General features: G+C 44.2%; 1 protein-coding gene across 3 annotated transcripts; it reads left to right on the plus strand.

Moving 5' to 3' along the window:
* Nucleotides 1-97,065: 97,065 nt before the first annotated feature.
* Nucleotides 97,066-243,474, plus strand: UBASH3B (ubiquitin associated and SH3 domain containing B). Of its 3 annotated transcripts, none has more exons than XM_029573773.1 (14): nucleotides 97,066-97,506; nucleotides 209,837-209,890; nucleotides 210,759-210,945; nucleotides 214,926-215,124; nucleotides 217,115-217,284; nucleotides 218,678-218,886; nucleotides 227,179-227,314; nucleotides 230,634-230,772; nucleotides 234,198-234,320; nucleotides 235,667-235,759; nucleotides 237,194-237,338; nucleotides 238,145-238,251; nucleotides 238,697-238,806; nucleotides 239,229-243,474. In XM_029573773.1, the coding sequence occupies exons 1-14, from the start codon at nucleotides 97,379-97,381 to the stop codon at nucleotides 239,364-239,366; spliced, it is 1,938 nt and encodes a 645-aa protein (XP_029429633.1). In that variant the 5' UTR covers nucleotides 97,066-97,378; the 3' UTR covers nucleotides 239,367-243,474. The 3 variants fall into 3 exon arrangements, with proteins under 3 accessions (XP_029429633.1, XP_029429635.1, XP_029429636.1); XM_029573775.1 differs by having other exon boundaries at nucleotides 230,649-230,772; XM_029573776.1 differs by having other exon boundaries at nucleotides 230,652-230,772.
* Nucleotides 243,475-247,464: the final 3,990 nt, after the last annotated feature.

The following is a 247,464-nucleotide window of genomic DNA, read 5'->3' on the forward strand; positions in this document are numbered from 1 at the left end:
AGTTATACTCTCATTCTCATTGGTCACTCCTGATATATATATTAAATATAAAACTTGGATCATGCCTCGTCTTTGCCAGGTCATGTATAAACTCTGAAAAGAATTCGAAGGGAGGAAAGGCAACTTAAATTCTCTTTTTTATACCTTGTTTAGATCCATTTCGCTTGTAGGCTATGTGGAAGTTTTTCCACTATGGGATTCACTCCATGAACAGTGTCTTAAGTAACTGAGATCGGACAGAAATGGATCAGCTTTAGCCAACTTTGAGTTCTTACTGCAGATCTCCAAGTTCCAGTAACTTATGGTAGTCTTTATCTGATATTTTAGTAACGCTCTCACTCAGTTCTCTTGAAGAGTTCATTTTCAGTTTCTTTTGGAATGCCATGACATTCTTCTAGCCTTTTCCACACTAATTTCAGATCTGCTGCGGGATTATTGATATGTACGGACCCGAGCCACTTCACTCACCCAGTGGACTCATTCTCCAACCATTTTACCAACAGGTTGAGCTCCTCACTTGCAACAAGGTTCAATAGAGTCTCTGAATGTAGAATTGCTATGTTCTGTGGTTTTCAAGACAGTAATCAAACTTGGCAAGACCTGCATTGATAAGCTCACAATGAGCTAAGTATTTGGCAAGGTCTGACAAATCTGATGCTTCAGTCTGACTGAGCATACTGAGGTGCTCGAGGAACACCACTTTGTGTTATGCTGCGTTGCACATTGCCTTTTCCTTAAGCTTTGAATAGTGACGTAACATGAGACTGTTCGGATGCATTTCGTCTGAGGGAAGGGTGTGCAACAGAGCGGTGGCAATCTTGTGGCCATAACTTGGATCCAGTTTATATGGGATATCTGGGTATAAGCATGAAGTAGCAAGTCTTTGTGCATGTGTTTGATCATGAGCTAGCTGTAGTACGTCCGTACGAAGATCATGGTGTTGGTGATTAGCATCCAGATTAATGCGCGCTTTGCCATGATTTCTATTAGGTGCAGAGTCTCCTTCATGGATAGACTGCATTGTTTTGGCATCTGCTAGCCCCTCTGCTTCAGGGTGAGAGTGAAACCACATACCTGGAAACATGGTTTGACAGACCCTGGTACATAACAGAATTTTCTGAAGTGACTAATTTTATATTTTTATTTATATTCCACCTTTCAGGTACTTCAAAGCAAATTACATTCAGATACTCTAGGTATTTCCCTGTCCCCAGAGGGCTCACAATCTGAGGCGATGCAGAGTGATGTCACGAGGAGCAGCAAGATTTAAACCCTGGCCTCCCTGGTTTGCAACCCACTGCTCTAACCACTAGGACAGTCCTCCACTCTGAAATGGCTCCCCTTACCAGTCACTTCAAAGTTCTTCGCTTGGGCTTCAGCAGCAGCAGTTTCCATTTTCAGATGCAGCATTTCTAGGCTGAAACCAAAAACTGGATGCATGTGCAGCAGCAGCCTTCCAACTCTGCGACCTCCAACTCAGCTTTTTTATGAGCGGCAGCAGCAGACTTCTGCTCTGTCTTCGATTCGCTTTCTTATGGTGGACTCTCGTTTGCTAAAGGAGGCGTGCACTCGTGCAGCTGCTGCCTCAGCACGTGCCATGGCGATGGTGGCTGCATTTGCTGTGGACGGGTTTGAACACACTGACCATGAAGGCCTCGATGTACGTCTAGGAGACGTGGAGCACTGCAACACAATTTCCTTTAGGTGCTCCGTTGCAGTCCTGCCTTAGCTCTATTCCTAAGCAGAACTATCACCCTGGACCCTGCTGTAGAGACACAGCTGCAGAAGAGCGACTGATGAGACAGATTCTACTGCTTTCTTAGTCACTTATCACTAACATCCACTGAGGAGCTGCTTTTTGCTAGGTCCCTGGGGAGCTACCTTTTCAGTCTCTGCTGGGAGGTTGTCTTCTCACCAGAACCTACTACTATTTATCATTTCTAAATCACTGCTAGACATATGCAGGGCTGTACAAATATTCACAAGACACCATCCCTGCTCCACTGAGCTTAAAATCTAGTCAAGAGAAAAATATGCATAAAAAAACAAGAGAGTCTATAGGAAGGGTATTTATGGTAAAGAAGTGATTAGAATTTAAAAACAGCCTTAGAAAAGGCGAGTTTAGACTGGATTTGAATATGGCCAGAGAGTAAGCCCGACTCCAACTCGGGAAATCTTATTCCAGGCAGACAGCGCATCAAGGTGGAAAGTACGACGTAGGGAAATTGTGATGGTGGAGAAGGAAACAGGTAAGAATGGCTTGCCTGATGAACAGTGTTCATGGGGAAGAGTGCAGGGAAAGAGCAGATAGTCTATGAGCAACTGAAGTTAATGCATTTGTAGAAGCTTAAACTGTATGCAAAAGCAGATGGAAAGCTAACGTGGTGACTTGGTCATAGCAGAACAGATTTGCTGCCCTTACCACTCTAGCTCCTTTAAATTTCATTCACTGTTCTTCTGCTTCACAAAGATCTTGACAGGAATGTTATTTTATTGTTTGGGGGGTATTTTTATTTACGTTAATGCTGTTTATTGTACATTGAGTTATTTTGCTGGGCAATTTTATTGTATTGCTGAGAGGGAATGACTGTTTTAGTTATAAGGCCTGGTGAGAGTTGGGCATGGGGTACGTTAACTCTAGGGATAAACTGTTATTGTATGGGTTTTTTTTAATTTGATGTATTGCATTATTTTTATGAATGATGTAACGTGCGCTGGGTTTCCTTTGGGAGTAAAAGGTGGTACAAAAATCAAAAGAACAGAATAGAAAATGGTAAAGGAAGAGAACTCGTGCAGCTGAATTTTAAATAGATTGCAGTGGAGAAAGGTGGTTCAGCGAGAGCACCACAAAGAGCAAGTTGCAGTAGTCTAAGCAGGAGGTGAACAGAGTGGGTGAGTTTTGGTAGATTGCTCTGAAAGGAAGGGACTGATTTTTCACAATGTTAAGAAGAAAAAAATGATGCACTTTAGCCAGTTTTTTGGATGTGTATGGAGAATGAAAGGCACAAAATAAAATAAAAGGACCCAAGCTACAGGTGTAGAAAAGTAGATCTGGGAGTTGTCAGCATAAAAAGTGGCACTGAAAGCCATGGAAAGAGATCAGATCAGGAGACTTGTAGAGGAAAAAAAGACTCAGGACAGAGCCTTGATGCACACCAACAAATAGTGGAACAGAAATAAGAAGCAGCAGCACCAGAGGATGCAGTAAGAAAAAAAAATCCAAGATGGAGCAAAGTCCCAGAATCCATTGGCAAACCGTGCGTGAAGGAATAGACTATTCTGTCCTCTGGCACCCTTAGAGAGCCAAAGACCTCTCACACATTATCACAGGGATAATAAGAATAATATATACGAGTCCATATTACGCAATCTGTTGAATTAGCAGTAGTGCTGGTAAAAAGCCAAGCCTTCCGTAGGATCCAGAGAGACAGGCAGGCAAGACTGACTGCAGGACCCCGAATTGCTGGCACAAAACGGAGGAGGAAAAACTCCCCACACTCCTTGCGGCTCCCCCACTTTGAGTAATGATTATTCATTTCTTAGGAGAGTCAATATGCGTTGATTCAGTTTTTCTAAACAACCAACAACCGGCAGCATAACACTTAAACAAAGAGTCTTAAGCAAACAGAACTATATTATACAAGGCAGCTCTGTAACAAATTACTGTTGTGACAGGACACTATAACTGAGCAGAATTATAGGAAAATGTCATTATAGAAATTCCTTATGCACTGCAAACAACGAGTAGATTCATTTACTATTATTGCATCTCTTGGTACACTGACATTTCCTAGCATAGAACACGTCGGTTGTGCTAACGCTTTCCCGAAAAATACTGGATTGTGTGTCAGCTTACAGCAGGTGCTCCTGAGGCAATGTCAGACCTGGTCCTTTGGGGGTGGGCGAGTTGAGCAGTTACCTGAGGCAACCTCATCCCCTCCAGCATCAACCAATCTGTAGCGACTGAGGAGAGGTCTGGCGGCGACGGCGAAGCTGCAACAGACTGCACCCCGCCACAGCCCAAAGAGTGGCCCGGTAGCGGAACCGCAGTGGACCCTCATCCTGCTGTGGCCAGGAGAGAGAGGAAGGCCCTGAGAATCTGTGGTGACAATCTGCGTTAATCAGGAAAAGAGAGAGGGAACACATGTGTAAGAGTGCACATGAGAAAGAGAATGTGTGCGAGACTGAACGAGTGAGATACTGTGTGCACGTGCCTGAGTGTGTCTGCATATGTGTGCACGTATGTGTGAAAGAGAGTGTGTCTGCATGTGTGTGCGCGTTAGTGTGAAAGAGAGCTTGGGCTTGTGTGTGTTTGAGAGCCTGTGTCTGATACACAGGCTCTCATTCTCTCTCTCACACACACATTTACACAGCTGGAGGAGAGGGGGACCATCAACCATTTCCATCTAGGGAGCCATTTGCCGACCCTGGGCAACATGATGCTAATAGTAAAATCCATCATGCTGAAAAGCATCAAGATGGGAATCAGGGAAAACCCTATGTCTAGGAACTGCAGAGCAGTCAGCTGGTTGCCTATAAAAGCAGCAAGCCAAATCAACCAGGATGGTGCCAGGCAGATTCCATGCTGACCTGCCAACATTGTTTATACCCCAGCACAAGTTGTGATGGGAAGTGACCACTGTTTTCACATCAAACACACCTGAAAAAGAGGTTTATCCTTGATGAAATCACACTCGGGAATAATGTGGTAGGGATAATGCTGTATTTTATTAGCATAACGATCAATGCAAGAGAGTCATTCACAGAACTCCAATTACAGGAAAGTTTCTTGAACTTCCCAGTGCTCTAAGGCTGTATCCTAGACTCCATCGCAGACCTCTCCCCCTCCTCAGCACCTTCCTACCTCCCTGCTTTTTTCCCTCATTGCAGCCCTATCTTGTGAACACATTCCTATGTATTTGTCCGTTTGCCAAGCCCTACCCTACCTCCAACACCAACTGCAAAAAAAAAAAAAAAAAAATCTCTCTCTATATCTATAATCTTCCCAGAACTCACTCCCCCTCCCGTGAAGCCAATAATGACTTTAGAACTTTAGCCACTGGGAAATGGACCAAGGCAATAACATCACTCATTAAAGAGCAAAGCTATCACAACGTTAGTCCGCAGAACAGTGTGTCTCAGCCATTAACCTGGGCGAAATACTAAAGAGCCAAGTGACCACAGAGAGGTCACTCCTCTTAATCAGTGGTTCTTCACCCTTTCTTGGAGATACATTTAACTGGTCTGGTTTTCAGGTTATCGGCAATAAATATGTTTCAACTTATGATACGTGAGCATCTCCTGCTGATAACTGCGAGGCCTAGTGAGTCAATCTCAACAGGAAGTGCACTGGGGGGGACTTTCTGTTGTTGAAGCAAAGCTTTTTAGACATAAAAAATTGTAATGCTTTAAAAATGTGTCTATGTTTTGTACAGTACCTTCTCTTACTACATTCTGGGTTATTTTGTGAAAATAGGTTATTTGGAACCAATCCTCCCATTAATAACACCGGGGTCAATTTTCAAACGGCATAGGCTCCTAACTTTTGGAGTCAGGCTCCTAAATTGGACCTTTTGAAAATTTCCTAAATGTAGGGCCCTAAAATAAGTAGGTGGCTACAGTTAGGGTGGGGCAACAAAGTTACAAGCTTAGAACTGATTTTCAGAACTAGGCTCCTAAATTAAGATCCTAAATCTAGGCAAATGAATAGCAAACCTAAATTTTAGGCTCTTAAATTTATCTGAATTTTCAGTAGGAAAAAACAAGGCTCCTAAGATTTTCTGAAAATAGGCACCAAACTTAACCATCTAAATTTAGGAAGTGAGCTTTTTTTTTCAAATATCAGCCCCATTGTGTCTTAAGTATAACCTTTCCCCAAGGTTCTGCCCTATCTGCGACACTCTTCAACATTTATGCCACTTCCTCTCAAATCTTAAACCGACTCACTTCATATATGCGGATGGTATCCAAATATTAATCCCAATTCACAACATCTGGAGGTCACCTAAAAAAAAAAAAAAACCAGCTACTTACCTCACCAAAATAAAACCACTAACTAACATGAAACTCATCCTAAACTTCGATAAGACAGAAATAATCATACTAGACAGAAAGAACGACACTACAAAACTACCACCTCTCAACTTAATGAACCAAAAAGCTGCAATTTCACCCATAACTCATGCCCGCAACCTAGGGAAGTCATAATTGACAAAGAACTGTCCTTCAAGAACCACATCACCTCTAAAATCAAAGACGGATATCACAAACTCCTAACCCTATGACGTCTAAAACCTTTCCTATCCCCCAACTACTCATCTTCTCCAACCTGGACTACTGCAACTCCCTACTATTCAACTTACCTCTCACCACTCCAAATACTCCAAAATACAGCCGCCAGAATACTCACGGGAACTAAAAAACATGATGACATTACTCCTACACTTATTTCACTACACTGGCTCCCAATAAAATTCAGGATAGAATATAAAACACTATCCATACTACACAAAATAATATACGAAAAACAAACAAACTGGCTAAGTACATCTATAAAACTTCATTCCCCAAACAGAAACCGCCGCTCAGCTAACAAAGGTCTATTAAAGATTCCACCTACTCGGTCCAAACAACTTACCTGAACTCGGAAGAGAGCCATATCCCTAGGAAGTCCCAAACTCTGGAACACCCTCCCAATCGAACTTAGAACACAACAAAATCTAAAAACCTTCAAAAAGGAACTAAAAACCTGGATGTTCAACAAAGCCTACCAAAACACGCAAGGACTCTCAGATTCTACTCCACTCCTACTAGCCCTATGCAAACATGTGGAACCAACGCAAGTACATAATACATACAGAACTGAAACCGCATAGTTTGAAATACGATGTTTATAAGACCTACTATTTTTATGTTGACAATCACATGAATCTTTGGAAACTGTTAAACATCGAAACTTTGTAAACCGTTGTGTTGGCGAAACCGGACAGTATATAAAACTAGATAATAAATAAATAAAAATAAATAAGTAAGGCAATTGTGTGTATGTGCATATACTGTATATATATATATTTATTTATTTATTTAGAATTTTTATATACCGAATTTCCTGTTAGGAAACAAATCAATCCGGTTTATACATATACACACACACACACACATTCACACATAGCGCTTGTGACTTCTTTGCAGTTAGATTTTAAGGGTATCCACAAAGAACATGCAGGAAATAAAATTTGCAATCAGTCATGATACAGAACATTCAAATTTCTCTTGAATATTCATTATGGTTGTCCTGAATACCTGATGGGCTGTGCGGTCACCAGGACAGGTTTGGAGTCCAATTTTTTAAATATCTGGAAAGAATGTGTTATAATATATTTGCATAAACACTGTCCATGTAGTGGATGTCAGGATTCTGGCCACATAGTGAACAGAAGGCTGTGAGTGCAGGGACCGAGTCAGCAAATCCTGTGCTCACAGGCACCGCCCCCTGCACAGAAGCCTGGGGGGGGGGGGGGTGAAATTTGGTGTCCCACTGTGAGATGTACTGAGTTAATTCCTGCACTCGCAGCCTTCTGTTCACAGCATGGCCAGAGCCCAGATGCTCACAGCAGCTGCTGGAAAAGGATCAGACATCAGAAGTCTGGCAGGTGGAGAGTAATGGGATTGTGAGATTCAGGTGGGGATAGAATTGGAGGTCTGGGCAGATGAGATCAGGATTGGTGGTTTGCAGGATGGGCAGGCACTTTGCTGCCCCCAGATTTTTGCCACCCTAGGCATAGATCTAGCAAGCCTATGCATGAATCAAGGCCTGAGACATAGGGTTGCAGAAACCATCATTGGTCCAAATTAAGTTCAGGTCGTTAATGACCGAAAGTTATCTCCATCAGAATATTGTTTGGCAGTCTATGTGAAATGAGTTTTTCTGGTGGACAAAAGCGAACCCCATCACAATTTGGTACTAATTGGTACCACTGTTGACGGCCTCAGCAAAGAGAATACAGATTTCATGCCCATGGGTATATATCCTCTGCCAGTAAAAGTTGAGAGTGGAAAATGGGTACCATGGGGTAGCCTTTGTGGCTGCTGCGTACTCTCAACTCATTTCTCTATTCAGTTAGCTAGTCATAATCACTTTCTGCAACTCTATCGCTGCACAGAGTAAACAGAATACAAAGATAAGGATGTCTTCATTCTGGATCTGATCTTACTGGACACTTAGCTGATAGCAACACTCCCTTCATCCTATGACATCAGTTGCAAACAGAACACAGCCTGAGCTTCATTTTCCATTCTCACTCTGCAGGAGCCCAAGTGCATATAAACCAGAAAAATAGAGCAAGCCAAGCTGGTGATCATATCACAGTGGCACAAAGATAACCCAGAGGTCTCCTTTCCGCCCACAGATCTTTGCCCCTGGTAAGGAATAAATGAAGATTTTACCCTTTACTTCCTAATTTTGGCCCCTGCATACTAACTGGGTTACAACAAAAAGTAAAGAAGATGGCTCCTAGCCCTGTGGACCTCCTACTGGAGGTGGAAAGGGTGTAAACATGGTCACGAGTCTCAGATGTAACCACCATGTTTGTTCTCAGGTAGTCCGTAGAAACCTTTTTGTGCCTTGAGCCTTTCAGCATTGAAATGAACAACATTATTGCTCAAACTTTTGTTATCTGCCAGTGTGGTGGTTCCCAATTGTTGTGCTGGGTAATCACATATGCCACCAAAGGCAATCAGTCAATCAAGAAAAGGATTTCCTCCATTCATCTCTATTGAATAACGAAATCTTAAAAAAAAAACCAAAAAAACACTTTAAAATCTGGGAAATAATTGCAATTTAATTGTGCAGCTACCAAGTGATTGTCCGAGACCAAATACTCTGCACAGCGCATAGTAGAGTTCCCCAATCCAGTCCTCATGGCCCCCAGACAGGTGCGACTCGCTGGGTGAACAAAAGGATGCAAATTAACCTGAGCTCTATATGGAATATGCACAGATGTAACTTGTGTCTTCATTACAGATATCCAGAGGGGCCAGGACGGAGAATCACCAAAGCCTTAAAACAGGGAAGTTCCTTTTAATACCATTCACTGGGGGGGGGGGGTGGCTGTTTAAAAAAAAAAAAAAAAAAAAAAAAAAAAGCTCAGTGCTTCATTTAGGCACTTAAGTCTTCAGCATCTACATTTAGGGAAATTTTCAGATGAATGTAGGCTCCTGTTTTCAGCTGAAAATACATCTAAATTAAGGCACAAAAAAAAAACCCATTAGAAGTCTAAATTTAGGTCTGCAAGTCATTTGACTAGATTGAGGTTCCCAAAGTTTGGTTTTGAAAACTGTGCTAAACACCAAACTTATTATCCCCATACGGACTCTGCCCCAGTAGCAGGCCTCTTTTTAAGGCACCAAAATTTAGCTCAGCTTCTGTCAGTGCCTATTAAAGGTGTCTAATTTTAGAAGTTAAGACACCCTTTGAAAACCGATCCCTTGTTTTTAACCAAAGAGAGAACATCAGAACTAGGGGTCAGAGTATGAAGCTTCAGGGGAGAAGATTCGGGAGCAATGTCAGGAATGCCCTCCCACAGGTGGCGGTGATGACAAAGACCGTGGCAGACTTGAAGAAAAGCAGGAGATAAACACAGAGGATCCCTGGTGACAAGAGAATGATAATGAGGGTACTACTAGGCAGCCTTCACTGAGCAAGGGTTGCAGCCAGGCGCAGCAGCGATATGGTTGCATTGTGCTTCCTGGATGGCACTTGCAACTCTTAGAGGGGATGCAATGGGGTTGGGTTCCATGTGGGAATTTTATCTACTTTGAGTAAATGCACATAAAACCACTGCTGGACAGGCGAGATGGGCTTATTTTGGTCATTACCTGCTATCATTTACATAGAGGTCCATAGTCAGCATTACTTAGCCAGATAAGTTTAGACTTATCTGGCTAAGTGATGGCGGCTGAATATCTGCCTGCCAGGCATCAGCAGCCAACACTTACCAGATTACTTATCCGGCTAAATGGTAGGAATTGAGTATGCCAGATACTTTATCCAGCTAACTCTGGTAGTGCTGGAGACCTGTCCTAAAGTTAGCCAGATAAACTCATCCAGCTAACTTTTAGATAGCAGGGTATATTCAGCTGCGCCACTGAATATTGCAGCTATGTTAGCCAGATATGTTTATCTATCTAGCTAAGCCGGATAGCAGATGAATATGGACCTCTGTGTTACTATAAATATAGATTTTAACCATCTCCCATCTTGAATGTTACCTACTTCTCTGCTCCAGCTAAGTTTGCTTTCTTTCTTCAAGCAAAAAAAGGAAGGAATTTTTTTATTTTTTTTTAATTTCACAGTGGAAACATTCACTCACTTTAGAAGTTTTGATGATGAGCAAATGTTTCATATCAGACTAAGAAAGAAAGGAAAGAAAGAGAATCACTCCAATCAGTAAGGAAAGTGCTTTTTCTCCTGCAGAGCTTGATTGAAATGAATCTGGAATCCTAAGGTTCAGCCACCCGTCAAGTTTAGAAAAAAAAAAAAAAAGCCCTTCTTTTAATTCACTGCAATCAGATCAATGCAATGGGAGGAAGAGGGGGAGGGGAAGTTTTGACTTCCTACATCTGTTAAATTTGCTGGCTAACTCGCAGCAGCTAAATGCGGAGGCAATTTTCATGATGAAAGTTTGGATAACAGACTTCCCTTAAGGCAGCAGGATTTATGAGCCAAACAACCCATGGTGGAGTGACAATATGGCAAACTTTCCCCCAAGATTACAAACAGTTCCCAACATAGGTCTTGTTTCTTTTCCATACAGCAAAAATACCTGCTTTCACCAATGTACTAATATTATGGATACATCATTTATGTCTTTTTTTTTTTTTTAATTTAAGAAACTGGTGGGTGTACAGCTGAGCACTGCGATCCAATCTCCCAATAGAAGATCCCTCCATCACTAAGTACATGGAAGAGCTTCTTGAAGCTATTAGAAAGGGGGAGGGGGGGAAATCACACCATGGAATTTTAGTGACTAGATGCCCCCAAAGTGACATTTCTGAATTAATGACAGGAATCAGGAAGATCTTGATACTAAAATGAGGGAGCGACCCAGCCCTTATCAATAGATTAATTATTGTCCCTTTGCAGGTCATTGCTGAATTCATATTAAATATAAATTTCAAATTTAAAAGGATTTAATTTACGCATTCCTACTCCCTTAGCAACCTAAATTAAACTAAGAACTCAACAATATTAAGATGCAGACAAGAATCCAGCAGCAAGATGGGAGCCTTCCAGTCTTTTGCATACAGTGCCACAAATATGATTATTAGTGATGTGCATTTGTTTCATATGTTTCACTAGTATGCACATACCTCGCCAACTTTATAGTACACATGAAAAAATGGACAGTATGCGCATAACTCATTCAAAATACAAGCATACTGTCCATTTTTTCATGTGTACTATAAGGTTGGTAGTGTATGCATATACTGCCAAAATGGATAAAATGAATGCATGTCCCTAATGGGTATCTACCAGTTGGTGAGAGGTTTAATGTGTACACACCCAGTGCAAAGAACTCCTAGCTCTCACAGAATGAGTCCAATCTCTGGAGGCTAGAGTGGCAGACCTGAAGGAGCTAAAGGAGACAAATGTATATAAAGGGAGACCTTCAGGGACAAAGTAACTATGTCCCAACTCCCCTCTGGCAACCCCTGTGTTGCCTTGCAGAAGCAAGGTCACCTGAATGGAGAACATCACCTTGGTATAGCAGGAATTGATCTTGTAGATAGGACCTGCTCTCCAGGCGATGCATTTTCCTCACACAAAGGATTAGTCTCCAGGGGCTTGTGCCCAAGACGTAAATGTTAGGCCAGCCTTCATTGTTGGCAATTCAATTATTAGGAATGTAATAGTCTAGTGGCTGGTAAACGTGAAGATTGCTTTGTAACTTGCCTGCCTGGCATGAGGTCCACCACCTTTCACACATCACCTAGATAGAATTTTAGATAGTGCTAAGTTGGAGCTGATTGTTGTGGTAAATGTGGGCACCAACAACATAGGAAGGCATGGGAGGGAGTTTCAGGAAGCCAAAATTTAAGCTCTTAGATAGAAGTCAAAAATCTAGAACTTCCAGGGTAGCATTCTCAAAAATGCTCTCTGTTCCATTCGCAGGACTCCAGAGTCAGGCAGAGCTCCAGAATCTCAATGCGTGGATAAGACTGCTGCAGAGAAGAGGCTTTAGTTTCATTAGGAACTAGGTAACATTTTGGGGGAAGGAGGAGCCTTTTCTGAAAGGATGGGCTCCACCTTAATTGGGGAAGAACTAGGCTGCTGGTGCTAACCTTTAAAAAGGAAGTAGAGCAGCTTTTAAAATTAGGACAAGGGGAAAGCAGACAATTGCTCAACAGCACATGCTTCAGAGGGAGGTATCTTCAAAGTTTACTAAAGAAACAGGGTGGTTAGAGCATTCTGATAGCAAGGTTTCAATAAAAGCAAAGTAGTCCATAATTAAAGAACAGACTGAGTAAAGAGATTCCAAATTATCCGTTAATTGTTAAGAAAGTTGTATATAAAAACAACATGGGCAACCAGAATTCATAGCGCCCTCTCCCTCTGCTCCCTTCACAATATACCTGATCCCAAGTTAAAATACAAGAAACAATTGATTGGGATGTCAAAAAGGCCACAGCTTTATTAACGTAATGATTCACCAGAGCTACCAAAAGCCAAACAGAAGAGTACATCCGCCTCGCCCCAGCAAAATGCTCGCCTCCACAGGTCACCAAGCCTGTAACCACCAGCAGCATCCCGCCTCTCACTGGGATCCCCACCACAGCCCAGCAAGGAGGCCCCTCCATGTGACTGAACCCAATCACATGCATATACTCAGGGTAAACAGCGTCAAGGTAACCCGTCACCTAGTGGATTCCTAGACATTACCCTGAAAATTAACCATAGCTCTGCTGCAACAACCACAGGGCAATCAACAAGAGAGAGAGGGAGGGATGCAAGGAGCCACACTGGAAGGCAAAAGAGGCGGCATCACCAGGTACCACCCCTTATACTGGCCCATGGAGCTCTGCCCCATTTCCCTTGGTGCACTGGGGCAAAACCAACCAGTGTCCTGTGAAATTCAAACCCCTGAGCACCAAAGTTCAAAATTTAACAACTGCTCCGCCCCCGCCTAACTGCCATCTCATGCAGGAGGAGCCAAGCCTGGTGCCCACATTATCATGGGCATCCAGAGACCCGGCTCTGACTGCCCTCCACACAAAAATCATACCTTGTAATGTCTTTATGCTAATGCCAGAAGACTAAAAAGTAAGATGGGAGAGTTAGACAAATTGGCATCTCAGAGACCTGGTTGGAAGGAGGTAGAAGTATAACCAATGGGACAGCGCTAAAATCAGTTATATTGCAATAATAGGGTGGATCAACTTAGTAGGGGTGTGGTGCTTTACGTTAAGGATGGCAGTCCAACAGATCCTGCAAGATAATAAATGCAGAGAATCTTTATGGCTGGAAATTCCATGTACACCTGATCAAAATGAGCAGACGGACAACGAAATGCTAACAGAAATTAGGGAAGCATGCCGCCATCACAGCAATATTCTTTGCGCCTTATGCTACTTTTTTTTATTCATTCCACAATTTCTTCCTATCCCTACATCCAGCTACTGGATGTCACCACTGCATGGAGACTTTGGGAAAATTCAAGGAGGATATCGCACCAGGGCACATTTCAGTCTGGTTTGAGTTCGAGGGAGGTTATGGATCCCCCCACCCCCGATGTACTGGTAGAAACGTGTAGGTATTTCTCCAATAAATCAAGGAGAAAATTCAAGATGATGTAATGCAGATTCATCATGAATTATTTATTATTTTGCAGAAATCCACATTGGATCAGCCTGATGCAGACCACCACCCTCTAACCTCAAAATATATATATATTTTTTTTTTTGTTTTAAATTCGAGGGGAAAGTTTGCATCTCTCTTAAGATCCCTTGTCCTTGAACAGCTTCTTCCATGGAAAAGTGTTACCACCTTGTACCTTATTGAAGTCTGCTAGATATTGCTAGAATATACCACATGTATGGATTATTTCATTCGAATACCAATTTCCAAGACATCAAATTGGAATGGAGGCCTGGCTCTTCATCTCTAGTATTAACCTTAGAATGGTAAGGGACAGAAGATCTGTTTTTGCTATAGAGGTCTGGGTTTTTAGAACTTTCATGGAATATTTGTAATTCTTTTGTAATTTTAGGTTAATTATTGCTTTAGTAGTCTTCATTTTTAGATCACTTTGTATTGTGTATTTTATGCATGCAAATTTATTTTGTTTGTCTTACATGTAACCCACATTGATGTTTGTGGTACATCAAGAAAAATATTAAACTCCTGGCCTAAAACCAATGCATTCTCCTAAGATAAGGTGAGTAGCATGTCAGAAGGGATGGCAGAGCCATTCCTGGTCATAGCCTCACTGCATCTATGTATTCGTAGTTCCAATTTGCCTACGGACAGCAGGAACCACAAGTCTCTGGGTGCAATGGAGGGAAATCAAGAACATGGCTCAGCTGTCCTTTGTCACTTAAAACCATTTGGTTGAGGTTATAGCAGCAGTGAATGGCAATATCCTTTTTGTTCTGTATGCGGTTTTCATTCCAATGATGATCATTATCTGCTGCCCCTGCAAGTTTGGTTCTTGGCTCTGCATCCCGTTCCTGTTGCGCTCCCCCACCCTGACAGGGTGGGGGAGCGCAAGATTGAAAGTCTGCCTAAGCGCCTACTACCCTCCCACTGGCCCTGTACCTATGGACTAGTGCATCAGATCGGACCATTCCAATGAACCCTCATCGGGAAGGCCTTCTCAGGGAGCCATCACATACAGCTAGCAATGTTTTCCATCCCACAAACCCAGCTGCGACCTGCTGTGGCTCAGAATTTGGGTTTCAGTGCTCACATAAGCCCATTCCAGTGATGATGGGGAGTACCATAAGAGCAATTCAGGACCCTCATCCTTCCTGACACACATGGGCTCGGCAACTCACAGCCCTAGTCAGCAACAGGAACGGGATGCAGATCCAAGAACCAAACTTGCAGGGGCAGCAGATAATGATCATCATTGGAATGAAAACCGCATACAGAACAAAAAGGATATTGCCATTCACTGCTGCTATAACCTCACCACAGCAACTATGGTGACAGTTTCAGCATGGCGTTCCCCTTCTTTGGCAGCTCTGGCTCTGAGACAGCACCCTCTCGGCCCAGAATCACCTTTTCTTTTCCCCCTTCCCACAGTGCCCAGCATGACATCTCCCTCTCTCCCTGCACACCATGCCTTCATCCCCCCATCCCTCCACGGCACTCTCCTTTCTCTCCCCTCCACACCATAAATAGCGTTAACACCATCACCCCAATCTCTTTGCCCTCTTTCCACAGTGCCAGCATAGTCTGTCTCCTCCCCACCCTCATCTACCTGGCATCCTCTCTCTCTCAATCCTGCCAACTGCTCAGCAACTTTTCTTTCTTTACCCTGTCACCCGCTCAACACATTCTCTCAAATACCCTCCCACTCAGCATACACACTCTCCCCATCTCTATAACACATACTCTCTGCACACCTTTTTCACCACCCCCACCCAGTAACATTCTTGCCACTATCACCCATAGGATACTCCCTCACCTCCCCTCGCCCATGCACCTTCCCTCTTTTTCTCTATCCCCCAGCCTGCCCAGTACCCTCTTCCTATTTGCCTCCTTGCATTCTTCAGCTTTTGGTGGTATAGGCTCTGCCAGTGGCCCCGGGCCTCTTCCTGATCGTTGGCAGTAGGTGGGAGGCTACACCAACTTTGGAGCTCTAGACTGCCTAGTTTGCCTGATGGAAGCACCAGCCCTGCTTAGGAGCTAGCTGTGTGGTAGCAGTAGGTGCTTGAGTAGCCCTAGTATTGAGTTAACTCCTCCTCACTATATCCAAGGAAGGGCATTTTGTCTTGCGTTTAGAACTCCTATTCATGTTAAAAAGTTGGCTTCTATGCACTAGAGTGAAGGCTTTGAGAAGATCATAAACAGAAAAGGACAAAGGGAGAGTTTTAAGATATTGAACCATGTCAAGATGGAATGGGAGAGGGGGGGGGAGGAAGGGGAGTTTGAGGAAATAGAGTACTTGAATAGAGCTTTATGATCTACCATATCCCCGAGACCAATAGAGGGGAAGGGATTAGGTGTGGGGTTCGTTTACGGATGTGGAGGCTAGAGTAAATGGAGGAGGATTATCTGGCCATTCACATTGCTAACTGTGCGACATTTGTTCATGTATTTAACCAGTCTTGAATAGGTGCTTTGATACACACTCTGCTTTACTTATACTGAATTGGCAATAAGTTTTGAATCCCTTAAAAAAAAAAAAAAGTCTGCTCCACCCGTATCTCTCAGTACGCTTCAGTGAGGGCCTTAATGCATTTCTATCATCTCGTTCTGCATCATCTTTCATCAGAGCTTTCAAAAAAAGTTGACAGCTGTAGGTGAGGGCCACGAGGGCACATCTGTGATTATCTAGCAGTGCCATAGAGGCCCTCAGTCAATGAATAACATGTTATCATTAATTGATACCAAATAAAGTTAAATAATAATAACCACCATGCTGCTGGATGCTCTCAGTACAGCATAATCTCTTCTTTGCTTCTAAAAAGCAGCAAGAAAGCATTATTGAAAATATAATAGCCAGCGAGCTGTTTAGCACGTATTATATAGCAGTAAATAGTCTTGAGGACTGTTCAAACTAAACCCTTAAAGCAAGTAGTGAAAAACCTGGGAAGGAGTACATTGTAGGGGCAGAAGGCCAAGAAATCTACCTGCAAATCTAGTACTGGTTGAGTGATGGTTCTTGTGATCAGGACAACAGATTTATCCTGGAGAAATGCATTTGCTGTTTTTGCACTAGGACAGAGAGGGAATGGGCTAGACTAGAGAGTTCATGCTGGCACACCTATAGAGATGGGAGACAATATGGCACAATGCTCAGGCAGATAAACTGAGCCTGTGCTGGTTTTGCCCTATTGCAAGCAGGGTAATGTAGTTTGGACCTGCCTATTGAGTGCTCTGGGAAAAACAGGATTGCAACTCCCTACATGCCAAAGGGTATAAATCAGGACTAACTCAGCCTGTTCCCCTTGACACAGAGTTATATGGTCATGCTACCTATAGTGCAGGGGTGGCCAACTCCAGTCCTCAAGAGCCAAAAACAGGCCTAGTTTTCAGGATAACCATAATAAATCTGCATGAGATAAGATTTGCATACCATGGAGGCAGTATGTGCACAAATCTCTCTCATGCACTTTGGTGGTGGATAACTTGAAAACCAGGCCTGTTTGTGGCTCTTGAGGAGCAGAGTTGTCCACCCCTGCTTTAGTGCATCCAGATATCACTGAAAAGTGATGTGCAGTTATTAGTAGCTTCAGCAGAACAGTTTAAAGGCCTGGCAGAATTCTTCCTTCCCCTTCAAGAGCCACTGTAGGACACGATGTCATCGCATCCCACGTGTCCCCAGACCACAAGAAACAGATTGGCTTTTGGAATTGCTCATTGAGGGCCAGATGTAATAAAAGGTTTTCTCCTATTTTGTGGGTCTATGGCAAAAATGCTTAATGCATATGGCCTTTTCATATACTGAAGTCAGGAAATGCATATACCACATGTTATTTAAAATAGTTCTACCATTTTCAAATTATGCAAACCAGATTACAACTATTAATATAAAACATCAAAATGAGACACACAACACAAATGACAATAAACCAGAATTACAAATTTAAAATCCTGATCTCGTAAGATCGAATAAAATGTTTCCATGCACAGCCAGCTCCTCATAATAACAACCAAATAGAAAGGCAGCTTTGCAAGTGACATCACAGCATGATTTGCTTGTACCCCAACTGAAACAGCTAAACCTAGTCAGAAATGAGTCACAATTATTCTATTTTAAAAGAAAAATAGGAGGGCTTTTAATTCATTAATTTTTGCATTTTGCAAACAGTCATACAAGCCTTTAAAAAAATGTTTAGTGTGCCACATTTTATTCTCACAAAATGCTCCATAATTAGTGCCTTGACTAAGCTATATTTTTAATCTGAGCTGCACATGGGATTCCTGCACACTTAAACCAGGAAGCCGGAATCAATCATCATTGACTGCTGAGCACATCAGCTAATCTTCTCAAACTTCTCCCAATCTGCTCCAGCTTGCATGGCTTTCTTTCTCTGGCACTCCTGGCCTCTCCCCACATCACCTCCCCCAGCTCTGCTCTGTGCTCTGCCCTGCTGGCTCTGGCCCATTCAGCAGGATTTCATTTCTCTTCTGGTTTATGTCTGACAGCTTATGCTTTCGGCCACACAATAGAGGTGATAGAGGCCAGCATTCACGGGGATCTCCAAGTGCAACGTGAGAACCGGTTCATCTTCTGACCTCCATTTGCATATGAATCAGATGCTAAAATTCTAAACTAGAATTGGGGATCTCTCTTAAGCGGAAAAAAAAAAGACCATTTCACATTCTAGAGGAGATGTAGTGGTTTCACCCTGGAAGTTATCTGTTTTGACAACCAAAGTCTGCACACATGCTGAACATTGTCAGACACTGATCATAAGAGATGAAAAAAGTTAATTCTCACATGTGATATTTGCTCACAGGCAGACTTGCTAAAACAGTTCCTCCTAGAATTTATTTTTTTGCAGTTAAATGGCTACATGTACTTGTAGTTAAGTGCATTAATATGGGGAAACACTTTAGTAAATCAGTCCCATAGCAAGGAAGCGTGGCCTTGCTGGACAGTACCCAGTCACTACCAGCCTGCGGTGCCAAGCCGGCTACTCCGTGGCCTGCAGTAATGTTGAGTCACCCTTCCGTTCCCCATGCTTTCCAGGTTGAGTTGGAAGGTTTGCAGTTCCTAGAATATGGAACAGATAGGTCTGCCCCCCCCATTTCACGCCTGGTGCAATGCAATAGACCCCAGTTGATCCCTGGCTTTCCCTTCACAACCAGGAATCCTTCATGCATTTTAATTCCATTTTTTTTCTCCACCACCTCCACTCGGACTCCATTCCATGCATCCTTTCAGCAAAAGATAAAATGTTTTCTGATGTCGCTCCTGGAACCTCATTTCACAAGCCCGTGTCCTGGTGGATTCTTGCCACTGAAACAGGTTTGGCTTCTCACACCTGCACTCTAGATGCACAGAATGAGAAGACTTTCAAAACAAGACTTCCGTTATGATTCACACAGTTGGGCTTCTGAATATTTGTAAATGGCACTCGCATCACCTCCGAGATAAGCGTTCCCTTTTATCCCGATCTGCCCTCCTGTCATTTGGAAGAGGAATTCATTCTCCCAATCAAAAATTACCATACTCTGTTCTTTGGTTCTGCAGTTTCAAGCAACATTTTTCTCAGACAGATGCCATAATAATAAATATTCCATATTTGGAATAACATCCCTTCAAGCCTCCGTTTAGAACCCTGTCTCATAACGTTCAGGAAAAAACTCAAGACGTGGCTATTCCACCAAGCCTTCAATGATCCTCCAGACAATCATTAGTCGTCTTTTCCCTCACCTGGACGTAGAAGATTGAGGTCCTCTATCCATTCAAATGAAGGACCCTGGCACTCTCTGGTTAAAGCATCTTTTTGCTCTAACCCAAATTCCTTTTTGTATTATGTTTCAATTCTTTCTGCCTTTACCTTTCTTCCAGCTTTTAAGCTTCCCAAGTTTTTACTCCTTGTTAAATGTGACTTTGCCTTATTCACCTCTCTTGTTAATTACTTTTATTTATTGCTTCAGTTATACCCTTGTTTTATGTAAACCGATCCGATATGGTTATTACTATGAAGGTTGGTATAAAAAAGTGTTAAATAATAATAATAAAATAACAATGGCACTCTACCAGTGCAATCAATTCTAGGGCTAATACTGGTATTTCAAAGAGTTTCCGTTTCTGGTCCATTCTTAAAAAGTAATATCAACCATGCAGAGAAGCCAAGCTCAAAATTTACTTGTGATGCACCCTCTCCATCATGCAGTAGCATAAGCTGTCTAGTGGCTGAATTGGGTCTGGCGAAAAACACCTTTTATAGAACCTTTCATTTTTACTTGTAGAAACACAGAACATGAGGGCCGATAAAAAGACCATACACCCCATCTAGTCTGCCTAGCCACGTCTCCTGCTCAGCTTTATAATCCCTTCCTATCCTCAGAGATCCTGTGCTTGTCCCACGTTTTCTTGAATTCTGATACTGCTCCCGTCTTCACCACCTCCATTGGTGGGCTGTTCCTCTACAGAAAGGATGGTGGATGCATGGAATATTTCCTTAGATTACTCCCAAGACTACATCCTTTCACCTTCATCCCATGATTCCCTAGTCCAATCTCCTTTCTGATGAAAGATGCTCTCCCCCTGTGCATTTATTCCTTAGAGGTATTTAATTTGGGTTTGCTGTAACAAAAGGTATGAAGACTTACACAATCAAGACTTGGGGGGGTTATTCTTAATCATCTTTTGGAATATTTCTAGAACTGTAATCACGTGATCAAAAAGTGTAGAGTATGGTGTGTAGGTCACTGATAAATCCAATACACAAACAAGGCTGGTGAAGAATATGGAAAGAAACTTCACCCAGAGCACTCGCAACTCTGTCATTATATGCCCCGAACTCCAGGTAAGTTTTTATTAAATTCTTTTCAGTGAGGAATGAGAATGAAGCAAGAATAGAAATATGTTTTTTATTATTAAAACTACTAATTGTATGAATAAAAGATTATAATCATTGTTCTAAAAAATCTCCTTCATATAAGATTTAGTGTCAAGTTGCTTTCAGCAAGTAGACATAAATATTTGAGATTTTTTTTCCTCGTTTTTGTATATCAGCACCATTTTGAGAGTTCTAGGTAAGCTTCTTTTTGAGCGTGTAGATCAATGAAACAAGCCCTCATTTTAATACATACCGATTTTAATTTTTTTTTTAGACAGCAGAATGTGCAAAATTTACAAGGACAATATATACATACAGAAAACAGTTTTAATATTTAAAGGTATGATGCCCAATTATGTGTTTTTACAGGTGGTAGTAGGGGTCATAATGATTGTTGAGTTTAATTATTAAGATATAATGGGAAGGTCTATGGGTCTGAATTGAGGGATTCAAAGCTAAAGATACACCTAGGCTGCCCAATATCCTTGCATTACCCCTCAGAACCATGCACTTGCCAGCACACATGTGCCGGAAGACGACACCTGATGGTGTACTTGCACCTGCCAAAAAAAAAAAAAAAGGTACAGCTTGCATCAGCCTGCACAGGCCAGAAGGAGATGGCGGGGCATGGTTGTCCTCCAGTCAGTTGGCACAAAGGAGGAAAGCTGCAGTAGTGGTCTGCCAGCAGCAGATCAATGTAGTGGAGATGTGGGGGGGGGGGGGGTCAATGGTCAACAAGGAAAAAAATAAAATGGCCCCCATCCAAAAATGGTTGCCCAGGACCCCTTAAGTGGTTGAAGTAGCCCTGAGCAAGGAAAAGCGATTCCATTCAATTATTCACCACAGACTAACCGGCCTGTATTTCTCAGGCTCTTCCTTCCTTCCACTTTTGTAAAAAGGAACCACATCTGCCTATCGCCAGGCCTTTGGAACCACTCCAGACACTAAACAAACATTGAAAAGGGCAGGCAGAGGAGTTGCCAGAACTTACCTATGTTCTCTTAATACCCTTGGATGTATCCTATCTGGTTCCATTGCTTTATATGCTTTTATTTTTGCTAGTCCCTCATGAGCACAGTCTTCAGAAAATTGTTTGAGATCTACCTGACTTCTACTCCTGTTATTGCAGTTATCTGTGGTCCTAGTCTGGAGTTCCTTCTCAGTGAAGGCTGAAAGGAAATATTTGTTAAGCAATTCGCTTTCTCCTTGTCACTTTTGAATTTTGCAATCCCATTTTTGCACTTCTTCTAGTCACTAATATATCTAAGAAGCCGTCAGGCAATTTTTCTTCTATTTGCACCTTTGCTCTCCTGACTACTTTCCCAGATTCTCTTAGTTTCTCCAGATATTGCTGGTTTTCCTCTTTATGAACACTAAATCTTCTCTCTTACCTTTTCTGACACTTAATAAAACCAGAGACCTCTTTTGCATCTTTATTTTCCTACCAAAAAAAGTTTGTTGCTCTTACAATATCTCTTTTCAATTTTGCCCACTGCTCTTTTATTTCCCCTAGCTTACCCATCTTGTACCCATCCCGAAGTCTAGTACTTTTGAATGAATCATCATGGTCTGTGATCTAACAGAGAACCACATCATCCAGTGATCACTGGATCAGCCCCCATGATAACAGACACACTCTCCCCATTTGTAAAATACCATTCAGTACTGCCCCCTTATGGATTGGCTCAATACCAGTTGCCAGAACAGTTCTTCCTGCTTTTAGACCACTGCTTCCCAATCTTTTCAAACCTACAAATGTTGGGTGCAAACCCCACAGAGCAAATACTGCAGACATGGAGAGGCATCATATGACCAAAAGAAGAGCTAGGGAAGCACTGAAAGCCTTGCCCGTCTCTTCCAAATTTTAAATCAACGCGAGAGAAGGGGGGTGGAGACACTCATCAGGATGGATCAGCTCCCTCTATAATCAAATGCAGGAGAAGGAACCAGGCTGTGTGGCAAGGGTAGCTGGCTGAGTTAGTTACTTTGGCTGCTGCATGTGGCTGCCAGAGCTCCTCCACTGCTGCTAGCTCTCAACATTCAGAGTAAGCCACAGTGAGTGTTCAGTGCACTCTCCCCCCCTCTCAGTCAGCCTGGGGATAAGACAAAGGTTGAGAGAATGATAATGCAGTGATGCTGTGGGCATTATGTATGTCACATAAAGCAGGGCCCAGCTGTCCGTGCCCTTTAAGCTGCCTGTTAATTCCTATACTCCAGGGTTCATGTTGTAGCTAAGGAGAGGCATGTATCATCACACCTATGTTTGAGCCATCAATGACTCGTTTTTGCTGCAAGGGGCTGAAAGCAGAGCCCGGGTGCCAATTTGGATCCGAGCATCAGACAGTGGTGACTTTTCCATGGCACACCTGATCAACTCCGATGGCACCACTGGTTAGGAAACACTATTCTAGATGACACAACAGCTGGGATATCCCAATCAACATCTGGCAGATTGAAATCACCTAGCAATAACACCATCTCTTTCATAGCAATTTAGTGAATTCAAAGGAGGTTAATCTTATGTTTACATCCTATTTAACCAGACATCATCCCAAAACAAGAATTGTGACAGGCAGTTCATTGTTGATTTGTCAGATGATTTTATGATTGCTAGGTTAATTCAAATTTTTAATGTATATTTGATTAACATTGATGTATTTTATTAATTTTAATGTTTATTATGATGTGTAAACTGGTATGTTAACACGAATAATCGGTATATAAAAAAAATAAATAAGGCTAACTTCATCTGCCGCAGCTGGGTAAATTTCATTAGCTACCTATTTCGGTTAGGAGTACATTTTAAAAGACCTTTGTTGGCAAATGCCCATCCCCTCTTTAAGATCAATTGAAACGGGTAATGTTCCCACTAGGAACTTGAGGGCCAGTCAAACTGGTTCACTATACATTCCCTCAGTATAGGCAATGCTCCTGGTGCATTTTAGACACACGGCCCTTCCTATTACGGCCCCCTCGCTTGTGGAACAGTCATCCTGTGGAAATCAGACTAGAACTTAGTCTACCTGGGGGTGATATTCAGCCACCGCTCTACTCTCCAAAAAGCTGTTGCCACTTTTAACCATCCACCCGGCAAGGCCGAAGAACAGCTGTTGCCCGCCCGCCCCCCCCCCCCCCCCCCCCCGCCCCCGCAGCCCAGCCAATCAGGCAGAGAGCGACACCAGCGCTTCCACGCACTTCTGCCCTTCTGTGCAGGTCAGCTTGTACGAACCGCACAGGAAAGACCATCACAGCAGCAGAAGGCGTTTAGAAGCCTTGGGTGCAAGTGTAGCTTTTATGCTAGCAGGGAGAGGGCCATGAGGGGGAGGGAAGGTTTTCAGGATGAAGGGGAGAGATGCAAGATGAGGAAGAGGATGGAAGGTGAGGGAAAAAAAACACAAGGTAAGAGAAAGTCCTTCTGGGAGACAAGTGAACAGCTTTTATACTCAGGACAAAGCAGGGATTCAACATGAATTAGACGGGGTGGGGGCTGAACAGTGGGATTGGGACAGTGGATACTTATATAGGGATTCGTGTATTCAGGAGCTGGGGAGGGTCCAAAAGGCAGTGGTGATGACCAGCGGGAAGAGACTGGGTGTCGTGGAGGATGTCAGCGATTGGAAATGGGAGAACAGCAACTGGAAAGGAGCTGGGGATGGCAAGGAGATGCAAGGCAAAGGCAAACAGAGGAGGGCAGGAGAGTTGACAAGTGCAAAAGATGAGAATGAATGAAAGAAAGGAGAGGGGAAAGGAGTGAAGAGCAGGGTTTTGGGAGAGCAGGAAATGGAAAGCTGGTAGACAGACAAGAGGTGAAGAGAGGAAGACACTGGGAAGGACAATGGGTGAAAGAGACAAAGGTGGGATGAAGGAGTAAGACCAAGGATAGGGAAGGTGTTGAGGAAAAAATCCCGTTATTTGCTCCATTGAGAAATAATCCCTTTTGGCTGTCCATGTCTTCGAGATCTCTGGATTTGGCAATCAAAAGTGCTTTGGTTTGCATGGCAATCGATAGAGGGACAATTTATTCGATCTTTTGAGTTATTATAGAGGGAGTGTGTCCTTCCTAGTTCTCACAGATTATACAGGCAATTGCAGACAACTCAACTGGAATTGGGTTATCAGAGAGAAGTTGCTGTGTCAGATGCACACCTTGGTCAGACTTGGAATCTCATTATAGTATGGTTAGCGCTCAGACGTTGACTGAGCAAAGGAACAGGATGTGCGTCTGGATGTCTGTGATTGGATTAGGATCTGTATAGCAATTCGTACCTCGTTTCTCAGTTTTAAGAAGGTGGAATTAATGGTTCTGTTAGCAGGCAGAACCTACAAAACATCTGACATGCTTGCTAGATTAAATGTGAATTCTCCTCATCTCTGCTGGCAGGGGTGGGGCAAGGTGGGATCCTTTTTTGTCTCTGGATTCTGGGGGAAGGCAGAAGAGGAGATGTCAAAATGGAAACGTGATAATCCTTGACACGCCTCTTTTGGGGGCTCGTGGGAGGATGGTGCCCTCTTGGTTAAAGTTTAAGGCTCTGGTTTCTCGGCTTTTACTTACCGCCCATTTATCCCTGTGCTCAATCACTGGAAGAAATCTAAGGAAGTTGCTTTGGATTGAGAAGCTTTTACTATTTGAGGCATGAGAGATCAATCTGAACATCTCTGGGACCCATTTTTTGTCCTTTTATACATTTGCATCAATACTGTTTTGTTTTTCAAGGTGTCTCCTTGTGCTCTTTGGTTTTGGGGATCCTTAGCTGGAACATGGCTGTGTGTTCTTGAACTTGTGTGCTGGTGTTTTTGTTGCACTTCTGTTTTTATTGTGATTTAATTTTGTTCATGCTTGCAATTAAATAAAGAGCTTAAAAAAAAAGGAATGGTTGAGGAAGGATGCAAGATAGTAAAGATAAAGGATGCTGATGAGAAAGCACAAGAACACTCGAGAATGAAAGGGAATAGTTGGCAGAAGTGAAGGGGATGAATGGAGAAAGTCAGAGTGTGGATGTTTTAGGAGGTTTATTTATGTATTTATTTTAAAACCGAGCCAGAAAGGAAGCGGCTGTTCAGGTAAGGGGTGGAGGGGAGGACAAAAGATGTGAGAGTGCTAATCTAGAGGGCTGGGGGTAATAGAGGAGATTAGGAGCGATGACATCTGGCTACAAGTGGATAGACAGGCAGAAATATAAAAGGAGATGAAAGGGAAGCATCGATGTCAGAGGGAGAGATGTAAGGAAGCATTGAAGATGACAGGGAAAAGAAACAGAAAATGCAAAAGACCCTGAAAAAGATGTTAAAAGACCAACAAGAGCAAAGCAGAAAGAGAGAGACTAGGATCAATGCAATTAGAAAACAAAACATCCAGCCAACAAAAAGGTAAAATGTTTGGCAATTGTCAGCTTTAGGAATATGCATCTCTTATATATCTTTGTATTTTGCAAAGTACAGGAAAAAAATGCATTTCTATTTTTCTTGCATTGCAACATATCCAGAGTCAGTTTTTGTGTGCATTGTCTATTTTGTGGTCACTGATTCTGTATTTGATGAGATTCTGGCTATGTGATCAAAGTGGGGTATTCTATGTTGGGATCTGACACAGTCCTGTTTGTTCTGTTTTCCCAGTAAGAGGTGTATTGGTCTTCTAAGGCTCAGTGAAATATTTGCTATGGTGCCTTATCAAAGGTAGGGCTGTTACTGTTTCAGGGAGAGGTGGGGGGCAGGGATTACAGTTTTCACACAGGACCTGTTGGGACACTTCTTGCCTTCCACCAGCTGAGGGTCTGTCTGTTTAGTTCTCAGGTCTGTTCTTCCTATTCTACACTTTGTCAGAGCTTGGTCCTACTTAATAGTCTTAAGACTCCAGGCCTGTTTGGTTTTACTTTGTGCTCTTATGTTTGGTCCTACTCTCGGACGTACATTTCTTGTTCCTAGTTGGTTTCCCATCTCCTGGCTGTCTCGGCAATCCTATCCTGGTTCTGTGGGTGCCTTCATGCCTCCAGGTTTGAGTTTATTCTTGCTGCTGTGTGTGTCTTGCATTCCTGGTTATCCAAGTCATGCCAGTCACTAGCACCTGAAGGCTCAACCCACGGGGAAGGTGGGCATCACAGGCAGAAGGCACCCTGTTCCTGCTCCAGTAACAACTCGCCAGTTTCATTTTGTCTGCCACAGCCACTCCTGACTTTAGGGTCACATTCTCAGCAGGCTATGCCATCACACAACTTAAGACTAGCTGTGGGTAGGGCAAGCTAAGCTATTTTTCAGGATAGCAACAAATATATATACACATGAGATACATTTTCGTGCACTGGAGACCCATAAGATGCAAAGTTACGTCACACATATTCACTGTGGATATCCTACCCCAGGGTAGGTTTGGAATGCACGGATATACAGTATACAAAAGATAAGGTAAAGCTAGCTGTAAGAGAATGAACAAAGCTCATTTGTTTATTACACAGCACATCATTACCCTTTATGACAATGGTGCACACTAAGTCCTTGAGCATCGCAATCCCAACCAGGTTTTTAGGATTTACACAATGAATACGAGATCTATCTGCGCACAATAGATGTAGTGCATGCAAAACGAGCTCATGCATATTCATTATGGAAATCCTGAAAACCCGACAGGGTTATGGCCCTTGAGAACAGAGTTTGCGCACCACTGGTTTGGGAATTTAGATAATTGGCCCTTTGCCAGGTCTTTGAACAGATCCCACTGGTAAAATACAAAACTGGGCATCAGCTAGCATAGAGGATGAGGAACGAACTTTATAAACAAAACTTATTATGGGACTGAATGGCCATTTGGACCCCTTCATCCTCTCCCTATCCAGCATGCACACAAGAAATGGATTAAAATATGTGCAAAGAAGAAAATGAAAACCAGCTGCAAAGATGTCAGCAGCTACAAGCCTTGTTAACTCTCACAAATGAGGTTGAAATGCAAGTGTATTTCACGTCAAAACTATTTATAGGAAAGTTAAATATTGCATGTGTTTTGTACTGAATTTCACTTATTGTCAGAGGACCTCTCTCAGTGGATCATATCCTTAATCCTGGCTAACTTAGAAACACACGCCAGACTCAGTGTGCTCTAGATCAGTGGTTCTCAACCTTTTTTCTATTGGGACACACCTGACAGATAATGCTTACATGCATGACACACTGAACACTTGACGATCATGGAGCTAAATGTAAACATATACTCTGTATCCACAGGAACCTATTCCCCCCCCCCCCCTCCCCCCAAACAATGGCTGCAGAGGAGATTTCCCCATACAACTCGCCATATAAAACATATATTCTGATTCTGGTACTCTCTCAGTAACAGAAACACAAACTCCCTGACTACCAAGAGCATTGTAAAATACAAAACTGAAAAAATGAAATAAAATAAAACCACTCAGCACATGTGTAGCAAACCTGCCGTACCTTAGCAATACTAACGCCAAGAACTCAGACAGCAATATCTCTACCTATGAAAAGGCAGCAGTGCAGCACCAATGCATGTCCTATTGAGAATGAGACAACACAACAAGACTAATACAAATCCCCTCATACTAGTAAAATTCCCCACCTCACTCACATATACTGTTCCAACCTTCACCAAAATACAGAATAAAAGACCACAAATTACAAATGTGCAGACAAAAACTCAAATGGGAACCTGAAAAAGCATACATTTCTTCCTGTAAAGTACAAAGGTAGAAGAAATGCACATTCCCCAAACTGACATATGGTTCTTGCATCTCTTGCCACTCTCCCTTCTTGTCTCCATCATCCTTCATTTCTCCCAATCATCCGCTCACACTGGATACACTACTGAGGCAGGGTCCCAAGGCAGACTCTACAAGGGTTCTTTCCATAGGAGTGAGGGGAAGCTGGAGTACCAGGACCCTAGTGGTGGACACATTTTCCTTCAGAGCTCCATATGCAAATCAAATCACCACAATGTTGTATGTTCCCAAGGACAGCTTTGCTTGGGAGCCAACAGTTATCTTGTAGTAAATATACATACCGTAATTGATCTGTCACCCACACTGTGTACAAGGGGGACAATCTTCAAAACAAAATGATTTCACAGTCTTGCACAGATTAGTTAAACATACATTAGACCAATGCCGTATCACTAGATGACTGTTCTTCACCTCATGTGGTGTAAGAAGGTCAAAACCAGCCCCAACCCCAAGAAGGCAACTAACAAAATATTAGAGAGTCGTTTGGTGGAACTAAGTCCCTGTCTTTTCTTACCAAGAGAGAAAGGTCAAATCAATAGGTGAGATACCTGGGTATTCAGATCCCCTGTCCTTGATAGGCCCCATGATTAGCTTAATCCTGCTCTGGATTTTGGTAGAAAAACTCCCAAGGATATCACATGCTGGTGATCCCTTTCAACAAAAAGGACTCACTGACTCGCACAGTTATTCGGTCATTTATTTTAACAATCGACTTGCAACTCCCTTTATATGGGGTTACCCCAATGCCATCTCAAGGCCTCACAACTACTGCAGCATGCAGCTGCACTTCTCATGCTTATCTTGCTCCCTGAGATCACATCACACCTAAACTAAGGCAGATGCACTGGCTGACTTGAGTACAGGGGCTTAAGTTTTAAACTGAATTCTTTAGTTTTTAAGTCCCTCAATAGGGAATTTCCTTATCTTGCAGACTTACTGTCCACTTATCAGTCTCCTCTTGTTCACTGAGTTCTGCAGCCATGCTCTTGCTAAATTTGCCTTCCTTTAAAGAGGTACGTCTTCTGCTCACTCATTACTGCACACTCTGTGGCAGGGCCAGCTTACCAACTGAGTTGCATAGGCTGGGTGAGTACAGTGCCTTCCGCAAAAAAAAAAAGGAAGGTGCTTTTATTTCAGTAGGTTTTTGGTTAGAACTGTTTAATTTATTATTGTTCTAGGTTTTAATTGTATCGTATCATCATTTTATTGACTTGTGCTTTATGTATGTGCATCATGGAATCCGCTTTTAATGGTTGTTCTATAAGCAGCAGAATTTAAGCAATTTTAAATAAACAAACTTGTAGATAAGGACCACAACTGTTACTATGGAAGCACTGTGTGGGTTATGAAATGATTAAGGAAAATCTTTCATAGGACAAGCTGTTTAAAGTCCTTCACAGTCTCACACCTGGAGGGTCTCCCTCCAACTAAAAGCCTCTTAGTATCCCTCCAGAGAGCTTTTAACCCACCCTTGACTGGCACATACTATAAAGGCAGACACAGGAGCGCTCAGAACTAGGTAATGCCATCTCGTTTAGAGGTGGATTTCAATGTGGGTTTCAGTAAGGGATCACAGTGACCTTACACATTGGATACCAGGATCTCTAGCAGGCCGATACAGTAAAGGTCGCGGGACAGCCCACTCTCCCAACGCGCGGTCGTCCCTAGCGCCTCTTTTTTTGACAGGAGCGGCGGCTGTCAGCGAGTTTGACAGCCAACGCTCAATTTTGCCGGCGTCCGTTCTCAAACCTGCTGCCAGCCACGGGTTCGGAAACCGGACGCCAGCAAAATTGAGCGTCCGGGTTTCAACCTGCGGGCCGATTTAAAATTGTATTTATTTATTTATTTTAATTATTTTTAACTTTTGGGACCTCCGACTTAATATCGCCATGATATTAAGTCAGAGGGTGTACAGAAAAGCAGTTTTAACTGCTTTTCTGTACACTTTCCCGGTGCCAGCAGAAATTAACGCCTGCCTTTGGGTAGGTGCTAATTTCAGAAAGTAAAATGTGCAGCTTGGCTGCACATTTTACTTTCTGAATCGCGCGGGAATAGCTAATAGGGCCATCAACATGCATTTGCATTTTGCGGGCGCTATTAGTTTTGGGGGCGGGGGGTTGGATGCGCGTTTGACGCGCTCCACTGGAGCGCACTGTACCGTATCAGCCTGTATGTAAGGCTCAAAATGCACTTACACTTATTAGAAAGTTGACAAAGTCCACGTTCTTTTGTTTTAGCTACACTGTCCTGTGTATCCCATACCTGCCTTGATTTACATTTGCCCCCTATCCCATTATGACAAAGTGAGGGGGGGGGGGGGGAGGGGACAGAGGCCTCAAACCAGGAGCAGACTTCCCAGCAGGCATAACAGGGAATTGACAAGGGGGCGGATGCTTTGCCCATGGAAATGAACTCCAGCAATGAGGCTGCATCGTCGCAGGGGAACTCTCCAGGTCAGCTGTGGCTGTTCATGCCTAAGGACAGCCAATACCTAAAATCCAAGTATCATAAGCTATTACTGCCGATTATGATATTTTCTGCCCTTCACCCACCACTCTCTCTTCCAGAGCCCGATTCAAGCGTAGATGCACGCTCACTACCGTAACACTCCCAGTTCCAGTCAAGCCAAGGCACCGAAACCTGAGAAACTGGAGTTTCATACAAGACAGAGTGCCAGGCAGAGGGTCCCCAGGTTGACTGGGGATGTTGCAGAGACAGCATTCACAGCTCCCGTGGGGAGAGGGATTCCTGATCATTGGTTAAGGGCGGTGCCTAGTGGTCAGATTTACAGCCAATGATACAGGGTTCCAAGAAGGAGCCCTAGGGCATGACTCCTGCCTGCTGTAACATTGCTGCAATGACCAGACTAGGAATAGTGGGAAGGTCTGGTTAAAAAAAAAAAGGAAAAATATCCCCCGATAAGGGTAAATGAAGCCTCCAGGCCAGCAGAAGATTTATACCTTGGCTGCCCTTGGAATACCCATCCGAAGTCACAACTGGCCTGGAGAGCTGTCCCTCTGCGATGATGCAGCCACACTGCTGGAGTTTACTTCCTGGCACAAATGAGGTGGACACAGGCAGGAGGTCGCCCTGTAGCTCATTGAGTGTTCTGCCTATTGGGAAGTCAGACCCTGGCACCAGATCCTAGCCCTGGTTCCTAGTGAGCTGAAAAAAAAAAAAAAAAAGGGGGGGGGGGGATGACAAAGAACAAGGCAGAACACAGTACTACCACCAAATCCGAGAGAACTTCTTAAGTATTAACTACGACATGGTATAAATGAAATCAATACCCAATTGATGCTGTACAATACAACATGGGCTACAGAAGCCTTTCCTGTGCCTCAGGAATTCAATTCCACCCACAGAGATTCAAGAGATGATTGTTTTAGACACTGTACAGAAATGGCACCGCACCTGCATGCAAAAGCCCGCAGCGATCAGGGCAATCTCTTAATCACGCAACGAAAAGCAGCAGAGTCAGGGGGGAAAAAAAAAAAAAAAACAAAACAAAACACAACTTTGAGGAAAAGGAATTTAGCAATTTTGGGGCCCGACCAGGAGGAAATCTCCCTTCTGAGAGGAGATAGCCGGAAGCCATCCCTCACAATCATCACCACCCGGAACATCGTCCGACCGTGTGGGTACCCGAGCCTGGATTTAAACATTTTTTTCCCACACAGTTAAACCCACCACCCCCACCCCACACTAATCCTACTGCTCCGACAGATATGAATGAGCCGGGGTGCAGGTCACACCTTCCAGAGCAGAACACTTTTTTTTTTTTTTCCCCTGAGTGATCAATACAGAAGATGGGTGGTTCTTCTGTTTGGTTTTATATATATATATATATATTTTTTTTTTTTTAAGGGGGCAGGGGGATGTAGAGCAGCTGAACCATGAGTAGAGCTGTATTGTTGTCTTTTACACAAGCTGAACAATAGGGGCTTGGGAGCTACTCAAAGAACTGCTGCCACGGCACACAAATGTTTATTTATCTCACCACCTGAACCCTGAGATCACAGCAGTCATTCCAAAAGAAACCCAGCTTTTTTTTTTTTTTAATGACAAGTCAGAATTTTTTTTTTGCAGGCAACTGCATTGAAGAAAAAAAAAATAAAAGTAACTTTCTACCCAAAAATGACAAGCCAATATCTTAAATAAATAATTATGGAGCCTGTTCATGTTGTTTTCAACTATACTGGTCAGAAAACAGCGGGCAAGTTGCTTGAAATGCTTAAATATTTTGATGTGTGGCTTATAAGGTTTAAACTACAAAAATAGAAGAGAGAATGGGGTAGGGTTTAAGTAGCCTGCTAAGTGCCCAGTTGTTTCTAGCACGATCTCTGAAATTGCATGATGCATATATTTATTTCCTGAAACTTTATAAAAACCACTCTTCCCTTACCCCACACCAATGCAGTGTACAATACAAATGTCCTCATTATTTACACACAGAGTATAGCTTTGTGGGATAATAGTTAGGTACACACCTCCATAATAATAAGGGCTGGGGTGAATTTTGTGAGCTGCCCCTTCCACCCCTTGCTCAGTTTTCCTTGTGGCCCAACACCAAAGCCTTCCCAGAGCCCAAAGATATAAAAGAATACAGAAACTAATAATTAAACCCCCTTGTATTAACTCGCCTTTCAGACTTTACATCTTTTGCTCTCCTTGCTCTCCTGTTTCAAATTGCAGAGAGCCTACTTTTAAGCTCGCCGGAAATGCTGCTCAGTCTGGGTTTAAATCTGGGGTCTCCGACTAAAGTATTACCTTGGACTTTTTGTTAAGGATACAGATTCACATCTATCCACTAGCTTTTGTTTTTAAATATAAAGAAGTCTCATTCCTTGCAGCTTTACTCAATTGTTCCTTCTTCAATTATTCTAAACCACCCAAATTTCATTTTTTCCCCCCCCTTCAAGCATGGCCTCCACTCTGAACTCAAAGTCTGTCTTCTTGTCTGTGTGCATCCTCACCATGTCTTAGCTAGACTGTAAGCTTTGTCTGTCTGTTTTGTGGTCTTTGTATGAATAATAATGAAATACAGTCTCTGGCAAATATAAGTGATATTTCACCTCCACAAATGGTATGAAGCCAACTACTTTGAGGTCCATATTCAGACATTGTGTGGCTAGCACTATTCAGTAGTGCAGCCACACTGTTGAATACAGCTGGCTATCTTAAAGTTAGCCGGCCAAATATAACCAGCTAACTTTAGGTCAGCTTTTTGGCTAAGTCATCGGGCTAACTGAATATTGGAGTCAGCCGAAGAGCTTACCTGGCTAACTCATCCCAGTTATATCTCCAGAATGCTTCTAACTTATCCAGCTAAAGTCTAGCCTCTTAATTTATAAGCTGAATATGTGCCAAAATATTCAATTTGCTAACGTCTGAGTTAGCCGACTAAATGTTGAATATAGATCTCTATATTAATGAGTTATTTGCACATGGTACAGCCTCTGTGAAAATATCTTGTTTTAAATCAGCTGTTTTTCCAGTCATTTAACAAAATTAAAACATCCCAGATCACTTGAAAAATTACCACCCTGCTTTCGAGAAAAAAAAAAAAAAAAAAGGCAGCTCATACTTTAAGAAGTAAACAGAAATAGACCTTGATGCTAGTTTTAAAAATTCCTTTTTTTTTTTAGTTCCAAAGCTAATAACTACACCACAAAGAATATAATATAGTGCACCTGGTCCACGCCACTTAGATAATTCAACATTGAAACTGTTACCTTGGCAGCCCGCCAATGCTCATTTGCAACAGTCAGTCAAATTTTAACTATGAAATTTTTCATCTTTCTCTCTAGGAGGGGAAAAAAAACCCAGAGCAACAAACCACGTGAGGTGGTCAGATGTGATATTTGCTAACCTTGAAAATAACCCATGTGGGATTTTGCCCTTTATAATGCTTCCCTCAACCCCCATTCTTACTCCTCAGCAGACTTCATATGGCCATCCCTAAAATGGTCTTTGACATTCAGCATAGAAGTACATACTTGAAACTCTGTTATACCAAGCTTGGGAGTAAAAATGAGCAAGTCTGGATCTGCCTGGAAAAGAACAAACCTAGTGCCCCAGAAAGGTTATTTTCCTAAAGTAAAAACCATCAGGCCCCTCGCCAACAACCAAGCAGAGCACCTCTGCCATAGGGACTCCTGCCTAGTCCAAGAACAATCCATGACCACAAGGCCATCCTTCCCCTATGCAGCTGGACAGCACTTGGGTTCTTGGTTCTAGTGAGTGGAGCGCGCACACACACAGTAATCTTACACCATACTTAATCCATGATTTGAAAATTAATGGTTCCAATTGCTGTGTAATATTGATCTGTAGTTTATTCTGAATTGTCCTTTATCTCAAGCAAACAAGCCCTATGGCTTCTAATCTAGATTAAAAAGAAGTTAGTGAAATCCTCGAATTGAATTTATGCTCTTAAGTGGTCATTGGTGGAGACCAAAGCAAGAAGCTAATGCAGCCATATTATCCAGCAAGAAGTTACAAGATGTCACTGCTCTATGCAAGATACTCTAGCACACACACACACTTTTTTTTTTTTTTTTTTTTAAATTAACCAATCTGACTTTAGTACCCTATGCAAGACAAACCCTACTATTATATTGTGCACTTGCTATGGACCAGTTCAGTACCCTGAACAAACATCCAGCTGGTACATTTTTGTCTGGGCTAATTAATAAGTGGGACCAATAATTACCAGTGTATTTCAAGACTGTACACATAGAAGTCATAGAAGTATTTGTACATTTGTGGCAGCAAATCCCTTCCCAGAGGATGCTACTCAGAAGCCATGGTATGGGGTCTAAAGAAAAAAAAAAGCTCGGGTCTCCATCAACCTGGAAATCCTTCCGTGCCGTTTCTGGTCTAGAGAAAAACATATGCAAGATGACGTGCATCAATAAACGCGTATATCCCACCCCCCCCCCCCCCTATTCGTTTAGATCCCCAATGCATATCGGGTTGACAGCAGTTGTGACTACGCAGTTAGTTTGGCACACCTGGGTTTCTGACAGGTGCTGGGATATTTTAAGGGCCGTTTGTCTATGCAGGTACACGAACGATGCAGAGCTAATGAAGGTCACAGGAGGAGGAAGACTGGCCGAGACTCACCAAACCCTCCCTCCCATTCATGGCCATGGCATGATGCGCACGTGTACAGAACAGGACAAGACAAGCGCGAGACAGGTGGGGGGGGGGGGGGGGGAGGGAGCAATACCCTTACCCTGTGCTAATTTACTAACACCGGTATCGGTGAAAAGGAAGCAAATTCCAAACGGCGAGGGCGACCTGGCCGAAAGTCACCACTGCACGTGCCCCTTTTGGGGGCCAGGGAGGGCTGGCAGCCGAGTGAGAGTTAAAGGGACAGAGGCGACGCCAGGCTTCCCATGTTTACATCTGCGCCAGGAAGCCAAGGCGGCTTCAGTCAGCGCAGGGGCAGGTAACATAACCAAGGGGGAAAACGTTGATAGGAACGGCATAAAGTGAGAGGACCTGCATTCTCGTAAGCAGTTTCAAGAGAAGGAGACGGGAGCTTTCCTGACAAGCCAAGAAGTTCACCGGAGCACATACCCAGCTTTTTCAAAACGCTGGGGGAGGGGGTTCCTTTACATTTCATATTCGCTTGCAATTGGCAACCTGGTCAGTGAGAAATGTACACATCCCAGGTAGAGAACCCCCCACATAAAGCACTTAACGCGGGCTTAGAAACCTTCGTTGCTGAAGGATATTCTCTGAGGAAAGCGTGGTCCAACTGTACCTTCACGAGTCTGGCTGCCTTTCGCCCGCTTTACCGAAGTCTTCAGGTTTGCCAACTTTTCGGACCCACTTCAAATCTTCGTGGGCCCCGCCCCCCACAAACCACCACGGGGCGCCCGACTTAAGAAAAGGGATTTCTGTCTCCAAACCCTCCGAAGTAACCGCGAGAAAGAAAGAAAGAAAAAAAAAAAAAAGCAAGCTCGCAGTCCGGCCAGGTAGTCTCCTTCCGACAAGCAAATCCCGACTCCTGGAAGGAGTTCAAACCCCTAGGGCCTGACAGGCACACGGGGGGAGGAGCTGCGCACTGAGCCGCCCGAAACTGCTACAGAAGAGCCTCCTCCCACAGGATATTCCTAGGGGGAAGACCACGCCCCCCGTCCCCGCCCCCCTCGGAGGCAGGAATGTAGCCGCGCTGAAACCAAAGTCCAAACAACGCGGTGCTACTACCCAGACAAGGCCTCATAGGTCAATAAACTCCCGGTGGCTCAGGCTGCCAGCTAGCACATCCGGCTAAGTTTCTGTTCTTTGCCTTAGCTTCGCTTTTAAAGCTGCAGCAATAGCCTCTCTGAAAAGTTAAAGGGGCAGTAGTAGCATGTTTTGAAGTATTATTTCAGTAACCTATGGAGCCAGTGAGTAGTAACGGATCAGGGCCGGTGCTAGGTTTTTTTTGCTACCCTGTGCGAACAGTTACTGTGCTGCCCTGCCGTTTATTCATTCTCTGACCCGGCCCCACCAAAAAACGCCCAGCTCCCTTCAGTGACACAAACTTTAAAAACTGACACCATCCCCCACCCCCAAACCCATGGCTGGTGCAAGGGTATTAGGTGCCCTAGGTGAACCTTATAGCCTTACACAATGCCCCTCCCTTGCCCCATTCCACACACAGTTATGCATTTATATTTTACCTAAAAATATCAAAGTACAGTATTCTGAGTTAAAAATATCACTTAAATTATATTTACATGCACTACTGTGATGCCAACCAGAAGTCCCTGCCAAAAAGACATTTGGAACCCGTATGGTATTAGGCCTATTGTAATGTCTGTTGGGTGTGAGCTTCACCCTCCGAAAGCCCTAAAACACTAATACACTCCTATTAGGAGAATGCCTCACCTCAGTCACACATGCAGAACATAAATCTACCTTCAACAAATACAGAATAGAGCAACCATAAAGTAGAAATACAAACGTGCACACAAAAACTGAACTAGAAACCGCAAGAAGCCAGACACTCTATGCAGTGCAACAATGAAAAACAGAACCATTCCTCAAACATCAAACAATAAAATGAAGAAATAAAATAAATACATAATCATAATACTAAAAACATACTAATAATATTTCAATAAAAGCTGATGAATAAAAAATCAAATAATTAAAAACTCATATACAAGTTTTTTTAAATGTCCCAAACACCAATAAAATATTTCAAAACAGCAGACACATTACACCTGAAAATATAACTAAAAAGGATTTTAAAAATTCAAGCTCTCCATACATGGAACTTTAATTCCCAGTCACCCTGAGACTGTCATGGATTAGTGGGAGAGGGATGCACAAACTTTCTCCTCTCTTTCTTATACACACACACAAACTCATATGCACATACGCTGCCTCTCAGACAAATCCCCAGGCATCTTCAGATCTTCTTTGGTTGGAATCTACCAGCAACATCAGGCCCTCATCTTCATTTCAGCTGCTGGCAGGTTGGAATCCACCTGCGCACCCATTCTCTCTCACACACATAAAAACCCAGACAGCTCCCATTCTCTCTCTCCCTCTCTCTCTCTCTCTCACTCACTCACTCACTCACACACACACACACACACACACACACAAAACAGGCAGCTCCCATTCTCTCTCTCTCTCTCCCCCTCCCTCTCTCGCTCTCACTCACTCACACACACAAAACAGGCAGCTCCCATTCTCTCTCTCACACACACACACAACCAAGGCAGGCTTGCATTTTCTTTCACACACAGGAAAGGATAGAATGTCAATATAAACCCTGCACCTCCAGTTCTGTAAGATACTGTGCATCCACTGAAATTCCCCCAACAATGGAGCTTGGATGTTTCCCTTACAGCTCATCATACAAAAAAATATTTTTTAAATTCTGGTGTCACCTCACAACAATAGCAGCACAAACACCTTCCACTGCCAGTCATGTTGTGAACCAACACAAAACCCCGCTAAAAAGATACACAAAATCTATACAGCAAACCTATCATAATGTAACAGTAGTAACACCAATAATTCAAACAAGAGCCTATCTGTGAAAAAGCCCAGGTAAATATTACACTGGGTCCCAGAATACCAATACATCACCTACTGGGGAAACAAAACAAACCCGATTGCTATAGATCCCTACACATACACTACACACTAGCAAAATCTCTCCCCTTAGTCATACGCACAGAGCAGAGACCCTCACCAAATACAGAATAAAGGATCACAAATTAGAACCAGCAATATGCAGACAAAAATTGAAATGGAAATCCCAAGAAGCCAGACTCTGTGTGTAACAGTGGAAAAACAGAACTACCATTCCTCATAAAACAAATAAAACCAAGAAATATAAAGCATCAATTATAATCGTAAAACCTTACTAATAAAATAATATTTTAAAACTACTGACAAATAGAATAACTTCTATTAATTAAAATCATATACATTTTTTAAAAAATTCCCAAGCACCAATAAAATATTTCAAAACAGCACATTTATTTAACAAATAACACCCAATAATTAAAACTAAGGATTAAAAAAAAAAGCCCCTGCTATCCAAACCTGGGAAATCTTGATTTCCAGTCACCTGAGATTCTCAAGGATTAGGGGGTTAGGGGGGTGTACAAACTTTATCCGCTCTCTCACACATATTTGTATGTCCATTCTCTCTCACACATACACTGTCACATACAGACACATAAATACATGCTCTTATACATACCTCTCTCCCCCCACCACCCCCTTACAAGCTCTTACTCTCCCAGATTCTCTCATATACACACGCACACACACACACACACACACACACACACAGACACTCTCTCTCTCTCACTGGCTCCCTGACATAAACACACACACACAGGCAAGCATCCAGTCATTCTCACACACACGCACAGACCCCAGGCAGGTACCAATTAATTCTCACACTGCGGATCCCGCTGCAAGGTGGGATCCGCAGTGGCTCTACCGGGGCTCCTCCTCTTTGGCCATCGCAAGTTGGGATCCATGGCAGCCCTGCCACAAACAGTGCTCCTCTTCTGCATACGGCCAGTGCTCCTCCTCTGCATACGGCCAGTGCTCCTCCTCCTCCTTCCTGCCCCCAAAGCTCTGGCAACGTTTTTCTTCCGGGGCCATGTAGACAGGAAGGAGAAGGAGCACCTGGACATGACTTTTTCTTCGGGCCGTGGTAGGATGAGCTCCACCATGGCCTCGCGGATCTTCCAGCTATGCACAGCCAGCACACAGCATAAAAGTAGCATGCGTCCCTGTTCAGCCGCCGGTGGGATGAGGTCCACTTCTCACAAGGATAGACACAGCCTGATCCAAAAGGAGTGACATTCAGCTCCTGGCAAATGACATTCAAACAATACCCACTGCTTTCCTATAGATTATTTCTACTTAGAGTTTAGCATGATTTTTTTTTAAAAATCCTTTATATTCAAACTCTAGTATGTATAAATTTATTTTTTGGGGAGAGTGGGATTGCAAATGCTAATTTGTAGTTATTCTTAATTGTCTTTCTAATTTATAATGTATTCTTTCTTAATGACCGTTTGCAATATAGGTTGTAATAATTCACACTCCAGAGAGCTGAAGGCAGTGATCTATATCACTTCCTCTTCTTTATATTCATTGCACATGTTATAACAATATTTATTGTAGGAAAGCTTGTTATGTTTTATAAGTTAAAAGTGTATGTGCTAACATAATATACAATTGCAGAGAACAAAACAAAACAAAAAAAATACATCAAGAAAATAAAACAAGAAACAAAATAGCCAAAATCTAACCTTACCTTTATGTACTCTGAAAAAAATTCGCATATTATAATTGCCTTCACAAAAAGAAAACATTTTTAGTCAAAAATATTTAAACAGCAGATGAAAAAAGTTTTATCTGTTCCACCGAGATTGCAATCATAAGGAGCCTAAGTGTAACCCTTTGATGGAGTACTTGAAACAATGGAAATGGTTTCTCCTATTGTTCTAGGCCAGGGTCATCCCTTCCAAATTTGGTGGGTGCTAAAGTTTGGTAATGCAGATGGTGAGGCGGACCTTAATGGTAACGGAGGGGGGTTTAGTGAATTATTCTGTTCTCTTGGAGCCCGTGCCTCATCCCAGTGCTGGCTAAATAAGTGTAACAGACACCAAGGTTCAAACTTCCTCTGGATGAACCAGCCAGTGTTACTCACTGAATACATCAGAAATTCAGGGGCTTCCAGCAATCAGAACCACATATAACCTAATTGACTTCTGGGAACATAATATTTCATTCCTGCCTTTCTTTTTCTTGCATAATTCTTTTACCATTCAGCAACCTTAACATAGTACCTCAGTCCTAACCCTGTTTAAGGAATAGGGTTCACTCAGTGGCATACGCATATCAAAATTCACACCCAATGGGGTCTAAATGCAACTTCCTCTTTTCACAGTCTACTCACACCACCGTCCTTCCAGTGCAGGTTCCCAGGACTATTGCACTTCAGGAACACTCTTCATTATCTGCAGGGCCGGTGCAAGGTTATTAGGAGCCCTAGGCTAACCTTCTGCCTGGCCTCCAGTCACACCCCCCCCCCCCCCAATTACACCAGCCCCCTGATCTCTGCCCCGACTCCAACTTCATTCACGCCTACCGAGTTTGTGCTTCTCTGGGCCGCGAGCAGGATGGGCAGTGCTCGTGGCCCGCCGAATCTCTACTCCTCTTTGCCACGAGCGGGATAGGCTCTGCTTGCAGCCCCACATGGCTGCTCTTCAGCGCCCCCTGGGTCTACCTGCCTGCAGGCTGGTCACACCTCTGGGATTTCTCACCCTATTCTGGAAAACGTCAGGACCCCCAAGGGCAAAAACCTGTCAAAGGTTCCCACTTTTATAGTTCTCGGTTACCTTGATCACCCAATCATACACACTTTTTCCCCAGCATCACTCATATAAAATGTCACCCAATGGTCTTTCAAACATGGTTAACATGGACACAAGGTCCCTACTCAGAGCCTCTTGTATGGCTACCAAGCTCAAAAAGAGTGCACCATATTTTGGGGGTCTCCCTACATAAGTTTCTGTACATGGTACAGAATTTATGTGCAGTGGACTCAGGGAGGTTAATGTTAGCATTTTATAAACTGTGTAGCAGGAGCCATACAGTTTATAAAATACTATGTAGTTCTGCTCCAAAAGTACGTGTATGTGTATATTTCCAGTGCAAGAAGATGCATATTTTCTCTACCTATTTTGTAAGCATATGTGTGTATATTTTAGATGCATATAAAAACAAACATGTACATGTAATAACCCCGATTTGTACACAGCAGTGGGTATTTTACAAAGTATACACATATCATTTTGAAAATACTTACTTGTCCGTGTACTTGACATCACCAGTTTGCCTATACCTCCTCCAGTTCACCCACTCTGTCTTTGGTTTATTTAGACTCTCTAGCACTTCACCAAGAATCCCCACCAGTTCACAAAAAACATCCACTCAAAAACGGCAGTCACCAGACAAATCCGATTTCACTTGAGCAAGACAGTTAGCAGGTGCAAAACTGTATGAATAAGTTTGGTAATGTATACACGTGTATCTCTCACACAATAGCAACTATCACATGTATTTCTCAACCCCATCTCGTTTTTCTGCTGGTAAAATATAGACAGAAAATGGAAAATACGTACGCTCTCTCAACATTTATAAAGAAGCAAGTACATGCTACTTACACATGTATATGCTATTTTTACGAGCAAAACCACTTTGAAAATTTACTTCATAGAGTTCAAACTTTAATAAATTCAATTAAATTAAAAATATGCAAATGTCCAAGTTAAAATAAAAATTAGTTCTTTTCATTATAGTCACTATTTGAATTTTAGAGGCCATAATGCAACACATCTAAGAAACAGGACATTTTTTCATGATGTTTTCACCAAAATTACAATTTAAAGCTGTAAAACAAATCCAGCAAATTGCCAAGCTGTCCCTACTTAACCTCTGAGACATTATCTGCCCTCCCTTCATTTTTCTCATAAAGCATTTATTAAATTTTCTTGGTTAATCTTGTGACTAAGGCAAACATGCTTTTTTTTCTTCAGCATTCCTAGTCCCCACACCCACATCGTGTTAAGTCAATAGGAATTTATAATCCACAGACACAGAGGGTTGGCTAAAGCTTCCCCCCCCCCCCCCCCCCCCCCCCTCCCCCAAAAAAAATAACAGACAAGTGGGCAGCTAGAGATGTGAAGGCCCAGTGAAAAAAAAATGGAAAAAATTCAGAAAAAAAACCATTGGACAGAAGTGGAAAACATTCTGGAAAAAATGAAAACATTTCTTTTGAAATACTTTCTTAACGTGATGCGTGAAATGCTGTTCATGACATGGTTTTAAGACGTTATCACTATCTTCCCATTACATTCTCAGAGTGCTTGCTAATAACGATGTAATGTAAGGGAATGAAAAATATTAGAGGATTACAATTCCAATCTTGAGCAAAATATTGTGGTTGTCATATTATCCCACTTGAATATGTAGAACAGGGACATGCACAGACATTTTGTTGTTTTGTTTTGTTTTTTCATTTTGTTTTTCCTTTTTTTCTTTATTTCGTTTGTTGTTCCATTTCTTTTAATTTATTTAAAATGGCAATGACCAAACAAACAACATTTAAAAAACAAAGAAAAATTAAAAAAAAGAACCCTCCCAAGCCTTCACGCGGATTCCCACCCATCCCAAATTCTCTTATATTTTAATTTCTTCACCAGGCAGGAGTGATCCCCAGTTGCTCCTGCACCACTGATGGTATGCTTGCTTAGAAATAGCGCTGGCAAACTGAGGCCAGCACCATTGTTAATTTTTACATACAAAATGGCACTGGTCTGGGTCTGAGAGTTGGGGTTCAGGGAAAAGAGGTCATAGGGGTTTTTTTTGTTGATGACAGCAGTGAAAATTTTTTAAAAAAATGAAACAAAGGAAAACAAAATTATGTTTGTTTTTTTCGTTTCAGCTGAAAGCACATCCCTACTAATTCAGTACATCTGTCACTAGCTTGGAGGTAAGTCTCTAGTACTGGATATATTTGTAATAACTGTTTGGGATATTTATGAAATCTTCATATTTAATTAAAGGCACTTGTGCATTTCTCATTTTCTGGGGTTTGTGTAGCGGACTGCGCATGCGTGGCCTGCATAGTACAGAATGCTATGTGCAGGCTGGCAGCGGAGTACAATACCACACTGGGACAGCAGACCAGTGGCACAACAGGGCTGACATCCCAGCACCCCAACAGAGAGCCAGGCTGGGGAAATGTGCAGCGCTGCTAATAAGGAGCCCAGGCTCCGAGCTAGGGGAACATAGCACCGTCCTAAGTGGCGTCGCTGCAGGGAAGCTGAGCGGTGCTGATGGACTTTACTGGCGCAGCTGCCAGGGAGCCCATGTATGACTGCCCAAGACCTGCAGCAGATGCCAATGGATGGGGTGGGAGCCGTCCAGAGGCACGGAAAATGTAACTAGAATAAGGGGAGGGCTAAAGGAGAACAAGGAGTAAGAAGGGAAGATTCAGGTTAGAACCCCCCATCATCCCTTATTTCTGTCATTTTATGATGGGCTTTTCTACTAGTTTAAAAATGCCTTAGTTTTATATTAAAAAAGAAAATTCTTATCTGCTAATGCAGCTATACATAGTACATTTTGTGTCTTGAAAATAGTAAAGTTTAAATATACAAAAATAAGAGCATTGCATATTTCAACTTTTCCCAAAATTGTTTTTCCAGAAAAAACCATTTCCTATCACTTTAAAATTTCTGGAAATTTTACACCTCTATGGGCAGCCATCTTTAAAGTGGGTCCACAAACATGATTTCTAAAATGGAGTATTTTTCTACTGTTTGTGAGAAGCATGGCAGTGAAAGATTCAACTGGATTACGTAGCCAGGGTGGTAATAGATCAAAATATGCCCCACTCAGATTTAATTAAGTGAGTGAGTAGTAGATGTAGATTGCCACCTCCTTCCAGGACAACCAAATAGGCTGATCCAGTCCTAGTTTACCCCAATGCATGCATGGGGCTCTGATATCTTGGGGAAATCAATGGGAAAATCAGAATTACAAACCCATGCATGTGGAAAAAGCATGACTGGTCAGTCTGTTTGTTTGACCTGAGGGAAGTGGAGCAGAGGTGGAACCCTAAGTAGGTACAGCCGCCTTAAAATAAGGCATGCATGCAAGTGTTGACATTTTCAACACAGGTTGACCCCCTAAAGGTCTGTGGAAACCTTAATTGCTATCTTAGCAACAGGAATGTCCGCAATCTGAGGTGACCCATGTGTTGATGTAACCTGACCTGCACCTGAAAGGGTTTGGGTCAGCTGAGGTGTCCGATATCAAAACCTGCAAGAGAGCAGGAATGTCGGGGTCTTGGCTAATCTTTAACAAGAGGGCCTGGGCACCCAGGGAGGTTAATACTACAGCAGAACATTAAATATCAAGACAAAACAAACTGAGCAGAGTGGTGTCCTACCCGATTAACTCAACATGTAGCAATATAGATTGTTAGGATGGTGAATGCTGACCTCAGCCATCTCTGTTCCCATATATTATCTCTCTGAAGTACACTTATGCGTTGTGGACAGCGCACCTTATGAACTGAAAATTAAAGCAGCTTTGTATTAGCACTTGGGCACAAAATACCACATGTTGAAATTAGTATCTCTTTTTACTTGCAAAAAAAATGTAATGGTGTTGGGTTGGTCCTGTGTGGCTCTGCTCTGACCTTCGGGTCACATCTGCTCAGCTTCCTCGTTAAAATCGCTTTTTCACCCACTTGGTCCCTGCTCAGCAGACAGAAACTGATTGCTGGGCTCTGTCTGCTCAAGAGGCTGTCGAAAGCGATGTGGCCATCCTTGTCCATTCATGTCGAGATTGGAGAGAACACAGCTTGCTCTTCACAGGTCAATTTCCCTCCACAGTGCCAGTGAAAGTACAGAGATGCAGGGAGGAGCTTTTAACATCTAAAGTAGCAAACTGTTCGTACATACAAACAATACCATACAACCTGGGGCGTGCATCATAAACTTGATTATACAGCCTGTCACATGTTATTGTGTTTCTAAAATGTTTTCTGACTAAAAGAATAAAAAAGGAGACTTGTAATGGTTCCTGTAAATAAGAGACAAGGAAGAAATGGAGGGCCTTCATAGGGCCCTTTCTGTTTTAAGTTAATTCTGAACATGTGTATTATATAAAAAATGCCTTCATATCCCTGATGGCACAGCTGTTAACGTTCCGCCAGTGAGAGCAACGTCTGAGCCACAGTCTACCCCACAGTACCATGGAGGAAGAGGGGGGATTTTCCATAGAGACTGCAGTACATGACCCCTGCTGTACAGCTCATAACCTAGGGTTGCCACATCACCCCAGGTCAACCAAACCGGCTGATTCACTGCTGGTTTTGCCCCATTGCATGCATGGATTTGTAGTTCTTATATGTAATGGGGTAAAACCAGCCCTGTATCAGCCTGTTTACCTGGGGACAGGACCGGTCATCCACTAGGCAAACTAGAGAGCCAAAATTTGGGGGACAGTAAAATTCCACCAAGCACAAGGCCTAGCAGGGGAGAGCCAATAGTGCCAAAGAAGGGAGCGCTGTGCTGGAGCTGCCACCAGTAGGTAATTAGGGTTCGCCTAGAGTGCTATGTACTCTTGTGCAGGCCATGCCTGGCAATTAGGTGGCAACCCTAGCAGGACCTTATTAAAACATAATGGCACAGATAAATCACTTCCAAATTTGTGTGCACTTCAGATGTTATGCGTGTTTTAATTCCATGTACAAACTTTCCATTCCCCCCTTTTTTCCTGTTAGAGATGGAATAATTTTTGGATTGGGAAGAGAGTGATATTCTGACCTCTTGTATGGGGGGTTGCAACCAGTGTTTTGTTTTGTTTTTTATGATAGATACATAACTCTGCCTGCGGGCGACAGACTGCAGCTTTAATGCAACTCACTGCTGAAGTCAAAACACATCAGGACTGTCTGGTAATCTAAAAAAGGCTTGAATAATCTTTGAACAGATCGCAGTAATTCATTACCAACCAGGGGATTATCTGGCTGGGGTGCAGCAGTACAGATCTGAAAGATACAGGACTGGCCCATCCTGCTCAGCTGCCAAGGAGCCTCTGGTGCTCCATTCTGCATATCTTGGTCACTGCTTCATGATCGTAGTTGAGTATCAGCCACAGCACAGCGGTAAGCTATGCTGGTACCCAAATCTTGCACTTTTCTTTTATTAAAAATTAAAGAAAGAAAGAAGGGAACTAATATGTTGGTGTGAGAGGCTGTATGCTCTATTCGAGAGCTGTTTCTTCTAAAATGCCAGCAAAACGGAAGGGGAGAGCGAGAGTTCGTCCCTGCAAACCCTCGCCTCTCCCTCTGGGCCAGAAGAAGATAGATCACTTCATGGACCATCTTCCCGGAGATGCTGAAAAACGAAGTCCTGTCGCCAGTGCTAACAGAGGAGTGCCAGACTGGCTGAGAAAGAGGGTGATCAGCCACCCCTCGCCATCGTACAGGCATGTGTCAAGTCCTGCAGAGGGACCGGTGCAGAATGATAATGGCACCACTGGCGACTCCGGAGAGGGAGCTGAGCTCTGGGCAAATTTTCGTTGGGTGTCTTGCATTGGCGGGGCAGCGGAGGGAGAGGCAAGCTGGAGTCTGGAGAATAATCAGAGGGGAGAGAAGTGGTTCCCTTGAGTAAGAGACTCTGAACCCCATGAAGAAAGAATGAAAGTAGCTGCTTTGGACTTTACCAGCATCAAAATTCAATAAGTTCCATACTTCACTGGTTCAGTCAAAGTGGTTACGTTAGATGCCTAATAGTTGGTTCTGGCAAGATTGGAAGCTTCTTAAGAATATAAAATTTGCCGTACTAGCTTAGACCAAAGGTCCATCAAGCCCGGTATCTTGTTTCCAACAGTGGCCAATACAGGTCACAAGTACCTGACAGGATCCCAAAGGGGTAGATAGATTCCATGCTGCTTACCCCAGGGATAAGCAGTGGATGTCTGCAACTCCACTTTGTGGAACTTGTCCAAACCTTTTTAAAACACAGCTACACCAACACTTTCACTACTTCCCCTGGCAACAAATTCCACAGCTTAATTATATGTTGAGTAAACAAATATTTCCTATTAATTTTATTGTACAACTTAGTAACGTCATTGTTATGTCCCTTAGTTTTTGTACTTTTTGAAAGAGTAAACAACCGATTCACGTTTATTCATTCCACTCCACTCATTTTATAGACCTCTATCATATCTGTCTCTTCTCCAAGCTGAGGAGTCCATTCCATTCCATTCCCTTTATCATCTTGGCCACCCTTCTCTGTACGTTTTCTAATTCTGCTACATCTTTTTTGAAATGTGGTGACCAGAACTGCACACAATACTCAAGATGAAGTCACACCATGGTGCAATACAGAGGCATTATGATATTCTCTGATTTATCCTCCATTCCTTTCCTAATAATCCCCAACATTCTATTTGCTTTCTTGGCTGCTGCTGCACACTGAGCATAAGATTTCAATGAATTATCAACGATGATGCCTAGATCCTTTTCCTGAATAGCTGTGTGTTTGTGAGAATGAGCATATATGCATGTGAAAGAGTAAGAGAGTGAATATGCAAGTGTGTGAGTGTGTGTGAAAAAGTTTGTGTGCATGCTGCTTCCAATGTCTCCTCTAAGGATTGGGTTGCTGTGAGCATACAATTGATAGGCTTTTTGCATCAAAGAAAGTAATGCTCACAGGGTAATGAAACCTTTTTATGACATATATGCACATATGTGATGGATTTGAAGTTTTCTGCGTTTGTTAGTGTTCTTTCAAAACAAAACGAAGGAAAACCAATGAATTTTCATTCGTTTTCTTTTATTCCATTTTGAAAACAAAATGAAACAAATGCTCATCCCGAATGGACAGGAATGATTGGTGTTTGTGGCTGAGCATTTTCTGTGGAGATTTTGGCCTTTTGTTTCGGGAGGAAGTTTGCTGTCATCTTTCCTACCCAAAGGCGGGGGAAAGAGAAGAGTTATTTTTCCCAGTTGCACTGGAACCTTTCATCTGAAAGATCCCCCGTTTACCATCTGAAAAGCAGAACTGGGGTAAGAATGGTTTGTCCACGTGGAAACCCCCACTGGAGTTTCTACCCTAGGAGAAGAGAAGAGACTTGGGAGTTTGGAGAATCTGAACCTCAGGTATTGTCTGGGAAGGGAGTCCTCCACATTACACAGGTCCCACCTGCCTTTCCATGCCCTGGAGAGTGAGACCATTTCAGAAATCGAATGTCAAGGGACACTTTTACAGATAGAGGAGCTGCATGAGAATAACTTTGAGACAAAGATGTGTGTGTGGTGCCAGTTGATTACTTTGGAAGATCTGCAGTAACTTTTATGTTAGAACATCCAGCCAGAGAGTCCCATCTAGTTATTCTGGCACCTACATCCGGTCAGCAACACATACCCAGTGGAGAGATTTCCCCCCACCATGATTTGGGCCCTGGAGGTCTAACTTCTCCCCCTTTTGGAGAATCCACACCCGGAGCTGTTGGACTGCACAGGAAAAAGTGTGACCCCTGCCTTCAAGGATATCACCAGAAGAGGAGCTACACGTACAGTTGTGCACAAACTGGTGAATTTTTAAATGTTGCACATATAAAAATGAACCCTTGCATGCATTAAATAGCACATACATGAAAACATGCTATTTTCAAAACTGCAACATACACGAGTAAATTGGGGTCCACAAGTAAATTAATGCATCTAAGAAAGATGTGTGCCAGAGGCATTCTGGGGCAGTTATAATGCCCCTCATCTCTAACATGAAGCACCTCCAACATAGCTCCGGCATCATGCTGCATCCAAAGAACATGGCTGAACTTCCTATAGATCTCAGCCCCTTTTATAGGTCCTCCTACTGGGACTTCTTGTGGTGCTGGCTGATGACATCACATCCTGCATGAACATCTGAGGAAGTCCCTTGCAATCAGCCAGTGCCTCTGCAACTGGTCCTTCTGCTCTGCTACTTCGGCACTTATCTGGATAAGTCTGAACTTGCGCAGCATTTGATTTTTACACAAGCGAGCATTTGTGCACACATATGTACTTGTATTTTATAACCTTTCCGCGCTGGTTATAAAATACAGTAGCAACTTACCATGCGCCCATATACACGCATAAATAGGTGCACACAAACAGTTTTGAATGTTATCCTCCCTGGTAATAGTACTGCTTCTCTAGTGTGAGAGAGGAAGGTGCGACAGAACTCTGCTACACTGATACACAACTCAATTCCAGTGAAAATTCAAGTGTCAAGGATCATTCAGGCCGATACAGTAAAGTTCGCGGGAGAGCGGGTGAGCGCACAGGCCAGTGTCCTGTGCACGCGATTCAGTAAACTAAAATATTTAAATTAGGGCCAGCGGTAAAAAGAGGCGCTAGGGACACTAGTGCGTCCCTAGCGCCTCTTTTTGGACAGGAGCGGCGGCTGTCAGCGGGTTTGATAGCCGACGCTCAATTTTGCCAGCGTCGGTTCTCGAGCCCACTGACAGCCATGGATTCGGAAACCGAACGTCGGCAAAATTGAGCGTCCGGTTTTCAACCCACGAGCCGATTTCACTTTTTTTTTTTTTTAACTTTTTTTTAACTTTCGGGACCTCCGACTTAATATCGCCATGATATTAAGTCGGAGGGTGCACAGAAAAGCATTTTACTTTCTGTATCGTGCAGGAATGACTAATAGGACCACCAACATGCATTTGCATGTTGCGGGCGCTATTAGTCTCGGGGGGGTTGGACGCGCGTTTTCAATGCGCTATTACCCCTTACTGAATAAGGGGTAAAGCTAGCGCATCGAAAACGCACGTCCAAATGCAGGTTAACAGTGCGCTCCACCAGAGCGCACTGTACTGGGTCGGCCTGTATGTGATTATGTGAGGAGAATCAGTGGATTTTTTTTTTTTAATTTTTGTCTTGTTTTTTGAATAAAGCTTCTTTTACTTTTGGAGCAGTACAATTTTTTCTATTTCATGATTCCTACTGAAAGATAAATACAGAATGTTGGAAAGAATTGTAAAAAAAAGGGATTGATGTCCACCACTATCCATCCATCTGTAAGCACAATAACTCTCCAAAATAAGGGATGGAAATTCACCAGATTTGGCATGCAGGGAGAAAATGTGAATACCTCAGACAAGTCTGAAAACCAGAAACATCAGATTAGTCTTTTCTGAGAAACAAGCCTTCAAAAAACCCAAATATTTCCCCATTCCTTCCTATGGGAAAAACAAATCCCCATTGCTTTTTATACCTGTTTGAACAGCTTCTAACTGTTAGAATGTTGACAGCCTTCCATTCCAACTGCCTCCCTCACCCCATCCACACTTTGCCACAGAGCAACACAGGCAGAGAGAGACAGAGATAGGGAAAATAACTAAAGCAACTGTCAAAGGATGGCACAAAAAGGTGCTTCCAAAGTACACACACACACACAAAACCAACAACCTATACCACACCCCATATTCCTCCCATATTCCTACACCCCAAAACATACTCATTGCTCCCACCACACCCATACCCCCCAAGAAAAAGAGAAAACAAATGATACTTCTCATCCTTCCTCCTCATACATACACCCCCCCCCCCCCACACACACACACACTTTCTCCAGACACACCCCCATGCGCATCCAATTTACACACAACCCAAACCACAATCCCCTCACAACCACATCCACTACCTATAAACCCACAGCAATGCCCCCAAAAGAACACACCCCACAATTCCCCATACACACACAACCCCCTACCCACCCAAAAAATGTACACCCCAAACATTCATCCCCCCATGCACTATGCACTACACACTACACACAGCCCTATACCTTCCACATTCCCAAACTCACAGCTCCGTCGCCAACACCCACCCCCACCCATCCACATACACTACTCACATATACCTACCCTCATACACCTATACCCTCCAGTCCCTCCCTCAAAGACACCCCCATCACAAACCACCCCATACCCATTACCTATTCAAATCTATGTTGGAAAGCATTTCCAAAACTATGTCTCTGCATGCTTTTCCTACTTGTGTTATTGTTATTTGTATACAATCTCTACTGCTGGTCACTCAGGATTTCTTTCACACATTAAGAACAGGTGTATCCAGCTCCGGTCCTTGAGGGCAGCAAACCAGTCTGTATTTCCAGGATACACCTAATGAATATGTATGAGATTGATTTTCATAGCCATTGAGGCAATATGCATGCACATTTATTTCATGCATATTCATTAGGGTTATCCTGAAAACTTAACTGGTACGGGGCCCTCGAGGATCAGAGCTGGGCCCACCTGATTTAGAAGAACCCATAGCCCATATCTCCTGCCTGCAGCAATGGGACAACCTGAAGGTATAAAGAGTTACACATGCAGCAGTGAGGGGGAAGTCAGGAGGTAACACCACGACTGCATCCTGAGAAAACTAAGCCTTTCCATCATGTTCTTATGATAAGGGGAAGCAACTTCAGTTCCGGAGTGCCACACACAGGCTTGGTTTTCAGGACATCCACAGTGAATACGCATGAGATATTGGCATACAGTGGAGGCAGTGCTTGCAAATCTACCTCATACATATTCATTGTGGATATCCTGAAAACCAGATCTGTTTGTGGCACCCCAGGCCTGGAATTGTCTACCAATTGTTTTAGAGATTTCCAAGCGTCCATTTGGTAACTCCACGTCTCCTAGGACAGGCTGAGTCAATCTTCATTTTATTCCACTGCATGCTTTTCTTAGAGAAATCAGATCTACATCGCTCTCTATGCAATGGGGCAAAACCAGTACTGGCTTAGCTTGCCCTCTTGAACATAGAGTCACCTGTTACCCTATTGTGCTGGTGCCTTTTTATGTAATGCAATTTCATGTTTTATTTCTGGCATGTCTTACCACAAATAAGCACTTAAGGCATGAAACAGCAAAGTCTGAGCACCAGGCAATAATAAAAATCGGGTATAATTTCACAATATATATTAACCTAATACAATATAACTAGATTTAAAATGAGCAGGACAAAACAGACACATGTTCTTAATCTAAATCTAAATTAAAAAAAAAAGAAAAATCCATAACTCACCCACATGAAGTACAAATGCTGTACATTCTACTGCTTTCCAAGCAAATATTGCACCACTTCAGCTGCTAGTATGAGAAGGTCTTTTAAGCCGTTCACCCACAACCCACCAGCTGGGGCCCGGGTATCAGCTGTTATCATTTGAGTCACGTCAAGTGCCAGGCAAAGAGGTCGTTCCATGGCAGGTCCGGAGATGAAGGGAAAGAGGAGCGCTGCAGGATGCGGGCCAGAATGCCGAGCTTGGCACAGGACGGCGTCTCAGTCAGCCACAAATTTTTTTTTTTAAACTTGGCACCCTTCTCTTGTTTCGACGGGCTTCCAGCTCAGTCAGAACCAGGACTGGGATCTGATACTATGAGCTTTCATTTGCAACTACCTGGGGGTTCTCCCCCTACTTTTTATTCCCCTACAACTCACTTTAGTCCAGTGATTGGAAGTGAAAGTCTTCAGCCAGGATTTATACACCAGAGCTATTTACCAAACTCTGCAATCATGGGCCCTTAATCTGGCCACCAGGCATCGTCCTTCTAGGAGGATTATGACTCCCTCCCTCCAGGAGCTATAAACACTACCACTGCAGCATCCCCAGCCTGACCAACTTGGGGAATGGAAGACTTAATGAAGGAATAAAAACCAGGTCCCTCTGCATGGCGTGCACAGGGCTGGATTAAGATTAAGGTGCCCATAAACAGAATACTGGTGGGTGGGGGATTTCATCCCAGAAAAGAACGAGCAGTGGAACAATACCAGTTTTTGGGTGCCTTCAGAATTTGGCACCCTAGGTACTAGCCTATGTTGCCTATGCCTAAATCTGGCCCTGGGTGTACACGCCCCTGCCACTGAGCCATCAGGCCTGACCAGTCAATCTTTTTCTGATCAGGCCTGACCAACCAATCTGATCAGGCCTGATCAGTCAATCTTTTCTACTGTAGACTAAGGTTACCTAAAACTGCCCAGTAGTAAAAGCCCTGAACTGGTTCCAACACCTTCGCCATTCAGTTTGGGCAAGTCCCCATGTACAGTTGTGCTCATAAGTTTACATACCCCTGACAGAATTTGTAAGACGTGTAGGATTTTAAGAAAACATGAGTGATCAGACAAAACACATCTGTATTTTTTATGTGTTTCAGATTAAATTATTATGCATCACAGAATAGCACAATCATTAAACAAACCATAGCAATAAAGGAAATAATAAAATGGTCCTGTTCAAAATTTTGCATATCCTTGAATGGTTGGGCTTACAATATCAACTTCACTCAAGTTTACACAAACAGATTGAGATGGCAATGAAAGGTAAGTATCCATACCTGTACCTTAGCTGATTGTGTATAAATAGTCATTGAGTTTCTTAGCTCTTGAGAAACTCTTGTGCATTTCATCCAGGGCTGCACTGACCTTGGTGGTTATTGAAGCATGAGGAAAACAAAAGAACTGTCAAAGGATCTGCGAGCAAAAGTAGTTCAACTTTCTAACTCAGGAAAAGGATATAAAAAGATATCCAAAGATTTGAAAATGCCACTCAGTACTGTTCAAACTCTGATCAAGAAGTGGAAAATTATGGATTCTGTTAATACTAAGCTACAGTCAGGTAGACTAAGAAAGATTTCATACACAACTGCCAGGAAAATTGTCAGGATGCAATGAAAAACCCACAAGCAACTTCTACTGAAATACAAGCGTGCACAATAAGGAGATACTTGAACAAAAATGGGCTGCATAGTAGAGTTCACCAACATAAAGGAAACTATGTAATATCATTTTGATCCTTTATTCAATTCCTTTATGGTGAATTCTATATGTGTTAGGAAACTTAATTCCTTCTGTGTTGTTACTGCATAGTAGAGTTGCCAGGGAAAAAAAGCCATCGCTGCATTAATGCCAAACAGCACCTAGAGAAGCCTCAAAACTTCTGGAACAAAATAATTTGGAGTGTTGAGACCAAAATTGAACTTTATGGTCACAACCATAAACACTATGGGGCAAATCTTTAAACTTACGCGAGGGCGCAGATTTGTTCGCGCAACCCGGCGTGAACAAATCTACGCCCGATTTTATAACATGCACGTGCTTCCACGCGCATGTTATAAAATCCAGGATCGGCGTGCGCAGGGAGGTGCACAATTGTGCAACCTGTGCGCGCCGAGCCGAGCAGCCTGCCTCCATTCCCTCCGAGACCACTCCAAAATCGGAGCGGCCTTGGAGGGAACTTTTTTTTGGTCCCCCCCCCCACTTTTCCCCACCCCCCAGCCCTAACTAAATCCCCCCTACCTTATTTCGTGGAGTTACGCCTGCAGCAGGCGTAACTTGCGCGCGTTGCTGGCTCCCTGCCCCAGGACAGGCCGTTGTGCCGGAGCACTCGGCCCCGCCCCTGGACCGCCGCCATGCCTGCGGCCCCACCCACGGACCATCACCATGCCCCCAGACACGCCCCGGCCCACCGCCACGCCCCCGGACACGCCTCCGGCCAGCCCCTTATTCGAAGCCCCGGGACTTACACTCGTCCCAGGGCTTGCGCGCACCACCGAGCCTATGCGAGATAGGCTCGGCATGCGCAGGAGGAGGCAGGGGTAGGTTTTCGGGGGTTGCGCACGTATTTTACACGTGCAACCCTTTGAAAATCTACCCCTATGTATGGACAGGAGTCAACAAGGCTTATGAAGAAAAGCACACCATCCCTATCGTGAAGCATGGAGGTGGATCTCTGCTGTTTTTGGGGCGGGAGGGGGGGCGGTGTGAGCTACAGCAGCACAGGGAATTTAGTCTAAATTGATGGCAGGATGAATGAAGCATCTTATCAGAAAATACTGGAGGAGAATTTGCATTCATCAGCCAGGAAGCTGTGCAAGGGGTGCACTTGGACTTTCCAACATGACAATGACCCGAAACCTAAGGCCAAGTCTACCCTTCAGTGTGGCTGCAGCAGAATAAAGTAAAGGTTTTAGAGTGGCCGTCAGAGTCCCCTGACCTCAATATCATTGAGCCACTTTGGGGAGAACATGCGGTTCATGCTGGACAACCAAAGAATTTACAGGATCTGGAGGCTTTTTGCCAAGAGTAATAGACAGCTTTACCATATGAGAAAACAAAGGGCCTCATTCACAACCATCGCAAAAGACTGCAAGCCGTCACCGATGCAAAAGGGGGCAATACACGATATGAAGCACAAAGGGTATGCAAACTTTTGAACAGAATCATTTTATTATTTCCTTTATTGATATGCTTCAATGATTATGCTATTCTGTGATGCATAATAGTTTAATGTGAAACACATTAAAAAATAACAGACGTGTTTTGTCTGATCACTCATGTTTTCTTGAAATCTTACAGATTCTGCCAGGGGTACGTCAACTTACGAGCACAACTGTATGCGAGCTCTTCCAAGGTGGCAGCATTGTTAGTTAAAGAACATGATTTTAGCATTCTTGCTTTCACAGAGATTTTTTTTTGTTAATCTCTTTGTTTCATTTTTTTCTCTTTAAGGTATTTTTGCTTGTAATATTTCACCTACATGTATTTTCTTAAAAAAAAAACGAAAAAGAATTTCTGAGCCCCAAATCTGCCTTTGCACTTTAAAGTCTGCCTTTGTCTTCCTTCCTAAGGATCACCTTCTTGGAGCCCTTTGCCCCAGGTGCCTCCGGCAACTCAGTCGGCACTAATTTCTCCTTCTGAGGACTGGGATAATGGGAAATAGAAGCGTTTCCATGGCGACAGACAAGCGACGGCCTCACGCCACCGGTGATGAGCTGCACTGCAGCGGCAGCAGCAGCGGGAGGATGCTGTAGAAGGACCTTGTCATGCACTATATTAGCCAAAACAAAAGAGCGATCAGATGCCACTTGAATATCTTGCTGCCACCTTTCCCAGGTCAAGCTTGCAGGCTGATTCAGTCCTGGCATTCCTATAGTAGCTGTCCTAGCAAAATTAACACGCTTGGATAACTCATTTGATTGATGAAGCAGACTCATTAAGATAACTTTTTTTTTGTTTGTTTTAATTCCCAAGGAACTATTTGTGTTTTTAACTATCCTAAAGCTCTTTCTCCTCATATGATTCTATGAAACAGAATAGCTGATGCCCATTTTCTCTAACCACTGCAGATCTCTGGCTTTGCCTTCACTTCTCTCCTACATGTGTGAGACACAAAGGCTGCTTTAAAATTCCGACAGTGTTTTCAGCCCCACCATCCCCAGGAGGCTTCTCCATTCCTTACCTTTATACTGCATCCCCTCTCTTCCAGACTTATACCATGAATCCATATCCCATTCTATAACTTCTTTTCCATCCACGAGTTCTTCCCCTTCAGGCATTTGTACTGCTTGAGGTTCACCTGTAATTGAATTTACTTGAAAGCAAATTGGGCACTGCTGTGCTGACCCCTTCTGGAACCTGGGGCAAGCTTTCCCAGCAAAGCAAGTAAAGGATGCAGGTGGTACAAACTGAATCATGGAAGAGAGGACTCAAGGCAAGGCAATGTGGCCGGTTATCCCTTTTCTTCCCAAAGGAACATAGAAATATCTTTTTAAAAATAATATATAATATATCATGACAAATAAGCAAAAGGAGACCTTGAGAATAAAAGGGAGAGAAGATTCAACAGTCAAGAGATAGGCAAGTTAATACTGATATTTTCAAGAATTCAGGGAGCATTGTTACTTTATCATCCATTCTAGAGCATTTTTGGTACTGCAGTCTTGTTTTTGTTTTAACAGAAAAAGAACTTTGATTCCCAGAATGAGGTGGAATAGGCAAGAACAGGATCAGACTGTCCTAGGTCAATGTTGGGTTACCTGTAGGGTTGCCAACTCACCCAGGTCATCCTGGAGAGGCTGTTTTTGCTCCATTGCATGCATGGAGATGTAGCTTAGCCTTGGAAATCATAACTATGATTTCTTGCATACAATGGGACAAAAAACATATAGAAACATAGAAACATGGAAATGACGGCAGAAGAAGACCAAACGGCCCATCCAGTCTGCCCAGCAAGCTTCGCATTTTTTTTCTCTTACTTATCTGTTACTCTTTGCTCTTAGTAACCTTTGGTTCTATTTCCCTTCCACCCCCACCATTAATGATCTGCTCCTTTGGGTTGACCTGAGTGAGGTGGCAGCCCTAAACTGGGGCCATCTGGTAATCCTAGTCAAGTATCAACATTGGGAATTCTGCTCATACTAATCAGGCCCTAGTGCGTTGTGCCAGTTATTACACTCTAACACAGTTGATTTGGGCAGGGGAGGGAAGGAACTGTTTACAGGAGAATTTAAAAGGGTGGTAGTGCCTATGAGAGCTTCCACAGTCCACAATCCCTAATCTCACTTGCTCTTATGCCCTCCAAGAACTGAATACTGACTCAGTGGTTCCAGCAGTTCCTTGTTTGCATGCATATTCTGGTCTGTTCTGCAAGCTACTTCCAACCCCCAGCAATCAGTTAGGAGGCCTATCTACTGTAACAGGAGTCAGGATCATGCCGCCTTCTTTTATCTGCATGCAGCTGTGAAGCAGCAGCGACATCTGGAGGCTGGTCTTCCCAAAGGATGATGTATTGGGCCTTGATTCTAGTTAAAAACCATCTATTTGATAACTATCTGGTAAAAAGTAATAACAATTCTTTATTTTCTTAAGGTCCTTTCTATTCTGGATCATTTCAGAGGCAATGCTGCAGGTCCTGCACTTGAGAAGCTACAAGTAACCAGTCATCTGCAGGCAGCAGGACAAGAAGCTATATTCTATTCCTTACACATATATACCACTTTTTTTTCTGCAAAAGGGGATCCAAAGCAGTTTATATAAGGAAATAGTAATATAATCCATACAATACAAATTTTAAAATTCCCAATGCTCCATTCCCCACTTTCACTAGGGATTGTGAGTATGTTGCATCATATAACAGAAAATAACACTCCCTCCCAAATTACTTAACATTAAATCCAAGCATTGGCAAATAAATATGTAACCCTCTACTCGGGGCATCCTTAATGAGTCACAGGGCATTCACACTTGATACCTGGGCTAAGTCTTCTTGAGGCCTGTCTAATGGATTCTAAAGGCTCTGGGCCATGAATGGTATTCCAACATAAAATCTTTATTAAGACAGTTATTCAATTGTCACACAATACACTTTCTCCTAGGTAAATCCATGCTCCAAAAATAAAAACGTCAGCCAGTGACTGTGTTACTGAGGTACCAATTCTCTCTTTTTTTAAAATTTTATTTATATCAATTTTAAACTTACATAATCCAGGTAATACATTTGTTAAGAAACAGCATAGATTTAAAAAAAAAAAAAAAAACCCAAAAACAACAACTCAGTACTAAAGAAAACAGGAAAAATAAAATTCAACAAATACATTGCAACCTATGGTTTATCAGACCCCCAACTAGAGGGAGAATAGACACAAGATCAAAGGAAATAAAACTTTACTTTTACAAAAACAAACAAAACAAGATGGCAGAAGCACTGTTAGACTTTCCTAATTTACAGCACCTTAACAAATTGGAGAGGAGGAGGTACCGGGAATAGGACTCTCAGAGCCGACTCCCTGTTGTTGTTTCCTACTTTAAAAAGCAGATAATTTAGAAGAGTTAAAGAAAACAAAACAAAACCCACATTTGATTCCCTGGTACTTTACTACACATTTTCAGGAAACACTGAACCAAAATAAGGCTCCCAATAGCAAAACACCAGGATGTAACAGCAAAAACCTCTTCCTTTTGGTCTGAGTCACTTTGGGCAAATCAGGGTAGATTCGGACCTTTAAACCTCGAAACAAGGGCTCCTTATTACAAAAACATTACTTTAAGACAGAATCTCAATCGGAGTCTAAGGTTAGAGTCACAACTAGAGTTGCAGGAGATATAATTTCATCCAGTGATTTTTCCAACTCTGCAGTCAAATTGGCTATCCAAAGAAATTTGAGGTGAATGAGGATCATGCAACGCATTTTTCGAAGGCAAATAAAAAGCTTTGGAAATTGGAGGTATTAAATTCTCAGGAATTTTCAGCACCTCAGGAATAAAACCTCAACATTTCAACAGGGAAACCATTTTTTTCCTTGGAACATTAATACGCCTGATAACAGGCTTCTAAGTTCTCAGTTTTATTAACAATTTTATTCTCAGTTTTATTAACAAGAAAGTTTCCTCTGATAACATTCTCTATCTTATTAACGAGATAAAGATGACCATTCCGGAGCCTGTATTTTCTGAGAGGTAGAAGCAGCCTCTTCCAGTAACTGCTGAGCAGCCGTAGTCAGACCCTGATGCTTGCCAACGAATTGACCCAGCTGAGAAGAAAGTTTAGTCAGGGCCTCCCAAATAAGATCCAAAGTAACCTGCTGAGGTCTAACAAGGAGAAAAGACTGTATCACCTCTGATGAGACCTGTTCCACTGACCTGGAGGAAGCGGGAGAAGCAGCCTCAGACGAACGATTTGTTCCATCTCCCAATGTACCAGACGCCGCCGTAGTCTCCACAGCTGGCAGCGTAGGTTCCCGCAGGGCCAGCACACCGAGGGGACGCTGCATGTTGTTATTCAGCTATAATGGTGTCATAGAAGTAAACCCGTTTGCAAAAAGATTCCGGCGCTGCTCGGGGGTTAGTGTGACTTCCGGGTCTGGAGGGAGAGTCGGAAAACTTTCAGCCTGCTAACCGCCCAGTGACCGCCATCCGGACTCAGAGTGAGAGTCCAAGGACCGGAGCAGATGGTGAGTCACCATCTTGCCCAGTGCTGGTTCTCCCTGTAAACCCTTTCTTGGGAGTTTTGAGTGCCAAGGGCACACAAACATATTTATTTTCTTCAGGGCTGCTCTGGCTAGCAGTTTACTCCCATGCTTAACCTTTTATCCTGGGGGGATTCTTTTTATGGGGGGAAGTTCTAACTTGTGACCCAGACGTTGGTGTCTTGCTTTCAGAGTGTGTAGATAGAAGGTGCATCCCAATGGGTGAGATGCTGGGACAAATCAGACAGGACTAGGACCTGGGTATTAAAATAAAGTTTACTGATTGATAATAATCAAAGTCCATTAGTCCACAATATTGAAGTTAGATCTGACTGTGATCACATGTGTATTTCTCTGTAGGTAGGTGTCCCTTTACTTCAGGCATCTGGGTAGAGCTCCCGTGGTGATTTTAATTGTGCAAAGCTCACCCAGCGGCTAACCCGGAATCCTATTGGAGGGATCCCCAACGTCACAGCAAAAGAGTCCTACCTGACTCCATATCCTTCCTGGACACCCACACTGCTAGACAAGGGGTAGTGAGTGAGAGTGGAGGGATGCTGTCGGACAAGGAATGGAGGGGAGGAAAAGGAAGATGCAAGGTAAGAACTGGGAAGGGAAGAAAGAAGGGAATGCAGGGGAAGAGATGGGTGGGGAGAGAAAAAGGAATGCAGGTTATGGAGTGGGTGAGGGTGAAAGAGGGTGAAAGAGGGATGCAGGACAAGTAATTGGGGACCAGGGAAAGCTGAGGGGGGGGGGGGGGGGAGAAAAAGAGAAGGGATACAGGGAAAGATGAGGATACAGGGTGAGGAGTGGAGGAGAGAGAGGGGATGCAGGGCACATAGTGAATTGAGTAGGAGAAGGAGATGCAAGGAGTATAGAGGAAGAGAAAAGAGAATGCTAGGCAAGGGGTGGGGGAAGAGAATAGGGGGGGTGTTGGGTAAGAGAGGCGAATGCTTTGCTAGAGCCACTAGCACTACCGGAGGGACAGCTATACCTTTGCTGTCAAAGGGGAAAGTGATGGAAAGGCTATTAGTAAGTCAAAGAGGTGGGGCATAATTCTGAATATGTGCCCAAGGTTCAGGAAAAGCTGGTCCTGGCATTGGTAGTCTGGCTTAGAAACTGGTTGAGTTACGGACAACAGAGGGTAATGGTACTTAGATTGTAAGCCCTCTGGGGATAGGAAAATACCTACAGTTCCCGAATGTAATCTGCTTTCATTTGTTACAAAAGTCAGAATATAAATCAAATAAGTTAAAAACAAATTAAAAGGAAGAGCTGGGCTGCAGGAAACTGAAAGGTATCCAAAAACAAACAAGGGACCAGGGCGAACACAAGACAAGGGGAAAAAAAACCAGACAATTGGAACAGCACAAACTAACAAAGACAAAGCAAACAAACAGCGCAGAAGGTCACAAACTTGGGCCAAATACAGGGCAAACAGAGACTAAGCAGAACAGGATACAAAGCAAACACAGACAGAATATCATAAGGCCACAGACTTGGGCCAGTACAAGATATAAAGCAAGGCAAGGCCGTGCATACCAAGGATCACAACTAAGAACTCCAAGCTGAGACACTTAAAGCACTGAGGGGCAGGCTTATATATTGTGGCAGTGGAAGAAATATGGCCTCAAGCAGAACCTCCAAGCCAGAGGGAGACGACATGACCCACTGAGGGCTCCTGCTGGCGGGAGGTGAGCCCTGCGCACAGGTCCTCACACTACTAAGCTTCCTAGCTATTATTCTGTGCTTATTATAGAATGTCTTCAAAATATACTATTTTTAAGACAGCAACTAAAAGGGAATAGAAGTTTCTTCATCTGTTTACATGCTCCCCTGCACATTAAAGCTATAAGAAAGATATTTAAATGTACAAAGTTGACATATATGTCACTGATAAAAGCACTAAGACCAGCTTAATTGCATCAGAGATTGACAGGAAGTTCAGATGCATTTTTGATGATCATCTTGCTCTTGTACTCATCTCTGTACATTCAAAATACCAGTTAGCTTAAAGACAGAGAGAAAGAAAATGTCAGTGGATAGGGACCACTTGGCCCTCCCAGTCTGCCCAGTTATACCTATTTGCTGTGCTGTCACAGGTCTTATGCCATCTGTGGTCCCCTCCCAAGTTTGCCCTGCCACTAAGGTTCCCCTAACTGTGGCCTATTCCGCTCATGCTACTGTCCGCCAAGCACCTCAGCAGTGCCTCAGACACACAGAGGAATGGTGCTGCTGACGGATTTGAGTATAAAAAGTGCTTCTAATAAATCTAAGGGTATTTCCCAGTGCAAAATGATCCCACTGTGGCCTGTACAGCAGATGTGCTCCGCTCTCACAAGTCCTTTATTTTCTTCCCTCTTTAATGCAAAAGAAAGTAAAGCAACTTGAGCTTTTTTTTTTTTTTCCTGTAACTCGGGCCTAATTTAGTCACAAGAAAGTGAAATGAATTACTTCATTTGCCAGAAACATTCAGCTTTCATCTTCCATTTTCACTTTTGAAACGGGTCCCAGACCCACCATAAGCAAAAGGCTTCAGCTCCATGCTACTCCTGTAGAGGGCAAAGGTTCTAGTCACAGGTATTTGCAGGGGTGTTATTTATTTATGTTATTTATTTATTTATTTATTTATGTTATTTATTTATGTTATTTATTTATTTAAAACAGAAAGATAGGAGGAGATTAAAAGACAATAAAAAGTGGCTTGTTATTTTTTTTTGGTTTTTTGCTTATTTTCCCTCTGAGCCAGAAGGTAGGATGGTAATACATGATGGGAAATGGAAAAATTCCTCAAGAAATTCCTGGGCACAAGATGACGCTGCAGGGCAGAGGACATGAAACCCAGCCACCCAGAGCCTTGTGTTTACTTCCAGCATCCAAATTTCTTTCTGTTTTTTAAAAAATAAATATATAGATATAGATATATATATCTTTGCAAAGACAACATAAAAACAGGTTGTCAGGGTTCTATTAGAAAGCAAATTAACATTTCTAATTAATGGAAGCAACCATTTAATTAAGAAGGAAATTATCATAATCAGAAGTAATTTAGTGCTGCTGAGCTTATCAGTGAATTCACTGCCTAGAGCACCAGAGCCTCCCATCCTAGCCCTGGGTTGCCCTGCTGTGATAAATGAATAAGTGGCAACTGCTGAACACCCAGCCAGAGCCAAGGTAGCAGATCCTACACCTTACTGCTGCACTCTGGGATAGCTACATCTATCCTCTTCTGTAAATCTCCTTTCATCCCTCTGTAGTTTCAACTAACATAAAATTAATAGTGGGTCAGATCATTGACATACCTGGGAACGTTTGATTGCCAGTCAGCCTGAGATTGCACACACACATAGAAAAAGACCATCTGGCCTAACCAGTCTGCCCATCCACACCAACCACTCAGCTTTACCATCCCTACCACTCCCTCAGAGATCCTCTATGTCCATTCCATGTGTTCTTGAATTCGGATACTGTCCTTGTCTCCACCACCTTCACTGGAAGGCTGTTCCATGCATCCACTATTCTCTCTATAAAGAAATATTTTCTTGGATTACTCCTGAGTCTATTCCCTTTCACCCTCATCCCTTGACCCCTCATTCCAGAGCCTCTTTTCCTTTAAAAAGTGGCTCACCTCCTGTGCATGGAAACATTGGAGGTATTTAAATATCTCTATCACATCCCCCCCAGCTTGCCTTGCCTCTAGGAAAGGAGTGGCCAACTCCGGTCCTCAAGAGCTACAAACAGGCCTGGTTTTCAGGATATCTGCAATGAATATGCATGAGATAGATCTGCAAACAATGGAGGAAGTACATACAAATTTATTTTATGTATTTTCAATGTGGATATTCTGAAAGCCCGACCTGTTTATGGCTCTTGAGGACCGGAGTTGGCCATCCCTGCTCTAGGGTTTACATGTTTAAGTCTGTCCCCATATACTTTAGAATGAAGACCACTGACCATTTTAGTAGCCACCTCTGGACCAACTCCAACCAGTTTATATCCTTTTCAAGATGCAGTTTCCAGAACTGTAAACAGTATTCCAAATTAGGTCTCACTGGGGACTTATATGGTCAATATCACCCCTTTTTATCTGCTGATCATTCCTATCCACCTGTTTGGCTACCTTAAGATCATCAGATACAATCACCCTCAGAACCTGCTCTTCTTTCGTGCTTAGAAGTATTTCATCCCTTATACTGTACATCTCCCTTGGGTTTTTGCATACTAAATGCATAACTCTACAATTTTTAGCATTAAATCTTAGCTGGTGATCTCTACATCATTCTTCAAGCTTCACTAGATCTTTCCGCATGTTTTTCACACCTTCCTGGATGTCTATCCTGTTGCAGATTTTGGTATTTTCAGCAAAAAGACACACCGCTCCCGATAAACTTTCAGCAATGTTGCTCACAGAAATGCTGAAAAGAACCAGGCCAAGGACTGATCCCTGCAGCACATCACAAGTAACATCCCTCTCTTTGAAGTGAACTCCATTTATCACCACCCCTTGTCGCCACCCACTCAACCACTTTCTAATCCAGTCAGTCACTCTAGCACCCATACCGAAGGCACTTAATGTATTTATAAGTCACCTGTGCGGAATCCAGAATCGTTCCAAAGGTCTTACTGAAATTCAGGTACACTACATCTAACTCTCTCCCCTGATCTAATACTCTGTTCACCCAACCAAAGAAATTGATCAGGTTCATCTCTCAGGTAAAGTCATGCTACTCGGATCTTATAATCCAGTGGATTCCAGGCACTGCACCATCCTTCTGTATACCAGCAATTCCACAGAGGCCAGACTAACCAGCTTCCTCCTTATTTCCACTTTTGTGAATAAGAACCACATCTGCCCTTCTGCAGTCCTTCGGTACTACTCCCGACTCTAAAGAAGCACTGAAAAGCCAGCGGTACTGCCAGAACTTCCCTAAGTTCCCTTCCCTTAATACCCTCAGATGTATCCCATCAGGCCCCATCACTATAGCTATTTTACGTTTAGTTAGCTCCTCCTGAGCACAGTTTTCTGGAAATCAGTTGAGGTTTACCTCACTTCTAATCCTATTCGTATTTGTTTTAGGTGATCCTACTCCAGGTCTTTCCAGAATGAGCGCTGAACAGAAATATTTGGTAAGCAATTTTGCTTTTTCCTCATCAGCCTCTACATATTCCTCTTCACCTTTGTGTCTGACAATGCTACTTTTGTACTTCCTTCTATCACTAACATATCCAAAAATAAAGTCTTATCCCCCGTTTTACTGTCTTTGCTATTTTTCTTCTACTTTGATTTTGGCATTCCTGACTATTTTCCCAGCTTCTCTTAATTGTTCCAGATATTGTTGCTTTTCTTCTTTCTGCAATCTCTTGTAGCTTATGGACGCTAACCTTTTCTCCCTTACCTTTGCAGTTACTTCTTTAGAAAACCAAAGCAGCCTCTTTTTCCTCTTTGCTTTATTTCCTTTCCTAACAGAATGGTTAATTGCCCTTATAATATCTACTTCCCCTAGATTTTCCCATCCAGTTGACGACGCCTTGAGGTACTCCCCCATTTTAACAAAGTTCGTTTTCCTGAAGTCTAAGACCCTCGACTGTGAATGAGCCTTCACCACCTGCACTCTAACCTTGAACCCCGCCGTCTGGTGATCACTGGCTCCAAGGGGATCGTGCAGAATCGCCTCCTCCTGTGTGAGTTTCAGTATCCATTGACAGAACAGTTCTCTCTGCAAAGAATCCAGGATCTCCCCATGCCCAGAAGACAAAGGAGCGGGGCTTATCCCATTCAACATCCTGCAGATTGAAATCCCCTCTCCTTTCATAGCCTCCATTCAATTTCTTTCTATTTGAGGGATTCAAGATGGCATCAACCTGATAGAATGTTTCTGTTTGAGCTCCTTAGTCTTGTGCTATTTCTTCTCGTTCCTATAATTTAATTTGATTGTGATGGGCAAAGAAAATGGAAGGCTAAAGCACAAATTTTCCCCTCAGCGGCTCCAAGGGCTATTGGTGCTGCACTCGACTCATGGGTCTCTATGGCAGCAAAGTTTTGATTCTTGTCTGGATTAGAAGCGAGTTCAAGTAGTGCAGGGAAGGCACTCTCGAGCGATTCCATTCTCTCTCTCACTCCGGAGGCCTACAATCCACCTTCACTGCCGGAAGGGTGCCTGCAGCTGGGTAGGAAGGACTCAGCAACCCATTCCAAGGAGGGTGTTAATGTCAGCGGATCTGGAGTCCCTTCCCTGGTCGACGCTCTGTTGCAGAGGGGCAAAGATCTGGGTACCCTGTTGGGAGCATGCACATTTCTGATATAGCAGGAGTGGAAGCATCTGTAAAAGTCTCCCTTAGAAGTGTTATCCTGAACCCGGTTCAGCTTCCAGGCATTGGAGTGTCTTCAACTGGTTCAACAGTTGCTGGTGACTTTGGAAGATGCCATTTGCATCTGTAGCTAAAGTTGAAAAATTGCTCTCTAATTCTCTTTCACAGCTCTGCCCTTTTATATCACAGGTGCCTTGGACATGGCAAGAGTAGCAAGGAGGAGCTTAGCAAGGCTGGTGGTGATACTGGAGCAGTGGCTGACACTACGTCACAGTGTGGTGTTACAGGTGGGTTCAGCATAGTGCTCCAGTAACACCACATTGTGACGTGGGTTCAGCATAGTGCACCAGTAACACCACACTGTGATGTGGGTTCAGCATAGTGCACCAGTAACACCACGCTGTGATGTAGGTTCAGCATAGGGCACCAGTAACACCACACTGTGATGTGGGTTCAGCATAGTGCTCCAGTAACACCACATTGTGATGTGGGTTCAGCATAGTGCACCAGTAACACCACACTGTGATGTGGGTTCAGCATAGTGCTCCAGTAACACCACATTGTGACGTGGGTTCAGCATAGTGCTCCAGTAACACCACATTGTGATGTGGGTTCAGCTTAGTGCTCCAGTAACAACACACTGTGATGTGGGGTCAGCAAAGTGCTCCAGTAACACCACACTGTGATGTGGGTTCAGCATAGTGCACCAGTAACACCACATTGTGACGTGGGTTCAGCATAGTGCTCCAGTAACACCACATTATGATGTGGGTTCAGCTTAGTGCTCCAGTAACAACACACTGTGATGTGGGGTCAGCAAAGTACTCCAGTAACACCACACTGTGATGTGGGTTCAGCATAGTGCTCCAGTAACACCACATTGTGATGTGGGTTCAGCTTAGTGCTCCAGTAACAACACACTGTGATGTGGGGTCAGCAAAGTGCTCCAGTAACACCACACTGTGATGTGGGTTCAGCATAGTGCTCCAGTAACACCACACTGTGATGTGGGTTCAGCATAGTGCACCAGTAACACCACATTGTGACGTGGGTTCAGCATAGTGCACCAGTAACACCACACTGTGATGTGGGTTCAGCGTAGTGCTCCAGTAACAACACGCTGTGATGTGGGTTCAGCAAAGTGCTCCAGTAACACCACACTGTGATGTGGGTTCAGCGTAGTGCTCCAGTAACAACATGCTGTGATGTGGGGTCAGCAAAGTGCTCCAGTAACACCACACTGTGATGTGGGTTCAGCATAGTGCACCAGTAACACCACGCTGTGATGTGGATTCAGCATAGTGCTCCAGTAACACCACACTGTGATGTGGGTTCAGCATAGTGCACCAGTAACACCATACTGTGATGTGGGTTCAGCATAATGCTCCAGTAACACCATGCTGTGACATGGATTCAGCATAGTGCTCCAGTAACACCACACTGTGATGTGGGTTCAGCATAGTGCACCAGTAACACCATGCTGTGACATGGATTCAGCATAGTGCTCCAGTAACACCACACTGTGATGTGGGGTCAGCATAGTGCACCAGTAACACCACGCTGTGACATGGATTCAGCATAGTGCTCCAGTAACACCACACTGTGATGTGGGTTCAGCGTAGTGCTCCAGTAACACCATGCTGTGATGTGGGGTCAGCAAAGTGCTCCAGTAACACCACACTGTGATGTGGGTTCAGCATAGTGCACCAGTAACACCACGCTGTGATGTGGATTCAGCATAGTGCTCCAGTAACACCACACTGTGATGTGGGTTCAGCGTAGTGCTCCAGTAACAACACTGTGACGTGGGGTCAGCATAGTGCTCCAGTAGTACCACACTGTGTCGTGAGGTCTGCATAGTGCTCTTATAACCTCACGCTGTGATGTGGGGTCAGCATAGTGCTCCAGTAACAACACGCTGTGACGTGGGGTCAGCATAGTGCTCCAGTAACATCATGCTGTCACATGGGTATAGTATAGGGCGCCCAAAGCCCCATTATGTTGTGGACTCAGCACAGTGCTCCTGCAGTATTATGGGGATTCCGTGTTGTCCTCCTGCTGTGACCCCACACTTTGAAATGGGTTTAGTACAGGTTAAGAGAGATGTGGCACTCCTGAAATCAAACTGGAGAATTGGGTCAGAGGGCTAAGTGCCCGCCTCTGAGCCACAACACCCAGCGCTCCTTGAGGATTTCAATCCAAATGCAGACCAAGGTCAACCCTAACTCAGATCCCAAAATCTCACACTGTAGAACTGCATGCGACCTTGCATGAATATTGGACCAGACTTACATAAACTAGGGAGGTGAGGCAATAGATGTACTGTCAAATAAGAGGCAGAGCAAAGGTTTACAATCCTTGTTAATAGAGAGGCACCATGTGACTCTCTTATCATCTTAAGTGTGATCCATGCAAAATGTTTTGGTTTTTTTTTTAGAAACAGAGCTGCCAATTCACCCTTCTTAAGTTCAGGGACTGCACATAGCAGACAAATGAGAGCTTATTTTTGATCAAGGAGGGATTTTTCTTTTAGGGGATACTTGCTGGTACTGAGTACTGGCACCTTTTCCTTCACCTGCTTGATTTACCCTGTGGCCCCTCACAGAAAAACCTGGCATCCTGCATGTGAACACTGGCACCTTTTCTTCCCAGAAAGATAGCACTGTCAAGAAGTGTAAAAAAACGGCAAATCTGTCACAATGCAGGAATTTTGCTGGCTTTTGAAAATCCACGCGGTCAAATGACATCACTACCTTGCATGTGAGGACCTCTTATCCAAGGAACAGGACCTCTCACATGAGGTGAAGAAAATGACATCTGATTGGGCAGCTTACATGCTCTCACTCACTTTCCAGATAGGATTGCCACCTGACCCAGGTCTACCCTGATAAGCTGATCCAATCCTGGTTTTGTCCCTAGTGCATCCACAGACTTGTAATCCTTCATTTCCTAGAGAAACCATAATCACAAGCCCATAGTTAGGTCATGTGACATCCTAACCCCCAACCCTACGATTGGATAAACTTACCATCCTGCATGTCTCCTGTAGGAAGCCACTTTTATTTGGTAAAACAACAAACCAAAAACCAACACACAATGGTTCCCAAAACAAAAACAGATCTTATAAGGAATCCCTAGCTGGCTGAGGTGGTGATGATTAGTGTTGCACTGCTGACATCTTGTGGTAGGCATAGGAATAACAGGTATTTGTTCCCTCCATGTAATTTCCTCACTTTTAATGCTATGAGGCAAACTGAGATCTGGAGAGATTTGGAACCTCATGTTGCAAAAGCACAAAATTTTGTGCAATTCCTAGCTCTGTTTTTTTTTAACCAGTAGCTTCCTCCTGCAACTTTGGCTCATGGAGAGCCTTCATTCGTGACTACCTGGGGATTTGTCCTCTATTTCATATTTCTCCCTCCCTTCCTCCCAACATTCTGGTCATTGTAGTGACGAGCAGGGCCGCCATCAGGAATTTTGAGGCCCCATACTGTCTGACGCGGCGGTGACGTCACAGCCGCGTCAGACAGTGAACGCTGGCAGGACAGAGCGCGCGGACGAGTCTCTGTCTGCGGTGCTCTGTAAATTAATGCTATGTGTGTCTAAAAGACACGCATAGCATTGATTCTCTCCCTTCTCTGGGGCCCGCACCCAGGGCCGGCTCCAGGTTTCAGTAGGCCCCTGGGCGACAGACTGTCGGAGAGAGCCTCAGTGGGCCTCTTTGCCATGAACTAATACATCCCCCAAGCGCACCTGCCGCCTGGCGGTTGCGGGCCCCCATATGTGGCAGTAGATCCTGGGGCCCCATACTGCAGGCCCAAGAATACTGCCCTGATGGCGGCCCTGGTGACGAGCCATGCACCAGAACTTCTGGGCCATGAATCCGGCCACCGGGTGTCACCCTGAAACAAAGACAATGACTCCCTGCAGCATCCCCACAACCCGCTGACATGGAAAGGTCCAATTTCGAGATCTAACTGGGGACCTTCCAAATGGCAATGCACAGTACCGGGCCAGTCCGTGTTTCCTTTTACTGAACCAAGTTTCACTGCAGACGCTTTCAGGCTTCTGCAAAGACTCATGATTTTCTCAGAAATACCTCCGACCTAAAAGCGTGTGTCAAAGCACCTACACGTTAGTCCGGTGCAAGGAACTGCACAACCTGTTTTGCTTTGCACGATGACTTAGAATCACCCCCTGTTTCTATGCTGCAGTCTTACACCCTCAAAATTGTGGCTCCAGATTGAGTGAGATGTCTGCAGGGCTGGAGTTCCCATTACGCAGAATAGTCACTGGCCTAGGTGAGCCCTGTTTTAAGGGGTGGCCGTGTTGTCGCCACTTTCAATACTTCATCCTCTTTTCCCAACTTTTCACCAGAGATGTAAAAAATATTGTTGGGGGAGAAAGGGAGAGAGAGGGGGGAACCTGGGGCTGGGTGACCAAAAAAAAAAGGGCACAGAGAAGGAATGCTGGGTCAGACCAAGGTCCATCAAGTCAGCATCCTGTCTCCAAGAGTGGCCTGTGACTCCTAATGAGGAATCTTGCATTGTGTAGCTATAATTTAGAATGCCGTTAGGGAAGAGCAACCCAAATTATAACTACACAATGCAAGGTTCCACATTAGGAGTCACCATTCAGGAAAAAGATCTAGATGTCATTGTTGATAATTCATTGAAATCCTCTCCTCAGTGTGCGGTGGCAGCCAAGAAAGCAAATAGAATGCTAGCGATTATTAGGAAAGGAATGGAGAATAAAACAGAGATCATCATAATGCCTTTGTATCACTCCAAGGTGTGACCACCTCTTGAGTATTGTGTGCAAGTCTGGTCACCACATCTCAAGAAAGAAATAGCAGAATTAGAAAAGGTACAGAGGGCAGCCAAAATGATAAAGGGAATGGAATGATTCCCCTATGAGGGAAGGCTAAAGAGGTTAGGACTGTTCATCTTGGAGAAGGGATGGCTGAGGGGAGTTAATGTAGAGGTCTATAAAATCATGAGTGGATTGGAATGGGTAAATACAAACCAGTTCTTTACACTTTCAAACAGTACAAAGACTAGGAGACAAGCAATGAAGTTACTAAGTAGTACATTTATGTTGGATTCGTGGACCCTTGAGCCGGCAGGAACAGATGAAGACTCATCATGGGAAGGCCCACCGTGGATGTCGAAGCCAGGAGGCGGCACTGAACAGGAGACTGGAGGGATTTTCACCACTGGAAGCCCGAGGTCCCCCCAGGAGGAGCCCGTGAGGACCCGAGCCACTTGGACTTACGTGCGGTTTCTTGTGGGCCGGTGACAGAAGAGGAGTTCCTGAGGATCCAGAAGAGTAGAACTGAAGCCAGGAGGCCAACTGGAACTTCACCACTGGAAGCCCGCGGTCCCCCTGAGAGGAGCTCGTGAGGACCCGAACCGCTTGGACTTAGGAGAGGCCTCCTGGAAGAAAGCCGGAGTCAGAAACCAGTAGTCAGAAGCCGGGGTCGGAAGCCAGAAGACAAAACAGCAACTAGTAGCTCTCACCAAAGAGTGAACCTTGTTGCAAGGCGACGTCTAGGCCAAGCTGCAGGGTTTAAATATCCCTGCAGCGTCTGACGTCATCTGAGGGCTCTCCTCCTTCTTCCCGCGCTGGCCCCTTTAAACCGTGAGCCTAGGGGGCGGGGCCAAGCGCGTCAGATCGGCAGCATCTCCCTCGCGGAGGGAGAGCCGCGGCAGAGGCCAGGATCGGGCCTAGACGAGCGGGGAGGCACTTCAGTGGCCCGGGCCGGCCCAAGGTGAGTGGAGGTACCAGGGCACGGCCCGGGACCGTAACAGTTTAAAACAAATAGGAGAAAATATTTTTTAATTCAATGCATAATTAAAAGCTCTGGAATTTGTTGTGGTGAAAACTGTTGGTGTAGCTGCATTTAAAAAAGGTTTGGACAAGTTACTGGAAGAAAATCCATAACCAGAATATGGAAATAATACACTATCAATACAACACAAGTCGATCCCCACAACACAAGTTTTTTTTTAAAGGTAAGATTTTTTGAAAGCAAATGATCTCATATCCAATATTGTACCTGCAGACACTGAATTCTCTTTCACAAGTGCTGCTATTTTCATTATAATCATTGGTCACATGTATGGTTTCACTTTATATTGTGTTCACAACTAGCATGTTCCTTCAAAACCATGAAGAACATGGTTCTAACTAGGTTTAACAGTTCTCATATCAGATTGTCTCATAACGTATCTTGAAATAATTCAAATTGCCCCAGTTAATAGACTCCCTAACAATGGCCAAGTCTTGAAGAAAACAGGAGGATGTTCAAGTCTTGTATTTCAGTTTCAGGCAGTGATCCATGTTGAAATAAGCAACATGGAATCTATCAACCTTTTTGGATCCTGCCAGGTACTTGTGACCTGGATTGTCCACTGTTGGCTTGGTGGACCTTGGGTCTCACACACTATGGCAAATCTTATGTTCTAATAGTCAGATTTGCAACGGTTTGGAAGACACCACCCCGCTTTTGTGTCCTAGCTATTGTTTAGAACACTGCAGCTCCTTTCTCTGTGATGCCAGTGCCTCTTTTTTTTTTTTTTTGGTCTGTGCAAGTGCAGTTTAAACAGCTCAGCAGCAAACTGTGCAGCCATGGATAAAGAAGAGAGACGGTGGCGCAGATAAGGAAGAGAATCCAGAGTCTGCTCTTTAATACAGGGTTCCATAGGCTGTTAGTGATTTCAGTGTGGCTGGCTTTAGAACACCTGTGCCTTTAAGTGGGGAGGACTCTCTGTAGCTATCATTTGCCTCTCTTGTGCCAGGTCCACACCCAGCCAGCAGTGCCGCTGCTCAGTCCAGTAGGTGCCCTGAGCGACCACCTAGCTTGCCCTACCCAACACCTAGCCCTGGACTTAGTATTTCTAATAGTCCTGTTGCACCATGTCAGAGTTCTTTTGTATGCATCCTTAAAGATGACAGAATTATATTTTCTGCTTAGCCAAATTATATAGTGAACAATGATGATAGCTGTTCTCCAGTCAATAAGGCGTCCTAAACAACTGAGAACTCAACCAATGTACTTTGAGTCAAACTACTTGAAGATCTTGTGCTGCACAATCATTATTTTTCAATGGCCAAAAATGACAAGAGTGCACCATTCATCACCATTTCTCTCTGTGCTCAGCTTTCCTTGTAACGTCGCCCATGTTTCAGATCTTGACCATTTTTTAACTGTTTATTTAAGATGACAGGCAATACAGCTGATCCATTTTTGAAGACTTCACCCCCAGACTGCTCTCTGCTTTCCTGTATCTCTTCTGCCCTCTGCCATGCCCTTCAGTACTAGATTAGCTCATTTGCCACAGGAGCATCTAAATACAAGGCCAGCAAATCTCAGTTTCCCTTCCGTCAGGACTTTTACCTGCTCTCATCTCCTGCATCCTTCTATTTGAGATCATGCCCTTCCAGATACTCTTACATTTCTTCTATAACCATTTCAAATGTCTGTATATTCCTTATATTTTTTCCATAAATCCATGTTTCACTTCTGCATCCTGTCACTGAGATGTACTCAGTTGCCTTTTCTTTAGATTTAAATCTAAATCGTTCCTACGAAGCTCTTTTTAGTCCTAAAATACGTTTTTTGTATTCCTGCTATTCGTTTTTCTAAAACAGATGGGGAAAATTCTAATCTTTGAATTTTGTCAGATGTCTGAGCTAATTACTGTTTTCAGATCAATTGCTGATGGCCACCCAAACAATGCTAAAAGGAGGCTGCTACAGTACATGGGTGGGTCAGGCATGGTAGCAAAGGGTGGAGAGACAACCCTGGAAGCCTTTGCAGGATGGATTGCTGGTGGAAGCTGGAAGGGAAGAAGCAGAAAACAAATCAACAGGTTTCACAGAGCAGGTCTATAATAATAATCTGATAGTGTGCGTGACCTCGGGCAAGTCATTTTTTCTCTCTGTGACTCAGAACCCCTAGCTATAATAACAATAACAATGTTATTTCTATTCTCTTCTCCCCCTTTAGAAGATTTCCTGCAGTTAAGACACCAGAAGTGTGCTGCGAAGCCATTCACACCAGAGCTGGCAGAATGCATGTTTGAAATGCTATCAGTGGCAAGTGCACTGAGATTCTGTTTACAGAGAAACATGGTAAATGACGGCAGATGAAGACTGAAAAGGTCCATCCGGTCTTCCCCAAGTTGTTCAGGGTTATAACCACCGTTCCCTGTGAGTTACCCAAATGTATTCTTGGCAGCACAAAGCAGTTATACCACTGCTGTTAAGAACATAAGAAGTGCCATGCTGGGTCAGACCAAGGTCCATCAGTGGCCAATATCTGTCAGATCCCCAATACTAGTGTGGTAATTGGGAACGGCCATAGCTTGGGAAACAGCCAGGTGTTATTTTTCGACTCCTGAGGAAGGAGGAGTTAGCAATCTGTTATGTTTCGGCTCCTGAGGAAGGAGGAATTATCAAACTGTTATGATCTACTCCTCAAGAAGGGAGGAGTTAGCAATCTGTAAAGAATCTGCTCTGTGGAAGGAGGCGTTAACTATCTGATATGCTCAGCTCCTATAGAGGGAGTACAAAACAATCTGTTAGGGTTTAGACTGTGGAGTAGTAATCTGTTATGAATCTGTTGCTGAAGACTCCTGATGGAGAAGGAGTAGCAATCTGTTACCAGCAGAGTGCTTGGAGAGGGCACTCAGCTGTAGAGGAATGTAGATAGGTGGATCCTTGGGCCGATGGCAGATGACTGCGCCCCCAGGAGGATATCCTGAGAGGGACTACCGGCTAGTCTTGAGTACGGAGACAGACACAGATAATTCTTTTATTAGACAGGATAGTAGAACCACCAGAGGTGACAGTAGTGAGCTGATATGCCCGGCAGGGGAGAAGTCCCTCAGATACTGGAACAGCGATCCCAGGGTTGCTGAGCTGTAGAGAAACTATAGATAGTGAATAGACAGGGTATGCTGTGTCATAATCAGAACTGGATGACAAAACTCACATAAGGTCTTTAGGAAGCTCAGTAGCTGGAAAGGGTTAGGCCCTCGAGGAGCGAGTACCTGGTTCCAGGGAAAGCTCTGAGAGAGTGATGGTAACTCACAAATGTCTGTATCTGCGATAGCTTCCAGGCAGTAGAGAATCTTCAGAGTGTTCAGGAACATGGGTCCTCGAGGAACGAGTACCGGTTCCTATCTGCAATCTGAAATAAAGAAAAGAGAGCGAGGCCCCCGAGGAGCGGGTACCCCTGGTAAGTCTGAGAAGGCAGAGTAGCTTGGAACGAATCCCTTTGCATTTCCTTGCTAACTCGATTCGTTAGTGAATACTGAGGCCTTTTATATTGGAAGCGGATGATGTCATCTCAGGGGGGTCGCCCACGAGGTTCGCGCCCTTGCTGGTACATCAATCGGAGCGCGCGCGCACCCTACGACATCAGGAACATGGCGGTTCCGCAGCGTCGTGCCAGTCTGGGGATGCCGGAGGGAGATGGCAAGAAGACGCCGCGGCAGCTAACCGTCCATCAGACCCGGAGGGAGTCGCCACAGAGGTAAAGAGGGCGGAGTGAGGGCGTCGAGCAGCAACGGACGCAACACCAGGAGGACAGAAGGAGGTAGATTCTTGGCTGTTCCCACATACCAAGTTTATTTACAGACAAAAATACAGAGCACAAAGGAGAAAGGCTGCTTATCTCTGCAGACCTTAAAACAGTTCAAAAGCATCAAACATAAATAGCCTGTAAGCTGGCTGCCTGCCTCTTCCCTGGGGCTCCACTAACCTTTCTGGGTCTTGACTCCTTACCCTGTAGTGAGAGGAGTCTCCCTTGGCCCAGAATCCCTTGTGGGGTTGTTGGTTCTTAAGGAGAACCAGCCCAGATATCAATGGATGGTCCTTTAAGGTGTTCTGAGAGAGTTTCCTATATATTCCCTCACAAGTTGATCTATTTCTTGTATCTCACTCCAGGGATAAGTTCTGTGTTCCAGTGAGAACCAGATCTGGTCATTGATGGCATCTAGGAACTTTACCTCCCTTGCATGTCGTGTTGTGACATTTACCCAATCAAAGTCGGGTAATTGAAGTCTCCCTTTATTATTGTGCTGCCCATTTTACTAGCCAGTGTAATCTTCAGCATTTTGCAGTCTGTTTCCTCATCCTGGATAGATGAGCAGTATTATATCCCCACTACTATACTCTTCCCTTTTACCCTTGGAATTTCTTTTCATAAGAATTCCAGAGGGCAGATTGTTTCCTGCAAAACCTTTAACCTGTTTGACTCTATATCATCCTTAACATATAGTGCTACCCCTCCACTGATTTTATCTGCCTTTTCATGTTAATATGGTATCACAGTGTCCCTTTGATTATCCTCCTTCCACCAAGTTTCCAAGAATTCCTATATCTTTCTTTAGTGCTATACATTCTAAGTCTCTAGTCTTAGTTTTCAGACTTCTGGCATTCGCATAAAGACTTTTAAAGTAGGTTTATTTGTATTTTTATTTTAATATGTACCCACAACCTGCTTATTATCAGATGATATAGGCAATTTGGAATCAATTTTATCAGCATTCTTTGTATTTAAATACATCTGTTGGGATAGTCTAACTTACTTGGTTTGCCAGTATCAGTTGAAGATATCTCCCTCCGAACCATGCACTGCTGAACAACTGTCAACTTTACCCCATATTCTAGTTTAAAAACTGCTCCATCTCCTTTTTAAAAGTTAGCACCAGCAGCCTGGTTCCACACTGGTTAAGGTGGAGCCCATCCCATTGAAATAGGCTCCTCCTCCCCTAGAATGTTCCCCAGTTCCTAACAAATCTAAAACCCTCTTCCCTGTACCATCGTCTCATCCACATATTAAGACTGTGGAGCTCCGCCTGCCTCTGAGGTCCTGTGGAATGGGGAACAATTCTGAGCATGTAACCTGGAGGTTCTGGATTTCAATTTCCTACCTAAGAGCCTAAATTTAGCCTCCAGAACTTCCCTCCTCCACCTTCCCACCATGACGGATGACTCTTCCTCATCAGTCTCTAGAATTTTATCGAAGTGGTGCATGAGTTCTGCTATCTTTGCACCAAGCAGGCATGTTATCAAGCAATCCTCACACCACCAACCACCCAGCTATCTACTTTTCTAATGATCAGATCACCCACTACAATGGCCATCTTAGCCATTCTTTCCTGGTATGAGAGGATAAAGCATCACCTAGAGGGCAGGTCCTAGCCACGGGATCACTTCCCGCCACTCCAAAATGATGGTCTCTTGACAGGTGACCTTGCATCTCCAAAGCAACACAAGAGCTGCTAGACTGGAGTTGGGGCCACTCTACTATGTCCCTGAAAGTCTCCTCCAAATGCCTCTGTCTGCCTCAGCTTCTCTAGGTCTGGCCTTCAGAGATTGGACTCATTCTCTGAGAGTCAGGAGCACCGGATGCATGCATACAACCTCTCACCAACAGGTAGATAATCATGCATGTAACACTCAGTGCAAAAATCTGGATAGCCCACATCTTGCTGCTGGGCTTCTGCCTCTTAATTGTTGAGTTGCTAAAGTCTTAAATGCTGATTAAGGAGTGGTTATGTCTGTTTGTTAAATCTGACTAGGGTTTTTAAATGTAGTTATTTCGTGTCTTTTAAATCTCTGTTTTTTTAAATTTGATTACTAGGTGACTAATGTGTTAGTGAATGACAAACAACAGGACTAAAATTAGTCAATCACTAAAATCAGGGTTAATTGAATGTTGTTCTAAATCATTAAGTGACTCTGATTTTGAAGAATTTTCTTCCTAGTGGGAGTAATAATCTATATATCAAAAAATGTGACTGGGGTGACTGGGATGCTGGGAATCAAACCAATGACTATTTGCCCAAGAACCAGTCCTCACACCTACTCAAATCAAGTAAGTAACCTTTTCAAAATCACAGTTCTAACACTGACAAACAAATAGCTCACAGAATTAACCAAAAGTCTATTTCCTGGGATCAGCTGTTTCCACCTGCCTGGGACTTGGGGGCCTCTTTGGAGGACGAATCACTGGCAAGCACATCCGAGGCTGCCTGACGTTGAAGCCATCAGTGCGCCGGGGGCCTTTAAGAAGCATCAATCTGTGGCGCACTGCACGCCAAACGGGAGCACCCCTTATGCTGGTTTATGTCCAAAGAATGGGAAGGAAAAGGGCAGGGAATATTATAGCACTTCCACAAATTTCAACCCCACTTCGAGGGCCCATAGATTTGTATGTTCACTATGCAAATTCACCACTGCTGCAGGTAAATCAGCGTCTGGAATCAAATCAATAAATAAATAAGCCTTGAGGTGCGCTCCCCCCACCTAGTCCTCTAACTACCCAAGACAATACAGAAGTGGGTTCCAAGTGTGACAGTTTGGCCAATAATTTTTCGTCTTTGAGAAGGTCCTCTTAAGTTATGCAGGAAGATTTGATTAGGAATAATGCTTCCTCAAGGTTCTGATTGGGTTTCATTTTCACTAGCAGCAGCCCCTGATCTTGACAGAGCTCAGAGTTTAATTCCAGAGCCTGTCCAGCCTCCCCTGGCAATGGGTAGATCTGAGATGAGCATCTCATTAGAGGATATCTCTCTTAAGGGCCATTCATCAAATTGCTTAAGGGCCTTATGACTTGATAATAGGCTCTAAAGCACGTTATATCGTGTATATCGTGTGATATACACAATATTTTGCATGTCCCCGCCCAGATACCCTCCCCTATTACAATGACCTTCTTTGCATACAATTTGCATGCATGAATAATGCACATGCATGCAAAGGTCATTATTAGGTAATTTATGCAAATATTTAAGTGCGGCCAACCGAGAAGATGGTCAGCTGCAATAAAATAACACCACCTCCTGGCAGGCGTTAGATGTGTGGTGGAAGGCCCAGGACCCTAACACAGGTCCCGAGACTCCTGCCGCACATTTAATGTGGCAGGGAAACAAAAGAAAAAAAACATGGCCAAATGGGGAGGTTGAGCGGGGGTCAGCAATGACTCCCGTTTCAACCCGGGGTCATTGGTTGAGGTGGCTCTGATTCCCCAAAACGAAAAATAGAGTTAACAGTAAGTGCACGGTGGCGGAAGTAGCAGCCTCCCCCAGACCCCCCAATAGCCATATACAAAGCCCCCTCCTCGGCCCCCCCAACAGCCTCAGCCCCCCTCCCCTGATCTGCCTGATGACGTCACAGGGACTCTGCTATTTAAAGCCAGCCAGGACACCTCCTCAATGCCTTGGCACTAGGACGCCTCTGTGTGCCTGATTCCAGGTTCCTGATCCTCACTTCCTGGTTCCTGTCTCTGCTATGTGTCTTCCTGAGCTCCTGTTTCCTGGTTCAGGTCCCTGGCAGACTGATTTGTCTTCTGTCTTCTCATCTTTATGGTCAGTCTCCTCTTCAACAGTCTTCAGTGTCTTGTCCTGCTCTTGTGGTTCCTCGTCCCCCTTCTTCGTCTCATTCGGACTGGACTCCTGGCTTTGACTTTGGCTTGGACCTCAATGCTGCTTGACTTCCGCCTGCCGCTGACCACTGCCTGCTTCTGCTTCTGATTGTACTCCACCTGCCCCAACCCTTGCCTGGACCATGACACTGCTAGAACGCTGCTTGCCTCCGACCACGGCCTGACCCTGATCCTGGCGATTGCTGCCTGCCCCGACTCCTGCTTGTCTGACTTCGCTTCCTCCTACGTGCTGGCCTGCAATGGCTTCATTTCGATGAAACTTCACCTCCACAGAGACCTGCACCTAAGACCAGCCGGCGCCAGCACCCAAGGGCTCAACCTAAGGGGAATGTGGGCTGGTACTGGTGAAGCTCCAGTTGGGCCTCTGCTTCAGCCAGCTCCACCTGCCGACGGTGGGGACCTACAGGGCTCCTCCCTGCGGGTTGCACCAACTCCTCCTCGGCCTAAGGGTCCCTTGGGCTTGGATCCTGAACAAAAGGCACATCTGCAACAGATTAGGTTAAGCCAATGTAAAGTCCTACTGAATATCTACTAAAAGGAATAGTCCATCAAGAGAGGAAGATGGGAAACAGATTATCTGGTTTACAGCTTCCCCATGTGGGCTACAGGATCGGTTGTAGCCTTTTGCTATATAAAACCTGAGCCCCGCTTGTTACTTCTGGATTTTTAGTTTCACTTTTGAGGAAGTAGGAGTGCTTTTATTTTAGTTCCTGTTTACTATCCCCTTCTCCTTTAATTATGGAAAAGAAAACCTTGAAGTCGATTTTAAAAGTGTTGTTTGCACAAAAGTGCCCACATTCGTGTATATATGGGCCGTGCACGAGCAATGAGGACTTTAAAAAGCCACACATTATGCACGGATGTACCTGTGTGTGCGTGAAAAATAAAGAGGTGGCAAAGGAGCAGGGTATGGGCATTCTGGGGCGGGGCCATCACATACATGTGTAACTCCATATTTTAAAACCAAAAACAGCAGCACGCATAGGCTAGATATCCGCATAACTTTACCGCTGCTCCAGATGAAGAGCAAGTCTATAGATCTTGAGTTTTAGGGCTTCCAGGTCAGGGTGAGGGGTCCGGGTCAACTGAACAGCGTGCAGGATAAAGAACCAGAGGGGTCTGAAAGACCTTGCTATTAACTGGACAAACCGGTGGGCTAATTGGAAAACTGGGAATGTGTTTTAAAATCCACTTACATATGCGTGTAAAAGCCAACAAATTCCTATGGAAGACACATGCGCTAGATTTGGTTGCATAACCTCTTAAAATTAGGATCATACTTATATGTGGTTGGTGTATTTTAAAACATACGGGTGCAAATGCGCTCACGATTTAAAATTCCAGTGTACCTTTGCTTGCGTGCTGATACGTGCATGGATGGGCTCGTCTTGAAATTTCCGCCTGTGTCTCAAAATCTGTGTTTAGAAAAGAGTGGAAAAGAGATTTTTCTTCGCTTTTATTAAGGACTAATCGTTCCTATTTTATGAAGTTCTTTTGAAGGAAGTTTTATCCGCCCTGCCTTCTATTTCTTTGGATTTTTTGGGACCTGGTCCTATTTTTGCTTTTGCCATCTGAATTCTCCTGTTAGAGGAATTCAGCGCTCACCATATGCAATTTTAAGGAGTCTAAGACATCCAATAATATTCCTGAAGAAGAAGGAAGAAGTACAGTTAAACAGTGGCACTGATCCGATATTAACCACTTTAAATATCACCAAGATATTCTGGCGAGGAGTTGGGAGGTCATTACAAGTTCACTATCAGGCCGATACAGTACAGTGTGCTCCAGCAGAGCGCACTGTTAACCCGCGGTTGGATGCGCATTTTCGACACGCTAGCTTTACCCCCTATTCAGTAAGGGGTAATAGCTCGTCGAAAATGCACGTCAACCCCCCCGAAACTAATAGTGCATGCATGTTGATGGCCCTATTAATTATTCCCGCGCGATTCACTAAGTAAAATGTGCAGCCAAGCCGCACATTTTACTTTCAGAAATTAGCGCCTACCCAAAGGTACGCGTTAATTTCTGCCGGCGCCGGGAAAGTATACAGAAAAGCAGTAAAAACTGCTTTTCTGTGCACCCTCCCACTTAATATCATGGCGATATTAAGTCGGAGGTCCCTAAAGTAAAAAATAATTTTAAATTTATAAATTTAAAATCAGCCTGCGGCTCGTGGGTTGAAAACAGACACTCAATTTTGCCGGTGTCCGGTTTCCGAACCCATGGCTGTCAGCGGGTCCAAGAACCGACGCCGGCAAAATTGAACATCGGCTGTCAAACCCACTGACAGCCGCTGCTCCTGTCAAAACGGAGGCACTAGGGACGCGCTAGTGTCCCTGGTGCCTCCTTTTACCACGGGCCCTAATTAGCATATTTTTATTTACTGGATCGCGCGCACAGGACACTGGCCTGTGCGCGCGCCAGGAGAGCGGCGCTCACCCGCTCTCCTGCGTTTCTTTCTGTATCGGCCTGTGTGTGTATAACAGGGCAGGATTTATCTACACATAACATCCCCTCCCCCAATGACACCCACTGCCCTGAACACTAAACCCAAACCAGTATCATGCAGGCAGCCTCCCCCCTGACAGGCGCTAGACATCAGACTCACACTCTGAGTTAGCACACAGTAGATTTCAGGATAGCAGTGTTTTATTATTAATGCTAAGTTCTGCTTCTAAAAACAGTGCAACTGAAATAATACACAATTACAGTAAAGGCAATAGCTGCAATAAAGTAATACAAATAGTTTCTTACTATTATTAGGAAGAATGCCCAGTCGTGTCTGTCAGTCAAGGATTCTCTCTCCGCCGCTCTTCTGACTCCCCTGCTGGCGTGAGGACATCCTGCAGGCTAAGAAAGAAAAAGAAAAAAAAACAAAACAATACCTCAACTTTGCTTATTGGGCTCTTTTCACGGCACACCTTCACTTCAGCCTCAGCACGCCAATTAGGAAACACTGATGTAGCTCTTAGGCAGATTCGTGGTTACCTTTCTAAGGATGACCTCAAGGCCGGATTTAGGCATAGAAAACAATAGGGAAACGCCTAGGGCACCAAAATCTGAAGACATCCAGAAATTGGGATTCCCCCTGCTGCTCTTTGATTTCCGGGGGCAAAATCCCCCTACCCCCAGTTTTCTGCCTATTGGTATCATAATCTTACATATGGCCTTGGATGACCTTCATACAGTAGTTGAGGCACTAGTGATTTCTGAGTTAGATTACTACAATGTTCTCGATGTGGGTCTCTCAAATTACGTCCTGCACATATTACAAGTCATGCAGAAAGCAGTAGCTCATGTTATATTAGGCACTTCACCATGGGAAAACATTTTACCTAGTCTGAATTCCTTGCATTGGCTTCCAGTACCCTTTCATTCACTTTAGTTAAGCTTCTTTCTTTAATTTTTAAATGATTTGGGACCAGTTTATTTGGAAGAGAGACTAAGTTGCTAAAAGATTCATCTGTGATCTTTTCAGGAGATCTTCCTGGCTTGACTGTCACCTACGGAGGCTACGCTGCAGTCACCTCACAACACAAATTTCAGTTTTGTTTGGCTGAAATCTTGAAAAGCCCTTCCTAAAGAAATGAGGGTCTTGGATAACTTCCTGTGTTTTAGCAAAACAGTAAAATCTATTGTGTCTCTGGCAGCTGATCTGATCCATGATTCCCAGATTACTGAGTACTTTTTTTCTGATTGTAGACAGCCTGTGGAGCAGTGGCTTACCTACACTGTGCCAAAGGTTAAAGAGTCATGTTTACCATGTTTGTTGCCTCCAAATCCCATGTAGCACCATTAAGAAGGGTAATCATCCCTTGCTTGGAGTTGTTTGGTGCATTAATTGGTACCAGACTCGTGAAGCATTTGTCAGGACCATTGCAAATGACATCTATGCCATCATGCATGTGAACTGACTCTATGGATTCAAAGTGCTGCAAAAAAATTGTAGTGAACAAGGTCAGTGAAATTCAGTCTCTCAGTGAACAATCAACATGATCACATCGCAGTAGAAGATCTTAACCCAGTAGACCAACTCACTAGAGGGACAATGAATTAATGAGCTGAAAGAGAACACTAGTTGGTGGCATGGGCTGAGTGGTTATCCCTAGAAATAAGTGAGTGGCCAAGAAACCTGCCTGCCCATAACAGCATCTCAAGAAGGAGAGATGTTGAGTTAAAGACATCCAGCAGATATCAGCACTAATCATTTACAATGTTGTACAAGTGGCATAACCACTGGTGGAGTTGAAGAAATACATCAGGCTGTGAGAGAGTGCCCCTGGTAGTAGACACACACCAGTGCGTCTTCAAGCACCAGCAGGTGTGTTGTGGCTTCCCGGTGGTCCCACTGCCCTGGTTGTGCTTCCCCCTCCTCCTTCGCAGTGAGATGCAGATATTCTTCCACTAACACTGCTCATGTTCCGTCCAGGCAGGAATGGCGGCAGCATTAGTGGGAGCTGGGATCGGGAGGCGCTCTTGCCCCTGTCAGGTAAGTTAGAGTGGGAAATATATTGCAAAGGGTGGACAGTTTATTGTGAATATTATTTTGCTGTATATCTAAAATAAAGAGAAAGCGCATGAGAAAGGATGGAGTCGGCATGCTTACTGCTCCAGCCCACAAGATATGGTTCAGCTATCCTCACACAGGCAAAGAACTGTACTCTTTATTACTGCCTGGATTCATAGCTTTGTTCTAGGGATGTGCAGGCCCAATAATTTCATTTGGGTTCTTTTTTTCATTTGGGGGGGGGGTTTTTTGGGGGGGGGGAGGGGTTCATTTCCAAAACTGAAAAAAAAAATGAAACCCCCCCCCCCAAAACCTCCCAAACAAAAAAATAGAACCAAAACGGATCTCCCAATCCCTTCCAAACCCCTCCCTGCCCTCAAGAACGACTCTCGGCCCAGCCCGAGTCCAGCCAGAGCGTGCCCGGTGGGAAAGCCAGGGAACGTCAATTCAACAGCTAAGTGCCACTTAAAACAATAAAGAAATCTTCATACACAATGGAGGACACTCGTACTGCAGCAGTAGCGACACTTGGTCCGCATGAATCTATGTCCTACTGGAGGAAAAGAGTCAGAAACTGCAGCGCACACAAAGAGAATCTCACGTTGATGAAGATCTCACAATTTGGATGTTTTCTAGCTTTTCTGCTAAACAACAGGAGCCCGGCTCACTAGGTGCCGGGCTTCCAGTTAAGTCAGTTTAGTGACCCCCCCAAATGGGGGTCTAAGTTTTTATTTGGGTACCTCCGCCAGGGATTGCCTTCGCCCCATACTGACTTAAATAGATTTGTGAACAACAGACATATGATGATCGTGTGATGGAGTATCATCAGGTCCTTTATAATTTTTATTGACAAATGGACTGCTGTGTACTCTTTTCAAATCATATAAGTTGCTGTTAGAGGTTCCATCATAATTAAAATTGAATGAAACCATGAAGAAGTAATTTTCTTGCTGTGGTCCTGTGCTTTGGACCTCATTAACCCTGAATCTCATAGACTCCATGAGTAACCCAGTAACAACAGTCTTCTTGATCAGTTAGGCTTTTTGCCTGAGAGAGGTTTCCGTTATAGCAGTTGTAACAATAATAATTTCAGATTTATGGTATTTTAATTGGTTTTATGTATTTTAAATATTTTGATTTTTTTACTTTATTAATTTCCATTTAATTTGTATACCGGTAATTGTCTGATATCATGTTAATATTTGATTCGGGATATTGTGAGGAATTGTATGTGTGGGTTTTTTATTTTTACTTGTCTCCTTTAAATATGTACATTGCCTGGAGTCTTAGAACATTGCCTGTTTCAGAAATGTAAGAAATAAATAGATAAATGCAGTGCTGCAGTAGGAAGGGATAAACTGCAAGATAATAGGCTTGGAGATCTAAATCTTGCAATTGTATTCAATGTTTCTAAGCAACAAGTAGAGCACAGAAAAAGTTGCGCATATTCACCACTGGACACTAGAGGGGGCTAAGACACAAACCTAAGGAGAAGCAGATGTATGAACTGGGCAATGGATAGACCACTCCAAAAATCTGACAGAATCAGCGTGCATGTTAATAGCAAAGGCCTCTCTTTACCAATAAGCAGGCTATTAACCTACAGGTCTATTTGGCTGTAAAGACAGTTTGTTGTAACAAAATGTGATTTCTTCTCCTTTGCAAGTTTCACACTCCTGCGGGTCAGTGGTCCTAGCCACCTTCACCATGCTTCCTTATCAAAGGCCATGGTCTTGCTTGAGCCATGGTGAAACAGTATCAATCCGCATATTCTTAGGTCTTCTTCTGGGTCTTTTCTCCTCCATCTGCATTTCCAATACTTTCCTAATGACATAGCTTTTCATCTCTTTTTTCTCTAAATGTCTGAACCAGACCAGTCCTCTTTTTTCCTCATCTCTTCTGCGATCTCAGCCACATTCATCTTTTTCCTAACTTCTTGAATTATCCAGAGATGATGCGGTACATGAGATTTTGAAAAACAAAAGCTCAAGGTCAACATCATATTTGGATAATTCTTACTTTGGTTTCATTAAATTCTCATCGCCCATCTAACTGACCTAGGACTTTCAGGCCTACTACTAGCATGGTCTAACCACACAGACCATCTCCCTTAGACAGGCATCTTGTCATCCTTACCACCTCCCACGTGATGTACCACACGAATCCATCCTCTCATCGTGGCCACATGGCTGCGGTCTGCTGCCCCAACCTTTCCCCAGTCATGTGACTGGGGTGAGGTTAGGTTGGTACCATTTTGAAAAAATGGTACTGACCGGGCCCAGATTTAGGAGGCGCCCCGGGCCCTTCTGCTTGCTAGACCTCAGCGTTTTTAGATAATGGGGTGCAGAAGAGGGTTCAGGAGTAGGAAGGCTGGGGGGGGGGTCCCCACTTGATGCCAATGAATAATTAAACTGTGAGGATCCAGAAGGTAGGTAGGGGGGCACCACAACACAAACAAGGTGATTTGCTTAAATCTGGGGGTTGGGGTACCGGGACAAACCTGTCAGCCATTTATTTTAAAGAAAGGGAGTGGGGAAACCTTATGGCTGCATTTTTTCAACCTGCTGATTGAGTTGAGGGGGGACTGCATCGTCACGTGAACATTTACTTTTATTTCTTGACTTTGGTTGTTAGGGCCACCTCGAATGGAGGCCCTGGTCTGGTTTGATCCCTGCACCCTTTTTTCAATTTTATCTACTTATTTTTTTGGGAGGGGGGAGGGCGGGTTTGCAAAATTCATGCATGCAAATTCCATGCAGAGCAGCTCATTGGAATAGGGTAGGGAATCTGGGGCAAAATATGCACATTATCATGAATACCGGGCGATATCACTGCGATAGTGCTATATTGTGCGATATATGCTGTTTAATGTGCATTATAATCCTATCACAGCTTGACAAATCTCCTAGTAAAATCCCTTGGTGTGAACAAGTGAAACCATATGCTTATCCTTAGATCGACATCAAGGTCTCAAAACAGGATGTTGGACTACATTTTGTAATCATTACATACAAAAACAGTTGAAAAAAATAGTTTTAGCATGTCTTTTCTAATAATTATCAAACCTTTGATATCTGACTCCAAATATACCTCAAAATTAACTTCTTATAAAGATTCTTCCATGTACACTCCAAAAGATGTTTAAAGAAACTGATTTGTAGTGTAACGTTTTAGTCATACAGCCCTCCTACATAGTCCATGTTTCACCCCAGTGTCTTCCTCGAGGAAGTTCAATATAACCACGGGAAATAAACAGATGGAAATCTGGCGTATCCCAAGGTTTGTTATAGGAAGATATCTTCTTAGCACAAAATGCTGCTCTGAAAATGTAAGTCCCCAAATAATCACACCATTAGTGAAAAAATATTTTAAAATCTGATTTCAAAACATCTCATAACCAACAGGATTAATAGTTCATTAAATTACCAAACGCTACTGTTTAAAAAAAAAAAAAAATCCAGCTGGGATCCCAATACAATACATTGAACAGCCACATATATAAGAATCCCTGTATCAGAACCGCTTGAAAATCATGCAGATGCCATCAGCCCAACCTGATGCAGCTGCGCCAGCCACCACTCATATTGGTTCCTGTACTAAACAAACTTTTGAATTATTCAATGAGAGTCAAGGAACCTCCTAGGCCTCTCAAAAAGAGACCAATCCCATTATCCCACTGCTCAGCCTAACCCCATAGCAATGCCACTATTTCCAAAACAACAAAATGGAGATCAGTGATTTTATGGCCCCAATGCTCAACAAGAGGTGCCTCCTTGCAAGAGTTGCTTATGAAATAGATGTTCACATATACGTGCTTTTATGCTACGCTTGCTTTGGCCAATGTATAATAAATCACAAGGGCACTTTATTTCATAATCCCCCTGAGCCAAATTACATATTGTCTTATATTTTAAAAAATGACTCAAAGGCAAGGTAGGGTGCAAAAAATAATTAACTTCCAAACTAAGGTCACATACTGTGCAACCACCACATTTACTATGTCTGGGTTCGTCTGTCTGCTGCACCCTCCTTGTTGAGGGGACCAAAAGAGATGACACAAGGGTGTCTCTGGGAGGTCCATATTTAGAGGTATTTAACTGGATAACTCACTAGTTATCACTACTGAATATAACGTCAAAGTTACCAGATATGTTTATCCGGCTAACTTTGCTATCCGGACAGTGACTGTACCCATCTAATTTCTTCTACAACGAATAGCAAAATGAGGTTTTGATTGAAAGTCCGAATATTCTTCCAAAATATGCCAATTATTCAATATGCGTCGTCATATCAGAAGAGTATGGAAGAACACACACGAGGGCGTATCTGCAAGTTTTGACTGAAGAGTTAGAAGCCATTTATCCTTAGCATATAAAGCTCTTTTATATGCCCATTTTAAAACTTTTCATATGTAATCTCACTCTTCAAACTATAGATACATATCACAGAAGCACATAAGCGCCATAAGTGTAAATACTGCCCCACTGGGATGTTATCATTCAGAGCTTTGGGATGATTACTCTGATTAAATTAAAAGTTATACCAACCCATGGGTTTCTTAAAAATGGTGGTTTTAAAACCACACAATGTAAGCCTGATAGAAATATCCAAAAAAGACACCTGCTCATGACTTGCATGAGCAGTAAATTGCAATTGAGAATTGCACGTATTCAGCCATTGTAAAAAGTCAGAGACATCATCATCCATGCCTGTCCATATAATATGGATTCCTATAATGGATTATTTGGATTCATATAATATAAAATTCCTCATGCAAAAATCACGCACCTAGTATCAACCCGAGAGAGAGAGCTATAGCCATTGCCAGTCCGTCTCTATGGAACTCCTTATCCCTAAATCTAAGAACTCAAGTTGACACCAAAACTTTAAAAAAAGAATTAAAAACCTGGCTTTTTACCAGAGCTTTTTCAGAAGATCTTAACTACCAAGACCAACAAACTCCCAACCAGACAACTCCAAAGAAACAGAGACAACATCCTATCAACTTATGACGGATTAATAAAACCACGATCTCTACAACAGACATCTAAGAACTTTTCCCTATATAATCTAACCCTCTATTACCCCCCAATGCTACCCAATTTTATCTGATGGCAAAACCGAATATACGGTATACAAAACATGTTAAAATAAGTAAATAAATAAAATAAGAATATCATCTATAAATCCTTTCTACAAAGGGATATGGTTCCAATAAGGGGAAGTATATACATATTTAATTTTAAAGTCAGCTACATGTAAGCAGGATATTGAGGGAGCCATTGTTGCTCCCAAAGCCATTCCTTTTATCTGCTGAAAAAATGGTCTTAAAAAAAATAGTTTGAGGAGAAAGCCAACTCAGTCATGGCTCCCGAGAAAATCAGAATTTCTTCTAAGAAACTGTACACTTCTAAGGTGTCTAAAACTACCTTCATAGTGTCTCACTGAGGGATGTTAGTGAACGATGCAGTAAAATCTAATGTCATTAGCAACCAATTTGAATTGAAATCAGTACATAACTGCAAATGTGTAATCAAGTCAGTTGAGTCACAAACATACGATGTAATGCAAGGCCTCAAATATTTGTTGGCATAAATTGAAAGTAGTTCCAAATTGTAACCTGGACCTGAGACTAGGACATCCCAGAAGTGCTGTTAAATATTTATGGATCTTTGGAACAAAATATATAACTGGAGTTTCTGAATATCATTCAATAAGAAAATCCGATTGTCTAGCGGTCAAAAACCCAGAATCTTGACCTATGGATACCAGTTGTTTAACTTTAACAGAGATTTCAGATGTAGAGTTTTGTGGGAGAAAATTATAAAATTCACTGTCTAACAACTGCTTAAGCGCATCAGATAGATGTGCTTCTCGGTCTAATACTACTAGTCCACCTCCCTTATCCGCCATGTTAATCACAATTGAAGGGTCCGTAGCCAAAGAAGAGCATACTTTAATTTCTGCTAAAGAGAGATTTTTAAACTGTCTAAGCAGGCGAGATTCCATTTGAGATAAATCCCTCATAACTAGACGTTCAAAGGCTATTATCATAGGGTCAATGGGACCAGGAGAAATCTACTTTCATTTCTTGCTCACCAAAGGCCCAGCAGGTATCAATGAACTTTTATTATATGCACCAGAACCCACTTTGGTGGGGAACTGCACAACCAACAAAGGTAAAAGACAAAAACCAATATCAAGAGTGTGTCTAGCATAGAACCTGATCATTCCATATAACAAGAACGTACTCTGTGCCTACATCAGGGGTGGGCCATTCCGGTCCTTGAAGGCTGCAAACCAGTCACGATATCCTGAAAACTGGACTGATTTGTGGACCTCGAGGACTGGAATTGCCCATCCCAGCCTACATAACACCTCTTCCTCCAGTTGCAGGGGCCACCCTCAATTGTACCAGGGTCTCAGCAGATTTCCACAACTGATGGTTCTGAGGGCTGTATGTCAGTCCTAGTCCTTGATGGGTTAAGATTATTGGTTCTGACCAGGATGAGCGGAGTTAAAAGAGGAATTGTTGCTGCTGGGATGACAGTGTGCTCAGCATTAGTCTGATGAAGTACCTCAGTTGATCAGTATGATGATGCCAGATCTGTCCTTCAGTTGTCTGAACCTTGAACCTAGATGCTGGAAGTAGAGACTCACTTTAGTCTAGCCCCAAAACCTCTAGCAAACATCGGATCCTATAGCATAATACAGCACAAGATAGAATGGCCCCAGGAGGAATCTTGTTTCTGTTCCTGCTTCAATTGTAATTTTGCAGGGAGATCAGAACTGAGGCGGTCCAAGTATGATCTTAGCCAACATCTCATAAGCAGTTTTGCCAGACTGACCCTCATAAGTTGGAGAAGGCATGACACGTCATTAGATGAGGAACTGACCAAGCCTAGTAGGCCAATCTGCATTAATGATTCTTTTTAATGGATCTTTTTTTTATGACTGCACCATCTTCAATGCTCAGCCTGGTACATTGGTGTTATCCTAATGAGGTTTCTTTGCACAAAGTTCTTGAATTCATCAGATGTGAAAGCAGAGCCATTGTCTGACAGAATCATGTTTGGGAGTCCATAAGTTGCAAACAGCCATTGAAGCAACTTTACTGAAAATTCCTACCTCTAATAATCGTCTCCTCGGACACCTAGCCCGTCCTTGTCCTTTGATGGTAGAGAGCTGGATGGGGTCTCCTGCTCTTATTCTACCTTCTTGATTCTTTCATCCTTTATTCTCTGATCTTTCTGGGGAACTTCTCTTGGGGAAAAGTTATTGGGATCAAGCAAATTCTTTGCTCTGCAATCCCAGTGGGGAAAGGGGGATCCAGAAACCTCCCCACTCTTTTTGTCCAAAAAATACTTTAAAGCTTAAACTGGATATCTCTCATGCCCTCTCTGTCTCTCACAGCAGGCTCCATCACTGGTGCTTGCCCACCTAAGGTTTAGAGTAGGCTCACAGGTCTTTGGACCCCTGGTGAGAGCCCTTTTGCACGTAAAGGGTATAAGGTGTAAAAGTCTATCTCTCTGTAAATTAGAAGAAGGATCCTCAGGCAGGGAGTGCCACAATGAGGTATCACTTCTAAAATAAACTCCTTTGGGTGAAGCTGGAAGGCCTCACCATAGCATGGAAAAAATACATCTTTACTCCTTGACTGCTTCCTCAAACTGAACCCAAAGTGTCTTAAGATGTCTGGGCTAAACAGTCTTCAGGCATCCAATCCAGACTCTTCGTGTAGGAGGGACTGAGGGATATGGATGGATCCTTACAAAGTGTGCTCCCCCCCCCCCCCCCCTTTCCTGCCCCCCCTTTTTCTCTTGGTCTTCAGTGTCCCCACCAGGGGGCACCAGAGAAAAGGAAAATGTTTTTCAAAGGGGGTGGGGCTGCCCCACCCCTGACTCCGGCCTAGAAATAAACCTTGCAAAGTGTATTCTAAGAGGTGATTTGTATAGGGACAGTGACATCTGGTGACCAAACTGCCACACATCTATTGCGTTATCTTTCAGTAAAAGTATTGTTGGAAATGCTATCATCGTAGTTAGTGCATCCATTTTCATCTGAATGCTTATAAATGCTGTGATTGATTACCCCTTCTGTCTACAATATACTTTACTGGGGCTCTACTACCTGCAATGCAAAGGGCCTAGAAGATCTACATTCCCCCTGCCACAATCAGGCCTGGTTTTCAGGAAAACCGCAGCATTACAATCAAAGAGGGCTTCTACAAATTACAAGTCCTCAAAAAACTCAAACCACTTCTTTTCCACTATGATTACCGCTCAGTGCTACAATCCCTCATACTATCCAAGTTAGACTACTGTAACTCCCTCCTCCTTGGACTACCTGCCTCCACCTTAAAACCTCTCCAGCTGCTTCAGAACGCAGCAGCCAGATCCCTCTCAAACATCAACCGTTCCTCACACATCACCCCTTTACTAAAAGAACTCCACTGGCTCCCCATATCACACAGATCACAATACAAAATTCTCACCATACTTCACAAAACCATCAACAACCAAAAAACCAAGTGGACCAACAACCCTCCCCAACTACACCGCTGCCAGAAAAACCTGTGATCTCAAAACATGGGCCTACTCATCATTCCCCACACTAAACAAGCACACCTCACCTCCACCAGACAACGCACCTTCTCTGTAGCTGGCCCCACCCTCTGGAACAAGCTTCCTTCCCATCTCAGACTGGAACCCTCCATCCACTCATTCAAAAAGAAACTTAAAACATGGCTATTCCTCAACGCCTCCCATCACACAACCTAACCCCCACCCCTCTCCTTACCCTCAGCTCCCAGTTAAACTATGATTCTCTACCCCCTGCAGACATCGCTACCTAGACTCTCTATTTCAATCATTGTACTTTCGGCATCCAATATTGAGACTCCCCTCCCCATTAACCTTCCTTTTAACATCTATCGCTATTCCTGCCATATGTTACTCCTGCTACATGTTCACCCCACAAGGCTCTTTGCCACTCATTATAAAGTTTGCATCCAAAATTAGCGTTACATTGTATCATTAGAACCAGCACCAACCACAGTTAATGTTATAATGTTTAATGTATACTTAGAATTAATCACAGTTAATGTTAAAATGTAAAATAGTACGACCTCTTGTCATACTATTCCAGTTTTTATGATGTGAACCAATGTGATGTACACCAACAAATGTCGGTATATAAAAGCAAATAAATAAATAAATAAATATGTATGAGATATGTTTGCATACAATGGAAGTAGGGCATGCAGCTCTATCTCATACATATTCCTTATGGATATCCTGAAAACCAAACCTGTTTGTGGCACTTGAGGACTAGAGTTACTACCCTTGAGTTGCAGTATCCCCTGAGAGCTCCTTTGCATTACTTCAAATGGAATTCAAGGTCGGCATTCTTGAGTAATGACTTCCTTCTTGCCAGGCCAGATTTGTGGAGTACTTGGGATATTGTAGTTACATGCACACTTTGACCAGTCTTGGTCATAGACGCTTGTAGCACTTTCAAAGTTGGCCCCATCTAGGTTAAATTGTACTGATTCACATGAACATAGGATAAATTCAGCAGTTCTTGTTGGTTTTCTCTTCTGGATAGTGCATTTCAAAGAAAAGATCCAACCATGAGCACCAAGGACCTGTCAAAAGAACTCCAGGGCAAAGTAGGGTAAAAGCACAGATCTGGGAAAGCCCTTTAACATCGCTCAGAGCAAGGTCATGATGATTATTAAGAAGTGGAATGGGTATAGCACCACCAAGACCCTGCTTAGATCAAGTCATCCCTCCACACAGATGATCAGAGAGGCAATCAAAAGGCCAATGGCAGCTTTCAATTGGTGTGTGCTCTGGAAGGCGATTGGTTACACCAGAGTTTTAAGTACTTAGGGTTACTACAGATGTATAAAAGGGTTGGAAACTGTTCCATGTTGTAAATTCTATTTCATTTTCTAAGGAATTCTGGAATATATTTTTCATTCAGCAGTTGAGGAGTAGGATGTGTGGATAAATAGAACAAACACTGTTTTAATGCATTTTACTTCCAGGCTGTAAGGCAACAAAAGGTGAACATTTTGGAAGGAGTGTAGACTTTCATAGCCACTGTATAAATAAATAAATAAATAAATATAGGGCTCCATTTGGGCTCCCTATGGAGAAGTGTGGCCTAGTTGTTAGGTCAGGACAATACAGAGTAGAAGAAATGTCCGTACTACCGCTAGAAAGTTCAGAGATTAATTTTCAACTCACATCCCATGATTGATAAATTAACTCCAAGAGGTTTTCGAGTAGTTTCACTTCTTAGGAGGACTGAGGAAGTTTTCATCCACTCTTCCTGGCCAGGAGAGCAGAGAACTTGTTTTGCTTTTTTTTTTTTTTCCAAATCATTTTGGTGCCCCCCCTCCGGTCCCAAGGATTCTCTTGTGCATCCAGTAAAATGGGAGAAGAAGGAGTGGCTGCCCAAATGGTTGCAGAAGCAGGGGGGAGACAGGAGGAAACGAGTCCCCACACTGGTGCGCGTAGAGAGCCATCAGCTAAGGAGCTGCCCGAAAGGTACGAGGATCCCAGGCTTCACAAGGGAAGTCCCTACGGGCATTGTATCCGAGGGCAGAGAAGGGATCTAGAGGGAGAGATCAAGGGGTCACAGGTTCACCGTTATGGATATTATCCAAGAGGGGCTTGCGCCAAGGCCATATTTTCATGTTTGAATTAATTCAACAGTAAAGATTATGCTGGAGCATTACTATAGTAGCCAGTGTGTTTACTGGCGCTTTGATGAGGATGCATACAGTTAACACCCAAGATCTAGGAGGTTTCTCCCTTCCCCCTTTTGGAGAACCCTCCAATCAGGGAAAGGAAAAGGAGAAAAGCACAGTATTAATAGAGACTTAGCCTGGTACTGAGTAAATCATGTTGACTCTTTGAAGATTACCCGAGTCAGGGGTTACATGTATAATAGCATATATATAGTAACAGGGAGACAGCCCAGGTTGCTCATCCAGCCAGTAGAAGAAGAGGAGTAGAGAGGCCCAGTACTGCTATGGTAAAATGGGGGGAAAAGAGGGAGAAGAATGAAAGGGAATGAATAGTAGCCACTGCCAGATGGCAGCCATAGGATGAGCTTCAGGGGACAAATGCTAGGGAGGGGTATCTTTTTGCTTCTATTACAGTCAGTGAACACAGAGGGTCGCAGTCATTGACTGAAAAAGAATGAAACAGAAATGAAAACAAATATTAAATGAAATGAATGAAACGAATGCAATTTAGGAAACAAAAAAAAAAAAACCCCAGAATGTTTTACCTACACACCCCTGGTAAATGACAGTGGAAAAAGACCATCCAATCTGCCCAGTTATCTTGTCTATACTGTTAAGGACACAGTACTTTTCAGCTGCCAAATAGTGTGACCATCTGCAAGATTTCTCCTTATCCAGAACAAACTTTTTAATCCTCATTTGAATTCCATCTGCACCCACCTTTCCCATGCTTAACCACAAAGCTCTGTAATACTGTAAATAGCCAGCAAAACTAGTATGGTCATTGGCCAAAGCATCCAGCCTCCTAGGTTCCTTGTGCAGCCTACAGAGACAGATCTGGCTACATGAGCTTGTGAAGTGTGTCTGTGCTGCTTATACATTGTCGGTGTGTCATCATATGTCTACATACTATAGTGTGCAGTGCCCGTTTATTTGTACTGTCAGAATAATTATTGTACCAGATCTGCAAAAGAAGCTGCAGTTTCCAGCTGCACCTGTTTTGTTACCTGTACACACCTATTGCCAAATAATATCACACATCCCACTGCAATTCTTTTCAATGCTATAAGAACCAGCACTTACTAACCTATAATTACACAGAGCAAAGCGAGTTACCAGGTCGTAAGAGATAAACTGGAGCCAGGTCCTGTTTTGCCCCATTGTACACATGGACTTCTAGTTCCTGCTTTTCTTACATGAGAACCACAAGCACATAGACACAAGGGAGGCAAAACTAGGATTGGCTCAATCTGTCCAGATGACATGGCCAGTAACCCCGAAAGCAAGTGACCGAAAACCCTGAATAATTATTAGAAATGTATGTGTAAATCTATTTATTGACATTAGAAATTTATAGGCAGTAGATGAGTAGTTGTTTTTGAAAAAAAAACTCTTAATGATCTCCAGAAGCTAGGGCTTATAGGTTTAAAACTGGAGTCTCCTGCCAGCCCTATTCCCCCCATGCCCCCGTCTCAGCACCACAAACATATATTATTTATATCTGACAAAAAAAAAAAAAAAAAAGACTATTCCAGCAGTGATTTGAAAGGTAGAAAATGCTCTTCGAGCCTGCCTGACTCGATCAATGCTGAGCTCACTGCCTCTTTAAGAGAGGGGAGGGCTCCTGCACAGGAAGGCGAGCCTCTGCCCACCAGACATCTGCCTTTTGATCCATTCAAAAATTATTCCCAGCGAATTCCTGACGGTTGAAGCTTAAAGCAGAGGAAGTTGCAATGGCCTGCTTCATGTGGCCCCCGTGCTGCCAGCGGTGAAGCCGAATTGCCCGGATCACTCCCTGCAAATGCTGCGGATTTCGAAAAAGTCACTTCCTAGCCGGAGGATGAGTTTATAAGTGGCTGCTGGTGGTGCACCAGGAAGCTGTCTCTTACATGCACACGCACACGCCAGCCTCTTTCCTTTTATCGAGTCTAGGAGATGGCTGAGAGCCGCGCGGTTCCGATGGCACAGTGACTTGCACACCGACCATGGCTGCCAAAGAAGACCTGTACAGCAAAGTCACCCCGAGAAGGCACAGACAGCACCGGACTGGGACAATCAAGCATGGCTCGTCCCTGGATGTTCTCCTATCCATGGGGTTCCCTAAAGCTCGGGCGTAAGTGGAGACCTCCAGTTTTTCGTTTCTAGCAGGGCTGCTTGCTTGGCATGGCTTTTTTTTTTTTTGTAATTTTCTAGGGAGCAGCAGCGTTTTGGATTCTCGTTGGCGTGTGCTGTGCTTTGTAACCGGGGGGGGGCTGGGGAAGCGCCCCGTGACCCCGGGGCAGTGCAGTAAGCAGGTAATAAGGAAATGCTTCGCCTTTTGCTTTGCTTGTTTTGCTTTGAGCCGGCTCGCAGCTTTTTTTCCCGAGGAGCTCCGTCTGCGAGCCTGCAGCAGCCTGGTGCGCTGAGCATTGCAGGCTCGGTCTTGTTTCTCCAAAGGGATGGGTGGATGCTGCAGTGGAGGAAGGACACAGTCACCCACTGCGGTGCCTGTCTGGAGACAGGGGGGGCGGCCAGGCTTCACTTTCTGGGCTGGGTGCAGCAGCTGCTTTCGGCATGGCTGATGTGGTGGGGTTTTTCTCCCCACCCCTGGTAAGGACACCTTGCCTGGGCTAGTGGCGATAGCGCTGCCAGGTCCAGGCACTAGGCTAGCCTGACGCCGTTCCACAGTAGAAATGGAGCGTAAGATCCATCGTTTTACTGCATCCTAAGCACTAAGCAGCGGGCGAAAGCGTTCGGACCTTGAGCAAAGAGAGGTGTTTATATTACCAGACGTGAGCCATGTCACCCCCATGTTTTGTATTATTATTTTTTTTTTACATTTAATTCAGACACATACATGAGCTTGAGAGGTGGATGCATGAGTACTGAAACCGATTAGGTTTTCTTTATAACGATCTGTCTGCCTATATCCTGGCTTCTGTGCCTAGGCTCTCTGGCCTGCAGGAGGTAACAGCCATATTATTCATGACATAATTATTATCAATGTCTTTATAAAGCTGCATGACAAATCAGGCTTTCCACCCTAGGGGTGGCTGCATGTATGTTTCTGATGCAACTTGCGTTAGTCTCCTGTTTGGTTAATTACCACTCCATAATGATGCCTTTTGTTGCCAGGCTGGTCAGGAAACACTCTCTCGTTAGAGCTAGAAGTGTGAAAGCCTTGATCTCCAGGTGATCATCTTTACCTCCAGCACTTTGACCAAAGGCAAACTATTTCCAATTCCCAGGCTGAGATTTCAGTTCAAAGCTCTTTGGGGCAGGGACCACACAACCGTATGACTTTATTTCGTGCCCCGCCACATGTACACTGATTTTATGCTACTAAGTGTTATTGCAGTTTTAATAACAATGTTAGTGAAAGCAGCCAGGCGTCAACAATGCCTCAGTTACTCCGGTTCTCAGCTGTCACAGGGGTGAGGGATGGAGGTCACAGAGGAATCACAGTGACGCTAGGTGCAGTGCCATGCTCTGTTACTCTGTAGATCAGTTGTATTTATTTTGTAGTAAAACAAAGGCCTTTTGCAATTTTTAAGTCCATGTTTTAAGGAATTATAAACAGGAAGGTTATATTTTCAGTTTTAAAACCCCGAAACAGTCTGTTTGGGGGAGGGGGATACTAATTTAGCAGGGCTTTACAAAACAAGTCACTCATTTTTCTATGGCGAATGGCAGGAAAAGTGAGAGTACAGATTGGCAAACATGATCTGGGGTGGACATTTTGCTGGAAAATTTTCTAGAGATCAATCAAATCTTGTTTTAGGATTGCCAGCTGGCTCCATTTTTTCAAAACAGGTTGATCCAGTCCTGGTTTTACCCCATTGTATACAGCAATCTTTACTTCCAATTCCCCTAAGATATACATTTTTTTAAGGTTTAAATCCTCTTGCTTTGCCAATGGTGCTAAATCCCCCCCCCCCCCCCCCCTTCCCTCTCAATTTATAATCAACCTCAGCCAAAAGGCTAGGAAGGGGACAATCCTCAGCTCATAGTTCAAACCCCGCTGTTTGACGCTCTACTTGATTTATTTTTATTTATTTTTAAAGTTACTATAAACTGCTTTACCATGGGAAGCTCCGCTGAAAGCGGTGTACAAAAAAGTTCTAGCCAAAAGGCCCAGAAAGGAGCTGCCTAAGAGAAGCAAGGACTACAAGTCCCTTCATGCAATGCAGCCTGTCCTGAAAAATATAATTCTTGTGATCCTATAACCTTTGCAATTCATTGTGCCACCTGGCATTGAGCTGTAGGCTCAATCTAACAATCTGCAATTCCAGGACTTCTAGAGAGCAATAATCATTTTGTAAATAAATCCCTAATGGAGTTTTCCATCTTCTGTGCTAATTGAGAAAATCCAACAGAGACAGAAGGAGGGGCTCAGTAAAAGATACAGAAAAATGCATTGCTGGGTGCACGCCATCCTCTTTCTGGCTCTGAAATCAGCAGAACATCCACTAGCATTTTAGCCATAATCCTGTAAACTTTGTGGGGTCGTTACAATAAAGTGTGCCCAGCCTAACGCACAGGTTAGCGAGTGGTTGGACGGGCATTTTGGATACGCTAGACTAACACCCCATGTCCAAAACACGAGCCCAAACAACTGCATAGCTGATAGCGCTGATCACATGTAAATGCCATGTAGATGAGACTATTAACTATTATCCCCGGACACCAAATGCACAATTTTTTTAACTCGGCAAATTTAATGCCAGCCCCGGAGCTGGCATTAAGTCATTCACGAGTCATGGGCTTATGAAAATAAAAACCACAGAGAACAGTAGATCTACTACTAAAGAATTAATGAAATGGATCGATTACAAATAAAAAAATTTTAAAAAAAATTGTGCGTGTATATTGTGTGTCCAGAAAAGATCTTATTTGAAATCAATCCATTTACATTAATTCTTTCTTAGCGCCCATAGCAATAAGCGCACAGCCACCTCTCCTGGGTACTAGAGACCCACAATTTCTCCCTAGCGTGTCCCTTTTAACGCACCATCTCATTTACATATAGCATCAGGTGCCCAGGAGAGGTGGCTGTGCATGCATTAAAAACAAAAACAGGCCCTCAGCTTGGATGCACATTTTTACATGTCTTATTGCATTGGCCCGTCTGCGAGTGGCAGGGACTGCTTTCTAATGACCAAGCTGTACAGTGGTGTGAATTCACTAAGGTATAATCCTAAAATTCAACCACTGCCAGCTCCTGTCTGAGTAACAGGGATTAGAACTACTTTATGGGATCTGCCAGGCACTTGCGACCTGGATTGGACACTGTCAGAGGCAGGATGCTGGGCTCGATGGACCTTGGTCTGACGCCGCATAGCAGTTCTTGTGCTCTTATGGTTCACAAGCGGGAAAAGGATGGGAGATGTGAGAGAATGTAGCAAATAATAAATGGTTTACTGTTCAGCTGCACGAGAAAAAGAAAAAGTTAGGCCAGTGGGGTATAAAGTTGCTTTGATGCCATAAACTCCAGGGCTTTGTGATCTAGACTGTTTTGAAGAGGGAACATAAACCATGTTTAATGACTTTACTGTTATCTTCTAAAAAAAAAAAAAAAAAAAGGAGCTTTATTTTGTCAATATTAGAATTACTCTGGAAATGATCTCGGTCAATAGAATAAGCAATGTCAGAATTTCCCATTTCTATTAGGGATATGGACAGAACACAATTTTTTTTTTTTTTAAATTTGGTTTTCATTTTGTTTGCTTATTTCAGTTTTTCATTGAAAAAAAAAAATCAAAGAAAATGGGGGCCTGATTCCCTCCCCCCTGCTAAATCCTAACCCTCCCAGCACAGAAATTTAAAATACACCCGCTGCCAACACCTCCCCCCCACCACCCAAGTGCATAGAAATTAAAAAAAAAAAAAAAATCCCTCCTGGCCCCTCCCACTATGACATAGCTTACTCCATCAGTGGGGTTCCAGTAGTTCGTGTGAGGCTCCTGCCCCGCCAGCTTCTGTTTTCAAACTGACATTGGCTGATCCTGAGGCTAGTGCTGGCCGTCGAGCACGCAACCATGAAGAAATGGTGCCAGCCTTGGGATTAGCCGCCACCATTTTTTAAAATGAGGGCTCGGCAGGGCAGGAGTGATCGGGGGGGGGGTTGCCTCTACCCCATTTGCACTACCAGAACCCCACAGATGGGGTAAGCTGTGTTGGGAGGGGAGAGGCAAGGCTGCTGGCGGAGGCTGTGGCAGCATTCTGAAACAAAAGGACCAATGAATTTTTTGTGAGAATTTTGCTTTTTTTGTTTCATTTTCTAACAAAACAAAGCAAGGGTTTTCCTTGCGCTTTTAAAATGTCATTTAGAAAAAAAATGCACACACACCTAATTTTATATAAGGAGTGGCATCTCGCTCATTACACTTATTCTAGTGTTTTGTCCTCCAAAAAAAAAGGTAGAAGCTAGGATCACTGTGAATTAAAAAAAACAACTCTTAAAGGGCTAATCTTCACAGACATTAACCACATACTGCCTACGGGAATAGTACTAAAAATAGCAGTTAGGGGTAATAAGTTAAGCTTCACTCAGTCCAGAGGTCCCTGGCATGCTAGAAACACACATCTGCTTTTGTTTTTTTCTGAGTTCTGGCTCAAAGGTTGATCCTGATGGTAAAATACAATTTGCATTCCATTATATCTAATTTTACATTTTCAAGGATATCTCAACACAAATTCAGTTCCAATATCTCTGGTCTGAAATTCACAAACTTTTTATATCCAGATTAAGCTGAGCATAGGACATCAGGGCAAATATTCCCCATAAATAGTTGTATTTTTTTTTTTGGGGGGGAGAGAGGTTTTAAGGACCCATTCTCTGGTTCCAGCAAGAAGTTTATCAATGAAACAACTCTCTCAGAGACAGCATCAACAGAGGATTGTAATTCCAGCTCTAAACTCAAAGCCACATTCATTAGTAGATGATAGTGATGATACCAAATGTTCTTTTGCTGTTTAGACAGGGGGATAATTTCTGTAATATCTCCATAAGCGGGTGGCTCGCGGGAATGACGGCTACTACCTGGAGATAATACCCTTATTCAATAAACATACACACGATTAATGCGACTCCAACATTGCTCCAAGCTTCAACGGCAAGAGGAAATGTGGAAAAAGATTTGCATTCACAAAAAGCGGGGAGTAGCTTGCTTGTTACTACCCCAAACCAAATAAGCTTGATACTTCACTTTCAATGCATAACCAGCATAGCTCTCTGCTTCTACGGCAGGGGAGGAAGTCTGATACTACGTGCATATCCAGCATAGCTCTTTGCTTCTACGGCAGGGGAGAAAGTCTGATACTACGTGCATATCCAGCATAGCCCTCTGCTTCAACGGCAGGGGGAATGAAGAAAAGTGGATCTATATACAGACAACAACCAACAGGGACTGAGTCGCATAGTCTGGATAGACAAATGGGCATGGGTGTAGCTTGCTTATTGCGGCGGCTACTACCCCTAACTAATTAAGCTAGATATTACACTTAGATGCAGCTCCAACACTGCTCTGGTGGGGGTGGAAGGGAAATAGAACCAAAGGGTTACTAAGAGCCAAGAGTAACAGATAAGTATGAGAGAGAAAAATAAAAGTGCGAAGCTTGCTGGGCAGACTAGATGGGCCGTTTGGTCTTCTTCTGCCGTCATTTCTATGTTTCTATAAATTTTATTTTAATATTCTTCCATAAGAAAACAGCAACAATTAAATAATATCTGTAAGATACTTATTCCATTAGGAAAAACTATTTTTGTCACTTAAACCAGTCCACAAATAGAAAGAGAGTCCAAATAGGAAAAAAAACAGACAACTTCATGACCACCAAGGCAAGCCTTACCCCTCTGTTTTAGGGACCCACATGGCATAGAGGCCATATTAAGAAGGGGACATAAGACTTTAACTTCAATTTCAATCTGGAAGGATGGGTAACACAGGTTTTAAAGACATAAATACCTTATCATAATCCTAGAAATAAGAAAGAGGCAGTAAGCTGGAAGGGGCAGATGGGGGGAGAAGGGGAACCAGAGAAGGCCTAACGAACAGATTGTAGCTGGAATGCACATTTACAGGGATAATTTAAACGCCAAGTTGCAATAATTGGGGGCACATTGCAAGGAATTGCTTTCTTTTCTGTGGTGTTGCTCGAGCTAGGTCTGGGAAATACACGAATAGCAGAGTTTAGGAACAGTTTGTCTTTATGGCAAGAAAAAAAAAAAAGCTTCAATGGCCATTTTCTATCAGGTTCAAGGACAAAATTCACTAGTAGCATTGAAACGCTGATAGCTTCTCTTATTGCTCTACAGGAAAAAGAAGAAACACCCTGAAAATCAAATGAGGGTAAAAATGCTTCATTCTGAGATGGTTTGTTTTTTTTTTCTTGCGTAAAAGAATAATAGAATAAGCTTTGGCAATAAATAAGTGGGCAAGCATTTTCAGGTCTCTTCAATGAAATAGCCATAGAAGGGACGATTTTGAAAATAAAAAAAAAATGCAAAGTTCAGTTCCTAATAACAATCTCCAAATGTTCAGGTTTGTCATGAGTTAGAATCTTAACCTTAGTTAGGATCTGAACGTGCTCCTGGGTCCTGCCCAAAGAAGATTCCTCACAATCCAAAGATTTCTTGTGCTCTCTCCTTCCAGTTTCCAGTTCTCTGACGTTACACGGAATATCTTAGAATTGGGGAAACCAGCAGTTGAAACTGAGATGACAGATTTTTCAACCTTAGCCACAGCTTCCCAGATCCCCCTCCAGCCTAACAACCGTAGATCTTACCCTTCCTGATGCAAAGGAAGGACTGGGGAAGGGGGTAATCTGCCGAGACATTTTTTGCCGGGTCTATTGGGCTCAAGACTTTGCCTCCTAGGTCCTCCAGCTAGCCACAATACCCCACTAAACTCGTCGGTAGCCGCAGCTTCCACAAGCCTTATTTTCAGTCGGCATCTGATGTCGTCCTCATCAGGCGCCTCACTTCTGCTCCTGGCTCAGTATCAAAGGGGGTGATCCATTCCACCAGGGTCAGAGAGATCTCCAGGTCTGGGGGGGGGGATGGGAAGTGGCAACCCCATCACACAACTGGCCCAAGGACAACGCACCTGCTGATGTGTGCAGAGATTTTGCAGGAAAATCTACATGCATAGCTTTAGAAAATGCAAAAGTAGGCACAAATCCCTCCCTCCCTCACACTCTGTCCCCGGATCACCTTTACTCGTTTTGGGTACATTGACATGCATACAGGCCCACACCTGCTTAACTTTACCCACAGATTGGGCGGGCAGTTTTGTACAAGGTCATTTCTGGGTTTTTTTTCCCCGTATAGAAATGGCTTGGAAAATCAACTTCAAAATGTTGACATATAGCTGAATACCAGAAATATTTCAAGATCTAGGAAAATTCACTGCTCTCAGATTCTTAAAACTTGATTTTTTTTCTAACTTTTCAAGACTTTTTTTCTTCAAATGATTATGCTGTTGCTTTTGATGTGTAACAATGTCATCTTCTGATTAGAACTTTCCACTTTCTTTCCATGTTCTTTAACAAACGTATTTTCATCTGGAACCTTCCATTTGCAAATTTTTCACATTTTTATCATGGTGCCCAAATTTAAAGCAACAGCACACTCTGGATGCTTGATTACCATCCAGATTAAGTCCAAGATCATGTCTTACAGCTTCTCAGGAGGATTCAGTGTGTCGGCAACTATCCAAATAGTCTCCACATGTAACACAATGACTTCTCTCTTGGAGACAAGACTCTATGCATGCTCCCCAACTGCTGCTGCTAGTACTGAAAACATATCACCGCACCAGGCAAGTTCTCCATTCCCTCTTCTCGTACTGCTTTTGCTACTGGAAAGAATTCAGGTGATGAGTTAGGGAGGGATTTCAGATTCCCTGGGCAAGTTTTGCAAGATCAGAAAATTCCAAACCATAGTTGAACAGGGAGGCATGTTTGATCTTCAGGGCCATCGGTGGGACTCTTTATACACCACAGTCATTTTGACTTATAACAAAATTGAATGGCTCTTACAGAGTTTAAAGGTTAGACGATAAGAATGGCACTTGAATATGGCAGCTTCAGACTTGATTGTCTGGCACTGAAGTGCCTCCCTGAGTTAGGAAGATCAAGTACCACTGTTGTAACTCATCTGTCTCAATTCTGCACTTGTCAGTTCTGCTCGCCTTGTATTACCCTTAAAAGAGCTAACAATGCCCATCATAGTTCATGAGTATCCTTAGCCAGCAAACTTTCTGCCTGCTATGTTCATGGATATTTGGGATTTCATGTACTTGGCTCAGAGGGGCAGGTTTGCTTGATTGTTGTAAGGGTGTCTGGTGTGTAGCGTACCTTATATCAGCAAAGCATCAAGAAGGGGCCATACCATCTAAGAAGAGCATGGTGGGTAAGGTAGATCCAGGTTATTATTCAAGTGAGAGGGAGCACTACACTGTGTAAACAGCAGAAATTTATCCCAATAGTAGTGAGCGACACTGGCCTGATTTAAAATGAACTTTCAGGCACATCTAGTCATGTTGCCTGCACACATTACCCCTATGAACTCCAGGAGGAAGCTCTTTGGTATAATGCATTTATTAAGAAGGGCATTAGACTGAGATCTGACTCAACATACCTTGGCTTAAGAAGGAGATTCATTCCTGTCACAGTGTGCACAAAATTAACCCATTTAGAAACCTAGAAACAAGACTGCAGAAAAAGACCATATGGTCTTTCTGGTCTGCCCAGCCATCCATCCCAGCTGCTCGGCTCTGCAACCCCTGCCAGTCCTTCAGAGATCCCCTATGCTTGTTCCATGCTTTCATGTCTACAGATACTATCCTTGCTCTCCACCACTGAGAGGCTGTTCCATGCATCTGCCATCCTTTCAATAAAGACATATTTACTCAGATTATTCCTGAGTTACCATCATCCCATGATCCCTTTTTCAAGACCCTACTTTCTGTGGAAAGAGCCTCCTGTGCATTGATACCTTGGAAGTATTGAAATGTCTCTGTCATATCTTCCCTATATCCCACCTTTCCTCTAGTATAGGGGATATGTGCTTACATTTTTTAAGTCTGTCCCCATATGCTGTACACCGAAGACCACTGACCTACTCCATCCAGCTTCTATCCTTTTGAAGTTGTGGACTCCAGAATTATCCACAGCACTCCAAGTGAGGTCTCATCAGGGACTTACCCAGGGGCAATACCTCCTCCTCTTTTGCTGCTGACCATTCCTCTCCCTGTGCGTCCAAGCATCTTTCTGCTTTCTGTAGACACTTTGTCCACTCGTTTGGCCACCTTGAGGTCTTCATATACGATCACTCCCTGGCCTTGCTCTTGTTTTGTGCATAGAAGAATTTCACACACACACACCCCCCCCCCCCCCCCCCATTATTATATTGCTCCGTTGGGCAGCAGTACAACATAAGAGTTATTTGGAGACATTACCCCCTCGGAAACTGACATGAGTAATAAATCCCTGGTGTTTTCAGAACGGATTTAAAAAAAAAAAAAAAAAGCCAGAACCAGGTTCCTTTCCTTGTGTCCTTCTCACAAACTAAATGGTGGTGTTTTTTTTCCCCCGGAATCACGCACAGGCGATGGTTCTTTCTGCTGCAGTAAAGACCCCCTCATTAACACTGCTGCAGGTAGAGTGTCTGGCTTCAAAGTTTTTTTTAGCTTCTTTCATTTCAGGGCTGCAGGATTGTTTTTAGTCCTGAAAGTTCATGCAATTAATGCCTTATCTGAAAGAGCAGGCCAGGCCATTGCATGTCTTGTACTCTGTTTTAGACTAAATGAGAATACATTCAGTAGATGCGGTTAAAAGGAACCAGCCTGGATATGGTCGTCATGTTACTGAAATGGATTATACGCACTGTACCTTTTTTTGAATTCCGAGGTTTGCTCCTTGGTTTAGAATTAAAATTCACAGCCTGCTTAGCTCATGTAGTGGAATGAATTCTGCTCAAGCAGTCACCGTAGTGTGTGGGGGCCCCAAGCTGGCAGGGGGAGTCGGACGTCCTCTGCCCCACTGTTCTGGAACAGATGACTGGGGCCAGTGGACAACGTGGTTGTAGCAGCATTAGCAAGGGGTGGAAATCATTGCAGAGCTTGTGAGCTCGCAGGTCCTGAAACATCTGCACCTTCCTCCCGCATGGTCTTGCTGTGGGAGGCACAGGGCCACCACGGGGCTCGTCAGTGTGTGCTGGCTCTCGGGCCTCGCCCTGACTCTCCGTCTTCTGGGGGAGGGTAAGAAAGAAGGAAAGGACTGGAGAGAAGGGTAGGAGGGACAGAATCCAGGACGAGGCCATGGGGCAGAAGGGAGAACCAGGCGCAGGGACATCGCTAGCCACTGGCACACAAATGTGGTTAACCTTGAGCTGGCCTGCCAGCCCCTGCGCCTTTTTGAGGTGGTTGGGGGACGGAATACTCCCACCCTTAAAAGGCGGAAAAACTCTGACTGGCTCTGAACAGCGAGGAAAGGAGCCAGATCTTCGGAGGGGATCCCCCACCCACCCGTTGTCACAACTTCGGAGAGGGACTCGCTTACCCCCTGACCTCTGCAGTAGCCGTGGTGGAGGGGGGGGGGGGGCCGGCCTTCTAAAACCTTTGCTTAGGGACCTGTAATTTGAAGTCATGCTGCTGGTTATAAGAATATTAAAAACAAGAGTTATCATAAAACTTCCGAGGCACTAAATATTTGCTTTGAAACGGTAAGTTCTAAAACAGACCGTTTCATGCCTGACCTTTCAGTTGTGCTTATCAGCTTGTATAAACCCCGGCCACATTTCCTGTGCTTATTTTTTTTTTTGTTTTAACCCTTTTGGTGCATAACAATTGCTGAATCCATCCCTAAGTAACATAAGGGCTCTGCGGGCCTTCTGGCACCGACCACAGCGGTAGCTTGCAGGCAGGTTATTGAATACCGTTCGGTTTTTCTCACGGGCTGGTTCAGAAGAGCGTTCTTCCACGCCCCCCCCCCCCCCCCCCCCCCCCCCCCGACAAGACATCTGCTATCTCACCTTCTCATCTCAAAGTGTGGGAAGGAAAAAAAAAAAAGCATCTTAAAGCCTTTACCCTGCCGAGGAGCTTCTCAAGGGCCTGCAGAATACATTTGTGGCATCGTGCTCGCCACCACGGGTGGTGGAATCCTGGCCCACGTTGGGGCTCCTCCTCGCCACAAGAGAAAGTGGAATATTAAAATGCCTTTACGCTAACGAGTTTGATTTTTCAAATTGGATAAGCAAGCAACGTCAAGAGTTAGCTGCTTAAAGCTCCCTGAGCTCATAAGGTGGGCAAATCTAGCCGGGGGGGGGCTTCAGGGCAGGACTTATGACTTAGCCAGTTTAGTACTGATTTTCAGCCCTGAGCCAGGTTTAGCCAGGTAACCCCAGCCTGACAAATAAGTGTCCTGAATCCAGCAGGGCAAATCTTCTTCAGCTGAGAACCTAGCTGGTTAGGTTCGGCTGCCTACAGATGCTCGGCTGAAATGAACCAGGTATCTCCCCTCTAGCCCCCTTATTTATTTACTTACTTACAGACAGGCCAATTCAGTAAAGTCCGCGGGAGAGCGGGCGAATGCCCGCTCTCTCGGTGTGCGCACAGGCCACTCGCCTGTGCGCACGATGCAGTATTTAAATTAGGTCCTGCGGTAGAAACAGGCAAAAGGAGGCGCTAGGGACACTAGCGCGTCCCTAGCGCCTCCTTTTGGCCCAGAGCAGCGGCTGTCAGCGGGTTTGACAGCCGACGCTCAATTTTGCCGGCATCGGTTCTCATGCCCGCTGACAGCTATGGACTCAGAAACCGGACGCCAGCAAAATTGAGCGTCCGGTTTTTGACCCAACAGCCGCTGGCCGACTTCAAATTTTTATTTATTTATTTATTTTTTACTTTTTTTACCCTTCGGGACCTCCGACTTAATATCGCCATGATATTAAGTTGGAGGGTGCACAGAAAAGCAGTTTTTACTGCTTTTCTGTGCACTTTCCCGGTGCCCGAAGAAATTAGCGCCACCTTTGGATAGGCGCTAATTTCTGAAAGTAAAATGTGCGGCTTGGCTGCACATATTTTACTTTCTGAATCACGCGCGAATACCTAATAGGGCCTTCAACATGCAAATGCACGTTGAGGGCGCTATTAGGTTCGGCGGGTTGGATGCGCGTTTTTCGCCCCCTTACTGAATAAGGGGTAAGGGAAAATGCGCGTCCAATGACAGGTTAACAGAGCGCACTGTACTGTATCTGCCTGTTACTGATTTTTTATATACTGTCATTCGGTGTAGCCATCATAACAGTTTACAACAGTAATAAAAATTACAACAAGATTTATTTTTATTTATTTTAACATTTTGTATACCGTATATTCGGTTTTGCCATCATAATGGTTTACATTAGGAGAGTGACATTAGAGTTTTAACAAATATAATTTAAAGATAAAGTTGGGTAGCATTGGGGGGTAATAGAGGGTTAGATTATATAGGGAAACACTTTTAGATTTCTGTTATAGAGTTCATGGTTTGATTAGCCTGTCGTAAGTTGATAGGATGGTGTCTTTGGTTTTTTTTGGAGTTGTCTGGTTGGGAGTTTGTTGGTGTTGATATTTGAGATCTTCTGAAAAAGCTCTGGTAAAAAGCCAGGTTTTTAATTCTTTTTTGAAAGTTTTGATGTCAACTTGGGTTCTTAGATTTAGGGGTAAGGCGTTCCATAGCGATGGGCTGGCGATGGATATAGCTCTTTCTCGGGTTGATACTAGGTGCGTGATTTTAGCATGAGGAATTTTAAGGAGGCCTTTATTCATTGAGCGAAGATTCCTTTTTGGAGCATGTAGTTCAATGTGTCAGTTAGCCAATGGTTTTGTTGTCCTATGATTAATTTATGGAGGATTGATAAAACTTTGCATTCTATTCTGTATATGATAAATACAATAAAAATTACATTAGCGTAAGAACAACCTGGTAAAAATAGAAGTTACAATAAAATGTTAAAACAGCATGTTTATTACCTTAAAAATTAATCTTAAGACAATTAAAAACACAGAGGTTAGTGTATATGAGTAGGTTAGTTAGCTCTGCTGAAGATGGGTTATTGTAAATGACAAAGTGTGGGCTTCTGTGTAACAGATTTCAGCATTCGCACTTCTCAGGAAACTTCATTCCCACCTGCAGAACGTGAGAACTAGACAGGTGCATAGCCGGAGGTAAATAAGAATCCGTTCATAACCATTTGCAGTGCAGAAGCTAATTTGATACTCTAAATCGGGGACAGGCATGCCAGTCAGGAGATGCATCTGCATGGGCTGCTTTCATTGCATCTCATGCATATTCATTGTGGATATCCTGAAAACCCGTCTGGCTCGCAGCACTGGAGGATTGGAGTCGCCTGCCCCTGCTCCAAAAAAAGGATAGCTGAGGCTGCGTAGTTTAAAAAAATAGCACAGAAGCCAATGCAGTCTGAAACAAATGTTTTGTTTTTTTTTGGCACAGCAGTTATCGCCTGCTCCTTTTGGACTTCCAGTTGAGTCGGAGCCGGCCTCTCTTGGGCTACCATGCCATGAGCCTTTATTCACAACTACGGTACCTGAATACCTACAGCACCTGAACGTAATCTGCTTTGAAGTGCCGAAAAGTAGAATATAAATCAAATAAATTTTATAAAATCTACCCAGTCTGCAGTGACAGCAGACCACGGCTCCCTCTGGAATCTGATACATGCACACGCTGAGTCTGAACACTAGGTGTCGCTGTGCGATGGCTAGACTCCCTCCCTTTTCCCCACCCCCTGACCACCACCAATCCCCCCCCCCTCAGAGGCTGCAGGCGCTGCCTCTGCAGCATCCCCAGCCAGAGCAGAGAACAGAAGCTAGTCACTAGTACCAAACTGTGTTCTGCCTCACGGGCCGGTCCCGGCAGTGCGCAGGACTACCCCCTGAGCCTCCGAGCGTTAAGGTTGGTGAGACACCAAAGCAGTGACGGAATTCCAGATTAGCCCAGACGATCCATAATGGATGTGACGTGAGGGGAAAATCCAGGAAACCACTGGGGTCTGTGGCACAGCACGAAGAATAAAATAGGGCGGAGGCTTATCTGGGCCTTACGGACCTTAGCTGCCATCCTGTTCTATGTTTCTGCGTTTTCTGTCTTAAATGTTCTGCAAACGTTCTATCTATTTATCTCTATGCAGTCAAATCTTAAAAACCTCGTCCTACTCTTAACATCTGGTCTTAACGCCAGCCTACATTAGGCTCCTTTAACTATGTTATTTTATGTTGTTATTCCCAGTTATTTGTATCCAAGTTCGAATCATCCTGTTTTTTGTAAGACAACTTCTTGTCATGGTTATTGTTTTTGAATGTAAACCGACTTGATTAGTAATTCTGTTACTGGAAAATCGGTATATAAAAGTGCTAAATAAATAAAAGCCAAAAGGCAGTACCAAAGCCCTGTGAAACAGTTTGTTGTACGGTTTTTAAAAGGATGTCCAAGGATTTCCTACAGCTTCAGGGATTATTTAAAAAAAAAAAAAATAAATAAATTCCATTGGGAGGGGGCAAAGGTCGTACAAAAAACACCAGGGAACTGTTCCACCCCCTCTCCAAGCATTTCGGGCAAAGTCCTGCAGAGCGTTCCATGCTGGATTTTCTTTGCATCTGTTCATGTAATCTGATGCGTAAGATATTTTCAGGGAAAGAAGGGCATTTAGGGCTTCCAAGGTTCTCCAGGAGGTAACTTTTTTTTTTTTTTTCTCTTTCTTAGTTTTTTAAAAGAAAGTGAAGACCCTGCACTTTTAACGGGCAGACGATGTACAAAAGGGATGTCAAGCCCTGGCTCCCAACACGTTTGAGCTTTCAGGATGTCGGCAAAGCATAGCCAGGACCAGGTTTTGCCTTCGGCAACTCTTAGATCATGGTTCATTTCCGGAGCTTGCTGCTCCTGAAAGCCACCAGGCCAGCAGGTGACTTTCGTGGCCCAGAGTGTAACACCCCTGCTTCTACAAAGTCCTAAAATAATTGTATTGCTTGTGGAAAGCTCTTTCCAAGCTTTAGGACGGGGGGGGGGGTTGACTAGCTTTAAATGACACGGCGTGTTTCACACCTTGGTAAGACATGCCATGCGCACTCGGGGTCGGGCACATCCGGTCCTTGAGGGTCATGGACTGCTCTGCTTTTCAGAGCACCCGAAACGAAGAAAACGAATCTGTCCATTTTGGACCAAACGTGTGCAAAAAAATATATCTCGTAAATATTCAAGGTGAGAAAAATCACGCCGGCTTGTCACCCAGATGTATTACCCCACTTTCTGAAGACAGGCAGGCTCCTAACTGCTGCTGCTGAAGTTATACCGCCATGCTTTCGAAGTTGTTAAGCAGAGCCATTGGCAGCTAAGTATTTAAGATTGTACCCCTGATGCAGGCACGGTACGGTGCCAAAACATTGCCAGTGTTGGGTAGTTAATACAGCAGGAGCATTATGGTGGTTTTCCATGCAGAAAATAGTTGGTGTTTGAAAATAGTCAACAAATACACTGCAAGTTAAGCATATTTTTTTTTTTAATACAATTTTTACAAAAACCTTTCTGAGCATTTGATATTGAATGCAACATTGTTCATAATAAAAGATTTTTCGACTAATTATATAATAGAGATATAGGTTGGTGTAAATAAGTGCTTCCCGCATGATACGGTTTGTAGCCCATGGCAGGCAAGAGACTGTGGATTACGTTGTTGAGCACGCTTATTTGCCGATACTAAGTTCTCCATCCAATTCATTTTATATTGATTGTTTCTACACCTTTGTGGAGTTAGCTGCTCCTTTTTTTTTTTGTTCAATTTAAGGTGTGTTTGCTCTCATTGCCTTGATAAAAAAAATAAAAAAATAAATACATAAATGACATTTTTAGGCCAGCTCAGTGGTGGTGACGTAGGCCACCATGTGAGACCTGGGTTTGAGGTTGAAACCTGATTTCCGTTTCTCAGGCTGGCCAGAGGATGTTGCAGAGCCATCCACGCCCCCTCACCCCTGAGCGGGGAGGCTCAGCCTCTGTGTAATGGTGACTCCCTGTTACCGTGACCCTCTGGCCCAGCCAGTGGTGGAGAAGGGGGAAAAGGGGAGGGGAGAGAGTTAAAAAGGGGGTAAACTGCTGAGCAGAGTAGCAGGGCTGACAGTCAAACTCAGTCCCAGTAACACAACTACAGGTCTCCCATGCCGGTTTGTTCATCAAGTGCAAAATTAATTCACGTTTGAGTCCGACAGAGGCTTCTGGAAGAGAAATTTGATTGAGATCTAATTTATTTAATGTTCTTCAGCTTGCATTATGACTGGCTGTTAATTAAGTCACCCTGCCTCCGCTCCGGACGTAGGCCGCTCTGTGCTTGCTGTGAGCATCTTAAGCTCATTGACAGGTTTGGAAGTGATTCAACAAAAAAATGTATTTCTCCTTAAAAAAAAAAAGAAAAACAAAAGATGTAATTAAATCCCTCTGCTGTCTCCCTGCAACATGAGTCAGCTGCAAGTGAATACAGCTTCATGTTCTTATGAACAGTCAAAACCCCCCCCCAAAGAACTCATCGGCCTAAAGAGGAACAAATGCATTGAGTGATTGTCATGTCAGGTAGCACAAAATGCCCTTTATGCTGGAAAACAAAATCAGAACTAATTGTGAAAAAATGTTTTGGGGTTGTTTTTCTGTTTGTTTTGTGGGGGGTTTTTTTGTTTTTGTTTTTTTTTGGGTTGTGGTCCAGTAATTTCCTCTTGCTCCTTTTGGGCTTCACCTTCCAGCTCAATTGCAACCTGCCCCTTCCCCCTCTGGGGCCGCAGTGCAGCCAATTTTCACTTGCAGCTACCCAGCGGTTTTCCTCCCCAATTCAGCCATAGGCTGGGCCCAAAGGTCATAGGACACAGCTTCCTTCAGAGCCTGCCATGTTTGCTCCCTGGGTCTGGCTACTAGGAGCTGCTGTTGTATAGTGACCCACTTTGGCTGGGGGCTGGGCAGGCTGTGAGTGCTTCTTCTGCAGCATCAGCAGAAGTCTGATTTTGGCAATCGAACCTGGGTCTCTTATGTGGTGATGTGCAGAGCTGCCGAAAACTTTCATTTATTTTTAAAGAAGTCCTTTTTTTTTTTAGTTTGGTCAGGGACAGCAGTATTTAGGAAAATTGGGATTTTAAGCGCTGAATGTTGCAATGATGACTTTGAAAAGGAGTCGGCTAATGAAAGGAATATGAGATGTGCGAACAGCACTGGAAAAACACTGATTTAACAAAAGAAAATATGGAGAACTCTCATTTAATATTTCATTTCCTCATAGTCTGATAAATTATGTGCCCTGGAATGTCTTAATGCTATTGTAGAGGTTAAGTGATTTTTGTCTTGGCATATCAGTGGAGACAAGACAGTAGCACTGATATAATAATACATAAAATGTGCCCTGTTTCTGTCACGTTGCAGCTTTGGTGCTGGTTATCATATCAAAGCCAAGTCGTATGATGAATGAACAGGAAATGCTGTGTGAGGCTCAGAAGCGGGCTGCTTGGCTGAGGTGCATGACTGGGGTACAGCTCAGGTTACAAAGCAGTAGTGCTCCTCAAAGGGTCCCTAGCACCATATTATAGTGCTAGTAGACTCCCTGGTTTCTAGCAGTAGTTTGGCTGCTTCTGGAGAGAAGGGGGGGAGAGGCTTGCAGAACTCATCATGGCTCACCCTGTCCCCTAATATTTTACATGAGGAGGGATCTAATGAAGCTGAAGAAATAGCCTAGAGCAGGGGTAAGCAACTCTGGTGTCAGAAACAGTTGGTTTTTCAGGATATCTACAATGGCTATGCATGAGATATATTTGTATGTTCTGCTTCCATTGTATGTAAAGGTATCTTATGCATTTTCATTGTGGATATTTGAAAACCAGACCTGTTTCTGGTACTCCAGGACTGGAGTTGCCTACCCTTGGTTTAAAGTCTGGCAGATAAGATCTAATGCTAAAAAAATGCAGGGTCTTGCATCTGAGTTGCAGTACAGTATAGGGGGTGAGGTTCTGTGCACAAAACAAGAGCAGAATCTGGGGGACGATTACCTAATGATCTTAAGGTGGCCAAACAGATAGATAGATAAGGTGCCAGCAAAAGATAGCAGAAGAGGAACAGCTAGCAGAAAAACGGTGATATTGCATCTTATAAGTCTATAATGAGACCTCATTTGGAGTGCTGTGTACAGTTCTGGAGACCGCACCTTCAAAAGGATATAAACGGGATGGAGTCAGTCCAGAAAGCAGCTACTAACACGGACAATGGTCTTTTATCATAAAGCATTATGGGGACACTCTTAAAGATCTAAACATGCATATACCCTGGAGGAAAGGAGAGATACAATAGAGACATTTAAATACCTCCAAGGAATAAATGCAAAGGAAGCAGAACTATTAGTAAAAATTTTAACCTATCATTAAAATCATCCGATATACCTGAAGATTGGAAGATGGCCAATGTAACTTCTATATCTAAAAAGGGTTCCAGGGGTGATCCGGGAAACTATAGACTGGTGAGCCTGACTTCAGTGCCGCGAAAAATCGTGAAAACTGTTATAAAGAATAAAATCACAAAACATTTAGATCAGTGGTTCTCAACCTTTCTAATGCCGTGACCCCGAAATACAGTTCCTCATGTTGCGGTGACCCCTTGCCCCGCCCTCGCCCTGCGAGGGCGGGGTGAGGGCGGGGTGAGGGTGGGGCTTTGGTCATATGGGGGCGGGGTTATGGATGGGGTTGGATTTTAGTGCATACTTATTTATTATGACATTTATAAACAGAACCACCATTCCTCATAAAACAATAAAATTAAGAAACATAAAGCATCAGTTATAATAGTAAAACCATACTAATAAAAGAATATTTTAAAATTACTGATAAATAGAATTTCTATTAATTAAAATCATATACATTTTTATAATTTCCCAAACACCAATAATATTTCAAAACAGCACATATATCAAATAACACACAATAATTAAAACTAATAAGGATTTTAAAAAGCCCCTGCTGTCCATACATGGGAGCTCTTGATTTCCAGTCACCCTGATATTGTCGAGGATTAGGAGGTTATCCTCTCTCTCTCACACATACTCTCACATGTCCATTCTCTCTCATACATACACATTCATGCTCTTATACCCAACCATAACCTCTCACTCTCACAGACACTGATACACTCTCTCCCCCCCCCCCCCACTCACACACACTCTTACTCCCCTGGATTTTCTCATACACACTCATGCTCTCACTCTTACTGGCTCCCTCACAACCTCAGAGCCTCTCAGATAAAACTCTATGCAGCAGAAATAATGCTGAATGTTGAGAATTGTGTTATGCAGACTAATCTGGAAAATGCACTAATTTCTACATGAGTCATAATGAATCAGTCCTCAGCTGCAGGCATCAATTGATTATCCTGGCTCCCTTTGTTTGCCAAATACAGTTCATGTGTAACAGCAATCCTAATTCTCCACCAGATCAAGCTGATTTCACATCCCACTTCATACTTTGTCACCTCCAGCTGAGTCAAACAATTAATCTAATTGCTGCCACGTGGCTATTGGGGAGGCACTGATTGCTGCTATTGGCACTGAAGCCCATTCTGCTGCCTCCTCTGCGCAGGCCCCGTGGGTTTCCACTTCCTCCATGTTGATCTCGTACATTGTGAGATCCGCCATAGAGAAAGTGCTACTCTTGCACATTCCCAAAGATTACATGTGCCAATCAGTAAAAAGTATTTTTTTTTACATCTGCTTCCCTTTCTAATTTTTTGCCATTTCCTTTTATATTGCCTTTTTTTCTCTCTCTTTTCTCTCCACCTGTCTTCTTCCCTCAAACACACAGTCAGGTTCTCATTCTCACATGCATTTCTCTCTCACACACACACACACAGGCTCTCACTGGCACAGGCTGTCTGAGTCTCACACACAGGCTCTCTCACACCCCCACATGCTGCCTTGCTCAAGCACAGGCTCTCACTCTTACATGCTGTCTCTTTCACACACACAGAGGCTCTCACATGCTGTCTCTGCAAACACACACAGTCTCTCAACTCATCTCATACTTGCACACACCTCTCTCTCACCTCTGGGCCTCTTCTTTACGGGTTGCCACAGGATGGGCTCTGCAGTGGCCCTAGTCTTCCCGGCCCCGCTGCTCCTCTTCTGCACGCAGCTGAAGCGCCTCCTCCTTCCTCCCCATGCGGCTCCGGCAACATTTGTCTTCCGGGGCAGGGCGGGCAGGAAGGAAGTAGGAGGAGCACCTGCAGTGGCTGATACACCTCCTTCCTGCCTGCGCGGCTCCAGCAACATACGTCACTGCGACGCGCTAGCTTTTTGGGCCATGTCTCTTCCCTTTTGGGGTTGGAGGAGGCAGGTCGCCAGCTTCGCCCCGCCTCGCCGCGGCGCCACGGACCGGCAAAAAACCCCAACGGCCCGGTACTGGTCCGCAGACCGGTGGTTGGGGACCTGCTTTAGGCGACCCCTGCGTTTTGGTCGTTCGACCCCCGCCAGGGTCGCGACCCACAGGTTGAGAACCGCTGATTTAGATGGACATAGTTTGATGGGACACAGCCAGCATGGATTTACGCAAGGGAAGTCTTGCCTCACAAATCTCCTACATTTTTTTTTATTTTTTTTTTAAGGGGTGAATAAACGTGGACAAAGGTGAACCAGTAGATGTGGTATATTTGGATTTCCAGAAGGCATTCGACAAAGTCCTGCATGAGAGGCTTCTAAGAAAACAAAAAAGTCATGGGATAGGTGGTGATGTCCTTTGGTGGATTGCAAGTTGGTTAAAAGACAGGAAACAGAGAGTAGGATTAAATGGTCAGTTTTCACAGAGGAAAAAGGTAAACAGTGGAGCGCCTCAGGGACCTGTACTTGGACTGGTGCTTTTTAATATATGTATAAATGATCTGGAAAAGGGTACGATGAGTGAGGTGATCAAATTTGCGATGACACAAAATTTTATGCGGAGTAGTTAAATCTCAAGCAGATTGTGATAAATTGCAGGAGGAACTTGGGAGACTGGAAGATTGGGCATCCAAATGGCAGATGAAATTTCATGTGGACAAGTGCAAAGTGATGCATATAGGGAAAAATAACCCTTGTTGTAGATACACAATAAGATCTATCTTAGGAGTTACCACCCAGGAAAGAGATCTAGGCGTCATAGTGGACAATATATTGAAATTGTTGGCCCAGCGTACTGTGGCAATCATAAACGCAAACAGGGAATGGAAAATAAAGTGGAGGATGTCATAATGCCCCTGTATCGCTCCATGGTGAGACCGCACCTTGAATATTGTGTGCAGTTCTGGTCACTGCATCTCAAAGGATATCGCTGCACTGGAGAGTGCAGAGAAAGGCGACCAAAATGATAAGGGGCATGGAACAGCTCCCCTATGAGAAAAGGCTAAAGAAGTTAGGGCTGTTCAGTTTGGAGACGAGACGACTGAGGGGGGATATGATAGAAGTCTACAAAATCATGAAAGGACTTGAACAAGTTAATGTAAATCGGTTATTTACTTTCTCAGATAATAGAAGGACTAGGAGGCACTCCATGAAGTTAGCAAGTAGCTCATTTAAAACAAATAGAAGAAAATTCTTCTTCACTCAGCGCATAGTTAAACTCTGGAATTCATTGCCTGGGGATGTGGTTTCAGCAATTAGTATTACTGGGTTTAAAAATGATTTGGATAAGTTCCTAGAGGTTAAATCCATAAACTGCTATTGCAGTTATTAATAAGCAGTAGTAGCTTGAGATCTATCTAATGTTTGGGTATTTGCCAGGTACTTATGACTTGGATTGGCCACGGTTGGAAACAGGATACTGGGCCTGATGGACCCTTGGTCTGACCCAGTATGGCATATTTTATGTTCTTTTGCTATGTTCTTTTTAATGGAAAGGAGACTGTAGAGCGAGGAGTCATGGGATGAAGCTGAAAGGGGTAATATCTCCTTTATAGAAAGAGTAGTAATCATTTGAAACAGTTTTGTGGAAGCGGTGGGGACAAGAACAGTATCAGAATTCAAGAAAACACGTGACACTCACAGAAGGTCTGTAAGTGAAAGGGACAATAAAGCTGAGCAAGAGATGGATGGGCAGACTGAATAGATCATATGTATCTGTGGTCATGTTCTGTTTCTGTGAAATATAAAGTAAAATAAAGCCATTTACAAAAGGTTAATCATAATTTATATATATATATATATTATGATTAACCTTTTGTAAATGGCTTTATTTAGTGTGTGTATATATATATATATATATATATATATATATATATATATATATATATATATATATATATATATATATATATATATATATAGCATTTGGTACTCAAATGAGAACTTGAAAATATGGACCACTTTCATGTTGGCTGTGTTCAAATACCCCTTTAAGATGAATGAGCAGAAAATACTTAAGAGATGAACACTGTCTGTTATCTGTATTGTCCAGTAGATGGGGAAGAGGGATATCCTATCACCAGGAAAGAGTCACATCTTGTAGCCTAATACTGGAGTTTTCTGCACCCGTTGGCATCCTGACGGCACAGTACTGTTGGCATGTAGACGTTTGTTCCTTTACTGGAGATGGGGGGGGAATCACCATTCTGACTTGCTGGCGCAATTATCATTTTTTGAAAATCCAAATATAAGCATTTTTTCAGTCCCAGGGAGAGAGAGAGACACCGAGCCAGTGTGCAACAGTGTCACCTGCTGCTGGCTTGAGTGCACACTTCTGTCGGGTTTCCAGGGGACCCGTGGTCTCTCCCTCCCAGCCAAGGGGCTATTGCTATGGCATCTGGGCCAGAGGGGAGGATGCAGGTCACTGTAAATGACATAGTAGCCCCCCGGTACATACTAGTTAATGTTACTACATACATATTAATGTTAGTGGAGCAAGCAATAAGTAATGAATTAATTGAAGTGTATTGTTAGTAGAATTACAACTTGTATTTACTGTTAGGTCGACAAAGAAAATGTATGAATATGAAGTAGATGATGCAGTAGCTAGAATGATATCCAAGAACATTTATGATCATGAACTAGAATATATATATATATATATATATATATATATACACTATTGTGTTGAACTAGAAGATGAATGTTGACACACAGAATGTGATCGTTGATTATGAATGTGAATATTGTAAACTGTTGTGATCTTCTTTTAGGACGACGGTATGTAAAACGCATAAATAAATAGTTTATATTAAGCTGAGAGAAGCAGGATGATGCTGTCAGAGAAAATTAAAACCATTCAAAATAACAGAACCCCTCCCTTATTTATTTATTTATTTTTACCATATGAGCAGGTAGGAAGCCAGAAAGAGATGAGGTGGTGGGGAAGCACGATACCTCTTAGACTTCACTGTGCATGTTCAACAGGAAACATAACTCGTCGAATAATATGGACCAATATTGTAGGTTAATCCTCAATATCTACAAATCCCACCAAACCTACAACCAAATATTTATAACTGTGTGACTTGTAGATAGTGAAGTGTAACTGGCAGATATCTAAAGAATGAATGTGTTATTGTTTTCTTGACTCGCTCCACCTCTAGGGTTGCCAGCTGGCTCCAAGCCATAAGGAACAGATTAATCCAGACCTGTGTTTGCCCCGATGCTTGTAGGGACTTGAAGGCCTGCGGTTCTTAAACCTATGCCTGCAATGGGCTAGAACCAGGACTGGATTAGTCTCTTGCTGGAAGACCAGGAGTTGGCTGGCAATCTTAACCCTAACCCTCCCCAGAACTGGAGATCTGCCAGTTGATTTAAATTGGGGACGGGGACTTTTTCCTGAGTAGCAATAAATAACAATCTCCCGGTTTTCTTCCGAACTGTAAGTTGGAGATATTTGAAAGACTAACCCATCTGATTTAAAACAAAGAAACAAACAAACTGATTTTCTACTAAATTAGGAACATCTGGCTGGCCCAAAATATGGAAATGAATAAGATACTTAAAAAAAAAAAAAAAAAAAAAAAAAAAGGATGTTCTTCCTCTCCCAGCCTCATTCTCCCTTAGGAATCGAGGAATCTTGCTGGATTTGATATTTCCTATCTTGCCTTTTTAATTTCTTGTATTAAAATAGTGGTTCTAACCCAGCTGGTTGGGTTTTTAAGAAGATCCACAAAGAATATACAGGAGATTAGATCTGAATGCAGTGCTTCCATTGTTTGCAGATCTCTCCTGCAAATTCATCTCTTCTGAAAATCTGATTGGCTGGGTGTGTCCTGAGGACTGGGTAAGAACCACTGTATTAACTCGGCGCTGCAGCTGCTCACTAGAGCTTCTTTCCACTAAGGATAGCTCTGCCTACATCTAGTAGAGCTAGAGAAATAATGTCTGGGATAGGCAACTTGGTCTGGTTTTCAGGATATCCACACTGAATATGGATGAGCTGGAAGTGGTGCATGCAAGTGCATCTCGTGACTGGCTACTCCTGCGATAAGTAGTAGTAGCAGCAGTGCTACTAAGGGGAGCTCAGCCAAACGTAAGGTGCCACTCCCCCAACCCGCTCCTCCCCAGCAACCTGGCTTAGACAGGTTGCCGGTCACACATTCATCTAACGAGCATTACATTGTCCTGTGACCAGGTGCGGCCTCACAGGTTTCCTTTCAGGACTGGACTGGACTGTGGCCATGGATGAGATGCATGCCATAATCTGCCAGCATTGTGCCCGGGATCCACCAAATAAAAGATGGCGGGGGCCATGACCACAGTGTGTCCAGTAGAGCAAGGTTTCCCAAACTTAGCCAGCCCTAATTTTCAGGATAACAACAAGGCGTAATTGTGAGGTACATGGACATAGATGCTGGTCTAAAAAGCAGGTTAATTTGCATAATGTGGTTATTTTTGAAAACTAGGCCTGGATGAGTTTGGAAACCCTGCAAAATAGGAAGTGAAGGAAAAGTCAGAGAACAAATGGGTCTATAGTACAGCAACAGAAAAGGACATTGGGCAGGCTAGATGGACATTATAGAAGGTCTCCATCTCTTCCACTAGTGGTTCTCAACCCAGTCATTTGGGTTTTCAGGATAGCCACAATGCATATATATGAGAGAGATTTGCATATAATGGAGGCAGTGCATGCAGCCTGATTGGCTGGATGTGTCCTGAGAATCGCTTCCCTAAGTAATAGGTGAATCCAGTCCTGGTTTTACGTTATTGCCTGCAGGATCTACAAGTCCATGCCTGCAATAGGATAAAACCAGGACTGGATTAACCTACCCCTTAGAACCTGGAGCCAGATGGCAGTCTAACTTTGCAGTCCTTATCTGCCTTCCTGTTAAACATTTCTGTGAAAAATGTGCTCCCATCCCATATTCTTTATGGAGCAGACATCTGAAAAGCCTTTTAACACTATTTTCACAGCCTGGGATCTCTTTTATCAAATTGAGACAGAGTTGAAACAAAAATAAGGGGCAGGAGTTAAGTTTTAAAAAGGGGAAAAAATATTATTCTTCCAAACTCCTATCTAAGTAGTAGATTAACCAAGGGCCTCTTACAGGAAGCTCTGCTGTTTCTCATTGAAAATGTGCACCCCCCACACACTCTCTTTTTATAATTCTGTAAGCAGCCTGTACGCCTCCTTTTCTGCATCCATCTCTTTCTTTTCAAGAAACTTGGTATTTCTTTTTGAAAACTGGATACAGATCCCAGTTTGCAGGGCTGTTTTCCTGCAGCACGGTGGAACAGGAATTGATCTCATGACAGGGGTGAGCTTGTTAGCTATAGGAAAGCGATTCAGGATGCATCTGACATCTAAAAGCTGCAGAAAGAAGATGCTGAGAAACGCCTTGGCATTAGTGTGAGACGTTTTCCCATTCTCGCCAATGTACGTGCTAGAGCTGATTTTTCACAGATGCAGAGGGCCCTGTGACTATAGCATGGATAATGTCACAGTCCATGAGGCACTTTGCACATCAGCATCTCAACATCTGAACCTAACCGACATGTGCCAGAAACAGTCTCTCCCAGTACGTTTTTTTGTTTTGTTTTTTAGATGAATGGGGCTAGTGAACTGTGCATTTTATTGGCTTCTGTTAAGGGATAAAGAAAGTCAATTGCTTATCTAAGGCACAATTCCAGTAGATATATTTTGGGACTTGAGAACGGTGAGAGCAGATGCTGCAGATTACAATATCAGACAAGGATGCTGCTTGGCAAGGGATCTTCATTGACCTCAGCAAGTGACCTGAAGCATGGATGATGTGTGCTGCTGCTTACTTTGATATATATTTTTTTCTCAGTATTACTTCCTCTGTGGCAGACTGCAGCATGAATTATAGTGACAGTGGTCATTTGATGCAGCTGCACCGCGGGCAAACCTAAATGGCATCACCCAATCCTTCTACCAGTCATTCAGAATTGCAGGGTTGGCCTGACTGACCAGTGCTGCCTGCTGCTATGTGGGAGATCTGGGTTTAATTACCACATTTGACTTCTGCTGTACTCTGTCTACTTTCTGTTCTCTACAGAGTACTTGTGGTCTGCATTGGCCTCACCCAGCATGGCACATCTTATATTCTCCTTACCCAGCAAGGACTGAGGGTTCTGTGGAGGCAGCACTTGCAGCCCCTTGGGTCAGTGTTTCCCAATCAATCTGCCATGGCACATCAGACCTGATCAGGTGTGCCACAGAAGTTACCAATGCCTGACGCTCAGATCCAGGTCAGCACCTGGGTGGCGCCCTCATCTCCTTGCAGCAACAAGGGACACCAGCAGGTGGAGCTCCTTTCTAAGAACATATGTGGTCAACAAGCCTCTTCTTAGCTACAGCATGAGTTCCAGAGTGTGGAAATTAATGGGCAGCATGCAGGGCATAGATAGCCACGCCCCAGTTTGGGCGGTACAAAGACTGCACACAGCAGATCCTTTCTTCACACTCCTGAGCCTCTTCCTTTTGAGTCCTTCCAGTCTTAGTCCTGAGGAGAGGCTGCATGAGAATGGGAGAGCATGCACTGAGCACTGGATGTGACTTCCTTACTCTAGAGAGCTGGGAGCAGCAGCAGTGGAAGAGCTCTGACAACCACATGCGGTAGCCAAGGTAACTAACTGAGCCAGCTGCCCACATCACACTAACTTCTCTCTTCTCCCGTGCTTATATATAGAAGGAACTGGTCTAGCATGATGGTTTCATGAAGAAGAGAGGCTGGTGGAGTTTTTAATGCTTTCCCCATTCTTCCTTTGGCCATATGATTCCTCTTCATGCCTGCACTGCTGCTCTGCCACACAACATTTTTGTTAGTGTAGGTGTACCTTGAGCTTGGAAAGACTGGGGAAACACTGCCTTAGGGGATGGAGTTTCTGCCCATACTGTCCAGACTGTGAGCTAACAGAGGGAGCTGCAGTCTGTGAACTGTGGCTCGGCTGGACAGAAAGATGCTAGACTGAGGGAAGCTCCCTCTTCCCAGCTGGGTAAGAACATGCCATACTGGGTCAAACCAAGGGTCCATCAAGCCCAGCATCCTGTTTCCAACAGTGGCCAATCCAGGCCATAAGAACCTGGCAAGTATCCAAAAACTAAGTCTATTCCATGTTACCATTGCTAGTAATAGCAGTGGCTATTTTCTAAGTCAACTTAATTAATAGCAGGTAATGGACTTCTCCTGTTGTCATAGTCCTAAGAAAAGGCAATTCTGATTGATTGAGCTAGAAGCAGGAAAAACTGCTGGGCCAGCAAAAATAATAATAATAATTGGAAGGATGTCACAAAAGCATCCCTTACTGCATACATCAGAGTTTTCACAGACACTGAATGTATGAGGTCAGAGAGAGCAGGAGTGCGTAGCGTTCCCTGGCACTTCCCAATGGGTGCTGTCTTGCAGTTTAAAAAACTCAAGCCCACTTTGGTTTGTGTTCCTGTTCCTTCAGTCTCCCACTTGGACCAAAGGGTGAGGTGCCCAGACTCTAGGACATGGCAGATTTCCTTGGGATGCAAAGAGGATCGAGAGGGTGGAAAGGGTCAAGAGGTGACTCAGAGGAAGAGAGGAATTAGTCCCCCCTACTCCTTGGCCTCCATGAGATATTTATCTAAGTCATCTGGTTGGAGTCAGAGTTCACTATTCCAGCTGTGAATTTAACTCGGTGTTGTCCTTTTTTTGTTCTTTTATTTACTGGGATTTTACTAAGCCTGGAGCCTGGAAAGACTTAAACACTGGGGAACATAGGTCAGAACATGGCCCCAGCACGCCCAAATGTATCCCTAAGCTCCTCTAGCCGATGGAATAGGTGATAGATAATAATAAAAATAGTGCTGTCCAGAAGATTACACCAGCACCTGCATCCTTTGAAACACTACTGATGATCAAGCGGTAAGGCAGAAAGATTAATTGGGCAGCTGTAGCCAAAGCAAAAAACTGAGTTAAGTTTCAGCCATCCAGTTCCCACCTTTGCCAGTAGCTTTCTTTATGACTTTGGGCGAATCATTTTATCCCATGACCTTGACAATAGCTTTTCTCTTGCTGTACCTAATTTTACTCATCTGTAAGTGGGTCACACTAGTAATAATTTTGCTCAGTCTCCCTTCTTCTCCCTTTGTAGCTGTCATATAGATCAGTGGTCAGAACTTCTGCCACCCCCTGTCCCCACAGTGTGCTTCATACATATTGTTTTGTACAGGACTTGGTGGGGTCCTTTTAAAAAAAAAAAAAAAAAAAAAAAAAAAAGTATTTTGTATTTAGCACACGTGTGTGTGTGTGTGTATGTATGTATGTATATATTTATATATAGATAGATATCTAGATCAGTGGTTCTCAACCCTGTCCTGGGGACCCCATCAGCCAGTCGGGTTTTCAGGATACCCACAATGAATATGCAAGAGAAAATTTGCATGTTATGGAGGCAGTGCTTGCAAATGTTCTCTCATGCATATTCATTGTGGATATCTTGAAAACCCGACTGGCAGGTGGGGCAGGAGTGATGGGGCGCAGCCTGCCTGTGGACCATAGTAGAGGATGTGTAGGTAGCATGCCTAATTTCTTAGTTGACTGCAAGAAAGTGGCAATTCACTTTTAATCATAAAGGTCAGACTAAGAAGCTTAGGCAGGGGAATTGTTTCTGTAATGGTGTTCAGTAAGCAGTAAATGATGACGACACTCAAGCCCACGGCTGGCACAAGGGTATTAGACACTTTAGATAAACCTTCGGACGTGTGACTCCATCCCTCTACATGGAGGATAACTGTCGGCGCCGATTGCAACTACCAACGTGTTTGCTCTGAAATGTAAATTTCTGAGTTCACCAGATAACACATTATATGCTATGAATCAACGTCCTCTTTCATTGCACACAAACATTTCAATATTCAAAACATCACCATAACCCTGGCATGCACCACTGTCACACACAACAACAAAGACTACACCCAGGTCCCTTCCTGACATATAAAACACATTCACCAACTTCACCACCACGCAGTCTCACTAGACAAATTCACTCTTCCATCAAATTATCAATCATCACCTGACTCATCAAACTTCTTCCCTTCCAGTCTATCTGTCACCAGGACCGGCGAACATGCTGACCCACTGAGATAGCAAATCCAACACAGTTATCCAAAACTAACACATCACGTCACCACATCAACTCCAACTGACAAAAAAACACTTCACACACACGCTCGCCATCATCCTCACAAAGGAACCAATCCCAAATAAACCCACAGTTCCACCAAGTCCCACATTAATGCCCCTGTTCCTCCAGTTGTTTTGAAAGGCTTGTCCACTATTACTGAATAATATCAAAGTAAAATAACACAACATAAAACCAAACTACATTAATAAACCCCAGAAAATGGGGGAAAAGTGCACAAAAGTGGCAACTCCATCACAGCATCCCCATCTCTCGCTCTTTCTTCCCCCTTGCCCAGTATCCTCTCTCCCCCCTCCATCTGGACAATATTCAGACCCCCCCCCCCCCCCCACCACCACCACCACTGTCTCCCTCACCACAGTAGAGCTCACTCTCTCACTCTCTCCAACCCAGCCCCAGTGCTGCCTAATTTAAAAAACTTCAAGTGCCCATGGGCTTACCTGCACCCCCACCCCTGGAGGCATCTTATCTTATGAGGTTCACCAAAATCCATATGGGGAGGGAGTGCATTCCAGGTGTCTATTCCAAATTGGAGCTAGCCAGCCCTGAGGCCAGTGCAGTTTTGCTGTATGGACTGGAGATTGCTTCTGCCCCATTGGGTTTTGGTGACTCCCCATGGATGGAATAAGATGCCTGTAAGAGAGCAGAGGCAGACATCCCTTTCACCTCTCTGTTGCCTTAGTTTTTCGGGGCCCTGGATAGCACTTGGCACTGAGGGATGGTCAGACCAGTGCAGTTCATGTGACTCCTCTCAAATTGTGCCGCTGTAGGTGACTGCCTAGTTTGTCTTGTGCTTGGGCCAGCCCTGACCAAGCCTTATCGTTGCCAGGCTGCAAGGAATGCAAAATCTTCAGCCCAGGGTGAGAAACACAAAGGCACATGCAGAGATACATATGTGCCCACACAGAATGATGGCAGAATGGCTGAGCCTTACAGCAAAGCAGTAACGGGAAGCATAAGGACCTCACAGACTCGCCAGATCACCTGGAACAGATGGGTATCTACAGAATCTGACGTGCCGGTGAAAGCTGATCTGCTAGAACACTGAAAGTCTGTCAAAAACAATATTTAAAGAATAATTTCCGCAGGTTTTACCCCACCGAGCCCAGAGTCCGGTTCTGATTAAACCAGAGCCCAAAGGAGCAGACGGAAAAAGCCTGGCCAAAAAAAGCATGTAAAAAGTGCCATCCAAGGTCATCGTGCCCAGCATCCTGTCGCCAAAGGTGGCCAATCCAGGGCACAAGTACCTGGCAGAACCCAAAAAGCAGATCTATTTCTTGTTGTTGTTTATTGCTAGTGATGGCGCTGGCTTTTACAAGTCTCTCCGGCCAGTTACTGTTTATGGACTTTTCTGTCAGGAACCTGTCCAAACTCCTTTTAAACCCCACTATCCTAGATGCCTTGACTGTGTCCTCAGGCAACAGATTCCACAGCTTCATTGTGTGCTGAGTGGGAAAAAAATATTTTCTCCAATTTGTTCTAAATCTACTGGTGCTTAGTTTCATGGCGTGTGCCCTTGCTTTAGCAGTATTTCAGTGGTATATAACCATCCTTCATTAATGTGTTCCATCTCACTCCTGATGTTATAAACTTCTGTCGTCTCTTCTCCAAGCTGAAGAGCGTAACACTGTGTAGCCTTCCCCTTTATCATTTTCGCTGCCCTTCTCTGTACTTTTTCTCTTTCTGCTAAGTCTCTTTTGAAACAGGGTGCTCAGAACTGCGCACAGTACCCAGGGTGCTGACGCACTGTAGACCTACCTCAGAGGTGTTATGACTTGACATTTTCAGTTTTTTATTCTCCCTTTCCAAATAATTTCTACTATTCTATTTGCTGCCCTGTACACTAAGCTGAGGGTTTCAAAGTCTTGGGCACAAGGACTCCCTAATCCTTTTTTCTGACTGGTGACCTCTAATACAGAACCCAGCTTGATGTACCTGTGGTTCACAATATGTTTCCCCGTGGGCATCACTTTGCACTTGTCCACATTAAATTTCATCAGCCATTTAGATGCCCAATCTCACAAGGTCCTTCTGCGATTCCTCACAATCTGCTGTTCTTTTAGCAACTATGAATAATTTTGTGTCACCTGCAGATGTGATCACCCCACTTGTTGCTCCCTTTTCCAGATCATTAATGAAGAAGTTAATCACAGGTCCCATTACACATCCCTGGGACATTCCTCTGAACTTTCTCCATTTAGTCCTCCTCTCTGTTTCCATCTTTTAACCAGTTATCAGTTCACCATAGGACGCTGCCTCCTATCCCAATGACTTCTTTCTTTAATTCAAGGCGTTTTGCCTTGAATGTACTTCTCCGGTAACCTTCTTTTCACATTCTTTCTTGGCCTGCCTTATTAAGGTTTTTATATCTAACTTGCCAGTGCTTCTGCTCTTCCCTGTTTTCCTCATTTTGAGTCCTTTTGGGCTCGCCTTCCATGCTTCCTGTGGAGGTAAGGGGGCCAACATGAATTATCCAGAGATGATGCTGTAATGAGATTTCCAGACCACAGAGGGACCGTGAAGGCTTATGAGCAGCATTTTAAAATAATTCTTCAGCTGGCCCAATTAAGGGTATCACAGTCTGCAGATAATCCGGTTTTGCCCAAGAGTGATAAGGCAGCTGGACCTCCGCATGGCTTGGAGGAAAGGAAAGAGCCGAGGGTGCCTGTGTGCTGGTGACTGCACATCCTTTACCTGTCAAAGGGGGGAGGAGCAGGCCAGAGGTCACCAGTAAACACAGTCCTTAGTGACTAGAGGGTGGACATAAAGACATCCCTGTAAAACCAAAATTTACATTTCAGCATGGGAAATGTAAACTCCATGCAGTTATTATCCTCAACAGAACATATGGGGGTAACCTGCACGGAGAGGCAATTACTACCCTTAACAGAAGGCATGGGGGTAACCTGCACGGAGAGGCAATTACTACCCTTAACAGAAGGCATGGGGGTAACCTGCACGGAGAGGCAGTTACTACCCTTAACAGAAGGCATGGCAGTTACTTCCCTAAGAAACTTGCTGGGCAGACTGGGTAAACCATTTTGCTCTTTTATCTGCTATCATCCGTCAGGATCTCTGCTGTAGGCCCCAGTTTTCAGTCCTAAATATAAGGAGAAAACATCTTTACTACAAAAAGTTAGTTACCTCTGAAGGCTGTTAGTGCTAAGTGTTCCCTTTCTGAAGGATCAGAAAGCCTGTAAATATTATCATTGGGAAAACAAAGATAATTGCTTTCTAAAGCATTGGAAAGACCAACAGAATGAGAATACTGAGAAGATGTGTAAAGGCTTAGAGAAGAGTAGCCAAATGTAGCTCAGAAGTAGGGCAGCCACCTCATCTTATGTGAACTGAACTAAGCAACTCGGTACTAGTTTTGTTCATTGCAATCATAGACCTGCAGTTCTGGTTTTCTTAGGGAAATGCATGGGGGAAAAAAAAAATCAAAATTACAAATCCGTGCATGCACTATTTGCAAAACCAGGACTGGCTCACTCTTTCCCCTATGACAAGGGAGCTGTCTGGTCCTTACTTATGTAAGAAGAGCCCAGGAGCCCTTGAAATGCATAAGGATTCAGCTCATCAACTACCAAAGAAAGATTCAGTGAGAGAAAGCAGGTGAGGAGAACAAATTAATTAAAAAAAAAAAATGGAAGGAGTCAAATTGCACAGTTTGAGTGATTTAAAGGCCCCAGGATCTTCCACCTTTAGAAGCCACAGAGTCCACGCTTTGAGGCAGCAGACTTCAGACAAATGCCCCACCCTGCCCCACCAAGGACTGGAATTCAAAAGATCCCAGCCAAGAATAATTTCTGCATTCAAGTAATGGCAACAGATGTGGAAATGCACACCCACACACCATGTGCACGCCCTCCACATGGCACCAGGGCTGTTTCGTGTTTCCACAGTCATAGGGGATGTGAGCAGAAATGCAACCTGAAGTGATCCACTTTTTACATTTTATCAGAATTTGACTGCCAGATGAAAGAGACTTTTTTTTGTAATATCACCAGCAGTCCCATGGGAATGCAGAAGCTGAGCTCAGATGTGAAGCATCAGCAGTGGGGCAGTGTCTCTAAAAATAAACCTGGCATTTTCCCAGCTGCTACAAATAGAAGTGGGCAGTGAGAGATCCTGCCATTTGCTGCCATTCGTACAGCGCATCTCTGAGAAATGTCTAGAGCGCTCTGTAGAAGACTGACAAATGCTTTTGTCCGGTCTGTTAGCTTTGTTTGGGGCTACCACATGTGCTCATGTCCTCAGGAGCAGGCCGAGCAAGGCCTGAGTTTGTACCTGCAAGTCCAGTCTGCCTGAGGCAAGACTGAGCTACAAAACTGAAGATGCAGTGGGATAAAGCCCAGACTGGCTTGGCCCATTTCCTGGTGAACCCAGAGACTCTGCGGTAATCGGAGCAACGCAGGAGAAAGCAGCTCATGAAGTGTTTGGAGGAGGAATCCTGATGGAACTCTAGTGAATTCCATTTGCGAGCAGAAATTTCCTGGTGAAACACAATAAAGAGACCCATGTTGCGTGATCTGGTTTCTTTCCATAATAAATGTTAATTTATACAATATAGTATAGGGTATCTCATAGTGATGTGTGTACAGGAGAAGACTGGATACTTTGCAGAATCCGATACCTATTTTTATTTTTTACAACTTTTAGAAATATGTGCAACTTTTTTTTTTTTTTTTCTTTTTCCCCCAGCAGTTTCCTTGTGCTCCTTTGTACTTCCAGCTTGGAGATGGGGCTGGGATCTGGCACCATGAGCCTTCATTTGCAAACTTCCCCTCTATTTTTATATCCCACCTGAATCCAACATAGTGACGGTCTGCTCTGGGCCAGAGGCCATGCACCAGGGTTCTTTCTACAACCTTGAATCTGGCCACTAGGGTTCATCCCTGCGCAATGCCCTGGACGCCCCACCTGGGGGATCGAACCAGGGACTTTCCGCCTGCAACGGAGCCACCAGGCTGGCCCACTGGCGACACTTGTTAATCTTCCAAAGGCAACAGTTTTTTTTTGCAAGAGCTTTCGAGACCCTGTCTGCATGGCTTAAAAGTTCATGAGCTACAGCATTCGTGGGGAACTGAAATATGTCTATTGAATAAGAGGGCTCACAGCCTTCAAAGAATCTAATTTACAAGATAAGAGGGAAGAAATCCAGGCTAGGTCAATAAATAAAAGACAAAAATCATACCTAGAACATATCCTGCTGTAGCGGTGCTCCAGCGTCCAAGTTCCCAATTGAAATGTTTGTTAATTTGTTTAATTGGCCTCAAAGCAGTGAATGGAGTATTATTCTTGCAACAGAATTTCCTGTCCCTCTCCACCCAGACACCTCTGCTGTTAGCCAGGCTGGAAACTGATTCGTTGAAAACTGATGATCTTCTCTTTAATCTTAAAAATGTGTGATGTTTGATCTGGGGTGGCTTTTTTCTTTATTATCTGTTTCCCTTCCTTCTGCACCAACAGAATTTCTTATTTCCTTCAAAGGGTAGAATATCTTACATGACAATAAGAGGGACAGCCTTTAGGGCCATAAAGATTACTGCCCCTAGTAACAGTTTGCATTTGATGATTGCAATCCGCCAAGCATGGTCCATCTATTATGGGTGGAATAGAACGGGCTTAAATAATTAAACGACTTTTATCCAAATGGGATCCCAATACACTTTACTGGTATACTTCACATGGCCATCTCAAGGGAGGGAGGAGCACTAAATGTCCACTTTTAACAGCTCGCAAAGAGGAGAGGATAGAGGGAATAATATATTTATTATTATTAGCCAAATACAGTTGAGCATCGGCATGGGGAGATAAGACATTCGCTCGGCGTCACAAGGAAAGTCAGTGGCAGAGCTGGGTTAGACGTGATGTACAGCAGGGGACCGAAAAGCTCAAGGACATTGAGAGCCAGGGCTTCAGAGTCTCTTTCTACTAGGCAACTACTTCCCATCTGTCTCAGGGTTGTTAATAATCGCCAGTACCACTGCCATCTGAGAGCCGTTTGGTGGTCTATGTGCAATGCTTCAGTCCCCATTGGGCACTGCCCACCGAATTACCCTCTCGGGTGCAGTGTTAACAGGGCAGAGTGGAGGAAGCTTGCCCTGCTGCTGCCCGTGCTGCATCTGCTCTGTGGTGGGGGGCAGTGTGTGTGTGTATAAGAAGCTTGCATTGCCTCTGTGCCTGGCCATGCCCCCAGCTCTACCTGTGCTGTGGGTGACTGCAGCGTCCGTGCTATTTAAGATGACCCCCTTTTCACAAAAAAAATAAATGTATTTCAGTAAAGGAAAAAATAGAGGCACAGGGAAATAAAAGTAACTTGCATGGGTCAGAGACTCGCTGGCCAGAACGCCCTGGTTTCAGGAGCGCTCTGCCACTGACCTCTGGCAGCATTTCTTCCCGTCTGGGGGGGGGGCAATGGAAATTGCAGGAGGGGAAAAAAAGAGGAAGCAAGCCCTGTCCTGCAGCCGCACTGCATCCAGACCACAGACAGCAGGGACTTTTCCTGTCCCCAATGTGCTACTTTCCTTTCCAGTTGGGGCCATCGGGACTGGGAGCAGCCCCTCATGTCTGGGAAGGGAGCAGCTGCAGCCAAATATTTATGAGCTGGCATGAGGCTAATATGAGGCTTTGCTCCGCTTTCAGGCCCTGCCTCCCCTACGAAGCCAGGAGGAACAGGGGCCACTGTGGGGCCTGAGAGCGGAGCCAATGCTGACTCAGTCTCACGCAGGCTTCTTAACGTCCAGCTGCAGTTACTCCCCTCCCAGAGATCAGGGCATCCCAACTGGAAAAAAAACAGCTCATCATGTAGTGTTGCTGGCTGGCAGGCAGGATATCTAGGGATTTCAAATTTTATTTTATTTTTTCTGGGAATTTCAATGTAGTAACAAAAAAAAATCAGTGTAAAAATTACCTTCTTATAACCAACAGGAGAAAAATCGGTGGAAACATTTTTTTTCCACTGACTTTTTTTCTAACATTGAAATTCCAAGGAAAAATAAAAACTGAAAACAAGTCCCTAAAAAATATTTTATCATTTTTTTATTTTTTTTTTTTTAATGATGAGCTGATGACCAACTGGATGGAGGAGTGAAAAAGAGAGGGAAAGGTTTGTTTTTTTTTTCCCACTAGCTTTTGGATGGGAGGGAGAGAGGGTTTTTTTTTTTTTTTTCATTTTCTGAGGACAATACTGTTTTGCTGGCAGGGAGAGGAAAGATAGGGAAAGAGAAGAAAAGATATTTTCTCTTTTTTTTTTTTTTTTTTTTGTTAATAAGAAAAACTTACAATTATCTTAAACTAGCTAGTTACCTTCTTAAAATGACATAGATCAGCTTCAGGGCTGACCCATGCGATTAAAGAATGGGTGGGGAGGGAGTATATCCTCCCCTGCCCCGGCTCATCGGTGCTGCAACTGGTGAACCTAATTTAAAGAAGGTAGCTAGCCTGTCCATGAAGTACAAAAGGTTGGGAAACGCTGCACTAGACCTCATGTCCACCTGATTTAAGTTGTTTATAGCTGTTCCACAAAACCCCAACCCAATACTATAGGTCTGGTTTTCACTATGAATATGCATGATAGATTTGCCTAGCAAAGAGATTAAATGAATTCTTTGCTTCGGTCTTTACTGGGGATACCCAAGCAGAAAATAATATTTAAAGGTGATGGTTCTGAGGAACTGAAACAAATCTCAGTGAATCTGGAAGATGTAATAGGGCAAATTGACAAACTAAAGAGCAGTAAATCACCTGAACCAGATGGTATACATCCCAGAGTACTGAAAAAAGAAATTGCAGACCACTATTAATAACCTGTAAACTATCATTAAAATCAGTTTATGGTACCTGAAGATTGGAGAGTGGCCAAAGTAATGCCAGTTTTTAAAAAGGGTTTCAGGGGTGATCCAAGAAACTACAGACCAGTGAGTGTGACATCAGTGCCAGGAAAAATGGTTGAAAATAATATAAGGAACACAATTACTGACATATAGATAGCCATAATTTAATAGCACAAAGCCAACATGGATTTAACCAAGGGAAGTCTTGCCTCACCAGTCTGCAACATTTTTTTTAAGGTGTGAATATACACGTGGATAAAGGTGAGCCAATTGATATAGTATATCTGGATTTTCAGAAAGTATTTGATAAAGTATCTCATGCGAGATTCTTGAGGAAATTAAAAAGTCATGAGATAGGAGGCAACATTCTATTGTGGATTGAGAACTGGTTAAAAGATAAGGGAATAGGGCTAAAGAGTCAATTTTCCCTACTCCCTATCTTTTTAACGACAGAAAGATGAATATTGGAGTGTCCCAGGGATCTATACTGAGACCACAAATTTTAACACATTTATAAATGACCTAAAGATGGAAACAAGTGAGATGATCAAATTTGCTGCTGATACAAAAGTATTCTAAGTTATATCACAAGAGAATTGAGAAATTACAGGATGACCTTGCGAGATTGGGCATCCAAATGACAGATGGCAATTTAATATAGATGAGTGCAAAGCAATGCACGTAGGGAAAAGCAACCCAAATTATTTCTACACAATACAAGATTCCATATTGGGAACCACCCAGGAAAAGGATCTAGTCTTCATTGTGGATAATATGTTGAAATCCTCTGCTCTGTGTACAGTGGCATTCAAGAAAGAAAACAGAATGCTAGGAACGATTTAGGAAAAAAATGGAGAATAAAACAGAGAATATCATAATGCCTCTGTATCGTTCCATGGTGCGACCACTTCTTGAGTATTGTGTGCAATTCTGGTCACCATATCTAAAAAAAGATATAGCAGAATTAGCAAAGGTACAGAGAAGGTGACCAAAATGATAAAAGAATGCAATGATTCCCCTATGAGGAAAGGCTAAAGAGGTTAGGGTTCTTCAGTTTGGAGAAGAGACGGCTGAAGGGAAATATGATAGAGGTCTATAACATAATGACTGGAACAATAAAATGCTAATAAGTGGTTTACTCTTTCAAACAGTTCAGACCTAGGGGACATGCAATGAAGTTACTAGGTAATACATTTAAGACAAATAGGAGAAAGTATTTTTTTTACTCAACGTATAATTAAACCCTGGAATTCATTGCTAAAGGATGTGGTAAAAGCTGTTAGTGTAGCTGGCTTTAAGAATGGTTTGGAAATGTTCCTGGAAGAAAAGTTCATAAACCATTTATTTATTTTTTAATTTTTATATACCGATGTTACTGTAAAGAACATTATTATCCTTGGGCTAAGCAGCATGGAATCCATTTATCTTTTGGGATCCCGCTAGGTACTTGTGACCTGGCTTGGCCACTGTTGGATGCAGGATACTGGGCTTGATGGACCTTTGGTCTGACCCAGTATGACAAATCTTATGTTCTTATGAACAGCTTTGTTCTCCTGCCCTGGATCTGTTAAGTGGCAAAGAAAAGGAACCATTATGTGCTTACTGAAAACTCTCTTAAGTCCCAGTCATTACACAACGGCAACGACCTAGTAGCTGAATTTAGAGTCCATGATGGCAGGGTTCCAGAAGGCACCTTTGCGTACCAAGGGCTATTACTGCAATGACTGAACTGAGTTGGAAAGGGATGAAAGATGGGGGAAGATTTCCTAGATCAAAAAATAAAAGGAACCCCTATCACGTTGTTAAACCATCTCAATCAATTGTTTTGATGAAATTTTAAGCCACATCAGCAAGCCTTAACGACGTGTTCTGTGCCAACAGCCGTTGGGTCTTTTAATCATTTGCGGCAAAGTCCTTATGTACAGCAAAAGCTTGAAATGTCAATTGTAGTCTATCCCCATTTTAACAGTTATAACTCTGAACACGACATCGGCCGGTGTTTCTCTACCAAGTGCGTAGCTTCTTCAGGGGTGAGCATAACCGGTAGAACGCAAATGCTGTGAACGTGATAGAAATAAAAATTAACGCTATGAATTTATTAGAAAGTTTCACTTAGCTGATTGTGTATGGACACGTAAGCTTTCGATCTGGACGCTGAGTCTCGAAATAAAGCTGCACAAGAAGTGAGACAGAGACCGAATGAAACCAGTTTCTGAATTTAAATAGCCCATGGTGAAAACCAGTGTGATGATGTCATGACTGAACCAAAATCATGACGTCGGGGAAAACCCTTGATCAGCTGAAAAACTTCACAGAAAAACATTTTAATTCTAGAGACGTAGTTAAACCAGCTGGATGTACTGTGTCAAGTCGATGAATCCAACTGTGAAGGAAGGCTCAAGGTGCCATTTCCCTGTCCCGGTTCAGATTCAGCTGGAAGCCCAAAGGAGCAGGAGGAAACTGCCACTCCCAACCTCTGAAACAAATTAGCTTTGATTTCAAAACTCACTTTTAGTTCCAGCTAGTGAAAACCACTGTGCGACCATTACAGTTTGTCGGCAGTGCCTGGTCACTGTGTTGGGGCGGGGTAAATTATCAGGACAATGGTAAAGCATATCCCAGTGGAGGAAAATCTACCAGAATTCAAGAAAGCCTGGAATAAGAAGATAAGATCTCTAGCTGTGAAGGGAAAGCTGAGGATCAACTGGGATCTGTGGCATTGCACCAGGAAATAAACTGGACAGACCAGACATTATCCTGCCATCATCTTCTCTGTTTCTGGGATGGGTGAAAGCCATTGTTCAGATTCAGGCTGCTCATAGACCAGTGGTTCTCAACCCAATTGCTAAGGTGCACCTGGCCAGTCTGGTTTACAGGATACCCACAATCAACATGCATTAAATATATTTACATGCACCACTTGTATTGTGCATGCAAATATATCTCATGCACATTCGTTCTGGATATCTTGAAGACAAGTCTGGCTGGGCAAGCCCCAAGTGCTTTTTTAGGGATCCATTGGCTTAGAGGGGTCTGTTATCTAGTGCTACTAAATAGTAGTAAGAAGCACCAACCATCTGCGTGAAACAAGTTTAATATGGCTGCCTCTTTAGTCAGTGCTGCTTTAAGGTTGAAAGACAACTGTATATAACTGCAACTCTTTGATGCTCAAATTGCAGTTCTAGTGGGCAATGGAGACAGTTACCACCGTCTTGCTGGAGACTTAAAGACATAGTTATCATAGTAAATGATGGCAGAAAAAGACTCAAATAGTTTATCCAATCTGTCCAGCAAGTTGTTTAGGGTAGTAACTACAGCTCCCATGCCTTCTGTTAAGGGTAATAACTAATGTTCCCTCAAAGTTTTGAAAGAATGCATGCGCAAAAAATGTTCTTTTTGTGCAACTTTGTGGACTATGAGCCAGTATAATGCAGATAGCATTGGAATTTCTTGTGCATGCTATGTCGTGCTGTGTGCGGGCGCACAGCTTTGAGGAAACAGTGGTAATAACTGCCGTTCCATGCAGGTTACTCCCATGTAGAAATTTTAGACCTCTGGTCAACACAGGTTACCCCATTTCTGCACATATGCAGTGCTGCTCAACGTCTTCACTAATGATCTAGAAAGGGGAGCGACAAGTGAAGCAATCAAATTTTCAGATGACACAAAAATATTCATGGTAGTCTAAACCACAGGCAAATATAGAAGGACCTTGTGAGATAGGAAAATCTGGCGTCTAAGTGGCAGATGAAACATAATGTAGATAAGTGCAAAGTGATGCACATAGGGAAAAAGAGCCCTAATTTTAGATACATGATGATGGGTTCTGCATTATTTGTTTATTTATTTGCAATTTTTGTATACCGACATTTGTTAAGAAAACATCACATCGTTAGGAGTAACCACACATGAAAAGGATCTAGGAGTCATTGTCGCCAGTACGTTGAAATCCTCCGTTCAATGTGTGGTGGTGGCCAAACAAAGCAAACAGAATGCTATGAATTATTCGGAAAGGACTAGAGAATAAAAGGGAGAACATCATAATGCTTCTGCATAAATCAATGGTGTGGGTGCGCCTTGAATACTGCGTGCAATTCTGGTCACCGCCTCTCAAAAAAGATATAGTTGCACTGGAGAAGGTACAGAGAAGGGCGACCAAAATGATAAAGAGTATGGAATGGCTTCCCAATGAAGAAAAGCTAAAGAAGTTAGGGCTGTTCAGCTTGGAAAAAAGATGACTCGGGGGGGGGGGGGGGATATGATGGAGGTCTAGAACGGGTAGATGTGAATCGGTTTTTTACTCTTTCGGATAATAGACTAGGGGCATTCCATGAAGTTAGCATGTGGCACATTTAAAACTAATCGGAGAAAGTTCTTTTTCACTCAATGCACAATTAAACTCTGGAATTTGTTGCCAGAGGATGTGGTTAGTGCAGTTAGTATAGCTGTGTTTTAAAAAAGGATTGGATAAGTTCTTGGAGGAGAAGTCCATTACCTGCTATTAATTAAGTTGACTTGGATAATAACCACCACTATTACTAGCAACGGTAACATGGAATAGACTTTTGGGTACTTGCCAGGTTTTTATGGCCTGGATTGGCCATTGTTGGAAACAGGATGCTGGGCTTGATGAACTCTTGGTCTGACCCAGTATGGCATGTTCTTATGACTTGAATGGGTAAATGTGAATCTGTTGTTTACTCTCTCAGATAATAGGACTAGGGGATACTCCATGAAGTTGGCAAGTAGCACATTTAAAACAGATTGGAGAAAATTCTTTGTCACGCAATGCACAATTAAGCTCTGGAATTCATTGCTAGAGTTGATGTGGTTATGGCAGTTAGTGTAACTGGGTTTAAAAGAGGTTTGCATAAGTTCCCTTATAAGAAGTCCATAAACTGCTATTAATCAATAAAGAATAGGAGCTTGGGATCTATTTAATGTGAGTTGGATTGGCCACTGTTTGGAAATAGGACACTGGGCCTTGATGGACCCTTGGTCTGATCAGGTATGGCAACTTCTTATGTTCTGATGGCCCAGCATGGCACCGCTTATGTGCTCAGATCACTGGTGACTCCAGCAATAGGGCAGAGCACATGGGCCCAAAGACATGCCAAGAAAATGTTGAAGGTTTTGGGGGAAATCCCCCTCCATAAATCTTATTCATTGTCACCTCAATTCTGCAAAACTCCCCTGCTGTATGGATTAGCGAAAACCCAGAGATATTCAGACTGTTTAGTATTTTTTTTTTTTTGCTTCTGCTGCAAAAAAATATTTGGGCAGGCTCAAAGCATACTGCTTCGTCTCTGTCCTGCAGCGATAGGCTTTTTATGTGCACTCTGAATTTTGCAGAACAAAAGTCTGTGTGGCTAGAACCAGAAAGCGCAATCAAGGTTTCTACTTCCATTGCAAAACACATTACTACTGGTGAGCAGATGAGGGAAGGGCCAGTGGGCAGATGAGTCAAAGGAAGGCTGATACAAATTTTGCTTACACTTCTTTAAATTTTTGTTTTAATGTAAATGGTTTGTTTTAAAAGGTTTCAAATTGTAGGAGATGAAAATGCCTTTTGTAACTGGATCCTGACTTTAGCCCAGACCTCCCTGTTAAGGTTACCCAAGGACGTAACATCTGGCCCCTCTGCTTACTCAAAAGTGCTGACTCCTTGTCAAAAAAATACAGCACTTCCTGTTCTTTTCATAACTTAAAGTACTTCCTTAATTTTTTTTTTTTTTTAAACCTTTGGCTTTTTGGCAGGCAGCCTAAAAACAGAGAAGCCGACCATAAGAAAAAAAAAAGAAAAAAGAAGGCAGCTTGGACTTTAGAGTGTTTTTATAAATAACTTTTCCGTAACTCAGGGGGCAAACCAGATGAAGTAAATGTTCATTTCCACCTGTTTCTAAGCAGATTAATTAATTGGGTGGTCCTGAGAAAGAAACACAAGAAGGTAGCTTTCGGAGGATTCTAGAAACAGGGCAGGGGCATCTGTAGCAAAAAAAAACAAACCCCCCAACTGGTCAATGATTACTTGGATGTCCTGTGGGGAGGAATTGTACATTATTGGCCTGATTCAGAAGTGAGTGAGGTGGTAATCTCTTCCAGTCCTCAAGGGCCACAGACAGGTCAGATGTTCAGGATACCCCTAATGAATGTACATGAGAGATTTGAATGCACACTGCCTCAATTGTATGCAAATCTATCTCATGCGTTTTCATTAGGGGTAGCCTAAAAACCAGACCCATTTGCGGTCCTCAAGGACTAGACGGGAATACCACTGATCTATTGTTTTTCCGTCCTCTGAAGATAAAGCAGCTGTGCTACCTTAATTTTGCAATGAGTAGAAGGGTTAGCAGCAGTAATGTAAAAGTATACATTCTGCCCTGTCTGTTAAGAAGTGGATCTATAAAGTTAATATTTAAGCCCTGGTTAAGGAGTTCATGGGGGTTTTGAGTGGATGGTGGCCTGTGGCTCTCCTGTAGGGCCAGTGCAAGGGGATTAGGTGTCCACGGTTGAATGCCCTTGTGCCGTGGCGTGGTTCATGCAGCCTAGTAGGTGAACCTACTAGGCCCACGTAGACACGCTCTAGACTGGGACTGAGCCGGACTTTCACCTTTACCTGCGCTGTTCCCCATAGGTTGAGCCCTTGGGTTCCAAGGGCCAGATGGACTTAGGGGAACATCCCTAAGGCGGTAGAGAGTGAGCATCCAGAGAAGGGCAGAGGTCAAGGCAGGCAGCAAGTAGACAGTTACCAGGTTTAAGCTGAGGGTCAGGGCAGGTAGTGAGCAAAGAGTGGTCCAGGTCTTTAGAAGAAGTCAGTATTTATTTAACAGCTTTTCTATACCGATATTCGTGGGTACATCATATCTGTTTACATATAACTGAATGGAAAATACAAAAAACAGGGACGGGGGGGGGGTGGAGCAGAAGGGTGAAAAACAACGAGGATATACTTTGAGCCGGAGGAAATATTGATAAGAGGACAGCAAATAAACTATTATAGAAACAGTACCTTGCAGAAAAACAATGTAAAAAGTTACAGGAACTTGCAAATAAACACTATACAATCTTGCAAAAAATACAATATAACATGGCAAGTAGTCTTGTAAAAGAACAAGGGAGGGTATGGAAGTGGAGAGGGCAAAAGTTACAGGGGAACAACAGAGACGTCTAACAATAGAAGGAGAAGAAAAGACTGAAAGAAATACAGAAGACAGGGCCGGGGAAGGGGGAGGGAGAAAACGGCGAGGGGAGAAAATTTGAACCGGAGGAAAGATTGAAAAAAAGAATGACAAAGGGATTAACTGAGGTAGGAACAGTACCTTGCAGGTCAACAATATGATACATGGTACAGGAACTTGCAAATAAACCATATACAATCTTGCAAAGAATACAATATGAAATGATAATTAGACCTGGAAAAGTACAAGGGAAAGTATAGGGGAGGGGAGGGCAAAAGTTACAGGGGAAAATCAGGGAAGCCTAACAGGGCAAAAGAAGGGCAGAAAGAGGAGAGAATAGAGGGGGTAAGGGGAAAGAAGGGGGTGAGTATTGGGTTACAGGGGGGAAACTGGGAAAAGGAGGGAGAAGTACCAGCCAGCAGGCAAGAGAATGGTCCAGGTCCGTAGCAGAGGTCAGAACCAAAGGAGGACCGGGACGGGACAAAGCAGGAGGCTGAGCCCTGGGGCAAGGCAGGGCTGGATCAGGAACATAGCAGGAAGTAACACACACACTGCAAGGCTGCAGAGGGACCTGCTGCTGAGGCAAGGGTCCAGAGAGCAGCTTGGGCTTAAATACAGAAAGGAGCTGACCTCGTCAGAGAGCGCCGACCACTGAGTTCCCGCCGTGGGGCTTGTAAGACAGGAGCCGGTGCATGTGCCTTAGGTGCAGTATGGTCGGGAGCAGAGTAGCAGCAACATTTATTGGCAGTGTCCATGCCACAGTGGGAGGCTGATGGCATCGTGGGGGTGAGTGCTGCCGGTCACGGGACAACTCCGTGAGCAGCAAACGTTAAATTATATGCTCTCTGAGGGAACTTCAGTCTTGTGCTCTCTGCCTTGCATACCTGCCTATTCAAAGCAGCTCTTGCACAGCATCCACCTCTCCCAAGTCTTGCATTCCTTCTCTCTATCCCCTTGTCCATTTCCTCTTCCTCCCCTTCACTCCTTCCTCAGCACATTTGCATCACCCCAATCTCTGCCTCCTTTTTGCAGTGCCCAACATCCCCGACCTGCCTGGAATTCTCTTTCACTCTCTCCACCCCACCTTCTCCTGCCCAGCATCCTCTCTCCAAAATGTTTCCACCCGTCCACGCTTCCTCTGTGTCCACCCCCCACATCTGCTCAGCATCCAGTCCCTTCTCTATGTTGATGCTGTGCCTTTAAAAATGGGTACGCAGCACCCGGAGGTTTCCAGGGCTTCTGCTGCCATCCCCCTCCCAAGATTTTGACACCCGAGGTGACTGCCTAGCTCACCTGATGGAGGAACAGGCCCTTTGGAAGTCCTTTCCTGATTACTCATCAGAGGGCAGCCTTCCAATAAAAGGACTTTTGGAGCAGCACCCACTTGGTGGTTTAACCTCTGGCAAGCCACTGAGGAAGGAGCTGAGAGGAGAGAAGAGGTGGCACAGATAGTCTGCTGCCTGGCACTTTCTCAAAGCATCATTAATTGCTTGCCTTGAATGCTGATTGCACCTTTTTAAAAAAATTATTTTTAAGTCCATTTTTTTTACAATCAGACGGGAGAATTTCTCATTCTCCCTCATTAGCATCCTAAGTTTTAAGATTATCATGATGAGAGACCACTTGGATGTGCCTTATATGGAAAAGCCTTGTGGGTTCGTCACTTTGCATGGTCTCTTCCTTTTTCCCAAAATATATTTACAATAACTTGTTCCCTCTGATAAGTTTCAAATCAGATTCTAAATTAGAAACTCATGAGAGACTTCTTTTCCTAGAAGCATCATGAGAGCCTTCTAGGAAAAGTAAAAAGTCATGGTATAGGTGGCGATGTCCTTTCGTGGATTGCAACTGGCTAAAAGACAGGAAACGGAGAGTAGGATTAAATGGACAATTTTCTCAGTGGAAGGGAGTGGGCAGTGGAGTGCCTCAGGGATCTGTATTGGGACCCTTACTTTTCAATATATTTATAAATGATCTGGAAAGAAATACGATAAGTGAGGTAAAAAATCGTTCAGAGGAGTTAAATCACAAGCAGATTGTGATAAATTGCAGGAAGACCTTGTGAGACTGGAAAATTGGGCATCGAAATGGCAGATGAAATTTAATGTGGACACGTGCAAGTTGATGCATATAGGGAAAAATAACCCATGCTATGGTTACACAATGTTAGGTTCCATATTAGGTGCTACCACCCAAGAAAGAAAGAGATCTAGGCGTCATAGTGGATACCACATTGAAATTGTCGGTTCAGTGTGCTGCGGCAGTCAAAAAAGCAAACAGAATGTTGGGAATTATTAGGAAGGGAATGGTGAATAAAACAGAAAATGTCATAATGCCTCTGTATCGTTCCATGGTGAGACCGTACCTTGAGTACTGTGTACAATTCTGGTCGCCGCATCTCAAAAAAGATATAGTTGCGATGGAGAAGGTACAGAGAAGGGCTATCAAAATAAGGGGAATGGAACAGCTCCCCTATGAAGAAAGACTAAAGAGGTTAGGACTTTTCAGCTTGGAGAAGAGATGGCTGAGAGGGATTATGATAGAGGTGTTTAAAATCATGAGAGGTCTAGAATGGGTAGATGTGAATCGGTTATTTAGTCTTTCAGATAATAGAAAAACTAGGGGGCACTCCATGAAGTTAGCATGTGGCACATTTAAAACTAATCGGAGAAAGTTCTTTTTTACTCAACGCACAATTAAACTCTGGAATTTGTTGCCAGAGGATGTGGTTAGTGCAGTTAGTGTAGCTATGTTTAAAAAAGGATTGGATAAGTTCTTGGAGAAGTCCATTAACTGCTATTAATTAAGTTGACTTAGAAAATAGCCACTGCTATTACTAGCAACAGTAACATGAAATAGATTTAAGTTTTTGGGTACTTGCCAGGTTCTTATGGCCTGGATTGGCCACTGTTGGAAGCAGGATGCTGGGCTTGATGGACCCTTGGTCTAACCCAGTATGGCATGTTCTTATGATCTTAAACTCTACTTTGCACTGAAAGGAACAGTCTTGCATAATTGGTGACATCATACTTTTGTTCAGTAAAGGCAGTAATGTGGTTGCCATGCTAGTCCAATAGGCTGGAACAAGCAAGCAGGCTCTTCTGTCCTTCATCATTACTACGCACTCGTGCTTTTCAGATCAAAGTAAAATTTTAAGACTCAACTGCTGAAGCGTGTATTAAACCAGCATGGAAAAAGTCCCAGCCTTGTGCCTTGACAACTAATTATAGAGACACAGGACAGCAGTTTTGCCTTTAGGAGGTTCTAACCCATAATTTCCACTCTGCTGCTCCTTTTTCTGTCTGTCGATAGGTTAGTAGTAGTAGATTCACTGACTCATCACTGGGTATCTATGAAACCTCTGTAAAGCAGAATGTTTTCCTGAGAAAATATTGCTCACAATGATGTCTGTTGAAAGATTACAAGATTTGGCTGTTTTGCTCATGGAGCAATTCTCTAGTAATACACTTTGTTTTTTTTTTTTTTTTTAACAATCTAAACCATGGGTCAACCCAGTAGCCTTAATATAACTTTGAAGGACCAAACTTGCTTTTTTTTGTTTTTTTTGTTATTCTGCAAAGTAGCCTGTCCATCTCCACGGAGGTCGCTGATGCTTTGTGGCATGACCCTCATTTTCCCCCTCATCACATGTTCCAAAATGTCTTTATAAACGGCAGTTGAAACCTAAACGCCTCATGTGTTCCAGTGGTTGGCTAAGGCTTCGGCAGCCTGAAGTGGAGGTGGCAGGATGGAATTCTGGGAAAGGCTCATGCTGAAGAGGTGCAGGTGGCCTCATACTTAGAATGATGAACAGGGAGCCCAAACACCTGAGTTCAGTCCTGCTTCTGCCATCTACACTCCATTGTGATCTTAGAAGTTCATTTATCTCCTATTGCCTCAGGTACCCTCAGAGATTGTAGGATCCCTGGGGCTGTGACTCATTGCACCTATAGGTAATTTGTTGTAAAGCAGCTTGGTTTAGGGAACTATATACATTTCAAAATTAGAGAAACCCCTGGGTTCTGCAATGGTACATTCCATTTCTAAGGCCATTCCTTTGGGGATGCACTGAATGGAGTGATCAAAGGGGAAGAGAAACCCCTGGAGAGAAAGGAATGTTGCTGGGACAAGGAGGGAATAGGATTTCTCCTGTCTAGGAGAGGCAAGTACCTTGTCCCAGAGAAGGAAACCCCTCTAGGTGGAGGTTGTATCTCAATGGTCTCCAGAAGCATTCTGGACAGTGGTCAGTTGTGAATCCAGGTAAAGAAGAGACTAACCCCGTCAGATTTACAGAGCCTACTGGTACGACTAAGCAGGAGAGGAATCTGATGTGAGAGCGATTTCAGAACCAGCATCTCCAGGTAGGGGGGTCATTTCAAGGAAAGTGACAGAGGAAGTCCCCATAGGTGTTGTCATTAATTTGGAACAGCAGGGAGTGTATGTTTCCAGTCAGTTGCAGCACCTGATTGCTGCAAAAGTTGCCAGGACCCTCCTTGGATGGGGCAGAACCAGTCAAGGTAGGAATTGTGCTCATTTAAAAAAAAAAACTGGGTGTAAATGGAGTCCACCTAGGCTAAACTGTATTTAGCTGAATTTAGTCTGCCATTGCAGTCTGTGAGATTACTCAAAATGAACTTTAGTTGAAATAAAGACTTTTCCTTGGAACACCAGACTGGTGTGGCGTGTGTTGACTGAATGCTGGCTACCTTGGTTTCACGGATAAACCCCAGTAGGGCTCTTGAAGCATATGTTACCCACAGAGGAAGGGTGTGGGAGTGAGGAGGCTACCTAAGCTAACGGGAAAGGCAAAGGCAAGAATTACTGTTTTTGTGACACCTAAGAGCCAGCTGCAAGGTTGTTCCAAAGGAAGCTGCAACCTGTGACTTCAGTTGAGAGAAAATCGCACAAATTGGTCCACACTAGAGAAAAATCAGGGAAATGGCAAAGAAAATTCCTGGAGATAGTTGTATGGCGTGTGGGGCGGAAACAGGGCGAAGTGTGCACCTTGCACAATACATTTGGCGATCCGGGGGCAGCACCATGGGACGTGCAGCAGGGAGCATGCTGACGTTTACAGCTGCCCTTTAATGCCGATCAGCTGAATGTTAAGGACAGTATCAAAAAGATTTTACCACTTTGCAGCTTCAGACTAATGATTTTGCTTTATATGGACATGTGCAGGCTGCTGTGAATAGAGAGCAGCTGTCAATCGAAGAGGCTCATTCATCAAAAAATCACAATGAAAGCAACAAGATGCTTTCAAAAGGCTAATGGGTTGTGGGATTTTTTTTCCTTGCATGTTGAAAAGAATCTCAATCCTTCATGAAAGGTTTCTTAAACTAGAAGTGGGCTATAAACATGTAAAAGCTAAAGGTTCACTCATCTATAAATATAGAAATGATGGCAGAAAAGGACCAAATGGTCCTTCCAGTCTGCCCAGCAAGTTTGATGTAACTGCTGGCCATATAAGTCACCTTTATAATTATCAGTTTACCATAATGTCAGTCAGGGCCCTTGTTGGTTGCTGTTTGAGTCCAATTCCTCATTTCCTCTTGCCATTGAAGAAGAGAGCAATGTTGGAGTTGCATCAACAGCATTAAGGCTTATTGGTTAAGGGTAGTAACCACCGTATCAGCACGTTACTCCCATGCTTATTTGTTTTCCCAGGCTGTGCAATTCAGTGTCCTTGTTGGTTGCTGGCTGAATCTAATTCCTCTTTTTCCCCTGCCATTGAAGCAGAGAGCAATGATGGAGTTGCATCAACAGCATAAAGGCTTATTGGTTAAGGGTAGTAACCACCACACTAGCAAGTTACCCCCATGAGCTATTTTCTTCATTCCCATCCTCTAGCCTTAAGGAATCCACAGTGTTTATCCCATGCCCCTTTGAAATCTTTTACTGTTTTTGTCTTCACCTCCTCTTCCGGAAAGGCATTCCAGGCATCCACCACCCTTTCTGTGAAGAAATATTTCCTGACATTGGTTCTGTCTCATCCTCTCTATAGTTTCATTTTGTGACCCCCTAGTTCTACTGATTTCTTTTCAGTGGAAAAGGTTTGTCGATGATTGTGCATTATTCAAACCTTTCAGGTATCTAAAAGTCTGTATTATATCTCCCCTGCACCTGCTCTCCTCCAGGGTATACATATTTAAGACCTTCAACCTCTTCTCATAAGTCATTTGATGGAGATCCACCACCATTTTGGTTGCCCCTCTCTGGACCGCCTCCATCCTGTCTCTGCCCCTTTTGAGATAAGGTCTTCAGAATTGAACACAGTACTCCAGGTGAGGCCTCACCAAGGACCTGTACAAGGAGATTAACACCTCCTCCTTTTTCTTATCGGTTATTCCTCTCTCTATACAGCCCAGCATTCTTCTGGCTTTTGCTATCGCCTTGTCACATTAGCGATCTGAAGACGATGAAGCAGACACTATCACCCCAAGGTCACTCTCTTGTTCTGTGCACACCCCCATCACATATAGCTCTTTTGGATTACCACACCCCAGATGCATACCTCTGCATCTCAGTTGCCATGTCTTCATTCACCAAGTTTCCTTAAACCATGTCTCATTCTCTCTATTCCTTCTGGTGTGTCCACTCTGTTGCAGGTCTTAGTACCATCCACAAATAGACAAACTTTACCTTCTATCCCTTCCACAATGTCGCTCACAAAGATATTGTACAGAACCGGTCTCAACACCGATCCCTGTGGCACTCCAATTAACACCGTTTTCTCTTCAGAGTAGGTTCCAATTTACCATCACATGCTGTCTTCTATCCGTCAACTGGTTTGTAATCCATGTCACTACCTTGGCGCTCACTCCCAAACTTCTCATTTTATTCACAAGTCTTCTATGTGGGACCATATCGAAAGCTTTACTAAAATCCAAGTAAATCATATCGAGTGCTCTTCCCTGATCCAGTTTTCTAGTCACACAATTAAAAAAACTCAATCTGATTCGTCTGACAGGACCTTCCCCTGGTGAATCCATGCTGTCTTGGATCAAGCCACCCACTGGATTGTAGATAGTGTTAGGGTCGCCGGTTGCGGCGGCCCGCAACCAGGACCAGGTGTCATGGCCGCCAGCTGCAGCGGGTTGCGACCCGGGTCGGGCCGACGGCCGCAGCAATAGTACTCACCTAGAGCATCGGGTCCTGCCGGAGGCTCCTGCGGTGGCAGGCAGCCGCCTTCGACCTTCCTGCGGGACTGCTGCTACTGCCCAGCCCGGCTGCATGGTTCCTCTCGGCCAGGCTGGCTCCTCCCCCTCTGTTGCAGCTAAGGACCGCGTGCGTGGCTGAAGAAGATATTTAAAGGAGCCATGACAGGAAATGGTCATGGCTCCTCTTGTGGCTCTGCCTCCTGGTTCCTGTACTTAAGGCAAGGTCTGACACTCAGACCTTGCCTTGGTATTGAGGCTCTGTGTTTGGTTCCTGTGTCGGTGTTCCGGATTCGCTCTTTGCCCTGCTTCTGCTTTTCTCCTCGTTGGACTGATTCTTTGGCTCCTGACCCTCGGACTGGTGGTGGTGGTGATCTTCTGGTATCGACTTGGACTGGTTCTGGACCCTTCTCCTTCTTTGCTCCTGGATTGGCTTTGGACCATTCTCCCGTCTGCTCCTGGACCGGCTCTCGACCTCTCTCTGGACTTTGACCCTTGGACTGGATTGGGACTATTCTTCAACGTATACTCCCGGACTTCTCACGACCTGCTGGAGGCGCCAGCCATCTGGAACCCAAGACCTGCAGGAGGCGCCTGCATCCAGACCATCTTCATTCTTCAGGGAGTCTACTAAGTCCTAGCGGCCGTGTCCCTACGGGCCCCTCCTGGGGGGATCACGAGCTTCCAGGGTGAAGCCTTCATCTCAACATCTTCAACAGGCCTTGCCCTCCGACGGTAGAGACCAACGAGGGTTAACTTCCTTCTCGGCAGTGCTGACTCTACCTCGGAACAGGGGTCCACTCTCCGATTCATAAGAGAGTTCACTATCCTTTCTTTCAACAGAGTCTCCATTAATTTTTGCACCACTGAGGTGAGGCTAACTGGAAATGAAACAGAGCAGGAGTGGCCACCTCTGATTCTCAAGAGCCACAGACAGGCCTGTTTGTCAGATATCCACAATGAATATGCACAAGAGATTAGCATACCATGAATGCAGTGCATGCTAATCTATTTTATGGCTACCAAGGTATCTAACTGAACTGAGCTCCACCGCTGCTGTGTTCAGTAAGCCACACCCAGTGCACACTCTCCCCATCTCACTCAGCCTAGGGATAGAACAGAGGCTAGAAAGTCTCAAAAGAGGGATGCTCAGGAGGGGGAAGATAAAATGGCAGTACAGCATGCATTGTGTGTGCAGCACCAAGTGGAGCCCAGCTGTCTATGATCTGCATGCTAGGAAGAAGATTAATGTAGGATTACAAGTATTCAGAAAGGAGTTAGTACACATTTAAGAGTCACCACTGGGGTCTCTTATTGCTGATAGCAAAGTCCCAATGCTGACCTGGATCTGTGCATCAGGAGGTGGTGACTTCTCTGTGGCACACCTGATCAGGTCTGAAGGCACACTGGTTGGGAAATACTGGCCTTTAGAATATATGAGCCAGTCCAAGTAAGTGAGGTTTTGTGATTTACAGTAGTTAGATAATGCTCATCTCCATAGCTTTTTAATGATATTATTATTGCCATTTGTATAGCACTGCAAGGTGCATGCGGTATTTTACAGAGACACATAAGGGATGACTCCTGCCTCTTGAAGCTTACAATCTAGTCAAGACAGACAGACAAGACATATAGACAAAAATCAAATGAGGCTTTGAGTTAAAATAGGCCATGATTGGGCACAACTAAGGCCTGGATTTATCAAAATGTGGTAAATATCGCATGCGATAGCAAAAGGGGTGTGGTTTATGCAAAGATTCAGTTTATTGCAATTTGTGCTAATTAGCTATGTGAAGAGCTAAGTTAGTGCACATTGTGATAACATTATCTGAATTTGCAATAGGTGTCAGACCTATTGTATTTCCTGCATATGAACACTGGGAGGACCATTTTTGAGAGAGAGAGAGACTGGCCATAATGTCATCCCCAGAGGTAGGTATTTGTATCCCTATGATAGGCCCACCTAGTAACTCAAGGTGAGGTTTAGGTATGAGTGTAGGGGGTTAGGGGCCACTTTGACATTCTATGTGACACGTACGAACAGAACAGTGGTCTCTTGTGAAGATCTGATGGCCTTCAGAGTGAGGAAACTCACACCAAGATGAGATTTGGGCAATATTCTCTCCATCTAGCTTGATGTAGTCCATCAAGCTAGGTTGAGAGAACACTGACAACAATTAAAACTTTCAATGTCTTATAAAAAAGCTTAATATCACTCATCCCCCGGAGCTCAGCTGGTGAATTATTCCAGAGTAAGAAAAATGTTCTCAATCTAGTTAACTGCAATCTATAGTCCCATGCAGCAGGAAAAGCTAATGCAGACCTGAGCGACAGTTTATATATCTAAACTAAAGAACATTCTGAAACCAGCAATTTATGAATTAAAGCCAATAGCTTAAACTGCATTCTCTTTCGTAGTGGTAGCCAGCGAAGCTCCAGAAGGATTGGCATGATCTGTTTACTGTATCCTCCACCGCTCAATATTCTGGCCGCAGAAGTTTGGACTAATTTGTAAAATTCTAATCAAATTATTAGGCCACCATACTAGCCTGGAGAATGGTTTGAAATAGCTCCTAAGGGAGAAGAACCCTTAGTGGCTTCAGCAGTTTTAATTGATACACTAACTCCGCCACAGGCTGAATATGGGCTTTCATATGGATTTCTAACTTCAGAAAATAATGGCAAATATAGCATTGTCAATTGTTAAAGAATCAGAGTTCTAAACCGGAGGTTCTGAGAAACATGTATTAAATGTGAATGAGGAGGAGGTTTGTGCAAGTCTGGTGGCCAGGGCACATACTCCAGGATGGCTGCTTCTGAGCAGTGAGTCAGACGGAGTATATCGTTACCAGAGACCCATTCAGCCACTTGCTTGAGTCCACCTACAAGGTGAGGGGGAGACGCATGCTGCCATGGAGAGTGCGAGTTCACTGACGGATCACAGGAGGAACATTTTTGCAATCGGCAGCAAAGCCGTGAATCTTGCACCAGTTTATTAGTGGATGGGGTCGAGCAATAATGCCATGACTCGACAATCATTCACTGCTCATCTTGTTTAAGAAGTTGTTGGAGCAAACCAAATGATCTAATATTGGCCAAGCAGTGGTTTTCTTAAGTATCATTCGCACTGAACTCAAGTATTGGAAAATGTGCCTAATTATAGGAAACCTAAATATCCTTATAGCTGGAAAGGTGGATGCATGGAACAGTCTCTCAATGTAAGCAATGCAGTGACAAATGGAATTGGAATTTGAAAAAGCATGGGACAAGCAAAGAGGATCTTTGGGGGTTGAGGAAGCATGAGGAAAGTCCGGCTGACACTATGGAGGTGCAGCAGGACAGAGACATGGCCGGAATAGATGGACTTTGAGGTTTTTACCTATGTCTTCTGGTTTAGCTGTAACTTTTTTGTGGACATGTGCTGGATTTCAGTTTCTGGTGTCAGTCTGGCACCTTTCACAAGCTCTTCAATGGGGACAGATTTAAAGATCTAAACGAGCCTTTGCTGATGCCAGCCCTGTTGCTTAGGGTGGCACTGGATGGGTCCTGCTGAGAAGAGGGGAGTGTGGGGTATCATTGTTGACTCCCCGGCCCCTAGACCTGCAGACTCTTCCGGCATCCAGACACCCCACAGTTCTGCCAGCATAGCTGACCCTCTTATGCTTCCTCTCCTGGAGATGTCGTGAGACTTTTCTTAGGAATCCCGGTACAGCCCCCTGCAGGCAGGGAACACTTACCATGAAATCAAAGGGGTGAACCAGAATCTGCCGTTTAAGTTAGACAAAGGGGTATGTGTGTGTGTGTGTACATAGATATATTTATTTTATTTAGATAGTAAATATAGATAGACTGCAGATATCTTTCCGAGGAATTCAAAATGTACCAATTTCTTTAGTATAAGTTGCCACTAGGGACTTGGCAAAGGCAGTGTATCAACGACATAAACAATTCTACTTTAAGTTGCTTTTTGATGTACTCTACAGATCCTGTCAGAGTTTGCAATTCCCACACTTATTTTCATGAAATCTTTTTCTCTGCTCTTCGCCACTGCATGGAACTAACAACAGCTTGGTTACAGCGCTCTATGACCTGCATTTAAATCGGGAACCTACATGTTTACTCCACTTTAATGTATGTCATTTCCCCAAATATTTTGTCTTTGTTCTGATAAAACAAACACAGCTGTCTTTCCTTGTGTTTTCTTCTTCTTCTTGGAATTGCTCTCACATTTGTTGATGCCACACTAACCCCTTGAGTACCCAACAGCAGGCATTACCTTGTGTGCTTGACAATGGGACGCTCGTGTGCCCTTTTGGACACATCCGCACTGCAAATTGTGTTCAGTCTCGTTCAGAGTCCTGCCTGGATCCACCAACTTCATTCTAATGAAAGATGGATGGGGAATCTCAAACTTGCCCCTTAGGTGGGACTCCTGGACTGTTTTTGGACTCTTTCTATAGCATTATGGTTCCACACAGTCCATTTGTAAAGGCATGTATGTTGCCCTCATCGCTAGTTTTTCATAGATCAATATGACATCTTATATTGATCTATGAGAGAGAGAAAATGAAGTCACTATGGGCTGCAATATTTTTTATTGCACCAAGAGAAGACTTATCCAGAGATGATGATGTATGTGAGCTTTCAGGATGCATCCCTTACACATGTGAAAAATAAATATATTTATGTTTGACCCTCATAGAAGAGCAGTCAGATTTTCCTGCATCTTGCCTTGTTTATATTGTTTATATTAATATTATATGACAGTTCTCAGCTTGTTAAATGTAAATGTTTTAAATCTTTTTAATGTAACAGGTTGTTATAATTGTGAACCAGAGTGAAGGCAACTCTGCTATACCTCGGTATATAAAAAATGCTAAATAAAATAAATAAATAAATATTTCTAGTTAGAAAATGACCTTTCTTCTGCTCAGGCCCTAAACATATAAATGCTTTTCAAAGTGACTGTATGATATATTCCTTTAGTTACTACTTATAGACCTGTGATATTCTGCCTTTTCCCAAGAATGGTCTCAAGGCTGATTACAATACATTTTAAATCAAGCTGTCACATTCGAATCAACTTTACAGTTGCAATCAAATTTACAATTAGAATAGACTCATCCTACACATTTAAAAAAAAAAAAAAAGTCCCACAAAATAATTTCAAGAGTTGGCCTCCCAGACGAATCCACTTGTTAGAAGATTTGACAGCGTCTTTCTGATTAAAGACATACTATTGATTTTGTACAGGGCAGGTGCCTGTCGCTAATACAACTGGTGGAAATGTTTGGAAAATCTCATGTCTCAAACACTCATTTCCTGATGATGCCAGGGTTCTTTATGAAATCCTTTGGCTCTTAATAATTTTTAATAAAATATATTAACAAAGGAGATGCCTTTTGCCTTCCAGCTCCCAGGCTGTGCGTGCATTCATGCATTGTGGTTTCTCTGATTCTCTGATATTTATTTAACATATCATAAAGCACAAGGAAAAACAACAGTAGCCATGTGTATTGGTGGACTGTGTTCACCGGTAAGAGACAAAGGGATATATATTCTTCCTGATGTTTTGTGTTTTGACTTTGCTGCTTATAACATAACAGTAAACTTTAGAAAACGAACTGAGATTTATTGCAGTTTCACTGCTTAATAATGTTGACAAACAAGGTTAAATAGCAGAGGTGTGGCTTTCATTCCATATGAAGCAGGGCAGTGAGCAAAACTAAGAGATAGTAAAAGCGCATCTAGCCTTTTTGTTAAAGTAAATAAAGGGAAGAGGGGAAAGAGGCCACTTTGGGGTTTTCTTAAGAAGTAGCTGAAAAGGTTAGCATCCATAAACTACAAGAGATGGCAGAATGAAGAAGACAGGAGACTATCTGGAAAAGCTAAGAGAAGCTGAGAAAGTGGCCAGGAATGCAAAGATGCAAATGGAAACACAAATTAGCAAAAACTGTAAAATGGAGGGATAAGAATTTAGATATGTTAGTATTTTCAAAGTTCTACTTGCATAAGTGACGTGACACATATGCAATGTTTCAACCTTTGTGTAGGAAATTAATAAAACTACACACTAGACTCCGAAGACAGTAAACCTCAGACTCTACGCCCACCCTATTCAACTCTCTCTCTTAAAAAAAAAACTTTCAAAACCCTCAGCAACCATCATATAAGGCACACATTTTGTCTCCTACTATTTTCCACTTTATCAAGCATAAACGTTAGCTTCCACAGCAGACTTGTGTCATAATCTTATGTATCTTTCCCTTATATATATTTTAGCAACTACAACTCCAAAATCTTTCCGTTTTTTACCACAGACAGACTTTTATGATACATGTGAGTTTTTGAATTACTGGCAGTCATTTCAGGCCAATTAAATGGCTTCCTCTGGGCTTGATTAAAAATTGCATTTGGCCTGTAAACTCCAGCCTTGCAAGGAACAGCATGATGTACTTGACTTTCTACTTGTGTAGCTACCTTTTTTACTTCATCAGATTTGTGCCTCTTTTGTTCTTCCACCGAAAAATCAGAAAATACTGCTATTTTCACTGATTTAAAGGAAGGTAGGCCTTTTTCCTTGCACAGCAGAAGGTTACAGTTTGTCTATGAAGTTAAGAATCTGCGCTATGATTGAATGGAGAAGCTCCTGTGAGTGCCTTTTTTCTATGGGCTCTTTCCAGGTCAATTACAGACATTGTACTTCACAAATGTAGATTTCAGCCACGTTTAAAACAAAACTTTTCTTGTCTGAACTTTCAGCTCCTTCCAGGATGCCAATAATCCCTATATGACTCTTCCTGGATGTGTTTTGCAGATCATCCAGTTTGCTAGCTTAAACCTTAATTTGTTTAACTTCCTGTTACAGCTTTCCAGCCCTTAACTTTGACCTCCAGGGAGCTGATCCCCCCCCCCCCCCCCCCCTCACTTTTTTTTTTCCCATATTCTGCCAGATAAAGGAGATATTGCTTGTGAGGTTATCAGTCTTACCTCCCAAAGACTTCTGACACATTTTGATTACACTAGGTCCTGTGGGCTTTCTGGAAGCTTTTCTACTTCCCCCATCACATGAGCACCTTCGGCAATCTGCCTCTTGCAGAAAGGATGGCAACTGGGCTTCAGCCCCACCCCCCCCCCCCCCCCCTGATTCTTCAGTCTTGTGGATAAACTTGTCCGGCCACCTTTCTGCCCAGGACCCTTGCAGCTATGTTGCTGCTTTGCTTTTCTACAACTTTTGACAAGAAACCATATTTAAATCAACATCTGCTGAGGAGCTCTGTGGGACTTGACTTTCTTCCTAGGCAGACATCACATGATCGCCAACAAAACTTGACTTGGATAAAGACAAAGAGCGTCTACTACTGGCAGCTGGGATCTGTCCTCGGCAATGTGGACAGGAACAATTAGGCAGACTGGATGAGCCAAGTAGTTTTTATCTGCCATGTACTACGTTACTGTACATTGTTTCCTTCATTTCCATAGTATCTGTCCCCAAAAGATATACTGCTTTGTACATAATGGATCAAGACATGGCCAATGATGTACAGAATTCTGTAATTTGGGCCGTAACAAATGTTGGAACTATGACTTGACCAGTGAGTTCCATCAAGTTTTATAATTGGACCCATAATTTCTCGCACATGTTTTTTTACCTTGGAAAATAACTCTTAGAAAATTCAGTGACTTTTACTGAATTTTCTTACTTGGCCAATACCTCTTACCAAATTCAGTGAACTGGCCAATGAATTTTAAAAGAATTATGTGATTTGGCCGGTGACTCTTGGAGAATCGTAGAATTTGTCCAATGAATTTTGACATATGGTAGCAGCCTGCAGCCCTATGCACTTTTTGTTTAACGCTCAGTTCAGTGGTGATATCTAAAAGATCTTCTGTCTCCTCTTCTAGGGTAAATGTTCTTTTCCACTGAGCACGCTTGCATCTTCAGCCTTTACCTTGGTTTAGAAAGTGCACGCAATATGGGAATAAAAGTCTACTGCTGAGAAAAGCAGAAATGAGAGCCTATGTATGTATAGTAACAGAGTACGCCAGTGTTTCCCCGACCTCTTCAAGCCCAAGGCACATGTACTGTGTCACACCAACCTCCACAGAGCAGACGGTGCAGGCATGCAGAGGGGACTCATGTGCTGGTCATTATTCTGCCTCTTGGGGTCTGTCCCCCCCATCTCAATGGCTATTCTGGCATTGAAAGATGAAGTTCAGATTGCATGTGTGGGTCATCTGCAGCTTCTGTATGTTTTTTAATAATACCTGACTCAGTCACAATTTGGCCCTGTTATGGGCAGGGAGGAGTCTCACCATGGAGCCCCTTCCTCTCTCTTTCTGCTGCTCTTTACGTCACTTTCTCCACGCTCATCTGCCTTAAGATGGGCACATCGCCCACCTGCACCAACTATTCGCTGTGCAGATGCTCCTGCTCCCTCTGCACCTCTCTCCCTATGGATTCCTGCTCTTTCCCTACTCTCAGCTCCTCACCATGCATGGACTCTCCTCTCTATCCCTTCCCTTCAGTTCCTCCTCACTCCCAGACTTCAGCTCTTATCTATACGCAGGAGAAAGCAGAAATCTGTGCAGTGTGATATAGGCAGCTGGCTCAGGTAGTCACTGCTTGCCACATGTGACTGCCAGAGCTTCTTCACTGCTGCTGTTATTGACATTCAGAGCGAGTCCCATCTGGTGCTTAGTGAACACCTTCCCCCATCTCACTCAGCCTGGGGATAAGACAGAGGCTGAAGGAAAGGGGGAAGTAGAAGAGATATGTGTAATGTGTGTGCTGCACAACGTATGAGCCAGCTATGTGTGCCCTGCCTGTTGCCTGTTCACACCTGCACTCCAGGTCCCATGCTGAAGCATAAGGAGACTCTGAACCAAGACCCAAAAATTTAGCAAGAAAAAAATCAATATAGATATAACAACATAAGAAATTGCCATGCTGGGTCAGACCAAGGGTCCATCAAGCCCAGCATCCTGTTTCCAACAGAGGCCAAACCTGGCAATTATCCAAACACTAAGAAGATCCCATGCCACTAATGCAATTAATAGCAGTGGCTATTCCCCAAGTAAACTTGATTAATAGCAGTTAATGGACTTCTCCTCCAAGAACTTATCCAAACCTTTTTTGAACCCAGCTACACTAACTGCACTAACCACATCCTCTGGCAACAAATTCCAGAGCTTTATTGTGCATTGAGTGAAAAAGAAGTTTCTCTGATTAGTCTTAAATGTGCTACTTGCTAACTTCATGGAATGCCCCTAGTCCTTCTATTATTCGAAAGTGTAAATAACAGAGTTACATCTACTCGTTCAAGACCTCTCATGATCTTAAAGACCTCTATCATATTCCCCCTCAGCCATCTCTTCTCCAAGCTGAACAGCCCTAACCTCTTCAGCCTTTCCTCATAGGGGAGTTGTTCCATCCCCTTTATCATTTTGGTTGCCCTTCTCTGTACCTTCTCCATTGCAACTATATCTTTTTTGAGATGCGGCGACCAGAATTGTACACAGTATTCAGGGTGTGGTCTCACCATGGAGCGATTATAGAGGCATTATGACATTTTCCGTTCTATTAACCATTCCCTTCCTAATAATTCCTAACATTGTTTGCTTTTTTGACTGCTGCAGCACTCTGAGCCGACGATTTCAATGTATTATCCACTATGATGCCTAGATCTTTTTCCTGGGTGGTAGCTCCTAATATGGAACCTAACATTGTGTAACTACAGCAAGGGTTATTTTCCCTATATGCAACATCTTGCCCAATCTTCCAGTCTTGCAAGGATATATATGGAACTTGCTAATTACAATTTCTCTATTGGTCTAGTAGTAAATCTTCATACGATACCAAAAAATGGTTATCGTGCTGATAAGCTCTGTTAATTCAAGAGCTTTGTCAATCATTATGTGACTTTGTATTGTGCTGTTCTATGTATTATGCTGTTTCAGTCCAGGAAAATTAATCATTAGGTATAGTACTCTTGGTACTTATCTTGAAATCCACTTATAGTGATGGTTGTTGCTGTCGGATATCGTGAGGTTTCGGGGTAAAAAAAACCCTTCTTCAAGGACCCAGCTTTCAATGAAGTGGTCAGTGGATGTAATATTTATGCAAAGCGATGCTGACCACTATCGCTAAGATTTCTTGAGAGTTAGAATTCCTAGGGATTGCAAATACAGATACTTGTAAACATCGTGGTGTCCGAGGTTGTCTGCCGACAGCACATAAGTTTTTTTTTTCTTCGCGCAGCACCGGTAGCCCGTTGGGCACTTCAAATCTTCAAGGAGAGATTCTCCCGTATCACCACCCACGGCTGTCATGACAAGAGTCCTCGTCGGTGTCTCTCTCTTGTTGCTGCGAGGTGCTGAGAGCAGAACTCGGGTGCTGGTCTGGTCCCAAGCACCAGTCAGTAACTTTTCCGTGGCACACCTGATCAGGTCTAATGGGCGTACTGGTTGGGAAGTGCTGTAGTAAGTGATGGCATATAAAGACCAAAACAGCCCATCTAGTCTGCCTGGTAAGGTGTTTAGGGTTGTAACTACTCTGTGCATATTGCCTCTAAGCCTTTTGTTTAGGGTTGTAATGATGGTTGTATAATTTTATAAGGCAGAGGTTTTAGCATATGGAGGTAGATTCCTTACAGACGTGCATAGGCAGCGGAATGGGATGGCCTCACTAAATTTTTCCCCAACTTTGCATCAGCAGCTAAGGCACTTAGGGAGGTGGGGTGGAGGCTGGTTTATTTGGCCCCCTCAAGCAAAAAGGTGTTCTGCTGCCCCTGAAGGTACGTGTTGCACCTGCTTTTTGATGGGCAAAACTATGTGTGTAGATATTTGAAAATCAAATGCATGCCTGCTGTTCTCTTCCCCTGACCTAAGCACGCCTCTGGGAATGCCTCATAAGAATACAACATAAGACAATCAAACTAAGGATCCATCAACCCCAGCATCCTGTCTCCGACAGTGGCCAGTCCAAGTCACAAGTAGCTGACAGGCTCCCAGAGAACAAATCCAGTCCTTATTGCTCATAATCAAAGAAAAGCAGGATCTTTCCCAGGTCTACAGGACTAATAAGTTTATGGACATTTCTTCCAAGAACTTATCCAAACCCGTTTTAAACCCAGCTACACTAACTGCTTTCACCTCATCCTCTGGCAACGAATTCCAGTTTAGTTGTGCACTGAGTGAAAAAATACTTTCTCCAGTTTGCTATAAATGTGCTATCTGTTAGTTTCATGGAGTGTTCCCTACTCCTAGTACTATTGGAAAGGGTAAATAACTGTTCTGTATTTACCCATTCCACCCTGCTCAAGATTTTGCAGCCCTCTTCTCTGTCGTTTCTTCTCCAGGCTAAAGAGCCCTAACCTGTTTTGCCTCTCCTCATAGGGGAACGGTTCCAGCCTTTTAATTGTTTTGGTCTTGCTGACCCAGCTGAAGTTATTTGCTGTGACATCCCATGCACACTTTTAGCTGAGCAGAGGGGAGCAACTTTCAGCCAAGCTAATTTATCTGGGTTGAAAATTGGGTTCCTCATGGTAGAATGGTAACACCATAAACCCCGCAGGTCTCACAGCAATGGGCAAGCCTTTGGGCTTAAAGGAGACTTGCAGCTCTCACCCATCCAACTTCCCAAGGCAGTGGAATTTGTAATTTTGATAAAAGCTGCACCAGGCTAAGATATTGGTCACTTTACCGTAGCCAGAGAACTATTCTGCACACATGACGAAGTATAAGAGCATAAGAAATTGCCATATTGGGTCAGACCAAGGGTCCATCCAGTATCCAACAGAGGTAGAGGAAATAGGAGAGAGCAGAAGTTTCATCCAAAAGGTGTTGCTCCACAGTCAGTACCTATGCAGTATATAGAGAAGAGCTGAGGAAGTACCTATAAGATATGTAAGCAGGAGAGGAGAAAGTGGAGAATTGAAGATCCTAGATATTTGGATGGGGGAACTAAATTGGTAGAAGCAATCTCATATTTTTATAGTTTATCCAAGGAGGCTTCATGTTCAATTCAAGAATAAAGGCGGGTCCCCAAGGGATAGATCAAGTGATCACAGAACTACATATTCACAGATATTCTATTTTACATTTCTTTATGAATACTGTCTGAAAGAGACTTGCACCAGTGTGATATTTGCATGTTTGAAATCATTCCACCAGCAAAGTTGTGTCGGAACATCAACTTTGCTTACAGATTGTTGGTTCTCACTAAAGAGAGAAGACAGTAAATGCCCAAAGCCTAGGAATTGTATCCTTCCCCTCTTATGAAGGACTCTCCAATCAGGGATTTGAAAGAAAAAGTGATACCAGAGACTTACCCCATGACTCACTGCAGAGAGAGCAGAGGTTACATGACCATATACAATGCAATATGTCAACGGTTTCCAGTTATTTGGGAGAAGGGGGGTGGAGATGGCCCAATAATTTCCTCCCAAATGTTTGGTCTACCTTTCCAATCAAAAACCAGCTTCTACTAGTGATTATGGCACCCCAAGCCTTCATTTGCAGCAATGCTGGGTGGGGATGAGGGGGTGTTCTCCATCTTATAAGGCTACCTCTCCAGCTCAGTCATCGCAGCAACAGTTATCATCTGGGGTCACTGACTGCTGGGGTCTGTGAACTCTGCCTCCATGGTTCAATGATTTCTAGTTATTAATGTACTTATATGTATGTGTGCAAATATTTAGGCACTTCTGGTCAAATTCTATGTTTCAGTTAATCTCTAAATGAACAGAAGCTGACACAATCTCTACATAATACCAAGTTAACATGACCTCTTTCTGCAATTTTTAATGAAAAATTACTATTTGCTAATTTTATCAGATTGAAACTTTTGCACATGCCATATTCACGTTTTTAAAAAAATTTTTCTATCGTCTTGCAGTTGATTCATTACTATTTTTTTTTTTTTTTTTGTTAATAAGACCCAAAATGTAGATTGATTCATTAAGCTTTCAATTACTTAGGTGAAGGCTATTTCTCCATTCAATAAATACTCTGACCCTTCTAACCTTTCACATTATGATGATGGTTCTGTCTACTTTTGACAACAGGCTCTTTAAAGCAGCTGTCTGAATTTGAAAATGAAAATAGTTTATGCTTACAAAGAAGGGGAGGGCTATTTAAAAAAAAAAAAAAAAAAAATCTCAAAATGCTTCCAGCTAGCAATTTCAGCTGTCAGAAACATCGTTAAGAAATGGAAGTTACATGGAACTGTTGAAGTCAAGCAATATCTGGAACACGAAGAAAAATCTGATAGAACTGCCCAAAAACTGGTTAGACCTGAAAAAGAGAACAGACTCACAGATCGTTGTAGATAACCTGCTGAGATGTGTTGCTTACATAATAATAATCTGCATGGGAAACCTTTTCTACAAACCCATCACAAAACTTATCTTGAGCTACAATGAAAAGGTGTGAGATAAATACACTAAATAAATAATAAATGAAGTATGCAAAACAAAATCTTGATAAGCCTGAAACTTTTTTGGAACAAGGAGTTTTTTGACTGGTGAAACAAAAAATGAATTTCTTGGCAACAATCACACAAGATACATCTGGAGAAAAAAAGGTGAATCATTTGAAGACAGGAATACCTTGCCAACCACCGAGCCAAAGGTGAATCTATGCTTTAGGGCAAACAAAATATTGTGCAGGTGGAAGAAAGAATGGATTTCACTAAATATCAACATAGCCTAGAAGCTAATGTCCCACAGTCAGTGAAGAAATTTAAGCTGAAAAGTTTAGATATTTCAGTAAGATGATGATCCAAAGCATACCTCAGAATCAACCATAAAACACTTACAGGACAGAATGATGAAAGTTTTTTGGAACGGCCTTCACAGTCCCTAGACTTGAATATTATTGAAAATCTGTGGGGAGATCTCAAATATGTAGTGCATGCAAGGGAGAGGAGACCTAAGAATATTTTTGAGCTAGAGTTCTGCAAGGAAGAATGGGAAAAAATTCCAAAAGCAAGAACAGAGAGACTCCTTAGCTGGCTACAGGATATATTTGGAAGCTTTCATTTCTAGCAAAGGAGTTGTTATAAAGTACTGACTGAAGGGTATCAAAACTTTTGCACGTGCCATGTTCACATTTTTTTTTTCAGTCTGTTAAAATTACTATTTCTTTTCTGATTTTTGCATTAAAGATTGCCCAAAGCAGAGATTCTGTCCCAGTATTCATAGGAATTCAAAACATGTCAGCTGCACGATAAGGACATCGTAAACAGGAACCCCACTGAAATTAATAGTGACTGTGTAGGTTCCGCATTCTAATCATCTGTCCGGAAGTCTTACAGTCGTGAGATTTTTTTTTAAATGTGTGTTAAGAATTTTTATATACATGACAAAATTCTCGGGTACTTATCTTGAAAGTTTCCAGAAACTTCATCAAGAAAGCTGGCATGTTTTGAATTCCTAAGAATATCGGGACAGAATCTCTGCTTTGGTTTAATTTTTTCTGTCTCATCTTTTGGATTTTTTTGGGTAACGTTTACCTCTGCATATGGTACAGAGTTAATGCCAGCGTCTGTTCGCTTACAGATTCATTATACACATAAAACCCTTTGGAAAAACATTATAGAAATACATTATTGCTGTTTCTTAGGACTTTCCTTTCCAGCCCCACCTTCATCAGGGCAAGAGGCGCTGCATCACTAGGAGAGAAGGAGGTGGCCAATACAGAGATGGATCTGTGTAATAACAATCAGTAAAAAGGAGGGTGCAGGGTTGTTGTTTTTTTAAATAATGCTGCTAATCGGTAACTCAAAGAGTACTGGGTGCAGGTACAGATCAAGGGTACCTAATTAGATGCAGGGCAGATGAAACGCCCTAAGTTAAGCCCTAGGCTTGAATTATTGCAGGCTGAGCTCGTGAGTGGCTCAACTTGCTAAGCAAGAGGAGTCTTAAAATAGTTCCTGCGGGAAATCCCAGATATTCCCCTCTTGTTCATGCCCTGGAATAGATGGGTTGACCTTTGCTCTCTACCTAGAGCTCCTCCTGTGATTGCTAATTTGACTGAAGAATACTAATGAGTCTGTTCCATCTCACTGAGTTCAGGTATGCTCAGAGGAAAATTATCTGTTTTTAGTCTTGTCTTGCTTTATGACATATCCCGAATTTCTTGTCCTGCATGTTTCTTATTAGACTGTAAGCTCTATTGAGCAGGGACTGTCCTTTTGTATGTTTGTACAGTGCTGCGTATGTCGTGTAGAGTTATAGAAATGCTAAGTAGTAGTAGAAACCCTAATATGCAATGTCTATCCTCCAGAGGTGATATTTACAAGTTGTCTTTCAGTTCTCACCCCAGCGATGGTTGCAGTGCAGCTTAAAACACAAACTGAGCAATTTGCTCCCTTGGAATCAAGCTGCCCATGGAATGCCGTCATTTTCATAGGGAAATTCCCAAGCAGAGTTCTACAGACTGGGTCACTGTTTTACATACAGTAAAATGACTTCCTTGGCACTCTGCTGTGTTCTTGTTTTTCTGGTTGGACTGCAACAGCTTTGGACAATTCTTATGCGGACCCAATGAAAGGCCTTACACCCCCGAACAGAACCTAGTGTTTCTCCAGTGTTCGTTCAGCCACCGGTCCCCTCAGCTTTTCAGTTTCCAGAAAGCATTCTTTGTAAAGAACATCCTTTTTTACATCAGACTTGATGCAATTGGACCAAAGTGCCTTTTAGGTCCTTCGGGGCGTTGCAACCAGCTAGTGCTGCAGACAGTCTGCTTGTGAGGGGGAGGACTGGACCACTGCCCATAGTCTGGTTCTGTAGCAGTTATTTCTGTGCACTTGTACTGCAAAGCAACGCTCTGTCAAAAGGTTAATTTCCAGCCTTTTTTTGTGTGCTTTTAGCTTGGAACCCAGGGGCATAAAAAGAAAAGGACCCACCAGAAAATCAAAGAACACCTTACTGAGGCCCAGTGCTTTTCTCAGTTCTAATGCCACAGACATGAGACGTGCACAGGAAGAACTGACAACCTGCTGGCTTGGGGCTCTGTGTGTTTTGTTCTCCTGAGTGTGTCTGGTGGGGCTTCACTTGGCACAACCCCTCCTCCCCCTTCCCGACCTGTCTTTCCCGTCCCACTAATAGGTTCAGACTCCCAGGCCCCGGTGTAGTAAGGCTTGCTTACCCGTGCGCACACAGTAATGCACGGTTGTGTGCATATTTTTGCGTGTACAGCTTTACTCCCAATTTAACAAGGAGTTTAGCACACACAAAAAAAAATTACATCCAGGCAAGAGTAAAACTGGGCGCACAGATTAGCATTCCTCCATGCAAATCCTATGTCAATCAAGCCATCATCTATTACTCCCCAATGCAGAGATGTTTAACTCAAGTTTTCTTTAACATTGGAAATTTAACTTCTGGTCTCAGAGGTGAAATAAAGTTTCTGGGGCTAGAGTTAGTGTAGGGGCTGAGCATGAGGTTTGTGGAATGGGCATCCTGTACGCGGGATCTTTGCGACTCACATGCCTTATGCGCACAAACCCTGCTTTGTGTGCATAACACTTCCTCTGTGTATTTTACCTGCGTTAAACATGTCTTTGCACGCGCGTTTTTGTGTCAGCATAGTTTTTTGTAAACTTCCAATGCATTAGCGTCCCAGCAGCGCATTACATTTGGAGTTAGCTCTTCTTTTTTTTTTTTTTTTTGTAATTTTTTATTTATCCATTTTCAGGCACACATTTGACATATTAAAGGTTACATGATAACAACCCAACCAATCAAACAGTACAGTACAAAGAAGTCGGGAGTTAACCGATGTGAACAAGCAAAACGCGCCACATCATTAGAACGATACAACATGAGCTGATACTTGCACCCTTGCCCCCAGATTATCTTTTACAAATGATCAAGATCATAATAAGAAATATGCCCCCCAAATCTGACGGAACTTAAATCCTTTATTAAGTAAGTCATATCTTACGTTTTTCGATATCCATAACACTCCTATCCTGGGCTTTCGAGTTAGCGAGTAAAGTTAGCGGGCTCTGAAATTCAGTGCACGTTTTTTTGTTTGTTTGCTTTTTTACTCCCATCACATTGGGATGGGAACATGTCCTACAAGCACTAGTGTGACTAGAGAGAGATGGCCTAGGAAGCTCGACTGCTTCATTTGCCTAGTTCCCTATAATTAATTGCATTATTGAGTATAGATTTTTTAATTTTGAAAAAAAAAAATTCTCTTGTCTCCCTAATTCCTTTCCGATTGCATCATCTCTTTTTTTTTGCCTCCCTTTTCCCCTTCTAGTTCTTCATTTCTCCCTCTTCCTCTTTTGGCCATCTTTCCCCATTCTTCCCAGCTCTGATTACCCTCTCTCTATTGAAGACTAGAGCTCTTACCTATTCCCAGTTCTTCCGGATTTTCCACTTTGAGACTTTGTCCTTGCATTCCCATTAAAACTCCTGTAATCCCGGTTTTCACTGGTGCTGGCAGCGGAAATGGGGAGAGCTTGATCAGGAAGTCCAGACCCTGGAAGAGAAGCCATTTTGGGAGGTATGTGAAATCTCTAGCATTCCCAAATTATGATAGTTTTTGTGTTAGCATTTTTTTCCCAAAGTTCTTACCCCTCCGTTTGATGATTGGAAGATGAAGAGATGTGACAATGTCTTCCGAGCTGGTGCCTGCAAATTCTTACAGTGAGTCCTGACATCACAATGCTGTGACATCATAGAAAATACTAGGCATAAAACTTAGTTTTGACTCCTTTCTTCCTTCCTCCCCCGAACCAAGAAAGAAATGTCCTATTGAAATCAGCTTACATTGGAGATGAAAACTCACAAACAGGTCCATTTAAAAGCATTGCTCATGCAAAAATGGCCACATGTGTGCACATGTGGGCCTCGCACGAGCAGCAGGGATTTTAAGAAGCCTCAAGGTGCGCATGTGTCAAGAAGGGGGTGGGAAAGGGCTAGAGAATGGGTGGGGCCTTGGTATTCCGGGGGAGGCCAAGACTTGGGTGCGCAAGTCCACATTTTAAAAAGGCTGACCATGGTGTGCGTGGACTTGTTATCCGCATAACTTTACTGCTGGTCCTGCTGAGGAGCAAGTCCGGGGAGCTCGAGTTTTAGGGCGTTTAGCACAGGGTGAGGCTTTGGGGTTAAGTGGGTGGTCTTGCAGGATGAAGAACCAGAGGGGTCTTGAAGACCTTGATGTGAACTGGGCCAACTGCTGGACTATTTGGGGAAAATTGTTTTTTCCCTTGCACGAGCATGTGTTAAAATCTGCCAGCATACGTGCGTAAAAGCTGCTAAAGCCCTAGCTGGAAGATGTGTGGGAGGGGGACTTTAAATGATATGCACGTACAACAGAAAATTGCATCATCTCTCCACTCACGCGCCGATGCACGTGTTTATGGGCGCACGTGCATCCCTTTTAAAATGACCCTGAAAGTGAGAGCCTTGCTCTCCAAGCAAACTGATAATTTTTTATTGCAACATCAAAACTAATTCTGAGAAAGAGGTTGGTAAAGTTTGTTGATGTATTGGTGTACTTAAGTAGCATGGGGAAGAAGGACAAAGGAAAGAATGATCTGGGCGACTTTAAATCTCATCCCAAAATACCATCACTGCTGTGTGTTCAACCAGCCACTAGTCCCTGGAAAGAGGGAATGGAATGCAAACAATGCAGAGATTGCAAGCTTTCCCAGATGCTCTGGCAAATTGTCCGTCCTTGCACGGTGAGGAGGACTTGCAGCTGCTGAAGTGCAAGTAGCACATTTCTCCCCAGAAGTGAGTTAGATACAAGCTGCTGGTGGATAAATGGAAATCTAAGAGGGACTTCATATTTTGGTCTGGCCTGCAGGCCTCATTATGCTACATTTATGGCTCTTTGCACATTTCCACCGTTGTATCACATTGCACAGTGCACCATTATGGTGCATTCACACCTACATGATACACCAAGTGCACCATTAAAGTTAGCATCCCTGATTCTCAAGAGTTCAAGCCTACTTTTCAAGATGGAAGCCAGCACCATAGGAATAACTGCTTACTCACTGGTTCATCAGGTAGTGTTCCTGATTGTACGCAGGAAGCAAATTCCAAGCGAGATACTGGGGTAAAGTAGAGAGACGTTTAGTAGTGAAAGAACCCTCACCAAAAATAATCCCAAGACAGAATCCCCAGGAAGGGCATATTCAGTTCCCCACAGGTCTATCCCTTATGTTGGTTCCATTGGCTCACTGTGTAATCATAACGATTTGAATCTCTTTGGGATTTTTGGTTCTATATGGGCTCCCAGACAGTTTTCACAGGTACACGGGACCATATGACACCTTCTAAAGGAACGAGGGAGAAAGCAATACCATTATTTATTTACTTATTTTTTAAAAAATTGTAATGTGCTCATTCCAAGGTGGATTACATGAGACATATATAAGAAAAGCCAAAAATTAAAATAAGTCAAATGTAAATAAAACCAAAACAAAACCCATTAGCTTTCTAATACCTCAAAGGTGTTGACTGAATGGAGCCATTACCCAAGGTTAAACAGAATCTGAGTGGTAGAGAGGAACAACTCTGTGTATCCCAAGACTTCTAATCAGTTGACCCTGCTTCCTCCCTATGCTGTCTTGGCAATCTAGGTTGATTTTCAAATTCTCTCTAATTTAGACATAAAGCGGTTCTTGAATCAAACAAACATGGCTCATTTTGAAAACCTCCTTCCTGCCCCCTATTCTTCTAAAGAAGAGAGTTTGGACTTTGCAAGCAAAGGCTTCAGGCAATGTGGATGTGAAATTCAGATTCTTCCTAGTTTTTGCTAGAGAACCTATTGTTTGAGCATGCAGAAGGCGTGTTTTAATAATAATAAATGGGAATTTTGGAACACCTGAAGACACACAAAGGAAAGGCAAGGTACTAGCTCTGAAGGGGGCTGGTGGCGGTGGAAAAAAATCAGAATCTGTGGTCTTTTTGAGATAACACACAGCCCCCACCAGCATCTGCACCCTTCAGCAGGGGAAAAGGAAGGGCCAGCAAACTGTGCCTGATGCAAAAGCACAGGTCCAGAAATTTAAAATTCACATGCCCTGAGCTTCCAATGAAATCTAGGACTTGCAGGGCTAACCAGCTTCAGTGACCACATAGAGATGAAGCACCTTCTCTGCCCCCAACGTCCTTCCACGTGACTTTTCTAGACAAATAGCTGGACAAATTAAAACAAACCTTTCTGTTTGCATGCGGTCGTTTTTAATGGTTGCTTGGTATTATTCAATCAATGCATTTCCAGAAAGAGGGTAGCAATGTTTTTCAGGACAGGTTGATCTAGGCCTGGTTTTGCTCTTCCCCTATCCCCACCCATCCCAAAGCATGCAGGGACTTGTAGTTCCAATTGCCCTAAGAAAAGCAGGAACTACACGTCCATGCATGCAATGGGGTAAAATAGAGACTGGATCAACCTGTCCTGAAACAAAACATAGAGCCAACTGACAACCCTTGGTGCCAGTGCCAGATTTAAGAACAAGCTACCTAAACTGTAGTTTAGAACCTCAGATTATGAGGGGCCTCTACATACAAAAAAATGACTAGGCTTTACATTTTTTTTGGGAACTGTGGGGCTTTTTAAACTTGACATAAGTATCTTGATGGCTGCAAACGTTGTTCGGTTTTGGGGGGGTTCAAATCTAATCCCATTGAACTTCAGCAGAAATTTTGTAGATTGGGCTCCCATCTTGTTCTGCTTTGATAATTTCATGTTTTCGCTATTACTGCTAATCATCGTTTCTATAGCACTAGCAGGAGGTGTTCACAGCATTGTGCATCTGCAGTGCTTTTTCATAGCTCAAGGGTATCGTCTTTCTAAAACCAGAGGACATCCCCCATAACAGTTTTCCAGTCCTGTTTCTGTCACTCCCACTGTGCTACCTTATGCTATTAATACATTTAGCCAGAAAGAATTCAGGTCTCGTTTCTTCTAGGGGTTTTTTTTTTCGCAAGAAATGGAGCACGAATAAGTACCTACATGTTTCCCTCAATTTCAGCAACTCATACTGCCTCATTGGAATGACAGAGCATTACATTTATTTGGTCTAATTTCTGTTCAGTAGCTTTCCCTGCGCTCAGCCTTTGGCTGGACGAGTTTTGGCAGAGGGAGCTGTTATTTTTCATCCGCTCTATGACCGTAGGGCACTGCGTGCTTCCCTCTAAGCTGCGACCGCAGCATTCTGCACCCTGGTGGCACTTTATACATAATTGTTGCTCAGTAACTGTAGGCACCAAGGATGCAGTGCTATGCAATTAATTTCATTCAATGACAACCTGGCTACCAGCGATACTTTGAAGAGGAGGCTTGCAGTAACGGCCCTATCAGATCAAAGTTTGACAAACTGTCTTGGTACAGAAGAGCCTTCCTGCTGATGCACACGGCTCTGGGTACCGCACAGGGAACGCAGACGTGCTCTCTCGCTGCCGAGAAATGTGGCAGAAAGATACAGGCAACAGTCCCAGTTTATATTGGGCGCCACTGACCTGATTAAGAAGAATTTTCAAGCGCACCTTGATCGGTTGCCTGTGGAGATTACACCCTATGAACTCCGGAAGAAGGCTCTCTTGCAAGCACTAAGAAAGGCATTCTCAGTAAATTTGAGAGATTGAGATCATTCCTATAATACGCTGGCGTACGAATGAGGTTCATTCCTCTCAAGATATGTGCAAAAGAAACCCCATTTGGAAAAAAAAACTGCCCCTCCCTCCCCCCTCAACAAAAAACCTCCTGAATAAGTGATTCTGCTGCCAGTGCTTATGGCCTTGGAGGCCTGTTCATTGAGGGCTTGATTTTCCGGAGGCTTAATGGAATAGCCAGCCGGCTGGCTCCTCGACCCCCACACCTGGAACAAAGTGGGGTGAGTGTAAGGAAAGAGTGGGCACCAGCAGTATCACCACCTGCGAGTCAGTGACCGCACTCTGTGACAGAGCCACTTGCTACCTTCCTGTTGTCAGCAAGTGGTTTTAACTGCCCCGTCGTTTTATCCTGCCTGTCTTGGGGGGAGGAGACCAGGACTCTAAATCCCACAATGCAGCGGGACAGATTAAAAGAGAGAATACAGCAAGACTAACTAGGGGTAATGACTTAGGTTGTCATAGGAACAGTAAATGACAGCAAAAAAAAAAAAGACCAACTGGCCCAGTCACTTTGCCCGGTTATTCCCAAGGATGTATCCCAATTGCCAGCCACAGAGTGGATATCACCTCTTATCCAAGACCGTTTTTGTCACCTTCCTTCTTCGTATCCCTTCATCCTGAGCAGATGGAGCATACAGGAGTCCCTGGTTTTAGTTCAAACCCAGCATCTCTCTCTTTCCCATGTCTAACCGCAAGGCTTTGTAACGCGATGGTGTAATTTTGGGTCTGCATCAGGTTTTGGTTTTTTTTTTTTATTCTGGTCTTTTAACTTCTGAGGAAACCAGCCAGAAGTTAAAGACGAGAATAAACTTAAACAGAGAGACAAAATTACACATCACAGAGAAGAGCAAGGCAGTGCTTCCGTGGAGGCGGGGGGGGGGGGTGGGGAGAAACATTTTTTTTCTGAATCAGACCAATGCCTCAATGATCTTATGATTGTGATACTAAAAAAGAAAATGTGAACAAGCCAGTGGTTGTAGTTAAAATGATTAAACCCTATGGAACGTGCATAAGAGAGACCTGGGTGTGTCAAGTCCCGGCTAGAAATCATTCTGTTTCCTCTCTGTCACCTTGCCCCTTCAGACTATCATTGTAAGGCATTTTATGATTTGCTTATATTTTCCAGCCACGTCATCCTTCTCTGATCTGCTCATTCTACGTTAATTCCTGAAAACTTCCATGCATCCAAGTGGACAAATGTGGCAACCACACTCCTCTATCCACTGCTATACGGCGATTACCAGATGTTTGTGTTTTTTTTTGTTTTTTTTTTTTTAAATCATCTTTATCTACTATCGTACGATATAAAATGCATGGGCTTAAGACATCTGCTTCAGAGACCTTCCAATGAAAGTATGAGCAGGGCGAGGTGGGGGGAGGGGGGGTGTCACCTGCCCCCCCCCCCCCCGTCTTCACTGACCGCAGTGCTAGGCCGCTGCAGCCAGTTGTGAGCAACTTTCGGAAGGCCCTTCCTGCAGCTGTCCAAGCCCAGACACTTGATCCCTGAAGTTATTTGCAGTGTGGTGTGGGAGGGGAATTCACAGTTGCTGCTTAGTGGCGAGAGCAGCCTTTCCTCATCTGCTCGTCTGTTTTCCTAGCCGTTAACCCCTTTTCCTCTCTCATGGTCTGCAGATCTGTCAGTCGCTTTTGATCCTCCATTGAGCTGCGCTGTTGAAAAAAGATTCACTCTCTTCCAAGAAAAAAAAAAAAAGGTTTTCCATAAGAGAGAAAAATTGCTTTTTTTTTTTTTTGTATCTTCAGAGTAGCAGAGCTAACTTTTGTTCTATTTTGCTTGTGGTGACTTTCTTTGCCTCACACTGATGCTTTTTAAATTTTTTTTTTTTTTTTTGAGGATATCGTTTTACGCCTTTGAGAAGCTGCACCTACAGGCCCTAAACCGAGCTCAGCAAAGACCATTGTAAATAATGTAGCTCTTTGGTATTTGCCCTCGCATAAGTGCAAACAACACTGTACGATTTATGCAATAGCAGACAATACTGGGGACTTATACTGACTTCCTAGGGTAGTGGATTAGTGGTAGTGTGGGAAACCCCTTCCCACAACTTCTATTTTCTACTGGAATTACTGGTTTCCAGTGGCCTGAATCTGCTACAAACTCTGGGTCTGGTTATTTGCCCCCCTCTTCCCCTATCCCCACTAAGTACAGCATTAAATAAGAGGCAAATATTCATAGCTGACCATACAACTCGTGGAGAGAAGGTATAAATAGCAAGCTCTCCCACAGGATTATCACCAGGCTAATGAACACCCTGGACAGGGTTGGGATGGAGCGGGGGAGCCCCTCTCAGCTGCTCAGAAGTTGCGGCTGCCGTGAGGTTGGGGGTGATGTTCCTCTCAGATGATGCAGTTTGCTGTGCTGTGGGAGCAGCCCCATCGGATGCCAGGGCTGTGCTGCAGTCCTGCTGTTATCATGGCGGCAGGTAATGCCTACCCTCGGCATTGGCCTGCTGGCACCCCTGGGAGGCTTCTCCATCTCTTCTAATGGCCCTGCTTCCCCAACCCTGCCCCCATTATAACTCTGTATCTTTAGTCAGAGGACCCTGTGTCCATCCGCCTGCACCAGTTAATATCACTTGCCCAGCCGTACAATTAACTAGCCCAGGATTTTATAGGTCCTGAGATTTTTTTTACATCAGCGGCAGACCTGTTCTCAGCCTGAGACTTGAGGTCCACATGTGGCCCTTTCCGGCCCTTAGGGTGAGCACAATTTTCAAAACAGCTTTATAAAGTTGAAGAGATGGTGAAGTCCATCTGGTGTGGGGTTGAAAGGGGGGGTGGGGGGAAAGGGGGTGAGCAGAGAGAGGAACACGGTAACACCTGAATGTTTTTATTTAGATTTTTATATTTCCGCTTTTCGCACTTTTTTTCAGCATTTCAAAGCAAATGTGGCCCTTTGAGACCTGACTTGCTGCTAACCTGCCTGATGGGCGAGGCTGGGGCCTACCTCTGGATTAAGGCCCAACACACCCAGCTGTCATCCCAGCCTCTGGGGCAGCAAGGGAAGACCGAAAGGCTCGCAAGCCAGTTGCATTTATTAAACACCAAAACAGGAAAAACTGACTCTAATGACCCTGATAATTGCCTGGAGTCAGTAAAATAAACAGTTATGTTCTTCATCTCAAGCTGAAAACACCCCAAACACTTGCAGATTTGCACTGGCTCCCAATAGAACAGAGAATTCAATTTAAAACACTATGCACAGTTCATAAGCTAATAAACGAAAACTCGGACTGGCTAAACCCCGCATTACGACTACATTGTCCCCCAAAGAAACCTCAGATCGGCCAATAAAGCTCTGCTGACCATACCCTCAGTCAGAACAGCAAAGTTGACCCAAGTTAGAGAGAGAGCACTATCTTTGGCAGGACCATTATTATGGAACACATTACCACTAGAATTAAGACTAATGAAAGAACTAAAACTCTCTTAAAAAAAAAAAGGCTTAAAAACATGGCTCTTCAAAAAAGCATTTCACAGTGAGGTAGCGGAATAACACATACACAAAGCAGGAAGTCACCAAGAAAAAGCAGTATTGCTTACTTTTATTTTCTCACAATTTAAGTATTAAATTATAAAGACAGTTAATCGTAAATGGTATCCACACCCATTCCCATTTAGAGTATATTATCGAACTATGTAACCGTATAATAATGGCACCCTTTGGATAACTTAGAAACCACATATTTGTGCCTAACTGTAAACCGTTGTGATGGTGCTCCACTATACGACGGCATAGAAAAGTTTTAAATAAATAAATAAAAATACAAAAGCTAAAAAATATCAGTATCCAGTGTATTAAAGAGAAATATTTATTTCCTTTTCCTATGCTCCATATCTGTCTATAGAGCACTTTCTGAATGTTGCTGCCTTCCTGGGTCTCCTCAGATGGACAACATGCGCGCGCACACACACACACACACACACAGTCTCTCTCTCACACACACACACAGTCTCTCTCTCTCTCTCTCTCTCTCTCTCTCTCTCTCTCTCTCTCTCACACACTCACACTATCCCTGCTCTCTAATATTGTATTCATGCCCTTTAGTCCCAGTTTTTATGATTTGCAAAAATAAAAATACTGTTCATCATTTCCCGCCTCACTGTAAAAGTGAGACCCAGCACCCCTCCTATAGACTTCCTTGATATCCGCCTCTTACATGTCAGAATTAGCCCCATTATACAGCCAGTGAATGGCAGAAGGATCTCGGTCATTACTGAGTCAGCAGGTTGAAAGAAATCATTTCTTAGCAATGATTCAGCAGCATTTTAGCACAAGCGACTGCATGAAAATTATGAATGCGGAGGGCCAGATTTAAGTCTCAAGCAAAGCAGAACAAAGAGAGCACAAAAGGCCCTGAAGTCTGTTTGTTGTACAAGGCAGAAGCAGTGTAGCTTTGACCCAAGGGTTTAATTTCTTTCAGTTGTTGAAACAGAAAAATCTTGAGAGAAAAAAAAGTGTCACAAGTTAAAACTGGTACAAATAAAAGCATGAGGATGGGAAGGGGTGCCAAGGAGTGCTATAGCCTGGTTCTTGCCTTACATTTCACAGACGTAGACGTTTTTGCTGTGGTCTTTTTCCTCTCTTATTGTGTTTATCTTTTTTTTTTTTTTTAACCTATTTCCTCCTTCCTTACCGCTCCAGCTCAGTTGGGACTGGGGCTGGGAACCAGCACCAAGAGCCTTCCTCTGCATGTATCTCGTGATACTTTGCCCCCTTTTATGCCAGCCTTTGTGGCGATGGTCCTTGGCCAGTGGTCATGCAACCGCGCTCGCTTCGGAGCCTGCAGTGGTGGTCGAGGCCACTAGGTGGTGCAGTTGAATGAGGGTCGAGGTTTCCCCTCCCACCAAGGGTTGTGACTGCTGCCTCTGCAGCATCCCCAGCCTGCCTGCGGTTCTGGTCTAGGATCTGAACTGAGGTCCCTCTGCTTTGCAGGGCATAGCGCTGCTGCTGAGCTGCCAGGCCACTCTTTTTTTTTTTATTTTTTTTTTTCTTCTCCATGTCTTAAAGCTGCAGGATACTGTAGCCTTGGGCAAAAGATGCAGCTATCGGCAAACTGTGTAAACAAACTGACGTAAGGGTTTGTGCGTTTTTTTGTTCTATTTTTACTGGAGATTTGAATCTTGCCCCAAGGTGCATTTGTGCAAGCAGTCTGACTAGCGACCAAGAAGCTATCTTGCTAAGGTCAAATCTGAAAACATGGGGTACTGTTTTAGTCACCTCTACAGCAAAAATATATGAAGGGAGAGTTAGAGGGAGGGGTCCCTCATGTTTTTCCATCTTTATCCTGGTGAGGGAGAACACCACAGAAGCAAAACAGTTAATCAGTGTTTAGCCATATAGAGGAGCAGTAACCCAAACACCCTCTGCAGAACCCAGGAACAAAGCAGCTATTGTACTGCAGCCCTAGCACTTGGCACAGGGAGAGGCTTTGTCAGGATCCCTGTTTTGTTTATCAGGGAAGGAATTCACAATTTTTTTCCAAGGCAGTAAGGAGGGCAAGAAGTGCGCTTATCTGTGCAGTGAAATGGGAGTTTGGCATAAGGCGGGGAAGCCAACTCTTGTTTTTGGGGGTTTTTTTGAGAACCACAAACAGGTCAGGATATCCACATGCATATTCACTCCGGATATCCTGAAAACCATGCCTGTTTGTGGCTCTCGAGGACCGGAGTTGGTATCCCTGGCAGTCGACTTCTGCACCCTCCCTGATAACCTAGGTTACCCAAGCACACCTCGGCAGAATGGATGGCTGCGCAAAGATGCTTCAATAGTTTTGCTCCTGTTTCGATGCAGTTCGGAAGTCCACTGGGGACCCTCAGCAAGAGTTTGCTTAGATCAGAGGTTCTCAACCCAGTCTCGGGGCACACCTAGCCAGTCAGGTTTTTAGGATCTCACAATGAATATACATGAGAGAGATTTGCATACAATGGAGGCAATGCCTCAAAATCTATCCTGAAAACCTGACTGACTTAGGTGTGCCTCGAGGACTGGGTTGAGAACTATTGGCTTTAATTTCAGAGAGAGGGTGCAAGCGTGCGCTTCAAAAAAAAAAAAAAAAAAATGTTTCCCTGTGAACTTCTGGTAGCGAAAATAACTCTTGAAAGTTAATGATTTTCTCTCCTGATTCTTCAAAGCTTCTTGAGATGTGAACATTTTATATCGTGAGGCAATAGAAATTCTAGGCGTCAGGAGCAGGTCATGCTTTACAGTGCACCCCCACCAGCTCTGTATGGAGCCGGACACTCTTCTCATGGTGCCCAGCAACTGCAAATCATTTATTCATTGTGTATGTACAGACGTTCTCCTGATGTATTTATTTAAATCGAATCGCTGGATACGCTAGTGCAGTGGTGGGATGGAGGGGACCATAAGGCATCATGGCTAACTGGGTTTGTTTGTGTTTTTTTTATCTGGGACTCTCCATTCCAGATAATAGTGATGATGATTTGGATTCATGTGAGATCATGACCCTTTGCAGCTTCCTATTCCCGAAACACGCACGCAACGGGCTCTGGGGGCGGCTGGCCTTGGGAGCACCTGGATAGTAGGGACACTTCCAAAGCTTCCTCCAGCGCACCACCTCCCTTTTGGTTTCCTTCCTCCCCAGCCCATTCCAACCCCTGCCGATCCGCCCTTCCCCAGACGGCTGCCACAGCAGTCGTCATGAAATGCATGACAGAAAACACCAAAAACGAAATGGGGGGAGATGTTGTTGTGCTATGCAGTGCACAACCATATGAAAAACCCATTTCAGGGGATAAACAAAGCAACAAAGAAGCTGGGGAAGGGGGGGGGGGGGGGGGGAGACAGAAATTATTTTAAGGTCCTCCTTTGTTGTGCAAAGGACTATGGGGAAAGACAAGCCCAGTGAGATCAGACAGAACTCGCAAGGGAGTTCTCAGGTGCTCAAAATTCAGGGCCTAGCAGGAAGATGAAAAAAAACAGAAACAAGCAGGCTGTACGTTTATCTTGGAAAAGAGGGTCCCAGTCCCTCTTCCCATGCCATTGTTGCTGGGGGTGGAATTTAGTGCTGCATCCGTGGGGCAGATGTACTAAAGGGTCCCCCCTCACTTTGTGTCTATGGGGAAAAATGCGCAGGGTAAATGGCCTAGTCTCTTCTTGTAGTCCTCAAATGGTGACGGCAGCGGCATCAGGAGCCCCCAGCTGGGCGCTGACAGGGATGGGTAGGCAGCAGGGTGAAGGTAGGACACCTTCGAAGTACTTGCAATGGCTTTGGAGGGAAAGGGAGGAATGAACTCTTGCTTGAGGGCGTTTTTCTGTAGCACTATCGTTCGGCACTCCATGACCCCGGGGAGCAAGGTTTAATAAGACACAGCTTTAATGTCTTGGCTGCGGATGCATTTCGGCCAAGGCAGGGTCTTCGGGGCGGGTGGGAGTAGGTAGTCGCATGGTACTGTGCACAGCTAACGTACCATTTCGCTCGCCACACCCTTTGGGGGAAAACAGAGCCACAGCTATTATGAAAAGAAAATCCAGCCTGATGTCATTTAAGCAGGGCACTGCAAGGAAGGAGTCTTCCAGCTCACCTTTAATATTTTTCCTTGCTGTTTTCATCGAATCTATAACTTGGGCCTAACTCCGATCCTGTGCCACGATTGCTTTGCATTTTTTTTTCTTTAACCTGTTGAATATAATTTATCTACCATTTTTGCATTTTCAGTTGTATGGCCTGTCCCATGCTCTTTTTATGTGCAATGACACCAGTGGCATAGCAAGCGTCTCCGGGGCCCAATACGTTTGTGTTGCCTCCCCAGTGCCCCATCTTCCCACCACTTAGCACCGCTCTCCTTGTAGAAATGCTTAAGGTCACGGAACCAGAAGATATCGCCTTTTACCTGTGGGTGGCTGGAAAAAAAAAAAAGCAAACAGAGGCCCTGGACACCCCCTACAGCCTGGCGTTGGGGGGGGCCTTGATCCCACCTCATCACTGCCATACAACTCTCATCTCCGTGACTGAATTCAGGAGAGCTAGTCGCATCCTCTTAGTGGGGAGAGAAAGCGGAAAAGCTTCTCTAATAATGGATGGTGCGCAGAAGTGTGCTCTGACGCAGCTCCCCCCGCCAAAGGCTTTTTTGGTAGCTGGGTTTAAGGGGATTTGATTTCTCAGCTTCCAGCTCTGGCCTGGGCAGAAGCTGTCGCATGACAGGCAGTGACTCAGCCCGGTGAGGGTAAGGATTAAGGCTCGGCGCAGATGTTTCTTGCAGCTGGCACTGCTCCCTGCTCAGTGGCAGTGTCCGTTCTGGCTTTCAGGTTAGGCACACCTGAGCTTCCACCCACAAAAAAAAAAAAAATTAAAAGGAACAGCCTGGGGCAACTCAGGTGCAGCTGCTTAGGCACATAACAAAAGCTGAACCAACTCTAACCTCCGGGGCCCGTGGGAATCTTGAAATGTTCCCCACGCAGTGGATGTTCCCCCCCTTGAGCTGGGAGGGTAAGAAATTAAGGGTACAAAACAGGCAGTTGCTGTTCCAATCAAATGTTGTTGTTATAACACAAACTTGGAATGACGCACAAAAAAAGGCCAGGACAGGCTCCATAGGAAGGCTGGGGAGGGAATAAGCTGGTGAAAACAGCAGAAACTACTTTAAAAAAGAAAAAAAAGCCAAGAACCCCCCAGACTGTGCAAGACTGGGTTCTCAGCCTTATGAATTACAACAGGATACATTCCCAATGAGCAGAAACCTACTCCAGGATAGAGAAGGCATGACTGGGTCTTGGGGGGGGGGGAAATGATCCAAATGCAGGGCCACTGGAACCAAGTATTTCAAGGAAGAGAAGAAAACACTTTATTTTATTTTTGCTGGATCACAACAATATGTGAGACCTCTATTCGGATAACAGGGATGTGCCTTCGTTTCCTCTGAATCGGCAGGTACGTGCGTACCTCACAGACATGGGAAATGGAGACTGTGTGTGTATTTTTAATAACACGATACACGCATACCACCCGTTTTTTCCTGCGTGTACTAAAATTGGCGGTGAGGTACGCACGTACCTGTCGAATCGGAGGAAACTAATGCACATCCCTACCATAATGCCTCAAAATAATTTGCATTACTACATGAAATACATCATATGCCCTGAAAACCTTGCACCACATTGTATCCCACCAATTAATATTAAAACAATGTACAAAACAACTTGTATGACCAATACCGCTCAACTTAACCCTACCAAATAACTCGCATACCATCCACACATATTGGGCAGACATAACGCTCCATTCGGACACATACTGTTGAGCACAAAAGCTGCATTCAGACGGGGAAGCTACAAGTATCCTTGGTCGAACATTAGATATCGTGTGATCACTTTCTTTACTATCTAAATGGTTTGTAATTTGTCACTAAAAAGAGTTGGTGATATATCACATGTGTTGGTAGAGTGTGCACAGGTTTAGGCAGAGCCACCAGATTTTGAAGGCACAAAAAACCCAGGCAAACGAGCGCAGGGAGAAACCTGCTCCCCCCTGCCCCTTCCGGGAAACAGAGGGATTTCACCCACTATCCGATATCCATGCTTTCCCACTCTTCGCCCTCCAGACCTGCCTATGGGTGCCCAAATCATAAATCTGGCCCCGAGTGTGAACAATGTTTGTTTGATTTTTGCTTAGAAGACTTTAAAGCCCAAGGGGTTGAACGGGGTTGATGAGTGGAGGGCGTTCTTGCATGGTCGAAGTTTTGTATCATGTCAGGAAGGGGCAGGCTTTGGACACTGCATTTTTTAAACCTCGTCAGGTGCGTCTGTGGGCTAGAGGTTTTCATTCTGAAGCTGACCGATGAGGAATAAGTGGTGAGAATTATTTTATTAAACTTATGTTTCGGGCTGGCTTTTTTGTTATTTTTCTGTAAAGTAAATTGTAATTTACTATTTCATGTTGCTTGAGGGATGGCTAGATGTATAGTTTTTTTAGACCTTTCAAATTTAATATCCTTTGGATTTAGGCCCAGTTTTTGTTATGTGTTTTAGGCTTTGTGGTCTGAATAGCTTGTGGGGGACGCCATTGAATGTGTCACACCTTGAGTACATCTTTGAGTCTGCAACAATGTGAGCCCAGCAGTATTATAACGCCGACCAACATCAGTGAAATATGCAACCTGAAGTGACATATCCACCCTGTATTTGATATGAAGAATGAGCATGACATTTGGTGGTTTTTTGTGAACCGTATTCCTGGGTCATTTCCTCATAGTCAGGGTGTGAACATTTAATTATCCCTTGATGAAGCCAAGTTCCTTGTCGGGTTTGAAAAGTTGAAGCTGAGAAGAACTGTGATTCATCTGGGTAGGGGACGCTGGGAATTTTTTAATCTTTTTGGTATACAGCATGTGTATGTGGTGTGTGAGTAATTTGGAAGGGGTTGAGTGTGTAAGGGGTTGTGAGGGATATTGGTTGCATGATTTGTACACTGCTTTAATGTCAATTGGTGGGGTACAATGTGGTGCACTCTTTTTAGTGTATTTGATGTATTTTGAGGCATTATCTAAAAAGAGTATTGGAGTCTCATATCTTTATTGGGGCTTGCTCTCTCTCTCGCTCTCTCATATATCCCAATGCAAGCCCCAATAAAGATATGAGACTCCAATACTCTTTTTAGATAATGCCTCAAAATATATATATAGATATTTCAGGATAGGGTGATCTAATCCTGCTATCACCAGACTTGCCATTCTGAGTTCCCTATGAAAAGCAGAGTACAAGTTCATGTATGTGACAAGTATAAACTAGGAATGGATTGACCTTTCCAGTTGACAATCCTGCATTAATCCAACCTGTTGTGTGGGTTTTTTGTTTTTTTTAATGGACTGGTAAAAATCAGCTTAAAAATGACAGGCCCAGGCCCCCCGCCCTCCACCACCTACCCAACGCATGGTGATCTCAGTCAGCATTTCCTTCCAGTCAAGTCACTAATTGAAACACTACCATTTTTTTTTTATCCCAGTCTAATTGTAAACATACTTGGTGACAGAAAACCACTGGCATTCTCCTTCCTTCTCCAACTTATTATTTCAGTAAGACTGCTAGACAGAGGCAGTGCTATCCAGAAATACGTAAGAGGTTGTAAGCTCCACAGAGAAGGAACTATCACGCTAAGACATACAGACAAGACAAAGAAGAGGAATCTGAGAATTTAGTTATTACAGTAAAAGGCCATAACTAGCAGTGTGCAAGACGGTAAGCAGCTCAGGGCGTAAAGTCCCTTGGGGAGGGGGCAGGGGTCGGAAAAATGACTGAAATGCCAAGTGTGTGTCAGTAGCAGATAAAAAGCCAGGAAGAGTGCAGCTCTTCTCCAGCCATTCAGATTATGAGAGAGAAATGGAATGGGAATCGGCGTGGGTGGAGGGGAAGAGGAGCAAGGATCCGGGTGGGTGCAGGCAGGACCAGAGCAAAGCTATTAGGAACCCAAAGCAAACCTGGTGCCTGCCCCTCTCACCAATTGCCCTTTGCTAATTAATATTGTGCATTAGTATGGATACAAACAGATTTACTTTACATGAAAAAAAAAGACTGTGATACCGATTGTAACACAGTAGAAGATGGCAGAGAAAGATCAACCACCTCAAGCCAAGCAGTCTGTGCAGTTATTCCAGGCCACACTGCTGAGATATCTCAGCCACCAGCCACATAAGCCTGAACACTTGTAGGATGATGATCTTTATCCACATCGGTTTTTGTCGTCTTCCTCTTTGTTTCCCAGGTAGATGAGTGTACAAGTTCCCACACCCGCTCCAACACCAATCAGCTCCTCTTCCCCCCTCCCCCGTCAACTTTCACCTCTCCTTCAAGCCCTGCAACAATGCAAGAAGCCACCAAAATTAGTAGGGCTGCTGCCTTGAACATTCAACCACCTAGGTCCCTGTGGTTTTGCTGAACTGTAACTGGTCACCAACAACATGCTGATACTGGGGAGTAGCTGATTTCTGGTGCCAACCTGGCTACCTCAGGACCTGGGATGTTGCTAGCTCATGCTTTACCTGCCTCCTGACTTCTCCGTGTCATCTTTCTGGACAGTACCCGATCACCACCAACCTGCTGACAACTGATCCAGTTGGTTTCTGGGAAGTTGGGGCCCTGCTGTATGGTCTGCTGTGTCACAAGGTTTACTCAACCTCTCAACTCTGCTCTTGCCACGTCATGCCTTCTCTTACCCAAGCATGTCCAGATTTCATTACAAGTGCTGGCAGCTCCTCAACGCTGCTGGCAGGCGATTCCAGGCTCGGTCTGCTTCCTCTTGGATACTTACAGTTCCAGACTGCATCATCTTTCTGACCCTCTTCCATTTCTTATATGATAGAGATCCAGGGCACAACTGCAGGGGGGGGGGCAGGAAATTTTCCACTCCCCCCCCCCCCCCCACCCCAAGATTTGCTGCCCTAAGCACAGACCTAGTAGGTCTGTGTAAAAATACAGGTCCGACGGTATCCTATCACAGCCCTACCGCTGCTGTTAAGCATTTTGCCAAGCCTGATATAGTTGTACCGCCACTCTCTCAATATTAGTCTGTTTTCCCCTCTTCTGCCCTCCAAATGTCTCATGCCTGAGGAAATATACAAATGCTCTCTGTTATTTCTTCACCTGTCACCCCTAACTCCTCTACCTTTTATACACGTCTCCTGCCCTTATTACTGGGCTCCCTGTCGTGCCGCCGTTGGGTTGCCTCTACCTTTGCCATTAGGCTCTTCCAAGCACCCACCACCATCTCAACAAAGAAGTATTTTCTCATATTTCCATTGTGACCCCCTTGTCCCTGAATTTCCTTTCTTGTACAATATTTCACATTCCCAAAGCCTGCCAAATATTTCTCTCATGTCCTCACCTATCCCCAGCAGACAAAAAGTGCTGCAAGTTCAGTCTTGCTGGCCGGAGGAGGCTGCAGAGGGGGCAGGCAGAGACTAAGACCTTGCCAGAAGGCACTGCTGCTGTGGCCTGTCTCTTCCTCCCCCCCCCCTCCACCCCCCACCACCAGCGTTTAAACTGCCCATGGGGCCAGGACAGTGCAAATATGTTTGCCTGCCCAGGGCTATGACTCTGGTAGACACGGGCTAACATCACCAAGTCTGTGATGAGTGAGTACTGGGGTTGAAGATTTAAAAGCTGGTTTTCAGGCAGGATCTGAATATGACCAGAGAGGGAGCATGGCGGGCCAACTCAGGAAGGCTATTCCGGGCATACGGTGTGGCAAGGCTGAAGGCGTGGAGTCAGGTGAGAAGCTCCTGCTTGAAACCTCACGAGGCAGCTCTCTTTCTTTCTTGAGGTGACAGAAGGCAGCTCTGCGTTTTTCTGCAGTAGCTGGAGGCACTGCGAGCCTTTCGTTACATACCGTGAATGCGCTCAAGGAGATTTTCTTCGTGTCTTGTGGATGGCTCGTTCAGGGAAACTCACCCAATGCTCTGACAGATCAGGTTGTCTCTGGAGAGCTTTGTGGGGGAGGGACAGGAGGTGGGGCTCTTTTTGGAGGAGCAGGACATGGCACTTTCCTGTCCGAGGCACAGTCTCTTGGTTTGAAAGCAGTAGATGGCAACCTAAAGGATGTTGTTGGAGGTAGTGCCGTTAGGCGGAGGGAGGGTTGCCACCGCAGGCCAAGCCAATCAAACATGCTGATCCAACCCAGTTTTTGCCCGAGGACCTAGAGTTTGGGTATTCTTAGGGAAAATGATTGGACAAAATCAGAATTACAGAGCCACGCTATGGGGCAAAACCAGGACTGCATCACAATGTTCAGTTGACCTGAGATAAGGCGGCAACCCTAGTCTGAGAGCAAGAAGACTGAACTTGATCGACCTTTGTGAGACAGGGATCAGGGCTGACCTGATGGCTCAGGGGCAATGCTACCATGTGGGTGGTCTCTTGTTTGATCCCAGTGGGTGGTGGTGGTGGTGGTGGGGGGGTCTTCTGCTCCCCCCAGGTCAGCTGGGCATGCTGCGGAGGCAGAGTTCACAGTCCGGAGGGGGAAGGGAGTCAGGATCACCTTTCAAAGGCTCAGGGCCCAGGACTGCATTGTTCAAAAAAGGAGCCCTAATGCATGGTCCCCAGCCCAGGGCCAGCACTGCAATAGCAGACTCGATACATTGGGGAAGGGGAATATAAAACAGAGGGGGGGAAAATCCCCACATCGTTGCGAATGAAGGCTCATGGTGGCCTCCTTCTGAGGGAGCTGGAGGCCCAAAGGTCCAGGAGGGAACTGCCAAGTCACAGAAAGAAATACTAAAAGATCAGTTACAAGGAGGTTTCATTGAAGTCAACTTGCTAAGTGCTTCTCTCACATCTGACAAAAGTTAAATATTTCTTTCTACGAAGCCAGTTAAATAAATAAAATCTTACCCTCAAGTGAGAAATCTCAGCTCTTTTTAGTCCCTAAACTTTCTTCATTATGGTTTATTTCCCCAAACCAACTATAAAACCTTAATTTAACTGCAGATGTACCAGAGAACTAAATAACCAAACCCCAAAATACACTGTCGCATGCTGATGACATCACTGTCATCATCGGTTTACTTTATTGAGTTCTTAACTGCCTTCCTAGCCAAAGGCCACCCAAAGCAGAAGTGCAACGATAATAAAAAGCCAAAGCCAAGGGTGGCCAGACAGTAAATAACAAACATACAAAAAAAAAAAAATAAACACACAATAAAACACAAGCACACAATACTCTATACCCGGCAGCTTTGTTCTTCTAGTACGAACCAGTAACGTGTGGCAACAGTAAATGAAGTAGTCTCAGTCAGCACTAGGAATCCTCTCGCCTCCCCTCATAAAAAGGTTATAAAATTTCCACAAAATCTGCAATTTTATGCACAGGGACCTTACGCAATAAATATTTATTTTCCCATAGGCATTGACCTTTTGCCTCAAACTTTGTATGCAGACTGCAGTGTTGCAGTTTCTGCTTCCAGTAAGAAAGGAGATAGCAAATACTGCTTAGGAAGCTGGGAAAGCTGTTTTTGAAAGGAAGTGAGCCGTCGGCCTTGCTTTCTCCTTTCCAGATGCTTGTTAAAGCTTTAAAGAGATAGCTAGATCAGATCCTTGGGCAGAGAGTGTAGCCCAACTGCATTCACTGCCCTCCCCCTCTTCCCCACTACCGGGCGACTGGCTGGCTGGGCCAGTAGCTACCAGGCACATCTGGTCATGGAGTTACAGGCCCTCAGGTAAAACATGTGGTTGAACATCCTAAACAAGTGACCCCACCCATCATCAAAAGTAGCTGCTGATGTGAACATCTGGACAAGGGCTCACTGATGAACTAGAACATCTACATGAAACTTCTTCCAGAATGTATCTGACACATTGCCAGAACTCATGCAGCAGCATCCAAGGCAGCTTTTTTTTTAACCACATTTTGTAATTTACTGCTATTGTTTGGGTTTTTCTGAACTATTAAGCAGAGTTTTCAACATTAGCAGTTGTCTACATACTTCCTAATGCTTTCAGCACAGCACCATCTTTTTACATAAAGTTCTAAACTTTATACTCGCATGATCCCCCCCCCACTCCCAAAATAAATCTAGAGCTTTAAAGACATGCCAGAAGAAGATGGTGCTGGAAGTAAGATGGATATCTGGTTTGGGAATCACCTGGACAAAATCCATCAAGGCTCCTGAAGCCGACACTAAGCACAATAACCATGAGGGCCAGATGTACGAAGCGTCGACACAAAATGGGACAAACCCTTAGGTACATCTGGCTCTGAACATGGATCTTGGAGACTAGGCTGAGCTTTAAAATAACTTACAGGAAGAGGCAGAGCGAGAGACAGAGAGAGATATGGTTGCAAGGGCCTTCAGCAAGTCTGCTAGTCCATTCTCCAGCCAGGATACACAACGCATAAACATATCATGGAGGTATTTGTCTAATCTGCCACAATGACAGTGGCTCCATCACCCCCTCAACAACTTCTTCATGAAACTAATGCTGGCACCCACATTTAAATTAAGCAGGGCCAGTGCAAGGGTATTTGACTCCATTCACAAGCCTTCGGTCATGAACCCCCAGCGTACATATTGGCAGCAGCGCCAGCACAATGCTCCCTTCTTTGGCAGTATTAGCTCTCCTCATCTGGGCCCTGTTCTGGTGGGATTTTGCTGCCTCCAAAATGTTGGCGCTCTAGGTGTTTGCCTAATGGAAGCACCGGCCTGAAATTAAGAACATTTATTTCATCTTAACACACCCTCTCCCATACGAGCTATGAGTCTAGAGCAGGGGTCAGGAACCTTTTTGGCTGAGAGAGCCATAAACGCCACATATTTTAAAATGTAATTCCATGAGAGCCATACAATATGTTTAAAACTAAATACAAGTAAATGTGTGCATTTTATGTAAGATCACACTTTTAAAGTACAATAAGTCTCTGAAAATATTACACCAGGCCTTAAGACACCAATACATCTCCTATTAGGAAAACGGACCAAGTCAGGCTGCTATAGAGTCCTACACAGAAACTACACGCCAGCAGAAAACCTCACCTGAATCACATGTGCTGACCCTCACCTAACATAGAATAAAGAGACCAAAACGCATAACTAGAAGCATGCAGAAAAAACTGAATTGGAAACTGCAACAAGCCAGAGTCTCTGTATGCAGTGTAACAAAGGAAAAAAGAAACATCACCCATCCTTATAAAACAAATCAAGAAATATAAAATCATCAGCAGTAAAACTGTACTAACAAAAAGAACATATTTCGAAACAGCTGATGAGTGGAATATCTCTAGAATAACTCTAGAGTTACCAACTCTTCTAAATGGGAAAAACTGGTCACCTGACCCTACTCCATACTCAACACTTCTCCCCCCTCCCCAAGCACTCTCCATCTCTACAACATGCCCCACAGACCTGTTTTGGGTAAAACGGGGGTTGCAGCAGCATTGCACTGTGTGTTCCACCCTCCATGCAGAATCCAGGAGGGGAAATGACCTGCGGGCGGAGCTCGGGCTGACTGATTCTTCAGTTCTGTGGGCTCCCACTGCTGCCACTGGACCTTGAGCCAGCCTTTGCTTTATGAAGAACAGATCCGCAGGGCAACAGAGACTTCTCTGCTGGTCTGGTCTGGAAGGTAGCGGTCGGCAGAAAACTGGCACTTCAGCTAGTTTAAAGGTCCTGCCGGTTGCATGCCTACCTTAATGAAAACTGCCAAGCCAGCCAAATATCAGACTGTTGGCACCCCTATATGCCACTGAGGAAATTTGGATTATTGCAACATCTGTGCAATACTGGAAGCCCCTACCAGGCATTTACTACATTCAGGTAGTGCAGCATAATTTAGATTTACTGCTCACTGCTTATAAACTGCAATTCTCCAGTGATCATTCTGCTATTGTTGAACCCAGCTTCTAGTCTTCAGTCTCCTGATGACGTCATGACTGTGCTTTCAGTGATGTACAAGTTTAAAATTGTATAATTCTAGTGCAGTACAAGGAAAGCACACTTCTAGTCTTCTTGCATTTTATGCTTCGGTTCCTGCCCGTACCTGCCAGTTTGATGTCCTGGCACATCTATCAGGGAGCTGTCTCTTTGCACGGATTTGGCAGGAGTGTCGGCATTTCAGTAAGACTTTCCTACCAAATATCAAACAAATCTATCCATGGAGAGACAGAGACAGGGCAGCAGCAATAGATGCTGTGCATATAAAAAGCAGATCGCCATAACACGATTTCTCTGTAGTTAATGGATGCTGGCATAGTACACTTCACCAAGATCTCCTTAATCTCTAGCACAGCACACTTCACCAAGAAGATCAGAGCTTTAATACTCTCTTCCTTAGCTTGGGACTAGTGGTTACCATCTGTTCAATTGGCTTGTTTCCTGTGACCAGGCTTTGAATAAAAACAAACTGCACTTCATATTTCCACCATAATCTATCATTTTACCCCAAGTAGTCTTTATGTATGTATGTATGTATGTATGTATTTATTTAGGCATTTTTATATACCATTGTCTAAAAGAAGATCACAACAGTTTACAGTATCAGCATTCATATTCATGGTCTACGATTATATACTTTAGTGTATGTGTGTGTGTTATATATATATATATATATATATACACACATACACTCTAGTCTTTAGTAGAAAACCATTAGATACCATATGTGAAGACTTTTTTTTTTTTTTTTTAATTCATCAACAGCTCAATCATCTTCTTTCTTAACACATTCATCCCCATGCAGCTAACTGGAAACATTTCCAAACAGTGAAATTTTAGCTACCAGAAAAATATCAAAATACCCCTTAATCAGGATATAAAAAGACTGCAGAGGGAGACACAGCAAGATACAAGACACAGTGGTGTGGCGGAAGCATGATCACTAGCTAGACCAAAGGTCTGGAAGTCAGAACCCTAAAAAGACTGAAATCATTTGGTTGAGTAAAAACACATTGATAGTTAAACCACCTTCCCTAGACCTGGGTAATTATCAAATTAATCCCTCAAGTCAAGTACGGGACTTAGGAGTACAGATAGATGAGAACTCAGAATGAAAATGCACATCAGTAAATTGACAGGTTATGCCAAGTTGCGTATACTACATCGGTTGAAACCATTATTAACTTTTGCGGATTTCCGTACTGTAAACTCTAATCTTCTCAAATCTTGACTACTGTAACTCCTTACTACTAGGTCTTTCCAGCAAGTCACCTAAAACCACTACAACTATTACAAAATGCTACAGCAAGACTACAACTAAGATCTAGGAAATATGAGGACAGTACACCCTCGCTGATGTCACTGCACTGTTTGCCAATACAATCCACAATCTACTATAAAGTGCTAACGATCATATTCAACATCATTCACTACAATAAAACTCTGGCTTATTAGGGGAGACGCTACAATCTTACAATCCTCAGCGAACACGAAGATCTCAAAATACTGACTATTCCCACAATACAGTGCACACATCTGACACACACAAGAGATTGCACATTTTCCATAGCAGGACCAAAGCTCTGGAATTCGATGCCTGAGACATAACGGATTTTACCAGATAGAGATTTAAATGCGAATTAAAAAACGCACATAATTTAACTTAAAAACATCAGAATATAGAGAGCCACAAAGACAAGGACAAAAGATGATGATCAAATCACGAAGAATAAATCAAACGAGAGAATGAAAGATTCTCAAAAGAACCCACCATCTAAGATGTGAAAACTATCATTTCAAATTAATTACCTGTACACTTTGCCTTGTGTACTAGATCAGTTTCTAATATCTACTAGAAAATTTCACTTGATAGATACTAATGCCTGCCTATGAATATTACCTCTGTGTTTGTTGAGTTATATTTATGAATTTCACTTTGTAAACCATTGTGATCTATACATGGAACCACGGCATATAAAATGTCTAAATAGATAAACCCCCAATTTTCCCCTGTGCTATCCTGGGCAAGTCACTTTATCTCCCTGTTCCTCACATTTTATTCCCCAACTCTATTCTCTGAGTCTCTTTACGACCATGGGTGAGCCACTATCGCTCTGTGACACAGGTCAAATCCATGCACAAAATAAAGGGACCCTTGCTGTATCTGGCTCACAGGTCACATGCAATAATGAAAAGCCGTACGGTAACATACAAACTGTTTCTGGTTCATTCTGAGATCTTTCATCTGAGACATGCAAAAGAGTGCTACATGGGGGGAAAAGGCAGAAAGGTGAGGGGAAGGAGCCAACTTCATTAGGCACAAGCCATGGTTATTAATGCCAGCTGTTCCAAAACCAGATTTCTGCTGGCAATGCAGAGCAAAGCATTTCCCGTCAGGAAGCAACTCCCGGTCTCATTTCCCTGACCTTCGGTGTCACAGGTATGCAGAATCTGTTCCAGCTGTACAGTACTTATTAGCACAAACTGGAGCCCTGCATGGAGAATGGCGGCTTGGGGCATTAACCGGCCTGTGGGAATAGTAAAAGCATTTTTAAAACTCTGAATCACGCTTGGAGAGCAGGTGTTAGCATTCCATGAAGTGCCATTAGCTGTAATGGCGTGGCATATTCCGAGAATGCTTTACCTCAGGACTGAATAAAGGAGAAATATCTTCATATTGATAGTGGAAATGATGGAAAAGATGATGAGTCACAGTACACATTGCATCTTTCAGTAGATTCAACATATGGAAGGATGTTGCTGTATTTAACTTGGCCACCAGCTTTTTTTTTTTTGTAATGCCTCTCTTCTTAGCATTGCTTTACTCTTTTGACTTGTCATATACAGAAGCCAAAGCCATTAATTAGGATCTCCTGAGCAGGATTAAATCTTTCCTGGATGCACATTAAGCAGGGTAAATGCAGGAGGTCAGGGTCAGGTTTCTGCTTGTCTGGTTGACGTAACTTGTATTCCACTCTCGGAAAGCTGGCAATTATGTCCCTCGTATTCCGGGCTCTGGCTCCTGGGAACTCAAAAGTGCAGACTGTGTGATACCAAATTACCTCGGTGCGGAAAGTGCCAGGCCTTACATTTAAATTCTATTGAATGTCCTTAAATAGTTGGCTATTTCTAGAGCCCTGCAGCTTTCGGCTAGCTTGCTCTACTTGTCTATGCTAGAGCGACTAGTTCGTGTGCATATAAAGATAAGATTTGTGGAATTTGTCAGAACCATTTTGATAAAGTGTGGCAGGCTTATCCTGAGCTAAACCAGTGCTGAAAAGATTCAAAGACTGTAGCTCAATATTTACTTTTATTTATTATTTCAATTTGATTTGTCGCCATGTTAAAAAAAAAAATAAAGAAAAATGCGCAGAACGATAACATTTGCGAAATAAATTAAACAATAAATTTGCAAAAATACAATAAGCAAACAATACATGACAAATTCACAATAACATTACATTGGAACATAACTATCATACTGAGTCAAAGAGACGATCCATCAAGTCCAGTATCCTATTTCCAATAATGGTCAATCCAAGTCACAAGTACCTGGCAGGATCCCAGATAGTAGATTCCATGCTGTTAACGCCCAGGGATAAGATAGTACTGATAGTTTATAGTATATAGAAGGGAAGTTAGATGTTGCAATAAAGTGATAGAATGAATAAATGAATGAGTAATGTAGGCCACAGAAATCTCAACATAAGGGTGCTCCCTTCACCCTTGACCTTTACTGGCCCTAACCTACCTAACTGCTCTCTGTAATGTACCTTACAGCAGTGTACCCCACTGTAACATAATGGATCCAGTTTGAAGCAGCTGAAAGGTGGAATAGAAATATTAAATTAAAGAGCATGTAATGTAAATGGGAAGACAGGCAGACATACAGAAACAAGAGAATGGGAAAGAGGAAGGTACAGCCATTGCATCTAATGCAAATATGTCACAAAATACAAAGCTGCCTGCTGTGTTAATTTGGCGATTTGCCTATGACACCAATATGAGTGCAAAAGGATGATCAGATAGCTCGGATGAGGAGGTTCATTAATAAAAGGTATGTCCTCCATTTGCAAGACCTGGATTAGACTTGTTCCTTTTAGTCTTTAAAATGATGTAAAATCCATTAAAGATGCAGAAAAGGGAAGAGCAGCTCTCTCTGTGAGTGACGTGAGCAAATGCCCTGTGCAGACAGCGTATAAATGTTTAATCCACTTCAAACTTTGCATCAGCCCAAGCTATAAACAGACATAAAACTGCAGCTGCAAAAGAGAGAGAGAGAGAGGAACAACAAAATAGCACAAAGGCATCAATAATCCAAGAAGTTTTCAGCAATATGCTTTTTATTTTAAATTTTATTTCCAACGTCTTCCATAAACAAAAAGACTGGAATGTTTCCTTTGCAGGCTGAGGTGTTTGAAAAGACTAAGAAAGACAGTGATTTCACAGGAGGGACAAGCATTAAAGAATCTCTTCTTTTTTTTTTTTTGCGGGCACTGAAAGAAAGCTAGAACTCATCAGCAATAACAATCTTTTTCCCGGCCCAACCCCCTTTCATCCCCAACTCCCAAACAGACGTCATCGGCCGAAGCTTGGGGTATCGTCTTCCCTTGCAGCAAAATATAACTTTGCACGCAAAGCAATTTTGCCTATCGTAGATGGCAGGATGAATTAGCTGTGATATGTGGGTGACATCATCTGACTGCACTGAATGGACCTGTCTCTCCAGCTCACTAAAGTTTTACTACTGAGCATGCATGGGAGTTCCCATGTGCGCTGCCTCTTGAGCGCCTCAGTCGATTGTGGAACTTAAGCTTTAACTAGGTAGTCAACTCTCCAGGGAAGTGGATGGGTATAAGGCTGTTTACCTGCATTGACAAGCAGGGCTGAATTAGTGATGACACATGGGAAGTCCCAAGCTAAAGGTTGCCTGGCGGCACAGTTACTGAATAAGCAACCCAGCCCATGGAGAGTTGACTACTTGGTGAACGGGTTGTGCAAAATTCCTTGCCCAAAGTACTGCTACTTCTTGAGAGATTATCCAGACAGCAGTGGGATGTAAATTTATGAAGTGATGACCAAGTTGCAACTTTGCAAATGTCTTTGCTTGAGATGGCTGTTAGGGGAGTCACTGATGGTAATCATTGCTCTTACTTGATGAGCCTTGACCAAATCTGTAATCTGAAGGTCAGCCAGCAAATAGCAATGCATGATACAGTCCACTAGCCAGTTAGTTAATGTGTGTTTGGCAGTGGCCAAGGGCAGTCTGTTAGGATCACAGGAGACAAAAAGCTGAGAAGCCTTACAATGTGGTTGAGTTCTCTTCAGGTAATAGGCTAAGGCCCTTTTACAGTACAGTGAATGGAGGAGCTTCTCCCCTTTATATGCATGCGATCCTGGAAAGAAAGTGGACAAAACAATAGCTTGATTCAAATGAAATGTTATTGTTATTGTTATTGTTCAATGTTCTATGTAAAAAACCCCAGTCTAACCTCCCAGACCAGGGCAACCTTTTCGTTACTTGTAAACCGGATTGATTTGTATTGCATACAGGAATTCCGGTATATAAAAATTAAAAATAAATAAAATAAATAAATAAATGCAGAAACCACTTTAGGCAGAAAAGTAAGATGGGTGTGGAGCACCACCCTATTGTGGAAGAACTGTAGGTTCTGAGAGTATGAAACCAATGCTTATAGCTTGCTGACAGCAACTAAAAATACCACTTTACATGTAAGAAGTTTCAAAGAAGCCAACATCAATGGCTTGTAGAGAGGTTACTACATCGCGCCAAGACGATGTTCAGATCCCATGGCACAGATGGCTTTGCAATTGGAGGCCTCGTATGTCACAAGCCTTTCATGAACTTCAATATCAGAGAATGGATGGAGATTGCTTTCCATTCACTTGAAGGTGATAAGCAGCAATGCCAGTGAGATGCAATTTGACTGACAACACACTGAGGTCTGAAGAGTAGAAGAAATACTGTGGCACATTTTTTTGGAACTCAGGAGAATGGGTTCAGTGAGCCTGCCTGACACTAAGTACAAAAATACTTTCATTTAAAGAAAAATGCACTGCTGATAAAGAACTTCCTGGCTGAGATCACAATGTCCTCATCCTCCTTAGACAGAGACAATAAGGAGACCATTGAATGCTCAACATCCATGCCTTTAAGATGAGGGAGGGGGGAGGCTTGGATGATATAGACAACCCTCCTCTCAAGTTAGTAAAACAGAGTCTACTCCTAAAGGGATTGGTTGCTGGATTGACAACTTGGTAAGGTAAGATAACCACACCTGTTTGAGCCAAGCTGGAGCAATAACGATAAGACTTGCCTAATCTTTGAGTACCTTCCACACTGTCCTCACCACTGATGGAAGTGGAGGAAAATCATACAGAAGATTTGCATCCCATTTGAGCAAAAAAGCATCTGGAGCAGATTTGAACTTGCGATGAAGAGTGGAGCAAAATTTTGTGACTTTCCTTTTGCTTTCTGATGTGAACAAGCCGTTCCCTGGAAACGAGGCTGGTGCTGTGAGATTGGAGAAGAGCGATGGTGGTCCTACTTCACAAGAATGGGGGCAGAGAGGAGGCTGGAAACTACAGGTCTGTTAGTGGTGGGAAAATTAATGGAGACTCTGCTAAAGGAAAGGATAGTGATCTACAATCCAGTGGGTTGCTTGACTCGGAAGCATGGATCCACCAGGAAAGGTCTTGTCAGACACGTCTGATTTTTTTTTTTTGATTGGGTGACTAGAGAATTGGATCAGAGAAGAGCACTTGATGTAATTTAATTGGACTTTAGTAAAGCTTTTGATACGGTCCTGCATAGGAGACTCATGACCAAAATGAGAAGCTTGGGAGTGGGTGCCAAAGTAGTGGAATGGATTGAAAACTGGTTGATTGACAGGAGACAAAGTTAATGGTAAATGGAACCTACTCTGAAGAAAGAACAGTGTTAAGTGGAGTGCCACAGGGATCAGTTCTGGGATCTGTTCTGTTCAATATCTTTGTAAGCAACATTGTGGAAGGGATAGAAGGTAGTTTTGTCTAATTGTGGATGATACTAAGATCTGCAACAGTGGACATGCCTGAAAGAGAAAATGAAAAGTGGTTTAACCTTTTAAGTACCAACATTCCAAAAGTGGAACACTTTTTCATATACTTTTAACTACTTGAAAAAATATTTAATCCATATTTGGGTCTAGTTAACTAACATATGTAAAAAGGGGCATCAGGAAATAATTCCTTCAATGAGCAGGATCTAAAAAATTAAGAAAGCTTGAAGACTGGTTGAGGATTTAGCAACTAGGATTCAATGCCAAGAAGTGCAGAGTCATGCATCTGGGGTACAGTAATCCAAAAGAGCTGATGTGATGGGGGGGGGGGGTGAAAGACTAATGTGCACAGACTGGACCTTAGGGTAATAGTGTCTAGTGATCTGAAGGTGGTGAAGCAATGTGACAAGGCTAAAGCTAGAAGAATGCTGGTCTGCATAGAGAGATGAATCACCTTTTTCTTACTGGTTATGTTGCTCTGTACAGGTCTTTGGTGAGACCTCACCTGGAGTACTGCATTGAGTACTGATGCCTGTATCTGAAAATAGATAGAGTCAGGATGAAGGTGGTGCAAAGAAGAGCAACCAAAATGGTGAGGGGTCAGCATTGGAAGACTTATGAGGAGAGGCTGAAAGATCTGAATATGTATACCTTGGAAGAGAAGAGGTGCAGAGGAGATGTGATACAGACCTTCAGATACCTGAAAGGTTTTAATGATGCACAATTGTCAAATCTTTTTCCGTTGGAAAGAAATCTTTTTCCGTTGGAAAGAAATCAATAGAACTAGGGGTCACAAAATTAAACTCCAGGGAGGACGACTCAGAACCAACATTAGGAAATATTTTTTCACTGAGAGGGTGGTGGACGCCTGGAATGCCCTTCCAGAGGAGGTGGTGAAGACTAAAACAGTGAAATAATTCAAAGGGGCATGGGATAAATACTGTGGATCCCTAATGGCTAGAGGATGGAAATGAAGAAAAGAATGTATGGGGGTAATTTGCTGGTGCAGAAGTTACTGTCCTTAACCAATAAGCCTTGATACTGTTGATGCAACTCCATCATTGCTCTCTGCTTCAATGGCAGGAGGAAAGGGGGAATTGGATTTAGATAGCAACCAATGAAGGCACCAACCTTTTAAGGTCTAGGGAACAAATATGCATGGGAGTAACTTGCTGATGGGGCTGTTACTACCCTTAACCAATAAGCCTGATACTTTTGATGCAACTCCAGCATTGCTCTTTGCATCTACTGCAAGGGATAAGGGGATTTGGATTCAGACAGCAACCAATGAGGGCTCTGACTCTTACAGTCTGGGTAATTGATAATCATGGGGATACTACCATAAGCTTGCTGGGCAGACTGGATGGACTGTTTGGTCCTTTCTGCCATCATTTCTATGTTTCAATTTGAGTGACCCCAGAGGTCGATTAGCCTGTTTGCCACACCTTGTCCAGAGACCACTCATGGGGTTGAAAAATCCTGCTGAGCTTCTTCAGGAAAAGAGAAGTCTGAATTAAACTAAGAACCAAGTGGCAACAAACAAGGGGGCACAGGATCCTGGATCCTCTGCCAGGAATCTCAGAAGATTTGGGAGTGGGCGGCAAAGTCCCAGAACTTTTCTTAAAGCAACTTTACCTTCCTGAGAAGATAAGTTGCTTGAAGAAAAGCTCTGTGACAGAGTCCAGGGGCTACTCCAGGACTGTCTTGAGAAACAGTGACCTGTAGATACTGGGTGCTGCAGGAAGGGGAACTGATGGGCTCATTAAGGTGGCTCACTTCACTGAACCCCCAAGCTGGTTTCAGGATAACCACAATGAATATGCATTAACTAGATTTGCATGCACTCTCATGCCTATTTATTGTGGATATCCTGAAAAACAGACTGGTTAGAGCAGTGTTTCCCAACCCTCTCCTGGAGGCACACCTAAGTAGTCGGGTTTTCAAGATATCTGTAATGGCGACCAGAGCATGCAATTCTGTCTCATGTATATCCATTGTGGTAATCCAGAAAACCCGACTAGATAGGTGTGCGTCCATGAGAAGGTTGGAGTTCCATGGCCTACTCTGCTATGGGTCTAGAATGGACAGGCAATAGCGGTCAGACATACCTTAAGGAAGGGTAGGCGCTCTGGAGCAAAGTCTTCACCTGTAACAGCTGCCATTCCCCACAGATTGAGCCCTTGGGTTCAAGTGGCTGCCAGGTTTTCGCAGGCACGAAGAATCCTGAAGGACCAAGGCTAGAACCAGAAGTCAGAGCAGGAAACCAGAAAACCCAGGTGGAACTGGAACAGGAGCCAGAGATTGGGAGCACTGGAACACAGGAACAGTGGATCGGCAACAGAGATCCACAGAGCAAACTCAGCGTGGGTTGTTAGATCAGCAAAGGTGAGGCTTGCTGAGCTTCCTTATATGCTGCTATCCAGGCCCAAATTTAGGCATAGGCAACGTAGACAATTGCCTAGGGTTCCAAATTTTGAAGGTGCCAAATTCCAGGCCAAAAAAGAGTGCAACTGTGTCCAGGAGGAGCTTCATAGGATGCTGGAACTTTGGGGGTGTTGGAGGGAAAGATGCTTACTCCATTTTCTGATCTCCTGGGTGTAGCCCCCCTCCCCCTCTCTCCAACCATGCCTATGAGCGCAAAACTCTTAAATCCGTCCCTGCTGCTATTAGGACCCACTCCTAATGCTGGTCCAACAGGGGGCCCTTGGAGGCAGGCCTTCCTAACATTTCTTTTCTTGATATTCACTAGAGAGAGTGTGTGTTGCTTCAGAGTCCCTCTGGCTCCGTCACTAAGTCCCCTGGCCCTCAACACCCAAATCCGTGGGTTCAAATTCTGCTGTTCCTGACAATGAGGTACTCTAAGACTGGATTACAAAATACTGTCCTGGGAGGTCTCCCATGCAAATGATAGTCATCCCTAAACTGCCTAGCTTCTAAGATCTTCCAGAAATAGTATTCCACTCCTCTCCCAACCTCCAGGTGGTACGACTTCAGGCTCTACAGTTCTATAGCAGAGCGAGAGAGAGCTCACAGAACCTGTGAACCCATAACAGATTATTGTGTTCATGGATTCAGGCCTGGGCTCTGTTCCCACTCTAACCAAAGGCACTAGGCTTCTCAACACTTTGAACGGGGAACTTTTGAGGCTTCTGCTGGGACAAGCCCAGACGACAGTCAAATTAGAAGTGAATATTGCTCAAAGTAGTGAAAGGATTTTTGTTCCAACTTTAGAGAAAGGGATAAAGATGGCAACTTGAACTATATTTTTCAGAAATTATCTTTAACTGGTGTACTGCCTTTCCAAACCAACACACCAATTATCGGCACTCTTTATTGAAAAGTGCAGCCATTTTTTTTTTTTACATTTTCTGTTTGAGTTTATGCCAGAGTTTTATCACTTTTATCACACTCTAGCTTTATCTGCTTATACAGTATGTACATTCACAAGGAAGTGACATTCACTATCTCATGATCTGACTTTGGTGTTCCCTCGTGACTGAAAGGGCTTTTCGCTGCCTTTCATTCCCCCTCCTCCTCCTCCCTCCCTCCACCCCCACCATATATCAGTTTTCTCTAGTGGAAAAAAAGAGTGAAATGTGTTTCTGACCTAGAAAGAAACCAGCTCTTGGTGGACGGAAACTTTTGAAAGCAGACGGCAGGCTGCGTGCTGCACTGGGGTCCATGCAGGTAACTTGTGAGCCTGTAGCTTCTCTCTAGCAGCGTAACAGGACCCACGATGGCTGTGCAGGAAATCTTCCCCACCAAGTGTTTTAAATGCTGCCCCCTCTGCATTTCGCTGGCTTTTCCACCATTTTTGTTACCATTCGGAGTATATCCAGCAGAATCTGCAGATTTCCACCAAAATTCCTGAAATGTCTGCAGTACAGCTCTAAAGGATATGGGGGCATAAAACAGTCATGGATGCACACGAGAGTTAGTGGTTGTATTTCTACTGATCATAAGTAGAGGGAGATTTTCCTATCCACTCCCAAGTCTAGTGGGGAAGGTGGGAACTTTCACATCAAAATCAAAGTCCAGGATTGTGCCCCTTCAAATTTACAAATGAGGCCACTCATAAACAACAAGAAAAAAGCACACATACACCACAGGGGGAGGGTTAGAGAGGGGGCATGAATTTTCCCTCAAATTATGATCTATACCAATCAGTTTTGGTGCCTCAGTTCTTAAGACAGCAAGGGCTGACCTCACATTTTATCTTCCTGCTGTGGTTTCCACACACTGCATTTGGTTTCGAACAATGCTATCAATTTACGCAGGAGTTTATTCTAGTTCTGTGAGAGGATTAAGGGGTTTTCCAGGTGCACTTTTGCCATCTTAAGTCCTGGAATCCGGATATAAAAAGATGTAGGAAAAGAGTTTGGCGAGTCCTCAAAAATTCAGGTAAAGAGAGATTTCGGAGAGGTCCCTTTTAAACTCAAATTCAATATGCAGAAAGCAAAGGAAGACTCAATTGTATGTCACAGAACAGAATTGCCCCCCCCCCCCCCATTTCATTTCTTGACATTTCACATTCGCACACCTATGTGGTTTGATATATGCGTGTTCTCTGCTTTTCCAAAGGAACATCATCCTCACAACGGGTGCCCGTAACGTGCACTGAGCCCTCCAGTAAGCCATCCCATAGCACAGAAAGATCAGTCTTGCACAAATAACGCCCTTCCTCTCACACACCCTCGCAGAGCAAATGCATTTCTCTCCCCTCCAGAGATGATTCAGACACATCGCAGAGCTAGAGCACAGCCCCTAGATGTGGCTCCATGGAAGACGAAGCAATTCAGAACCTGGAGCTGTGCTTCGGTGCTCTTCTTTGGCTCTATGTATCCACAAACGGGGCACTGTTGAGGTAGGGCAGATTGGAAAGAAAAAGTTGAAAGAGTTAACACCCAGGCTGACTTTACAGTATGTAAGACTGTGCTGTAGAAATACTGTAAAAAGGTCAAATAAGTTGTAGAGGATACCATTGTTAACTTGCAAGAGCTACAGCACAAGAGCTACAGCACGGAATAAATTATGGCTTATGTTGCCCGAATATTCAGGTAGAGGTCTAATTCTGTTACCTATTTGTATGTGTTTTCTCAGTGACATGATCCACAGCATTTACTGGGAGAATGATAAATGACCTGGTCTGGATTATGTGAACACAGTAGTGTCGGGTGAATATCATCAGATTTATGACTCTCTGGGGGGTGGGGTGATCGGTGCTTTTTGGGACTGTATTTTGTTTATTGGCTCCTAGGTTTTCATGGTTGATCCTGGGTCTGCTCTTTGTGTTTTGAGTGTAAATTTTACAGTTCAGCTGATGGGTGCTTTTAGTAAAATAAGCCCTCCACGGTAGTTGGGAAGGGGAAAGGCCACTGATACAAACCAACGCAAAGCAGTCCAAACCCAGAAGCAATAAGATAAAAATGCCATGCTGGGTCAAACCAATGGTCCATTGAGCCCAACATCCCATTTCAGACAGTGGCCAGTCTGGGTTGCTGGCAAGCCTTCAGCAGATCCTAGGCTATGTTGAGTTCCAGCTCCTGGCAGTAAGAAGGTGGCATTTCCCAGACCTGCTTGGCTAATAGTTGTTAAGGGATCTGTCCTACAGATATCTGTTCAAACTTTTAGACCCAGCTATACTACTGGCTATGACCATATCCTCTGGCAACAAATCTCACAGCTTAATAGTGCATTGATTTGACTAAAAAAACACTTTCCTAAATTTAAAAAATCTACCACTAGTTAGTTTCATGGGGTGTCCTGTAGTCCTAGTATTATGTGAAAGGTTAGTTAACTTGTTCCCTATTTACCTGTTCTACACTCATGACTTTTACACTACTTTTTCTGAAGGGAAGAAGGCTTATGAAGTTCATATGTCAGCACGGGAATTGTTTTGTTTTGCAAGCTACATATGTGGCACAATCCACATGTGTGGAACTTTTGGTATAAAAACTTCTTTAACATATCCTCTTTCAGTTGTCTCCTCTCCATGCTGAAGAGCCCTAACCTGTCTGGCCTTTGTCCATAAGGGCGCTGTTCCCTTTCTATTGTGCTTCCTTATACCTTTTCTAGATAGAGGTGACCAGAACTGTCACACAGTGCGCAGTGTGTGGTTAGATCTATGTCCCTACTATCGGGGCTCAGGAAGTGGGGGCCGCCCCAGATAGAAGGTGCATACTTTGCATAATAGTGGAGCCCAGGGGCAGGGCAGGAGCCAGGAGAACAAGACCTAGAGAGTAGGCGAGCAGGAGCACTGTAACAGGATTACTAGACAGGAGCACTGGAAACGGGGTCAGGATCAGCCATCACAACAGCAGTTCTGCAGGGCAGATGCCAAGCACGGTGCATAGACCGCTGTGTACCTCCTGAGAGTTCCTTGTATGCTGGTACCGTTATGGGGCACACCCAGCGCTGGTCCAACGGACCACTGCAGAGGCGGGTCTAGCGCTCCCTAGTACAGAGGGTAAAAATGCTAGGACTCCCTGGGGAGCCAAAAGCCCCCCTGCATCTCAGTCCCCGTCAGCCCTGATAATCTGAAGTCCATTTCCAAATAATTTGTAACATTCACTTTGAAGAGAAGTGAAAGCCAAATCCTTATTTAACATTCTCAGACCGTTTAGAAAGTAGCCAGAACAGGCGAAAAACTGGCTTCCTCTCACCATTTGCTAAAAAAAAACCTTTTTTTTTTTTTTTTTTAAATTTTTGCTTGACTGGACAATGTGGAGGGCGGCGTGCTCCTTTGATCCTGGCCCTATGGGGGGGTGGGGGGAGGATGTGCAGTCTCGTGCTCACAAGAACTGAACCATCCTTAATATTCCTGGTACCTGCAAGTCAGTGTCACATACTGCACTAGGCTGTGTGAGCCTCCTCTCTCCAGCTGTGCTTTGTATCTCCCAGCTTTGATTTCAAGAGATCATCCTCCCCGCCCAAGCTGTCGTACAGATATCTCATCTGGGGTCTGATTGACTCTTTTCTGCTTATAGACAGAGAAGGCGTAAAAAGGCTTATTCAGTCCAGGCATTAGGTTTTCCACCCCTGAAGTACCTGTAGTGTGATTGTCGAGTAAGCTAGGGTCCTATTTGGAGAAAAGGCAAATCTGATCATGTCCTTATGTCCACCACCTATTGCCAAATGCCAGAAGCCATGCAGCAGATTTGGTATATTTAGACATTTTAGTACCTTGCTCTTAGTGAACCCTTTCTGCTCCGAAAGTCTCTGCCCTATAAAAAACTTCAAAAAGGGTGTAAAGAAAGTGGTTTTGGATACGTTGGAGGCTGGAGCTCACTGTTAACCCGCGTTTGGACGCGCATTTTCCACGTGCTAGCTTTACCCCTTATTCAGTATGGGGTAATAGCGCATCGAAAACGCGCGTCCAACCCCCCCCCCGAAACTAATAGCTCCCGCAACATGCAAATGCATGTTGATGACCAGTTATTCCCGCGCGATACAGAAAGTAAAATGTGCAGCCAAGCCGCACATTTTACTTTCAGAAATTAGCGCCTACCCAAAGGTAGGCGTTAATTTCTGCCTGCGCCGGGGAAGTGCACAGAAAAGCAGTAAAAACTGCTCGCGGGTTGAAAACCGGACGCTCAATTTTACTGGCATCCGGTTTCCGAACCCGTGGCTGTCAGCAGGTTTGAGAACCGACGCCGGCAAAATTGAGCGTCGGCTGTCAAACCCACTGACAGCTGCCACTCCTGTCAAAAAAGAAGCACTAGGGACGCGCTAGTGTCCCTAGCATCTCTTTTTACCGCGGGCCTTAATTGCGCGCACAGGAGAGTGGCCTGTATCGGCCTGATTATCGGGCATTTAAACTAGAGGGCGGGAGTGGCAGGAGGTGACCAATGAAATTGGCAAGTCATTCCCAAGCGATACAGGAAGTGGGAGGAGAAAATAACCAAATCAATCAGCTAAAAAAAGCAGAAAAGTTGACTAGGAAGAGCAGCAAACCAAGGGCCAGATTCATTGAGGCTTTTCTCCCATTTTGTGTCTATTGGGAAAAATCCTTAGTGAATCGGGTACCAAGGGAGAGAAGTTGGAAAGCTATGACCACAAATGCTCGTAGTCTGGGCAATAAAATCCCAGACCTGCAGGCCCTAATGGTGGAGGCGGACTTGGACATCATTGCAGTTATGGAGACATGGTTCACAGAGTCTCATGATTGGGATACGGCCATCCCAGGCTATAACTTCTTAAGGAAGGACAGGGAAGGGGAAGTAGTAGCTCTTTTATGTCAAAAACAATATCCAAGCAACTGAATTGCAAGGGATGTGGGGTAAAGAAGAAGCATTATGCATCAACCTAAAAAAAAAAAGATAGTTCTTCTATTTACTTCGGTGTGGTCTGGAGGCCTCCATTTCAGAAAGAAAAGTTGGACAGACATCTGGTCCAAGACATCCAAAAGGTGGGAAAGAAGGGAGAAGTGCTTGTTGTTCCCTTCAGTGGAATAGACAAGACCAGAGAGATAGTGGATGCCCTTCAAAGGGCTCTGCTCAAACAGATGGTACTGGAACCGAGGAGGGAGGGTGGGATACGCGGACTAGTGCTCACTAATGGAGATAATGTTTCTAATATTTACGTAAGTGCCCACCTTAGAACACCAGTGATAATCAGATGGTATGGGTTGGGGTTTTTTTTTATTGCAAATAAGATACAGAGAAGTCACACGAAGACCCGAGTTTTGAATTTCAAAACTACATACTTTTCCAATTATTCTTCCAGGAACATCCCCCATTTTGACAGAGTGGGAGAAAATGGGTGATGAAACAGCAGTGGGCCAAATTTAAAAGGAGTAATTACAAAGGCAACAAATCTATACGTTAGAAAAAGTAAACAAAAGTAAGACGAATAAGAAACCAATCTGGTCCTCAAAGGAGGTGGCTGAAAAAATAAAGGCAAAAGGATCAGCGTTCAAGAAGTATAAAGGATCCCGAAAAGAGGAACACATGGAAAAATACCTGGTGAAACTGAGGGAGCTGAAAAAAGAAATCAGGAAAGCAAAAGGTCAAGTGGAAGTGAGGATTGCCAAAGAGGTAAAGTGAGGTGACAAAACATTTTTCAGATACATCACAGAAAGAAGGAAGGCCCCAAGTGGTACAGTGAAGTTGAAAGGTAACAAGAAGCAAGGTGTGGAGAGAGATGAAGAAATGGCTGAAATATTAACCAAATACTTACAGTTTGGTGTTCACTAAAGAAAACCCTGCAGAAGGACCGTTGCTGGGTGAGAAGACCATAGATGGGAGTGGGGTAGACAAATCTCCGTTTACAGAAGAGAATGTATGGGAAAAGCTAGAAAAACTGGGGCCAGATGAGGTAAATCCTGGTAAAGTGATGGACTAAAAGAAATATAAATAAATAAAATAGACTGGAGAACAGCGATGGTGGTCCCACTTCATGAGCGTGGTAGCAGAGAAGAATTTGGAACCTACAAGCTGGTGAGCCTCTCAGCTCTGTGGTGCGAAAATTAATGAAAACGCTGCAGAAAAAAAAAGATAATGAACTGCATACAATCCAGTAGGTTGCTGGACCCGAGGCAGTAAGGTTTCACCAGGGGACGGTCCTGTCAGACAAATCTAATTGATGTTTTTGATTGGGGAGGTGGATCGAGGAAGAGCGCCCGATGTGATCTACTTGGACTTTAGCAAAGCTTTTGATATGATCCTGCATCGAAAGCTTGTGAATAAAATGAGAAATTTGGGAGTGAGCAGCAAGGTGGTGGTATGGATTACAAACTGGTTGACTGATAGGCAATGTAATGATAAATGGAACCTACTCTGAAGAGAGAGAGGTGTTAAGTGGAGTGCCACAGTGATCGGTGTTGGGACCGGTTCTGCTTAATATCTTTGTGAGTGACATTGCAGAGGGGATAGAAGGTAACATTTTGTCTTTCTGCGGATGATACGAAGATCAGTAACAGAGTGGACACGCCTGAAGGGGTAGAGAGAATGAAAAGTATTTTAAGAAAGTTTGGTCAAAGACTTGGCAGCTAGGATTCAATGTCAAGAAGTGCAGAGTCATGCATCTGGGTGACAGTAATCCAAAAGAGCTGTATGTAATGTGGGATGAAAGACTGATGTGCACAGACTGGTAGAGGTGATGTAGGGGTGACAGCGTCTGGTGATGTGACAAGGCGATAGCTAAAGCCAGAAGAATGGTGGGTGGCATAGAGAGAGGAATAACCAGTAAGCAAAAGGAGGCGATGATGCCCTTGTACATGTCTTTGGTGAGGCCTCACCTGGAGTACTGTAATCATTTCTGGAGTCTGTATCTCAAAACACACAGAGACAGGATGGAGGCAGTCCAGAGAAGGGCAACCAAAATGTGTGGGGTCTGTATCAGAAGACCTATGATGAGAGGCTGAAGGATCTGAATATGTATACCCTGGAGGAGAGGAGGTGCAGAGGAGATATGAAACAGACCTGAAAGGTTTTAATGATGCACAAACTTTGAACCTTTTTTGTTGGAAAGCAAACAGTAGTACTAGGGGTCACAATTTGAAACTTCAGAACCAATGTCAAGAAATATTTCTTCATGGAGAGGGTGGTGGATGCCTAGAAGGCCCTTCCAGAAGAGGTAGTGAAGACAAAAATAGTAAACAAATTAAAAAAGGCATGGGATAAACACTGTGGATCCCTAAAGGCTGGAGTGATTTATTTATTTATTTATTTGGGCGTTTTATATACTGTCGTTCCAACATAAGATCACAACAGTTTACAAAATCTGCACTTAAATTCTGGGTCAGCATTCATATTCTAGGTCAATGCAGCAGCAAATACATATTCTAGGTCATATTCATACATAATCTAGTTCAACACAACACAAATACTAGGTCAACACATCAGTATATAGAGTACATGTTTACTAGGGTGCTCTGATGGAGGTTTGTAATCCATGATTCTTCACGTAATACTCAGTATAGAGTTAGAAATTAAGAAAAGGGGTGCATGGGGGTAACCAGCACGGAGCGGTAGCTACTACCCCTAACAGAAGGCATGGTATTACTATCCTTAAAGAATTTGCTTACATGATTGTGATGGAACTGCAGTATTGCTCTACACTTTGGTGGGGGGAACTGGATTTAGACGACAACTAACGCTGGGCCCTGACTTTTACGGTACAGGGTACTGATATGCAGACATCAGGGGAAAAGCATAGGATAGCTTCTACAGCCTAGTCCAAAAGCAAAGCACGTTCAAGCAGCAGCATTGTCTGAATTATCAGGAAGGCTGCTCACCCTTGTAATAATGTTGCTAGCAGTAATTTTGTTATGGGTTTGAAGGTTGCTTGGTTTTCACTGTTAATATTACCACCCCATCAGAAGGCATGGGGGTGACCGGCGCAGATACTACCATAAAAAAGCTTGCTGGCAGACTGAATGGACCATTTGGTCTTTATCTGTCGGCATTACTGTGTTACTATGTAGCTCAAGCCCATAAGCAGAGCGCTCATCTCAGCCCTATCGCAAGCTTCCCGAGTCCAAGGACTTTTCCATCGCAGCAGGCAGGAGTGTGGCATAACCCTCTGCTTAGGGTGGTTATGGGGGCCATGTGCACTGCTTCCCTACCGTGCCAGTTCAGAGTGCTGCATGCTGAAAGGACCATTGCTGATGAAATTATAGGTGACCTCAGCTGAGCAGACTGTAATCAGAGGAGGCACATTTCTAAGGATGTAGACAAGTACCTTATTAATGAAGAGAGGGTCTGGTTTCATGGGGGGGAGAAGGGGGGGGGGGGCTGGGGGAAATAGGAACAGAGAACTTCAGTCCCACTGAGATAAATGTAATGGCAACAGCCCCTTTGCTTGTGCAGATAAATTACCATAAGTGGGGATGATGTATTAACAAATGAAAAGGGTTACAGTATCACTGGGGAACATTTTATTCTTCCGTTTACGGCTCTGGGTTTGTATTAATCAGCTGGGAAAAAAAAAAAGCAGGACATGCTGTGCGTCCCCTAGCCGAGACTAGAACCTGGAACCCTTCGTGTAAAGCAGGAGGGGGGTCTCTGGGTCAACCAGAAGAGCAAGGCTCTTTTGCTGGCCAGGCAGCAGAGGTGCTGCTCTCCTTCCCTAAATGTAGTTCTTTCATTGCACGGTGCTGGATACGGCCTAGTAGTGCTGGACACAGAGAAATACTGAGGAACTTCAGGTGGCACCAGGGATTATGTAGCAGCGACAGTAAAACTTTCTCTGTCTCCATCTGCTGGCAGGGATGCATAAACCCAGGAGTCTGGACTGATCGGGTACATACAGGGAATGTGAAATCTGTACACTGCCTGGAGTCTTAGGTGATTCGTAAATGTAAAATAAATAACCATGGACAGACATCGGTACGATCCAATAAGCCTCCATATCAATCCCAGTCCTCAAACTGGCAAAACAGAGTGAGGCTAGGGCCGATTTCTCTCAGAATAGAGAAAGGAGGGATCAGATCTAGAAGAGATTCCCTCACCCCTGTAGATAATCTTCCAGGATATGAAAGCAGGGGTGTACAGCGAGATCTAGTCTTTCACCACCTTCACTCTTCTGCATATTAGCACTACTGCCGGTAATCACAGCACAAAACTAGCAACATCCCATCAGATCTGCACTAAGGCCTCATGCATCTACTTGAAATATATTTCTGTTTATTCATTTGATCTTTATTACACTTTTCAGGCACTTCAAAGTGGATTACTTGCAGGTACTTCCCTGTACCTGAGGCAATAGAGGGTGAAGTGACTTGCACAATGGCCTAAGGATTTGAATCCTGGCTTGCAAGCCACTGCTCTAACCATTACGCTACTCCTCTACTAGTCAACAACTATAAGAAGAAAAAAAAATCTGTTTTTCTTCTTTTATCTGTAAAGCACTCAGTTCCTGGTGAACACACAGACACGTAATTCGCACCTAACTCCCTCCGCAAATGTCAGACCTCACTTCCTAATTTAACATTTTTCTGCATCACTGTTACATTTTAACCCTTCCTCGCATTCATTTTTACATATTAAGCAAGACTGGTCCCCAGACTAATTACCATCCATTTGCAAGATCATAAGAACATGCCATACTGGGTCAGACCAAGGGTCCATCAAGCCCAGCATCCTGTTTCCAACAGAGGCCAAACCAGGCCACAAGTACCTTGCAAGTATCCAAACATTAGATAGATCACAAGCTACTACTGCTTATTGATTACAGTCATAGCAATTTATGGATTTATCCTCTAGGAACTTATCCAAACCTTTTTTTAAACTCTGTTACACTAACTGCTGTAATCCTTCTTACCTGAACCAAAAAAAAGGACCTGGGTAATTATGTTGGCCCAATTAAAAAAAAAAAAAAAAAAAAGTTATCAGACTGTGCAAAGAATCCACTTTTTTCCAGGACTAGTATGGCTAACAGTGGACATAAAATCCCATGGAGCAGAGTTCAAACACCTGAATCACCTAACATGGCGAGAACCATTTTGCTGACTAGTAAAGTAATTTAGGAGGTACATTTATGCAGATTTTTAAATCACCTTTTCTACTTACAATTCATGGCAGCTTACAAAATGCATAAAAATACTATATCATTATAACAAATAAAATACAATAATCTACAAAGCTTTATAACACCATGCATAGCAGTAAAGTCCGTGTGCATTACATAAGACTTTACCACTCGTTTTCAAAGCAATTCCATGTGCATAACCTTGCTTTGGAAATAGTGGGGGGGGGGGTCGAATCCCCATAGTGGAGGCACATGTTATACACAGGAAGCTACGACTCTGGGTAAGCCTACACACAGACTTTGGATAATTCAAACATCTGCGCGTCAGTCCAATCCCTGCCCTAACTTCACTCCCCCCCCCCCCCCCCCCCCCCCGGAATGCCTACCTACATAATTCAATCTATCAGACTTCCATGAGGGCCATATTATATGCAAATGAAAAGAGATTAGGCTAGAGAAGTTAAGTTAGTAGCCACTGGAAAAATCTATGGACATTTTTTTTTTTTTCCTATTGATTTGGTCGGATAGAAATGCTGGTTATGCCCCCTGGTGGTCAAAAAATTAGCTGCATGCGTTAATAAGAGACTTGGGTGGGAGCTGAAGCCAGGTCCTTGGCATGACATTGTGCGGCACCGAACCACCAGGCTGTGCCGTCGACGTGCCTGGCTAAGCTTTGCTAGCCAGGAAGGACATGTTAGAATGCCAGAGAGCAGCGGAGCAATGTTCCTCACTGCTGGCAGCAGCCTACCCAAAATCTGCTCCTCTGTGTAGTTTATTTAAAAGTTATAGCTTGCACTCATCGCAACAGAGTTTGAGGCGGGTTGCAAAATTATAAAATCATACATAATGTAAGCAAAGGTCATGCAGACAGAACATGACCGATGAAGCATCCTCTGTGTACAGAGGCATCCCAGGCACAGAATTTGAAGTCTATAATGAGAAATCAGGCACAGGAGTTACTCTGTGGTCAGACGTTCAGTTTTGCTTTGATTTGAATTGGTCTCCTAATGAGGTCCATCTCAACGAGAGGCAGCAGCTAAGAGTAACGGAAGAAACCTTTCTTTCTTTTTATCCATCCAGGTTCAAAGCTTTAGCATCCACAGGAGGGAGGAGTGTCCAGGCAGCATGTGACTGGTGGGTATGAAAGAAGCGAACACACAAAAACAAACCTAGAAAGACCTGCACTTTTCCATCTGTTCTTAGTATTGCTGTGCATACTATAGCCATGAAATAGAAATGTACCAGGTGTGTGAAATTCTCCAGCATCCGACCACTCCCTCTGTCCCCTATGATTCACAGTTACAGTGAATGGCTTGGGGTAAAGGGGAAGTGACTCCCATGATGCAGAGGCAGCGTTCACAGCCCCAGGGGGAGGGAGTCCTGGTTATTTCTTAAAGGTGACACCAGATTTAGGGTTCCAGAAGGAGCCTGGCCCTCGGCCCAGGACCATTGCCGGAACGAGTGGACTAATGTATGTTGGGAGGAGACATAAAATAGGGGGTTGGGGAAACCCCATGGAGCAGTGCCTGGAGGCTTCAGCTGCCAGATCTCGGCCCTGGATCTGATTCAGCTGCAAGAACAGAGGAGGAGGAAGAGGAGGAAATCTGCTGGGGATTTGTATCTCAGTGCAAAAAAAAAACCAAAACACTGACATGTGCAATTGCCTGATCTTATTGTCTGTTTTAGTTGTCCTTAGTAAATCCCTTGATGCTTTCATTCAGGTTGTGCCCCAGGGTAAGAAAACCAGAATGTTTCTAAGCCTTAGCTCTCCTCTTATGGAAGAAAGAAAACACTTCTGTTTCCACGTGGTAATATTGCTGTCTGGGGTGAGGACATCAAAAAATGCTCACAACCTGGAAGCAGGGGCGAAACAAGGAAGAAAGCTGAGCAAAGAGAGCACTGGGGCGTCGCAGTTGCCAGCCTTCTCACCGAAGTCTGCGCTTGACGATGGTTGTAGGAATGTGTACTGTTGGCACCAGGCTGACTTCTCTTGCTCTTTCAGGCTGTTCTCTCACATAGACGACCCCTTCCTTGATGACCCCCTGCCTCGGGAGTACGTCCTCTATCTGCAGCCCAGCGGACCCCTGGCACAAAGGCTCGCCGAGTTCTGGCAACTGTCCAAGCAGATGTGCGGAAAGAACAAGGCGCATAACATCTTCCCACACATCACCCTCTGCCAGTTCTTCATGGTAGGCTGACGCTTTCAGTTCCAAAATGATCTTGCTCTGTAACCATAGGGTTAGACTGTGTTCCTCTGGGCTGCTGGCACTATGCACACTCCCTCTATTTACGAACAATGTGCAAGGCCATTATCACGGTTGCCATTGCTGCCTTTCCCAAAGAGCTTGAAATCTGAAGTAGGAACACAGGGTAGTTAGGTAGTTTGCTCGAGGTGGAGAAGGGAACTGAGCCAGAGTCTGGAAATGTTGTAGCCTTGACCAGTCCCATTCACCATAAACAACCGTCAACTGTTTAAGACCCCAGATTCTAAGGGGACCACAAAATCACCATGGCCAGGCTGTCTGAGGTGGTGTTCCCCTCCTGTGGTAGGGCTTGTGGTTCTGCTTGTCACTCAGTGAGCCAGATCTGAACAGTCACACTCTGACATTACCATTCTGTGTAACGTGTGCTAAATCAGCCACACTTTTCCATGCTGCTGTAGAAATTCCATGGGATGACTTCCAAAGCTGTGGCCGAAAAGCATTTATCAAAGTTTTATAGTAAATTCTGAGGGTGTTTTTTTGTTGTTTTTTTTAAATAAGTCCACCTGACCATAGTAGTAGCTATTTTGTTGACTAGTGGTGCCATCTGTGACAAACTAGGCTCAATATTCAATTCTTAGCCAGTTAAGAAAGGTAGACAGATAAAATTATCCAGCTAACTTAGCTGGGTATTCAGTTGCACAGCTACCCAGATAAACTTATCCGGCTAATGTAAAACGTATCTGCCTAACCTTAGAACTCTTGATAACAGGTCTAACTTAGCTGGATAAGTCCAAATATCTGCACTTAACCAGTTGTTAGCCAGATGAGTAGCCCCTCACTGTTATGCCACCGGCTAAGTGGTGGCCACTGAACATGGGTGAATATTCAAATGCTGCCCCTTAACTGGATAAATCCCTACTTATCCGGGTAAGTGACGGTGAATATTGGTCTCACTGTGTCTCACTTCCACATAAGCTCATTAAAGTGGCAGCATTTTCTTTAGCATCAGGACTTTACCTTATGGAACTACAGGTCCCAGCATGTAGTGGGACAAAACCAGGTTAAGCTCTGCCTAGCATCAGACTATCCTGCTATTTGTACATTTCTTCATTTTGCTGCACATTTACAGTTAACTGGAAGCAGGAAGCTTGTATTTGGGTGGTTTTTCCAGTAAGGAACTTAGGGCAGTTCACTAAAGTGCCTTTACTCGTGGTAACTTTAAAAGCAGGTTAATGAATAAGCTCCATAAAAAATAGGGCATGCATTAAAAGTTAGAATGGGTTATCGTGCTTTAGTGCCAACTATTTTTGTGTCATGACACACCTGGCACAGGGCTTACTTCATCATGGCACACCATCACCGTAATATTCTCTTCTCTCTCCCCATTTCTAGCATCATCACATTCCCTATCCCTCTACGCTTTGGTACTATCACTCTCCCTTTCTTCCCCCCCCCCCCCCCCCCCATCATACCTGGCAGCATCACCCCTTCCCGCCCTCTTCCTTCCACCCCCCCTGGCATCATCATCTTCTTCTTCTCTTCCCTCCCCTTCCCCCCAACATCATTTCTTCCTTTCCATCTCCCTCCACACCCGCTGGTATCATCACCTTCTTTTCCATTCCCCTGGCATCATCACTCCCCCTAACTCTCCACCTTGCTAGCATCTTTACCACTTTTCTTTAACTCTCCCTATCCCTCCACCCATGTGGCATCATCACCACCTTCTTTTCTCTCTCTCTCTCCCTCCAACCTTCTGATATCATCATCATCATCATCACCACTTTCTTCTCTTTCCTTTCTCCTCTGATATCGCCTTCTTTCCTTCCCACTGCCCAAACTCTCTTCCTTCACCCACTGGCATCAGCACCATCTTCTCCCTCCTGCCCCTGGCATTATCACCACTTTCTCCTCCTTCTCCCTCCACCCCTCTGGCACCTTAATCTTCCCTCTCCCCTAGCATCATCACCTTCAATTCTCTCTCTCTCTCCACCCTTCTGGCATTATTACCACCCACTCCACCCTTGGCATCATTACCACCTTCCCTCTCCCCTACCCCTCCATCCCCTGGTATTATCATCACCTTCACCTTCCACCCCTGTGGCATCATCACTTTCTCTTCCCTTTCCTCTTTCTACTCTTCAGGCATAAGCACCCTTTCCTCTTTCTACTCTTCAGGCATAAGCACCTTCTCTTCCCTCTCCTCTAGCATCACCTTCTTTCCTTCCCTTTTCTCTCCCACTCCGACCCCTTGGTATCACAACCTTCTCCCTCTGACATCATCACCACTTTCCCTTCCCTCTCTCCACCTTTCTGGCATAATCACGTTCTCTCCCTTGGCATCATTACCACCTTCCCCCCGCCCCCCCTCCATCCCCTGACATCATCACTACCTTCACCCTCCAGCCCACTGGCATCATCACTTTCTCTTCCCTTCCCTTCCTCCCCACACCAGACACTCTGTGGCACATTCATATTCTCTACCCCTCCCCTCCGGCTCATTCATTGCTTCCTTCTGCCCCTTCCCTCTCCGGAGCCGCCAGAAGTCTGAGCAGCACTTACCTGCTGTTGCCTCCTCCTCTGCAATTACAGCACGAGGCCAGTATGTCTGGCAAGACCAGAGAGAGCTAACAGAGAGGGAAGCAGCAGGAGCAGATAGGCGCTGCTCTCTGACCCCCTCTGCTGGCAGGAGGACATTCTGCAGGCAGGAAGGAAAGGAACCAACCAAGGCTGCTAGCGGCTCAACCCTCGTGCTGGTCAGCCACAGCACACAGGTTGGGAAACACTGCTTTAGGGGCCGATGCAATATGGTGCGCTGAGCCAAGCGCACTCTTAACATGCATTTGGACACGGGTAGAAAAGGCGCTAATCAATTCCCTAATGCAATAAGGGGATTAGCGCCTATTCAACACGCGTCTAACGCAGAGTGAATGCAATAGCGCTCTTCACATGCAAATGCACATGAATGAGGCTATTAGGCATTCACTCCCGATGCAAAAAGAAAAATGTGCGTCTCCGACGCACATTTAACTGTTATCTATTAACGCCTACCAGGAGCTGTGTGCATCAAAAAAAGAATAAAAAGAAAAGAAATAAAAGAAAAAAAATTGACGATTGGGCCCATCACAAAAACCGACGCCGAGTTTATCGGCATTGGTTTTTGTGGCTGTCCGCCGCTAAGGAAAACAGACACCGATAAACTCGCCATTGGTCCATTGGTTTTCAGCGACCTAGTCACGACTTTATTGCATCGGACCCTTAGTGATTAGCCCTCTATGGGGCCAATGCAGTAAATCAGCGAGGACTTTCCTAACGCAGCCCAGCACCTCTCCTGGGTCCACGATCGAATATTTAAACGAGGGGTCACGCTGCAAAGGAGGCGCTAGGGACAAATGTGTGCCCCTAGCGCCTGCTCGGCAGCGGGCGCCCAGGAGAGGTGGCTGTTAACAGCCACGGGTTAGGAAAATGGATGCTCGTTAACTGAACGTCCTTTTTCCTAACTTGACCACGGCACACTCTTTTTTTTTTTTGTTTGTTTACATTCTGTCCTTTTTGGTTCCTCAGACTTAATATTGTCACGATATTACAGAAAAGCAGTATTTTCTGCTTTTCTATACACCTTTTTGGGCTGCTCTGGGTATACGTTAATTTCTGAGCATAAAAATGTGTGGCTCGGGCACACTTTTTTTTTTTTTTTTTTTTTTTTTATATGAGGAGAGTAGCTAATAGCCTCATCAACATGCATCTCCATGTGATGAGCGCTATTAGTTTCGCAGGGCGGTTGGACGCGCGTTTTGGACGCGCTAATCCCCTTATAGCATAAAGGGTTGTGGACGCATGTCCAAAACGCATGTCCAACCACGGATTAAACAGTGTGCTCGGCTGAATGCGCTGTATTGCATCAGCCCCTATGTAAATAATGAATGTTATCAGCGTAGGGGTTGACAAAGGTTTGCTCTTCTCGGCAGTGTGAGGATAATAAAGTGGATGCCCTCTGTGAGGCTCTGCGGACGACGGTCACCCGCTGGAAGTCCAAGTTCCCCACGCCCCTGCCCCTGGAGCTCTACACGTCTTCAAACTTCATTGGCCTTTTTGTCAGTGATGAAAGCGCTGAGATTTTAAAGAAATTTGCTTCCGATTTTGCTGCTGAGGTCGCTTCCAAAACAGGTGAGTGCCCATGGGGGGGGGGGGGGGGCGGTGGAAGAGTGCAAGGGTGGCTCCAGTTGGGAACCTGCATCTCGAAATGAAATGAACAAGGCACCCGATGTTCTGTCATCTGAGAGAGAGTCCTATGTGGGTGCTGCCCAGCTTGAGCACTGCAGTCCATTTCCAATCAACGGTAACTGGACAGGTCAAGAGAGCAAATGCAACAGACTAGAGCAGATGTGAAGTGGCAGTCACAGAGCAAAAGGAGCCACATGTGGAACTCAATTATCTCTTTGCCATTCAGAGCCTTTAAGCAGTGTAGTTGAACTTCAGAGTCAGACCCCCCCACACTGCAGGTCTGATATTCACCCAGGGGCTCATCCAGATAGAACCCTTTAGCTGAGCAGTGTTCACCCGCAAGGCAGCTCCCTATTAGCTAAGCCAGGGAGAGTTTTGATGCATGACATGCTAAAGTCTGTCTGGATTAAGTCCTTACTAAGCAGTCTTAGAAATGAGAGAGTCCACTTGGGCTCGGAGCAGGGTAATGTTAATACTACTAAAGGATCCTGGAACAGCCAAGTAGACTTAGGGTTTGTCACCTGAGTGTGAGCAACATGGAATAGATCATCAGAGACAGGATGCTGAGCTCAATGGATTGTTGTTCTGACCCAGTATAGCACTTATGTTCACTTGCGCTTCAGAAACATCTGCCAGGCCCATTTCCAGTGCACAGAACGTATGAAAGCTTCCGTCAGGTGAAGGAAGAATCCTAATCTGTTACAACCAGATGGGTGGAAGGACAAAGGGAGGAGGTGGGAGAGATAGAACAGTGCATCCTCTGAGGTTGCTCAGAGACTCGGCAATGCAAAGCTGGGAGGGATGGGCATGAACTTGCATCCTGATTTCTAGTTCAACACTGCAGTCACTAGACCTCACGCCCCCTTCCCGCTGTAAGAGTGCCGGCCTCTTTCTGTGCTTCTCTGCCTTCCAGTCCTCAGGGGCTCCTTTCCATCAAGCATTGCAAGGAGCTTTTTATGACATTACCCAACTAGAAGGGGAAGCTGCGTGCTGTCTCTCTTTTTTTTTTTTTTGATAGCTTATCTGTGTGGCTGAGTCCTTCCTGCCTATTTTTCTACAGCTGAGGCGAGACGCACAGAAAGCTCTTGCCTCAGAGCCTGCAGCGCACACTGTAAACCTCTGACATAACGCTGTACCCTTGAGATGTCTGTTTAGTGCAATAGTTTGTTCTGCTCGTGCATTTCATATTCGGAGGCGGCAAACGGCCCTGCGGGCAGGCTGTCAGTTGCCATGGGTGTTCTTTAAAAAATTAAAATCGTGTTACGATGGCCATGCTGGGATTTAAACCTGCGACCCTCGGCTTTGTAAAAGATGGCAGTTTAGGCTGCGGAACTGGAACTGTCTTTCCAGATGTGTAAACATGTTTACAGCAAGAGCAAGTAATTTTTGAAAACTGGGGCAGTCATCCCTTCCAAACTATTTCCACCCCACCCACAAAAATAAGAGGGTCCTTTCTGGGCTTAATATTTGACCTTAAACTTAGAGAAGGAGATTACAAATGATCAATTATTTTGATTTATTTTCACAGGAATTTAACTTAGTTTTCCTCATTTCTTCTTGGCACTGTGCTGAGTTTTCACTTTTTTATGAAAACGTTTGCCCTGCTTGACTGCTTGTATGAAGGATTTTGCACTAAATTGTAAAGCAAAATATCTTTCTCAGAAGGGTGACCTGTGCTGAATTCTCATGAAATGAATTCTGAGAAATTTACCTTTCATTCTTCCTTCATTTCCAGCTGTTTCTGCCCTTTTTATTTTATTTCTGTACTTGTCTAAATCCAGCACCTAATCTGGATTAGGGCAGAAAACACAACGCATCTTCAGTTGCAAATGTACCATTCAGACAGACAGAATATCCTAAAGAGAGCTGATTAGAACATTAGTCCTCAACCCCTCAATGCTGATGGCTTGTCATGTTCCATTTGTTATTCTAGAGGTGCGTGTGGAACCCCACAAGAAGCAGCTTCACGTCACCCTGGCCTACCACTTCCAGGCTGCCCACTTACCCACCTTGGAAAAGCTGGCGCAGAATATTGACATCAAACTGGGTTGCGACTGGATGGCTGCCATATTCTCCCGGGATATAAGATTTGCCAATCACGAGGTAACCTTCAAATCGGGGGCTGATATCCAGATGACTGGTGGTAGGGTATTGTGTGGTTGGCACAGCGTTACGGATCATGGTTTCCTTCAGAGCAAGTGCTGCATGAATATTTGATGGCTGTGTTTCTCAAGTCAGTCCTGGTGTTCTCCCTAGCCAGTCTGGTTTTCAGAATAACCAGAATGAATTTGCATGAGATTATTGCATGCAAATCTGTCTCCAGTACTGCATGCAATATTTATTTAGGATATCTTGAAAACCAAACTGGCTGCAGGTATTCCAGGACTGGCTTTATTGCAGGGGCAACAGAACATCTTTTTGGTTGGGGGGGGGGAAAGAGACAGAGCTTGGGGCCGAGCCAATCCAGCTCTGCCCCTCCTTCTGCCCCCTTTGGCCCCCCCCCACAGGTCTCTCCCTTGTCCCCAGATCTCCTTTCTCCCCACCTCTCTCTCTCCCCTTGCCTCCATTCCCTCTTTCTCTTCCCCCGCCCATCTCCTCACTCTCTTTTCCTTTCCTCCTTTCCTCAATCCCCCTTCCCCTCTCCATTCTGATCAGTGGCAGAAGGAGGAAAGTGATGGTGCTTTGGGACCGTACCTCCTCTGTCGTCTGAACTGCATGGTTGTCCAGAATCCCATGCGGTTCAAAGCAGCAGTTGGGTCCAGAACAGCAGAGGTGGAGGACACCGCAGACGCACTGCTGCTCTACTCCTCTTGCCGGCAAACAGCTGCTGCCTGCCCGACCCGGCCCCGGATCTCCTGCAGTGATTCTGTGGGAAGGGCCAATTTTGATCAGGCCATGGCCCCAGTGGCCCATCCCATTCTGATGCCTGTGCTTTAGGATACTGAAGTACCATTTGTACAGCTAGGCATCAACCTTCTGGACGTTAAAATATACAATATATTTGTATTTTGGTATGGTATCTCTCTCCAAAGCTTCTTGTAGACGTCTTGTACAATACTACACAGTAATTATTACTCAAGTACAACTAGCCATTTTTGCAACCTTAGAAGGATGAAAATCTGTCTCTATCAAGCTGGGATCTCGGTGGTTCGCCATTCCAGTCTTCGTGGCCTCCTAACAGGCCATATTTTCAGGAGAACTGCAATGAAGACCCATGCGTACATCAGATCTCTAAGAACCACGTTAATTAGCGTGTTTTGGAACCTTTGAAATTAGATTTGTTTGAGGCCCAGAAGACGTAGTGTTGAGACCTACTGTGGTTTGGTCTTTATCAGAAGGGCTGTCCCAACTGCACTGTTTACCTTTCAAACTGCTAGCTGCTTTAATTTTCATCGCCCCTATATTTCTAGTCGGTGTACTAATCCTTGCTAAAAGCCCACCTGCACAGAGCCTGGAATAATTAGAACAGTAACCATGCAGGGTTTTGCACCCCCAGACGCTACAGGTCATCTATCCGTACACACCACAGAACGACGACGAGCTCGAGCTGGTGCCAGGCGACTTTATTTTCATGTCTCCGGTGGAACAGATGAACACCAGTGAGGGCTGGATCTTCGGCACGTCGCTAGCCACAGGCTGCGCTGGGCTGCTTCCAGAGAACTACATCACCAAAGCGGATGAGTGTGGCACCTGGGTATTCCATGGGTAAGCAAACATTTCGTTCAGCAAGGCCATGAAAGTGTTTCCTTTCGCCTCCCTGTCCTCAGGTCGTGTTCCAGCATAACAGCAGGTTGAACCAAATTGGCAAAATTGAATTGAATAAGTGACCTAATTAGAAAAAAAAATACAGTTCTGGTAGCTATATCAGTCCTGGAGAAAACAGAAGCCTTTGTAGGACCAACCAATCAGATGTTGTAGTATATTAGATTTTGAGTCCTCATGGCTCCTTTCTTTAGATGCTGAAAACTCTCAAAAACTCATGCAAAACTATAAAAAAAAAAATGTTTATTTTGTTTCACTTAAACTAAAGGTTCTCAGTTGGAGGCAGTCACTGTACTATGGGCATGCGCCGTAGACCAGCATTTCCCAGCTGTTTAAAGTCCTAGCTACACCTACATTAACATAAATATTAACCTCCACGGGCCAATAGGAGAAGCACTGAAAGCCCCACCAATCTTTCAAATTAAAAAAAAAAAAAAAAAAAAAAAGAGAGAGAGAGAAAGAAAGGGCGGAGATACCCATGACCCTGTCACAATGGACCAGTTACTTCTATATACAAGTGCAGGAGAAAGAAGACAGAAGAAGTCTGTGATATGGGCAGCCAGCTCAAGCTACCTCAAAGGAGGAAGCACTGTGTGCCCTGCACAAAGGAGGGCCCAGTTATCTGTGCCCTGCATGCTGCCCACTAATTACCAAACTCCAAGGCCCATACTGTAGGCTGGAGGAAGAGGAATGCATGGGTTACACACGTGCTCAGAAAGGAACTCCTACATGGTTAAGAGCCACTGCTGGTGACTCTTTTTTGAGTGCCGAGCCAGGTGTAGATCTGGATCTGAGCATCAGGCAGTGGTGACTTTTTTTTTTTTTTTAATCAGTTCTGAAAGCACACCAGAAAGCCATAGCACACTGATTAGAAAACACTGCTGCAGGGGTAAAATACCAACCCTTTAAACTCTCTGGTAATCCGTGGCCCTCCTGCGGCATTGCCACCCAGGAGGCCAATATCTGGGAACTCTCTGGATGTCAGCCAGAGGCTTTGGGAATTTGTATCAATCACCAGGTCTGTGGGGGAAACACTAGAAAGCTCCAGGCCTCTTTGTTTACTGCTTCAGCCCCTCCTCTTCAGGAAGCTTGCAGGGAACAGAAGGAGAGAGGGGTGAGCGTGGAGCAGACACTGCAGGCAGAATTTGAGGAGCGAGCAGCTGTGGCAAAAGGACTCGAGATTCAGTTCTAGATAGAGTGAGGGGGGATACAAGTCAGCCAGGTGTGATTTATGATGGTGGTGGGGAGAAAAGGCAGGGGAGAGAGAGAGGGAGAGTCAGGATTAGTGTGGGAGGTGGGTGGAAGAGAGAAAGCAATTACAGATTGTGTCCCCCTCTCAGGTAGCAGCAGCAGCAGCTTCTGGTAAATACTCAGGTTAGCACAGATTATCAGTGCCCACTGTATAGGTGGAAGATGATATGAGAGTGCAAGTCCCTATTTTTCTGATAGACTGAAAAAAGGGGCTATTTATTAACATCCCGGACCTCTGTTTGTTTTTTGGGTTTTTTTTCTGCCATCTCACACAAGAGTTATCCACCAGCGGGGGAGGAGGTCTGAACCTCTAGGGCCCTCTGTGCCGTGGTGGGGTTTCAGGACAAAGTCTATCTCCGTTCAGCGGGTGCTCACTTCAGAAGACCTCTTTACAGACTGCTGGATGTGTTTCTCTCTGCAGCTCCCGCTTCATGGTGTTCAACCAAAGCAGGTTTACTTCAACTTAAAAAAAAAAAAAAAAGCACAAAAAACAGGATCCAGGCCAGAATGGAAAAACAAAATCATTAACATGAAAAGGAGAATAACGCCTTTTATGGGCTGCAGTTTCGTTATGGTGCACTTCCTCCTAAGTTTCCTCTGATCTGAATCAGTCTCCACTATTCCCTCCCCTTGAAGAGGGGGACAATTCTCTTCTCCCCTTCCACAATCATAGGCAGGTGTGTGTGTGTGTGTGTGTGTGTGTGTGTGTGTGTGTGTGTGTGTGTGTGTGTGTGTGAGTGTGTGTGTGTGTGTGTGTGTGAGAGAGTGTGAGAAAATGGAACAAAACCCTCCTTCCTTCAAAACTGGGTCTCCAGTCAGCTCTCTCCGTCCCTGCTGATAACTGGATGCAGGGATAAAATGACCGGAAAGCCCATTTCCCCCCCCCCCCCCCCCTCCGGACAGGGCGACTGGTCAGGGTCCAGCCAAAAGCTTCCCCACTCAAAACTCTCAAACTGGTGAGCTGCGAGGCCTGCCAGCAGCACCACCACCTCCAAAACCACCGTCCTCTGCTCCAACACCTCAGTCAAGACAACCTACCCCCACCCCCACCCCCCTAAGCATGCCTAACCCACTAGATAAAGGGGGAGGGTCAACAGATGGGGGGGGGGGGGCGGGTCTACATGATGAAAAGAAAGGGATTGATAAACAAGGAAGCAGAGCCCCCCCCCCCCCATTACAGGAGTAAAACAAAAAGGGGGGGGGGAGGAGGAATATTGTAAAGGCTGCCCCTGATGGGCTTTCCTTAGACCCGGAGAGTAAAGAGGCTGATCTGGTACTGAGGTTTCCCACAAGGATTACGCACCCACCTGTACCATCGTTTTCCGACTCCGCCTTCCAGTCCTTTGCACCCTGCATTGATGATGGGTGCGGCGTGGGGGGAGGGGAGGGGGAGTCCCCCCAGACCTCTCTGTACGATCCAAACGAGCAACCCTAACCCTAACCCTGCAGAAGGTTTTCAAAGGTTGGGGAGGGGAGAATAGATATATATATATAGATATAGATATATAGATATATATATATATATATCTATATATATATATATATATAGATATATATATATATATATTCTTTTTGTATATATATATAGATATATATATATATATATCTATATATATATATATATATATATATATCTATTCTCCCCTCCCCAACCTTTGAAAACCTTCTGCAGGGTTAGGGTTAGGGTTGCTCGTTTGGATCGTATAGAGATATATATCTATAGATATATATATCTATAGATATATATAAACCCAACACCTCAGAAATCATTACAAAAAGAATTAGTTGATTAAAATGCAGATGGGGAGGGGGGCACCCGTGAACGCAGACCAGACACTACGACCTCTCAGCACTGCCCAGCACGTGACAGCTGACATAGCCATGGAAAGGGACCCAACTGATGGCAGCTACAGGAGCAGCATTGTTAGAGCTGCCGAGATGATGGGAGACGTCGCAGACTTCCCCGTCCATTTATCGGAGTATGTGGGGGGGGAGGGAAGAGAGGGAACAAAAGCAACACACACATCTAGGGCTGGATTTAACATTTCAGGGCCTATACGCAGAGGCCCAGCTATAGGGACACCCCCGCATGTCCCCCTGCCCCGATCCTCTCCTTCCCCCCCCCCCCCCCCACCACGCCCTCACCCGTGTCCTCCTTTTATATCTCTCAACCAGTGCTTGCAGGATTGGTGGCAAGGCAAACACTGTCAGAGGAGAGCCTGTGAGCCTGCACGTGCTCACAGATCCTGGGATGACCCCCCTCCTATACACAGGCTTCGGGTTACAAGATCAGAAGCATATGATCTTTGATTTTTTGACTGGGTGACCAGAGAGTTGAATAAATGCAGTGTACTTGGATTTCAGTAAGGCCTTTGACATGGTCCTACTTATAAATAAACTGAGCTCAGGGATCCTAAAGTGACTGACTGGGTTAGAAACTGGTTAAGTGGAAGGCGACAAAGGCATTCGTTCCAAGCCCAGGGTTCTTACTGGTGGCCGCAGGGATTGCTCCTTGGACCTGTTCTTTTCAACCAAAAGCACAAAAAAAGAGCGGGATCTGGGGGGTGATCATATCTGATGATCCTTAAGGTGGCCAAACAGGTGAATAAAACAATGGCAAAAGCAAGAAAGATGCTTGGGTTCTCAGGGAGAGGAATGGTCAGCAGAATAAAGGGAGGTGATATTGCCCCCGGTGTAGATCACTGGGGAGACCTCACGTGGAATACTGTATACAATTCCGGAGTCTGCACCTCCAAAAGGATATAAACAGGATGGAGTCGGTCCAGAGGGTGGCTACTAATATGATCAGTGATCTTAGCTATAAAGCATATGGGGACGGAATTAAAGATCTAAATATGTACATCCTAGAGGAAAGGCAGGTTGGCGAGATATGATAGAGACATTTAAATACCTCCGAGGTATCAATCCACAGGAGGTGGGCTTCTTTCAACAGAAAGGAGGCTCTGGAATAAGCAGTCATGGGGATGGAAGGTGAAAGGAGTAGACTCAGGAGCAATCTAAGGAAATATCTCTTTATACAGAGAGGGTAGTGGGGGCATGGGATAGCCTTACAGTAGAGGTGGTGGAGACAAGGACAGTATCTGAATTCAAGAAAGCATGGGACAAACTCAGAGGACCACTGAGGGAGTGGTAGGGATTGTATTGCTGAGTAGTTGCTTTGGATGGGCAGACAAGACGGGTCTTTTTCTGCCATCACAATTTCTCTGCTTCTTGTTACTACAGAAACCCAGCAAGGAATGGGGCTCCACACTTATTTTTTTTTCTTTTACTGCTGATTCAAATACTGGCTCAACAGCACAGCCAGCTGTTTGTTTCTGCTTTGTGTCATCAAAGTCTGCATGACAGTATTGGACCTTTTACAATCTGGCACCCTAAGCAGCTGCCTGCTCTGCTATGTCAAATTACAGGCATGCCCACATCAGGGAACTTCGTAGCTCAAATCCATAGCTCTGCCACAGGGAACCTCATTTTGTAATGTGTGTGTTTTGTTTTTATTTTTACTGTCTGCCATACAATAAAACAGAAAATAAGTCCCCATATTGTGTTGTCAATATTTTTACAAATCTGCATGGTCTCAGAACCTTGGCTAGGAGGGGCTAATTAAACAGCACTCAGCATCTCATGCATACTAAGTGTGGAGATGCAAACAAGCAGAAGACCAGAGGTCCCCAAACCTTTGACACATTGAACATTTCAAATCACCGAGACGGATGAGGGGGTGGTGTCATCGCCTTGCAGAGGGTGGGGGGACCCCTTTTTTTGGTGATCTAAAATTCTGGAGAATCGGGCGTAGCACATAGTCTGACAGTAAATAAGATTTCTGTATTTCTTGGAAGATGTCAACCTTGCCCCTTGGCTCACTTCCTACCCTGTCTGCCCCCTTCTCCCTCCTTTACTAGTGCCTGTCCCCTGCCTCATCCCTTTCCCAAGAGATCACGGGTAGCCGGGCAGCATTAACCCATGCTGCTTAGGGTGACTCACTGGTGGGTTGGGGGAGGGGGGGATGGAGTTGTGGATGCAGCCCCTGCCCCCAACAGACTGACCTTTTGGCCGCGGCCCAGTCCTCACCCCCCGCACCAAGCTGTTCTCTTCAGCCAGTGAGCGGCACCTGCAGGGCTAACAGGCGCACGTTCTGCTCCAACGCTTACTGCCTCGCCGTGGCTGTGAGCGTGTTCAGAACGTGGATGGTACTTCCTCTCCTCACTAACCTCTTACCTTGCAAGACCACGGAGGAAGTAAAGTGCCAGCCAGTGACGGTCAGAGCTGGTGACGGCAGCAGAATGCCCTCCTGTCACTCCTGCAGCCACCATGAGCTGCTGAAGGCACCACCTCGGGCCACAGATTGGGGACCCCCCCCCTGCACTAGATGCACAGTGAACAGTCCCATTTATTTATTGGATTGAAACAGGAGGTTTAAGCATCCTGCGCTGGCCATGGAGGTCAGATGGCAGGGCGTGAACCCCCTTCACCCCCACAAATTATAATGTTTCTAAGCCGGGGACCCCACAGGCATTCAGAGTTTCAGGCTCTCCACAATGAATATGCATGAGATAAATTTGCATAAACTGAGTCGCCATGATATTCATTGTGGAGAGCCTGAAAACCCGATTGACTTGGGGGGGCTCCCCAGGACAGGTATGGGAAGCCCAGCACTCGGGCTTTTCTCCCACTCTGTGCCAATGAAGAAGATCTCGAAGGATCAGGGCCTTTCAGCTTAGTCTGTAAGAGGCACACCAAGAGGCTGCAGCGCCCCCTGCTGACCTCCTGACGCCAACAATCAGGAATCCTGCAGCCGACTGAAGGTTTTCCTCCGCATGCCAGTTCTCATATTAGCTTGTGTTTGGTAGAGGAAAACTGTGAATTTGTCTGCAATGTTCCAGTGGTTTTGGGTACCAGAAGACATAACGGGAGCGACCCAGCCCATGTCTGAGACTAGGAGCTGGTTTGCAAACTAGTAGAAAGCATAAGCATTCAATGCTGCAGTACTTAAATATTTTTATTTTTTATTTAAAATCTTTTCTATACCGTCGTTTAGTAGTGCACCATCACAACGGTTTACAGGGTGGCACGCATATATATATTTGATTAAATTCTTACTAACAAAGTGCCAAAACATTTACGGTAACAATTTTCATAATCTAAGGTATATAATGTGAAATCTGGATCTTGTCTTTTATATGAATAATAGGAATGAAACCTGTGTGTCACTGATCCATCTTTCAAGGTTACACAGTCACACGGAATGGATCTCCTTAGGAGTCCTACGTAATGCTTAACCAGGGATTTGTTGCCAGTTGGTTATCAAGGGGACTTTCGCTTGCCACATGCCATTTGGCAAAATGCTTTTCATAAAATAATGTAACAAGGTACTCATGGGAGACCCCCTCGAGTACCTCACTGTACTTAACTTTCAAAAGAAGCAAAGGGAGCACAACCATGTGAGCCAGGAGCATGCCCCTTTAAAATATGCAACCTGCTGAAAGTTGGAAGGGGTGTGTGTGTGTGTGTATGTATGTGTGTGTGTATATATATATATATATATATACACAACCTTTGCAGCTGACGCACGGCTACATGCTGAGGAAGAAATTGAAGGTGGTTGAGTATTACCGGGAATAACTTTGAAGTCAAATGAGAATGAATTGAACAGCGGTAGCGTGCAGTTGCTTTGGAAATATTCTGAAAATTGTGAGAAGAGCTTGAACAGCAGTGGCGTGTAGTTGTTTCGGAAATATTTCGAAAATTGAGAGAAGAGTTTGAAACTGCAACATTATTGTGAATAGTAATTTCACTGTGGAGAAAAAGGTGATGAGAATCAGTTAACACTCTTTGAAAGTTTGTATCCTTGGTAGACGCCGGCAGAGAGGAGCTGGTGAAGAGATAAAGGTGATGAGAATCAGTTAACACTCTTTGAAAGTTTGTATCCTTGGTAGACGCCGGCAGAGAGGAGCTGGTGAAGAGATAAAGATATATGAAATAGAAGACATTGGTTTTGTTGATGTTTGGTCTCTATATAAGTAGTCCCCTGAAGAAGCCAACATTGGCGAAACAAGGCCCTTGTCGGGATGGAAGATGGAATCTTCAAACTAGAACATACCACTAAATTGTGTTAAGATTGATGGGCATAGCAATTAAGCTATGCAGATAAAATGTTTAATAGTTTAGTGGTCGATTTGTTACAGAAGACCAAGTATAACATCACAGAGTATATGTAAGTCCACTGAGGGTGAGATTGAGTTTAGTAGTTAGGAGAAAATTGAGGGTGAATAACTGTTGGACTTTTAGGATTTTTTAATGTGTGTAATAGTCATGTATTTGATATAATTTTGTAATTTTGTATTAATATATGTAAAGTGAGTGTTATTACACTAATAAAAAATTAATAAATGTGTTTATAACAAAAACATTGTGGGGTTTTATAAGTTGGTTGAGTACAAGTAAAAAGTGCTAGTAGTCTCCAACGGTATCACGTTGGGGTTTTTTTGATAAATAGATAAGCGGATAGCACTGGAGGAGACGATAGTGCCAAAAAGTTTTTTGTTTGCTATATATATATATATGTGTGTATGTATATGTATGTATGTATATGTATGTATGTATATATATATATATATGTGTGTATGTATATGTATGTATGTATATATATGTATGTATGTATATATACGTATGTATGTATATATATATATATATACCATGTTCATATCAGCTTGAGAGGTGGAGCTCATGATATCCAGAGAGGTATGTGGGAACTCAAATCTTGACAGTTCATGCTCAACTTAAGCAGTGGTCTTGTAGTGGGAAAACTATTGCCCTAGTGGATGCCATGGTACGAGGCATTTAGAGACTTGTAATACCCATAGCTGAGTTTTGCAACATCTGTAAATTATTTTAAGGTCCAGGATGAGGGGTGATAAGGCTGATGTTTCTAATGGAACTCCCTTTTTAAACTTTTCTCTTTTGAAGGTCATACTCCATTTTGAGCACAGCATCCTCTTTATCCAGGTTTGCTCTTAGCGATGGCATTCTGGAGAGGAGACAGCAGGAAGAGCAGGGTCTGGGAGAGACAGCCTCACTCACTCTCATCTGCCAGCCCATGCAGGTAGGTGCTTTTCGTGGGAATGCGGGGACGCCAGCAAGAACAGTCCAAACCAGCCTGAATTTGTCCCCATTACCTCTATGGCAGGACTTCCCAACGCTGCTCTGCTGACCCCCACAACCGGTCTAGTTTTCAGGATATTCATAATAAGTGTGCGTGAGATGCATTTGTGTGCACTGTGAATGCAAATTTCTCCTGCATATTCATTAGGGATGTGCACTCGCTGGATACGAAATAGGAAATTGAAAATGAAATGAAACAAAATGACGGTATTTCCTCAGAGAAACGATTGAAACTTTGCCGAAATTTTGTTGGTTTTCATATTTCATTTTGGAAAAAAAAAAAAAAAGTTACCCGAGACCCAAAGCAGGGGCTGCACATACCCCCGAGTGCAAGACTGGTACCTTGGCCTAAGCATAGACCTAGGCCTGATGCTGGGGCGTCAGCCAAGACCTCAGCAAAGGCCCAGGCCAGGAAAAATTTTGCCAGAGTTGGGGAAACTTCCCAGCCCTCACTTACATCTGTCATAGTTTCGATGCTATGGCCCTGCCCCAACGCCTAGGCTCAGGCTCAGGTCCAATGCCAGGTCCCGAAGCCAGGCTTTCAGACTAGGCCCAGTGCAGGGCCCAGCGGTGTCTCAGCCCAGCCCAGGCCCGATGCGCAGGGGCTTGGTCCAGAGGCTGGGTTCCGACACCTGGTCCTCTGCTCAGATCCAGGCTTGATGCCAGGGCCTATCACAAAGGCCCAGTCCCACAGTGGGGTCTCAGCCTAGGCCCAGCCCCAGGCCCGGAGGCAGGGTCCTAACATGTGGGCCTAGGCCCAGTGCTGAGGCCTCAGCCCAGGCCAAGGCAGAGGCTTGATGCCAGGGCCCAGCCCAGAAGCCTTATCCCAACACTGGGGCCTCAGCCTAGGCCCAGAGGCTGGAGACCAGGCCACGGAGGTCCTCTTCTTTCTTCTTCTTTTCTTAAAATGATGTAGTCTGCTGGAGTCTCGCCAGAGTAACTTAACTCCAGTGCCTTCTTCCTCACTGGAAAGCACCATTTTGTTGTACGGCAGTTCATTTAAGCTGCATAAATCAAAATGGCACTCTCTGCAGAGGAGGAAGACCCAGCAGATGACTTTTTAAGAAAAGGATCTCCATGAACTAGTCTCCGAGCCTGGACCTAGGCCTACACAAGGCCAAGGCCTCAACATCGGATTTCCCCCCTGGAATGTGTAAATGTGGGCCGGGGAGGATCCTAGCTCAGGCATTTTTTCTGGGTGAGAGGGATGGGCATTAGGAAATCCTTGGGAGATCCTGTTTCTTTTTTAAATTCCATTTTTTTTTGGGGGGGGGGGGGGGGGGGGAGAATGTTTTAAAGTGTTTGTTTTGTTTTTGTAAACTATAGAAAATTAAATAAATATTAAACAAAATTAAATGAATGAAAAAATAAAAACCCAATAATTTTTTCCCTTGCACATCCTAATACTCACGTCAGCTATCCTGTGCCATCACCAGGGCTGGTTTGAGAAGCCCTGACTTATGGACTAGCAGTCCAGCTGTTGTAAGGGAAAATGTACCACAAGTGTGTAGATGTACTTCAAGCACTGCCACCGCATAGATCAGCTTGTTCTACACAATGTAACAAACCGAGGTTGGGGGATTTGGCACAATATGAACAGCAGTGTGTCTGGGGAAGGGGTGGGCAACTCTGGTCCTCAAGAGCCACCAACCGGCTGGCTTTTCGGCATTACCCTAATGGATGTGCATGAAAGAGATTGGCATATAATTGAGGCAGTGGGCCTGCAAATCTCTCTCATACATATTCGTTAGAGGTAACCTGAATGGTTGACAACCCTCAGAAACCAGATCTGTCTACCCCCGATCTGGGGATCTTCTTGCTTTTCTATTCTCTAGAACAGGGATAGGCATCTCCAGTCCTTGAGTGCCCAGAAGCCAGTCAGGTTTTCAAGATATCCACACTTAGGGGTAGATTTTAAAAGAAGCGCGATCAGCCTACTTTTGCTTGCGCATCAGACTCAAGCAAAAGTACGCTGGATTTTAGTAGATACGCGCGGAGCCGCGCGTATCCACTAAAATCCTGGATTGGCGCGCGCAAGGCTATCGATTTTGTATAGCCTGCGCGCGCCGAGCCGCGCTGCCTCCCCCCGTTCCCTCCAAGGCCGCTCCGAAATCGGAGCGGCCTCGGAGGGAACTTTCCTTTGCCCTCCCCTCACCTTACCCTCCCTTCCCCTACCTAACCCACCCACCCGGCCCTGTCTACACCCCCCCCTTACCTTTGTCGGGGGATTTACGCCTCCCGGAGGGAGATGTAAATCCCCGCGCGCCAGCGGGCCTGCTGCGCGCCGGGCCGCGACCTGGGGGCGGGTACGGAGGGCGCAGCCACGCCCCCGGGCCGTAGCCACACCCCCATACCCGCCCCCAAAACGCTGCCGACACGCCCCCGGAACGCCGCGACTACCGGGCCCGCCCCCGACACGCCCCCCTCCGAGAACCCCGGGACTTACGCGAGTCCCGGGGCTCTGCGCGCGCCGGGAGGCCTATGTAAATAGGCTTCCCGGCGCGCAGGGCCCTGCTCGCGTAAATCCGCCCGGTTTTGGGCGGATTTACGCGAGCAGGGCTCTGAAAATCCGCCCCTTAGTTTGCAGGAGATGCATTTGCATGCACCACTTCCATTGTATGCAAATGCATCTGATGCATATTTAATATGGATATCCTGAAAACCAGACAAACTTGTAGCACTCATTGCCTACCCCTGCTCTTGAAGCTCAATAACAAACCCCATGCAGCAGATCAGGAGAGGGTAGAGCAGGGGTGTGGAATGCCGGTACTTGAGGGCAACTAACCAGTTGGGTTTTCAGGGTACTGCTAAGCAATATGTATGAAAAAGGTTTCTTGCACATTGCTTCAGTCGCATGCAAACATATTTCATTCATATTCATTAGGGATGTCCTGAAAGTCGGACTGTTTTATGGCCCTTGAAGACTGGAATTTCCCACCCTTGGGGTAGAGAGTTGCTACCTTTCCCAGGTCAATCCAAAGATGCTGATCCAGTCCTTGTTTTTTTTTTCTCCATTGTGGTATACTTTACTCAGGAAATGACTAAAATAAAGGTTTAACAAAAAAAAATATATATATATACATAAGGTGATAACCCTTTTATTGGACTAACTTAATGGGGAATCAGATTTGCTCTGTTGCATTTATGATTATGTAAAACCAACACTGGATCAGCGTCTTTGCATCGATATGGCTGAGGTAACAACCCTGGGGTTGCACCACAGGGCAGCTTTTGACAACAGAATCACTTTTTAATGCCAGTTTGTGTGTCTGAAGCAGCCCCTGAAAGTGAACAGCCAGCCCGGCCTGCAGAAGCGCTGCCTCTTCGTGTGCCGACATGGAGAGAGGATGGACGTGGTATTTGGGAAGTACTGGCTTTCTCAGTGTTTTGATGCCAAAGGTGAGTAGTTAATTTGCGAATCAGCAGGTCCCGCTTTTGAAATGTATGTGAACAGGGCTGTGATTCAGGCCAAGAAGGAGCTGTGGTGACATGGTGAACGGGAGTGAATATGCCGAATGGTGTGGGCCAAGTGATCAATATGATTTGGCGGCAGACACAGGGAGTTAAGGTCGATCTAGTCTCTGCCCAGTTGCGTTTCTGGTGTGATGCCACAGGCCCCAGGTGATCTCTGGCTTTCCCCTCCGTTCTTCTCCAGTAAGGATCCTCTGTGCTTATTCCAGGCTTCCTTGAATGTTACTATGTCCAGATGAAGCACAAATTGGTTTTTTTTTTAATTAATTTCTAGTCCACAAAATAACCAAGTTGCAAGATGTAGAGAAAGAGACATAAATTCCCTTGAAAACTTTGATCTCTCCTCAAATAAAGGCATTCTAGTTGGTTTCCTTCCTTGGCAGAGAAGCGTGGTCTTTATTTTATTTTTTTTAATTGACAGTGTTTCTTCAGTTAGTCAAACAGTTGTACAACAGAACTTAGTTTTGGCACTTGTTGATCTGTCGGCATACTCAGAGATGAATGGCTTTTAGGTTCTTCAGAGGATTATCTGGTTAACGGTTTGCTTTCACTGCTAAATTGAAAGCTGCAGTTCAGTCAAAATGTCAGCTTGCCTGTTTCTTAACTTCACTTTGTAATGAGAACCTTCAGGCAGAGCAGAGCAGCTCCTGGACGCCAGGTACAAATCCAGCTGCTCTAATGCAGCCGTTCTGAAGTTTGTCCTGGCAACCCCACAGCCAGTCAGGCTTTTGAGATATCCCCAAAGAGATAAATTTGTGGACATCTGGGACCTAGTATGTACATCCAAATGTATCCGAGTGTGGGAGCACCAGGACAGGCTTGGCAGCGCTATCTTAAACTGCAGGCACTACCCTGGGAATACTACAGGCTCCTTTTTGTACAACGTAAGATTTATTTGGAACTAAGGAGCCCCCAGCAAAGCAGTTTGCAGCGTGAGGCCCATGGAGAAAACTCAACTGTCAACTCTCGTGCATCTGCGGGGTGGACAGAAATGTTCACGCAGGCGGGTTCCTTCAAGCAAAAAAAAACCCTGGTTGGGCGGGACACGCACAGGGACTGGACTTCGCATAGCTGGGGAGGGAGGAGGTTGTTAACCTTTTCAGGCTGGAGAATGCTTTTGTTCTTATTATAATAAATACATTTGTCAAATCCGGATACTGTTGGAAGCTATCAATTGCAAGCACAGTCCCCAAAGACCTTGTATCTTTGTTACATTTGTACAGATTATGCATCCCAGCTGCTCACCTGCGGAGGGAACAGCTGAGGCGTCTTCCAGGTGGGGCTAAACCAAAAGTGACCGGGGAAAAGGATCATCGCATGTTACCCACAATCCGCGACCCGGCCTTTTGTAGGCAAGAAAGGAACATTAGCGGTTCAATGCCAAGAAGTGCAGAGTCATGCATATGGGGAGTGGAAATCCGAATGAACTGTATTCGATGGGGGATGAAGGGCTGGTGTGCACGGAGCAGGAGAGAGACCTTGGGGTGATGGTGTCTAATGATCTGAAGTCGGCGAAACAATGTGACAAGCCGATAGCTAAAGCCAGAAGAATGCTGGGCTGCATAGAGAGAGGAATATCGAGTAAGAAAAGGGAAGTGATTATCCCCTTGTACAGGTCCTTGGTGAGACCTCACCTGGAGTATTGTGTTCAGTTCTGGAGACCGTATCTCCGAAGAGACAGAGACAAGATGGAGGCGGTCCAGAGAAGGGCGACCAAAAAGGTGGAAGGTCTTCATCAAATGACTTATGAGGAGAGATTGAAGAATCTAAATATGTACACCCTGGAGGAAAGGAGGAGCAGAGGTGATATGATACAGACTTTCAGATACTTGAAAGGTTTTAATGATCCAAAGACAACGACAAACCTTTTCCGTAGGAAAAAAAATCAGCAGAACCAGGGGTCACGATTTGAAGCTCCAGGGAGGAAGATTCAGAACCAATGTCAGGAAGTATTTCTTCACGGAGAGGGTGGTAGATGCCTGGAATGCCCTTCCGGAGGAAGTAGTGAAGACCAGAACTGTGAAGGACTTCAAAGGGGCGTGGGATAAACACTGTGGATCCATAAAGTCAAGAGGCCATCAATGAAGAGTGGGTGGCTCGCCAGAATGACGGCTACTGCCTGGAGATAATACCCTTATTCAATAAACGTACACATGGTTACTGTGACTCCAACATCACTCTAAGCTTCAACAGCAAGAGGAAATGTGGAAAAAAGGATTTGCACTCACAAAGCAGGGAGTAGCTGGCTTGTTACGGCGGTTACTACCCCAAACCAAATAAACCTGATACTTCACTTTCAATGCATATCCAGCATAGCTCTCTGCTTCAACGGCAGGGGAGAAGAAAAACTGATACTTCACGCATATCCAGCATAGCTCTCTGCTTCAACGGCAGGGGAGAAGAAAAACTGATACTTCACGCATATCCAGCATAGCTCTCTGCTTCAACGGCAGGGGAGAAGAAAAACTGATACTTCACGCATATCCAGCATAGCTCTCTGCTTCAACGGCAGGGGAGAAGAAAAACAACCAATAAGGGCTGAATAACATAGTCTGGGTAAAACAAATAAGCATGGGTGTAGCTTGCTTATTGCTGCGGTTACTACCCCTAACTAATCAAGCTTGTTATTTCACTCGGATGCAGCTCCATCACTGCTCTCTACATTAATGGCGGGGGTGGAAGGGAAATAGAACCAAAGAGCTAAGAGAAACAGATAAGTATGAGAAAAAAATGTGTGAAGCTTGCTGGGCAGACTGGATGGGCCGTTTGGTCTTCTTCTGCCGTCATTTCTATGTTTAAAGAGTCAGAAGGTGAAACAAAAAAAAGCCATTCTGTCAGATAAAACTAAATAACCAGCTCTCCTGGGGTAGGCCTTCTTCTGCTCTTACTCCTCGTTTTCCTAATTTCCTTTGCCGTGATGGCGTAATGCATTTCATTTCTTTTACTTTTTATATTCCGAGTGCACACGGCAACCGCATCGACTCTTTTTTTTTTTTTTTAATACATCCTGGCAATGCTGGCAGTGAACGGTGTGCACCTCTTTAATACGGCTGACACTTTTTTTTTTTTTTTTTTGTTTACTATGAAATGAATTGAAACCATAAAATGTAGGCGATAAATGGGAGAATGGTGGTTCTTTTGTTTTGATTAAATTCTGCCTCGTTTTAAGGGAAGGGAAGTGGTTTTAACCCCGAAGTGCAGCGGCTTCCATGCATTCCTCCTAGGCGCACGCATCAAAATTCCCAATAATGTTCTGTTCCGTATACTTCGTTGGATATGCACAGACAGTTAGTTATTTTCCCCCCAACCTTGAGATGAACCTCACCAAAACACATTTGACTATTCCCGGGCAGGGCGCTACGTGCGCACAAACCTGAACATGCTTCCCAGCTTACCCCCCAGGAGTGGCGGCTTCCGGGACTACGAGAAGGACGCCCCGATCACCGTCTTTGGATGCACGCAGGCCAGGCTCATTGGTGAGTTGTTGTCGCCTGTAGAAATGGCACAGAAAGCAGGATCCCTGAGGTACCATCTTGGCTTACTCTCTGTTGGTGTGTTTGCATTCTACCTTTCTCGCACCATGACGCCCAGCATGCACCCGGTCAGCACTCACTGCGGTAGTTCTATAGTTATGGACCCAGAGCCTCTGATTTTGATTGCCCTGGCCACCTGCATCTGTTTAACTCCCCGTGCTCCCACTTTTCAGATTGTAGACTCATGGGCTTGGGACAGTGTAACACTGGCATTATCTTGTGTGCTGCTCGTACTCTGTCCCTGTGAATGGTGAACATTGCCCATGATATCGGCAATGTTCAGTAACTCCTTCCATGTTGGCTTTCATGTCGGGGCCAGCATTAGACACACATTGCAGCCCTGGGTAGAATCTAAGGAGTGGGCCCAACCAGTGCCAGATGCACTGAAGCTCTGCCTCAATGACTTACTCAGTTTTTTGCCAAGGGGGGATCCTTATGGTGCTAGATCTCTGGGCAATTGCCCTGCCTGCCCACCCCACCCCACCTCCACCTCCACCTCCATCCAGCCCTTTTTCATGCAGCACGTCAGTCTCTGCATTGATTTGTGACACTTGGAAATTCTATGTGACTGACTTAAGACCTCAGAGAGTCAGTGGGAGAGGGGGATTTTTACTACCGAGTTCCCCTAACTCCTAGTTCACTGTGCTACAGTGGTGTACTAAGTGGGAGGGGGGGGGCAGGGGGCGGTCCGCCCCGGTGACAACAGGGGAAAGGGTGCCATTGCCACCAGCAGGAAGTTCCTATGGCAGCACAGAGAAGTGACATGCTGGCGGGGTTCCCACTCCCCACCAACAGAAGAAGAGGCAGTGGCAGACTAAGACTAAGCCCTGCGGTGCCACTGCCAGTTCAGTTTTTGTCTGCATGTGAGAGCCTGTGAGAAAGAGATGCTGAGGAAACGTGTGTGAGAGAGAGAGAGGGAGCATATTGTATGTGTGTGTGTGTGCATGCGTGCCCCCGGTCTATAACTATCTTAAGATGACAGATATGGAGAGCGGGAGATCTTTTAAATCCTTATTAGTTTTAAAAATTGGGTGTCATTTGATGTGTCTGCTGCTTTGAAATATTTTACTGATATTTAGGAAATTTTAAAATTATATATTGGGGGGGGTGCCAAAGGAAGTATCCACCCGGGTGCTGAATACTTTAGGTACGCCACCAGATCTCACTTTTTCCCAGCTCGGGAGCCAGGTGTGTGCAGGTTTGTGAAGGAGGGGATGGGGGTCAAGTCGTTTGTCATTGCTTGGGCTAACATCTGGCGTAAGACTCCCCATTTCCTTCCGTTTCTCCAGGCGAAGCTTTGCTAGAGAGTAACACGGTGATTGATTATGTGTATAGCTCCCCGTCCCTGCGCTGTGTACAGACTGCCCACAACATACTGAAAGGTAAGAGGCCGCGGGAAAGGGCAGAGCTTCCTCCAGGTGTGAGTGACCCAGTTAGCCAGCTAGATTCTACCTGGCTAATTTATTAGCCAGGTAGAATATAGGCAGCGAAGTGCCCACATATTTATTTAGCCGGCTAACTTCTGAATATGGATCTCTGTAAGTTCACACTGCTATTACAATGGATATTTGTGCTTTCAGATACCCTTTGGCTTCTCAGGAAAAGAACCAAGTTCTAGTAAACATTTGGTATAAAAAAAGAAAAGTTAAATATAGTATTTTCCATGGCCACCTCTATGAGCAAACTCAGAGTGTAAAACTTTTCCCACTCTCATAGCCTGTAACTTAATAATTCTACTGTGAAGCAAGTGACATTAAATGCCTCAGGAAGAGCAGGAAAGGGATGCCATGCTGTTAATTCACTGGCAGGCCAATTACAGAACGGTGCGCTCGGCCGAGCACACCGTTAGCCCCCGTTTGGACACGTGTGTTTGAGGCGTATTATTTCCCCTTATTCAGTAAGGGGTAATAGCGCGTGGAAAACGCGCGGCCAACCCCCCTGAAACTAATAGCGCTCATCAAATGCAAATGCATGTTGATGAGCCTATTAGGTATTCACCCACAATACAGAAAGCAAAATGTGCAGCCAAGCCGCACATTTTACTCTCAGAAATTAACGCCTGCCAATGGCAAGTGTACAGAAAAGCAGACAAAACTGCTTTTCTGAACACCATCCGACTTAATATCATAGTGATATTAAGTCGGAGGCCCCCCCAAAAAAAAAAAATTAAAAATCTTCTTTAAAAAAATCTGCCCGCAGATTGGAAAATGGACGCTCAATTTTGCCAGTGTCGGTGTTCTGAACCCGTGGCTGTCAGCGGGTTCGACAATCGACGCCGGTAAAATTAAGCGTCTGCTGTCAGACCAGCTGACAGCCACCACTTCCGCCAATAAGACGGAAGTGGTGGCAGGCCCTAATTTAAATACTGACTTGAGCACCCAGGAGAGGTGCCTGGGCACGCGTTGGGAGAGTGGGCGCTCGCCTCGGAGCTCCGGCTCTCCCAACGCGCAGTTTACTGTATGGGCCTGTGGGAGTTGCCTTGCCAGGACATTCACAGGGGAGGGAGGGGTAGAGAAGGAGGGTGTTTGCTGGGGGATCCTGCTGCAGATCGATGGGTCGGGATCAGTTTTTCCAGCAGTGAGCAGATGATGGCGGGTGAGCAGGGGCTGTCCGGCTGCTGGAACACAGGAATGGTAACCAGCAGCAGGGACCGCTGCAGGGTCATGGCTGCTGTTGCATGGCACTATTGCATAATAAACTGCAGTACTGGGGAAGCTGGGCAACCTTGCACCCTTGGTCATTTGTCTGATAGTCGTTCTTACCTTCTTTTTTTTTTCACACACTGCTGTTTCCTGTCAACATTTTTCTATCTTTAGGTTTGCAGCAAGAGACTAAAATGAAGATCCGGGTAGAGCCAGGCTTGTTTGAGTGGACGAAATGGGTGTCGGGCACCACCTTACCCGCTTGGATACCACCGGTAGAGTTAACCGCTGCCAACCTGAGTGTGGACACAACTTACAGGTAACCATCAGGGCAGGCAACATTTCCGACTCGTGTGGTGCTTTTAATTTCAGAAGGGCCTTGGGTGGGGGGAGGGGAAGGGATTTGAGCTTGATTTACAGTGCCTCTTCCTCACTAGGTGACAATGAAGAAATACACAAGCACTGGGAGGTTAACACAGGCTGTAGTTCATAGCTGTGGCCTTGTCTGACAACTTGTCATAGAGCAAAACCAAATAATGTATGTATAAAATAAAACTCTGCCTACTGCATAGTGTTTTTAACACTGCACATAGCAATCACTAATACTCATCCTGTATCAGTTAAAAATGTTTCCAGCTAATTCTGTAATGTGTTAAGAAGCACCTTGGCAATGTATCAGTTGTGACATCTTCATGTTCGGCGTATGATAAAATTTGTGACGTCTTACTGCAGTTTTTAGAATTCAGGTGCATTAATTCCTTGCCCTACAAAGCTTACACAGACATCACAGGGAGTGTCAGGGGGGAGAAGTAGGATCTGAACCCTGGCTTTGCTGGTTCACATCCCATTACTCTAACCGCTAACTATACCTTCTCCTTACATTTGAGCAGGAAGAGCCCCATGTCACACCCAACCTTCCCCCCCCCTTCTCTGAGGAGGGAGGGGAACCGTGGATTCATCAGAATCTGCTGTTCCTAGCACCCATTCCTCAATCCCATCCGACCTAGATGATTTTCCTGGTTTTCTCAGGGGCTTTTTGAGAATGAGCCCTGCAATTTCCCATAATACCCATTACCTCTCGTGCTTGTTCAGAATTAACTCTGCTTCCTTTCCTCCCTCTCACAGACCTCATATCCCAGTCAGCAAATTAGTGGTTTCAGAGTCCTATGACACATACATCAGCAGAAGCTTCCAAGTGACAAAAGAAATCCTAAGTGAATGTAAAAGCAAAGGTACGTGTTTAGCTAAACACAGTCTCAGTCTTTCAGAACTTGTATTGGAGCACACAGCAAAATGGGAAATGAATATGGGTTTATACCATTACTGAGTACAGTACAGCCCTTGTTTAACTTTCTCTCCAGTGAGCTGTAATTGTGTTCATCTGAGTTCGAAATGCACTCTTCCCAATGACTCGGAGGGATACATTTGTGATGCACTGCGAGGCCACACACACGCTCTGGACTCTCTGCTCCTGTTCACACTGGAAGGAAATCCACATTACCTGTGGAGTAACTAAGTACCCCAGGTCATGGGGTGAGGCTCGGCTCTGGATGAATTATCACGGCAGTGTCTGTTGTTGGACGGGGCTGTCCTTCTGGAAACGGGGCAAGAGGCAGAATTATAAAAATAAAAAAATGCACAGAACAGTTTGTGAGTGTAACAACCTCTGTGTTTCAGGTAATAACATCTTAATAGTGGCACACGCCTCCTCCCTTGAGGCTTGCACCCGGCAGCTGCAGGGTCTCCTACCGCAGAACTCCAAGGACTTCGTGCAGGTGGTCAGAAAGGTAACTAGCTTCCCGGACCGCAAGATCTCCGGGCATAGATCCGTCTCCCGTCTACCCCAGCCACTGCTCTCTCAGAAACCCCCTGTACGTTAAGCCAGGCAGCAGGGGTTGCCGTTCCACAATGTTGTGGGATTGCTGGTCCAGAGGGGGTTGTGGAGTGATGTCCCCAGCCTTGGCCGGGCCAGGGAGCAGCAGCAGCGTAGCGCGTGGCATGCGGTGCTGCACTGGACCAGCCTTCTTTAGAATATTTTCAAACATTTCCTTCCCCTTCCCGTAAGCCTACTACCAACACCTGCCATATTAAGAGTGAGGCAGAATGTGTGCTGCAGGAAAGGATTCCCTTATAGAGCTAGAAATACACTTGAACTTCCACTATGGATTCCACCTACTTATGTTTCCTGTCTTTTTTTTTTTCTCACTAGATTCCCTATTTGGGCTTCTGTTCCTGTGAAGAACTAGGGGAGACAGGACTATGGCAACTAACTGACCCTCCAATCCTTCCCCTTACCCATGGACCAACTGGTGGCTTTAACTGGAGAGAAACCTTACTCCAAGAGTAGCCCACAGCCACTCCTTGCCTTGAAAAAGCATCAGCGAATGTTTCCTAGCCCTCTTGTTTAATGGCGGTTAAGTTAATGTGTTAGGCGCCTTCTAGCATAGGTCCTTCAAGTTCAACCTGGGTATCCTCGTGAGAACTCGTGTGACGCGAGCACACGAGTAGAACCAGGACAAGGTTCTCCTTCTGGGCTTACATTCCATGAAATGAGAGGCTTAAAAGTCAAAGGGAGAGGTCTTGTGTTGTGTCCAGAAAGCCTTCTCTTATTTCTTTCTTTTTTTTTTTTTTTTTGCATGACTACTCCGGTGGGGTCTACCTAATTCCATAGCAAGAAATTTCAGACTTGTTCTGCTTTCTCCTCTCACATGACGGGTGACCAAAGACAATGGGGATAGCACCGCACACCCCCCTACGTGTGGGGGAAAAAAACATTCATCCTTCCCTGTCCCCTGCCTGTGTTAAAAGTAAGCCAGGGCTCAAAGGAGAACAGATAACCCTTAATCAGGTAAGGTTCCCATCAAGTTCATCTCAGTTTCAAGTAACTTAGTCAGCAGTACAACACCCCAAAGACAAAGGGGCGAGATTTTTCTCCTCCAAAACATTTGCGTTTCCCAGCTTTATGGGAATTTATTTGTGTTTATTGTTCTCTGCATCCCCTGATGCGGGAGGGCTGTCTATTCCTCCAGCCTTTACTTCCTATCCTCATGCACCAGGAGCGGGGAGAGCTTAGGCCATTCCTGGTTTCCTGATCCCCTCCATGAATGCATTGTGGCTCCGATAGGCCTGAGCTGAAGTGGAAGTAGCAGGAGTGCAGCTATCCCAGCCCACTGAGAAGGAAGTTCAGAAAGCAAGAGTTGAGTGATCCTGTCTACTAGCACTTGCACCATTGGGTAGCTTTGGCCTCTGTCATCTCCTTATCACAATGAGGATGAGAGTTACTCTACTAAAACAGGATGAGGCTGAAGTCAGATAAGAAGGTTGAACTTGCACCATTAGTTACCTCATAACAGCTATAACATTGACCCCTGGCCATGACACTATTAAACCTTCATGAGAAAAACCATGCCCTTACCTCTTTTGTGAAACACATTTGGTTTTCAACCCCGGTGAAGTCAGTAACCTTCCAGAGGCCAGTGTGACCAAGCTATTACTCTCTCAAGATGACGGGCTGGACAGCACTAGCTCTTTGCTGCATGTGATGCATTTGTGAAGAAACAGACACCATGGGGGGGGGGGGGGGGGGGGCTGGCCTCTCCTAACAATTCAAGGCACCCTAGCATTGCCAGCTGATCCAGATGACCCCCAGATGCTGATCCAGATCTGCTGCTGCCCCCTTGCATGCATGGAGCTGTCTTACTTTTCAGTGTCTGCAGTGGCTTGGATCAGCTTCTTTGTGTTGACCTGGCTCAGAGGGCGACCCTACTTACTGTCTGGCAGGTGAAAGTTATCAATCATCCTGATGGGGCAATTGGCTGTAGCTCCAACTGGAGCTTGAATTAGACTCCCTGCTGCAGCGGCAGGGCCGTGATGGCCGTAGGCCTCACCCTACTGGGGGAAGCGGAGGGGACGATGACATCCTGGACTGTTCTGCACAAAGCAGATCTTTCCAGCAGCAGCTGGGTGTTCTCCTCAAGGTAAGCAACTGTAGCAATCGCCCGATTCGGTGTACAATTTGCTACCCAGCTCGCTACTTTCACTAATCTGGGCAAAGGGTTACCTTGAATTCGGAGCATTTTCCTTCAGAAAGGGAATAAACTAAAAAAAACATAATAATTTAAAAAAATGCTTTAAAGAGACTGGTCCCATGTTCCCTCTTTATTTGGGTCACTACTGAATCATTTTTATAATGTTTCTAACTGTGCCCATAGGCTAGTGCTGTTCATTGGAAGGTACACCTGATATTTACCACATCACCGCACGCTGGTAGCCATGCAAAATGAAACTGTTTTTCCTGTGGAAAAAAAAAGTAAACAGCCCTGTGTTGCATGAGGAGCTGTGTTGGTATATATCACTGCAAGGCAGGATGCTCAGCTGTACCCCTTCCCCCCACCCACGGAATGCAGAACCCCGGTGGTCTGGCCCGGAATCAAAAAGGTGTCCCTGCAATCCAATGTAGCACCCCCATCCCCCTGATGGCAGAAGACCCTCGTTCCCAGAACATTATTGCCACAGCCTTAAAAAAAAAAGAAAAAAGAGAGAGAAAACCCCTCTTATAAAGTAATTAGGGCTCTTAAAATATTATTCCGTAGCATCTACAGTGAGTTTCAATTTAGCATAATTTTAACTGGTGCATCTTAGACGAGGGGCTTCGCCTGGCTCTGTGAATGTCGGAAATGCTGCCGCCCAGTCCCCTGGCCTATGCCAGTGGAAGCACAGGACTATGGAGGTGCAACGGAGCTTACATGCAAGGATGCGGCTGCACAGTTTGGGTAACGCGGCACGTCAGCGTGTGCGTCGTGTCGGATGGAGTCAGAACAATCATCGCTTTGTATGACGTCTACTGCGCAGCGTACCACCCCATGTGCCCAGACTGCCTCTATACTCATTATCAGAGCAGGGATGTGTGTGATATGTCAGGGAGATAACAGATATGAAAAAGCAAGCAACTGCCACCGTACCTGGGCAGTAGCTACATTTTTTAAAATTTATTATTTTACACAATTTTGCAAATAAGGTTACCAGCTGGCTCCATTCTTAGTTTTTGCTTTTGAAGACGGGTTGACCTGGTCCCGGTTTAACCCCCCACCCGTTGAGGTGCCCGGCCATGCAGTGCAACGCTGCTGCTCATCTTAGGCCAAACAGAGTCAGGAGCCCCTCCGCACAGTACGGTAAAACCGGGATTTGTGCTGGAGCCAGAGGGCAGCCCCATCCATAGGGGCTGTGTGCTACCATTTCCTTTTGTAGCTTACCAATGAATTTATTTAAAAAAAAAAAAAATTATATATATATATATATATAAGACAATCAAACAAAGCGTTGTAACTTGTTTATTTAGCTGGTGGAAGAATTTATTATTGAAACCTGTAGAAAGGGTCAACAAGCGAACACCAAAACCCAAGACTTGCCCTTGTTGTTGTCCTGGGCACTGTAATTTTATCTTACTGTATGTTTCCCTTTATTTTATGTACTTCTCGTATATGACTTTAGAATCCACCTGTGAAATTGTTATGACAACACCGTTTTCTGGATCTGATACCTTTTTATTGGACCAACTCCCTATACACCGGTGCCTAACTTTCATAGGGTCGGGGAAGAGATTGCGCCGTTACACTGATTTACATAGCACAGCCTCAACTAAAAAAAAAAAAGTTATTATTATTATATATTGCATTGCTGCTATGTTTTAATTACTTTATTGTATGTTGTGTTTGCATTGTGCTCGCTATTTTATGCTTCTCTTGTAACTCGGCCTGAGCGGTTTTATAAGGATGAGGATAAATAGACAAATAACTTATTTAGCATGAGGTTGCCTGCCTATGCTATTACAGTGCGGAGAAGGAATGGGGGCAGGGGCTGAAAGAGCCAGGCCCCTTGTATCTATATAATTTTACTTTTGGAATATCCTCTTCCTATCCCCTTCACTGAGCTGTAATACTATATGCAAACTGTCTCTGTACTCTCCTAAACCCACTGTCACTCCACTGTCCATTCACTGAGCTGATGAAGGGAGCAGAGCTCCTGAAAGCTAGCCACAGATGCAGCGGTGGTCCCGAAAAGAGTATCAGCTCCACCTTGTTTGTTGACCGGTATTGCTTCCTGGGTGACTGGGTCTGTGGGCTCAGGTTGCAGGCCCAGTCTTGGAGAATGCACCAGCCTGCTCTTCCGCAAGCAGCATTAAGTGTAACACATGACCTGAAGCCATTTTTTTTTTAAAGTAATATGAATGGCAACATGCACGCTAAACTGATTTGGTGCCAGTGCCCATGACCGCAGTCGCCCGCCTTTAGTCAGAAGTCTGCGCTGAGGAGGCACAGCCTGTCTGTGTCCATGACCTCTGGCAGCTGACACTGCTGTAAGCCATAGTGAAAATGCAGGGTTAGGCAGCTGTGCTTTAGTTTGGGTGGAGGAAGAAACAGACTGGAGCACTGATGGGGGGGGGGGGGAAGGAGTCATAAAACAAAGCCCCCCGGCTTCCCTATCCTTGTATGCTCTGGTTTTGAAGGTGATGCCTTTCTTTCGTTTGTAACTGTATTTCTGTTAGCCAAAGTGTGCCTAGCACCTCTTCACCAGAAATGGATGACCGTCGTAAACTCTCCAACCCACAGATTGTAGTAAAGGGATCGCACCTTTTACTCAAAATAAATAAATAAATAAATAAAATGTGTTAAAATATAGGGAAATAAAATGTTAAGCAGAATAAGACCACAAGCTGCTACTGTAGCACAGGCTTGATGCTTTGGGGGGGTGACAGGCCTATTGGCAACCAAAAACTAAACATGGGCCATCTGGTCTGTTTGCCCTCTGAAGCAATACCCCTTCTCTATGCCTTAATATTCTGTCCCAAATCGTGCTCGTATTAGAAATGACCAAATCCAATTTCAAATTCCTTTTCATGAGACTTAAAAAAAAAATTACCATTCTTGCTTTCTCCATGACATTTACCTCTTTTGGTTTTGTTTTTTTTTGTGGTGAAAATATTTGGCTGGTTTTGTCAGTGCTCATATAAGCTTGCATCATATTCGATTGTGGGGGAAAAAAACAAAAAAGGATGATACCAAAAGCTGATGAAATTGCCGGTGGCAAGCAATTGCTTTCCATTTCACGAGCCAACCTTCCTCCCCCTCTGGTGGAGATTGTCAACCGAAACCGCAACTGGCGGCAGCACATGGTCTGCTACGGGCAGGATCACGACAAGCAGGCATCTGGGAACAGGGCTTGCGGCCGTGCTGGCACATCGATGCATTGTTGAGAACGAGAATACAAGTCCCAATAATAAAATCTTCTGCTCTGCCTGGTGGTATTAAAATGATTTGCATACAGAGGACGATTACTGCATTTTTGTGCATTACTGCTGCTGCACTAGTTGAACCCTACTATTCAGTTTAGGAAAATTGCTCTTCTAGTCCATGTGGCTGAATGGAATCAAAATCTCTTCCAGCAAATAGACAGCCACTGAGCAGGAGCTTTCTCATCCCTCCTGCGACGGCTGCGATGCAGTGTGCATTATTGTTAGGTGAGCCTGGAGGCAACTGCAACCACTTTTTTTTTTTACTGGCAGGTTAATCTGGTCTTATACCAGGGCTGCTCACACTGGTCCTTGGGCCCACCCCCAGCCAGTCAGATTTTCAGGGTATCTCAAACATGCCTGAGCTTTATTTGCATGCACTACCTGTATATGTATATATCGCTCATGCATATTCATTAGGAATATCCTGAAAATCCAACATTGGGGGGGGGGGAGGAGAGTGAGGACCGATTTGAGCACCCCTGTCCCATACATCCATGAGAGGTGTAGTTCTTATATTTTCATAGGGAAATCAGAATCAGTCCACGCGTGCAGTGTGAGCTAGAGCAGGCCGCCAGTAAAACACAGAGCCAACTCCCAACCGTTCTGCAGTCCCTGGCTTCCAGTCCTGCCTCTGCCGCTCTTGCTGTGCGGCCATGAGCAAGTTATCACCTTCCTTTCTCAGGGCTTTGTTATGGGCTCTCTCTCTCTCCCCTTTATTCTGCCCTGTGGAAGAAAAGTGGATTCCTTGGCAGCTGTTGTTGGACCAACGCAAGAAAAATCAAGAGGGAGCCCACGAGCTTTAAAGACCAAATGCATCTGAGGGTGGGCTTCGTTCCTCGACGACATGTCTAATATATCTGTTAGCTCAAGGAGGCACTTGGACTAACTTATTTCAGCAGCTGCTGAGGGAAGGCCCTTGCCTATTTTCGTTTCACTTTGAAGGTGCATCAGTGGAAATTTGTCCAGGAAGTATATTTTGTTGGTGCAGCCTTGTCAGTCCCTGCACCAGTTACTGTTGGGGGCGAATTGACCATAACTGGATATGGTTTTCCCAAAAATTAGCCACAGCATGCCAGAGCAGCACTAACCTAGCCTTTCAAGATTACATTATGGAAGGTGAAAGAAGCAATGACCTTGTTTAAATAGAAATTAATCCCTATAAACAGTGATCATTAATTGCATATCAGCCCCTTTGGCTATTTTTTTTTTAAGCACGATTCCTTTGAAATAGCTCTAAACATGCACCTGATGGCATCTGTTAAGTAGTTATTGCTATGATTTAAAGATGCATAGTTCCCCTCCCCCACGCAAAGGCAAGGTCAGTCATAGATGCAAAATATGGTCACTCACTACCCATCACCTGCTCAAATTTGACAAACCCAGAATGCTTTAGAGGTACAGTCTCTTTAGTAAATGCTGGTGCATGCGATGTTCCTTACACTATAAAAGTATCTTGTGTGGAGGGTTGCTTTGGGGTTTTTTTTTAAGAATGCTATGAAGAAGCCAACAACCTATGATAAAGCACCTCTATATCTGACACGCGGCAGTGCTTCATTTTAAATTATATTAGCAATTTTCAACTGTTCGAAGAGCATTTAGGAAGTGTTTCAGTTCAGCCAACCGATCTGTTCCGAGCTAGGATAACTTGCATTACTACCGTGATCCGATGGGGGTTCAATAACCGGCCACAGACAAACCAGCATTCTAGAGTTTATCCTATTGAAATTCACTCAAATTAAGCAGGTGCAAAGCATCACAAAATTCAGGCCTGAGGATGGTTTTGCCCACCTTGTTTAAAAATAAAAACAAGGCAGTCTGCCTTCCCTTTGTACTCCACTGACTATGAAATTGGGATCCTGACGGCTGAAGCCAAGCTCTCTCTTATCCTGCACTCAGATGCAGCTTCGAAATAGGATTGGTGAAACCCGCCACTGCCTGACCCCGAACCCTTCCCCTGGAACAGAAGACAGGTAGGGGGTCTTTACAGCATATGCATGGGTCAATGCCCTCGTTTGTATTCACCGACAGACATAGGCCCTGGTCCCAACCTTCTGCTGCCCAGTGAGGTTTAATCTATATAAACCACAGGGAGCCAGGCCGATTGCCAAGTCATCCCATGTAATAAAACACCAAACTCCACCTGCCTCTCTAAAGTTTAGCAATTATTAGAGAACTCCTCTTCAGGTTAGCCATTTAGGGCAGAACGTAAGCATGAGTGCAGATGCACTTTGACAGCAAAACCAAGCCTGGCTTAGCCTGTGCCTCAGGGCATGGAAGCAGTGGGTGACCCCCCTAACCCTCTTGCCACTCAGACGAAACTGCAGAAAGGTAGCTCACATCGCATCACATCAGAAACTCATCGCCCATCCAACGGCCTTTACTGCTTTTCTGCCAGACCAGGAGGTTTTTATTTGTGCTGGTGCAAACTTGCAGCTGTTGGGGGGATGCCTGGGCCTCTCTCCCTATTGGGTACATGATAAGCCCTGCCGTATCACAGACCCGGCCCCTTTTTTGAGCTGCAGCAAATCGATTCCTTTTCCTCTCACAATGGCAGGAGTGGAAGGTGGAAGCCACAAGTGTCTAACACGTCCCTTTTACATGGCCTCCTGCTTTTCCTCTTCTGTTCACTGGAGCCTGTCACTCAAGGAAATATTACCACCACTTGCTTTTTTTTTTTCCCACGGTGATTTTTTTTTTATTCCCTAGAAGTTTTTATGTGACCCCCCCCCCCCAAACACTTGATTTCAATTTGACAAGGCGGCTGACGAGGGGTGGATGCAAACATGCCTAATTTTCTTGATTTGGTTATCTTGCAAAATGTGTCATGACACCGCGGGGGAGTGGTGGGCCCATGGCGAATTCCAGTAGGGTAATTTTTCCCCCCCCCCTAGATTTATGCATTACCTGCAGACCATACCATAAGCTCCTTTAGCTCTGGCTGGAAGTGCTTCTTAAAAACTGTAAACTTATTTTATTCTGCATTCCCCCTCCCCCACACGACAGTCCCAGGCCAGCAGAGCGCAGTCGGCTGTAAAAGAGCTGGGCCTTGAAATGACTGTGGCCCTGATCCAGTAAACATGGTTACAAAACAATAAATGAGTTCACCTACCTCTCAAAACGCATGACAAAGCAGTCGCAGACGCTTTGCTGTCAA

This window comes from Rhinatrema bivittatum, chromosome 12, assembly GCF_901001135.1.
Source record: "Rhinatrema bivittatum chromosome 12, aRhiBiv1.1, whole genome shotgun sequence".
Taxonomy (NCBI): domain Eukaryota; kingdom Metazoa; phylum Chordata; class Amphibia; order Gymnophiona; family Rhinatrematidae; genus Rhinatrema; species Rhinatrema bivittatum.

What these genes read in the sequence shown, in the direction of transcription:
- UBASH3B (XM_029573773.1), top strand. Translation starts at nt 97,379, where the DNA reads ATGGCTGCCAAAGAAGACCTGTACAGCAAAGTCACCCCGAGAAGGCAC. An exon ending in TCATCTGCCAGCCCATGCAG is followed by an intron (nt 227,315 to 230,633) that starts GTAGGTGCTTTT and finishes TTTTAATGCCAG; the next exon opens with TTTGTGTGTCTGAAGCAGCC. An exon ending in TGCCCACAACATACTGAAAG is followed by an intron (nt 235,760 to 237,193) that starts GTAAGAGGCCGC and finishes TTCTATCTTTAG; the next exon opens with GTTTGCAGCAAGAGACTAAA.